Source organism: Dendrobates tinctorius, unplaced genomic scaffold, assembly GCF_039654945.1.
Source record: "Dendrobates tinctorius isolate UK_male_01 unplaced genomic scaffold, ASM3965494v1 ptg000032l, whole genome shotgun sequence".
In the NCBI taxonomy this organism is placed as follows: Eukaryota; Metazoa; Chordata; class Amphibia; order Anura; family Dendrobatidae; genus Dendrobates; species Dendrobates tinctorius.
In genome coordinates, this window is record NW_027361700.1 from 16196486 (window position 1) to 16484843 (window position 288358).

The 288358-nt window shown below is 43.5% G+C and overlaps 4 protein-coding genes across 18 annotated transcripts in view; 3 read left to right on the forward strand and 1 right to left on the reverse strand.

Annotated features, from left to right (window-relative positions):
- Positions 1 to 55505: 55505 nt before the first annotated feature.
- On the forward strand, positions 55506 to 175753 carry ARHGAP23 (Rho GTPase activating protein 23). Its single transcript, XM_073572487.1, has 24 exons — positions 55506 to 55890; positions 110793 to 110969; positions 112002 to 112020; positions 112695 to 112793; positions 119815 to 119893; positions 120023 to 120077; positions 120734 to 121997; positions 122233 to 122388; positions 124112 to 124223; positions 125462 to 125519; positions 143117 to 143254; positions 143429 to 143722; positions 145126 to 145187; positions 146266 to 146390; positions 147300 to 147421; positions 147648 to 147803; positions 148540 to 148618; positions 154985 to 155058; positions 155446 to 155535; positions 158168 to 158293; positions 164450 to 164491; positions 164825 to 164918; positions 171294 to 171325; positions 172278 to 175753. Exons 1-24 carry the CDS (start codon positions 55837 to 55839, stop codon positions 173232 to 173234), a joined length of 4464 nt encoding a protein of 1487 aa, XP_073428588.1. The 5' UTR covers positions 55506 to 55836; the 3' UTR covers positions 173235 to 175753.
- On the forward strand, positions 127939 to 134157 carry LOC141086447 (uncharacterized). Its single transcript, XM_073572488.1, has 2 exons — positions 127939 to 128129; positions 128180 to 134157. Exon 2 carries the CDS (start codon positions 131250 to 131252, stop codon positions 133227 to 133229), a length of 1980 nt encoding a protein of 659 aa, XP_073428589.1. The 5' UTR covers positions 127939 to 128129; positions 128180 to 131249; the 3' UTR covers positions 133230 to 134157.
- Positions 175754 to 187464: 11711 nt separating the features above from the next.
- Positions 187465 to 193013, forward strand: LOC141086448 (uncharacterized). Its single transcript, XM_073572489.1, has 2 exons — positions 187465 to 188791; positions 191178 to 193013. Exons 1-2 carry the CDS (start codon positions 188060 to 188062, stop codon positions 191190 to 191192), a joined length of 747 nt encoding a protein of 248 aa, XP_073428590.1. The 5' UTR covers positions 187465 to 188059; the 3' UTR covers positions 191193 to 193013.
- A 14986-nt stretch (positions 193014 to 207999) lies between these two features.
- The window catches only part of SRCIN1 (SRC kinase signaling inhibitor 1), a 673416-nt gene continuing 593057 nt past the window's right edge, over positions 208000 to 288358 (reverse strand). For 4 of the 15 annotated variants that reach the window (XM_073572493.1, XM_073572490.1, XM_073572492.1 and 1 more), the window contains 17 exons: positions 285459 to 286291; positions 283362 to 283454; positions 260782 to 260816; positions 260583 to 260669; positions 258677 to 258849; positions 251459 to 251634; positions 251183 to 251313; positions 245916 to 246063; positions 243593 to 243911; positions 243000 to 243240; positions 242744 to 242898; positions 241443 to 241595; positions 237065 to 237196; positions 234215 to 234295; positions 217771 to 218964; positions 215839 to 215982; positions 208000 to 209139 (listed from right to left, as the gene is read on the reverse strand). In XM_073572493.1, the coding sequence (XP_073428594.1) occupies positions 209008 to 209139; positions 215839 to 215982; positions 217771 to 218964; positions 234215 to 234295; positions 237065 to 237196; positions 241443 to 241595; positions 242744 to 242898; positions 243000 to 243240; positions 243593 to 243911; positions 245916 to 246063; positions 251183 to 251313; positions 251459 to 251634; positions 258677 to 258849; positions 260583 to 260669; positions 260782 to 260816; positions 283362 to 283454; positions 285459 to 286291 (4227 nt within the window). In that variant the 3' untranslated portion in view covers positions 208000 to 209007. Of the gene's footprint in view, positions 209140 to 215805; positions 215983 to 217770; positions 218965 to 234214; positions 234296 to 237064; positions 237197 to 241442; positions 241596 to 242743; positions 242899 to 242999; positions 243241 to 243592; positions 243912 to 245915; positions 246064 to 251182; positions 251314 to 251458; positions 251635 to 258676; positions 258850 to 260582; positions 260670 to 260781; positions 260817 to 283361; positions 283455 to 285458; positions 286292 to 288358 lie in introns of all 15 variants that reach the window. The other 11 variants (XM_073572491.1, XM_073572504.1, XM_073572502.1 and 8 more) reach the window with 9 other exon arrangements.

Consider the following 288358-nt stretch of genomic DNA (forward strand, 5'->3'; position numbering starts at 1 on the left):
AGCATTAGTATAGCCAATGTAGCCTTCAGGCAAATCCAGTCAGACTTTAAGGTGAACCAATTAAATTGCCTGTGTTGTCGATATTTTTGGCCAGTGGAATACGAAGGGAGAAAAGACTCGCTTATCTTCCTCTATCAGTGGACAATTTTCAACATTTTGCCGAGTTCGATTTTTCTGCTAATGTAGACTAAAATAGGCATGTTGATTTCAAAACAGCGGTTGTTTTTCTTCTATCATCAGATTTTTTTCTCTACAGCTTCTTTATCTCAATTACTCTAGTGCCCTCCTACTGGCAGAAAGTGAACCGCCCTCGAGTGTGGAGGACGACCATGGAAACCGGCAACAAGTTTTTTGTCTCAGCTATTCAGTTACTTGAGACAGTGCGGCGCGCAGTTGTGTACTGCTCTGTGTAGTGAAACGTATTCCAATAGTCTGTATAAAAGGGGTTAGCAGAAATTAATTTTTTTTATTTGCCAACTTTATTTCCTTTCTTTCAGATCATGTCTGTCTCTATTTCTTGTTGTAAGTGCATAAACAATTCCTTTTGTTATATTTGTGGCAGTTTCACCATTTTCAGTCAAAGGACAAACATCAGCACATTTGCCATTCCAAGCCTATTTTGTATATTTCAAAGTAAAACTTGGTGATCAAGATAAGTCTTCAGCCCCTTACATGGTGTGCAAACAGTGTGCTGAGAGTTTACAGATGTGGACAAAGGGGAATACATAAGATTTTCCCTTCACCCATGACAGCACCACCTGAGAGAGGGATCCGCCCCGCCAGGACAGGAACCTACTGAGACATAAGGGGCGGCACCTCTCCCCCGCTTCAGTTGGGTTCCTGTCCTGGAAGGAACCCCACTGTCGGCGGTGCCTGTCATGGGTGAAGAAAAGAAAAGGAACCCAGCCCCGGCGCGGGAAGAACAGGTGTCTCACCTGTAGCGTCGGGTGTTGGACGCGCAGTCCCTGGGCCCTCCGGGGTTCCGGGTTCGTGTGGGCGCTGGTGGGATCCCCGGGGTCTGCGGGAAGCCCCCACCGCGCCGCCCTCCCCTCGCGTACGCCGCATCTCGATCCCCATAGCAGGGGAGAGACGCTGGCTTCTTCCGGCCGCTGACGTCAGCGGCGCGTTGGATGCTGGGTGCGCCGGCTGACGACAGAAAAAAGCGACGGTGTAATGGCGCCGGGTGCGACGCCGGCCGGCGGTCGCAGGGGGGAGGGAAGAGACACGCTCACCAGAGCGGAGGCGCATCATTTAAAAAGAGGAGGCAGCAGCAAACGGGCGGTGCAACATTTAGAGCAGGAACGTTCAGCGTCCCTGCCTCCCTCTCAGCCCTCTGGCAGAAAGCATGGAAGCCATTCAAGCAGCAGTCGCCCCAGCCGCAGGTCGGGGGACTCCTCAAGATCCAAAGAGCGCAGGTCACGTGCTCCGACGCAGCCTCCGAGTCCGGTACCCTTGATTTCGGGTGGTGAGTGATCTTCGTGAATGTTAGAATTATGTTAATAGGGGCTTCTGGTGTATGCTTCACCCTGTAGGAAAGGCCCAGAAAAGCAGGAAGCAAGAAGAACAATAGGGATTGTGCTATATGTAAATCTCCCCTAGCAAGAGATTGGCAAAAAGATCTCTGTGCTTCGTGCATTCAGCGGACTATGGCGGAGGAAACGCCTAGTTTCACAGCCAATCTGATATCTGCCCTAAGGTCAGAAATGGAAGGCTCAATTAAGTCCCTATTGAAAAAAGGGAAAAAAAAGCAGGAAGGATACCCCTAGTTCCCCCTCGGATTCCGCGTCAATGTCATCTCAAGCGGAAAAATCATCCTCCTCAGACAGTGACATGGGGGGTAAACCATGTTTCCCCGTAGAAGACACAGACGCCCTCCTAAAAGCCATTAGAACTACAATGGGCCTACAGGAAGAAAAGGCGGCTAAAACCCTAGAGGACGTCATGTTTGGGGGGCTTCAGGAGAGGAAAAAACGAACCTTTCCAGTAAACAAGAAAATCCAGGCACTTATTGAGAGAGTGGAAAAAGCCCGAAAAATCGGGGGCCCTTCCATCCACCTCTAAGAGACAATATCCCTTTGATCATAAGGATGCGGAGATATGGGACAAAATCCCCAAAATAGATGCAGCAGTGTCCAGGTCCTCCAAAAGGTCGGCCCTGCCCCTGGAAGACGCAGGGGTTCTTAGAGACCCGCTAGACAAGAAAGCGGACTCATATTTGAGGCACGCATGGGAAGCGACAGCAGGAGGACTAAAGCCGGCGATAGCGGGCACTTGCACGGCACGCTCCCTCATGATCTGGCTGCAGCAGTTAGAAGAAAAGCTGGCTTCAAGGGTCCCAAGGGAGAAAATCTTATTGGATATGTATCTCTTGCACGGGGCAGCAGCTTTTTTGGCCGATACCTCGGCGGATGACAGCCAGGGCAGCGTCACTATCAAATGCTGCTAGACGCGCGTTATGGCTTAAGGGCTGTCCGGGTGACCTTCAGTCCAAGGCCAAATTGTGCTCTCTCCCCTGCGATGGTCGATTCTTGTTCGGCAAGAACTTGGACGATATTCTGGAGAAAGCAGGCGATAAGAAAAAAGGCTTCCCCAGATTCCCTATGGATCAGAGGAGACAGCCCTTTCGGAGGGGGAGATTCAATAGGGGGCGTCCTCCCGCTGAGAGGAGAAGATGGGAGGATAAGAGAAAAAAAGAATCGGTGTTTGTTTGGTGGAGGCACCTCCACCTCAAAGAAGTCGCCACAGTGACGCCAGTATTCCAGTGGGGGGGAGATTGGCACTTTTTCCAGGCTTGGGAAAAGATCTCCTCCAATGCCTGGATCCTGACCATCCTAACAGAAGGCCTGAAAATACCCTTTATTCGTCAGCCAAAACCCGTGGTCGTCATCACACCCATCAGGAAGGTGACCGAAGAGCAGGTGGCTTTAGAAGCAGAGATCCTGAGCCTGATAGACAAGCGGGTACTCGCCGATGTACCACGCATACAGGAAGGAAAGGGGTTCTATTCACCCCTTTTTCTGATAAAAAAACAAAAACCAGATTAAACATTCAGGACAATCATAAATCTCAAACGGCTCAATCTATTGATAAGGAACCCAACCTTCAAGATGGAATCAGTAACTACGGCGGTGAAGCTGCTACATCAAGATTGCTTCATGGCCGTAGTCGATTTAAAGGATGCGTATTATCACATCCCTCCACCCAGATTACCAGAAATACTTGAGGGTAGCACTTTATATTCAAGGCATACTAAGGCACTTTCAGTTCAGGGCTCTTCCGTTTGGCATATCTATAGCCCTGAGAGTTTTCACCAAGGTCATAGCGGAAGTGACAGCCTTTCTCCGAATTCACGATACGGTCATAATACCATACCTGGACGATTTTCTTATAGTGGGCAGCTCAGAGGACCACTGTACAGCGCAGTTAACCCGGTTGATCAACACCTTGCAGGAATTAGGGTGGATAGTCAATTTCAAAAAATCAAAATTGCAACCCCTAAAAAAACAGACCTTCCTAGGATTTATACTAGACTCAGAAAGGCAAGAGTGTCTGCACTCAGAGTCCAAAATAGAGAAGGTGCAAAATCTGGCCTTGACGGGCCAAAACCAACCACGTATGACATTAAGAAGAGCAATGTCCCTGCTAGGTACCCTAACATCCTGTATTCCGGAGATCAGGTGGGCTCAGTTTCACACCCGGCAACTCCAGGGGGAGATACTAACAGCACAAAGATAGCTAAGAGGGAAGAAAACATAGAGGCAGATTTCCTGAGTCGCAATACCCTGAGGCAAGGGGAATGGGCGCTAAACCGGTCCATTTTTAAAAAAATAACTCCGCTTTGGGGGAAAACGGTGATAGACCTCTTTGCCAACAGGCAAACAGGTTCTGCTCTCTAAACCCGAGAGAAAAACCATGGGCAGTAGACTCGTTGCACATCCAGTGGAACTTCAGGCTGGCTTATGCGTTCCCCCCAGTGGCTCTGATCCCAACAGTTGTCAGAAAAATCAAACGATCAAGCCAGGGTGATTCTAATAGCTCCATTTTGGCCAAAAAGGCCCTGGTTTGCTCTGCTACGAAGGATGTCCCTCTCCGATCCATGGGTTCTGCCAGAAATCCCGGACCTACACTAGCTCAGGGTCCAATATTCCACGCTCAGGTCAAAGGATTCCATCTGACGGCTTGGAATTTGAAAGGTCGCTTTTAACGGATAGAGGGTTCTCCCCCGGGTTGGTGGCCACCCTGCTAAAGAGTAGGAAACCAGTGACGACTAACATCTACGGCAGAACATGGAATAAGTTCCTGCAGTTCTTAGGTAAGCCGTTAGGAAAAGAACCCCCGATTAATGCCATCCTGGAGTTCTTACAATCGGGGTTGCAGATGGGGTTAACAGTGAACACACTTAAAGTTCAGGTGTCTGCACTAGGGGCGCTCTACAACTGCAAATTGGCATCAAATAGGTGGGTAGCCAGATTTATTAAATCCTGCCATAGAGCTAGGCCTATCCCAATACCCCGGATAGCCCCCTGTGATTTAAACCTGGTGCTAGAAACCCTTACAAAAGACCCGTATGAGCCATTACATCAGCTACCCCTAAAGTTTCTGACCCTAAAAACGATCCTGTTAGTGGCCCTTACGTCAGCCCGCAGAATAAGCGACTTACAGGCTCTCTCAGTAAATCCACCTTATACGCAAGTCTTTCAGGATAGGGTAGTGTTAAGAACAGACCCCGCTTATCTGCCCAAAGTAGCATCAGATTTCCATCGGGGTCAGGAAATTGTCCTTCCATTTTTCTGCGAGAACCCAAAAAATCTAGGGAAGGAAAAATTCCATAGTCTGGATGTTAAGAGAGCTATCGTAGAATACATATCTGTCACTAGCCAGTGGAGGAGGTCCCAGTTCCTGTTCGTAGCTTTTCAGGGTGCCAGGAAAGGCTATGGGGTTTCAAAAGGGACTATTGCTAGATGGATTAGGGAGGCCATTAGTGTAGCCTACACAGCTAGTGGTATCCCGATTGCTGACGGCATCAAGGCTCATTCCACCAGAGCCGTGGCGACCTCCTGGGCTGAAAAAGCAGAGGTATCGATTGAACAGATTTGTAAGGCCGCTACCTGGGCCTCACCTTCAACCTTCTTTAAGCACTATAGGTTAAATCTATCCTCCTCTGCTGACTTAACCTTCGGTAGAAGGGTGCTGCAAGCGGTGGTCCCTCCCTAAGGTATTTCGAAGTCTCCAAAAATCTATCAGGTGGTGCTGTCATAGGTGAAGGGAAAACCACCATGGTTACTTACCGGTAGCCGTTTTTTCCGGAACCCATGACAGCACCCGTATATTCCCCCCTCTTTTTCACCGTATGGGTGTGCACAATTAGTAGGGTGTTTTTGAGTGTTGTGGTGTTGGATTAAACATGTAACTAACCGGGAAGTCCTCAGTGCTCTGTAACCCAACTGAAGCGGGGGAGAGGTGCTGCCCCTTATGTCAGTAGGTTCCTGTCCTGGCGGGGCAGATCCCTCTCTCAGGTGGTGCTGTCATGGGTTTCGGAAATACTGGCTACCGGTAAGTAACCATGGTGGTTTCTCTCTCACCCATGACAGCACCACGGAGAGAGGGGATCCGCCCATCCTGGACAGGAACCTACAGATTAAAAGGGCGGTACCTCCCCTCCGCCTTCAGTTGGGTTCCTGTCCCTGACGGGTGACCTACAGAACCAGCAGCTTACCAAAGAGGAGATCCAGGGCCGTCCTGTCTGAGGATTGACAGCGGGGAGGCCCATGTCATGGCGGGGTCGGTTCCTGAAGCCGCCACCGCTGCAGCCGACGGGCTCGACAGGGTGGGGTGGGGGGGAGGACCGAGCCGCCGCTCCGGAAAGGAGGCTGGGGCTGGTGGGGACCCAGGGCACGCGCAGGCCGCGCTATGGTACAGAGGTGTATCAATATGGCGCTGCCCCGGAAATTAAACGACTTCCGGGTCCCCACGGTCGGCGCATGCGCACGGCGCACTCCCCGGACAGAGCGGTGCAGCCTGGGAGAGGAGGTGACGTCACATGCCGGGAGATTCGAAAATGAAAGCGCTGAAAGTGCTCCTGGCTGGAAACGTCCCGGAAGTGGGGGACAGGGGAACAGCAGGAGCAGCAACCCAAGTAGGAGCCAGGCAGCAGCGACACTACCATCTTCGGCAAAAAAGAGCGGACAGGCGTGGTGACTGGTCTAGTAGCTACTCCACGCAGCACAGCAGATCGGCTGCAAGGAGCAGTCACCATCCTTGGATCAGCCCGTACGGGACCTGAATCCACCTCCCGAACTGGTACCTGCAACCGCGCATACCTGGTGAGTGACCTTCGAGAATGTTCACCATTGTAACAGACTTCTTTTCCCTTATCAGGGAAATAAGAAGGGGGAAAACAAAGAACGGGGTATGCCCCACTGGTAGCAGAGCCCTACCAATCTCATGAGATAAGAGGCTCTGTGAATCCCGCGGACCGAAGAGCTGTAATCAGTTCAGAGGTTGAGTACCCCTCTTTTCATCCCTGACATGGGGGGGAAAAAGTTAAAGGGAGGCACGCCATAGCGGATTCCCAGTCACATGTCTCGACGTCAGAGGAGATTACCTCACATACCTCGGACACCGGCTCATCATCCTCAGACGAGCAAACGGGAGGCCGTCATTGTTTTCCCATAGAGGAGGTAGACAACGCTGGTAAAGGCAGTAAGATCTACCATGGGGGTGGAAGACCCTCGCCCTGATAGGCCAGTCCAGGACATAATGTTGGGGGACTGGGCCAAAAGAAACGCAGGGTGTTCCTGCTAAACGAGAATGTACAGGGATAAAAAAAAAGGGAAGAGCCGGATAGGCAGTCTCTTCCCTTAAGAGGAAATATCCCTTTGACGAAGGGGCGTCCACATCTTGGGACAAGGCCTCGAAATCCGAAGTAGCTGTCGCCAAGGCCTCAAAAAAAAAAAAAAAAAAAAAAAAAAAAAAAGCTTGCACTCCCCTTTGAGGACAGGGGTACTCTGAATCAATCACCCCTTAGATAAAAAGGCTGATACCTTCCTCAAGGGTGCTTGGGAAGCAATAGGCCAGCTATAGCGGCAACATGTACCTCCAGAGCCTTATGGTATGGGTGGATCAACTAGATAAATAGTTGAGGGAAGGTACATCCAGGGGAAAAGATTGGGAATCTATTCCAAAAATAAGGGGAGCAGGCGGCCTTCTCGGCGGACTTATTAGCCGACTCGGTAACATTATCAAATCCCAAGCGGCAGCCCTGTCAAAACGCAGCTTGAAGAAAGTTGTGGCTCAAATGTTGGCCAGGGGATTTACAAGCTTAAATGAAGCTATGCTGGATCCCCTGCGAAACGAAGTTCCTATTCAGGGAGACGTTGGATCACATCCTCCAAAGGCAGGGGATAAAATGAAGGGATGCCCAAACCTGGGGCCTATAGCTTTTAAAAGGTCCTTTCATAACAAAGTTCTTTCAGAGGAGGTCACCGAGGGAACAGGAATGGGATGAGAGAAGAAGAGATAGAGGTCCTCTTCGGTAACTTATCCCGAGACAAGAAACCTTCTAACTGACAGTTTGTGGAATGAAATCTCGGACAGCCCTTGGTTATTAATTCTGATCACCTCGGGCCTAAGGATAGACTTTCTCTCTCCCACCTCAAAAAATACTTAGTAACTCCACTAAGGTCCTCTATACGAGAATAAAAGCGCTCGAAAACGAGGTCCTAAGCTTAGTTAAGAAAGGAGTCCTCCATGGGGTTTCCCTGCAGGAGAGGGGCAGAAGCTTCTATTCCCCTCTCTTTCTGGTGACCAAACTGGACGGCACCTTCCGGATAATTATAAATTTGAAAAGTCTAAACGTTTATGTCAAAAAACAAAAATTCAAAATGGAGTCAATCTAATTAACCACCAAAATCCTGTTCCCACACTGCTTCAGGACAGTATTAGATCTCAGCGATGTGTACTATCACGTCTCCATCCACGAAGACTCCAGAAAATACCTCAGACTGGCAGTCGCTATAGAGGCCAAGATAAAAGGGGTCCAGTACGGGACCTTGCTGTTCGGAATATCTATAGCCCCACGAGTATTCACAAAACTAGTAGCAGAAATAATGGCCCGCCTAAGGGCGCAGGACAAATTAATAATCTCATATTGGACGACTTTTAATAGCGGCGCACCCCTAAAATGCAAGGAACAGAGGGACGGAGTGATGAACACTCTACAGAACCTCGGCTAGCTTCTGAACCTGAGAGAATTGAGGTTGGAGCCAACACGTTCGGGAGTTCCTAGGACTAACACTGGACTCAAACATCCAAGAGCAATACCTCCCGGACCGCAAAAAAGAGTGCATCGCTCAAATGGTAGCAAGAGCGATTCAGAACCCTTCCATGACACTAAGAAAAGCAATGTCATTACTAGGGTCTCTCTGCCTGCCTACGGGCGGTCCAATGGGCACAGCTACATACGAGACCTCTCCAATGGGATGTATTAGCCAGCCAGTTAGCATTACAAGGTCACTTAGGGGGCCGCATTACCCTAGATTCTAAAACTATTCATTTCCTAGCCTGGCGTGGAAACAAAGACAACCTATCCAAAGGGATTTCTTGGGTAAAAAAAAAAAAAAATCACACATATAATTACCCCGGATGCCAGTCCCACAGGATGGGAAGCATACATGAACAGCAGGGTGGCCCAGAGGGAAAGGTGGGGCCAGGAATTAGAAGCCTCCTTGAACCAAAAGGAACTCGGGCAGTAGGCTACGCCTTAACAAACTTTCTACCCGTGCTGTGAGGTCATCATGTCCGCATATTTTCGGACAATCAGGTGATGGTGGCTTATATAAATCATCAGGGAGGAACCAGGTCCCGAGCCCTAATGAACACGTCTTCCAAAATCCTCACCCTATCCGAGTATCTCTCTCGGCACTGCACATACGGGGAACAGAGAACTGGAGAGCAGACCTTCTGAGTCGCACCATATTACGCTAGGGAGAATGGGTCCTAAAACAGTCCTTTTTTCTGCAGATTGTAGAAATGTGGGGAACCCCAGACATAAATCTGTATGCCAACTACAAAAAACAAAAAAGTGAAACCTTTTTTGGTTCCCTAGACCCCAGGAGGAATCCTCGGGCCCTGAACGCTCTTATGCTCCCGTGGACACAGAGCCTAATGTATGCCTTTCCCCTGATCATTCTCATTCCAGCAGTCATAAGGAAAGTCAGAGAGGACGGAGCGAGAATGATACTAGTGGCTCCCTTCTGGCCAAAAAGAACTTGGTTCTCCTGGCCGAGAATGCTCTCAATAACCGACCCTTGGGTTCTACAAGATCTCCCAGACCTACTGTCTCCGAGACCAGTGTTACACTCTCGAGCAGTGAACCTCCATTTAACGCATGGAATTTGAAAGGGCACTGCTCAGGGAAAGGGGTTTCTCTGAAAGCCTAGTTTCTACACTACAAAAGAGTAGGAAACCGGTCACGACAAGAGCCTATGGGAGAACTTGAAGGAAGTTTCTGTCCACCTCCAGGGTCCAGGATGGAGTCCAGATTGACAAAATTCTTGAATTTCTGCAGAGGGGCTTAGAGCAGGGACTGGTGGTTAACACACAAAGTACAGATAGCGGCCTTAGGTGCCTTTTATAACCAGGATGTGGCAGGCAATTCCCTGGGTAGCACGGTTTATCAGGGCCGCAACCAGGTCTAGGCCAATAGCCTGAAATTACCATCATGGGACCCGAATCTCGTACTAACAGGTCCCCCATTTGAACCTATCCAGTCAGCTCCCCTTAATATCTTATCATTAAGACTATGCTTCTAGCGGAGCTAGCAGCGTCTCACAGGGTAAGCGATATTCAGGCTCTATCAACAGCGCCACCGTTGACCAAAATTTTAGAAGATAGTCATCTTGAAGCCTGACCTGGCATATCTAGCTATAATGGCATCACATTTTTCATAGGTCCCAAGAGGTAGTCCTTCCTTCCTTCTACCCAAATCCCAGTAATAGGGGAGAAGAAAGATTTCACACCCTAGATGTGAAGAGGTGCCTAGTTCAGTATTTAGAGGCCACCAAAGGATGTAGGAAGGAAGGCGCTCTCTCTCTCTCTCTTTGTGTGTTTCCAGGGACCTCGGAGGGGAATCAAAGCATCTAAGAGTACCCTGGCAAGATGGATAAGGGATGCGATTGACATATATATCCAGTGGGAATACCATTCCGGAGGGGTTGAGAGCTCATCCCACAGGATCAGTAGCGACCTCGGGGACTGAAAGATCCGAGGTATCGATAGAACAGATCTGTAAGGTGGCCACCCGGCCAACACCTTCTACCTCTTTTCAGACACTATCATTTAGAGCTAGCCTCTATGTCTGACCTGACCTTCGGGAGAAGGGTCCTTCAGGCGGTGGTCCCTCCCTAAGCTACCAATCTCTGTAAATCTCTCCGTGGTGCTGTCATGGGTGAGAGAGAATAGCTTATTTGCTCACCGATAACGGTATTTCTCGGAACCCATGACAGCACCTGCTTATTCCCCACATTCAAGAGTGTGGTGAGCACGTTTTACTGTCCGTGGAGTGTTTCCGTTTAGGCACGGTGCTTCTTGATAATAAGCAATATTATAATGTGTATATACTTCTGTTTAATCTGGAGACCCTCTGATGCTCTGTAACCAACTGAAGGCGGAGGGGAGGTACCGCCCTTTTTATCTGTAGGTTCCTGTCCAGGATGGGCGGATCCCCTCTCTCCATGGTGCTGTCATGGGTTCCAAGAAACACCATTATTGGTGAGTAACTAAGCTATTGTTATTCCTATGGTTTGCTGAGAGCCAAGAGATCATTCCAGTGAATATTACTTTTGTAAATTGATAACTTCAGGATATAACTAGAAAATTAAATATAAAATAGAGTATCCTAATATACCATCAGCTATATGTCCAGTGCCTCTTCCATCTGACATCCCAGTGCCAGTATTCCTTGAACTACCCTCTTCTCAGCTTAATGGTGACAAAGTGACAGTAATGATTATTGTGAAATTGAAAATGTCTCCGTTCATAAGGGATTTGACCAGCATTAGTTGAACAATTTGACATGAGATTTAGGACTTTCAAGAAAAGGCTTCAGAACTCCTAGCGTCTGTCAAAACTGCACGAGAAAAACTTGTAGAAAAAGGAGCAAAGGTTTCCTACTTTTGAGCCAGAGAAATTTCATTTCTGAAATAACTTAGAAGTGACAGTGGCTTGTGTATTCCCATAACATACATGGTTTAATTGAGGAATTGGGAATTCCAATCTATAACTCAAGTGAATGGCGACTGTTCATTGATAGCTCAAAGAAGAGATTAAGGTGTGTTCCCCACAATGGCAACTTATTTGGTACAAACTCAATTGGCTGCTCAATTTCACTTTTGTCAAGAATATGGAAGCCTAAAAAGTCAGCGTTGTTGCAATATGCCAGACATAATTGTACCATTGGTGTTGACCTTCATATGGTATGCTTACCTTTGGTCAGCAACACAATACTGTACACGAAGTATCCTTGTGAGAAGTATTGGGTGGAGAGGAATTGGCCTCCAAGATCTGACCTCAAAGCTGGTGATCCAAACATTCTACATGAGCCACTTGTGACAGAACATTATATTCCCATCTCAGCACTTGAGACTGGGTCTCGGGAAGCACTTTAATGCTTTGCCAACTGAAGGAGACTGTTTCAAGCATCTCATTTTGGCATTTTGTAGCTTGTCATTTGAAAAAAAAAAAAAAAGCTGGTGGGTTTGATTTTCTGTAGATTTGGCAGCTCATCAAAGATGAACATCTCAATGGGACAGTGTCAGTACTCCAAAAGAATGCTTGGTTGTCTTTCAAAGACTTTGTCAGAGACTTTCTTGGAGATACATGAGCAAACAATTACATCGAAAATTGTCCAGTATCTCGTGAGAGCTACAAAATTCTTGGTTGCAATATGAGCGTCAAGGTGCATTTTCTGCATAACCATCTTGCTAATGTCTCTTTAAAACCTTGGTGCGGTCCGTGATGAGCAAGGTGAATGATTCCACCAAGATTTGAAGGTTATAGAGGGACGGTATTGGGGTAAATGGGATGTACACATGATGGCTGACACTTATTGGAGCATCAGGCGAGATAGTCCACAGGTTGAACACTCCAGGAAAAACTAAAAGCGTAAGTTTTTACCTTAGCTGTTACCTTACTTCACTACTTGCATACAATTTGACTTAAGGGCCTGTCACACTAAGCGATATCGCTAGCAATATTGCTATAACGTCACTGGTTTTTGTGACGTTATAGCGATATTGCTATGTCTGATACTTGCCTCCAACTGCTCCCCCGCTGGTTATCGTTGATCGCGCGAGAACGTCCTGGACCGTTTCTCGTCGTCAGCTTCCTGCTGGGCTTCCTGTGGAGAGACGAGCGTGGACGCGGGCGGGAGGACGTCAGGATCGCCTAGTGTGATAGGTAAGTAGCGACCCCCGACCGCTGCTATGTCGCTGGTGAGATCTGCCTGTGTGGCAGCTCACTAGCGACCACTTAGTGATGTACCAGCGATCCTGACCGTGTCATATCGCTGGTCGGGATCGCTGGTACATCGCTAAGTGTGACAGTACCTTTAGAGTAACAACATAACCTTTGTTTGAACAAAATACCTTTTTAAAGGTGTTGTGTACTACTTTAACAACCCCTTACGGATCTAAATGTTTGACCCCAATAAAATTAAAAAAATAACACGTCACTTCCTGTGCTGGCGCTGTTCCAGAGGTGTTGCCATTCGCGGTCCTGGGACTATCATAAGGTTGTTGTGATGTGTGACCCCGGCACCCAATCAGCTGTCCCCCACCTTTTGACAACAGCTGCAGCTGCTCTCACTTTCTCTTGTTCAGTTTGAAAGGAAGTGGGGACAGTGACGCCAGCGCTGATTGGTCGCCTGGGTCATGCGTCACAACAGCACGGGAGCTCCGGTGAGAGAGAGTGCAGACACCGAGGGAACGTCATCTTCCACGACAGCATAGGAGGTTGTCTCGACGCCCTAATGGGGGACAGGAAGCACAAAAGTTAAAAGCACCTCCCATTCGCCAGTGTCTTTCTTGTCCCCCATGGGGCATGGAGAGGTGTTTTTTTTTTGTTTTGTTTTTTTTGGTATGCTGCGTCACTTCCGGGCCTGCTCGGGACCCAGAGGGGGAGGAGGGGAAAGTTGTATGGTGCTGAGGGCAGGGTTTATTTCCTATATAAACTTGCCAGAAGACACCTACAGGTAAGGCTAATCTCCGCAAGCATGGATGGTGTCTGCTTCCTGCCCTGCATCTGCACAGCCCAGCGCTGCCCCAGCCTCAGTAAGTGTGTGGAGGGGGCGGTCCTAGTTGGAGTCCTGTGTTTAGTGATAGTGGGTCCCTTTTTAGTTATACTTCTCTTCCTAGGGAGACAAGTCTGCCCACAAAAACCCGGCAAGAAGGTTCTTAAGTATGCCATCTGTGTTAAGAAACTTCCATCTCAATGGGAGAAGAAGCTATGTCAGGAGTGTACGGATAGGCTGGTTAGGGCTGAACATCCCTCGCTCCTGGATGAGATGCGTACCCTGGTCAAGCAAGTAGGTGCAATCCTCCTTGACTGCCTTTACATCACCCCTTCCTCCTCCGAGATCTATTCCTAAAAAAAAAAAAAAAAGCTGCGAATTGAGGATTCTGACTCAGATTCTGGGGACTCATAGCTCGTCTTCAGGGAAATGGGAAGAATCATCATCCCATAGAATATCCGAGGCTAAGAAACATTTTTTTCTACACCAAATACATGGAGGAATTAGTGCAGTCTGTAACACCATGGGTCTTGGAGGAGGAGCAGGTTCCACAAACAATCCAATATGAAATGTTTGGAGGGTTGAAGGTGGATAAGCAGGTGGGTTTCCTGGTCCATGAGAACATCATGAACATGATCGCTCAAGAATGGAAATTTCCGGAAAAACGGCTGAGTACCCCCTCGGAACTTCAGCATAGGTTTCCTCTGAATGGTGAATTGATGTGCTGGGATGTCTCTAAAGTAGATGTACAGGTGGTGAGAGTAGCCAACAAAATTGCACTCCCAACTTGGGGACCCCATAGAGAGGAAGGTGGAGAGCCTGCTGAAAAAAATTCTGGGAGACCTCCACTTAATCTCTAAAAAATATAGCTTCCACCTGTGTTGCCAGATCCCTCCTTCAGTGGATGGATCAGTTGGAAAGTCGTATCTCTCTGGGGACCTCAAGAGGGGAGTTAGATTCCTTTCCGCGACTCAAGAATGCAACTGGCTTCTTGGCGAACGCCTCTGCTGAATCGGTTCGCATCGCTGCTAGGTTCCTTGTCCAGTCCAACTCTGCTAGAAGGGCCCTGTGGCTTAAAATGTGGAGTGGGAATGTCACATCTAAAGATAGACTTTGCTCCATCCCCTTTAAGGGTGAATGTCTTCGGACCAGCCCTTGATGACATACTGGAGAAGGCCACAGATAAAAGACGACTGCCAAGAAGCGTTTTTTGTTCCCTTCTGCCTCAGATCCCTCAAGCCAGGGGAAAAGGGAAAACCAGGAGGTGGAGTTACGCTTACGGGAAAGGCAAGAATATCCTTGTCACCCAGCAGCAACACCAGGACAAGCAATGACTCTGACGCTGTAGACAATGTCTTCCATCGATGCCTGGCCATTTCCAATTGCCAGTGGGTCCTCGATGTTATCAAGCAGGGTCTCCATATAGAGTTCGAATCCTCGCCTCCTTGAGGTCTAAGAGTCACCTCTATACCATCCCGGGGAGCCAAAGACTTACTCATATCTGGTCTTCAGGATCTGCTAAAAGCATATGCAATCTCCTCAGTACCAGTGGACAAGTAGGGAAGAGGTCACTACTCCCGCCTCTTTCTAGTGAAAACAACTTCAGGAGATGCAAGCGCTATAATAAATCTGAAGAGTCTCAACCGTCATATTTGTGTATCGAAGGTTCAAGATGGAGTCGTGAAATCGGCAGTTCCACTGATAGGACCCCATTATCTTATGGCAACCATCGAACTCAAGGATGTCTATTTTCATGTCCCAATTCATCCAAGCCACAGGAAGTACCTGAGATTTGCTGTCTTACAAAACCAGCAGGTGAAGCACTACCCAATACAACGTGCTCCCCTTCAGCATTTCTTCAGCACCAAGGGTGTTCTCCAGGATAATGTCAGAATCAGTGACCTACATCCAGAATCAGGGCATCTGTATTGTGCCTTATCTGGACGATTTCTAATCATAGCTCTATCTGCTCAGATACTCAAAAGTTATGTACTGAGATCACAGGACATTCTACAATCCTTGGGGTAGCTCCTAAATCTAAAGTCAGAACTCCAACCTTCCACAATGAGAAGGTTCTTGGGAGTACTGCTGGACTCAGAAACATATCCTTCCAACCAGAAGATCATCGCCTGATTCGGACGACCAAAGTCTCAGAGTTCAAGAAACAGAAGTCTCCTACTGTGATGGTGTGATATGTTATGTGGATGTCATTTTTTGTATATTCCTATTTTTAACAATTCCAGTTATTTTCATAGTGTTTTTCTTATTCCATTGTAAGCCTACAGCCTCACTGTATCTGTCTCTTGATGACCCCCTGTAGTGCATTAATCCCTAAGGCCTTTTGTTCTCCTCTGGGAGGTAACTTGTTTGACTACCCCTGGACAAGGAAGGGGGTGGGGGGAAGAACAGCAGCAGCTGGACAAATCAGTTCCGGTAGAGACAAGATGGTGAAAAGGCTGCATTTCAGAGAGAAGGACCCATTTTTATCCTCTGGTGCTAGAGTGTTTTGGAATCTTGTTTCCCTGGACATTTTATCCTGATACTGGACTGCATTCTTATTCTGGACTATCTTATCCTTTGTGTGGTGGACTGAATATAGACCTTTTCGTATTTTTGCCTGAATAAAGGTCTTGGAATTGTTCACTCTTCGCTTGCTCTGTTGAATGTGTGATACCAGAGAAGGACCCCGTGACAACTGGTGGCAGCAGTGGGATCAACAGAGCGTCACCCAATGGAGAACCACCCACAGAGTGAGTACAGAAATTGGACTGTATGCAGTTTACAGGAGAGACCCAGAGACCTGGGCCTGAACTACCAGGGACTGACTAAAGAGGCCTTAATCGATCTACTGGTGGGTGCTAGCCCGGCCACCTCCTCCCAGATGTCTGAAGGACGAGCACTGGAGACAGGGATCCCCATCCAGAAAAGCCAGTGGTTGGTGTGGTATGAAGAAGAGATGGCGGTTCTGGGCCCCGGCGTCTCTTAGGAGTACAAGGAGGAGGCTGCCCACCGGGCACAGCGGAGACAGGAAGCAATGAAGATTGAAAAAGGGAGTAACGCAATGTGGAGTGTAAACCCCAACAATCCGGGAGCATGTACGGATCACCCGGACAGAGTTTAAGCCATTTGAGGAGGCTTCTGGAGATGTGGAGGGGTTCTTCAAAGACTTTGAGCAGCAGTGTGCTGTGATGGAGGTGCCCTACTCTAGCTGGATGCGTTTGTTAGTGCGGCTCCTGAACGGAAGCTTGGCGGAGGCTTACCGAACCATTGATGCACTGCGGAATCGGGATTATAGCATTGTAAAGCGGACTATCCTGGATTACCATGCTATCACCCCAGACTCATATAGGGCCAAGTTCCGAGACCTCCCATGCACCACGGGGGGATCGTTTAGGATGTATGCACATAAGATGTCCGAGGCATGTCGGAGATGGCTGGAAGCAGAAAACGCCTTTACTGTGGAAGATGTTATACAGGCGTTCCTTATAGAACAATTTCTTGCCAAGTGCCCTGCAGAGGTACGGGAATGGGTCCGGGAGCGCACGCCGTGTACCGTGGATAGAGCTGCAGCCCTGGCCGATGAAGCCCTTTCTATCCGGCCGCAATGGAGGAGGCTTCTGGACAATGAACCACAGCCTGCTCCCGCGCCCCATCCCCCTCCAATTATATCTGCCCTTCCACCTAGTCGCAAGCCGATGACAATCACGCCTCACCATCCTAGGCCCCAACAGTTCCGACCACGACCTGGGGGTATCACAGAGAGGAGGTGTTATGGGTGTGGGCAACCTGGACATTTACAGTCTGGCTGTCCCTCCAGGATTCGGAGGGAGCCCCACGCAGCCCCACCTCGTCCAGTGCATCTTGTACATTCCACCACACCTGAGGAAGAGCTACCACCACCCCCACCAGAGTGGACCACCGACCACGGCACCATAGATACCCCTCCTGGAGTGTACGGACTCCGGCCTCTGTCCTTTAGCTACTCAGAGCAACGGCAACGCCACCTGCAGGATGTCTATTGATGGATACAAAGTGTCAGGATTTAGAGACACGGGGGCATTCTTGACTATCGCTGACCCCCGTGTGGTTCGACCCGAGGCAATTTACCAGGGTCCGGGAATTCCCATTGTCCTGGCGGGCGGTGCCCGCAAATATATACAGCGAGCTTCTGTGAGTTTGGATTATGGTTGTGGAGAAAAACTGTGTTGGATTGGAGTTCTGGGAGGTCTTCCTGCAGATATCCTCCTTGGGAACGACATTGGGGAGTTACAGTGCCAATTTGTGATAGCAGTCACCCGACTACAGGCCCTTCAAGCACTACGTCATCCGGACCCCACCGGGGAGCAACCACCACGAACCGCATCAGAGTCGGTAAGCAATACTTTCGCTGCTACTACATTGGGAGAGTCTTGGGACAGAGAGGAGTTTAGGAGAGAAATAGAGGGTGACACTACCTTAGCAGCCCTTAGGCGAAAGGCAGAAACTGGGCACATGGGAGATAATGGGGATGGCTTCACTCGAGAAAACGGACTGTATTATCGTGTAACAAAGGGCAGTGACCAGGGCAACCCTGACGCAACGACCAGGCAACTCATTGTCCCTCAGAAGTACAGGGCACAGCTACTTCAACTGGCCCATGACATCCCCTTGGCTGGGCATCAAGGGAGAAAAAGGACTGAAAAGAGACTCACCCAAAGTTTTTAATGGCCGGGCGTCTCGCAGTCGGTAGCCCATTATTGCCGCACCTGTGATGTGTGCCAGCGAATACGGCATCCAGGAGCTCGACATAAGGTACCCCTGCAATCCCTGCCCATAATTGAGGAACCATTTCAACGTGTAGCCGTCGACATCATAGGTCCTCTGGCCCACCCCAGCAGGTCAGGGAAAAAATATATCTTGACCGTGGTGGATTATGCCACTAGGTATCCTGAAGCTGTGGCCCTGTCCAGTATTACAGCAGTAAAGGTAGCCGAGGCTCTTGTTACCATCTTTACCCGGGTAGGGTTTCCTAGTGAAATATTGTCGGATCAAGGCACTCAGTTCATGTCAGATCTGGTCCAGTCCCTATGGCATACCTGTGGTGTTCGAGCCATTTGCACCACCCCATACCACCCGCAGACCAACGGACTATGTGAACGCTTTAATGGAACCCTAAAAAATATGCTGAGGGCTTTTGTTGGCGTTGAAAAAGACTGGGAAAAGTACCTGCCACATCTCTTCGCCTATCGGGAGGATCCCCAAGAGTCCACAGGGTTCTCTCCCTTCGAACTACTGTTTAGCCGGAAGGTCCGTGGGCCTCTCACTCTTCTGAAAGAACATTTGGAGGGAGACATCTCGGATACCGGAATGCCCATCGTTCCCTATGTTCTAGAGCTCAGAGACCGTCTCGCCCAGCTAGCTACCTTCGCTAAAGAACATCAGCGAATGGCCCAGTCCAGACAAAAAACCTGGTATGACCGTAATGCCAGGAACCGGGAATTTATGGAAGGACAGCAAGTGCTCATGATTACTGCTTCCCCTGCCAACAAGCTTCAAGCAGTGTGGGAAGGCCCTTATCAGGTTGTCAAGAAAATTAATGACACTATGTTATTGCCCTGGACTCTAGTGGTCGACGACAGAAAACCGTCCACATTAACATGCTGAAAGACTACCACGACCGATCTCTGCCTGTTCTAGCTGTCTGCCACCCCCCTAGTGATACCGCCGACGACTAGTATCTCCCAGATCTCCTCCAGGTTGCCCAAGCGGGAGGATCACTGGAACAAGTGCCCCTGGGCTCCCATTTATCGGATATACAAAAGGACGATATTGTCGCCGTACTAAGGCCGAGGGCTGCTGCTTTCTCCTCAAAGCCGGGGAAGACTACTCTCACCAGTCACCATGTGGAAACCCCCGGACAACGCCCCATCCAGCAGGCTGCCTACCGGGTTCCAGAGGCTGTTCAAGGCATGATAAAGAACAAACTGGAGGAGATGAAACAACTGGGAGTTATTCAGCCATCTCACAGTTCTTGGGTCTCTCCTGTCGTCCTGGTCCCCAAGAAGGATGGTACAACACGATTCTGCGTTGATTACAGACGACTAAATGATGCCACCAAGAGTGATGCTTATCCCATGCCCAGGATTGATGATCTATTGGATCGTCTGGCCAGTGCCCAATTTGTGACCACGTTAGACTTGAGCAAGGGGTACTGGCAGATACCCCTAACGGAGGACGCTCGGGAGCGCTCAGCCTTCATTACTCCATTTGGGCTTTATGAGTTCCTGGGAATGCCCTTTGGGATGAAAACTGCCCCCGCTACTTTCCAGAGACTGGTGGATCGACTGTTACAACAATGTCAGGACTTTGCCTGTGCTTACTTAGACGACATCGCCATTTTTAGCACAACCTGAGAGGAACATCTTAAACACTTGGGCATAGTGCTGAACTGTATCCTTACTGCAGGACTGACCATTCGCCCTGATAAGTGCCAAATAGGGATGGCTGAGGTGCAGTACCTCGGGCATAGAGTAGGGGGTGGGACACTAAGGCCTGAGCCTGCCAAGGTGGAAGCCATTAGCAACTGGTGTAGACCCCAGACTTAAAAGCATGTACTTGCGTTTTTAGGAACTGCGGGTTACTATCGCAAATTTGTTTCTAACTTCAGCACCTTGGCCAAGCCCCTAACCGACCTGACCCGCAAGAACATGCCTAGGAATGTGACATGGACGCCTGCATGCGAGGATGCCTTTTCAGCGTTAAAGACTGCCCTCGTCACTGCTCCTGTCTTGGCTGCCCCGGATTATAAACGCAGGTTCCTCGTGCAGACAGATGCATCCACCTTTGGGATTAGGGCAGTACTTAGCCAAGTGAACGCCGCCGGAGAAGAACATCCTGTTGCTTTTGCCAGTCGGAAACTACTGGATCGGGAAGTTGCCTATGCCACTATTGAAAAGGAGTGCCTTGCCATCGTATGGGCGCTAAAAAAATTGCAGCCCTACTTGTATGGCAGAGACTTTACAATTGTTACAGACCACAACCCCCTCACATGGCTGAATCGCGTATCAGGGGACAATGGAAGATTGCTGTTGTGGAGCTTGTCCTTACAACCCTACAGCTTCTCCATCCAATACAAGCCAGGAAGCCAACACCAGAACACCGATGGACTGTCTCGACAAGAAGAACCATAGGCTCCCCAGGCCGACCTACCCCTGCCACTGTACAAGGAATTATAAATAACTGAGCAATGTGGACTAAAGTGAGCAGGCCAGAGGTCTGTGTAGACCTCATGGCGTGCTCACTTATTATGGGGGGGGAGAGGTTGTGATGGTGTGATATGTTATGTGGATGTCATTTTTTTGTATATTCCTATTTTTAACAATTCCAGTTATGTTCATAGTGTTTTTCTTATTACATTGTAAGCCTACAGCCTCACTGTATCTGTCTCTTGATGACTCCCTGTAGTGCATTAATCCCTAAGACCTTTTGTTCTCCTCTGGGAGGTAACTTGTTTGACTACCCCTGGACAAGGAAGGGGGTGGGGGGAAGAACGGCAGCTGGACAAGTCAGTTCCGGTAGAGACAAGATGGTAAAAAGGCTGCATTTCAGAGAGAAGGACCCATTTTTATCCTCTGTTGCCAGAGTGTTTTGGAATCTCGTTTCCCTGGACATTTTATCCTGATACTGGAATGCATTCTTATTCTGTACTATCTTATCCTTTGTGTGGTGGACTGAATATGGACCTTTTCGTATTTTTGCCTGAATAAAGGTCTTGAATTGTTCACTCTTCGCTTACGGGCAGCAATGTCCATCCTAGGCTCCATGACCGCCTGCATCCAATCAGTACCTTGGGCCCAAGCCCACTCCAGGGTCTTACAAACTCACATTCTCAGGAGCTGGAATAGAAACCCCAACTCGCTGAACAGGAGGGTTCAGACCCCGGGCCAGGTAAAGGCTTCCCTGGCTTGGTGGTTGAGCCCCAAAAATCTTCGTGGGGGTGTAGTCAGGTCCCAGTCACCTATGGTTACGGTCACAACCGACGCCAGCAAGAGAGGATGGGGGGCGGTGTAGTATCCCACACCCCTTTCCAGGGATACTGGAGTCTTCGGACAAGTGCCTGGCTGTCCAACTTCAGAGAATTGAAAGCAATTGAGGAGAGCCTTCTTTCAGCAAACAACCTAGTCACAGGTTGTCATGTCCGAGTGTATTCGGACAACTTCACCGTGGCTCACCTCAGACATCAGGGGAGCACGAAGTTCGACAGCTTAAATGGCATATCAAGCCGAATCTTTTGTTGGGCCGAAAAGCATCTTCTCTCCCTGACGGCTGGCCACCTAAAAGGGTCCTCCAATCTTCAAGCGGACTTTGAGTTGTCAGGATATACAACCGGGAGAATGGAGCCTGAATCAAGGAATCTTCCGGATGCTGGTAGCAAGATGGGGTTTGCCAGAGATCGATTTATTTTTGCCTCAGGCCAAAATTCGCATTCCCCATTTCTCCCTGAACCCCAGAGACAAATCCAAGGCAGTAGACCCTTTCGCTCAGCAGTGGAACTTCCAGTTAGCGTATGCATTTCTTCCGATTCTGATGCTGGCAAGTTCTCTTTGGAAGATCCAAGCAGATTGGGTACCTACCATTCTGGTGGCTCCAATGTGGCCAAAAAGGAGCTGGTTCAACCTTGTCATCGATCCCCAGGTGGCGGTCCAATTCAGTTGCCGCCGGATACCGATCTTCTCACAAGGGACCTCTGCATCATCCATAGCCACAAAAACTTAAGTTAGCGGCTTGGCTACTGAGGCCCAGGTGTTACGTGCAAAGGGTCTTTCGGACAAAGTAATTTCCACCTTACAGATGTCCACGAAACCAGTCACGAATGCCATTTACAACAAAGTATGGAAAAGATTTTCATCCTAGTGCAGGCCTAATACACCAGACACGTTCCACCCCAACATCTCACAAATATTAGAATTTTTACAAAAGGGGTTAGAGTTAGGCCTCAAGCCTAGTAAACTTAAAGGTTCAGGTCTCTGCAGTGAGTGCTGTTTTTGATCAGGACCTAGCCAACCACCGTTGGATTAAAAGGTTCATGGTGTCAGTCCTTAGACGGTGTCCCAAAAAACAGTCTCTTATCCCCTCATGGGACCTAAATATAGTTCTCAAGGGCCTCACACAACCCCCCATTTGGACCTTTATCCTCCTTTACCCCTCAGCTTCTTTTTTTCAAAGCCGCCTCCCTAATAGCTATAACTATGGAAAGACATATAAGGGGGAACTACAGGCATGGTCTAGAAGAGAACCTTATCTAATAATCACAGATGACGGTATAGTTCTTCATCTTGATCCATCCTGTCTGCCCAATGTAGTGTCCGATTTCTACTGTTCACAAGACATCGTCCTCCCCTCCTTCTGCCAGATTTCTAATGAATGCAAAGGAGGAGGAATTCCATATTCTCGATGTTCAGCGTACGATTTTGGACTACCTGGAACAGACTATATCATGAAGAATTGACCATAATCTGTTTGTCCATCCATCGGGTCGAAATAAGGGAAAGAAGGTGGCGAAGCGTACCATCGCAAATTGCATCAAGAGGGCTATATCTGAAACATATCTAGCCTAGAATGACACCCCCCTCTGGGGTCAAGGCTCACTCTATAAGATCTACTTCGGTCTCCTGGGCTGAGAGAGCTGGCTCATCCACCGAGCAGATTTTCAGGGCTTCTACGAGGTCCTCACTTCATACCTTTACCAAACACTATAGATTGGACTTGTCATCCAATAGGGATTTAGCCTTTGGCCAGAAAGTTCTTCAAGCCGTTGTCCCTCCCCCTAGTGCAGAATTGGTTGGTATTCCTCCTATGCTGTCGTGGAAGGTGACTGGAGAAAATAGAATTAGACTTACCGGTAATTCGGTTTCTAGGAACCTTCCACGACACCACTATTTCCCTCCCTATGTTCTTTGGATAATTCCTGGGAGCCTAAAGGTAACCGGTCCTATAGTGTTAAGTCCCCATCACACACAGCGATCTCGCTAGCGAGATCGCTGATTTTGTGACGCTACAGCGATCTCGCCAGCGAGATCGCTGTGGGTGACAGGGATCAGCGAACGGCCCCCCTGCCAGGTATCGCTGATCGTGCTTGATCGGCCTGGGCCGTTTTTTTATCGCTGGTCTCCCGCTGCCCAGCACGCATTGCTGCGTGTGGCAGCGAGAGACCAGTGATCAGCACCGCGGCTCCTGGATACCCGACCTGATGTTTACATTAGAAACCAGCGTCCAGCGTCGCTGGTCCTGATCGCTGGAGGGGCTGTCTTGTGACAGCTCACCAGCGATCAGCCTAACGATGTCCCAGCGATCCCATCATGTCGGATCGTTGGTGGGATCGCTGGGACATCGTTATGTGTAACGGGGCCTTTAGTTGTAAGTCACTGGCGAATGGGAGGTGGGAGGAGCTTTTAACCTCTTTGTGCTTCCTGTCCCCCATTAGAGCGTGGAGACAACCTCCTATGCTGTCGTGGAAGGTTCCTTGAAACCGAATTACTGGTAGGTCTAATTCTATTTTTTATCTTATCAGGGCCAAGCAAGGAATATGACAAGAAGTTGTCCAAGTAGTGGGCAACTGCTTGAAATAAACATTACATTCAGATTATTTTTTGCACCATTTTCCATTGTATGAATGTTTTGTATGGTTTTGCAGACACTTGGAGGGTACGTTTTAGCTTAAATTATTGTGATAAAGAAAAAATGGAGTCACTTTTGTGTTCAGTAGCCAAAGTTATTCAAAAACAAGTGTCAGATATAACGCAATGAAAATTGTTACCCAGAGTAATTAAGTGAAAGTGAAATACAAAAGTGGAGAATTAATTTGCCAATTCATCTCTCTGGCAGGCAAACCACCAAAATGCAGTTCAGGTGGAAATTTGACTCCCCACTTGCCAGAGGCTTGAAATAAATACCAATATTCTGTATGGAGGTGATCAGAAATGTAATAAAATGTCCTTGTGTTATGAAGCCCAACGTCTTGAAAGGGGCACAACTGTAGGTAAAGGAAACGTTTGGTTGTAGAGTTAAGGTACTGTCACACTTAGCGATGCACCAGCGATCCCGACCAGCAATATGACGCGGTCAGGATCGCTGGTGCATCGCTAATTGGTCGCTAGTGAGCTGCCACACAGGCAGATCTCACCAGCGACATCGCTGGGGTCGCTACTTACCTGTCACACTAGGCGATCCTGCGTCCCCCCGCCCGGCTCCACGCTCGTCTCTCCACAGGAAGCGCCGCAGGAAACTGACGACGAGAAACAGTCCAGCCTCTTCTCTCGTGATCAGCGATGAGCAGTGGGGGAGCGGGTCATAGGTGAGTATCACACACAGCGATATCGCTAGCAATATCGCTATAACGTCACAAGTTATAGCGATATTGCTAGAGATATCGCTTAGTGTGACAGGCCCTTTAATCTGAATCTTAAAACTACACACAGCCAGCAGTAGCCACAGTGAAAAGAAGCTTCTATTGTCTGCTTCTATTGATGCGGCTAATTTCACCTCTTCGTTTTCCATCTGCTCCACAATACACAAATCGGCTGATCATCACTTCCTATATAACTACTGATGATTTTTTCCACTCAGCCATATCAGACTCTTTGATACTCTATTAGCTATTTCTTCCCATGCTTGCGTATTTTCCACAGATTACTTTGATGTTCATTCCCTGTGTCATCATAGAAGATAAGGGCTTCAGTCTCTCCTGTATCCTTTTAACACTGATCATTCTGAGTAGCATCTCACCTAGTAAATTTGCCCTCATCATCACATGTCTGAAGAAGGCCAGTTTCTGTCTGGTGACAGGGACATTACTGGGTCTATAAGTTTAACAACATCTTTTAGTGATCTTCGCTCAGTGGTGCACATTTTTTTTGCTAAGCGGCCACATTGCCATACTGAACTTACCTAAATTTAAAAGGATTCTTCCATCAATACATCACCAGAACTATTCAGTACATTAGTATATCACCAGAACCCGGTTTTGAGTATTTGAGGAGACTATGGAGAGTTTCTGCTCCAAAAAAAAAATCAGTGTGAACACATGCTAACTTAAACTGAATCTTTGGAGCAGAAACTCTCCAAATCCTTCTAATAATCTCAAATCTCTAAGATTGGCGGTAATATCATTACCACTGGTCAGACAGCCGCGGTTCCCACAGCTGTGATTGGGGGTAAAAAGTTTACCTCTTGTCACTGGTGTAGGCTGATGGGACTACTACTCCCATCAGCCTACGCCTGCTGCCACTAATAACAGTGACAGCAGACGCAGCTGATGGGAGTATTGATCAGCCGGCACCTGCACTCTAAATAAATAATTTGAAAAAAAAAAAAAAAGAAACTCCATGAGTTCACCTGTATTTTTGATAACCAGCCAGGCAAAACTCACAGCTGGGGGCTGCATCCCCCAGCTGTCAGCTTTAGCAAGGTTATTTATCAAGAATAGAGGGGTCCCCATGATGTTTTTTTAAATTATTTAAATAATTTTAAAAAAAATGGTGTGTATGGGGGGCTGAGTTATACCCTGCATCCCTTCACGTTCCTTCCTAATAAAGCGGGTTGTTTTTATGTGCAAAATGATGTTGTGTTACTGTATTATTGTGTATTAATATGTCAAACAATGTAATGATGTTTGTGTACTGTGTAAGTTCTATATCTCTATGGGCTAGTGTTAGAGATAGGGAAATACAGTGTTAGAGTAAGATTTAGCAATAGTAATGGGTAATATACGGTTACAGTGGGGGCCGCTGTAGATTAGAAGATAAGGTTAGGATAACTGGTTTCAGCTGGAGTAGTGACATTGAGAGACTGGGCGGGGCCAGAGTAGTGGCAGTTAGAGACACTCCCTGTTTTCAGTCAGTTAGAGTGTGGGACGAGGTGGAGTGAGGTTGCTGAGATAAAAAGTGCAAGAAAAGTTCAGTGATCCAGGGCCTTGGGGAGCTGGAAATTATTTGGACACAAAGGGAAAAGTGCAGCCAAGAAGAAATAGCAACTAGATTCAGCGGAAAATGGCAAAACGTCCAAGACCTACAGTCTGGAAAAGGTTGGAAAGTGCCATCGTTAATTTCCCCCTCAGAGGGGAAAACAGGCGGGGAACCCCCTGGCACGAACTAGTGTGGTTAAAAGGGACGCTGTAAAGTTATTTTGTTAAAAAAGATCTTGGACTCTGTCAATCACTGTGTGATGTCTGGAAACGGGACCCAGCAACCTGAGGAGAACTCTAACCTAAAAGTGAGTGAATTGCACTGCACACTCATCACACAGAAGTTGTGACTTTTTAATTTCTTTGCGGGGTGCCAGGGTGTACCGAAACAGTAGCCCCTCACCATGACTACCACTCTGGTCACCTCACATGAGGTCCCCCCATTTTTGAAAACCAGCCAAGCTGAAGCAGATAGCTGGGGCCTGGTATTCTTAGACTGATAAGGGGCCATGGATATTGCTCCCTCAGTTTAAAAATAGCAACCCGCATCTGCACAAAAAAGGCACATCTATTAGATGTGCAAATTCTGGCGCTTTACCTATCTTTTTCCCACTTGCCCTGTGGCGGTGGCAAGTGGGGTTCATATTTGTGGGGTTGATGTCACCTTTGCTGACATCAAGCCCACGGCTTAGTAATGGAAAGGTGTCTATAAGACACCCATCCACTACAAATCCTATAGTTATATTGTAAAGAAACACACCACCAGAATAAAGTTCTTTATTTGAAATTTAAAAAAAACTCATTTACATTTTTATTTAAAAATAGCAAGCAGTTATAATTGCCTAATGCCCAATTCCACTGAAGCCATTGTCTCCTGTAAAAAAACAAAAAAACAAAAAAAAAACATATCCCTCACCTGTCCATTCTTCTGTCCCACGCTGTAATCCATGTTTGGTCAAGAAACAGTTTTCAACCTGGACGTTGCCAAGATGTGATGGCCCAGGCTGAGAACCATTTCTCCCGGTGAACTCTCTGAGCTCAGCGGTTTTTCTCACTGTGCTAGTGCTGATCTCACTGAGGTCACTGCAGTTTATTGGCCTGACTGGGAATGCAACCTCACTGACCTGCAGTAACCTCGATGACATCACTGTTGGTCACTGACGCTGAGCTGGCAGCAACTCATTCTCAGCCTAGACTGTTGCATCTTGGCATTGTCCAGGTTGTAAACTATTTATCCCCAGACATGGATTAGGGCGTGGGACAGAACAACGGACAGGTGAGGAATATTGTTGTTTTTTATTTTAGTTTTATTACAGGAGACAAGGGCTTCAGTGGAATTGGCATTTGGGAAGTTTAACTGTGTTTGTTATTTTTAAATAAAAAAGTAAAATTGTTTTTTTTTTTTTATTTCAAATAAAGGACTTTATTCTGGCTGTCTTATAGATGCCTCTTCATTACTAAGCTGTGGACTTTCTCACCGGACATTACAGAGGAGACATCAACCCCACAAATATGAACCCCCACTTGCCACCGCCAATTGGGAAGAGCCAGGCAAAGCAACAAAATTAGCGCATCTAATACAGGTGCTTCTCCCAAAATTAGAATATCATTAAAAAGTTAATTTATTTTAGTTCTTCAATACAAAAATTTCTTGTGTCAAGCCACTCATGACCAATAGACAACGCCAGAAGCGTCTTACCTGGGACAAGGAGAAAAAGAACTGGACTGTTTCTCAGTTGTCCAAGGTGTTGTTTTCAGGTGAAAGTAAATTTTGCATTTAATTTGGAAATCAAGATCCCAGAGTCTGGAGGAAGAGTGGAGAGACACACAATCCAAGCTGCTTGAGGTCTAGTGTGAAGTTTCCACAATCAGGGATGGTTTGGGGAGCCATGTCATCTGCTGGAGTAGGTCCACTGTGTTTTATCAAGACCAAAGTCAGCGCATCCGTCAAGAAATTTTTGAGCACTTCATGCTTCCCTCTGCCGACAAGCTTTTTGGAGATGAAATTTCATTCTCCAGCAGGACTTGGCACCTGTCCACACTGCCAAAAGTACCAATATCTGGTTGAAAAACAACAGTATCACTGTGCTTGATTGGCCAGCGAACTCGCCTGACTATATTTCAATAGAGAATCTATGGGGTATTGTCAAGCGGAAGATGAGAGACACCAGACATAACAATGCAGATAAGCTAAAGGTTGCTATGAAAGCAACCAGGCTTCCATAAAACCTCATTGAGTGCATTTACTGAACATACATTCCAGTAGGCCAAAATTTTCGGATTTTAAAATCATTTTTCAAGCTGGGACCCTTCTATTTTGATAACCTACCTTGCTAAAGCTCACAGCTGAGGGCTGCATTCTCCAGCTGTCAGTTTGGCCTGGCTGGTTACGAAAAATACAGGAAAACCCATGCTTTTTTTTTTTTTATTTAGAGCACAGGTGCCTCCTGCTCTCACAGTTATTAGCGTCAGTCCCATCAGCCGATTCCAGTAAACTTTTTACCTCTGATCACAGCTGCGGGTTCAAGCTGTCATCTGACAGCATGGGAACCGCGGCTGTCTGACCAGCGGTAATGTTTTTACTACCGATCAGAGGCAGCCTTTGCCGCGCTGTCATGCACATGACACCGCAAGAAACATCTGGTGTTCGGGATGCCGAACTCGATCAGTAAAACGGACTTTGTGGTGAAGTCAGTTTTTGCGGTCCATGCTCAAAGTGTCTGTGTTCTGTACGGAACAGGAACTTTACTGTTTGGGTTTGCCCATCTGTAGTCAAGACCAAACCCTGAAAAGCCATGCCATAGAATTATTCCTCTTCCATCAAACTTTACAGTTGGCACAATACTATCAGACAGGTAATGTTCTCCTGGCAGTTACCAATCTTAGACTGGTCCATGAGACTTCCAGATAGAACAGCATGATTAATCACTCCAAAGAACACGTTTCCACTGCTACAGGGTTCAGTGGTGGCAGCTTTACACCACTCCATCCAACACCTTGCATTGTGCTTAATGATGTAAGGCTGTCATGCAGCTTCCTGCCCATTGAAACCCATTACATGAAGCTCCTGGCACACAGTTTTTATTCTAATGTTATTGCCAGGTTTCTGATTCTGCAGTTAGAGTCAGCAGAGTGTTGATGACTTTTAAGCACGATGCTCTTCAGCACTTGGGGCCCCGCACTGTAACTTTACATGATCTGCACCGAGTTGCTGGGATTCCTCATTGCTTCCACTTTTCAATAATGTCACTTGATCATATAACATTTTAGAGGGAATAAATTTCATGAACTGACTTACTACAATGGTGGTATCCTATGACAGTAGGATAAAGTCAATGGAGGAAATATCCAGCATCCACAAAAATGATAGACTACAAATTAACTTTTAATAAATCATTTTAAAAAGTGAGATATAGGTGCATAATTAAAAATGCGCTTAAATTCTTATACATTTCAGATCACTTGGATCCTTTTTCATAAACGGATACAACCACTGATCTGTCATTTAACCCTGGAGAGAGTTGGGTGTCTGAGCATGTGACTTCTTGCATAATAAATATTGCTTATATATGGAAAAGGCATTAATAGACCGAATATCACTACATTAATAATAATGCATAAGGTGTGTTCTATAGTTTAACCCATGAGTTGCTTGGGTATCTAATTAGAGGATCCAGAAAGGAGCATGAAGTTTGGCCAACTGTTCACCCCCTCTCTTAGGTTTATGCACCCTTTTGGTACCGTATACTTGAAGATCATTAGAATTCGCAGAGTGTATGTTGTGGAAATTCTTGGATACTTCTGAAATTGATTCTTTTCATTTTGTTCTATGGATGGTAAGTATGATGGGCTGCAGCTATGTGCTCCACAATTCTAATTCTAGCTTTGTCCATTTATATCCTCCCTTAAACTCACCAATTGGTAAGTTAAAAAATATGTATACATATATCAGTTTTGAGGATACAAAACCTCTTACGACTGTGCCCCTTTCAACAGTCATGAAAGCGTCCAGCCTCAACAATGCTGCACTCCTGTGCAGCAGAAGACATTTTAATAAATATGTCAAAAATTGTCATCACTTACTGCTGCACATCACAATACCATGATGGCCCACACCACCGCAGTCAGATCAGGTAAGCAATGCCTGCCTATCAGAACGTAATACCTGTGTGGCTGGCACAGTATATGGCCACTGTCCATCTGGATAGTAAACATTTTTTGCAATACTACGTAAATATGGACATGTCACCTACAGTTTCATGGGTTACCAAGTCAGTGGCAAAGTTTGGAAAACCTATGCGACAAGCGATCTTTAAGGCTATGTGCCCACGTAGCGTTTTATTCCGGACACTAAAAACCGGACTCCTTCCCAGAAATTGCGCGTTTTTTTCCGCGCGATTTCACCGCGATTATGTTCGCGATTTTGCCGTGATTTTCGTGTGCGATATTCAAGCACTTTCCAAGCAATTTGAAGCATCGCTTGGAAAGTGATTGACAGGTTGGTCACACTCGTCAAACATAGTGTTTCACAAGTGTGACGAGGTTTTTACTATTGAGGCCGCCTATGCGGCATCAATAGTAAAAGATAGAATGTTAAAATGCTAAAAAAAATAATAAATTGGGGTATATTTACCTTCCGGCGTCCCGCGCTGCCATCCCGGGCCACAGCGTTCCCAGTAATGCCTAGCGAGACCTGTGATGACGTAGTCTCGCGTTGCTATAGCGATCTCGCGAGACTACGTCATCACAGGACCTTGCCGCAAGGCATTACTGGGAACGCTGAGGCCCGGGAATGCAGCGCGGGACGTCGGAAGGTAAATATACCCCGATTTTTTTTATTTTTTATTCTTTTTTTTACAGGGGTATGGTACCCAGGGCCTGGAGGACAGTCTCCTCTCCTCCACACCGTGGGTACCAACCGCACATGAGACGCTTAACTTCCCACATGGTGGGCATAGCCACATGCGGGAAGTAAGCGGTTCTCATGCATTCCTATGGGTGCGGAATCGTGACAGTTCTTTGCGATTCCGCACAAAAGAATGATCATGCTGCGGAAAAAAGCGCAGCATTAGCACAGCATGTGCGGAATGCCATAGGAATGCATGGGGGGCGTTCTGTACACGATTTTTAAACGTTTTTGCGCCAAAAATCGCGGCAAAAACGCATAAAAATCGCTACATGGGCACACAGCCTAAGTGCTAAAAAAAAATATTTTTGGGATTCCTACTAATTTATGGTATATTTGTTGCACTTTATTTTTATTTGTGTTGGCATTACAATAATTCAGCACTTTTGTACGATGCCAGTTTACTTTATTTTTTTTTCGTCTATGCTTGTGAAAATTGCAAATTAATATAATTTCTAATGCTGCTTTTAAACTGTTGCCACAAAATTTATTGAGAAAGCTGGTGAACTTCTTTTTAAATGTGCATGAAAGCTGCTTTCGGCTTTCACACGTTCACTATTTTGATTAATATTTCACATCAGTATTTGTAAACAAAAACCCAGAGTGGGTGATAAATCCAGACGTGATGACGTGTTTCTATTATACTTTTCCTCTGATTGTTCCACTCCTGGTTTTCCTTTACAAATACTGATGTAAAAAAACTGACCAAATATTCATCGTGTGAACGTGGCCTTAGGCATCATAAATTCTAAACCAAACTGCAAAAATACAAGAAAATTTGTAGGTCCTTTAATGTGATTTTCCGTGTATTATGTTTCTAAGATTTGTTAGTGATAATATGAATTAGTTTTAAAATGTTTTATTTAACCGAGTATCAAGTTGATGTTATTACGTTTTTCCACTAGAGGGCAATATTTTCCATTTACTTGTTCTGTATTCTAGTGGGAAACTGATGTTATTCCAATATGAAGAAGGCGAAATTCAAAATGTAGATTTTTAGATTAAAATGTAGTTGTAGTGATATTTTTTTATTTCCCCGTTATAAATAGCACAATTAATAATAAAATCAAAATTTTGCTGTTTATTTACCAAGTCTGTAAACGTAACCTAATACCCCACCACGCATTCTAAATACAGCTACTGCAATCTTGTGACCTCTCCCCTAGATGACCTGATGGCTGCAGTCTGGAAATTCCATTTCGTGGGCTCTAGTTGCCATGGGAACATTTCCTCCTTGATATATTTTGATGGTGGTCTGACTGGTAAAGGATATGAGTCTATATTCACTTTACTTCATACTGCCAATCAGTCGCCACCCTGCTCAGAGGTCTGAATTACAATCCGCTCATTCATTCCTGAATGCGTCATATCCTGAGATCCAGGGTAGTGTGTATGTGCGCATGTGTGTATGTATGTGTGTGTCTATATGTATATATATAAATTTTACTAGTGCCGTGTAAATGTTTTGGGCAGATGTAGAAAAAATACTGCAAAATAAATTTAAAAAAATGTTTTAAGAAAATAGCATTAATAGTTTATTTTGATCAATTAACACAATGCAAAGTGAATGAATAAAAAATTAATTTTATTCACATGAATAATAATGGTCTATACCCTTTTATTTCAAACCAACATCAAAGCATCAATTCTTCTCGGTACACTTGCACACAGTTTTTGAAGGACCTCAGCAAGGAGGTTGTTCAAACATCTTGGAGAGGTAACTACTGATCTTCTGTGGATGTAGGCTTGTGCAAATCTTTCTGTCTCTTGATATAATCCCAAAGAGACTTGATGATGTTGAAACTGTTCAACTGTAAAGCGCTGCGGAATATGTTGGCGCTATATAAATAAAGATTATTATTATTATTATTATTATTATGATGTTGAGATCAGGGCTCTGCAGCAGCCATGTGTTTTGGGGTTGTTGTCTTGCTGCAGGATAAATTTCGAGGCAATCGGAAGCCTCTCTAATGGCATTGCATGAGGAGTAAGGCTACAGTCACGCATGTGTGCGTTACCATTCACGTTCCATCATTTTTTTTTTCTCACCAAAAGTAGACTGAACCCTTATTATACATTGACTTTTAATGTATCAGTTAAATGGATGAAACTCTGATGAACTCTGAAGTCCAAAGTTTGTCTCCCTAGTTTGGGATTAAATTCCGGGAGATGTATAATGACTTGAGTCTTGAATGCAGTAAGCATTAAAAGTCGCATTTAATGATGGATTGTGAGAAATCATTTGTTATATATCTTTTCGTGAGCAATTTAAACCACCAAGCCAGAGTTTTGTTTTGTTTTTTTGTATTTGACCGCCGGACTTGTATCACTAATTTAATTTCCCGCCCCTAGTAATATACTTACCTGCCGTCTTTTTTTTGTTCTGGGTGCTAAGCCAGTCGTCTTCTGCTATTTGTGACCTGTTGGATTGCTCCAGTGTTTGCTAGGTGAGATAGAAGTCACTTCTCAATGTAAGTCTATGAGAGCCTGAAGGATGCTTTCCTAGACTTACATTGAGAGCTTGTGGCCATTACCTCTGATTTCCGATCAGTCAGAAGCTATGGTCACAATATCACGGAATGGGACTGGAGCGGCATCGGGAATAGCAGATGACGGCGGCTGGTAAATATATTATTAGGGGCAGGGAACATGCATTACTGATACCACTTCGGTGCTTTATATTGTCTGGAGTTTATCACAATTTCTGTGATTTTGGTTGTCCACCCACTTTATGCGGATTCGATTCATCACAGGTTGTCGATGGGAATTTTCCCTAGATTATGATCATGAACACCAAAATTTCAATGTTTTATTCACCGAGCTATTTAGTAATTACTTTTGTCTTGTGACATGGTCTCCATCATGCTGGAAAAAAACATTGTTCATCACCAAATTGCTGCTGGATTGTTGGGAGAAGTTTTCTCTTGGAGGGTGGTTAGATACTATTCTTTATTCATGGTAATGTTTTTAGGCAAAATTGTAAGTGAACCCCCTCCCTTGGATAAAAAGTAACCACACACATGAATGGCCCCAGGACGCCTTACTGTTGGCATGACACAAGACTCAATTATAGCGCTCACCTTTTCTTCTTCTGAAAATCAGTCTTTCAGATGTCCCAGGCTGTATGAAAGGGTCATAATCACAGAAAATCACTTTAGCCCAGTCCTCTGTAGAATGCCAGTTTGTCCTCGATGCTTTTTCAAAAGATGACTTCTTTGCTCCCTTGCTTCTTGACACCAGGTCAGCCTTTAAACGGCTTCACCTAAGGCTGGTTTCACATTTGCGTCTGTGTGCGCAGTGTTTGATCTGCATAGATCTGCATGTGTCATGTGTACATATATTTAACTTGGTGTACTCAGGGACATGCGTTTGCATGCTTTTGCGTACGCATGTGTCATTTCGCGGTGTGCGGCGTTGCACAGCGAACGCAACATGTTGCATTTTTTGAGGCATCAAAAATCCTTCAAATATGCGCAGGCATGCGGATGAGTGCGTAAAAAAACCCGCATTACTGTCTATGGGAACGTATGTGTTATTCAAAATACATATAGGAATTATTTTTTGTCTGGTGTCATATTGAACGCAGGCGCATAAACAACACAAACGCATGCACGCGCAGCGTTTTTCCGTCATGCATAAGACGAGGCACATAAACGCTGCGTAAACATGTGTTTTGCACTTGTTTTTGCATGTGTTTGCACATGCGGATGATACGCTCCGGACTCAAATGCTAATGTCAGCCTAGTATAACTAATGCCTGCCTGCTGCCATTCCTGAGCAAGCTCTGTACTTGTGTTGAACTGATCCGTAGCTGACTCCTGTATAGCAAATGGCCCTGGCACTTGCTGGACGTTCTAGGGTGCCCTGAATCCTTCTTCACAGAAACTGAACAATTCTATATCATGGCGGTTTTGTGATTAACTTAATTTTCATGGCAAGAAATGACTTTTGCAATTTTTTATGTGATCATTCTTTATGTAAATTGCATCTATAAAAACTGAAGCAGCAAATTTTGTAACAATCAAAATTTGTGTTAGCCTCAAAACTTGGGGCCATGACAATGAGTGTACATTTTGTTTGTGAGGATGAATCTAAAGGGTTGGCTACAGACATAGAATGCACTGACCTTCTTTTGGAATAATTAATCAAGTATATTTAGGGTAGCTGATGTCGAGCTACTCTTTACTCAGGCATAGCTTAATTTGCTTCTTCTCCCAAATGCAGAGAGCAAGTTGCACTGTCCATGGAAAGGTCTCTTATGTTGGAAAAAAAGAGACAACAATCCTAAGCACAGGCGGACAGAGACAGAAAAGGGTCCTTAAACAAAAAAAAGTATAAGGGCCCTTTGCTGAACAATAGTTTTGTCTGAGATAACCTGCTTGCTTCTTTGCATGTGATAATGGGCCCTGTTTGGCTGCACATCACACCATTGATATGTCCACCTTTGGTCCTGAAGGTCACTCTGTCTTCTATGGATTGAGCAGGATATACAAGCAATGAGTGTACCTGAAGAGTAGTGGTTGATGGTGTATACTTGCTAGGGAGTATCCCACTTTTGTGTATGTGTCTGATAGCAGGTTTTAAGGTGATTATTTGTTTAGAGCAAGTAAAATTCAGGTTTTATGAATTGTACAGGGTGGGCCATGTATATGGCTACACCTAAATAACATGGGAATGGTTGGTGATTTCAAATTCCTGTTTGTGGATCATTAGTATATGGGAGGGGGAAAACTTTTCAAGATGGGTGGTGACCATGGTGGCCATTTTGAAGTCGGCCATTTTGGATCCAACTTTATAAATGGCCCACCCAGGTGTATCCATATAAATGGCCCACCCTGTAGTTGTCTCACAGTTCATGGACCCTGGTATCGAAGGCTCTTTCAATTTAAAGACTATGTAATACAATTACACGGTATTTTTGTAATGGCTCACTTGCTTCCTGCCTTTCTAAGTATATTCATTAAAATTATTCTACGATTTTGTTGCTGCAAATTGTTTAATACATTTACCAGCTGAGAGCTTTACAAATGTTACTACTCCATCCAAGCTCCTGCTTCTAATGGATCTCTGCTCACTTCCTCTCTTAATTCAGTCTATGGCCACGTTCACACCTTAAGTATTTGGTCAGTATTTTACATCAGTATTTGTAAGCCAAATGTGGTGCATGTGTTTCTACTACTCTTTTCCTCTTGTTCCACTCCTGATTTTGGCTTGCAAATAAATACTGATGTAAAATACTGACCAAATTCTGAATGTGTGAACGTGGCCTTAGAAATAGCAAGAAGGAAGGGGAAAGGTTTGTACACATATTTCTACAGCTTGTAAAGAGGAGAAGTATCTTAGGGAGGGCAATGAAAAGAGCATATATACAAATGAGGAAAGCACATGAAGCGGAAATAAGTGCAGGACAGAAGCTATGCTGATATGAAAAGTGAAGACAACAGCACGCAGGACTCGCATGATGACACAACCAGCATGTATTACAGCGAGGGACACTCCCGCAAGACAAAAATCTGAAACCTGCATATCTGAAATTTAGTGAATCAATGAAGATTGCAGACTGAAAACAAGTGTAATTTTATTAAAGGTGACCACTAATATGTAAATATCTTTTTTCTATGTCAAAGATGTCCATAGCCTTTTATTTTCGGTCAGTTTTTTGGATAACTAATGGTCCGCATAAAAATAATTAGCTATGTCCTACTCTAGTCTGTGGACAAAACACACTCATTTTAGTGAATTTTTTCAGTAAAAAAAAGTACAGCATATGTAGGACATGGTTGTACCGTCCGCTTTTCACTGGTTGCTAGGAGAAGCTTGAAACAAACGTTATCTGATTATTTTAATTTTTTCTTTTTACTTTCAAGAAAATCTGATGAGTCATGCATGGTAAACACACAGTATAAAAACAGACCATACAAGGATGAAAAATTGTTTTTATATTTTTTTTTTCCCCTCAGGAGCAAAATGTACATGTGACTAAGGCTAGGTTCACATTGCGTTTAACCAGCCCGTTGAACGCATAGCGTTGACGGACTAGTTAAACGGTATAGCATAACGCGATCGCGTTATGCTATACCTGCTAGTGCAGATGATTCATCTACACTAGCGGTGAGGGAGCCTCAGACGCTGCAACCCGCGTCCGAAGCTCCGTCACTGAATGACGGCACGTCGCGAACGCATGCCGCTTTATGGCATGCGTCGCAATGCGCCCGATAATGGGGGTTAATGGCAGCGTTAGCGGACTGCGTTACACCGTGTTATGCCATGGTGTAGCGCAGTCCATCTAACGGACTGCCATAACGCAATGTGACCCCGGCCTAAGGCATCATAATATAGAACCTTAGCATTGTGTATGATGCAGCATAGTGTAATGGGGAACTGTAATATGGAAATATTCCTTCCTAGTAGAAATTTCATAAGATATCCAATGGAGTTTGCAATATTGCTTTTTTTTTTTTCAGGTTCCTATAAAAGCCCCTCCCCCCAATAAATGAATATATCTGACAGAGGTACAGCAGGGTAGCATGGACTTTTACGGATGCGACTGCATATTACAAGTCAGAGGTTGTTGGTAACTGTTCACATTTTCATCCATTAATGCCAGGGACAACAAATCGCTCCATTCTGGCAATCAGTGACTGAATGGACCCTCACTCCAGTGTGAACAGAGGGTTTCCCTTCTTTCCTTTATTTAGGTTCTGTGGACCTAAAACTCCTGGTCTAGTCCGCGGTTTGGTAGCAAGTCACAATGAAGAATGTAATGGTGTCCAATATACAGGGTGGTCTAAAAGTAAGTGGACAGAAAATAATAACATTTATTTTGATCTATGTATAAAATTATGTTTACTAACACAAGCATAACATTGACAATTACATTTTATTCTGAACAATAAGGCCTGTTTCACACTTCAGTTTTTCGACATCAGTCAAAATCCGCCAAACTTTGAAAATGGCGGATCCGCTAAAAATGTGGCAAAACGGATGCAAGCTGATGGTGCGGATCCATTTTTTGACAGATCCGCTATACAGATTTTTATACGAATCCATGAAAAAACAGATCCGTACCATCTGCTGGTATCCGTTTTTGCCATCTGTTGGGTCCCTTTTCTGACGGATCCGTTTTTCCACACCTTCAAAATGGGATGCTCCCAAATATGATTGGCTCTTGGAAAAAGGTCCCAAATGTGATTGGATCCTGGAAACTAGGGGAAACTATATAGTGTTGTAATTCAATATCTTTGAAAGGTTTTAGAGCTAGTGGCAGAGATGGAAGGAGTAATAGCGAATATTAATAGCATCTGTGTGGATTTTGATTTTCAATGCAATCGTTTGGCAATTATTGCTCTGCAGAGGGAGAAAACAAGACTGCGAATCCTGTGTCGGAGAAGGAAGAGACGACGGCAGTGGAGTCATTTTATAAATGCACAGAGGTTTACCCTTGGCGTTTTTTCAACACTTTATCTGGAATTGAGGGATAACCTGGACAAGTTCTTTAATTATGTGTGGATAAGACGGGACCTGTTTGAAATTTTGGTGGAGTGTGTCGGAACGCAAATCCGGAGAAGGGACACCTACGCACATTTTTCTATATCACTGGCGGAGCGTTTGATGGTGACCCTTCGGTAAGTTATCTTTTTTTCAAAAGTTTTCAGATTCTGCAGACTTTTATTGTTATGTTATTGCTTGTAGTTTGTATTAATTTTACTTTTTCCCCTTTTTTTTTTTTACCAGATTCCTGGCAACTGGAGAATCCTTCACCTCCCTCCATTACCAGCTCCGGCTTGGGATATCGACAATCTCTGGAATAGTCCAACAGACCTGCCGGGCATTGTGGGATTGTCTACATGAGGAGTACATCCCACAGCCAACACAGGAAAGGTGGCTGGAGATAGCTGACAACTTTCAAGAAATCTGCCAGTTTCCGAATTGTGTTGGTGCAGTGGATGGGAAGCACATAAGGATTGTGAAACCCATTGGATCCGGATCTGAATTTTTCAACTATAAGAAATTCTCAATTGTACTGATGGCCATTACAGACTCAAAATGCAAATTTATTGCGGTTGACATTGGTGCGTATGGTCGATCCAATGATTCGCAGGTATTCAAGATGTCCACAATGGGCCGTCGTTTGTATGGAGACAATTTTGATTTCCCACTTCCAAGACCACTCCCTGGAACAACAGGCCCACCAATGCCATTTGTGTGTGTTGGTGACGACGCATTTCAACTGTCTAAACATCTTCTCAAGCCATATGGAAGTCATGGATTGACACACACACAAAAAATTTTCAACTATCGATTGACAAGAGCACGAAGAGTGGTGGAGTGTGATTTTGGGATTTTAACATCAAAATGGAGAGTGCTGTTAAGTGCCATAAAAATGAAAACTGAGAATGTCGATGAGGTGGTGAAGGCATGTGTCATCCTGCACAATTTTGTAATTTCAAAGGAACCTGTTTCCATGGAAGAAAATGTTTGTGAAACCACCTTATGGGATTATCACCAGACAAGTGTTCGAAGTACTGTGTCAGTGACAAGAATGAGGGACACATTTGCTGATTATTTTCTGTCACCAGAAGGAAGAGTTGACTGGCAAGATGACAAGGTATAATTTTTTTTGGGGTTAGTTTATACCAAGGTTCCTTTTTTGTATAAGAAAAACTTTTGTAATTTTTCCTTTTTTGTTTCAGAGTTACGGTACATTTACCCAAGTGTTGTGTATATACCTGTACACCACCAGTGTATATTGAACCTTTTTTTACATTTGCCAAAGTGTTGTGCATTACCTTTACCCAAGTGTTGTCTATTTAACCTCAACACCACTGGTGTTTTTTTTTTACTTAACACTAAAGAAAAAAATTAAAACACAATAAAATTGTTTTGAAACAAAAAATAATTTATTTTTACTTAAACAAACTTACAAATGCCGGAATTGTTGGGTGGAGATATTATCGGAGGGGTTAACAGGGTTGACCACATCGAGGGGGGGGGGGGGGGGACTGGGAACAAGGTTGGTGAGGATCAGAAGTGGAAGGGGGGTTTAAAACATGAGGTTGGGATGGGAGTTGATGGACAGAGGAAGTCTGTGGGAACATTGAAGGTGTGGCTGGGGGTGGGTATGGTGAGGGCATTGGGGTATAATGCAATGGGGAAGGAAGGTACTGGGAGGAATGGAAAGGGGAACTAGAGAAACGAGAAGTAGTGGTGGGAGGATGGATGGAGGGAGGATGGATGGAGGGAGGATGGATGGAGGGAGGATGGACGGAGGGAGGATGGACGGAGGAATGATGGACGGAGGAATGATGGACGGAGGAATGATGGACGGAGGAATGATGGACGGAGGAATGATGGACGGAGGAATGATGGACGGAGGAATGATGGACGGTGGAATGATGGACGGAGGGAGGATGGATGGAGGGAGGATGGACGGTGGAATGAGAAGGTGATGGAATAGGTGCATGGGTAGATTGGGAGGCCTGGGATACTGCAGTCACTAGAGCATTGTGACAGGCTTGCATCACATGCATCTGTAGGTGAGGATTTAAATCTTCCATTTGCCGGACAACTGACTGAAAAAAAATATGTCTCGGCGCCTGGTTTGAATTCATGCGTTCCATATAACTTCTGAGTTCCATGATACTTTGATTTATCATGTTCAACCCAGAAGTTAACTGTTGCCCCAAAATTCGGAATGCATTCTGGACAGTTGAATTCAGATTCAAACAGTCAGACATCTCTGATGCTGCGGTCCAGAACCAAAAGTTGGTAGAGATGTTGTGGCAGTGTCAGAGGGGTCGGGTAAAGGGTACTGTAAATCGTCACCTGCAGCTTCATGTGATGAATACTGCCCTGTTGCTCCAGTGCTGGTGGATGGGACAGAGGGATGACACAAGAGGGAAAGTACAGAGGGGTCGGATACCTTGATGTGGTCCCCGGTGGCGGTCTCCGAAGGGATCTCTCCAGAGGGAGGCAACTCAGAAGCAGGCTCCCGAGTGCTGCACATGGTGCTAGAAAAGAGAAAAAAATATATATTAATATATTGATATTTCATTTGGCCTTGCTGAAAAAAAAAAATTAGGTTAAACATGTAAACATTTGTACTACAGAAATGGTGTATGGAATATTTACCTTCTGCTCACCATCGTCGACCGGAGGAACGACAGGGCTCTGTGATGTTTATACGGGGTGCTCCTGCGTCCTCTCGATCCACTCAGGGCCTGCATCTCCTTGTTGAAGTCCCTCTTGAAGCGATCCCTGAGTGACCGCCACCATATGATAATCCTGTCACCTGTGAAGGAAAAAAACAAAGTGGTTAGTATTCAACACTTCACATGCTGTAATATAAGTTACTGAAATTGGAATACTTACGCACAAAATCCCTGGCCCTCGCATCGAGCTCCTCCCAGTTCTCTATAACCTCCGAACACACCTCATCCCATAGCCGTCGGGTGGTTGGTTGGTCGGCATGGTAGCGGTTTGCCATGTCCCACAGCGGCTACTGTGGTTGTACAGCCTCGAGGGTGTCCACATCGATGATCATCCCCTCTTCTACTGGTCTGTCTGGAGCACGCTGTGAAAAAAAAAAGGAATATTAAATTCAGACACATGAGGTTCATTAATCAATAAGGGTTACTTACTGTTCGCCGACCACCGGAAGCATCACCTCGACGACGCTGGGATGTCCTGGGAGTCGTTCTAGTGCGGGCACCGGATTGTAAAGACTGTAAAAAAAAAAAAAAAAAAAAAATTAATTATGTGCTTAGTACATGTGTAGTACACACACACAAGTCACAGACACACACTGAAATGCCACATACATAGGTTATACTCACACTTGCAGGCGTCTTTGCTGGCAGGCCTCTCGATCCTGGCTCGGTGGTGGCAGGCCTCACTTGGTCCTGACTTGCTGTTAGCAGGTGCTGGCTTCTGGTGGCAGGCCTCTGGATGCTGGCAGATGCTTGCTGGCTGTCAGGCTGTGTCTGGTATCTTCTCTCTTCCGTCTTGATGCTGGTACTGCATGTCTGGGCCCAATTAGCCCACCTTATATAGTTTTTTGACTGACTGGAAAAGTATCTTTTTTTCTGAGCATGCTCAATGCGAAAAAGCAGATTCCGCCGGCGGATTCCGCTTAATGGCGGATCCCGGCGGATCCGCCGCCCATAGGTGGCCATTCTATCGACTGGCGGACAATGGCGGATCCGCCGTGATCCGCCATTTTGACGCAGACAAAACAAAGTTTCAAAGTCCGTCCACCTCAGACAGAATCCGCCAGAAATCTGGCGGATCCGCCGAATAGCAGACGTAACGGACGACCATCCACCAAAATCCGCCACTAATGTAATTCAATGGGAAAAAACGGCGGATCCGCCACAAGAAAAGCGGATCCGCCATTTTCAAATTTTGGCGGATTTTGACTGATGTTGAAAAACTGAAGTGTGAAACAGGCCTAATACAAAAGCCCATAAATTTTATCAACGCAGGTGCTCAAACTGTTTTCCATCACAATTTGCACAGCTTTGATGCCCGCCTCTTACGCTTCGACAAACATTTTTGCACAAGTCTCTTTGGGTATTAACTTCTTGAAATGCATCTCTTATGTAATTTTTCAAATCAGTGACGCACTTTGGTTTTTGACTGTAAACTTTGTCCTTGAGTACTCCCCAAAAGAAAAAATCCATTGGGGTCAAGTCTGGTGAACGTGCCGGCCAATCAAGTGGGCCTCTTCGGCCAATCCATTTATTAGGAAATGCTTCATCAAGATACTCGCGGACTACTCTTGAATAATGTGGAGGGGCCCTATCTTGTTGGAATTAGGCTATTGTTGTAACTGGGGAACAACTTGATTCATTAGAATTTCAAGATACTTATCTCCTGTGACTGTTCCTTAAAAAAAAAAAAATGGTCCAAAAACACCAAAACTTGAAATACCACCCCAAACACTGACACCAGGCTCATTTAGTTGTTGCTCCAATGTTAAATGCATGTTCTCATTATACCAGTAAATACAATTATGTCTGTTAATATGGCCAGATAATTTGAAAGAAGCTTCATCACTCCACATAATGTTATCTAAAATTACTGGATTTTCTTCAGTTTTGTTAAGCATAATCTCACTAAATTGCAGCCGCCTGTCTGGATCATCCTCCAATAAACCGTGAATTAGACGTGGATGATAAGCTTTCCACCCAGGATTCGCATGATGGAAGCTTGTGAAATTCTGAATTCTAAAGAGACTTTTCTGGTGGACTTTTTTGGACTCTGAACAAATGTTTTAGCAACAAGTTGTTTATTATTTTCTGTACAGGCTGTTTTGGGTCAACCAGTTTTTGGAGCATTAAGAATTGAGCCAGTGACATTGAATTTGTCACAAATGCGGTAAATGGTTTGTCGCTTTGGGGCTTGAGTACCAAATGTTTCAACCCAATTTGCTCTAACTGTTTCAGCATTTTGAGATTTCCAATACTCTTTTAAAATCCATTTTTTTTATCTGTATTTAAATTATTTTCCATTATGGGTTATCTGAATTATCTGAAAAGAAAACAGATTTGGGGGAGATTTACCTGTGAAAACTGGATCTGTGAAACTGACTCAGTTGCCCTAAGCAACCAATAAGATTCCACCTTTCATTTTCCAAAGATTCTATGAAGAATGAAAAGTGGAATCTGATTGGTTGCTAAGGTCAACTGAGTCAGTTTCACTTTACACCATGTTTGATCAATCTCCCCCTTTATAACCCTATTACACATACTGTCCACCTAATTTTGGACCACCGTGTATATACACAAATACTTATAAATAAATACATTATACATATAATGCGTCACGCTCCAAAATACTCCTTTCTTTCAGAAACTCAGAAATTGCAATCCTGAAGAACTGAAACAACTCTTAAGAAGTTTTAGGCTATGTTCACAAGTTGTGTTTTTTGCTGCTTTTTTTTTTATGTAAACTTTAAGCTGCATTTTACAGTACCAGCAAAAGCTATGCGATTTCAGAAAGCTCATGCACACACATTGTTTTTTTTTCCTGACTCAATTGGAAAATTCCTGCATTTTTGAAAACTGCAGCATGTCACTTCTTTCAGCGTTTTTGCAACTTTTTTCACCCATAGAAAGCAATGAGTAAGTGCAAAAATGTAGCAAAAAATCCAAGTATCGGGTTTTGCTGTGTTTTTTGTAAAATAAGCAGGTACTTTCAGGATGTAAAACCCATTTATTTAGTGATTTTACCAAGTTTAAACCATATTGTCTTGGTGTGATCACCTTTGATGGCAGTTGGGATTAGTATAGTTTAATTAAATTAGTGATGCACACAATGTAAACATTGGCTGACCAAGGTGTGAAATTAAACAATGCCTGTGGCAGACCAAAGTGTGAAAGTAAACCATGTCCTACAGACTCTATGCTCTGTTTTAATGTCTTGGGTAAACTATTCCTACCAAGTGACCTGCCCCCACTGTTACATTTGTAATTGTGTTTTTTTTCCATGAACTCTTGAACCTTTTTGTTCAGAATATTCATTATTTTTTCAGTCATAAAAATCTTTTTCCACTAAATAATTTGATCAAGTTGCCCTTTTTCAAAAAATTGTTTTATGTTTTCACATATGTCATGCATAGGTGACCGGTGTTCATTCTTCTATGGTGGAAGCAAAGCTGAATTTGGGGATCCTGAAAAAGGCAGAAAAACCTGCTTTTTGTAAACAGCTTCTTTACTGACAAGAGAGCAGGTTTTGCCTACAGAAAAAAAAACCACAGCAAAAATGTAACCTGTGAACAAAGTCATAGAAAGCAGTGAGTACGGAGTACGTGCAAAAATGCAGAAATAAGGTTTTGCTGCGTTCAGGAAGTTGCATCATTTTTTATGCACTAAACTTAATTAGCATGCACAAGAGACAAATGCACCTGATAAAAACACATGAAATACGCAGAAAAAGAAAAAAATCAGCAAAATCTGCTTTTTAAAGCAGCTTCTTTATGGCCAAGAGAGTAGGTTTTGCCTGCAGAAAAAATGCAGCATAAACAAAATATGTGAACATAGCCTTAAAGTGCTTTATTTTCATAGTAGAATTAATGTTTTCTCGACTGTGTTCTCCCTTTAAAAGACAAAAGCCACAAAAGACAAAAACTTGACCAGCACCTCCATATAATGTGAATAGGTGCAAACTGCAATGACTGCACAATATGCAAAAAAAAAAAAAGAGTGCACAGCAGCACTCTATAAGAGCCAAAGTATATGCAAACATGGAATACATGAGATGTGAATTGTATTATTGCTAAAAAGATGTACTTACAAAGATGTAGGTTCTTAGAACATAAATTGGCCAATTCATGTGTGCTCATCAGCCACAGCAAGGTGACATTTCTCTGATGGGTACCTATGCTAATACAGTGGGTATGGAAAGTATTCAGACCACTTTAAATTTTTCACTCTTTGTTTCATTGCAGCCATTTGGTAAATTTAAAAAAGTTAATTTTTTTTCTCATTAATGCACACTCTGCACCCCATCTTGACTGAAAAATACCCAGAAATGTATAATTTTTTGCAAATTTATTAAAAAAAAACCCCTGAAATATCACATGGTCTTACGTATTCAGACCCTTTGCTCAGTATTGAGTAGAAGCACCCTTTTGAGCTAGTACAGCTTTGAGCGGGCTCGGACTGGCCCACAGGGTAACAGGGAAATCCTCCGGTGGGCCCCTGTGCAGATCTGGGCCCCCAACCCCACTGTATGGGCAGTGCTTGGCATAATTCACTTGATTCACTCTGGACAGAAAAAAAACAGCTCATCCACTAACCAAACTACACAGTGTATTATTATGTAGAGATATAGGTAAAAGTGTGAACGGGGGTCGTGTAATATTTGTTTGCAGGTGAAAAGTGGCCCCCCAAAGTCAATGTTACTGCTGGGCCCTTGCATCCCAGTCCGACACTGGCCTTGAGTCTTCTTGGGAATGATGCAACAAGTTTTTCACACCTGGATTTGGGGATCCTCTGCCATTCTTCCTTGCAGATCTTCTCCAGTTCCGTCAGGTTGGATGGTGAAGGTTGGTGGACAGCCATTTTCAGGTCTCTCCAGAGATGCTCAATTGTGTTTAGGTCAGGGCTCTGGTTGGGCCAGTCAAGAATGGTCACAGAGTTGTTCTGAAGCCACTCCTTTGTTATTTTAGCTGTGTGTTTAGGGTCATTGTTTTGTTGGAAGGTGAACCTTGGGCCAAGTCTGAGGTCCAGAGCATTCTGGAAGAGGTTTTCATCCAGGATATCTCTTTACTTGGCCGCATTCATGTTTCCTTCAATTGCAACCAGTCATCCTGTCCCTGTAGCTGAAAAACACCCCCATAGCATGATGCTGCCACCACCATGTTTCACTGTTGGGATTGTATAGGGCAGGTGATGAGCATTGCCTGGTTTTCTCCACACATACATAGAATTATCACCAAAAAGTTCTATCTTCATCTCATCAGACTAGAGAATCTTATTTCTCATAGTCTGGGAGTCCTTCATGTGTTTTTAAGCAAACTCTATGCGTGCTTTCATATGTCTTGCGCTAAGGAGAGGCTTCCGTCGGGCCACTCTGCCATAAAGGCCTGTCTGGTGGAGGGTTGCAGTGCTAGTTGACTTTGTAGAACTTTCTCCCATCTCCCTACTGCATCTGTGGAGCTCAGCCACAGTGATCTTGGGGTTCTTCTTTACCTTTCTCACCAAGACTGTTCTCCCACGATTGCTCAGTTTGGCTGGACAGCCAGGTCTAGGAAGACTGTGGAGGCCACTGTGCTCTTAGGAACCTTGAGGATTGCAGAAATTCTTTTATAACCTTGGCCAGATCTGTGCCTTGCCACAATTCTGTCTCTGAGCTCCAGTTCGTCTGACCTCATGATTCTCATTTGGTCTGACATGCACTGTGACTTGTGAGGTCTTATATAGACAGGTGTGTGGCTTTACAAATCAAGTGCTATCAGTTTATTTAAACACAGCAAGGAGTAGAACCATCTCAAGGAGGATCACAAGGAAATGGACAGCATGTGACTTAAATACTTAAATTTTCTGTAAGTACATTTTTTTTAGCAATAATACAATTCAGATCTCATGTATTCAGTGTTTGCTTCTTCTCCCTTTAGTCATCGGAAAGCCTCAACAAGGCTGCAGTATCCGACCACATGAAGACTGCTTTTCCGTCTACCCCCTCTATTTCACAAAGAACCAGCCATGATTACATCCAGAACCAGACCAGGCTCTGTCTGCCCCACCCATGCTAAGTATTTTGCCACTTTTTTTTTGCCATGATGTTTTACTAACTGTCTAACCTTGACCCTTGTTATTCACACATATTTTGTGTGACACAGGAAGCCTTCTGTCCGGAGATGGGAGACGGAGGTTCAGGAAGAGTTAATATGGAGAGTGACGCCCTTTTCCTGTTTTACAAATGATTTTTTTGGCTCAAGGAAACCAGAAATTCCTCAGCCTGTGACGTGATCTTATGTGTGGCACTGAGAATTCTTCTCTAAGGATAAGGGGAAATTATTTCTACATACTATTCATATGGAGATGGATATATTTATATAGTGTGAAGGTCTCGCCTGGTGCCGTAGACAAATGTTCTACTTATGATCACTCACTTCCAAGACAAAATTTGATAGGTAGTCAAATCGCCTATTGGTTTTTCGTGAGGGTAAAAAGTCTATACGAAGCCCACAATGATCTGGTGAGAGCATAAAGACTCTATGCAGATGTTGCCCTATTAGCATTTGAAATCGGTGGTGTAAAGCGTTTGTGCCAAGAAGAAAAAAGTGTATCCCATTTGTTTCCATTTATGATGTTTAAATAACGTAATCCGGATAAATAGCTAGGTATACCTGATGAATGTTCTGGTACAATACTCCCACACGAAATCAGAAGATTCCAGGTTATTGATGGAGAAGGAGAGCACTTGATGGTTCTCTGCTGCACTTATTACTCTGAAATCGAATAAGACTTCCCCATTCAAGTCTATGGGTGCGAGAGAAAAAATTCGGATGTCACAGTATGGCATCCTATTTTTATGGAAACATTGCACTTCTGTATTATAGGAAACTGTAAATGGTCCTGTATAGTTGTGTATACAGTTGTTGTGTAACCTTAGGCCTGTTTCATATTTCTGTTTTTTGACATCAGTCAAAATCCACCACTTTTAGAAATCCGCCCATAGACTCACATTAACGGCGGATTTTGACTGACGGTCGTCCGTCGCATCCGTTTTTTGATGGATCCGTCAGCTCCCGGGCTCGCCAGATTTGCTCTGCCAGGGATTTTAACCCTGAATAGTGTTCCGGAAAGGCCGTGAAATCTCTCTATTGACTATTTGCAAAAATGTTACTGAAGAAACATGGAACCTTTTTAATAGAAAAATAAAAGTTATATTTTACCCCACCATTGAACTGATCGCTGGAGAAACCATACTATTTCCTTTACACATATATATATATATTGACAACAGAAAGATGTCTAATTGCCTGGGACTGAAGGCAACCTTGGAATTATAGGAATCAAAGAGGTACCAAATATGGAATATCTAGCGGCATTATCAAATAATGAAGACGAGATGTTTCAGGCTGTGTAGACATTATGGGACACCTATTAGATTTTGCAGGGAGATTGATTTTTTTATACATTTGATCTCTAGATGACTACATAAGAGACCTCTCACCAGAGTGGAGTTCCCGTCAATATGGAATATAAGCTTTGACCTCCCATCTTGTCCAAGTCCGTTTCTGTTTTGTTCTAAATGTTTGTTTCTAGCAGAACTGTATCTCATTAAGTGGAAAAAAAGAGCCGTGAAGCACATTTCTGCTTTCACATTGTTTCATCAAGTTGTGGAAGTTTGTTGGTTTTGTACAAATTGTACGAATGTACAGCAGATAATAACGTAAGTATAAGGTATTGACATGGCAATGGTTAGTCCTGATTATTATTGCAAAGAATAATGAATACATGCATGTCAAAGTCTTTATATTTTTGGAGAATCCTTTTTAAAAAATACAGTAAAAATAAAAGTATACCTTATGAATGAGCGAGGCATGTTTCCATACATAGTGAAAATGTATCAACATCTGAGCGCTTTTTTTTTTTTTTACGCAGATGAGAGCGAGCCCTTAATGAATCAGCCACAATGTCAGGGTCTGTTTTTATCATCAATGTGTCATTCGTGTGTCCTCTTTTTACCATCAGTGTTTGGTCCGTGTGTCCTCTTTTTACCATCAGTGTTTGGTCCTTGTGTCCTCTTTTTACCATCAGTGTTTGGTCCGTGTGTCCTCTTTTTACCATCAGTGTTTGGTCCGTGTGTCCTCTTTTTACCATCAGTGTTTGGTCCGTGTGTCCTCTTTTTACCATCAGTGTTTGGTCCGTGGGTCCTCTTTTTACCATCAGTGTTTGGTCCGTGGGTCCTCTTTTTACCATCAGTGTTTGGTCCGTGGGTCCTCTTTTTACCATCAGTGTTTGGTCCGTGGGTCCTCTTTTTACCATCAGTGTTTGGTCCGTGGGTCCTCTTTTTACCATCAGTGTTTGGTCCGTGGGTCCTCTTTTTACCATCAGTGTTTGGTCCGTGGGTCCTCTTTTTACCATCAGTGTTTGGTCCGTGGGTCCTCTTTTTACCATCAGTGTTTGGTCCGTGGGTCCTCTTTTTACCATCAGTGTTTGGTCCGTGGGTCCTCTTTTTACCATCAGTGTTTGGTTCGTGTGTCCTCTTTTTGCCATCAGTGTTTGGTCCGTGTGTCCGTTTTTACCATAAAGCTGTGTGCCCACGTAAGCATTTTTTTAGCGTTTTTATTGGCAAAAACGCTTAAAAATCGCTTAAAAGAAGCATCCCATTCATTTGCACTTTTTGTGCATATTGATGCATTTTTTTCCGAGAAAAAAATGCATTGCCGTAAAAAAACGCAGCATGCTCATTAATTTTGCGGAAAAGTCCACGTTTTTAGCTATTTTCTATGACACTGGAGACGTGCGGAAAAAACACATAAAAAAGCGTGTTTTCTGGGAAGGAGTCTGGTTTTCATGCAGAAATTTTCTGCATACGTGGGCACATAGCCTTAGTGTTTGGTCCCTGTGTCTCTTTTTACCATCAGTCATCAATGTTTTTCATGAATGGATATAGAAAAATAAATGACAACGATTCCCCTATACTTTGCAATGTTAAACACGGATGGCACTTGGATCCGTGTACTGTACGTGTTTTTACAAGGACCCATAGACATATTGGCCCTTGTCATCCGTGCTGCCTGAAAATCACGGTCATGTGATTATAATGGTTTTGTGTTATATCCATAAAAAAACGGATACAACACGGACGTCTGATTGAGGCTTACGGTAAGTTTGTGAAGCAAACCCAACAGCATGTAGCCCACTAATCACACTTATATAACGTGTAATTGCTCAAATTAAAAAACTAATTTTAATGAGGGTTTAACACCCATGTGGTTACCTATCTGTTTATGAAAATCATGGCCAGAACACGGATGCCATCTATGTGCGGTACATTTTTCAACATTGTAATAGGTGAGAAAATAGTAGTACGTACGATATCATTAGTGAAACATTGAGGCCATGTTCACATTCACACATTCAGTGTAAATGCTGCTTTTTCTGCTGCTTTTTATCCACTAATTGCAAGGTCTGCATCATGATAAGCCAAAACAATTTCCTTTGATTACTGAGTTTATGCTGCTTTGTTTTTCTTATGCATTTTCCCCTTTATTTGATGTGATTTTTGGTGCCAATTCGAAGACTTTTTTTTTTAATAGGGTAAAGCTTTGATTCTGCCTATAAGAATGTAACTGTGTTTATTATAAGTGTTTTTCCAGCCTCCCTATAGAAGCCTTTATAAAATAAAACTCCCCAAAACATGCACAAATCAACAGTATCTTTAGATACACAATGACCACAAGTTTTCCGTATGTGGGAACATGGTCTGATAGTAGGAATGGACACACTGACCAAACACTGATGAAAATTACGGTAGTCTTTTTGGGCTTACATCTGAATAATGAAGCCTTACTTCTACATCAGTCATCTGTGGAAATTATTTATGCACCATTTTTACCTAATTTTGTTGCTTTTATGCTGTGAGAAAATAATGACCTTTTACTACAAGGACCTAACAGATTTGTTGCAGACATTTCTGTTCCTGTGTAAACCATAGTACGCCAGATGGGAAGATGCACGGTAGGGACCCAGCCTTTGCATACTGTAAACCCGAAGAACTAGGCAGTCATACAGCGATCATATAGTAGGAAATGTATTTTCAATCTAAAAGTAAGTGAACGTTTCGGTCATTGATCTGAACTTCATCTTTCATCAGTTTAAGATGGCGTGTGCAGAGATGTGGATCAAGCTGTGATAACGTGCTATAGGAGAAGAGCAGGATGCCTGTAGTGGTGAGCGCGCACTCACTACTGTGGAATTCACACACTTCTTCCCTGGCGCATTATCACAGCTACTGGGTTGCAACTAGTGATAAGCGAACGTGCTCGGATAAGGAATTATCCAAGTATGCTTGCGTGCTAACCGAGTGTCTTCAGCATGCTCGAAAAATATGTTCGCATCCCTATGGCTAAATGTCTTGTAGTTGTTAGACGGCTGCAACACATGCAGGGATTGCCAGTTTTTTTGGGACTGCAGAGGGTGACCACAGACCATTTATCTGTTCTCACCTCTTTTGGCTGTTGCTTTGGTCACTTTATCATTTTTTCATTGCTCTCACCCCTAAAGGTACAGTAGCATGAGGCGGTGTCTACAACCCACAGAAGTTGCTCAGGAAGTGCAGCTCATTCAAAATGGCACATCAATGCGAGCTGTGGCAAGAAGGGTAGCTGTGTTTTTCAGCACAGTGGCCAGAGCATGGAGCAGATAGCAGGAGGCAGGCCAGTATACCAGGAGATGTGGATGGAGGCCATACGAGGGCAACAACCTAGCAGCAGGACCGCTACCTCCTCCTTTCTGCGAGGAACAGTGTGACAGCCCTGCAAAATAACCTCCAAAAGGCCACTAACATCCATGTGTCTGCTCATACTTTCAGAATCAGACTCCATGAGGGTGATATGAGTGCCCGATGTCCACAAGAGGGTGTTGTGCTTACAGCCCAACACAACACCATACAGAGTGATTGGAATTTGCTAGAGAACACCAAGATTGACAGATTTGACATTGGTGCCCTGTGCTCTAGATGGATAAGAGCAGGTTCACACTGAGCACATGTGAGAGTCTGGAAACGCAGTGGAGAATGTTCTGCTGCCTGCAACATCCTCCAGCATGAGCGGTTAGATGGTGGGTCAGTAATGGTGTGGGAAGACATTTCTTAGGAGGGCCGCACAGCCCTCCATGTGCTGCCACAGGTACCCTGACTGCCATTAGGTACCTGGATGAAATTCTCAGACCCATTGTGAGAATATATGCAGGTGAACTGGGCCCTGGATTCCTTCTGTTTCTTGACAATGCTAGGATTCATGAGCATGAATTGTGGCAGCATGATAAAGGTATTGATGCTATGGCCTGCCCATTCCCCAGACCTGAATCCAGTCAAGCCCATCTGGGACATCATGTCTTGTTCCATCCACCAACACCACGTTGCAACACAAACTGTCCAGAAGTTGGGAAGTCTGGGAGGAGATCCCTCAGGAGAACATCCACCGCCTTATCAGGAACATGCCCAGATGTTGAAGGGAGATCATACAGGCACGTGGCGGCCACACACACTAAGCTTGTGGTGACGTCAGTGAGGTGAAGAGTTCATTGGGTATGAACCTCACTCAACTTTAGCAAGTCACTGCGAGGCACTGAGCTGAGCAAGCACTCGCAGCTCAATGTCTCTGCTGAATGGATGTATAGTAGCATGTAACATTTCGGCCTGCCATCTAGATGTAGGAGAGCTAGACGCGTCACAGGAAATTTGGATTATCTTCTCGTCAGACAGGTGAGGTATATGGTTGCTTATTATTCTAAATCTTTCACTGAGGACATTGGCTTCAGTGGATTGGGTGTTGAGGTGAGCAAATTTAGAATCATTAAAAGAGTCAGTGTCATTATTTCAAACAAAGGACTTTATTCTGTGTATTACTTTTTTCACAATTTGATTATGGTGTTAGTAATGGGGGTGTCTTACAGATGCCTCTCCATTACTAACCCCTGGGCTTGATCTCAGCTGTCAATACAAAGCTGACACCAACCCCAATACTATTACCCCCTTGCTACCGCACCAGGGCAAGTGGGATGAGCGAGGATAAGTGCCAGAATTAGAGAATCTTATGGATGCCCCATTTCTGGGGCAGCTGAGAGCTTGTGTTTTTAGTCCAGGACGGGGCCAATAGCTATGGACCTTCCCAGCCTGATAAACTCACAGCTGTCTTCTTCCGAAAAAAATAGGGGGGGACCCCACATCCTTTTTTAATTTAATTATTTATGTATTTGGCTTAATAGAAATCACTACAAGCTACAGTATCTATTAGCTTTGCACATCTTTAAATCTTAAAAATCAGTAATTTCTTTAGTGCATTATATTCCGGTACATGTCATATTGATGGCACATGGATGACACACAAGTACACACGGATAGCACACGGATGCTTAAAATGGAGCGTCTCATGCGGTCACACGGACGTGTTTTTATGTGCACGTGCGAAGTGTGAATTTGGCCTTACTATCAGCTATGCTTAAGGCCTAAGTCATCACATGAGGGAAAAACTGACAGATTATTTTGATCAGATTTTGATCAGAGTAGGGCCCAGATGTCATCAGTTTTACTCATATGCAACGAGAAAAAAAGAAGTTTGCTGGACTTACTGCATGTATGTAGCCTGTTCTCTCCCCATGTATTATGTGGGAGCCACCTCATTGCTGGCCTATAGCGTAGACTGGAAAATTCAAGGGAAAGGAATCGGCACCCACAGGAGAGATAAAAACAGGATTTTCTTAATTGATATCTTCTTAAAAGCTCACATGTGCAGTTCAATGTTAACCCTGTGATGTGTTTCTGGAGACACGCATGCCCCTGGACATAGACCGCTAATAAGGGAGTGCGATATGCTGGAAACGCGTCAGAGGGTTAACATGGAACTGCACATGTGAGTTTTTAAGAAGATGTCAATTAAGAAAATCCTGTTTCTTATCTCTCCTGCAAATTCAAATTCCTTTCCCTTGAATTTTCCAATCTCTTTTTCTTACACATGGAGGAAAAAAAAGTTTCTCTACCTTCTCCATTCTGTCTGTGAAAATGTCGGTCATCCGAACGCGGTCGAATTTTTTCACAGACCTATTTCGTTCTGACCCTCGGATCAGAATTGGATATGTCACTGCAATTTTCCACGGATAATCTGGTCCACGAAACATCATGAACATGTGCCTGCCCCATAGACTATCACAGGTACGAGCGCTATCCCAGAAAGCACTAATAGCGCTCGTACAGGAAGACCACACGTCTGAATGAGCGAATGACCCTTAGGCCTCATTCACATGTCCCATTACCGTGTACGATTCATGGATAGCACCTGTGATAGTCTATGGACAGCCACCGGTCCCTGATAAAGAGACATGTCCGACTTTGATCAATGGGTCGGATCGAAATCATCAAGTCAGTGGGGCCTTGAAAAAACCCTACCGTACTTGGATTGGTATCAGAGTGTGCTCCGATTTTCACGGACTGTTAGAAAGGAAAAGGTGGAGAAACTTTTTTCTTCAACTTCTCCACGTACGAGAAAAACGGACACTCGGACCCCACTCTGATCAAAATAATTGGTCCACTTTCTCGTGAGAAAAACTGACATCTGAATAGGGTCCAATATTTTTACGCAAAAGGTTGCTTTTCCCTGTGTGCACGTCATGCTCATTTTTTAATCCCGAGTATTGAAGGCCAACTTTTGACCCCCTTTCTATCAGTGCTGGAGAAGATCCTATTCGGGCCTGATGTAGTTACTTGGACCTGGAAGCCAGACCACAGCGGTCTGCCCTGGACATCCCTGGGGGTCTTTCCCCTACACACTGAAGCGTTGCACTGAACCAATCAGTTGTTGTTTTACTTTCTTATGTAGAAAATAATAGCTGCAGTCTTATTCGCTGCTATGAGCAACTGCTACTTTTTTCCTGCACTGGTGTACTGCATAGCAACCAATCAGATTGCAGCTTCTTTTTTTTTAAGAGCAATTTAGAAAACAGAAGCAAGATTCTTATTGGTTGCTACAAACAACTGCTCAACTTTTTTTTTCCATCACTGATGTACCACATAGCAACCAATCAGATTGCTGCTTGTTAGTTTTGCAGTGCAGGTTAGAAAATAGAAGCTGCATTCTTATTGGTTGCTACTGAGCCTAGCTCGGCTCCTGTATACTCTAGTCTGTGTCGGTGTGTGCACACGTCCGTGTATCGCTCCGCGCCTCCTTGTCTGCTCCCGGCCGGGTCTGGTTATCAGCAGCCATTCTTGTAGTGTATCTCTCCGTCTCCTTCCTCTTCCCTATGTCCTCTCGCCGGCAGTTCCCCCAGTGTGACAGCTCGTCGCCCCCCTCCCAGCAGCGGCTCTGCCCTGTATCTCCCCCTCGCCTCCAGCAGCAGCAGCAGGAGGGGGAGGGGAGCTCCTCTGTCATCCTGTGAGGAGGGAGAGACTTCTACACAGTGCGAGTCGGAGAGAGACACAGGAGGAAGGCTCCGGCCATTGCCAGGGATTCCCGGCCCCTCCACCTAAATGAATGGCGTGGCTTTCTGCCTGGTGGGATCCCCGTCTTCCCCCGCCGCGCAGGTAAGAGGCGCCTGGTACCGGGGACCCTTCTCTGCGCCCGGACGGGGCTGGGTGGGGTGGCAGCAGATCCCACAAGTAGATGGAGCCCGTGCTGTGTGAGGGGCCTCCCCTGCTAGATCTGTATGTAATATACGTCCATCTGTGCTATCCCACCCCGTATCCCCCCATTGCCCTATATATACAGTATACAGAGGGCAGTATGGACTTACAGGAGGTGTATACATCTGGGAGCGCTCTCCGTACTCATCTGTATACAGAGGGAAGTATGGACTTACAGGAGGTGTATATATTGGGTACCGCTCTCCGTACTCATCTATATACAGAGGGCAATATGGACTTACAGGAGGTGTATACATTGGGTACCGCTCTCCGTACTCATCTATATACAGAGGGCAGTATGGACTTACAGGAGGCGTATACATCTGGGAGCGCTCTCCGTACTCATCTGTATACAGAGGGAAGTATGGACTTACAGGAGGTGTATACATCGGGTACCGCTCTCCGTACTCATCTATATACAGAGGGCAATATGGACTTACAGGAGGCGTATACATTGGGTACCGCTCTCCGTACTCATCTATATACAGAGGGCAGTATGGACTTACAGGAGGTGTATACATCTGGGAGCGCTCTCCGTACTCATCTGTATACAGAGGGCAATATGGACTTACAGGAGGCGTATACATTGGGTACCGCTCTCCGTACTCATCTATATACAGAGGGCAATATGGACTTACAGGAGGTGTATACATCGGGTACCACTCTCCGTACTCATCTATATACAGAGGGCAGTATGGACTTACAGGAGGTGTATACATCTGGGAGCGCTCTCCGTACTCATCTGTATACAGAGGGAAGTATGGACTTACAGGAGGTGTATACATCGGGTACCGCTCTCCGTACTCATCTATATACAGAGGGCAATATGGACTTACAGGAGGCGTATACATTGGGTACCGCTCTCCGTACTCATCTATATACAGAGGGCAGTATGGACTTACAGGAGGTGTATACATCTGGGAGCGCTCTCCGTACTCATCTGTATACAGAGGGCAATATGGACTTACAGGAGGCGTATACATTGGGTACCGCTCTCCGTACTCATCTATATACAGAGGGCAGTATGGACTTACAGGAGGTGTATACATCGGGTACCGCTCTCCGTACTCATCTATATACAGAGGGCAGTATGGACTTACAGGAGGTGTATACATCGGGTACCGCTCTCCGTACTCATCTATATACAGTATACAGAGGTCATCATGGACTTACAGGAGGTGTATACATTGGGTACCGCTCTCCGTACTCATCTATATACAGAGGGAAGTATGGACTTACAGGAGGTGTATACATCGGGTACCGCTCTCCGTACTCATCTATATACAGAGGGCAATATGGACTTACAGGAGGCGTATACATTGGGTACCGCTCTCCGTACTCATCTATATACAGAGGGCAGTATGGACTTACAGGAGGTGTATACATCTGGGAGCGCTCTCCGTACTCATCTATATACAGAGGGCAATATGGACTTACAGGAGGCGTATACATTGGGTACCGCTCTCCGTACTCATCTATATACAGAGGGCAGTATGGACTTACAGGAGGTGTATACATCTGGGAGCGCTCTCCGTACTCATCTGTATACAGAGGGAAGTATGGACTTACAGGAGGTGTATACATCTGGGAGCGCTCTCCGTACTCATCTGTATACAGAGGGAAGTATGGACTTACAGGAGGTGTATACATTGGGTACCGCTCTCCGTACTCATCTATATACAGTATACAGAGGTCATCATGGACTTACAGGAGGTGTATACATTGGGTACCGCTCTCCGTACTCATCTATATACAGAGGGCAGTATGGACTTACAGGAGGTGTATACATCGGGTACCGCTCTCCGTACTCATCTATATACAGAGGGCAGTATGGACTTACAGGAGGTGTATACATTGGGTACCGCTCTCCGTACTCATCTATATACAGAGGGAAGTATGGACTTACAGGAGGTGTATACATCGGGTACCGCTCTCCGTACTCATCTATATACAGAGGGCAATATGGACTTACAGGAGGCGTATACATTGGGTACCGCTCTCCGTACTCATCTATATACAGAGGGCAGTATGGACTTACAGGAGGTGTATACATCTGGGAGCGCTCTCCGTACTCATCTATATACAGAGGGCAATATGGACTTACAGGAGGCGTATACATTGGGTACCGCTCTCCGTACTCATCTATATACAGAGGGCAGTATGGACTTACAGGAGGTGTATACATCTGGGAGCGCTCTCCGTACTCATCTGTATACAGAGGGCAGTATGGACTTACAGGAGGTGTATACATCTGGGAGCGCTCTCCGTACTCATCTGTATACAGAGGGAAGTATGGACTTACAGGAGGTGTATACATTGGGTACCGCTCTCCGTACTCATCTATATACAGAGGGCAGTATGGACTTACAGGAGGTGTATACATCTGGGAGCGCTCTCCGTACTCATCTGTATACAGAGGGCAATATGGACTTACAGGAGGCGTATACATTGGGTACCGCTCTCCGTACTCATCTATATACAGAGGGCAATATGGACTTACAGGAGGTGTATACATCGGGTACCACTCTCCGTACTCATCTATATACAGAGGGAAGTATGGACTTACAGGAGGTGTATACATCTGGGAGCGCTCTCCGTACTCATCTGTATACAGAGGGAAGTATGGACTTACAGGAGGTGTATACATCGGGTACCGCTCTCCGTACTCATCTATATACAGAGGGCAATATGGACTTACAGGAGGCGTATACATTGGGTACCGCTCTCCGTACTCATCTATATACAGAGGGCAGTATGGACTTACAGGAGGTGTATACATCTGGGAGCGCTCTCCGTACTCATCTGTATACAGAGGGCAATATGGACTTACAGGAGGCGTATACATTGGGTACCGCTCTCCGTACTCATCTATATACAGAGGGCAGTATGGACTTACAGGAGGTGTATACATCGGGTACCGCTCTCCGTACTCATCTATATACAGAGGGCAGTATGGACTTACAGGAGGTGTATACATCGGGTACCGCTCTCCGTACTCATCTATATACAGTATACAGAGGTCATCATGGACTTACAGGAGGTGTATACATTGGGTACCGCTCTCCGTACTCATCTATATACAGAGGGAAGTATGGACTTACAGGAGGTGTATACATCGGGTACCGCTCTCCGTACTCATCTATATACAGAGGGCAATATGGACTTACAGGAGGCGTATACATTGGGTACCGCTCTCCGTACTCATCTATATACAGAGGGCAGTATGGACTTACAGGAGGTGTATACATCTGGGAGCGCTCTCCGTACTCATCTATATACAGAGGGCAATATGGACTTACAGGAGGCGTATACATTGGGTACCGCTCTCCGTACTCATCTATATACAGAGGGCAGTATGGACTTACAGGAGGTGTATACATCTGGGAGCGCTCTCCGTACTCATCTGTATACAGAGGGAAGTATGGACTTACAGGAGGTGTATACATCTGGGAGCGCTCTCCGTACTCATCTGTATACAGAGGGAAGTATGGACTTACAGGAGGTGTATACATTGGGTACCGCTCTCCGTACTCATCTATATACAGTATACAGAGGTCATCATGGACTTACAGGAGGTGTATACATTGGGTACCGCTCTCCGTACTCATCTATATACAGAGGGCAGTATGGACTTACAGGAGGTGTATACATCGGGTACCGCTCTCCGTACTCATCTATATACAGAGGGCAGTATGGACTTACAGGAGGTGTATACATTGGGTACCGCTCTCCGTACTCATCTATATACAGAGGGAAGTATGGACTTACAGGAGGTGTATACATCGGGTACCGCTCTCCGTACTCATCTATATACAGAGGGCAATATGGACTTACAGGAGGCGTGTACATTGGGTACCGCTCTCCGTACTCATCTATATACAGAGGGCAGTATGGACTTACAGGAGGTGTATACATCTGGGAGCGCTCTCCGTACTCATCTATATACAGAGGGCAATATGGACTTACAGGAGGCGTATACATTGGGTACCGCTCTCCGTACTCATCTATATACAGAGGGCAGTATGGACTTACAGGAGGTGTATACATCTGGGAGCGCTCTCCGTACTCATCTATATACAGAGGGCAGTATGGACTTACAGGAGGTGTATACATCTGGGAGCGCTCTCCGTACTCATCTGTATACAGAGGGCAGTATGGACTTACAGGAGGTGTATACATCTGGGAGCGCTCTCCGTACTCATCTGTATACAGAGGGAAGTATGGACTTACAGGAGGTGTATACATCGGGTACCGCTCTCCGTACTCATCTATATACAGAGGGCAGTATGGACTTACAGGAGGTGTATACATCGGGTACCGCTCTCCGTACTCATCTATATACAGAGGGCAATATGGACTTACAGGAGGTGTATACATCGGGTACCACTCTCCGTACTCATCTATATACAGAGGGCAATATGGACTTACAGGAGGCGTATACATTGGGTGCCGCTCTCCGTACTCATCTATATACAGAGGGCAGTATGGACTTACAGGAGGTGTATACATCGGGTACCGCTCTCCGTACTCATCTATATACAGAGGGCAGTATGGACTTACAGGAGGCGTATACATTGGGTGCCGCTCTCCGTACTCATCTATATACAGAGGGCAGCATGGACTTACAGGAGGTGTATACATCGGGTACCGCTCTCCGTACTCATCTATATACAGAGGGCAGTATGGACTTACAGGAGGCGTATACATTGGGTGCCGCTCTCCGTACTCATCTATATACAGAGGGCAGTATGGACTTACAGGAGGTGTATACATCGGGTACCGCTCTCCGTACTCATCTATATACAGTATACAGAGGTCATCATGGACTTACAGGAGGTGTATACATTGGGTATCGCTCTCCGTACTCACCTATATACAGTACATAGAGGACAGTATGGACTTACAGGAGGTGTATACATCGGGTACCGCTCTCTGTACTCATCTATATACAGTATACAAAGGACAGTATGGACTTACAGGAAGTGTATACATCGGGTACCGCTCTCCGTACTCATCTATATACAGTATACAGAGGGCAGTATAGACTTACAGGTGTATACATTGGGTACTGCTCTCTGTACTCACCTATATACAGTATACAGAGGTCATCATGGACTTACAGGAGGCGTATACATTGGGTACCGCTCTCTGTACTTATCTATATACAGTATATGAAGGATGTTATGGAAATACAGGAGGCTTATACATTTGGTACTGCTCTCCGAACTCACTCATCTATATACAGTATACAGAGGGCATTATAGACTTACAGGAGGTGTATACATTGGGTACCGCTCTCTGTACTCACTCACCTATATACAATACATAGAGGACAGTATGGACTTACAGGAGGTGTATACATCGGGTACCGCTCTCCGTACTCATCTATATACAGTATACAGAGGGCAGTATAGACTTACAGGTGTATACATTGGGTACCGCTCTCTGTACTCACCTATATACAGTATACAGAGGTCATCATGGACTTACAGGAGGCGTATACATTGGGTACCGCTCTCTGTACTCACTCACCTATATACAATACATAGACGACAGTATGGACTTACAGTAGGTGTATACATTGAGTACCGCTCTCTGTACTCCTCATATACAGGACTTATAGGAGGCAGTATAGACTTACAGGAGGTGTATACATTGGGTACCGCGCTCTGTACTCATTTATATACAGTATACAGAGGGCATTATAGACTTGCAGTACTCTCTGTACCTATATACAGTACACAGAGGTCTGTATGGACTTACAGGAGGTGTAAACATTGGGTAACACTCTCTGTACTCATCTATATACAGTATACAGAGATCATTATGGACTTACAGGAGGCGTATACATTGGTTACCGCTCTCTACTCATCTATATACAGTATATTAAGGAAGTTATGGAAATACAGGAGGCTTATACATTTGGTACTGCTCTCCAAACTCATTTATATACAGTACATAGAGGGCAGTATGGACTTACAGGAGGCTTATACATTGGGTACCGCTTTTCGTACTCATCTATATACAGTATACAGAGGTCATTATGGACTTAAAGAGGCGTATACATTTGGTACCGCTCTTCGTACTCATCTATATACAGTATACAGAGGGTAGTATAGACTTACAGGAGGTGTATACATCGGGTACCGCTCTCTGTACTCATCTATATACAGTATACAGAGGGTAGTATAGACTTACAGGAGGCTTATACATCGGGTACCGCTCTCTGTACTCATCTATATACAGTATACAGAGGGCAGTATGGACTTACAGGAGGCGTATACATTGGGTACCGCTCTCTGTACTCATCTATATACAGTATATTAAGGGCGTTATGGAAATACAGGAGGCTTATACATTGGGTACTGCTCTCCGAACTCACTCATCTATATACAGTATATAGAGGGCAGTATGGACTTACAGGAGGCATATACATTAGGTACCACTCTGTACTCATCTATATACAGGACGTAGAGGAGGTGTATACATTGGGTACCGCTCTCTGTACTCACCTATATACAGTGCATAGAGGTCAGTATGGGCTTACAATAGATTTGTACATTAAATAACGCTCTCTGGACTGACTCGTCTATGGAGTATACATTGGGTAACGCTCTCCATACTCACTCGTCTATAAACAGGACTTAGGCCATGTGCACACATTGAGTATTTGGTCATTTTTTTACCCCAGTATTTGTAAGCCAAAACCAGGAGTGGAACAATCAGAGGAAAAGTAGAATAGAAACACGTCACCACTTCTGGATTTATCACCCACTCCTGGTTTTGGCTTACAAATACTGGGGTAAAAAACTCACCAAATACTGGATGTGTGCATGTGGCCTTTGAAGAGGAGTATACATTGGGTACCGCTCTCCGTACTCCTCTATATACAGTACATAGAGGGCAGTATGGACTTACAGGAGGCATATACATTGGATACCGCTCTTCTTACTCACTCATGTAGCTGTATACACACTGCGGCTGCTGAGTTAATCTTAGCATCCCCCGTCCGCATTTATCCGATCTGTACAGAGGGCAATGCATGTCTTCGTTTACGATACACTTCTCCATTGACTTCAGTGGTAACAATACCAGCGACAGTTTGGGAAATCGATGGCAGAATGTAATAATGGAAATATTCTAGCTATCGTGATCCGAGCCTTGGTGATCCCATGGATGTCGCACGTTTTTACACCAGTAGTGCTTGGCAGCCCCTATTTATTGACTTATAAGCGGGTCTTTTAGTACTGATGGATATGATAGCGATGCTGTTTTTCCCTTCTAACAAGACAGAATCTGCGTTGAAGAGTTGGTTCACAGATCAGGACCTATTTATTACATATGGAGATGCCACATATCGGATGGGTGGTTGCTTTATATTTCATTATGGATGGATATAATATATGTATTAGCCTTCTATGACCTCTGCATGGGGTTAGCAAGTTCTCCATATAAAGGAGCCTTGTGTGTGTGTACACATGGAAATCTCCCACTGCAGACCAAGTCCACATTCTATGTGAACGGATGTCCCATAGACATCTCAACCCATCAGAAGACGACACATATGCCTCCCCAGCTGCACAGACTTATTAAAATATTAACAAGTCTGCACAGTCAGAAAGAAATGACTGATGTTTGGCTAAGGGACATTAAGGAGGATATCCAGAATGTAAAATCATTTTTGGGTAACAGCTAGAAAACTGATATAATGCAGTCATTTACCATTTCAATTTCTTCAGTTCCAATGCTAATGCTCCCAGTGTCCCGTCAGTTTTGTTTTTCTTCCCTGTAGCGATGACGCCACATGTGTGAATCAGTGGACTTGTAGGGTACGTACCAACGATCAGGAACTGCTGCAGGTTTGACGCTGTGTATTTATGCAGGGTCAAACCCGCAGTGGCCCGATGTTACAGCGTAGTAGATGGGATTTCTAGAAATCCAATGTGCAATATGCGTGCATCTGCGCCTGTGGATCACCAGCGGAGACGGGACATGCGACGAGTCTTTCAAGACCGCAGCATGTCAATTTCTCTTGCAGAGACATTAGTCTACGCAACAGAAATTTCTCCAATAGAAATGTATTGAATGCGGTAAATCCTCACAGTTCTGTGAACACCCGCTGATTCACATGCATTCATTTCGTCTCAGCGAACATACGCAGCTCCCAAAGCGCTGCTAGTTCCAGATTGTGGGAACGTAACCTTACAGTATATTTGTGTTTTTACCCTCTTATTTAGCGGTATTAATTCCACAATGCTTTGTAGACCCCATCATTGCTGTCCCCATTGGGGATCACAATCTAATTCCCTATCTGTCTTTTGGAATGTGGGAGGAAACCGGAGAACCCGGAGAAAACCCACGCAAACACGGGGAGAACATACAAACGCCTTGCAGATGTTTTCCTTGGTGGAATTAAAATTCAGGATCCTAGCGCCTCAAAGTGCTAACCACTGAGCCATCGTGCTACCATGTAGACATCACATCTGAGACTAGTGATTGGCTGCAGCGGTTACGTGCATGTACAACATGGCATCACTGCAAGGGAGTAAACAGAGCTTCCGGCACCATCAGTGCTGGAGATGCCTATTAAGTCCAGGACAGCCTTGTTAAAAGTTGTTTTTCTACCTCATTTTTAGCTATGAAGGCGATCCAGCATTACATCCCTAATCCTCCTTGCCAATCTACAGTTATAATATACCATATACTTCATGTGAACGCTGCAGCCAATCACTGGCATCAGCAGAATAACATGGAAAATCCTTTTTTTATGTGGAGGACAAGAAATCCTTTGCCTGATCAGCCAACCCCTCTGATCATTAAAAATACCAGTCCTCATGCTCTTTATTTACTGTACCCATGGGCAGTCACTATCTTTACAATGAGTGCAAGTACTTGTGTAGAATTTCTTGTGGTCTGCTGTAGACTAGTGTCCTGTTCACACCATCATTACAGTGCACGATTTTAAAGCTGGAACAGTGAACCACTTTGTCCCCCAGTTATGCTAGCCACAGGTCTAGATTTACTGGCCATTATTGAAGAATAGTAACTCTGGCCATATTTCTACTGCCGTTAATTGTCCATAGACAGGGCAGTTTGGTGAATTCTGTCTTCCCAGACTCCCACGTAAACATCTGTTTGGTATGTCATTTACATAGAGGGAGGGGGATCAGCAGCTGCCAGATACATCTGGCACCACTTATCTAAATTGGATTGGACAGGATGAAACTCAACAGACATAAATCCAATACACAATGAATTTTCTGCCAATCTCACTCAACTCGGCATGTGATTTTATATATATATATATATATATATATATATATATATATATATATATATATATAATATTATAAAATATACTTTTTTTTTTTTTATTTTGCACTGGATCAGTATTTTCCCAGGATGTGTCTGTGAGTGAATGACTCCATTCATAGTGAGCGATGAGTAGGCCTGTTACACTTCCCTGTAGTGGCAGGAGCGCTGACATATAAAGATCATGTTTTGATCTGCTTGCTGTGACATGTATGTTCCCGGCCTCTATCATTCCTATGGTTTCTTGTGCATTTTTGTGGTTTGCATTAGAGATGTCATCATTGGCTTGCACAGTCTGCGGTTGTCATGGTAACAGCTCCCTCCTTTCCAGGTATAGGGCATAAGTGGCGTAGTAGTGTGCACCACCCTCCCCCAAGTGGTTACAATAATGTGGCCTGATTCCTGCCAGACCATCGGGGCCCGGTGCAGATCGACTTCCTGCACGCTGCCGTTCCCTGCCCTGTCTTACAATGGTATCTCACATAATCACCAGCCAGGAGCATTATGATGCCTCATGACAATGTGCAATTTGCACAAAATATATGTCAGTCCCACTGAATAGGGTATTAATGAGAACAATTATTTTTCTTCATACAATATAGCCTTTGTGAGTCCCATGTGCTGCGTCTGGATTTTATTCAAAGGTCGCTGGTCTTGGAATGTGTTTGGAGCATTCTGCGATAGTTCATGATAATGTGGCCTGTGGGTGGCACTATTTTACAGTATGGGTAATTCCATGCACGTATTTGCAGGGTACGTGGATGGATGCTGCTCTTTGTCCAGAAGTTTTGAGCAGGCATGTCAAGTCTACGAGATAGAGCTGAAGACTTGACAGGTGTCGTAAGGATTGTACTGAATGAGCCAGAGCAACATTTGTTGAAGATTTGATTTGCCCCAGCACATGTAGTCTTTGGGGGGTTCCTCCAGAGCAAGCTGAGAGTTGTGGTTCCACAGCAGCTCAAGTCACTTATCCCAATTGTTTCATGTTTAGACTTGGGTGATATTTTTGATGCAATGAACTGCAATATCCTACATGAATGAGATAAAAATAAACCACACATACCTGGCTTATTCTTATTTCCTTGCCGGAACAGCCGGAGTGATACCCAGCCGCCGTTACTACCACGGGGAATATGCCGGTGACTTTTATCTATCCTGTAGGAAAAAGCTATCTTCACCCCCATGAAGGCAAATATGTTCTATCTTTATATTCTTACACTTACCAATCAAGCAAATACTTCTGTCGCAGAATCCCTCCAAAATATGGCTTCTGATCAAACAAGCAAAGGATTATTTTTTTGTACATCTCCATTTGAAACCGGAGGCATCTAGAGAAACAGTTGTCTTTCCCTATAAACGTCTATGGTGGCTGTATTACTGCTTTGTACTATCATAATACCCTTGTGTACGTGAACTCGTTGCCATGCTACAATGCTCATTGGTGTATTGGATGTATAAAAAAACAAATAAAGGATCGGGCATGTGGGATTTCATAATTCGTTCTCGAGGGGTTATGCGCTGTCGCAGAGGAATCGGCTTATCCCCCTCTTCCTGATGAGAACACAGCCAAGCCGAGCGTATCTGTGTGACGGGGTCAGGATCTATTATCTATGATGTATGGCCACCCTTGCATGCTATGTGACCCCCCAACCGGAAGGATATATGTATACATATATGGGTTGGAGGTCACCTCACAGGGGGTAGCTGTAGAATCTGGAGACTCTCTTACTGTATCAGTTAAAATTCCTTGTTGCCCATAGCAACCTGCAATGCATTGTAGTAATTGAACACATGGTTTCTATTAGCAACAAGCCCGAGTTTTGTCAGTGAGAGTCCTGATTCGGATGATACAATGGGCCAATGTGACAAGTGTTAGAATTGCTTTGGGCACACATTATGGGCACAGATGACATCAACTGAGGAGAGTGAGTCAAACAACCTCACTGTGCACATACCCTAAAATCCAATATTGTACATGTGGCAGAGCTTCATGCTGTGGTGTTGTCTGCCCGCTGCTGAGAGTGCAGCACCATTCTGTGTGTACATATACGTAATGCACTCTGTTACTGCCCGTGTGGCACTGAATTCTCATGGATCCTGTAATACTAGGCAGGGCCGATAAATCAATCCTTATAGAGCTGGGGAGAATGGTGAAAGCTTTCTTTAACACTGTGACTTCTAATAGACCCTTGGACCCTGGAATTCGGGTCTTCTATTGACCAGTGATGCCGGATGAGGTCATGTAGATCTCATAGATGGACCCCCTACTTAAATTCAGCCCCTCAACTTCTCCCTGATTTGATGCAAGTCAGTGGATGGGCTGCTTCCCAAATGTCATCTTCTCAGCTCTGATCATGATGTGCTACTCTACCAGCTCAGCTCTGCTGCGTCCGTGTCTATCTTTCTGTACCCCCTGTTCATTTTGAAGGGCATTTCTGTAGCTTGTGTGCTTGGTATTACATATTTATTTATTAGAAATTACTTCCATTACTTCGGTCCTGCAACAGATTTACATATATTAATTCGATTTGATGACGTCACGGGATACAGATCTGTGATGGTTACGTTTGGTATAGTTGGGTACGAGTCTCTCCGCCACCATACATCTTCTTGTGAATGTTTCTGTGCCTTTGCATCACACCTGTACTGGCCACATTGGGAGCACAATTCTGATTAAATGTGTTTTTGTTTTTATAAAAATCGAAATAGATTTCTGGGAGGTAATACTATAAAAATAAAATCCACTCTGTATATTTGCTTTGTTAGGAAGACATTAATGTTTTTTATATCTTATTAGAGAACATGAATGGTGTATAAATTGGGGTAGCCAATTCAGGACCCCAGTCGATTTGCCAGGGCTCCTTACAGAGTGGCTCTTGCTGCGGTGGAACAGCCTGGGCTCCTATTCTTTGGGCAGACATTCAATTGAAAAGTACTAATGAAATTGGCAGTCATGTTGAGCCTCTAACTTATTTTAGAATAATGAGCATGCACCCGTATAGTAATCTTTCCGTCTGTTCGTGTCCAGCGCTGTGCGAAAAATGTGCCCCAGCCGGCTTTCGAAGGGTTATAGTGCATTTTTGTGGAGTCCTTTTCAAAAATGACATGTGTGTCTCAGAAATGACATGCCTCCTCTGAAAGCCAGTGTTTATTGGGTGTGAGGCCTTGCTGGAGTGGGGGAGGGTTGACATTCTTTCAGTGAGTGTGAATTTGACATCTACGTGCAGGTAGACAGCTGAGAGGTTGGAAGCGAGAAAAATTCACACAAATCAAAATTCCAAATTGGTGCTGTCGGGTGTCATCATTATCATCATTCCTAATATGCAGCAAGCTATGCAGTTAATACATGATTTGTACAATAATATATTTAATATTTCAATCATTTTCTATATTTTCTACCTTGTGCTGATAACACAAAAAATATAAAAAAAAGTAATCATTTGGATCCCTTTTTCCCCCCATAATATAGACATTTTAAAGCTTTTGTCACCAGCTTTTTTGCTATCTGATAGCAGCATTGTGCAGGGGCAGAGACCCTGATTCCTGTGATGTCTCACTTAAAGGGAACCTGTCACCCCCCCCCAGGGCGTTTTTCAGTTAAAGAGCCACCTTCAGCAGCACTAAGGCTGCATTCTGTGAAGGTGGCTCTTCTTTTTCTTACCCCCAGTTATGCCAAAATATTGACTTTTATAATTAGCTCCTCATACCTGTAATGTGTCCCACAGGTATGTTGTGTCCCCCAGTATCAGCCGCCTACCAACCGTCAATTATGCCTGTCCGAGGCCTCGGCGCTGCCCACGATCTGTCCATCATGATGCCCCGTTGCTTCGCTGCCTCCTCTTGATTTGAATCCAGGCGCCTGCGCTGTGACAAGTGTTCTCGGGCATGCGCAGTGCGCGCTGGCCGAGAGCCGACATCAGGCTATTGCGCCTGCGCATTGTGGAGGCCCCAGATCCCGCCCCGCGGTGTGTTATGATGTATTCACACTGCGGGACTGGGGCCTCCACAACGTGCAACGTGCAGGCGCAATAGCCTAAGGGTCTCAGCACCTGGAACCCCACCATCTATGACATGCCAAAAGTTTTGTGAAAGTGTATTTCCACTCTATGGATTGCTACAGTGTATCTGTAGAAAGCCTTAGACCAGGGGTCTCAAACTTGGCTAAGTATATGGGCCACACATAGAAAAAAATTGATTTTTGGGGGCCGAATTGTTTGCAGGACAAGGTGATATTTTTAGTGATATAATTTTTTTAAATTTTTTTGCTTTTTTTTTTTTTTTAATACATTTCTCATATTGGTTATGGTACAGTTTTATAGCTTGGGTCGCTATGGATGTGGCGATAACAGAAATGGACTCTTTTGGTTTGGTTTACTTTAGTTTATATATCAACCAGCATTTTTAGTGGCAAAATATCTTTTAATGCTTTATATTTTATTTTATTTTATTTTACAATTGTTTCCCCCAATTGGCCACATACAGACAGTAATATTATCTGACAATTAGCACCATATAGTAATTCTGGCAAACATCTTGTAGAAATGTGCCCATTCTAGCCCTCATCTTGTAGTAATGCCCCACCCTGGTCCCCATATTGTAGTAGAGTCCCCTATTATGCCTTTCTTCACAATAGAGGACACTACTACAATATGGCATCCTCTGTTCTGCACATGCGGCCAGCAGGCACTGTAGACCCCTTGATGATCGCAGCCCCGTCCAGGGGTCCGCCGACTGCAGCGCTTTATTTCAGTTATATGTGCGTCCTCAGGTCCTGCAATCGCATGAAACGGCCCATGGCCCGCATGTTTGACAGAAATGACTACTTCATATATTTATGACTTAACCACAGAATATGAATCCCCTGTCCGGCAAGCGATGGTGTCCAGTGGTGGCCACATATAGGGGTAGAAGGAGATGAAGTGGAGGTGGCCTTGTGTCCGAGTCTATGGGGGTTACTGTAACAGCTAAAGGACAGTGTAGGATAGTGTTCACATCAGCATTGTATCCTTTGTGTAAGTCTTGACTCTGTGTCGGACATATCTGTCGTATGGTGACTTATAATGCCGTCTAGTAGGGTTCTGTAAGGGTACTTGCACACGCTGCGGAATCCGCTGCGGATTAATCCGCACGGATTTTGCAAAAACCGCAGATAATCCGCAGGTCCAAAGACCTGCGGATTATCTGCGGTTTTGCCTGCGGTTTGGTCCTGCGGATTCACTATCTCCACAATGGTGGAGATAGGAACCCGCAGCGGTTTCCGCAGAAAGAATTGACATGCAATTCTTTCTGCGGATTCAAAACCGCAGCAAATCCGCGCGGTTTTTTCCGCAGCGTCGGCACAGCATTTTTTTTTTCCCATTCAAATGAATGGTACTGTACACCGCAGCTAAAACTGCTGCGTGTCCGCAGCGGCCAAAACCGCTGCGGAAACGCAGCGGAATCCGCAGCGTGTGCACACAGCCTTACAGTTCCCATAGTTTTGACAGAATGATAGGGCAAAAGTGATGAATTACAGTATGAACATTGCTAAAGCCTGGAGCAGACATGTTTCTTGTTACTACTTCCGTCACTTTAGTCTTATGTTTTGTAGTCTTTGGATTTTTGGAATTATGATAATTTGGGGCCTAAATATTTCTCTCCTTTGCAATCTGTATGTAGGGTATGGAATGGGTACAGTACATGGCAGTGGGGGGTTAGTGCTGGCAGATCTGTATATACGGGAGAATATTTGCTTTACTTTCCATTTCACAATTGGTTACATAGAATTGGAATTGATATGAAAAGCTGCGAGTTTCTGTTGTTCTTGTGACTTGCTCCTGATAATATTTATAAACCCAGGCTAATCCCCATGTGGCAGCCAGCGCCAGGCATGTGTACATGTATATACATGCAAGTATGCCGAGGAGGAATGTCATCTGCACACCATGGCTCTCAGACATGCCCTTACTGAGCGGGGGCCGTGCAGTATACAGCCCTGTGCTATTGTATATTGTTCTGAGGCTTCATACCATCTGATGACACTCGTGCGCCCTGCGGCAAGCTAGAAGTATCCCCCAGCAACTACAAAATGGCCGTTAGCATTTGACTTTAGGGCTTATTTTTTTAATTGCATGTGGTTTTATACATTTGACTACATGGGTCATAGATTGCTGTAATATAGCGCTCCTGCCAGAAGTTTCCCAGCTTCAGCATCGTCTTGGGCTGGCAGAGTGACAACTGCTGCACTGAGCCAACAATATGTCCGTAGTGGTTGTCACTCCTCTGTCCTTACTTGGCTATGCAAACTAACGTTACTGATCTCCGAAATGATCACTATAACCATCTGAAAATGAAAAAAGACCTTTTCCCCTCACATACGACCCCCGGAGTTCTTGCCTCTTGGGCAGGATTGGCCCTCATCACTATGCCTAACTTACAGCCTCAGGGTTTAAGCAGCCCTGGTTATTTTGAGCACATATGATACTGGGGGGCTCAATGTTTTCCTCCAACAGGAAAGTGATGGAATAATTGGATCTGCCATAAAAGTATAAACCCTTCAAAAGGAGAGCTCCCCCCAAAAGCTTCTCTAGAGTCTCTGTATACAGGCTTGATCATTGACGCTGTACAGCATGCCGAAGGGTGTGCCAAATACCAGGCTAGATTGTTTAGGAGATTTTGGTCCTGTGTTTTAGGGTCTTTTTAGTCCTTTAGGACCCATTCTTGAATTTGCATGTCTTGTCTTTACATTAGCATATTGGTTTTTTTTGACTGATTTTGTACGTTTTTAAAAACTGTGTACTCACAAAGCTAGAGATAAACAGTAACAGTAGTGGTATATAGTTTTCCATTGAATTATAATGAGAACGACATGTCATCATATGCTTCTTTGACGATGTAGAATAAAATAGCCTGTAATGAGCAGTGAGAAAGATGATGCTATAGAATAGAAAGGGAAGAAGGGAAAATTGGAAGAAGAGAGAAGGATGGGGTAATCTTATTTAGCGGCTATTTTTAATTCTCCCACAGAGAAGTTCTCATTTACATCTACTACATTATATGGCGATTTCTGCCTCCTGGGGAGGAGCGGACTGTTATCTCCCTTTTCAGAGCTGACACTACAACCCTCATCCCCTGATTATGTCAATGTCTATGAACAATCTAATGCACAAGTAGCGCTGAGGTCTTATCTATTTTGTGTGTTGTGTAGTGAGCTGCAGTTTTTGAGATGGTTCATTAGATAGTCTACAACCTTTTGCTTACAGCCCCTATACACATTTGACAAAAATTGGCCCTAGAACAGTTGTTCATCAGCGAAAAAAAAATAGATTTCTATCGATTAAAAAATACAACCTGATCAGTGTAGTGAATGTTTGTTCATCAGTCAAAACAAACTTTTCACCAAGAAAACAGACTATTCTTTGTCATGGTTAACGTTTCGGATGTCTTTTTATAACTAGTATGGGTGTTTATTCTGTAACGTTCCCCACCGCTGCTAGTGCCGTCTGCCTCCGCTGATCTGCTGAGCTCAGTGATTGGCTAAAGTGGAGCTTTGCGCTTTCGACATGATGTCACCACTGTGGCCAAAGCAGTGAGACCCGAGGAGTGTCGTGGAGCCGGCTCTGGATCTGGGGAGCGAATGTACCTGCTCTGATAATAGGTATTTTTAGAGCGTTTTGGATTTGAGAGCATTTAGCCACACATTAGGGATTTTTTTGGCTGTTTTCTGTCTAATTTTTCTTTCATGGTGGGTCTGTGAAAGTTGTCATCTGGGGTCTAATTTTCTATTGCTGGGTTGCAGATCTGTCTTTCGGCACAAAGTCTTTTCAATGACATTACTTGCCAAACAGTAAAAATTTCCAATACAACAGATCATCTTTTTGACAGATTTGTGTGGGTCGGCTGTGGCCATGTTCAATATTGACCTTAATGTCAATATTGCCCACCCATGGGTGGCAGTGAAATATCTTGCCCTATGTCCTCAGCTCTATTGATTTCTGGATGTATTTGTTTTTTTCTGACTACACGCCCTCATCTACTGTATATTAACCACTTCAAGACAAAGCATTTCGCTAGGTCTGGCTCCAATATATGTGAAATTTGTATTCGTGGACACAGTTGTGCCAGATGTGTCAGCTTTTTTTCCAGGTCCAAATTCCTTCTCCGTAAGTCTGCTTCTAATGAATCTTCCAAGTTGTTATAAGCTAACACTTGTACATTCTCATTGCTGAAAACACTGATAAGGTGAACCACAGAGTATGTTCCTTAGTTGCTTGCTTTCAACCCCCTTTATAGAGTCTTTAGGTACTGTCACACTTAGCGATGTACCAGCGATCCCGACCAGCGATATGACGCGGTCAGGATCGCTGGTACATCGCTAAGTGGTCGCTAGTGAGCTGCCACACAGGCAGATCTCACTAGCGACATCGCTGGGGACGGGGGTCGCTACTTACCTGTCACACCAGGCGATCCTGCGTCCTCCCGCCCGGCTCCACGCGTCGCTCGTCGTCACAGCAGGAAGCGCTGCAGGAAGCTGAAGACGAGAAACAGTCCTGGACGTTCTCGCGCGATCAGCGATAACCAGCGGGGGAGCGGGTTGTAGGTAAGTATCACACATAGCGATATCGCTAGCAATATCGCTATAACGTCACAAGTTATAGCGATATTGCTAGCGATATCGCTTAGTGTGACATGCCCTTTTCAGTTGGTTAGTTTTATGTTAACTGATTATGACCTGAGGTTTAAGGTGTTAACAGGAGAATAGCTATGGGCAAATCAACAAAGAAGTCACTGGACAAGGTCTTCAAGTCCAGGAACATTTCACTGGCAACGAAGACACAGGCTCGTACAGAGTCTGTTTTTTTTTCTGTAGTAACGTATGGATGAGAAACCTGGACAATAAAGAAAACCAAGGCAGAAGAAGAACCGATGGCTTTGAAATGTGGTGTTGGAGAAGGTTGTTATCAATACCGTGGATGGCAAAGTAACGTATGGATGAGAAACCTGGACAATAAAGAAAACCAAGGCAGAAGAAGAACCGATGGCTTTGAAATGTGGTGTTGGAGAAGGTTGTTATCAATACCGTGGATGGCAAGAAGAACAAACAAATCAATCTTGGAACAAATAAGCCAGACATTTTACTCAAAGCAAGGATCACCAAGCTACAACTTGCCTACTTTGGACACATCATACATAGAGAGCTGTCAGTGGAGAAGGACATGGTGGTCAGAAGAATAGAAGGCATAAAGCGAAGAGAAAGACCAGCAAGCCAATGGCTTGATACAATCAAGATAACGGCAGAGAAGACCCTGGTGGTCCTATCTGGACTTGCACAAGAGTGATCTTCCTACAGATCGTTCTTCCATCAATTCACCATGGCTCGAGATTGAGCCGAAGGGTGTTAAATAATAATAATACGTAGAGATATCCAGGCACATGCATGGCCATCTCACTGTTCAGTCTACACTCTGGTGAAATGGAGGACCCATGCATATACTATAAATGTTTTGGGAAAAGCCTTATAAGTATGGTACTTTTTTTGCATAGAAAAGTGCTGAAGATGACCATGCAAATTAAAATATATAGTAATGTAAAACACTCCCCAATATGTAAAATTGTAAAGATTGATGCAGGACGAAGTTCAGGAAAGTGGCCCAATCCCTTCAACAACCAAAGGGGTAAATAAACTTTACCAGGTCCAGGATCTTTAAGGCATATCCAAAAATTCTCCTTTACTCCACCTCTTCATCAGACTTACAATTCTGGTATGCAGATGGGAAAAAAACAGTACCTGCATTCTTAGGTAGTGAACATCTTGGTCCTCTCAAAGTATATGATGTGAACCATCTCAAAACACAACTGATCAAAGAGCAGCACAACCAGGTACACTTATCTAAGAAATGGGGTTTATTATACTGATATAATCCACTTAAAATGTAGACATCAATATAAAATCAATAAAAAGACACTAGTAGCGCCAGTTCATGTGGGTACAACTTATTTTATTTCTTGGATAAGTGTAACTGGGCTGCCTATGTTCAGCTGTATTTTGAGGCAGTTCACATTATGAACATTGAAAGAAAGAAGATTGTCATTACCCAAGAGTGCCAGGACCCACATGCATACCAAAAATGCAAATATGGGGAAGATGAGATTTTCTGGACTTACCAGTTAGTCTAAAGTCTCATCCACTGATGTCTGTTGAACTAGCTGAACCCCTAAGGCTATGTGCCCACGTTGCAGAAATGGTGCGGAAATGTCCGCAGCATTTTTGTAACTCCCCGTCGAGGGTAAAACGCATGCGGAATTCGCATGCGTTTTCCCGCAAAACACAAGCGTTTTGCAAGCGTTTTTAGCTTGCAGAATTCTAGCGCTTTTCCAAGTGATTTGAAGCATCACTTGGAAATGTGATTGACAGGTTGGTTACACTTGTCAAGCCTAGTGCTTTACAAGTGTGACCAACTTTTTACTATTGATTCTGCCTATGCAGCATCAATAGTAAAAGAATGTTAAAAAAAAAAAAAGGGATATACTTACCCTCTGTTGGCTCCCGGCCCTCATTGGCGCTGCCAGCAACTTCCGTTCCCAGAGATGCATTGGGCGAATGACCTCTGATGACGTAGCGGTCACTCAAGACGGCTACGTCATCAGAGGTCATTCGCGCAATGCATCCCTGGGAATGGAAGTTGCTGGCAGTGCCAGTGAGGCCCGGGAGGACTCCGGGGGCCGACAGAGGGTAAGTATATCCCTATTGTTTATTTTAATTCTATTTTTGACAGGAATATGGTACCCAGGGCATGGAGGAGAGTCTCCTCTCATCCAGACCCTGGGTACCATCCGCACATGAAGCGCTCACTTGCGTAAAGTGAACGTTTCAATGCAATCCGATTCTGCAGAATTAATGGACATGCTGTGGATTTTACCGCTAAGCGATTCTGCAGCGGAAAAATCCGCAGCATTGGCACAGCAACTGCGGAATCCCATAGAATTGCATGGGAATGCGTTTTGTTAATGTTTTTAAGCATTTCTGCAGCGGCAAAAATGTGACGGAAACGCTTGAAAAACACATCGTGGGCACACAGCCTAATTGTTGTGTCAAGGATCGTTCTCTATGTCAGAGGAATATAAATTGGTCATGTTGTTAAGGGGTTGTCCAGGTAATCTATATTATTATTTGAGTCTTTTAACTAAATAAAAATAAAGACTAACTGATAGGGACTTTATGTTTTGAGCCCCACAAAAATGGCATAAAAAAAGTACCCCATGTAAATTATGTTATAAGCGTACAATGTGTAGAAGCACGTTCACACTGTGGCCATTTCACAGACAAAACCCAAGAGCATATACCCTTTAGTAAGTAAATAGTAATAGTATATGTAAATAACAGGGTACTTGGTTAATACTATTTTTATCAGGACAGCGTAAAAGCCATCCCACTGTGACAAGGTGTACCCAATCGTGTGACGGTCCTATCCTGTCTCTAGTATTAACCTCTCCTTGTGTCAGCCGACCTCAATATAAATAAGGCCCGACTGTTCAAACACCTGCCCATGGGAAGATGAAATGCCTAGCTCAAAAAACGGCAGCCACACCCCTGTTAGTACAGAGTACAAGAAACTACAGCAAAACCAAAGAAATGAGCCGGAACATAAGTTGGTGTACGTGCAATGTGTTTTTTTTCCCTTGGGTTTTTACATGTGTTTTTCAGCCAGATAAATCGACGTCCCAAAATTCCATTTGACCATAAACTGACTAATCTGAGGCTCTTTAATGTGCATCCCTAGATAACCTTTATAAGGGAGATAAATGCTACCAAAGTTAGCTGGCAGCTGTCCCCTCTCCCTATTGAGAACACATGCATTCTCTGCTGAACTGAGCACACATGTGTTTGGAAAGGTAAGAAGGAATAGGGTTTGTACGACTGCTACTAAAGATGGATCGGACACTTTGAAGTATGAAAGGAAGTTGACTGTATGATGGCCTAAAAATGATAGTTTATTGGCATTAAATCTGCGTAAACAGGTGTCCGCCAGTCATTGGAGGATTCTGGAGAAAAAGCAAGTGATCTTAAAAGCATCTGTATTCTGAAAAATAATACCATTGTTAGAAATGTTTGTCTTTTATAACATTATAGGGATTTTTCAGGGTGAAATTATTTTATTTATTATGCTTTACTTATATAGCGCCATTAATTCCACAGCGCTTTACAGACATTATTGGCACTGTCCCCGATGGGGCTCACAATCTAGATTCCCTATCAGTATGTCTTTGGAATGTGGCAGGAAACTGGAGAACCTGGAGGAAACCTACACAAACACGGGGAGAACATACAAACTCCTAGCAGATGTTGTCCTTGGTTTTTTGATTGTAAGCTAAAAGGGATCTGGTCGATGGAACAATTATTTACAAACTATGTGCTAAAACATTTTCAACTGCTCCAAGAGGAATTCAATTTATCATGTAACACTTTCTACCATTACTTACAAATCCGACATGCTCAATCGGGTCTGATGGATCATAGCATACAACCTCATCCCCTAATAGATACTATTGCTTCTATGGGTCATTCAAAGGGTTTAATTTCTACCATATACAGTATAAGTGCCTGTTGTCATCCTAACTAGATAATCACCCTCTGACACTTAAAGCTAAATGGCCCTATATCGGTGGAGCAATGGATAGAGATTCTAGAAACTGTTCCCAAATTATCTCCCCTTGTGGCCCAAAAGCTCTCTCAACTATATTTAATTCTCAGCTTTTTACACAAGATAGGGCATCTTGCATCATGGTGATATCCTAGGTGTGGGATTGATGAGCCGCGTTTGATGCATATGATGTGGGAATGTAGACAGAGAGGTCCATTTTGGAAGAAGGTCATCTCCTTGATAGAAAGGGAGTATGGAGTGAAATTGTTAACAGATCCTCGAATATGCATATTGGGATTATTTGAAGGTGGAGTGGATCCCGACTTGCCCCTATTCATAGGTATCTCTCGTATGTTATTTCAAGCATGTAAACTTCTTGCATTTTATTGGTTAGACACATAACTCCATCTATGCGAGAACTACAACGAGGGATAAATAAGACTCCTCTTTCCAACCAAATTAGATCATACACGTAACTTATTCGCAAACTTGAAAAAGATATGGAGCCCTTGGTTGGATACTCCAGTGCTACCCACAAATCTTCTAATTAGAGATAGACTATTTACAATGTAATCCCTTAATTGTTAGTCCTTTTTTTTTTTTCTTCCCCCTTTCTACGAATTTTATACTCCGTTATTCTAGAACTGCTGTGAAAAGAAAAATGGTCCTCTCTGGAATGTTGGGCTTTGAGTTGAGGGTGGGTAAGAGAATTGATGTGGAGAAACTTTGTCTATGTTTTATACTATGGAATTATGTTATTTGAAAGATAGAAAATTTTGTATTTTGGAGTTTGTCAATAAAAATTATTTGATTTAAAAAGATGATGTCCTTGGTGGGATTTGAACCCAGATCTCCAGTGCTTTAGGCTGTGTGCACACGCTGCGGATTTTGCTGCGGTTCAGCAGCGGTTTTGGCCGCTGCGGACCCGCAGCAGTTTTTGCTGCGGTGTACAGTACAATGATTCCCTATGGGAATCAAAAACCGCAGTGCAGATGGTGCGGAATTTTCCGCGCGGATTATCTGCGGTTTTCAATCCGCAGAAAGAATTGACATTTCAATTCTTTCTGCAGATTCTCCTGCGGTTTGCCATCTCCTCCATTGAGGAGATGAAACACCGCAGGGCAAAACCGCAGAGCAATCCGCAGGTAAAACCGCAGGTCTTTTGACCTGCGGTTTCACCTGCGGATTGTACAAAATCCGCGCGGATGAATCCGCACCTTTTCCGCAGCGTGTGCACACAGCCTTAATGTAGCACTGCCAAGCAATGAAATTAAATGAAAAGACTGCAGACTGTTTAACCATAACTGTATGTCCCGAGAAAGAGGGTGGTCACATGGATATATATCTGATTTTTCATACTTGCAGTCATGTGTGAATCAGTGTCTTATCCGACTTCCCTCAATTCTCTTGTATTGATAGAAGCTGGATAAGACTAGTCGGCAATTGACCTCAAGTTTGCAAATTGCATACAAGCAGTTGCATGACCACTAACTCGCGCAGAGCATACAAGTCACACTGTCACAATTCTACAGTCAGGGTGATTGTAGGCTAAATTTCAGCATAGAAAACCTCTTTAACACCAGTTGCTATATCGCCAATCGTTCCTATTTTTACTAATTTATCTTGCATTGTAGACAGTCGATTAGACAGAGTTCATATAGATCAGATCTTCTCCCATGAATGACCAGCCTTATATGGGCACGGTACTATGGCATGGCGAATATGTATGATGGGTATATGGGCACTGGACTATGGGATGGAGGATGTGTGATGGGTATATAGGCATGGGACTATGGGATGGAAGATATGTATGATAGGTATATGGGCACTAGACTGTGGGATGGCGGATGTGTATGATGAGTATATGGGCACTAGACTATGGGATGGAGGATATGTATAAATCAATACTGGAAATGAAATTCACCATGGAACCTGCATCTACTGATGACAGCAGCCACGGCCATCTACGATACAGCACAACATATGCAAACCATTTCCACCGCTATGTAAATCTTCAGTTTGTTCCTGTTTGCTTTACTTGTTTTCTCAGTGATTGTATATGTTCTCGCTGATTACCTTTCCCCAATGCATAGTTTCTTTCCCTCTATTCTTTGATGTGTGCTCTTGCATTCTTCCTTGTGTTTCTTACACTCGGAGGCTGTATTGTCTTGCGTTCATGAAATCTGGGAACCACTTGACACAATTTCCGTCCCATTTATAAAATACAAGGTAAACTTTTATAGCCACGACTTCCCTATAAATACCTGCAGTGGTTTACAAAGCACAAGCCGCATTTACCGGCAGCTGATCTCTCAGTTCATATTAGGCAGAGTTTACACGTGGGGATTATTGTGCCTGTTTGCAGTGATAGTCAATGCATGTAAGCGGTTAATGGGATCCACCTGATTCCATTTTTGTCTTAATATTTTGCTTATTTGGTATTGCTCACTCGTCTATGTTTCCTTTGGAGTATCGATGCATTGGACGGTTGTCTAATCTTGTGAGTTAAGTGGCATCAGAGGTGCCTTTATAAATGCTTCTCTAGTAAAACAAATATGCTGTACATTGGGAAAGCTGTGTGCATGCTAATTTTTGTAGAGAAAGGATCATAGAAAATGAAGACTTGTTTCCAGGTAGTACTGTCCTGACAAAGTGATCATCTGTATCCTGAAACGCGTTGTCAACTCACAAGTGATGTTAAATCTATGAAGTTTGAGCTGTTGTGTTCTGAACATAACATGTAATTGCAGCAATGGTGAGTATCATAGAACCTAATTTTTAATATTCATGGATAAAAAAACAAAACATAGTATCACATACCAAATTTAAAATACTCTTATGTTCCCATATAAAGGGTATCAACTCTAGAACCTCCGTTGATTTGCTCTCCAACATGTATATTTTGTATTGTACTATAGCCATAAAATCTTTTATATGTATTTTTTGCACATGAATTTTTGATGACTTCTGTCATATAGGCTATGTATGAATATTAGTTCTGGCCTTAAGTGATTGAGACTTCATTTGTCACCGTGTCCACCACCGAGGTTCTAGAGTTGATACCCGTTATATGGGAATATAAGGATAATTTAATTTTGGTATGTGATACTATTTTTTTTTTTTTATTATCAATGAATATTAAAAGTTAAGTTTTATGATACTTACCATTGCTACAAAGATTGACCAAGAGAGGCACCTAGGAGGTCGGTTACGATATAGGGTCTGGCACCCTTTTTATGTGTATTTCTGAACATAAAACAATAAGGATCGGCTTTTTTCTCACGGATTAAAGCATCTATAGAGCTCCATTACTCATGAGCATGGTAGAAACGAGTACTATCTACTATAATGCTGATAGAAGCCTATGGACTGGTGGCTCTCGCCTGCATTTAGTCCTTTTTGCAGCCACTTCACATATCTGTTGTAAAATGGAACTGATAATTGTCAAAAGATTGAGGGTCTCAGAGGTGGAAATCTGGACTATCTGTCATTTCAGGTCAACAGTGTTAGTTTTTTCTCCCATCTAGGGGAGGATTATTATTATTATTATTGTGCAATTGTATAGCGCCATTTATTCCATGGTGCTTTACATGTGAAAAGGGGAAATATAGACAAGTACAATAAACATGTGTAAGACAAGGGACACACAAGTACATAAGGAGAGGGGACCCTGCCCGCGAGGGCTCACAGACTACAGGGATGGGTGAGGATACAGTAAGAGAGGGTAGAGCAGGTCATGCGGTGGTTCAGTAGACCGAGGATCATTTCAGGCTGTAGGCTTGTCGGAACAGGTGGGTCTTCAGGTTCTTCTTGAAGGTTTCCGTTGATGGTGAGAGTCTGATGTGTTGCGTCAGAGAGTTCCAGAGTATGGGGGAAGCACGGGAGAAGTCTTGTATGCGGTTGTGGGAAGAAGAGATAAGGGGGGAGTAGAGAAGGAGATCTTGAGATGATCAAAGGTTGCGTGCGGGTAGGTACCTGGAGACCATGTCACGGATGTATGGAGGAGACAGGTTGTGGATGGCATTGTATGTCATGGTTAGGGTTTTGAATTGGAGCCTCTGGGCAATAGGAAGCCAGTGAAGGGCCTGGCATAGGGGGGAGGCTGGGGAATAACGGGGAGACAGGTGGACTAGTCGGGCAGCAGAGAGTAGGATGGACTGGAGTGGTGTCAGAGTGCTAGAGGGGAGGCCAGAGAGGAGGAGGTTGCAGAAGTCGAGGCGGGAGATGATAAGGGCGTGCACTAGTGTTTTTGTGGTTGAGGATTGAGTGGATCCGGGAGATATTTTTGAGTTTGAGGCGGCAGGAGGAGGCGAGGGCATGGATATGTGGTTTGAAAGAGAGCGCAGAGTCGAGGATCACCCCAAGGCACCGAGCGTGCGGGAATTGGGGAAAGAGAGCAGCCATTGACATTGATGGATAGGTCTGGTGGAGGGGTAGAGTGAGATGGGGGAAAGATGATGAATTCTGTTTTGTCCATGTTCAGTTTGAGAAAGCGAGCAGAGAAAAAGGCTGAGATAGCAGACAGACATTGTGGGATTTCGATCAGTAAGGAGGTGAGGTTGGGTCCAGATAGGTAGATCTGCGTGTCATCAGCATAGAGGTGATACTACAAACCGTGGGATTCTATGAGCTGTCCCAGGCCGAATGTGTATATGGAGAAGAGTAGGGGTCCTAGGACTGAGCCTTGAGGAACACCGACAGACAGGGGGCAAGGTGAGGAGGTGGTGTGTGAGAGGGAGACACTGAATGTTCGGTCTGTTGGATATGACGAGATCCAGGATAGAGTCAAGTCTGTGATGCCAAGACGATGCAGAGGTTGCAGTTGCTCCTTGGCACTGGTTCCCAGAGGGTCCCTAAATGTCCCTTTGGACCATCTGAGAAGACCTCTACTATCAATGACCCTTAATATTTGAGGTCACTGTTGGAGATTTAGGAACTTCAAGGCACGCCACTGCCCCAGCCACCCCATAGATTATTTTGTATTATTATTTTTTCTGCTTATTCTAAATATTACTTTTTTACATTATTACAACTTTACCATCTCATACTAATCTAGAATGTAATAGTGACTTCTGACTGGCTGATGCCGAGAAGCCGTTGCAAAGAATTACATGTGAGAGGGTCTTCCTCCTGTTTTGTGCTTGGGATCCAAATGGGAGAAGTCAGGTCAGCAGCCCTCTGTTCTTATTTCCTGTCTCATTGGATTGCACTTTTCCTGCTTTTCCAGATGTCCGCTCTTAATCTTCACCATTTACATTCATAGGGACAAACATACATGATGCCCGAAGCTGATGGCAGCTCCGGGACTAATAGTTTACACAACGGACAGATTTGTGTCCACCGTTTCTGTCCAAGTCTTCGGCTGCAAGTTATAATAATGATCTTTGGTAGTGAAACATGGTTGACTAGGTTTTTGTAGACACATCCAGCTGGTATATGTCTTGCCAGGATCCACTAAAAAGCTCTTGTGTTAGGGGATATCCCAACTGGCCCAGATACTGAAATGTTTTACCTGAGCCTTAGCTTGCCTGTCTAACGTGTGGTGGTGCCAGATAGGCCTCTTTTTTTAAGGGGTTGTCCATGCTTAGGACAAAAATCTGCAGTTACTGTCTGTGACTGCAGACTCGTGACAGCCCGCTCGCATCGGGAAATCATGACAGCTGTCCCGATTGAGCAGTCATGTAAAGCTTTCTTGGCAGTAAAGAAGCTGCTTAATACAGCATACTTGCATTTTTGCTGCATTTTTGCACTTATCGCTTTCTATGGGTGAAAAAACGCTGAAAGAAGTGACATTCTGCAATTTTATATAAATTTTATATTTTAAATAAAGCAGTTTTCCATTTCGGTCAGTAAAAAAACCCAACGTGTGTGCATGAGATTTCTGAAATCTCATAGCTTTTGCTGGTATTGTAAAAGGCAGCAGAAAGGGAACGTGTGAACACAGCCATAGCGTTGGCAGAGTCGGGCATGCATGAGAAACTTGGGCCCTGTTGCGTCGTGGTCCTGGAGCTTCATGTAAGGTTTTTACATCTATTGATAATCCTTCCAATGTTTGGGTGTAACTTAATCGCCGTGTTCTACACATACATACGTTCGTTCTTAAAGGCATCATTTGTATAATAAAGCTTTATGAAGCCACGTAACCACTACATCTAGACATATGCTATTGCCTATGAATGTTCTTCCAGACAGGTCATGTTTGGGTTTCATACCATAGTAGTGCGCATCTCCATTGACTTTGTTTGCAACTGTCGACTACTTTAGGAATAAGTTAGCTATTTTTGTGGCATATTGATAGAAGCCACATGATAGTTCTCCATTACTGACTTGTGGATATACTAAAATGATGTATACTTGATCCAGAAGGTAATGGTGACTACGGAGATACACACAATGCGCTGGGGCTGTGACCAAGCACACAGTGTGGGACGATTGTAGTAAGCATGTCCCCTGACACAGGCAGACGGGGGACAGCACAGCAGAGAGGAAGGTGCTAAACCTGCTGGTAACATCCTGTGCTGACTCCACAGGAATCCGCCGCCTGCACTGCCCCTTCCTGCTCACACAGCCCTGACACAGGAATTTCATTCACTTTAGTGAGGGATGACCGCCAGTTACCCACATGTTCCCAGCATCGCCACAAGAGGTTAATACATACTGTATATATTTATTTATGCAGTCGTATATTTACTATACATGAAGCAATCGGATCTGTATAACTCATGTCAGACTGCAACTGAGGAAGCGGACAAGACAATAAAATGCAAATTAGGCAAAAATATTAGCCGTGTAAGCGGATCTGAAAATCTATTTAAAGTGAACCTGAGATATTGAAGATGCTCATCTCTGGGCATCATATTCTAGAGCAGGAGAAGCTGAGCAGATAAATAGCTTGCAGGGAAAGAATTCAGTGCTCATTCTGGGCTTAGGAGTCCAGTAGGCGGTCCTAATGAATGACTGACAGTTGTCCCTGTGACATTGCTGTCAATTGATAACTATGGCTGATTATTGGCTGCCTAAGCCCAGAATGAGCAAAAGGGTAAATAAGATGACAAATCAAGTGGGCAGTCCTAATCAGTGATTGACAGACTTCCTTGTGTCTGTGTACATACATTGTGTCAATCACAGATTGGGACCTCACACTTGATTCTTCTGCTTATTTTAATCCATGCTCAGTATGGGCTTGGGAGTCCAGTGGGCAGTCCTAGTTAGTGATTGACAGACATCTTTGTATACACACTGAAACAGGGAAGCCTGACAGTTGCTGTAAGGACCGCCCACTGGACTCCTAAGCACAGAATGAGCTGGCATTTCTAGGAATATAGTACAGGTTATACAGAATCTTTTCGCACAGTCCTGCTGAGCTTCTCCGGCTTGTATCCTGCCGCACTCTTGCCCAGATATCTTACTTGAAACGTCCCCTTGGGGCATAAACCTTGGTCACACATTTTTTCGTAATATGAAATATTTGGAATTCTTTTAGAAGAAGTGTCGAAAATGTTCTGGAAATGTTTCATCTGCATACAGCGCCTACTATGGGGATGGGTTGATATGATTCATGGCCTACAGTTTGTATACACTTAGCTTCCCTTCGTGCTCCCGCCTCGCTGTATCCTGCACGATCCCATTGTGAGGCCAGTGAGAGTGAGCCGATGGGTGTAACAGGTGCACCTACCTCGTCCTACACCTATCTCCTGTAATAGGCTCACACGCCCTGCCTGGCTTCAGTCCTACCTCGCCATCATTGTCTGTGCCTGCTCACCCCAAATAATGCGCTCCTGTGTGGCCCAGCGTGTTTTATTGTCACCCACCTAAACATGTCAGCTAATCCCTGGTCACTGTGGAGATAATGATCTATTCCTATGTGTGCGCACCATGCTTTTATCCTGCATCTAGTAATACAAGGCTGGAAGGGAGCGAATATTCCAGAAAATACAGGACGGCTTCATATTATTATGCTGTCACTTAAAGGGTGTCGAACATGCAAATCACCAACAGTAAAAAGCAGTAATTGCAAAACTAATTGCTGCAATTTTTTAATGTATTTTTGATACATTTTTGCAGCTCTTGGATAATAACAGAGCGGTGAACAATAGTCTTATGCCTCTTAGATGACACAAACCGGAGCTGGAACTACAAGTCTCCGTATATTTTGTCAGTACATGGTCAATACTATAGGAAGGTACTGATGAGTGTAGCAGTATGGTAAGTAATGCCGCAGTACAGGTTACTTTCATGCCACCTCTGTTTGCATTATATTTCTATTATGAGTCATTCTGCATACAGAGAAAAATAAATAAATAATATATAGTGAGCGTTCTGGATAGGAGCAGCAGTACTGTGCCTACTGATGAGCTGCAGCGGTATGTGACAGCCCTCCAGACTGTGCTGCGCAGAAAAGGTATAGTACGTTTTACTAATCTTACTTACCGTATTATTTTTAATGCGTATATCATTTTTATGATAAAGAAATTGGATGCATTTTTTTATGAGTTGTATATGTTTTATTCTCTTGCTCTAGTATACCTGGTATTTGGTGGTCAGTATAGAGCATGTAATTAATTCACCAGTCTGATACATACTGTATGTTTTGTCTGGTATTGCGGATTTGCACCAGCAAAGGGGTCGTGATACAAGGATTTGTCACTTATCCACAGGACCGGCGGTAAATATCTGATTGCTAGGAACCCCTCCAATGGAGCCTGCACTGATCACTAGAACAGAGGTCCTGAAACCCCCAGTTCTTCTCACTGAACAGCCATGGTAAAAAAAAAGTTTGAATGGAGCAGATATGGATCTAAGGGGTAATATTTTGCCTTGTGGAGAGTTACAAGCCAATCCTGGCATGTCAGAGTTAGGAGGCTTATATAAGCTGTGTAGGTTCCTCTAGGAAATTAAATATGCGCATTGTCTATTCAGAGAGGAAGAGGACTAGAACTCTAGTGCCACCTATTAGAAGTAGCAATCCTAAAAGTCAATACCGACCCTTTAACGAGCCTTGCCACATGACTTAGGGTAAAACCAAACCACAATCTCAATTTGCAGATCCAGTGTTTTGGGGTATTGCCCCCTCATCAGTGCAAAGTATGAGATCTGATTTGGCTGGGTGAGAGTCTAAAGATTGGGATCTAATGTTTCTTCTTGTGGAGACTGACAAGCCAGGTCTGGCGTGTCAGAGTGAGGAGACTTATAAATGACCAAGCACTGTCGTTGGCTGAGCATAGTTATTCTAAATGTGAATTGACCTGAAAAGAGAAATTACTGTGGAGTTTGGAGACTAGGTAAACCACCCCAAAGGCCATTGTATTGCTGTATTAATTTGTATGGAAGAAAGGTAATAAGAACTTCCATAGACTTCAATGGAAATTCAGAAAAGCACCACATATCTAGGCAGCCTGCCTATTTCAAAGAATAAACAGTAAGTCGGACTGATGTTTCCTGTAATAAGGAAATAATATATCTGTACAAATACACATGTATCTGGTCCTGGCCAAGTCTTTTGTCCTTTTGGTAAAGGAGCTTATAAAGGTAAAAAATATCCAAAATGCTAAAAACATTCAAACTCCTCGACCCCAGTGGTAACCGCTGAGCATCCGCACTGCCCATGCACATCATCATATATTTGTGGGCTTGTTCCTTACTGGGGTGATTATGGTAGGTGGCCAGGAGTCTTCTTTAATTAGTATGATTAACACAGAAATGCCAGATTATAATAAAAGGTGTTTTCTGATCCATACAGAAATTTTGGCTAAATTCTATCCTGTCTTCTCAAACAGCAATTTAATTACCATCTAACTTTGACACCGTCGCTGCGATGCTGATACCAGGCTTCTCTGCCAGTCTCGATCCATCAGTGCCAGCCAGTTGCTGACTGCTTAGGTGGCGTCACCACATTTTTGTACGGGTCAGAAAATAGCTTAATTGCCGTATAAAATAGTCTGAACTCAAGTACCATATTCTGCTGCGCACAGTGGTCCATAATTGGCACAATAATCAATATGTGGGTCACATCTTGTATGATGGAAGTCCCAGAGAAGAACCACAAGAATCAGATAAACTCTCGTCTGGTATTCCTGATGTTCCCCATGATATCGTGCATAGTTCCACTGATGGGTTAACAATCCGGCCCACCTCGCCCACTCCCCCTCAATGGTCTTTGTCCTGGATCTGTATGAATAATTAATTTCAGACTCCCACTTCTGTCAGTGGCTTTGTGTTGTGTTTGCAGTGCTCTCCCCGTAGACTCCATTCTGGAGGTTGAGGACTTGTGTTTTGGTCCTTGTGAACTAGTTTTACAGTGTGTAGTAAAGGCATGCTGGACAATTGACAGCTTGTGCGGAGTGCTGATACAAGAGGGCCGGAGAATGCACTTCAAAGGGGTTTGAGTGTTTTGTGCCAGCGTTATTTTACTTGTCAGGGCTGGTGGACCACTATGAAAGACTTTGTATGGAGCAGTGGTACACAGGGGCCTGAGAATGCACTTCTTCAAAGGCTATTTTACGTGTCGGAACTGGCAGGTCACTATGAAGCGCTGTATGTGGACCCATTATTCACACTTGGTGGTCACGACCATTTTGATAGAAGAACCATTATTTACAAGACTGCATCCTATTGATTCTCATTGACTTCATGGAGACATAGACCGAGCCTTAGTGACTCCAGGGCAGCTAATGTCATGATCCCTCAAAATGTATACTTGTAATATATCATTGTAGGGGTTGGAGCCTTGCTGTACGCTATAGGAGCTATTTCACATACTCCAGGTATTATTCTGGATCAGTATTAAAACCTTCCACAATCACTAGTACAAAACAACCCAACAGCAAATTACAGTCTCATTGGTCACCCTGGTATTCCTAAACTCTTTTTTTATGCTAGGTGACATTTCTCTCCTGTGTCTTAAAGGGTTGTCCAGGGTTCAAACAAAAAAATCTCAGCATCTCATCACTATTGAAGTGAATGGAGCTGCAATACTAATCTTAAGCCCCTGGACCAAATAACTATTTTTTTAAGAAAAGCATCTAGTTTTAAGGTGTTTTTTCAAGCCCTCTGCATTACTTATTTTTGATCCATTGTGCCCTGGTACCCAGACCTCCCCTCCCCACGTGTTTTTTAGGCTAGCCACTCTCCTACTTCGCCAATGTCCCTGAGATCTGCTTTTACTGAGAACATGTTTAGGAAGGAAGGAAACGTGAAAAAGACGGAAACCATAGAACAGCGAAGGCTATCTGGACACAGGGACAGAAGAGTGACAAGGGAAGGGACAGTGATTCTGTAAACTTTCTGCCTGCCCTTTACTGGGCACATTATACTGAATACTTGTAATGATCTCCGCACCAGTTGTGCCCTTATCTGACACAGACTGCCTTATTCTGACACTTCTCTGGCTGTTGCCCATCATGGCATTCCTAGCAGTCAGGCACAAAGTTTGGCTGACCCATTGTAAGGTGCACTTTTGGCATATTTTCCTTTAAACAAAACCTGGCATAGCATGTCAATCTCTGTGAGTCAGAATGGCATCTTGGCACCAGCAAATACATAGCCTGGCACCCAGCGGTAAACATGCTGTGTGCTCCCACAGACACAGTGTCCTAGGCAGACAGTCTGGGTAGTGCTGATGGCAGGTTAAGCTTCAATTCACCCCCTCTCCCCTCACTAGCGGCCTGCCAGCCCCCTCTTATGCTGCTGTCAGCTTTGGGGCTGGGGAGAGACAGTGGTAGGGGTGTGGAGATGACAGGGTAGAGGGGGAGAGGCACAGGCAGGGTGGGGTAAGAGCCCGTGGCAGCTGCCTCGCAGGCGATCAGGAGTTTTCCCCTGTGTATGTGGATGGCTGGCTGGGACTGCTTCTTTGTGTGCTGAAGACCTTCCCTCCCATGATTTGTGTTTTTCTTTTTTCCGTTGGGCTCTGGTTTTTTCCTTACTTTTCTTTCAGTCATCTTTCCATTTTCTCCCCATCTGTCTGTTTTCCTTCTACGCTCACTTCCATTCAGTGGCCCATGACTGCCCGTCTGTCATACAGATCCTTGACACTCACGTTTCACTTTGTATTCAAACGTGCCAGCTCTCCCCTCCGTCACCTCTCCTCCTTTGTCAACTATTGCCTGAAGTCTACCCTCTTCCTTGGGAATGTCAAGTTTGGGATAATGGGAAACGCTCTCGTCCCTTTCAAGCGGATTTTACGTTTTATCAGATTATGCCAGTCATACAGAGAAGCATGTCGGGCCCTGAGGGGCCAAACTGGTGCTGGGAGAAGGTAGTAGGAGTGGATTGCAGCTCCCCTGAGCCATGTTGTATTTGGCTCGCAAGCTCAAGAAATGGGCAACGAAAGTCAGCAACTCTTCCAACCAGGACAAGAGGTTCCCATTGGGGTGTACAGCAAGGGGTAAGATGCACGGCCTATTAACTCCTTAATAGCAGAAGTATGTGTGGCCGTGTGTTTACATGGTCTAATGCTGGACTGAAGTATGCAGACAATGTCTAACTAAATATATATATATATATATATATCCTCTCAGTGCAATGTGTAGTATGCAGAGCAGCATAGTGCTACTTAAAGACCGTCCCTTAGCAATGCCGAATATTTGGTCTCTGTATGTATGTGACTGCATGTGTCCAGGGCAGTGGCCGTCTTTCAGCCTTGGGTATTTATGAATTTCAGGGTCTATAGTTTCCTTAGTTTTATGATGGTCAGCTATGTTTTTCCCCCTGCTACAGCGGCTTCCGCTTGGATGAAAATGGCATAGTTCAGGGGGATTAAGTTTGGGAACTGCTGATCGTTGCACAGTGCCATTCATGGGATGTCATAGTGTGCCACTCCTCTGCCAGTATCTGTATGTAGGTATACGCATAGGTGCAATGGCTTCCTACCTGACATGACAAGGTAATTGATACTTAAATGAAATCTTCTTGTTTATCATGTATATCATTGCCAGATAATGACATGTTTGGTAATGACACCCATGATAATTCACTGTGACGTACAGTGAACATGCGAGTCGTGCATTTGTGTTAGACAATAGTAGGCGACTGTGATATTACAATTACTCTTTTACGTTTGGGATGTTAAGTTTATTAAAATGGAAAAGTAACAGAAAATAGTTTGGTTCGGTTACCGCAAATTATGAACGTTCCCGAAAAGGAAAAAAAATAAAAAATACACACTTGAATGCCCTCGAAAGATCTCTGTAACTCAAACATACTTAAGTGTGAACATCCATGTGGCCAGCTGTCCTTGTCCTCTACCCATTGCAGCTGCCTTGTATTGTAAAGTGAGGAACTTATGGCTCTACATTCCCCTAATAGGCGAGAGATCCCCACTCCACCATACACATGTACGCCCAGATCACTTCCAATTGAGAGTGGAGAGTATAGCACGCCATAAAAAGTGCATATAAAAAGTCTACATATCCCTGTTATTATGCTTGCTTAAAAAATAATACCATGAAGAATTATTTCAAAACTGTTTCCACCTTTAATGTCGCCCATAATCTGTACAATTCAATTGAAAAACATACTGAAATCTTTTGGGGTTGAAAATAAATAAACTATAAGGCTGCGTTCACACGTTGCGGTTTTTTCGTGGCGGTTTTAAACGCGCGATTTTGCCGCGAAAAATAAGCATTCCTATGTGATGCCGCAATGCTGTGCTAATGCTGCTTTTTTTTCCGCGGCGGAATCGCTTTGCGGTAAAAAACGCAGCATGCTCATTAATTTAGCGGAATCGCTGCGATTCCGCCCACATAGGAATGCATTGTTCTGCTTACTTTCCGCATGTGGCTGTGCACACCATGCGAAAAGTAAGTAGAACAATTGCGGATGGCACCCACTGTCCGGAGGAGAGGAGACTGTCCTCCGGGCTGTGGGGTACCATATCCCTGTAAAAAATAGAATTAAAATAAAAAATATTGTTATTCTCACCATCCGACATCCCGCGCAGCCTTCCCGCCTCTCTCCACGCTCCCGGCATCTTCCGGTCCCAGTAATCCTTTGCGAGAGTGACAGTGATGACGTCGAGGTCTCGCGGGAGTGCGACGTCTCGCACAAAGGATTACTGGGACCGAAAGATGCCGGGAGCGTGGAAAGAGGCTGGAAGGCTGCGCGTATCGCCGGAAGGTGAGAATAACAACATTTTTAATTTTTTTTATTATTTTTTACATCCTATCTTTTACTACTGATGCTGCATAGTCATCTAGAGCTGTCAGATTGCTACAGCATCTCCTGTGTACAGAGCGCTCTTCTGGTCAACAAAAGTATTTTCTATTGGATTCAGGGCTGGGCCATTCCAAAACTTCTGCTGAAGTCATGCTTTTGTTGATTTGGAGGTATGCTTAGGGTCACTGTCCTGCTGAAAAGTGAAATTCATCTTCTGTTTAGCAAAGGCCTGAATGTTTTGTTGCTAAATTGACTAATGTTTGGAACTGTTTGAAATTCCATCGACCTTGACTAAAGCCACAGTTCCAGCTTCTGAAAGACAGCCCTAAAACATCCTACTTGCTTCACTGTAGGTATAGTGTTCTTTCAATGTTCTTTTGGCCTTGCTCAAAACATATCTTTTGTGAATTTTGCAGAAAAGTTCAACTTTGGGCTCATAAGACCAAAATGCATTTTCCCAAATTTTTTTGCAGACCTGATTTTCTTTTGGCAAAACATAGCCATGCATGAATGCTTTTCTTTGTAAGAAAAGGTTTCCATCTTTCCACACTATCCCACAGGCCAGACATATGAAGAATATGGGAGATTATTGTCACATGTAGTACACAGTCAGTACTTGCCAGAAATTTGTGCAGCTCCTATAATGTTGATTTAGCTCTCTTGGCAGGGTATGAGGCTAATTTTCTTTTTGTCGTTACATCAGTTATTAAGGGATGTCCAGTTCTAGGTAATGTTACTGTTGCAAGAATTGAAACCATTTCTTGATGACCTTCTTCATAGTGTTCCATGGTATAACTAATGGCTTAGAAACATTTTTGTGCTTTTCTCTTGACTAATAACTTTTAACAATGAAATCCCTTTGCTATGTTGGAAGCTGTTTACTGGCCATGGCTTTTGCTGTAAAATGCAACTAAGAAAATATCAGGGAGCTCTTACTAAAACATCTAAACTTTATATGGGGTTAATCAGTCACTGTAAGTGATAGCAGCTGTGTACTGACTACTATGTAACATGAGTGTAAAGGGGATTGACTAATTCTAAACACAGTCTCATCCCCAATTGTTCACACTTATGCAACCACATTATTTTAGTTTTTTTATTTTTGGTTCCCCCCTCGTAATGATTTTAGTTTGTTTGAGAATGGATTTTTACACATTGTGGATCACAATAAAGATGGGATAAGGTCTGAAAAGATTCTTCGTGGTATGATTTTTTTTTTCTTCACATAACAAAATCTGGTATTTGTGTAACAAAAATGGTGTGCAGACTTATATATCCACTGTACATGAAATCGTTGTCAGCTGGATGTCCGATTGGCAGATGGCTGGACTTCCCAACTCCATCACACATTAGTGCTTATCTGGGCATTCATGTGTTTTCAATGGGGAGAGAGGATAACGTGACTGCCACTTGAATCATCGGGTGCTGAAATACCGGCATATGTAGAAGGAGAATGAGGAGGCCGCCTATTTACATCACATGGTTAGCCAGTTCTGTCAAAGGTAGCGAGTTCGACAGACTTTCATCTAATGTATGTGGGGACCTTTAGATATAAATTAACCTGTAAACGATTAATATAAGGTGCCAAATTCATCATGTCCAATGCTTTTTTCTCCCAATTATCTGCAGTGCCAGATGGATGTAGGGGATACATAGAAACGTGTAATAGTGAATGATGGGTCAAAACGTCTGAATCTTAGTGTAAGACCACAAAATATAACATACTGTCCCCATATATGTACACTGTCACCAACAATCAAACATGATTTTATGATAAGCTCCACAAGAATTGAATGAATGGTTTTGTTCTGTTCATATGACATTGATGTGGGTCTTTTCATGAGAAATGAAGACCCCCCCCATAGCCCTTCTGCTTTGATTTTTCTTTGGAACATGAATGCAATCCACAAAGACCCCTGCTCGGCGACCCTCATCCATACTACCTCCTGATCTTTACTACTGCCCCCTAAAACAACACAGGTCACTTGAAAAGCATGAGTCATATTTTCTCTATACCCATCCTGATGTCTCCGTTCCTACTAAGGTGACCTTGGCCGGTAGCCCCACATGCTGGTAATAAACTCTTAATATCGTTTGGTATGTTACAAAATGTGCTCAGATCTGTACTAGAATGTCCTCGAGCTCTGCTCACTATTGAGAAACTTTTCATTTCTTCTCCATTTGTGACTTGTTTTTCATTAGTTGGAGAATTTCGGCCATGCTTGGTCTGGAAACCACATTAAAGTACTAATGTGGTGAATTCCTATGGCTGCAGACATGGGCAGCACATGTTCATGCACAGGGCTTGTAACAAGAAGTCTTGGTAGGCATGCCACTCTGAAAATGAGCAATTCCACATTAGTATACATACGGAGCAAACCTCTACCGCTTACCTTGTGTATATGGTAATTATTAGGGTCTTTTAGATTTTCACACATTGGGCCAGAAAAGTTACAATGGACAGTTGTCACTTCCCTTCCTCTCCCCCTTGGAACTCCATGTATTACTCAAAGGATTGTATAAGGAGAATATGATGGGGGTGCGATTCGTGGAGTGAACTGTAATGCATACATCTGCAGTCAGAATGTGTAGGAGATTATAATGGTCACTGTATTCTGTAATCCTGCACAGATTATACTCTGCCCTTGAGCTCACGCTACACTGTATTTGATATATTTTGGAGATTATAGTTTCCACACTCTGTAGGTCACGGTGTACTGTACAGCATCCCATAGCCTGAAGATGACTGGCCAGCACCTCTCATTGCTGAGACCTTTCTCTTCTCGGTTCCTCGCGGCAATGGAAAAGAAGGAGCTGAGCTGAAAATATTACACTTTGTAAATGCGATTAATGTGTTTTTCTCATCATTGTAGGCCTCAATATCCCCACATACATGGTCCTGTTATTAAAATATACAGCCCACACTATCAATTTAATACATGGGGTGCTATGACATGGAAGAGATATGTGCTCAATATAATCCAGGAAATATGTGAAATATTTTCTATGTAATCTATTGTAATGTGCAGTCATTTTATTCTATGATGCTCCTATATGGGCCCTTCCTTGCCTGGGATTTATCTGTAGCCTCTGATTTTCCCTATGATACACATTAGATGAACTGTAGACAAAATTGTTAATGTAGGCAGATCTGTTTAACCATCAAATGTATATTGGGGTGCCTTGCCTTCCCTCTGACCGCACATGTCAGGGAGAGAAAGTGGGATTGGGCATATGGGATTTCATCATGCCCAATCTTTTTATTTTCATTGAAGTTCAGCCACCTTGGAGCCTATCAGCAGATAATTCCTCTTTCTCTTCTGAGACCATGTTCTCCCGGTCAAGTCCAGGGTATGTGGGTTTGCAGGATGGGGTAGGGGAGGGGGGACAGAAGAGAAACCTATTGACACCTCCGCACCTCTTGTCAGTTGTATGACCACCTAGAAGCTGACCCATTCATTATCCTCTGTTAGCCATAGCAGTGAGCCACTAGTAAGAACGTTCTCCACTGCAGAGGACGTTGTACTTTTCAGCATTATATTAATAATCCATTATGTTGTCCGTTATTCCTCCAGTGGTGGAGCTACAGGCTGATTGAATATGTATAGCCGGCCTCCTGCTGGTTGCAGCTGATCATTTCCCGGCCTGGAGGACTCACTTGATTGGCCTTGAAATTTCAATTCACAGTCGAACAGGCATGTCCCATAGTAAGATGTGATTATATGCTGTTTTCTGGAGACATAATATTGGCTTTATCTGTCTTGTGCAGAGACCATTCTGTAAATGTTGGGATTAGTAAATACGATGTGTTCAGCTCTTGTGTCTCCATATAGATTTCTACATACACATTACTCTGAGGATTTACAAAGAAGGGGTGGTCATGGATGTAAATGTGGTCATGGATGTAAATATGGCATCCGGGGCATTTACAACCTGTTAGTTTCCTGCTATTTCCTTCTACAGACTGCCTGGTTGAAATTGTTCTTCCTTACAATCAATTTTATGTCTTACAACATTGCTTGGCTTTAGGGTAAAGATGAAGAATGTTCGGAGACTGTCCAGTAGACTTCACTGTTTCATGTACGGAGATCCTTGTTGGGGTCAGAAAGGGTGTATGGCTGGGTTCACATCTGCACCATCTTTTTTTTTTTTTTTTAATGTCATAGGGCAGAATTCTCACTAGTGCCACTTGTTGGCGATAACTACCCTATGAAGCATAGTCTGCCAAGTGGACAAGAATTGTATAAAACAGGAAAAATGTACTGTATGCGGTGTCATCCGGGCGCATACATTTTTCCGGTTTATCCCATTCTTTGATCATCTCCCTGCCGAGGACATCTAGATGTTTGCAGTCGTAGCAACAGTAATCCAGTTGAGACTATTGCGCTACTTCCAGTGTTGTGCCTGTCCAGCACAACCCACCAAGATGAGTGCAACTTGCGTGTTTCTTCTCTGGCTGGTTGTATCGATACACACATGAATCCACTTTCTTTTTTAGTTTCCACACTTGTATCATGACTAGGAATATTAGCCAAGCCAAGTTAGGGTACGTGCACATGTTGCGGATTTGCCTCTGCTGATCCATTGCAGATCCGCAAGAGATTTACAGTACAATGCTACTCTATGGAAAAAAAAAAAACGCTGTGTCAATTCTTTGTGCGGATTCCGCATTGTTTTTACACCTATTCCATTATAGGAATCTGCAGGTGTAAAAACGTGTGCCAAATCCGCACAAAATTTGCAATAAATCCGCAGGAAATCCACATAAAAACGCTCAGATTTTGACCTGCAGATTCTGCAAAAAAAAATCAGATTCCGCACTGAAAATTCCACACATGAATCCGCAATATGTGCACATACCTCTAGACATTAACTTAGTGACAGAGGGTTTTTTCTTACCAAAATATTATAATTATTATTATAGCTCCATTTATTCCTTGGCACTTTACATGTGAAAAGAGTATACATAATAAAAAACAAGTACAATAATCTTAAACAATACAAGTCACGACTGGTACAGGAGGAGAGTGGACCCTGCCCGCTAGGGCTCACAATCTACAAGGGATGGGTGAGGGTAGAGCTGGTCGTGCAGCGGTTTGGTGGTTACTGCTCTCTGCTGTCCAGAATCCCGGAGTGTCTATCAGCCATATCCTTCTTTTTCACCTCTCGCTTCCTAAAACTCAATGTAGACAAAACTGAACTCATTATCTTTCCTCCATCTCACGTATCTTCCCTACCCGATCTATCTGTTATGGTAAACGGCATCACACTCTCTCCCGCACCTGAAATTCGCTGCCTCGGAGTAACTCTCGACCCTGCCCTGTCCTTCAAACCACACGTCCAAATTCTTGCCACCTCCTTTCGCCTCCAACTCAAAAATATTTATAGAATCCGTTCCTTCCTCAGCCCTCAATCTACTAAAACACTTGTACATGCCCTCATTATCTCCCGCCTTGACTACTGCAACACTCTCCTCTGTGGCCTCCCTGCTAACTCTCTTGCACCACTCCAGTCTGTCCTCAACTCTGCTGCCCGACTAATCCACCTCTCTCCTCGCTACTCCCGTCTCTCCCCTCTGCAAATCCCTCCACTGCCTCCGAATTCACCAACGAATCCAGTTCAAACTACTAACACTGACCTACAAAGCCATCCACAACCTTTCCCCTCCCTATATCTCTGAACTAATCTCCCAATATCTTCCCTCACATAATCTTCGATCCTCCCAAGACCACCTACTCTCCTCCACACTTTTTCATTCCTCACACAACCGCCTCCAAGATTTCTCCCGAATATCCCCTATCCTCTGGAATTCCATGCCTCAACACGTCCGATTATCCACCACCCTCGGATCCTTCAAACGGAACCTGAAAACCCATCTTTTCAGGAAAGCCTACAGCCTGCAATAACCATTCTGCTGCCTCACCACCGCCCGAGCCGCTACCTCAAAACCACCAGAGCTGCTGCACCCCCGACCTTCTGTCTCTTTCCCACTATCCCATAGAATGTAAGTCCGCAAGGACAGGGTCCCCTCCCCTCTGTACCAGTCTGTCATAAATTTGTTTACTGTTAACAATATCTATAACTTTGTATGTAACCCCCTTCTCATGTACAGCACCATGGAATTAATGGCGCTATATAAATAAATAATACTGCAGGTTGCAGGCTTGCTGGAAGAGGTAAGTCTTCAAGTTCGTTTTGAAGGTTTCCACGGAAGGTGGGAGTCTGATATGTTGGGGTAGAGAGTTCCAGGGAACGATCTTGTGAGGATCGGAGGTTGCATGCAGGTAAGTACCAGGAGACGAGGTCACAGATGTATGGCTGAGACAAGTTGTGGATGGCTTTAAGGGTTTTGAACTGAAGTCTTGTGGTTATGGGGAGCCAGTGAAAGGATTGACAGAATGGAGAGGCCGGGGAATAGTGGGGGGACAGGTGGATTAGTCGGCCAGCAGAGTTTAGTATAGATTGGAGGGACGCAATAGTGTTAGAGGTTAGACCACAGAGCAGGAGGTTGCAGTAGTCAAGGTGGGAGATGATGAGGGCATACACTAGGGTAGATATATATACACAACGGGTCTCACTAATGAAAGCCAGCTCCCCCTTGCCCCAAAAGCTGCACTGCTTCAGAGGATGAGAAAATTAAAATGAAGGAGTGCCATATCTGTCACTTGTTGGCCATCACTGGCATCTGACACTCCCCGTTGATTTATTATTAGGTCAGTTAGATTTCATCCTATTGACTATCATTTTGTCAGGAAGAATAATTCTTAATGTTGCTGTATTCTTTGTGTAATATAATATAATAATAATAATAAATTTTATTTTTATAGCGCCGACATATTCCGCAGCACTTTACATTTCAGAGGGGATTTGTACAGAAAATAGACATTACAGCATAACAATAATCACATACAGTAGATTATAACAAATACCAAGAGGAGTGAGGGCCCTGCTCGCAAGCTTACAGTCTATGAGGAAAGAGGTAGACACGAAAGGTGGGTGGTAACAGTTGCCCTGATTGTATGGACCAGCCATAATGTTAAGTGTGTAACAGTACAGACACAGAGGGCTAATGGATGCATAAAGCATGTGGGAACATGATGCTGGGAACCTGGTTATGGTAAAACTTTTGGCTCTGCCACACAGGGATAGGTTAGGTTAATGTGTTGAGGCGATAGGCCAGTCTGAATAAATGCGTTTTCAGGACACGCTTAAAATTGTGGGGATTGGGGACTAATCGTATTGACCTGGGAAGTGCATTCCAAAGAATTGGCGCGGCACGTGTAAAGTCTTGGAGACGGGAGTGGGAGGTTCTGACTATTGAGGATACTAACCTCAGGTCATCAGCAGAACGGAGGGCGCGGGTAGGGTGGTATACTGAAACAAGGGAGGAGATGTAGGGTGGTGCTGAGCCATGGAGGGCTTTGTGGGTGAGGGTAATAAGTTTATACTGAATTCTGGAGTGGATGGGTAGCCAGTGTAATGACTGGCACAAGGTAGAGGCATCGGTGTAACAATTGGTGAGGAATATGATCCTGGCTGCAGCATTCAAGACAGATTGGAGAGGGGAGAGTTTGGTAAGAGGGAGACCGATTAGAAGAGAGTTACAATAGTCGAGACGAGAATGAATAAGAGAAACAGTAAGAGTGTTTGCAGAGTCAAAAGTAAGAAAAGGTCGAATTCTAGAAATGTTTTTGAGGTGCAGATGACAAGAGCGAGCCAGTGATCGAATGTGGGGGGCAAAGGAAAGCTCGGAATCAAGTATGACCCCAAGACAGCGGGCATGTTGCTGGGGAGTAATAGTGGAACCACACACGGAAATGGCAATGTCGGGTGTAGGTACATTAGTAGCGGGAGGAAACACAAGGAGTTCAGTCTTTGACAGGTTCAGTTTCAGATATAGTGAGGACATGATATTAGACACAGCGTTTAGACAATCGCCAGTGTTTTCTAGAAAGGCTGGCGTGATGTCAGGAGAAGAAGCGTATAATTGGGTGTCATCAGCATAGAGATGGTACTGGAGACCAAATCTACTGATTGTTTGACCAATAGGGGCAGTGTACAAGGAGAAGAGGAGGGGGCCTAGAACCGATCCTTGAGGAACCCCAACAGTAAGGGGAAGGTGAGAGGAGGAGGAACCGGCAAAAGAAACAGTAAAGGAGCGGTCGGAGAGATAGGAGGAGAACCAGGAGAGAACGGTGTCCTTGAGGCCAATGGAATGGAGCATAGTGAGGAGGAGCTGATGATCCACAGTGTCGAATGCTGCAGAGAGATCCAAGAGAATTAGCATGGAGTAATGACCATTTGATTTAGCTGTTAGCAGATCATTAGAGACTTTAGTGAGGGCAGTTTCAGTGGAGTGTAAAGAGCGGAAACCGGATTGGAGAGGGTCGAGAACAGAGTTTTCTGAGAGATAGCGGATAAGACGGGAGTGGACCAGGCGTTCCAGGAGTTTAGAGATGAAGGGAAGATTAGAGACAGGTCTATAGTTAGCGGCACAGTTTTGGTCGAGGGATGGTTTTTTAAGTAGTGGATGTATGATGGCATGCTTAAATGAGGAGGGAAAAATACCAGAAGAGAGAGAGAGGTTAAATATTTTAGTTAGGTGAGGGGTGACAGCAGGGGAAAGGGACTGGAGGAGATGTGACGGAAATGGGTCACTGGTGCAAGTAGTTGGGCGAGAAGATGCAAGGAGCCTGCTTACTTCTTCTGTGACTGGTTCAAAATCAGAGAGTGAGTTAGATGCAGTGGGGGAGGGAGGACAGTGCATGGTATGAGGGGATTTGGAGATAATTTCCTGTCGGATCTGGTCAATTTTTTCTTTGAAGTAATTGGCCAGATCGTCAGCTCGGAGCTCCGTGGTTGGGGCCTGTACTCATGGATTGAGTAGAGAATGAAAAGTGTCAAAGAGACGTTTCGGGTTATTGGACAGTGAGATGATGAGGGTGTTGAAATAGGTTTGTTTGGAGAGGTGAAGGGCAGTGTTGTATGTTCTAAGCATAAACTTAAAATGGATGAAATCTTCGTGTAGATTGGATTTTCTCCACAGACGTTCGGCGCACCTGGAGCACCGCTGCAGGAAACGTGTTTGCACCGTGTGCCAGGGTTGTCGCCGTCTGCGTTGTGGTGTTCTATTTATAGGGGGTGCAAATTCATCCAGGGCACTTTGAAGTGTTTCATTGTAATGCTTCAATGCAGAATCAGGACATGAGAGGGAGGAGATAGGGGCCAATGAAGACTGCAAGTTCTTCAGAAGTTTCTGGGTGTTAATGGCCTGTATGTTTCTATAAGTCTGGACAGTGGGGGTGACCTGAGCAGCCTGGCAGTTCTTTATAGAGAATGAAAGAAGATTGTGGTCAGAGAGCGGGAGAGGGGAGTTTGCAAAATCATCCACTGCACAAAGCCGAGAGAAGACCAAGTCGAGGGAGTTTCCGTCTTCATGTGTTGGAGAATTAGTAAGCTGCGAAAGGCCAAATGAGGAGGTTAGAGATAAAAGGTGAGTAGCAGATGGGGAGAGGGGAAGAGCAATGGGGATGTTGAAATCTCCCATGATGAGGGTAGGGATGTCACAGGAGAGAAAATGTGGAAGCCAAGTGGCAAAATGATCCAGGAACTGATGGGAGGGGCCGGGAGGACGATACACCACCGCCACTCGCATGGAGAAGGGGGTGTAGAGTCTGACGGCATGGACCTCAAAAGAAGGGAAGACAAGTGAGGGTACTTGAGGGATAACCTGAAAGGTACATTTTGGTGATAGGAGCAGACCAACGCCTCCACCAGCTCTATTGTCTGATCTTGGGGTATGAGAGAAGTGTAGCCCCCCGTATGAAAGAGCAGCAGCAGCGGTAGTATCTGACTGCTGGATCCAGGTTTCAGTAAGAGCCAGGAGGTTAAGAGAATTAGAAAGGAAGAAGTCATGAATGAAGGAGAGTTTGTTACACACTGAGTAATATAATCTGCAATCTAGAATTTTCAGAACTCCCATAGAACTGAATGGAGTGACGCACATGCATAGCTGCCCTCCATTCCTGTGTGGGCAACATGAAGCCCCATCCTTTGACTAAATAAAAGTTCCACCTCTGCGATCCATATCTATCAGAAATTTATAGCATGTCCAAGATGAACACCATTTTAAGCAGGGGATATAGTTACGAGACAACCCCATTAAATAGTGTTTAGGCAGGGACTGAGCTCTTTACATTCATGTCATCTTGCATCTCTCCGCACTCAAGCCTTGTGCCTACCAGTCTGCCCCCAATAGTGTCAGTCAGGAACATTTCCTTCACATTCACCCAGCAGTGGTAAAAGAAGTCACAAGTCACGCTCCCCTGCAGCCCTAATTCCTTGAAATTCCTTCAAATTGTCAGAGCCCTCCATTTGTTAGTTTCATACATACATTTGTGAGACACGGGTACGGCTGGAATCACAATATCCAACCCAACCGCCAGGTCTCCTAATCCGAGTTAATTGCCTTGTATAGCCATACAGTTCTCAGCATAAATGAGTACACCCCAACAGATTTGTCAGAAAACTTTATTTTCTTTTCAGAATCAACATTCTCTATTGGCTACCATACTACAAAATAATCCCTTGAAGAATGAAAAAAGATAGGTGAATATGTCGCCAACTTCCTCACTCCATGCCTAGAAGACTTGGTGCTGTCGTTAAAATCATGGAGGTGGTACAAAATACTAGATGTAGTAGTTTTTCATGTGGGGTGTATTCATTTAAGCATCAAATGGTTCACGTAAAACTGGAGATTTTGTCATGAGTTATTAACCTTACTTTCATGTTATGGGTTAAAAAATATTCACCGAAACTCCATCTTGTCAAAATTGTGGAAGTTGTTTTTGTGTTTAGTTAATTATTGATTAAATCGTGTCAGAAGGGGTGTACTCATTTATCCTGAGCACTGTATATGAGGCAATTAGTTGGGGTCAGGAGACCCGGTGGTCTGGTCGGGTATTGTGGTCCGTAATTCAGCTTGGCTTCAGTTTTGAAACCTGGCGATACAGCAGTTTGCTCTCCTAACACTCTCCCCACACACCACTTATGGTGGTGGCTTATTTTACTTGAAACCAAGGCTGGGGCCCTGATATCCATCATGTCTGATCTCTGTTCACCGTTTTCATCTAACAGGTGGCTCCCAAGCAAATTAGATGGTCGGCCAGTCTCCTCAAAATCTGCAGGTTCAGACATCATTGTCCTAATGAATATGTTCGGCTAAGGAATTCTTGATGGTGCTATTTTTTGGCACCACATTGACAGTCCAAGGGACCATTAAATTGCTGACAGGGGGGCCCCAGTGCAGTTTGGATAACTTGTTCCCTTTAATTTCGGGTGCTCAGTGCTGCTCAATTTTGAAGGTCTTCCCTGTTTGGTTGTGGTGGTTTGTGTTACTTTGTAGTGTTGGCTGTTTAGGTTTATGTGTAGGGATTATGTCCCGTATGTGCCGTCTGCCGGTAATAACTCCGTGTTTACAGTAGTTTATGTAAATCTCTGTGTACATTGGGTAGGTTACATTGAGTGGGCTTCGTGGCAGGCCTCTGGACCCTTCTTCTGTAATTTACCAGTCTCCTGTGGTGCAGATAATGTGTAACTGTTGTGTATGTAGATCTGGCTTGGGCCATGGTGTGCGCGTGGCCTGTGTAACCTCCAGTAATCTCCTGCTGCATGCTGCTTTCTTTCCCAATATATCCCTTCAGCGGCTGACACAGTGCTGTGCAGATCCTAATCATCTAATCTTTCTATGAATTTCTGAGCCACAGTCTGTCCCTGGCACAGACTGAGAGACCGCAGACAGCACAGAGCCGTGTGACATACCGTCTGCCCCGGTCACAAATGGCATTGCTCTGCAATATGGACTCTATGACCTATTCTGATCTCATAGACTGAAATAAGCAGTGTGCCCTGATCTAGTTATTTGCATGGAGAAGACACCTAGGCATGGGAAACACATGGAAAGATGGTAAAAGACTATTGGCACTAATGTACTCAAAATGAAAAAATAGGCAACTTTGCAAGTAGTCCTAATTAACAATTCCCTACCATGGTGTATAAAGCAAGAAAACTTCCCATTTGTACCCATGGTAACAGACCGGTACATACATTTGGTATGTTAACAGGAAAGGGGGTAGCTAGAAAGGAGTATGACCGCTGGATAAGACTACACAGGCCTTGTTTGTTGTTTGTTACCATGGAGATGCTTAGGTCTGCATAAGCACTGCAAACACTAATTTTGATGGAAAGTTCCTTTTGTTTTTAATTTTAGATGATTTGGAGCAATAGAAATAAACATTGGATTACAAAAGAGCACATAGCTGATAGAAAGGACACTTTAGCATGTTAATCTGGCCACATCATGGCATAGTGGCTGCAGAGCTGCATAAAGCACAGTGTTTACTTTTGAATTTCTCCTATCTGCTGTGGAAATATCAGCTAGTAAAATTTTATGTGATAATTTTCTCTTCAATCTTGAGGGAGTTAACATGGGTTTGTCTCTGGGTATGGTTATTTTTTCTCCTGTATGTGTTTGACCAATTGTAATTGACAAATTGTAAGCAATAGGTGTCATATAGAGGGTGAAAAAGATCACATCCACAGAGAAGATCAGACTTGGCTTTTTCTGTGAGATATGGGGAGACTGATGTGACTACCTTGGTCTGACAGATCTAAGTGCCAGAGATTGCTGTGCAGAGGATGGCCTGTGTGTTGGTACAAACAGGGCTGTGGAGTCTGAGTCATGGAGTCGGAGTCATTTTAGTGGAGTCAATATAAAAAGGACGAACTCCTAAAACATATAGTAAATTTGTTACAGTAGTACAATGCAGGATGTGCTGTAAATGTTTTCATCAGATTATTGGAAAGTTACGAAATGTCCTATAAATGTCTGTTCGGTTCCTGATCTCAGGATCTCGGCTATTAGTTGAGATCAATCTGTGCTGCACTTTATGTACTGTATATGCTCAGTAGAAAGTCTGGGGTGTGGAGTCTGAGGTTTGGCTTACCGACTCTACAACCCTGGGTACAAACACCTCTTGTAGCTCCCGTCTCACTTTACTGTTAGCTCTGCTCTACCCCAACACTGGCTGACATGAGAAGAGAGCTGCAAAAGTTGTTTGTAATGATGCACAGCACTGCTCTACTTCCTCGCTGATCTTACTGGAGGTACAGGCACCTACTGTTATTACAAGTGAGGGAGGGGAGTAGAGTAGAGCAGAGCTGTGTGACATTACAAACACCTCTGCAGTTCTTCTTTCATGGCACTGTGAAATATTGGAAGGGGAGTAGAGATGTGTGTCATTATACTCCCCCCTGCAGCTCTATTCTGGGACGTGCTAAAAAGATTGACGAAAAGGAATAAATAAAAAGAATGAACATAGTAACTTGTAGGTCCAAAGACATTGAGAAGTATTATAGATTTCTTAGGCATCTTGGATATGAAATGAGCATGATTTATATGTAGACAATTAGGAAATCATCACAGATCCCGTATAAACAGTTGTATATTATATTCCCTGTGCTTGGTAGATTTTTTAGTACGTCCCCTCTATTTTCACCTTCTCTTTTTTTTTTTTCTTTTTTCTTTTTTTTTAACTTAAATCATTTTAAGGTTTGAAGGTCAGTAACAACATTAACAACAGCAATTGGAACATATAAAGATGTTCCAAAAGAAGGAGGTTCCAAATATCCTTATTCAGGGAGTTGGTAAACCAATTCTCCCTTTCTCACCTTCTTAGTCAGTTAACATGTGAAGTGAGAGTAGTAGAGCAGAGCTAGCTGTGAGAGGAGAGCTGTATAAGAGGTGTTTATAGTGACACACAGCTCTGCTCCCCCCTCATTGCACAGTATTTGCAGGCAGTTAGATCAGGGAAGAGAGCAGGATTGTGTGTCATTACATGGTTTTCCATATCACACAAAGAAAGCGGAATCTGACATTTTCTAGGAGTGTGTTTTTTCTTTTTTTTTTACTGCATGACACTACCTGCTTATGATTTGTCAGCATCACACAGGGTGAAAAAAGTAAATTCCTTCAGAGATGAATCTTGGCTAATGCTCTCCTTGGTCTTAGCTTGTAAAGTTTACATGATAAATTTTCACTAATATCTCTGCAACCAATGTGAGAATTAAAAAAGAAAATAAAAATATGTTTTACGCAGTTCTGCAGCCACTATTCCATGATGTGAACAGTTTAACAAGATCTGCTGAACGGTCCTCAGGTCATCTTTAAACCTCTCTCGTTACATGTCTCTGTTATCATATACTTGTATTCTTTAATTCAGCAGTGATTGGGCACTGTCAGACTGGGTATGTACACTCCCTCAGTCCAGTTGTCAATTTATGTATCTCTAGGGAACTGGAACATATAAAGATTTAAGAAAATGTCACTGATGTGACTGCTCTCAAGGACAGCTGGCTACACATTGACAGGAGCGTGTAATCCCTCCTGCAGTGTGTAGTGCTGAGCTGCAGTGAGAAAGTTCTCATACAGCAGTGGTGTTGTATCTATGTGAGATCACCAGAGCTCATCAGCTGTTGAACTTGTGTGACCCCTCCACGCCATCTCAGCTCTATACACAGTGGGAACGTTGACGCTCCTGTCAGTGTGTCGCCGACTGCCGAGTAGAGCAGTCACATCTCCCGATGTGTCTGTTCTACCAGTGAGATCACCGTGGTACACTCTCGATTAGGCCGGGGTCACACTTGCGAGAAACTCGCACAAGTCTCGCGTCTCAATACCCCGCACTGCCGCCGGCACTCGGACGAGAGTGCTAAGCCACACACTTCGGTCAAGAATGCCAGCGGCAGTGGCGGGTATTGAGACGCAAGACTCATGCGAGTTTCTCGCAAGTGTGACGCTGGCCTTACATGGACTACATCTGACAGGAGAGTATATGGTGGGTTTATTATTTTTGAGTTTTTATAGGAGACAAGAGACGTTTGAGCACAGGCATCGGCTCACAAGAGGCTACTTCAGTGACAGCAAACGTAGCTTGATAGGAGTGGTAGTCTCTCATCTGCTGACCAGCAGTAAGCTTTCTATTGCGGGTCAGAGTCACAGCTGCGGGGTCACACTGACAGTGTGACCCCACAGCGCTCTGATGTATACAGCCGATCAGAAACGCCGTGCTGGTGTTTCCCACGCTAGATGACAGCGTGGGAAACCCGTTAAAACTTTGAAAATCTGCAGCAAATCCACAAACATTTTTAAACCTGCGTTTTTGCTGCGGATTTGACTGACTCGACTGAAGTCAGTTGGTGAAAAACGCTAAAAATCTGCACAAAGATTTGACATGCTGCTGAAAAAAAAAGTGCTGCAAATACTCAAATGAAAATTACTGATCATGTGCACAGCACTTAAGGATTGTCATTGAATTAACTGGCCTAAAGATTCCCTAGCATTTTCGGCCCATTTCTGAACGGAAAAACCGCCTTGAAAACCTAACAAAAGCACACTGTGTGCACACCGCCTTACTGAAACAATGCCATACATACAGTAGATGTGAGTGATGAAGGGTGCTGAAGGCCACAATTGTCTGAGAACTGAGGACCTGAGCTTGTGCATGCCTTTTTATTATTCGGGGCCCAGCAATCTTGTGTCATCGCGGCCCTCTATAGCATGAAGCTGTTTATAATAAGCAGCATGTATCTGATCACAGGAAGCTCTGTATACACCACACCCCATGTAATGTGATAAATAGGACAAGAATAGGACCGGCTGAGCTTTCCTTTCATAAATGTGCTGGATGTCAGGGTGTGATCACTGCTTGTATTGTGTCTGAGGCCTCCACATCTCGGGAGACAGGGCCGTACGGCCAAGACTAGGTATCATTTAATGTTTGATTATTAAAATGCAGGAAAGACAGAGCATCCATGTGTAGTGACATAATTTTCTAGGGGTGTGGTGAAAGCCTGGAGTCGAGCTCTACCCCCTCCCTCCTCTCCCCTCAATGTCTGTGCCAGTCGGGCATTGTTTGCAGCTGTGTCCTTTGGGCCCTCTCTCTTTCATTACCCCTCCCTTATAGATCAGCTGTATGTGGAATTGACTCATTTCCAGGATGTCTCTGTCTGTCACGACCCCAGCCCCCCAATCATGTCATCATCCCAACAATATGTCCACAGGGTGAAGGTAAATCGGTTTAGAAGGAGCAACACAATTTATGTAAAAAAAAAAAAAAAAAAGCTGTGAACATCAGCTGATGCTCTGAAAAAAATACGGCAGTGATGCGTACAAGTCAAAATTTTATGTTCTCTGTGTATATGCAGACGAGATCCGGTGTTATGGATGTACAGTTTTGTGAAAGTGTGTTTGCCCCCTTCCAGATTTACTATTCTTTTGTATGTTTGTCACATTTAAATGTTTCAGATCACCAAACAAATTTAAATATTAGACCAAGATAACACAAGTAAACACAAAATGCAGTTTATAAATTAAGAAATTAACCGAAAAAGAAATCCAAACCTACAGGGTTCTGTGTCAAAAAAGTGATTGCTCCCTAACCCTAATAATTGGTTGGGCCACCCATAGCAGCAACAACTGCCATCAAGCATTTGTGATAACTTGCAAAGTCTTTTACAACGCACTTTAGGAATTTTGGCCACTCATCTTTGCAGAATTGTTGTAATTCAGCCACATTGGAGGGTTTCCGATCACTAACCTCTTTTTTAAGGTCATGCCACAGCATCTCAATCGGATTAAGGTCAGGAGTTGGACTAGGCCACTCCAAAGTCTTAATTTTGTTTTTCTTAAGCCATTCAGATGTAGACTTGCTGGTGTATTTCGGATCATTGTCTTGCTGCATAACCCAAGTGCGCTTCAGCTTGAGGTCATGAACAGATGGCTGGACATTCTTATTCAGGATTCTTTGGTAGACAGCAGAATTCATGGTTCCATTCACCACAGCAAGTCTTCCAGGTCCTGAAGCAGCAAAACAGCCTCAGACCGTCACACTACCACCACCATATTTTACTGTTGGTATGATGTTCCTTTTCTGAAATGCTATGTTACTTCAACGCCAGATATAATGGAACATACACCTTCCAAAAAGTTCAACTTTTGTCTCGTCAGTCCACAGAGTATTCTCCCAAGTCTTGAGGATCATCAAGATGTTTTCTGGCAAAACTGAGACGAGCCTCTATGTTCTTCTTATTGCGCATCAGTGGATCCACACTCCCAAGAGATTATGATCGTCCAGAATACTTGGAATTATTTGTACGAGCGATGCCACTAGCAACACACCAGACTAAATTGGCGACTCAAACACTTCATTAAAAAATCTTAAAAAATTCCACAGGGTCATTCACTTGCACAAAGTGCCGAAAGATCAGCCAGATTCAGCTGATCACGCCATACACATTTAGTTTCAGAAATAAACTTGTGTGTAATTTTCAAACTTTTTTTCTGCCGATTCAGGCATCTTCTGTTTGACGTGCATTAGCCACATAACCGACAAATTGCACTAAAGTTATTGCATATAAGACAATATGGTAACCCCAAATACATTAACACTTGTTTCTGTGATCAAATCAATGTTTCTATAGAAAACTGCTATGACAGTGAGATTAACAATTAAAGGGGTTGTTACAGCCTGAGGAAGCAATGTAATTTTACAAGGACACGCCATTACTTGATGATCAACAGAAAGTCAATTTATAAGACCTCCACCTATCGCTAGAATTTTTTCCTGGATCCGCCATATTCACACTTTGCATTCTTCCTTTTTTTTTTTTTTAAAGCAAATTAAAAGCTGCATTTTGCAGTACCAGCAAAAGCTGTCAGATTTCAGAAATCTCATGTACACACATTGTTTTTTTCCTAACTGAATTGGAAGCTTCAGCATGTCACTTCTTACAGCATTTTTGCAGCATTTTTTCACCCATAGAAATGCAATGAGTAAGTGCAAATACGCAGATATCAGGTTTTGCTGTGTTTTTGGTGTAAAAACTTAAGGAAGTTGCATCATGTTTTTTGAGGGGCACTAAACTTTTATCAGCATGCACAAGAGAAAAGAAAAATGCATTCCCTTTAAGGGAATCTGTCACCAACTTTTATCACCTAATCTGAGAGCGGCATAAGGTAGATATAGAGATCCTGATTCCAGCGATATATCAATGACTGAGCTTCTTGCTGTAGTTTTGATAAAATCCCTGCTTTATCAGAAAGATTATCACTAGAGGACTAATAAACATGATGTAATATAGTCCAACCTATCCCCCACCACTGGCTGGCAGCTTTCTGCCTATGCACAATGTACACAGAAAGGTGCCAATCAGTGGGTATGAGTGGGCTAATATAGAGCTCAGCATTCCGAGATCTGCAGCAGAGTGACTTTATCAAATCTGGAGCAAGCAGCCCACTAAGTGACAAATTGCTGGAATCAGGGTCTCTGCCCTATATATCATGCTGCTCTCTGATGGGATAGTAAAAACCTTGTGATAGATTCACATTAACGACCAATAATTGAATGGAGGTGTCTGTGGAAGAATAGCACAATGTAACGAGGAGTGAAATTGGAAGTAGTGATGATCAGCCGCCAGTAAAATGCCCACCCCTTCTTGGTTTTAGCACGGGTGTGTCTTGTCAGATATTTAAATTCCAGTTATTACAGATATAAGCGTAGGAAACTGTAATAGAAATTAAAAGGCCAATACCTGAAGGTGGGAACATAGTGTTGTATCTGAATGTGCCGTCTCTTCATCTTTTCCTTCTTGTGGTGTTTGCAGGCCCCCTTAGCCCCACGAGATGGGGGTCGACTCGGCAGTTCTCCGCCTCCTGAAGAGCCCTTTACATGGGTTGGACCCAGGACATTGATCATCAGGAAGACCCGGCAAGGATTTGGCTTCACTCTGCGCCATTTTATTGTATATCCCCCCGAATCTGCCGTACATGCCTCTCAACAGGTACAACCCAAACTACATTCACATTATTATTAGGTGTATTATTAGAACTGATCCTGACCGTAAGAGGTCCTAATTAAACCCGTGTTTTCTCCTGGACAACCAGTGGTACTGCAGCCCGGCTCTATTCCTCCAGTTTCCTTCACGTTTGAGCTGTTGGCCCGTGGCACTGTGTAGGGGGAACACCGTGAAGGGGCTGCAGGACCGTATCAGGGCTGCCGCCTCTTGGTTCCCAGGAACGGTGGAGGAGCCAGAATGATCATAAAATGATGGCATATTCTTGCAATATGCCAAAATGGGTATACCCCTTTATTAATTGGAAAAATGAGATTGCATTCATTACTGAACTGTCCTTTCCCCATCAGAGCAAAGTAATTATTTTAAGAAGATTTGTACTCATGAAGACATGTCAAAAGATTGGTATGAATCTTGGTGCCAGAAATCCTACTATTCCCTAGAAACGGGCTTTTTCTTGTCTGTAGGTTACATTTTTACATCATATGAATATATGTAACTGACTTTGCAGTGTGACACATGACTAAATTGTTAAAGGGAATCTGTCAGTAGGATACACTTTCCTAAGGCATGTATTTGGGCATGCAGGTCATAGCAAGCTGAATAAAATGATATCTTGATATCTGCAATTTCATGTTTTATTCCAGAGAAATCCACATTTTTCTTAGTTTGTAAATGAGCTTTTATGATCTATAGGCGGGACACACATCTCCCTGAAAATCAACTTCCAGAGCTTATTTTAAATAAATGGTAATTTAAAATACACTGTGGGGCAGATTCTCAGTGAGCTCTATGTCCCGCCCATAGATCTTAACAACTCCTTTACATATTAAGGAAACATGGATTTCTCTGGAATAATACATTGGCTCACAGATATCATGGCATCATTTTCTTCCACTTCCTATGACCTGTATGCCCATATAAATCGCTTAGGAGGGTGGATCCTACTGACATACAATTTAAGTATACTGGCTTGGCAATCATTGTACTTGGTGCTTTCATTCTCTCCATTTCTTACAGGAAGAAAATGGCGGTGCAGGTACGTGTTCCAGATGGTGTTTATACACTATATAGTCTCTAATCTGGTAAACACTTTGGCAAAGTTTCTAAGGCCCATAAACCCATTAGACGAAGGTAGTCCGAACCTGCTGATTTTGGTGGCACTGGCAATCCTTCTGATGCATATGGGGGGCGTCCCAGCATCCTCCCGAAAGATAAGGCTGTGAAAAAGAACGATCGAGTAACTGGAATGTCAAACCTAATCTTTTAATTTTCAGAGGAGATATACACCTCTGCCAGAGCTGTCTGGCAGTGGCTTTCTCCTCTACAAAAGTTGATAACACATGAACTCTCAGCTGAGTCAATTGTCCATGTACATGGGGGAGTTGGGAGGGATGGTTTCTGCCAAATAAATATACTAACCATAGTTGTCTCAAGTGTATGGCCAGCTTTACACAGCGGTAACTTTAGCTGTGTCCAAACTGACAGTGAAGTATACGAAGTATAAGGGAGGGAAGAGGTCAACTGCAGTTTGATTTGATTTGATAGACTTGTCTATGATGCCTGTATGTCACTTTATATTGGCTGCACTCCTAGTTCTGTGCACTAGATTGGATTAGTTATCTGAATTTGCTATTTTCAAAATGTTATCTTTTTCCTTAATCAGTTTAATCCTTCTCCATCTACAAGTCTCTGTTCTTGTGCTGCTTTTAGAGTATTCCTCTGCATCCTCTCGTCTGGAACCAATGGACACCATCTTTGTCAAGCAGGTGAAGGAAGGTGGACCTGCCCAGCAGGCTGGATTGTGCACTGGTGGGTGATGGGAAAAGTGTGGAGAGTGATTGTAGTCTTAGAGAGTTGTATTTGAATGTTCTCCATGTTATATAGCACTAATGTGGTATGCTCGATGCGTCAGTGTACATTTGTGCAGACCTTGCCTCAGGGTTGACTCTTGTTTTGGCGCTTTTCTATTTCCCGCACTTACGGTATATTGTTTTTTTTATCAGATCTTTTTTTCATTGAGATTCGGTAAACTTCCATTTGTCTAAAAATGATCTATTCCATTTTGAAATGCAATACAATTATATATGAAAAACAATAATCAACACACTTTTACACCTATAACTCCCAATTTGTCTTCTTCTTATCTACCTATTTTCATACATGTTTTTTTTAAACCTCTAGGGTGGGCAATACACTTTCCAGAGGGCCACATGAGAGACCGTGACTGTTGTGGAGGACCGAACCAAGAAGCTGAAATTTATTCTGCTCAATATTAATATATTAATTAAAATTATTTTATATTATCATTTAATATTGAATAGAATTAATGTAGGCTGACACCTCACTAGGTACAGCTTGAGTCCCAATATATACAGCATGAGCCCCCACATAGCCTCCCTTGTATAGCATGAGCCCCCACACAGCTTCCTTATATACAGAATGATCCCCCACATAACCTCCCTATATACAGCATGAGCCCCCAAATAGCCTCGCTATGTACGGCATGGGCCCCACATAGCCTCTCTAAATACAGCAGGAGCCCCCACATAGCCTCCTATATACATCTAAACATCTCATACACATATGAAAGAAAGAAGAAAAAAAAAACACTCTCCTTGCTCGCATTCCCGGCACTGTGCTCCTGTCTCCTGTGCATTGACTCTCAGCAGCAGCAGCAGCGCGATGAAGTGACATCATCCCGTTTGCTGTATCGCACTCTGATTGGTGGAAGAAAGAGCCAGTGGTGCAGTCCTCCACCAATGTATTCACCACTGTCAGCGTCCCAAGGATGCAGATAGTGGTGGCAGAGGGCATGGTGCGGCCCATGGATCACTGTTTTCAGCCCTTCGTCTGTGCCGGCCCACATCCGGGCTTGTGGCTGTTCCAGTCCTGCCATCCGGCCGCACTTTGCCTAGCTTTAGCTCTGCTCTAGAACATTTTACCCTTGTGCTCACTCCTGTAGTACCTCACTCCTGTAGTACCTCACTCCTGTAGTACCTCACATCTGTAGTACCTCACTCATGTATTGCTCCATCTGTCTGGATTGCCCATTTCCAGCCTACTTAGTGTTGTCAGATTCTCTGAAATGATGCCAGGTGTTTCTAACTATTTCTTCCACGGTTTTTTCGAACTTACTAAGGGCCTTTTCCTTCATATATACTTTCCTTTCCTCCTGTTACCAACGTTTCCAAATCATTTTCCTGATCGGATAAAGTATTTTCTCGTTCGCCTTATTGGGGGACACAGAGACCATGGGTGTATGCTGCTGCCACTAGGAGGCTGACACTATGCACAAAAAAAGGTTAGCTCCTCCTCCGCAGTATACACCCCACCAACCGGCAGGAATTTCCTCAGTTTAGCTTAGTGTCAGTAGGAGGTGGACACGGGTCTTTCATTAGACCCATATCTACCTCGGTGTGCGTCGTTCCTTTTCAGGGTCCCGGAGGGATACAGAGTGAATAGTCACATCTGTAGTCCCACAAGAGACTATGAGTACGGCGTGTACTGCCACCCCGTATCCTCATAGCTCTCCGCAGCAGGACCAGGAGCTTTGCACAGGTGCGTGCCAGCTATACGGATGGTCCTTGCCCCCCGCCTCCCACCCACTCGCCTACCAGAGCCTGTCGGTTGGACGAGGCGCGGACACTGGGAAAATAGACTCAGACAGCGTTGGATTTACAAGGTACCTTTATTGAAGACACCACTGGAGGATTCTTCGGAGCGGCACAGGGCAGTGCCGCAGGGTCCTCAGCTGCCTGCGCCTCCCGGCAGCCGCCGCACTTTCTGTTGCGCCACATGCCAGGCCCCGGCTGCGGCGCGGGCCTTGTCCCCCCCAAGGTGTCTCAGTCCCTAGTGGCCGTTCTTGATAAGTTGCCCCTGGACACTTCCGCAAGGTCCAGCAGGTCGCAAGGGGTTCCATCTGAGCCAGCCAGCAGAAGCCGCAAAAGACCCAGGCATCTCCGGCCGGAATCCTCTCCTGGCCTGGTCTCTCCACATTGTCCTTCCCAGCAGTCGCCTTCCCGTGCCTCCTCACCCGAGTCAGGTGAAGCGTTCTCGGATGTGTCATCCGAAGAGATTTTATAGCTGGATTCGGACCAGGACGCAGACATGAAGGTTTCGGTACAGAACCTCATTGCTGCGATTAACCACACCTTCGAAATACAGACTCCCCTGCGAAACGCTCGGATCAGGAGGTTTCGTTCAGACGGGCAGTAACACCTTCCAGAGTCTTCACCTCCCACTCTGAGTTTGGCAAGATCCTTACCAGGGAGAGAGAGAAAATCCGACCAGATGCTTTCAAAGAGGGAAGTGTCTCGGCGTGCTCTATCCATTTTCAAAAGAGCTCACCGACAACTGGTCGGCTTCCCCCTCTTTAGACGCTCCCGTGTCCAGACTATCTTATCAACACGGTCTTTCCGATTTCAGGTGTGACGTCGCTAAAGGATTCTAATGGCAGAATTATAGAATCCCTAGCAAAGTCAGTATTCGAAGCGGCTGCGGCGGCGCTAAGCCCAGCCTTTGCTTCATCTTGGGTAGCAAAGGCCATAGCTACTTGGGCGGAGGATCTCCGCAAGGGCATCCTAGGTAAAGCCCAACCGGAGCAATCGGCCAAACTGGCTAACCAGATCTCCCATGCAGGGGATTATCTGCTCTCTGCCTCCTTGGATGCCGCGTCTTGCGCGGCTCAGGCGTCCAGCAACGTGATGACAATCCGGCGTACAATTTGGCTCAAGGCTTGGCAGGCGGATTTATCTTCAAAAAGTCCCTTACCAATCTGCCTTTTCAGGGAGTGCGTCTCTTTGGATCCCAGTTGGACCAGATTATTAGGGACACCACTGGAGGCACAAGTTCCCTTCTTCCTCAGTCCAAGCCTTGTAGGCCTCCGCTAAGGCGTCAGTTTCGGCCCTTTCGGTCTACCAGCAGAGGCCGCAGGCACGCCAGGATAGAAAGAAGGTCTCCTTCAGACCCACTCCCTCCTGGCGATCTCACTCATCCCAGGGCAGATCCTCCAGGTCCAGATCTGGTCGGTCCACAGCAGCATGACTATCAAGAAAGTCCCGAGGGTCTTTCCCAACTGGGCGGTCGACTCCTTTTCTACAGAGACGTCTGGCTTGCCTCAGTAGAGGACGCTTGGGTCAGGGAAGTTGTATCCCCAGGATACAAGATAGTTTGTTTCTCGTTCCCGGGATCGTTTCTTCGAGTCCTTCCAAAAGACCCTGCCTTAGTCCGGGTTTGTTCGCATCCATCACCTCTCTCCTCAGTTCCGGGGTGATTTTGTCCGCTCCCAAATCAGAACGTTTCACAGGGTTTTATTCAAACCTGTTTGTAGTGTGGAAAAAAGATGGTGCAGTTCGTCCCATCCTGGATCTCAAGTTACTTAACAACAGGGTCCGATTGCGTCATTTCAGGATGGAGTCTCTTCGGTCGGTAATCGCTTCCATGGAGGCGCAGGAGTTCATGTGTTCAATAGACATTCAAGATGCCTATCTACATGTTCCCATCTTTCCCGGGCATCAGAGATTCCTGCGTTTTGCGATTCACCAGAACCACTACCAGTTTGTTGCACTGCCGTTTCGGTCTCGCCACCGCACCCAGAGTTTTTACAAAGATCATGGCGGCGTTGATGGCCTTGTTGAGGATGAGAGGTCTCGTTCTTTTTCCTCGACGACATTCTGATCAAAGCTCCGTCTTTTCACCAGGCTCGCCAAAATCTTACCATCGTCCTCTACACCCTGTCCAATTTTGGGTGGCTCGTCAACAAAAAGAAGTCCTGCCTTGTTCCGACACAACGTCTGGTGTTTCTGGGCCTATTGTTCGACACTCGTCGATCAACGGTTTTTCTCCCAGAGGAGAAGATAGTTTCTCTGCAGCGAGATGTACGGTCGCTGCAGATCACACGACTTCCATCTCTCCGGACAACCATGAAAGTTCTAGGAAGGATGGTGGCGTTGACAGAAGCGATTCCCTTTGCTCAATTTCACTCCAGACCCCTCAAACAGGCCATCCTGTCTCGGTGGAACAGGTCTGTTCTTTCCCTGGATCGTCCAATTCGCCTTTCATACCAGGTCAGGCAGTCCCTCATTTGGTGGCGGACGTCACCTCTCATTGCCCTAGGACGGTCATTCCTTCTCATTCACTGGCAGATTGTGACAACGGATGCCAGCCTCCTCGGCTGGGGGGGCAATATTTCGCAATCACACTGTTCAGGGTCGGTGGTCGACTAGAGACAGCTCTGCCGATCAACGTCATCGAGATACGGGCGATCTATCTGTCTCTCGTTCACTGGGAGAGACTTCTCAGGGGCCTGCCAATCCGTATTCAGACAGACTGCCACAGCGGTGGCAGATATCAACCACCAGGGGGGACACGGAGTGCCTCAGCCCTAGCGGAAGTGTCCAAAACTCTTCACTCGGCAGAGGTTTCAGTTCCACCAATATCCGCGGTGCACATTCCCGGCATGGACAACTGGGCCGCCGATTTTCTCAGCGGCGGGAGAGTGGTCCTTACATCCGGAGGTATTTCATCAGATTTGCCGTCGTTCGGGAACTCCGGACGTTGACCTGCTGGCGTCTCGCCTCAACAGGAAAGTCCCACAGTTTGTATCCAGAGCTCGAGATCCTCTCGCCAGGGGCGCCGATGCTCTGACCATTCCTTGGTCTTAGTTCGAGCTCCCCTACCTGTTCCCTCCCCTTCCCCTTCTTCCCAAGCTGTTGAAGAAAATCAAAGCAGAAGGAAGTCCAGTCATCCTCATCGCTCCTTAATGGCCCAGAAGGTCTTGGTTCGCGGACATCGTCAACCTTCTCGCGGACTCCTCCTGGAAGGTTCCAGACAGGGCAGATCTGCGGTCTCAGCGCCCGATTTGCCACCTCAATTCTCGGCCGCTCAATTTGACGGCGTGGCTATTGAGACCAAGGTTTTGAAACGATCAGGTTATTCATACCATGATCTGGGCCAGAAAGCCTATCCATTTCGTTCCAGAAGACACTGGCCTCCCGTCCTCAGGTCAAGACTTTCCTTCAGGGAGTGGCTCATGCGGCTCCTCCTACCGTGTGCCCGTACATCCATTGGATCTTAATCTGGTTCTCGAGGTTCTGCAAGGTCCTCCCTTTGAACCTCTCAGGGAAGTTTCCCTATCCTTTCATGGAAAGTAGCCTTCCTAGTAGCCGTCACCTCCATCCGGCGCGTGTCGGAATTGGCGGCCATTTCTTGTCGTTCCCCTTTCTTGGTGCTCCACCAGGACAAGGTAGTTCTACGGACTCCGCCTTCTTTCCTTCCTAAGGTGGTGTCCACTTTCCACCTGGATGAGGATATTGTTCTCCCGTCCTCTTGTCCGGGTCCAACTCACCCTCGGGAGCGCTCCTTGAACAAGCTGGACTTGGTCAGGGCAAAGAAGGTCTACCTATCTAGAACGACTCGTTTGAGGAAGTCAGACTCTCTTTTCATCATTCCAGATGGGGCGCGGAAAGGTCAGCCAGCCTCCAAAGCTACTATTGCTCGCTGGATCAGGTCGGCAAATTTGGAGGCCTACCGGATCAAGCATCGAGTGGCCCCTCAGGGAATTAGAGCTCACTCTACCCGGGCAGTGGGTGCCTCCTGGGTGGTGCGCCACAGAGCTTCCGCGCTGCAACTTTGCAAAGCTGCAACCTGGTCATCTGTTCACACGTTTGTGACATTCTAGAAGGTCCACACCTACGCTTCGGCGGAGGCCAGCCTAGGTAGAAGGATCCTGCAGGCAGCGGTGGTGAGTCCACTGGCCTGATGGAAGTTTGTTTCCCACCCCAGAGACTGCTTTGGGACGTCCCATGGTCTCTGTGTCCCCCAATAAGGCGAACGAGAAAACAGGATTTTTGGGTTGCTTACCGTAAAATCTGTTTCTCGGAGCCTTCATTGGGGGACACAGCACCCTCCCATGTTCTACAACTCCTGTTCTTATGTTGTTGGTTATGTACAGTTGAGTTGTCTGTTCTGTTTCAATCTATTCTGTTACTTCTCCTACTGCTTTCTCACTAACTGAGGAAATTCCTGCCGGTTGGTGGGGTGTATACTGCGGAGGAGGAGCTAACCTTTTTTTGTGCATAGTGTCAGCCTCCTAGTGGCAGCAGCATACACCCATGGTCTCTGTGTCCCCCAATGAAAGCTCCGAGAAACAGATTTTACGGTAAGCAACCCAAAAATCCTGTTTTAGCAATAGACAGTTGTTTTGCAGCTGTACCTGTTTAATTCCCCAATATATACAACAACCTAACTTAGGGATCTCTTGGCACCCTTACACCATATGAATCTATTCTATTACCTCTCTACAAAGGTCTTGCAGTGCCCCCACCTAAAAAAAAACATGTTTTAGGGCTCATTCAGACATCCATGTTTGTTCACAACAATCAAAATGGTACAAGTTTCATCAGGGCATTGGATTTGAGTGTCATCAGTGTTGGGTCTGAGTGACAGTTTTTGTCATCAGTGGTTATTGCATATGAATTAATAAATGAATTACAAATCTTCTCTTACTACAAGGTTACTTACGGAAAGCACACTGATGCCATTCGTACGCGGTCTGTGTTTTTCACTGACCCATAGACTTGTATGGGAAATTTTCATCTGTGATACAAGTACAAAAATGAGATCTGTCTCCCGTGATTTTTGCATGGATGCACAGTCCGCATAGAAACAAGAGCCCCAAAGGTTGTAGTGAGTATGTGCTCTATCTGTGAAAATCAAGGATAGAACACGGAAGTAAGAAACAGACATCTGAATGAGACCTTAGATTTTTTTATTTTTTTTAGGCCTAAGCCTGTATCTGTGCTTTCTTGTTGACAAGCTGTTTGTTTTTCAGGTGACCGACTCGTAAAGGTTAATGGAGAGAGTATAATCGGGAAAACGTATTCACAAGTCATTGCCCTGATACAAAACAGGTGTGAAGTGTGGTATATTAAAGGGTGTGGGCGGAAAGGGCTTGACAATGGCAATTTCTGACACACAGATGAGAACGTCTGACTTCAGTTTTATATATTAATTTTGTTATGTAACTTTTTTTCACCCAGTGATGATGTGCTGGAGCTTTCCATTATGCCACGGGATGAAGACATACTACAGCTGGTAAGTGCCACACGTGGCCACCATATGCCACTGTTATGCATCCATCACAACCTCTATTTAACATATATGGTGCATGCAACTTATATATATGTATTTGCTAAATGGAGGTCATAAAATGTGCTGTATATCAGACCTAAGCAATACTCAGAAATAGTGTACATATAAATAATATTCCTCTATCTATTCAATGCCTTGATAAATATATAACACTATCCATAGGAAATTATTAGCTACAATTGTCTGCTACCCCCAGCATTCCCATGTGCAGTGCGGTTGGGGTGTGCACTGGCTGTTATTTTGAGTCCTAAATCCAATTTATTGCCTTGATTCCTGCTCCACCACCAATTCTAGAAATTAGCTAAAGGGGTTGTTATTAATGGGCCCAAGGAAGTGACAACATAAAAAAAAAAAGATTCCCCTCAAGGACTGACATTTCTCCTGCACTCCTGCATAGTCAGCACTGACTGCAGAAGAGCGACACTAGTCCAGAAGATAAGTACCAATTTTTGTCCTTTTTCTCGCTTCCTTGGTTCCATTAATAGTGGCTGTACTATAGTGGACAACCCTGTTAAAATGTATCTTTTAATACGTCATTACTGCTTTACATGGAGTCACACCAAGTTTCTAATATATTTTACTTCCATTTTCATCTTCAGGCTTACTCGCAAGATGCATATCTGAAAGGGAATGAGCCATACCGTGGAGGAGCACATAGTATCCCCGAGCCACCACCTGTGTTTTATCCATGGCGGAGTCAGCCACCTGAGTGTTCTCCAGGGTATCCTGTAAGCTCCAGAGTACAGCACTCAAACTATGAGGACTTTCCTTTCATCAGAAGCCCCATATGTGGGGATGTACCGAGGAGCAGCCCTACTCATCAGGACAGTTATTCCAGACCGCTTCCTAATCCTCTCCCTCCACACAGACCCTACATGGGGTCGCCATCCTCAGCTGACAGATTCAGAGGACCAGACCCTCCGTGTAATTCTGCATATGGTTGGACTTCGCGCTATCAGCCAGAGCCTCCAATTAAAGCTCCTGCAGACTCTTGGGAGCAGACCGCTAACCCCCGCTGGGTGAGTCATTGGGAGAGACAGCAAGCACTGTGCAACTGGATGTCTCAGCAAACCCCTCGTAGGAGGGGTTCTGCTTTACCCCCAAGAAGACGTAGTGCCTCACAAGATCGCCTAGGAGAACTCTCCCATCCTAATAACTGGCCTCATAGTGTGTCACAAGATACTCTCCACCATTCTCCTGATAATGATTCTTGGGGTCATCGGGCGCAGTCAGATAATTTTCTGGCCCATTATGGAAGATCTATGGAGAAACTGGAGTTGGATGCTTTAATATCACCTCCTTATGAACGCCATGTTTGGTCTTCAGACAGACCCCCACGGACAACACAAGCAGTGTCACATGCACTTGTAAGTCAGACTGTGCCAACTGTCCCTAGAGATGTATCCAAGACTCCAACCCAGCACTCTAATTCTGGGGATTCAGGGTACATTGGGTATCGGAGTTATAGTCCATCTTTTCAGCGTCGGACTGAACTGCTTCATGCATTTTCCTTTAGGGAGACTGCATTTAGTGGCTTCCCTACATTTAGGACAGCACAATATCCAAGTTCTCCCCCATCCCCAACAGAAAGGAGAGAGCCATCTGTAAGTGTTAGCTCCACAGATGACAGTAGTGCCACAGAGGAGAGACGAGAGGAGGTAGTATTGAGGCAAAAGCCTCCATCAGGTCGCAAGCCACCGGCAGCTGCTCGCCAAGTCAATGTTCTCTTTCCTGAGGAAGGCAAAGACTTGGAGTACTCACCTTCTCCTGCTGGCAGTGAGGAGACAAACAATGAACAACCATTGCAAAGGATACCCCCCTTACCATTTTCTGAGGAGCCTCTGGCATCGATCCCTTTTATTGGTAAGACTGCATTAATTGATTTGTTTGTTACTAATGCTTTCATCTGACAGTGAATCTTCAAGGAGTTTTCCAATACTAGAACTTTCTTCAATGAGCAGGTCCATCTGATTGTAACAGCACCTCTCTGTTAACATTTGAGTTGTGTCGGTTTAAATACATGAGATTTTTTGTTATAGGATTTCACACATCAAGTATGGTAGTAAATCTGCATCATCTTAATTTTAATTCTTTACAGATGAGCCAACAAGTCCAAGCATTGACCTACGAGCCAAACATGTCCCTGCCTCTTGTGTGGTATCCAGCGCCATCAACTCTGCCCCTGTGATCTCCGACAGTCCTTCCTCCCCAACATTTAGCTTTTCCATTGGTCGCCATTACTCACAAGATTGCAGTGAGTGCCCTGATTGAGTATTTGAATGTTGATTCACTGGCTATTTTATTGAAGTTTGGCAATATGGGGAAATTAATCATAAGAATAGAAATGGTTAAACAAGTATTAAAAGTACGGTTTATTTGAATTGTGCATGACGTCAGGGCTGTATTTTAGTATTGGTGTTGTGCATTGCCTGAGGTGCGGGGTGTTCAGGGTTTGGAGTCTGGATCAAAGGGCTAAATATTGCTCCTTTAACTGTAAGGCAATTGACCTGCAGCAGGATCCTCTCCCTTCTGTGCATGTCAGTAGGTCCTAAAGATTGGTAAACCAGCCCTCTTGTTTAAGGCACATCCCCTCATCTAAGACCTAGCTCTTAAGACTCCCATACACATTGAACTAAAGACTCCTGAATCAGTCGATATCGGACTATCACATGTGCTTGGGGGCATGTTAAATTTCCAATAGCCACTCCTTGTGTTCCCTGAGAGATAAGCCACCGTTAGGGGAATCTGACAGCAGCTCTGTCATAGAGAACACAGGAGTGCTCAACTGACCTGAGCTTTATTATATAACTCGAAAGACATAGTTCTGTCGACAACTGTCGTACTGCTGATGACTAAAGGCCTATACATATTAAATAGCTAGATCTCAGTCAAAATTGAAATTATTGAAATTTGTGCTCTGCAGGATTTACACAAGACGAATGGCCTGCAGACTGACCGGAAGCGAGATTATCTCCAGTTTAGTTTTGTCATTCATTTCTAGGTTTACTGTTCCTTACGGGTGCATTGACATGAGACAATATTGTCATGATATTGCTTAGGATTTTTACAGAAATTCTCTAAATTATTGCAAAGCCGTAGCGTTTTTCTTTTATTTGCTAAAGAGTTATTGAAAAAACATTCGTAAGCGTGAGTAATTCCTGAGAATGTCATCAAACATATTTCTGGCTACTAAGGGGCTGAAATCTGAGCTGGTTAGAGAGAACAGTGTGCAGATCTCTAGGGAGTCCATTCCGCCGATAATCTTCAAATTAGTGCCTCCCCAGAATACCACCGAGGCTCTAGCTGCTGGTGCTAACATTTTATCAGCGCAAGCCCAGATACATCACTAAAAATGATAGGCTTGTGCTCCTTGGATTGACCCACATCATTTAAGGATGCAAGCGGCTCAGATTAGACCTGGCTATTCGCTGCCCTTACCTGGCACAATCAGACATTCCAACAAAAGTAAATAAATTATATAAATCCTCCCGTAAAATTGTGCCAACTGTGAGAAATAAAGGACATTGCTTGAAGCAAACTTTCATACATTGAAGCCACCTTTCATACATTGAAGGTAGCCATCTTTCATACATTGAAGGTACCCACCTTTCATACATTGAAGACCCCTTTCATACATTGAAGGTAGCCATCTTTCATACATTGAATCCACCTTTCATACATTGAAGGTAGCCAACTTTCATACATTGAAGGTACTCACCTTTCATACATTGAAGCCACCTTTCATACATTGAAGGTAGCCATCTTTCATACATAGAGGACTCCTTTCATAAATTGAAGATAGCCATCTTTCGTACATAGAAGACAACATCCTAACTTTTCATGCATAGAAGGCACCTTTCGTACATAAATGATTCCTTCATGCTTGAACATACATATAAGTAATGTGAATGTGAAACAATCATTCTGCAGTGGTGCATGTGTAGTCCCATATGTCTTCTCTCTGCTGTTTTATTTAGGTAGCATTAAGTCCAGTCGGCGTTCCTCTTATCTTCTTGCCATCACCACTGAGCGCTCAAAATCTTGTGATGATGGACTCAACACATTCCGCGATGAAGGGAGATTACCAAGGTGAGCATGGGCTACTCTCACCACAGATGAGTTAGATGTTGACATCATATTCACATATGCAATAAATATGTCTATAGGGATACATAAGCCCAACAGAGGTCACAGGACCCGTTTGGCCAGTGAAGTTTAGTATACCGCAACAATTCAGTACAACAGTATCCAGTTAAAAATGTATACCTATGGACAATGGATGCCATATAAATCTGAACCTATAGGCTGTAGTGCCAATCCCTCCTACCCCCCTCCACCCTAGATGTACATTCATGAAAATGGTGCAGTCTTCTTTTCACTAAGAAGAATATACATTTTGGCTTGTAGCAACCATTTATTTTTATTAAAGTCTTATTTCTGAAAGAGGGTGTCAAATTAGGGATAACCCTTTTAAAAACCTCATTGTCAGTGGTCATAACCATGGATACCTAAGGTCCTTCACTGCCTGGACATGAGGAAAGAGACATAGCTAATTATAAAAACTATGCTACATTTCTAATTGGAGGTATTTGTTAATATTATTATTTTTACACTTACTGCATATTGGGATAGAATCTTGGAGATGGGAATATCCCTTTAAGGACCACTTTGCTGGATTTCTCCATTTTTCCCACATATTACCTGCTCCTATTTAAGAGCTGATCTGCAGTAATCGGCAGCAGCTGCTACATGTTAAATGGAGCGTATGCATTGCAGCTCTGTCCAGTGATTACGTTTGACTGCAGGCTAATAACTGCTGATTAGAGGGGTTGTCTGGCATTGGACCCCCACTGAATCAGTTCTAATAAACTCTCTAAAGGATAGGACATGGATATCATGTACCTGGAGAATACCTTTGAATAGAACTTTTCACCACCAAGGTATTAACCAATCGACTTCATGTTATAATCCAAACTATTCTATTTAATAAAATGTATTTTGTATGACTATCATCTCTCTTCCTAAATATATATTTCTGGCTGTGCCAAAAACAAGACCATTGCAAAAAAGAAAATAATTTTGTTGAGGTCTGAATTCAGTAGTTCTGTGGAGAGCTCCTAGATGGGCAGTATCTTGTAGATTGATTTTAGTTGGCGGATGTAGAATTGTCAGCGGTGGCACTACCTCTTGTCTGAGGACCTGCGGCCACATTGTATGAGTGTCCATTAGTCGTGAGGAAGGTGAGCAGCAGTGCAGATGCACTCAAGTCACAGATGAGATGGAAGCTAGACATGTAATCTGATAATTGTCTCCTTCTCCAACCACAGGAGAGTTGTGGGCCGGGTGCCGAGTTTGCGGATGCTGCGGAGCTTCTTCACTGATGGGGTGAGAGTGCATTTTGTAGCTGTAATTACTGTTAATATCTGGGTGTGGATGATTTTATGTGCTGCATTCACACTACATATTTATTAATATGAGGTCCTGCTGCTGAAGGTCACTTAATATTCACAAATACATAATTTAGAGCTAGTCATAGATCATATACATGTATACAGCTCTGACAAAAATTAAGAGACCACTTCCAAATGTTCAGTTTGTCTGATTTTTCTCTTTATATGTATATTTTTGCGTAAAATGTAAATTGTTCTTTTAGTCTACAAACTTCTGACAACTTGTCTCTGAATTTCCAAGCAATACATTTTGTATTTTTTTCTGACAAAACAGTGTTTTCAGACCACAAATAATGCAAAGAAAACAAGTTCATAATCATTTAAAAACAATAATACTAATGTTTTACCTCAGGAAGAGTTCAGAAATCAATATTTTGTGGAATAGCCATGATTTTTATAAAGAGCTTTCACGCGTCTTTGCATGCTTTCCACCAGTCTTTCACACTGCTTCTGGCGCAAAAAAGTAAGCAGTTCTTCTTTGTTTGATGGCTTGTGACTATCCATCATACTTTTGATTACATTCCAGAGGTTTTCAATAGGGTTCAGGTCTGGAGATTGGGCTGCCCATGACAGGGTTTTGATGTGGTGGTCTCTTAATTTTTGCCAGAGCTGTATGTAGTCATACCACAAACTCATTCCTTTAGTTTTTCCATTAGAAAGTACATCTTCCATTATAGAAATTGCCAGGAGACGCTCTGTATGGACAGTGAGCTAGCAATGGATGCTGGGAGATTTAAAGGCAGTCTATCAGATGATTTATGCATATTAAAGGGACTACAGCTACAGCACTGGGTAGAGGACATGTTCACACACACCTGCCTGCAGATTAGTTTAATAATGTCAGAGAGCTGACAAGAGCCCTGAGGGTGGTCCAAGCCCCTGCAAGCCCTCCAGCTCTCCTTACTAAACCCTGCCTCATATGATCCCTTGACCTTGATGGATGGGTGAGCTGTAGTAACACCTCAAGGAGAGGGAGTAGCATGGTTTAGTAAGGGGAGCAGGAGCGCTTGCAGGGGCTGGGACTACCCATAGCACATTTACATAATGGATCAAGTCTAAAGCTGGAGTCACACATAGCGACTTACCAGCGATCTCAACAGCGATATCAACGTGTCAGGATCGCTGGTAAGTCGCTATGTGATCGCTGGTGAGCTGTGAAACAGACAGCTTCACCAGCGATCAGCACAGCGATGCCGAGCGCCCGGCATCACTGTGTTTGTTAGCGCTGATGCCATATCCCTGTAAAAAAATAGAATTAAAATAAAAAATATTGTTATTATCACCTTCCGACGTCCCGCGCAGCCATCCTGCCTCTCTCCACGCTCCGGTCCCAGTAATCCTTTGCGAGAATGACCACGAGAATGCCACGGTCTCGCGGCAGCGCGATGTCTCGCGGTCATTCGTGCAAAGGATCACTGGGACCGGAGCGTGGAGAGAGGCAGGATGGCTGCGCGGGACGTCGGAAGGTGAGAATAACTATATTTTTTTTATTTTTTACAGCTGATCGCTGGTCTCCCGCTTGTCACACGCAGCGATGCGTGCTGACCAGCGACGAAAAATATGTCCAGAGGTTTCTTGCAGCGATCAGCGATACCGGCAGGGGGGCCGGTCGCTGATCGCTGTCACACACAGCTATCTCGCTGGTGAGATCGCTGTTGTGTCACAAAAGTTGTGACTCAGCAGCGATCTCGCTAGCGAGATTGCTATGTGTGACTCCCGCTTTATTGTTAAAATTGATCTGTTCCACATGTTGTATAAAGGTCTTAAAGGGTTATTACAAAAAAATCTAGTTATCCCCTTTCCATAGGACCCCAAGCTCTCCCTAGATTGGGGCTTTACAGCCTTGTACTGAATGGAGCTGAGGTGCACATGTGAGGCCTCCACTAAATTCATGTCTATAGGACTAGCTGAGCGCTGCACTTAACAATTCCATAAACAAAAGATGAAGCAGAAGCCACGCATGCACACCTCTGCTCCATTTTTTGTCTATGAGATTGCCAATTGCAACGCTCAGCTAGTCCTATAGACATGAATTTAGAGGAGGCCTCACACACGCACCTGTGGCCCACTGAGAATGGGGCTGCAGGGGGGTTCTTGGGGTTATAGAACATGAATTCAGGACTGCCGAGAGTGTCCTGGCGGATGAAGCTCTGGATCTCTTGCAATCAGCAAGTTATTCCTTATTCCACAGGGGATAACTCATTTACTCTGTCGTCTCATTGGGGGACACAGAACCATGGGTGTTATGCTGCTGTCCACTAGGAGGCGACACTATGCATAATCTGAAAAAGATTAACTTTGGCTCCTCCTCTGCAGTATACACCCCTGGACGGCGTCAGCCTTCTCCAGTTTTTGCTTAGTGTCGCAAGGAGGCACACCTTTTTTCTTTTTTTCCTTTTGTCGGAACAGATGAAGAAAAGTGGGTCTCCAGCGAGACTCCCGGCATGGCTCCTTCCTTGGCCCCCTTTTTAGGGGTGCCCAGTTGAAGTGGAGATGGCGGTTCCCCATGTCGCTCCTTCCCCAGTCCCTCGGGTACTGGTCCGAAGTTGAGACCCCCCCCCTCCTTCCCCAACCCCCTTCAGGGTCTGGGTTGAGGTTGAGGCAAGGATGAAGACCCCCTGACGGTGACAGACGCACCCTCCCTAATCCCCCGCAGGGGGCATTAGGTTGAGACGCCGCAGGTAGGGTCGGAGTACAGACAGCATTCTGCACCAGGGACCCCAGCCCAGCTGTGGGATCCTGCTGGGGCCGGGGGAGGGTGCAGGCAGACGTGGCACAGCAGAGACAGGGCTTTCTGCTCCCCTGCCTCTGCAGCAGCAGTGGCTCCATGGTGCTCCAGGGACCCCCCACACAGGTACCGCTAGCCCTGCTGCCCCCACCGCTAGCCAGTCGCCCATTCCGGGGGGGTCCGGTGCAAATCCGACCCCCTCCCGGACTACCGCGCCGCTCTGGAGCCCTCCTGGGCATCAGGCCTCTAATCTAGACCGCGGCTTCGGCCTAGCCGAAGCCGCCGCCTTTTCCCCGCCCCCCGGATGACTAAAATGACACGCTGGAGTGTCATAGAAGGGGCGGATTGAGGCAGAAAGGGCGCTTTTTTACAAGCCCAGCGCGCCCTTTTCAGCTCTCCGCCCCCTCCTCCCTCTCCTCAGAGTCCCGGTGGCCATTTTTTTTGGATGAGATCCAGGAGAGGAGCATCACAGCGGTCTCCGTGGGGCACAGAACTAGTATCTGTCGGTTCTGGACCTAGGGGCACACCAGTGGGGTAAGCTCACAGCTGGGTTTTCATTACTCAGCTGTGAATCCATACTTCCTAGAAGGCTCTCTGTGGGTTCCCTCTGCGTAGCCACCCCTGTACGATCCCTGATAGCCAGCCTCTGTGCACTATGCCGGGCTCAAGGAAGAGAACCAGGCAGGAATGTTTCTATGCATTCTGCACAGCCTGCAAAGCCACGCTCCCTAGTGGTAGCACGTATCCGCACTGCCGGGACTGCATCCAGAACTCTGGGTCAGAACCCCAGGGAGTCCCTACTGACGCTTCAGTGTCACAGGCCACGCCGGAATGGGCAACTCAGATGTCACAGTCTATGACACAGTCCATAGACAACCTAACTGCCGCATTGCTGCCACCTCTGCAGAGTCGGGCCCCGGCTATGGACGTTACACAGCAAACGGACAGCTTGTCTCAGGAACATGCTGCTTCCGACTCTCACAGACATAAGCGGACCCACAGGTCTCGATCACCTGAGTCGGCCTATAGCACAAGGTCGTCCCCCCCAGGGAGAGACAGCGTCATTCCAGGTCTCCTAGGCAGTCCCCTGTCACAGACAGACAGTGCAATTTACCACAGAGATCCCCCACCACAGAAGACCCCTGCCCCAGGTCGCCCTCCAGGGATCACCTTAGTGAGGCACAGGATTCGGAGGGCATCTGTGACTCCGACTCAGATAACGAAACGGAGAGGTCCGTGGTACCTTCTCCCCCTAGCAATACAGCGCTAGTTGAGGACATAATCTCTGCAATTCATCGGGTGCTAAAAATTCCAGAGTCGGCCCCGGAAGTCCCAGAACATAGGATTTGCTTCGAAAGTGTTCAGAAACCACCTAAGGTCTTCCCTAATCACCATGAGTTTGAGGAAATACTTACCAAACAGTTTGCGCAGCCTGAGAAAAAATTTGCTAATCGCAAATATTTGGAAGCGAAGTACCCCTTCCCACAGACAGACACCAAACAATGGACAGATCCACCTGAAGTGGAACCCCCGGTTTCTAGGCTAGCAGCGCAGACCTTACTCTCTCTGCCAGATAGCTCAACCCTCAGGGACGCAGCAGACCGGCAAGTAGAACGCATGGCTCGTTCTATTTTCGAAGCAGCAGGCGCCTCTCTGGGCCCTGCGTTTGCTTCAGTTTGGGCGGCCAAGGCCATCCTGGCTTGGGCCAAAAAACTACAGGAGGGTCTTCAAGCTTCAAATCCCAAGCTCTCGGACCAAGCGGTCCAGATAGCAGTGGTAGCAGACTACATGCTTCATGCAGCCCTGGATTCCGCAAGAGGTGTAGCGGGAATAGCATCAAACGCCATCACGATCCGACGCATCCTCTGGCTGCGAGAATGGAAAGCGGATGCGGCCTCAAAGAAGTCCCTCACGCGACTTCCGTATCTTACTGGAAGACTTTTCGGCGAAAAGCTGGACACAATGATAGCCAATGCCACTGGGGGTAAGAGTACCTCTCTCCCTCAACTAAAACCGAAACGCACGTTTAAACGAAGAAACCAGACGCGATTCCGATCCTTTCGGAATTCCTCGGGCTGGTCCGTCTCGCGCCCAGCGCAAAACCGTAACCGCTCTCCACGCAGGGACAACCCACGGTCGCAGCAGCGACCGGACAGGTCTTGGCAGTCGAAAGCAGGCCAAGCGAAACCCAAGGGAGGAAAACCTCAGAACTTCGCTTCATCATGACTCAGGAACTCCGGAAGACACCCCACCAGTAGGCGGCCGACTTTTACTCTTCCTGCAAGTCTGGCTGCCTATTACAGAAGACAGGTGGGTCAGGGAAATAGTGTCTTCCGGATACAAGATACAGTTCACTTCCGCTCCACCGAACCGGTTTTTCCTTTCTATTCCTCCAACACCACCAGACAAGGCTCGTGCTTTCCACCAAGCGGTCTCCTCTCTCCTTCAAGCAGGAGTTGTGGTGCCGGTTCCCGCGAACGAGAGATTCCGAGGGTTCTACTCAAATCTGTTCGTAGTCCCCAAGAAAGGAGGCAGCGTCCGACCCATACTGGACCTAAAACAGCTCAACAATTACATACGGGTCCGTCACTTCCGCATGGAGTCCCTCCGGTCCATCATTGCATCCATGGAGCAGGGAGAATACCTTGCCTCCATAGACATACAGGATGCGTATCTGCACATACCAATTGCCCCCGCCCACCAAAGGTTTCTCAGGTTTGCGGTCAACCAAAACCACTACCAGTTTGTCGCCCTTCCGTTCAGACTCGCCACGGCTCCAAGAACGTTCACCAAAGTCATGGCGGCCACCATGGACGTTCTGCACTCAAGAGGCATTCTAGTCATCCCGTACCTGGACGACCTCCTCATCAAGTCTCCCACTTTCAAAGATTGCGAGGTCAGTGTCTCAATCACAATAGACACACTGAGTCGCCTGGGATGGCTAGTCAACCTACAGAAATCGTCGACTATCCCAAGTCAGACTCTAACATTCCTGGGAATGTTATTCGACACCTCCAGGGGCCTGGTGCTCCTTCCCAAGGACAAGACACTGGCCATCCGTCTGGGAGTTCATACACTCCTTCGCAGTCCTCCTCGATCTCTCCGGTTTGCCATGAGAGTCCTCGGCCGGATGGCAGCAGCAATAGAGGCAGTGCCATTTGCCCAGTTTCACCTCAGGGTCCTTCAACTAGCCATACTCAGCTCTTGGGACAGGAATCCCTTCTCCCTCGACAGGGAGTTCAGGTTGACGTCGTCAACCAGGAGGTCCCTGCATTGGTGGCTCAATCCAACCTCGCTTACACGAGGAAAGCCCTTTCTCTCAGGACAATGGAAGATCCTGACTACCGATGCAAGCCTGACAGGCTGGGGGGCAGTGCACCTACATCACAGGGCACAAGGCAAGTGGTCACCGAGGGAAGTGACATTGCCCATCAATATTCTGGAAATCAGGGCCATCCTCTTGGCACTGAGAGCCTTTCATCACTTGCTTGCAGCCTCGCACATACGGATACAGTCGGACAATGCCACGGCTGTGGCATACGTGAACCACCAAGGCGGGACCCGCAGCGCCCAGGCGATGAGAGAAGTGGCACATATCCTCCGCTGGGCGGAAAACACGAGGTCGGTACTTTCTGCGGTCCTCATTCCGGGTGTAGAAAACTGGGAAGCCTACTTCCTCAGCAGGCAAGGAATGGACTCGGGGGAGTGGTCTCTCCATCCCGAGATTTTTTACCAGATCTGTCAATGCTGGGGAACCCCGGAGGTGGACCTAATGGCATTCCATCTCAATACCAAGGTCCCCAATTTCATGGCCAGGACACACGACCCGCGGTCGCTCGGAGCGGATGCCCTGGTCCAGGACTGGTCCCAGTTCCGACTCCTGTACATTTTTCCACCCCTCCCCCTAATCTCCAGGGTCGTGAGGAAGATCAAGCAAGAGGGAGTTCCAACCATCCTCATCGCTCCAGACTGGCCCAGACGTACATGGTACGCCGACATCGTTCAACTTACAGCAGACGTCCCCTGGCGTCGTCACGACCTTCTGTCTCAAGGTCCGTTCTTCCATCAGAATTCAGGGGCTCTCAATTTGACGGCATGGCCCTTGAAACCTGGATTCTAACCCAGGCAGGTTTTTCACCGGCAGTCATTGCGACTATGATCAGGGCAAGGAAGCCTGCCTCCGCCAAGATCTATTATCGTACCTGGAGAGCTTTCTTTTCTTGGTGCGAATCTCATGGACAAGTCCAACTCCCTTATTCCCTCCCGAAGGTACTAGGTTTTCTTCAATCGGGTCTAGACGACAAGCTATCCTTAGGCTCGCTTAATAGTCAGGTGTCGGCGCTTTCAGTCCTTTTTCAAAAGTGCATTGCTACTAAACCGCAAGTAAGGACTTTCATCCAGGGAGTTTCCCGATTGGTTCCTCCCTACAAACGTCCGCTGGATACATGGGACCTCAATCTGGTCCTGACAGCATTGCAAGCTCCACCCTTTGAACCTCTTAGAGGAGTTCCACTCTCAATTCTGTCTCAGAAAGTGGTTTTTCTAGTGGCGATCACCTCGTTACGCAGAGTGTCGGAATTGTCAGCACTTTCCTGCAGACGGCCTTTCCTAGCCTTTCATCAGGACAAGGTGGTTCTCCGCACGGTACCATCCTTCCTTCCGAAGGTTGTGTCCAACTTTCACCTCAATGAGGAGATTTCACTGCCATCCCTTTGCCCGGTTCCGGTTCATAGAGTGGAGAAGGCTCTGCATACGCTTGACCTCGTCAGAGCATTGCGGATTTACGTGTCCAGGACTGCACCTTTCCGGAAGTCTGATTCCCTCTTCATTCTTCCAGAAGGTAGTCGCAAGGGACTGCCGGCTTCCAAGGCTACCCTTGCCAGGTGGATCAAGTCCACTATACATGAGACCTACTGACTTAACAGTTCCCCTCTTCCGGCCGGTATCACGGCACACTCTACACGGGCAGTAGGGGCCTCCTGGGCCATTCGGCACCAGGCTTCGGCACAACAAGTGTATAAGGTGGCCACTTGGACTTGCCTACACACGTTTACGAAACACTACAGTCTTCATACCCAGTCCTCAGCGGATGCGAGCCTGGGTAGACTGGTTCTGCAGGCGGCAGTGCCCCAAATTTAGGGACCTGCTAGCACAATATTCGTCCATTGCTTCCCACCCAGGGACTGCTTTGGGACGTCCCATGGTTCTGTGTCCCCCAATGAGGCGACAGAGTAAAGGAGATTTTTGTGTACTCACCGTAAAATCTCTTTCTCTTAGCCTCTAATTGGGGGACACAGCTCCCACCCTGTTGCCCTTATGGGCCGTTGTTTACGGTTGAGTTCTCATATTGTTCTTTGAGCTCGTACATAGTAGCCTTCTTACAGGCATGGTTATGTTATTTGGTTATGTTCCTCCTAATGCTTTTGCACAAAACTGGAGAAGGCTGACGCCGTCCAGGGGTGTATACTGCAGAGGAGGAGCCAAAGTTAATCTTTTTCAGATTATGCATAGTGTCGCCTCCTAGTGGACAGCAGCATAACACCCATGGTTCTGTGTCCCCCAATTAGAGGCTAAGAGAAAGAGATTTTACGGTGAGTACACAAAAATCTCCTTTTCTAAGTCCTCTTACCTTGCAATGTTGCTGGTTTGGTAGCCACACATCATCTGACAGATTTTCTTAGCTTTCTCTTTATCCATATTCCACTCCTAATGTCAAGGATATCATTTATTGAATTTACCCTTGCTGCATTTTTTATATTTCCAACATTTCTGTTACGCTGTCAAGACACCTCTAGTAAATGTCCAGTGTTAATCATCAGTTTATTGAAAGGGAGTCTGTCAGCAGTGTTAACCCCTAAAAATTATATGTATACAGTTGTGGCCAAAAGTATTGACATCCCTGCAATTCTGTCAGATAATACTTAGTTTCTTCCTGAAAGTGATTGCAAGCACAAATTCTTTGTTATTATCTTCATTTAATTTGTCTTAAAAGAAAAAACACAAAAAGAATTGTCCTAAAGCCAAATTGGATATAATTCCACACCATAAAAAGAGGGTGGACAAAAGTATTGGCACTGTTCGAAAAATCATGTGATGCTTCTCTAATTTGTGTAATTAACAGCACCTGTAACTTACCTGTGGCACCTAACAGGTGATGGCAATAACTAAATCACACTTGCAGCCAGTTGACATGGATTAAAGTTGACTCAACCTCTGTCCTGTGTCCTTGTGTGTACCATATTGAGCATGGAGAAAAGAAAGAAGACCAAAGAACTGTCTGAGGACTTGAGAAACCAAATTGTGAGGAAGCATGAGCAATCTCAAGGCTACAAGTCCATCTCCAAAGACCTGAATGTTCCTGTGTCTACCGTGCGCAGTGTCATCAAGAAGTTTAAAGCCCATGGCACTGTGGATAACTTCCCTAGATGTGGACGGAAAAGAAAAATTGACAAGAGATTTCAACGCAAGATTGTGCGGATGTTGGATAAAGAACCTCGACTAACATCCAAACAAGTTCAAGCTGCCCTGCAGTCCGAGGGTACAACAGTGTCAACCCGTACTATCTGTCGGCGTCTGAATGAAAAGGGACTGTATGGTAGGAGACCCAGGAAGACCCCACTTCCTACCCCGAGACATAAAAAAGCCAGGCTGGAGTTTGCCAAAACTTACCTGAAAAATCCTAAAAGGTTTTGAAAGAATGTTCTCTGGTCAGATGAGACAAAAGTAGAGCTTTTTGGGCAAAGGCATCAACATAGAGTTTACAGGAGAAAAAAAGAGGCATTCAAAGAAAAGAACACGGTCCCTAGAGTCAAACATGGCGGAGGTTCCCTGATGTTTTGTGGTTGCTTTGCTGCCTCTGGCACTGGACTGCTTGACCGTGTGCATGTCATTATGAAGTCTGAAGACTACCAACAAATTTTGCAGCATAATGTAGGGCCCAGTGTGAGAAAGCTGTGTCTCCCTCAGAGGTCATGGGTCTTCCACCAGGACAATGACCCAAAACACACTTCAAAAAGTACTAGAAAATGGTTTGAGAGAAAGCACTGGAGACTTCTAAGGTGGCCAGCAATGAGTCCAGACCTGAATCCCATAGAACACCTGTGGAGAGATCTAAAAATGGCAGTTTGGAGAAGGCACCCTTCAAATATCAGGGACCTGGAGCAGTTTGCCAAAGAGGAATGGTCTAAAATTCCAGCAGAGCATTGTAAGAAACTCATTGATGGTTACCGGAAGCGGTTGGTCGCAGTTATTTTGGCTAAAGGTTGTGCAACCAAGTATTAGGATGAGGGTGCCAATACTTTTGTCTGGCCCATTTTTGGAGTTTTGTGTGAAATGATCAATGTTTTGCTTTTTGCTTCATTCTCTTTTGTGTTTTTTCAATTAAGACAAATTAAATGAAGATAATAATACCAAAGAATTTGTGTTTGCAATCATTTTCAGGAAGAAGCTGAGTATTATCTGACAGAATTGCAGGGGTGTCAATACGTTTAGCCACAACTGTGTGTGTGTAAAATCTGCAGAATTACTAATAAGTTTCTATTATCACAGGTGCCTCGATCTATCCCCAACTGAAATTTTGCTCATGCTCGATACAGAATAGTCTTTGCCCATTTCAGTATTTGGGCCAGCCACGGTTTCTCATGGTTTATGCAAAGATAGAGAAGAAATCTGAAATAACTTTTGAAGTGAAAAGTCAGCCAACACCCTCTTTTGAAATTAGTGGTCATGTGCTGACACAAAAAATGCTCTCCTACGTCCAGCACAAGCTGGAAAAGGAGCATCTGAACAGGGAACAGAGGGAATAGAAATGGATCTGGTCACCTGTAGTTACACAGGGTGATTCACGCTCTGCTTTACCTTGAAAAATTGCTGTAACTTCTAAAAGAGACGAGCTATCGTACTGAAATTTCAACTGCACAAACCTTGGTTTATGAGAAACTGATGTTTTAAAGCAGGTGTTTAAAATGTCCACCGTTCATATCCCAGCACGTATGCAAGCATCATTCCATTTTGTTGAATGTATTCTGCAGGACGTCTGAGGTCATAGCCTGAATTTCTCATTGTATGTTCTTTCGGAGTGCCTGTAATGTTCGTGGCTTGTTACTGTATACTCGACCTTTCAATTGGCCCCAAAGATAAAAATCTAAGGAAAATCTGGCAGTAGTGTCAACCCTCCTAAGTCATTTATATGGGCATGTAGGTCATAGGGAGCTAAATAACATACCTTGTTATCTGCGACATGATGTCTTCCAGAGAAATCCACGCTTTTCTTATATTTAAATGACCTCTTCCAGGCTATGGGGAGGACGCTGCCTGTAGATAACTCTGCCTCCAGAGATTATTATACATGAAGGAGAGTTATCAGTGAGACAAGTAACCAACACAGAACAAGAGAAATGGAATTTGTCTTCTAGCAAACACATTTTCCCCTCTCTGAGCCCTGCTGGATTGTAACAATATTACAAACAATATTACAACCCTGTCAGCTTGTGAGCTGGAAGCTGCAGATGTGTCAGGTTTAATCATACACAGCTCTTCAGAATGATCAGCAGAACAGAGAGTGGCCATTACACATCACACTGATAACTCACCCTTCATGTATAATAAGCACTAGAGGCAGAGTTATCTTCCAGGCAGCTCCACCCCGGAGCCTGGAAGAGGTAATTTATATGAAGTGTTAAAAGATGATTTATCCACAACAAGGCATGTAATGAAACACACAGGGAGGACTTTTTCCAACAGTCTATATAGCCTGTATGCCCATGTTAAATGTTTAGATAGGTAAAATGTGGTGACAGATTCCCTTTCAAGAAGCACTCCCGTGAAAGTTTTTAACTTCTTAATATATTGCAGTCATCATATTATATAGAGATGTGTACGTACAGTTACTCATTTTGTCTTTTCTACCCAGCTAATCCTGGCAGTTGTCTCTGCTATGTGTAAAAAGAGGAAGTCTCTTGTCCCTGCAGAAACTATTCCCCTCTTTAACTTCTGACCTACCTGCTCCCTCTTTCACCTTGCCGGGGACTTTTGCAGTGACCCATGAGTTGTGCAGGGAAAATTGACCTAGTCAGTTTTTAATCACGTGATGTTATAGACCTAATGGAAAAGACAGGAATTGGCTAGAAAGGCAAAATGAGCAATTGTAAGTATAGAGTGCTATATAATATCATGACTGCAATATATTAGAGGTTGTCCACTACTTTTTCATTAGTAGGCAGATGTGTAGTACCCTGCCGTTGCCACTATCAGAATCGAGCAGTTGCAACTGCCGACACCCAGAACAGCTGATCAGTGGGAGTACCCGGTGTCTGACCCATATCGATCAGTCCTTGATGACCTATTCTAAGGATAAGACATCAATGAAAAAGTAGAGGACATTTTCTATAAAAGGATAATATTTTTGATGGAAATGCTTCTTTAAAACGAACCGGTCACTTGGTTTGGCCGATATGAGATAAGGCCACCACCTTTCAGGCCTGATATACAGCATTCTATAATGCTGTATCTCTGTCCCCAAACCGATAGACAAGACAAAAAACCCCGCTTTTATTATACTCACCTGTGGTGCGGTCCGGATTAGTAGGCTTCACTGGTCTACGTCTGTTGCCTCCCTTCTTGCGATGCTGTCCGCTTTCTTGCTTCGTGTGGATGACGCATCCCTACGTCATCCACACAGTCTCCTTGGCATCACGAAGGTGTACTTCTCTTCTCTCTTGAGGGCAGCGTAAACTACTGCAGTGCCCAGGCAATGGGAAAGGTCAAAGAGCCCCGGCGCATGCGCACTTCAGTACTTTACTCTGTTCTAGTCAGGGAAGAGAAGTACGCCTGTGTACGAGCGTGATGCCGAGGTGACTGTTGGGATGCATCATCCACACGAAGCAAGAAGGACGACGGTATTGCAAGAAGAAGAGAAGTGCCGTACCAAGACCAACAACACCCCTTGGACTGGACCATGCCCCACAGATGAGTATAATAAAAAGTCTTTTTCTTGTAGTGCAATTTGGGTTGGGGGCAGAAATACAGCATTATAGAATGTGTATATATAGTCACTGTAAGCAATGTTTCTGTTTGTTTTCACTCACACCCCTTCACTTTCTGCTAACCCCCCTAATCCCTACACCTAGTAAGGATCTGGTCATCTCCCCCACCATACTCCCCATCCATCTCACCTCCTCCTCAGATCTATACCTCAACATGCAATCCTCTGTCTCCAAACACATACAGCCACCTCATGGTCTCTCCAGCTCCCACCTGCTAACACGTTCTCTGCTCCTCCTGACTGCCGGTGATATCTCTCCAAATCCTGGCCCTCCTCACCACATCCCCACAGTCATTTCTACATCCCATCCACGCTCTATCACAAACTTCCGTAACTCCTCTAACATACCCATTCGCCCGGCCCCCACTTCTCCAGTCCGACTAACAGATACTCTGTGGAACGCTTGCTCTGGCTGCCACAAACGTTCATACATCCATGATCTCTTCATTACTAGCAAACTTTCTTTCCTCGCTATCACCGAAACCTGGCTCCCCCCCCCTCCCCGACACAGCCTCTCCAGCTGCACTTTCGTATGATGGATTCCACTTTTCCTACACCCCCTGCCCCAGCAGCAAGCATAGTGGAGGAGTTGCTCCTTCACCCAAATCCCACTGCCACCCTCCTTGACCCTCCTTTCCTTTGAGGTACACTCTGTGCGCATCTACTCCCCCTCCAACTGGCTGTCATGTACCACCCCCAGGGCCAGCCACCACCTTCTTTGACCACTTCACCACCTGGCTACTTCATTTCCTCTACGCTGACATCCCCACTATCATCATGGGTGACTTCTATCTCTCACTCAATCCAGCCACTCACAGAAATGGCCACACACACTGGACCTCATCTTCACCCACCTCTGCTCCCTATCTATCCTCTCTAACTCTCCTCTCCCTGTCTCTGACAACAACCTACTTACATTTTCTTCCCTCTCCTCTCCAGGTCCACAATCCCCACTCCACAAACTCGCACACCCTCTCAGAAATCTTAAAGGGAACCTGTCAGCTGTCTTGGCCGCTATAAAATGCGGCCACTGCCTTTCAGGGCTTATCTACAGCATTATAGAATGCTGTAGATAAGGCCCCAATCCGACCTGCAAGATAAGAAAAATACATTTTATTATACTCACACGGGGGGGGGGGGGGGGGGGGCGCGGTCCGGTGCAGTCCTGTCTGATAGGAGTCGCAGGTCCGTGTCCGGCGCCTCCCAGCTTCTTGCGATGCCGCCCTCCTGCTTGCTTCATGGCTCCCCGTCATTGCGCTCCTGCGCAGGCGTACTTCTCTGCCCTGTTGAGGCAAAATTCCTGCAGTGTGCAGGCGCTGGGTCTCTCTGACTTTTCCTGGCGCTTCCACACAGCAATACTTTCCTCTTCCCTCATCTGGGCAGAGAAGTACGCCTGCGCAGCAACGCGATGCCGGGGAGCCATGAAGCAAGCAGGAGGGCGTTGTTGCAAGAAGATGGGAAGCGCTGGACCAGAACCTGCAATACCCATCGGACCGGATCGCACCCCCCAGGCGAGTATAGTAAAAATTCTTTTTCTTATCTTGTAGGTCGGATCGAGGGATTATCTACAGCATTATAGAATGCTGATGATAAGCCCTGAAAGGCAGTGGCCGCATCTTATAGAGGCCAAAACAGCTGACAGGTTCCCTTTAAACACCTTGATTACACTCACTTTCTGAATCCCTCCTTCCTCTTACAGACATAAGTTCCTTACACAGTGCGGACACTGCTGCCGCTTTATAAAACACCACAATAACTGCAGCTCTGGAATCGATCGCCCCTCTCACACATACCAAAGCTTGCAAAATCAGCAGACAGCCCTGCAACACCAGCCTGACCAAAGAACTAAGATGGGCTTCCAGGGCTGCTGAGCGGAGATGGAAAAGATCCCACTCCAACGAGCACTTCATCGCATTCATACAGTCCCTCGCTACTTTCAAAGCCGCACTCGCTGCAGCAAAACAAACATACTTCTCATCTCTCATATCCTCCATCTCACAACCCTAAACAGCTATTCATCACTTTCAATTCTCTTCGTCTCCCAACACTTCCTCCCTCTCCACTCATCTCAGCTGAAGACTTTGCCTCATTCTTCAAGCAGAAGATTGATAACATCAGAGAAATCTTTGGCCTTTAACCACCACAACCTCTCTTCCTAACTGCTCAGCCCTCCTCCAAAACCAGCTTCTCCACCATCACAGGAGATCGATTCTCCACTCTACTATCAAGATCACATCTTACCACCTGTGCACTCGACCCGATTCCATCCCAATCCTCACCACTGTCTTCATCCCAACCCTAACCCATCTATTCAACCTATCACTAACAACTGGTGTTTTCCCCTCATGCTTCAAACATGCCTCAATCATACCCATCCTCAAAAAGCCCTCTCTTGACTCAATCTGTATCTAGCTATCACCCCATATCACTTCCTCCCTATTCCTCAAAACTAAACAAGTCCATCGTGAACTGTCCTCCCACCTCTCTTCCTGCTCCCTCTTTGGCTTACAGTCTGGCTTCTGGCCACACCACTCCACTGAAACTGTCCTAACTAAAGTCACCAATGACATACCGCCAAAGCCAAGCGACACTACTCTGTCCTCTTCCTCTTGGACCTGTCCTCTACCTTTGACACAGTAGACCACTCCCTATTATTACAGACCCTCTCATCTCTTGGCATCACAGACTTGGCCCTATCTTGGATCTCATCATACCTAACAGACCGGACATTCAGCGTCTCCCACTCGCACACCACCTCCTCACCTCGCCCCCTATATGTTGGAGTCACACAAGGTTTAGTGTTAGGGCCCCTGCTCTTCTCCATTTACACCTTCGGCCTGGGACAGCTCATGGAATCTCATGGCTTTCAGTATCATCTCTATGCCGATGACACACAGATCTACTGTACATCTCTGGACCAGATATCACCACCCTACTGACCAGAATCCCACAATGTCTGTCTGCTATTTCATCCTTATTCTCCACTAGATTTCTAAAACTTAATATGGGCAAAACAGAATTCATCATCTTTCCCCCATCTAACTCAACCCCCCCAATGGACCTATCCATTAAAGTAAATGGCTGTTCACTCTCCCCAGTCCCACAAGCTCGCTGTCTTGGGGTAATCCCTGACTCTGATCTCTCCTTCAAACTACATATCCAAGCCCTCTCCACATCCTGCCGACTTCAACTCATAAATATTTCCAGGATCCATACATTTCTCAACCAAGAATGTGCAAAAACATGCCCTCACCATCTCCTACCTTGACTACTGCAACCTCCTGCTCTGTGGCCTCCCCTCTTAACACTCTCGCACCCCTCCAATCTATTCTAAACTCTGCTGCCCGACTAATCCACCTGTTCACCCCCCCCCACCCCTGCTGTTCCCCTGCCTCTCCTCTCTGTCAATCCCTGCACAGGCTCCCCATTACCCAAACACTCCAGTTCAAAACCCTAACCATGGCATACAAAGCCATCCACAACCTGTGTCCTCCATACATCTGTCTCTCGGTACTTACCTGCACACAACCTCCGATCCTCACAAGATTCCCTTCTCAATTCCCCTCTTATCTCCTCTTCCCACAATCGCATACAAGATTTCTCCCACGCATCACCCCATCTCTGGAACTCTCTGCCACAACATATCAGACTCTCGCCTACCATGGAAACCTTCAAAAGGAACCTGAAGACCTACCTTTTCCGACAAGCCTACAACCTGCAGTAACCACCGATCCACCAAACCGCTGCACGACCAACTCTACCCTCACCTACTGTATCCTCACCCATCCCTTGTAGATTGTGAGCCCTCGCGGGCAGGGTCCTCTCTCTTCCTGTACCAGTCGTGACTTGCATTGTTTAAGATTACTGTACTTGTATGTATTATGTATACCCCTCCTCACATGTAAAACGCCATGGAATAAATGGCGCTGTAATAATAATAAATAAAAATAGTAATGTTTATCAGGCCTGAAAGCTGATCTCGTATCGGCCAAGCCTGTTGACGGGTTCTCTTTAAATTGTCTGATTTTGGTGGCCACAGTCCCTTGAAGATTACACTGCCTTCAAAGAAGGGTTCAATACACAGTTAGAACAGTGGATTTCGACCTCCAAACTTCTTTAGAAACTCAATTTGGCACCTCTTTAAGGACTCAGTTTTCCAATAAGTTTTCACAATAAAAACACTGTCCTCCGAGCGATATCTGTACACTGCTAACAAATGAAGAAAGAATTCTGCAGGAGTGAAATTCAAACACCACACATAAACTACCCATGCGCAGAAAGGCGTTGGCACGACAGGCAGAGTGACAAGTTGGCGAGAGCACTCATCAAGAGGATGTTTCTCATCACTGTGTCTGAGGTGCATTGCAAACTTTGGTTCATGAGAAGTGAGAGTGCAAAGTTGAAATTTCAGTACGGTTCACCGTCTCTATTAGAAGTTACAGCAATCAATCCATAGTAGGTTGTATAAATTCCTATATAAACTTGATAACCTATAAAAGAACATGTCCTTCATTATCCAGATATTTGTAGATGGCGAGAGAACTGTCCTTTTGTGCTGACATCACATAGCCAGTAAGAGCAGATTGCCACCAAGTGGCCACAAGCAATTGTAACACTTATTTGTCCAATGTCCCTGTTGCAGGAATTTCCCCTTTGTTATAACAGATATGACTGACTTTATTACTATTCTTCTAGTGTCACTTATTTGGAGCTGGAGCAGAAAAGATGTGCCATAATCTTGTATCTCTTTCATTCTTTGCAGTCTTTGGATAGCTTGGTTACGTCTGAGGACGGACGGTCAAAACGACACTCAGCTTCTGAAATTTCAGATACAGAGCTCAGTGATGTGCACAGGGAAGGCTGGCTGCTCTATAAGCAGATTCTCACTAACAAGGGCAAGGTATGGCTGCTGGTCTGTTGTGGAGTGTACATGGAAACTTATTGTGACTGCTTACTTGGTTTTATATGGAGGTATTTTTTTCCTTCTCCACATTTTCCGTGTCTTATGGCGACTCAATGACTATCCACTTGTGTACTTCTGTATTATGGTGTTTTTTCTCTTGTCTCCATGTAGAAGGTTGGCGGCGGGCTCCGTCAGTGGAAACGCGTGTACTCCATCCTGCGCCCTCACCTCCTCTTCTTGCACAAGGAGCGCCCAGATACAAGGGGTCCGGGGCCAGGTGAGGAGGAGCAGCCAATCAGCATCCTTGGAAGCCTGGTGGACATCTCTTACAGCGAGACCAAGAGGAAGCACGTCTTCCGGCTGACGACACCTGACTTCTGTGAATATCTCTTTCAGGCAGAGGATCGGGATGATATGTTGGGCTGGGTAAAAGCCATCAGAGAAAACAGTCGGGATGAGGGTGAGGTAAGGGGGCTTTTATCTGCTTTTTGATGGACTTTTAGGATATAAAACGGTAAAAAGCAAGGGATTAAAGTAAGAAGTTTGTAGACCACTAATCTGTGCATTAGTCCCTAAGAGAAGAGGGTTTTATACGACACAGCATTGAATGTGTCAAGAGGACCACAGCCGCATGAGATTCTTCTGTTGTAACAATGTCATTCTCTACTTTGAATTTATGTTTGAAGTAATTGTAATATTTTTTTTAAATTAGTTATATACAAAGACTAGTAGACAGCTGAATTTTGGAAAATGTATACAGTGTATAGCAATTGAGCTTGACTTGAGTTGGTACACATGCAGAACATAAATGCATGTTCACATTTGCCACAAAACATATAAAACCTACAAGAGAAAAAGTGAGCAAAAACCCTGCTGTAACTAAGTAAATAAAAAGCAAATAGTGCATTTAAGCAACACAGAGTTTTTAGTAATACTTTTTTTTTCTATCAAAAAATAGCATAAAAGCCATCCCTCCACGACAAGGTAACTGATCGGGACAGTCCTACACTGTCTAATATTAAAAACCTTACCATGTGTCATTGTTGACCTCCGTGTGTGAATAAAGGCAGACAAAAGGACTGGGCCCAACCAGCCAAACACCAGTCTGGGGAAGCCTTATATACAATTTCCAGCTCAGGAGAGGGAGGCCACACCTCGGCTTGCACAGAATGCAAGAATACAAAGAAAAAACACAAAAATTGAGCTTGACTTGAGTTGGTACACATGCAGAACATAAACGCATGTTCACATTGGCCACAAAACATATAAAATCTACAATAGAAAAAGTGAGCAAAAACCCTGCTGTAACTAAGTAAATAAAAAGCAAAAAGTGCATTTAAATAACACAGAGTTTTTAGTACGGTATTACTTTTTTTTAATAAAAACATAGCATAAAATCCATCCCACCACGACAAGGTAACTCTGATCGGGACAGTCCTACACTGTCTAATATTAAAAACCTTACAATGTGTCAATGTTGACCTCAGTGTGTGAATAAGGGCAGACAAAAGGACTGGGTCCAGCCAGTGGAATACCGGTCTGGGGAAGCCTTTTGTCTGCCCTTATTCACACACTGAGGTCAACATTGACACATGGTAAGGTTTTTAATATTAGACAGTGTAGTACTGTCCCAATCAGAGTTGCCTTGACATGATGGGATGGTTTTTATGCTATTTTTTTTTTTAATTAAAAAAGTATTACTAAAAACTGTGTTATTTAAATGCACTTTTTGCTTTTTATTTAGTTCCAGCAGGGTTTTTGCTCACTTTGTCTCTTGTAGGTTTTTTAAGTGTATAGCAATTGTAAAGTATCTTACTGGCATGTTGGTGATCATACTAAAAGTCCTAATTTCTTTCACTCCATTCCAGGACCCAGGCTTTGCCAGTCATGCTTTGATTAACAAGAAGCTTAATGACTATCGCAAAGTAAGGTAAGATAACAATAGGGTTGCAAATACACTTTCTCTGGCACATGCGCTATCGCTCACCATGCCGGGATGTGACAGGCACAACGCCTATGTAGCCATAAATAACTAGCTGCCTCCACCCCGCATGTTGGCATAGACTACAATGTAATTTGACAATATGAAAAAAGGAATACATGAATGTGTATGCTGGGCTGCTGGTAAATAGTGATATCCAGTGGAAGTAAGAAGATGATCAGTCAGGCCTGTTTCACACTTCCGTTTTTTCAAATCCGTCAAAATCCGTTGGTTTCCGTAAAAAAACGGATCCGCCATTTTTTTGCAGGATCCGGTTTTTTTCCATAGCGGTTACCGCGGATCCGTCAAAAAACGGATCCGGTTTTTTAAAAACGGATCCGTTTGCATCCGTTTCCGTCAAAAAAACGGAAACGGATCCGTTTGGCGGACACAAAAACGGAAGTGTGAAACAGGCCTCAATTGTGGTTTTTATCTTGAGGAAGGAGTCTGTTCGACTCAGAAATGCATAGAAAGAAACTGGTTGATCTTCATCTTCTTGCTCCCATTGGACATTTTTATTTACCAGCAGCGCAGCAGATACATCTGTGTATTCCTTTTTCATATTGACATTTTGATGAATTTGGCACAATAAAAGTCGGCATTGAATTCCACAAGACAAAAAAAATGGTGATTTAAGAAAAAAAAAATTCAAATGAGGAATCGGGGCTTATGGATCTGCACACTGCAAACATGAATACATAAATTCCATTTTTGCTCCAGTCATAAAAAATGTAAGGAACTTTATTAACATCTTTCAATGAACGGTAATTGGACCCCTAACTCAGATTGTTGCACCACTTATTGCCACAGTCAGAAATTGATGTGGTAGTGTTAAAGTGGTAAAAAGCAGCAGTCAGAAGTACTGCAGGATGAAAGTGCCAATATCAGCTGTGATTGGAGCGGACACAGGTCCGGAGCATGTTTCTGTGATAGGGTATACTAGTATGTAATTTATTTTTTTTTTATAAATAACTAATGAATTGTGGAAATTCACTTTAAGGTTAATATTTCTATTCTCCTATTTTAGTATTACTGGGGCCAAACCTGACATGTCCCCTAAGGGGACAAGAAGTTTAGGTATTCGCTCAGAGCTGTTATGGGCAACAGGGCTGGCCGCCCCTCGCTCACCCAAGCAGGACAGTGCTGTAAAAGGTAAGGGTTCAGATGGGCATTTGCAAAATAATCCGTTCTTCAACAGCCGATTGTTCACCCATATATGAACAGTATATCAAACGCAACTTGTTGGAATTTAATGCGGTTTCCGCATCGTCAAAACAACGCATGCGGAGGCATCCGCATACATCCGTATGACCTGCGTACCCAATGTTAAAGATAGGGTACGTAGGCCGCATGCAGAAGTATGCGGAAGTAGGCAGAGCTTGACGGAGTATGTGCGGGAGTGGGCGGAGCTTCACGGAGGAAGTCCGCAGCTCGGCTATCCGCAAATGTGAAACCGGCCATACTTGTCTGTTTTTCACTACTGTATGTAATCCATATGGTATGCATTTCAAAACATCAACAATTTAAAACGTAATAATTGAAATACAGTTTTCTGTGTTAATAATTGCAATGGATCCATGAAAATCGGATGATGTATGGATGATAACCCATACGTGACTAGTTTTTTGTGCACACATTAATGAATAATTGCTGAGTTGTATCTGAAAAACGGAATAAAGTAGCACATGCTGCAATTTTCTGTTGCGTAAAAATGTTCACGTGAACTGCTACATTGGCTTTTGCATTTGGACAGCACACAGACGTTTAATATGTTCGTCTGAACGAGACCTAAGATAAGCAGGGGCTTTTCTGGAGATCATAATGGAATATAGTCTTTTGTAGCATTGTGTAATATCTGGGTGTCTGTCTGCTCCTCTGCGTGTCTGACAACTTCTGTTTCACCTGATGTAACTTGTGCAGATAATCTTCTACAGTCGGCTTTTCCCTTATTTACTAGTATATACTAGTCCCAGCATCGTGTTGTATACAGATCCACAGTAATACGGTATTGATTGTAAAACACATGAGAAATCATATGTCTCTTGGGTATGTTTTCCCTAGCAGAGGAAGGACCTTCTTCCAAAGTTCCTTGGGGAATCAACCTTATGAAGAAAAATAAAAAGTGTCCACCAAGGGCTTTTGGGGTGAGACTAGAGGATTGCCAGCCTGCAGTGGAGAACAAGGTGAGGATGCATGATAATCTAGATAAAGTGTATCTGTATGCTCCATATTGTTATATAGTTCTGCACATACAGAGAAATCTTTCATGTCCAGTATGCATCTGAATGTGAATTATATTTACTGGTCACATAAAGGGAATTATTTGTGTAATTAAGAATATATTGCCCTTATTAGACCTGTATGAATGGAATATACACATTCCCTTTTTATCTCTCATGTGAACCGCAGGGGGTTCCTCTGATTGTGGAGTTGTGCTGTACATTGGTGGAACAGAAGGGTCTGGAGTATTTAGGAATATACCGTGTTCCTGGAAATAATGCTGTGGTGAGCAGTCTGCAAGAACAGCTGAACAAGGGGCTGAGTGATACCAACATACAGGACCAGGTAAGAGAAACTAGGCTAAATGAATGTAGTTATGTCTTACATGTAGTCTGTAACTTTAATTCCAGTCTATGGGGAGAATACATTATCAATTTTCATGCTCGGAAATGTTGGTGTTTGTGTTTTTGTAAAATAAGCAGCCATGTGGCTTTTATATCACATTTTGTATAAGAATACATTGTGTGGTTTGGATAGCTTCTTTTTACCCATTTAATAAGTCTCCCAAAATGTTCTGTTGGGGTAGTCAGCAGCAGCTCTCTATTCTGGTGATTAGAATGGTTCTGAATGATGAAAACTCCAGCAACCTATCCATCTTTAAACGATATCACCTATCAATAAGATCAGTGATTACATGCTGATTGATAGAGGTCTGACTGCTGAGACCCATACGATCCAGAGAACTGTGCTCTGAAGGGAGTAGTGGCCAGACATGCTTTTCACTGATCTCTTTATTCTCTATGGGGCTGCCGAAAAAGCCAAGCGCTGTATTGGTTATCATTGCCAATCCCACATAGAATGATTGATCCGGTGGAGTTCATGTCTGGCCACCGCTTCATTGAGATGGGACTCTCCTTCAGAGCCCAATTCTCAGGATTGTGACGGCTACAGTTGCTGGACTCCCAATGATCAGCAAATTAGCAGCTATCCTGGAAAAGTTAGCACCTATGTCTGAGAACTTCTAAAGGCGGAAATTCTCTTTTAATGTTCAGTTCCTGACCTCATTATATTGTGGTTTCAGCGCTGGCAGGACTTGAATGTGGTCAGCAGTTTGCTTAAATCTTTCTTCAGAAAGCTGCCTGAACCCCTCTTCACTGATGGTGAGTATGACAAGTGTTTGCACTTCTTCTGCAGCTGGTGCTGTTCAGACTGTGGCATCAGTAGAGCCAGTTACTGTACACACATTGCTCATGGACTGTTCATGCCGACTTTGGAAAGACCTAAATCAAATAATGGAGTGTTTTTGTGCACATTCACTTTAGACCATGCCTTGTTCCTTCCCCCCTGAATTTGCCAATAATTTATCTTCAGGTTCTGTTGTTCTCTTGACAAAAAACACATCAGAAAATTGCATAGTTGGGAAATGTCAAAACAGGATTTTTTGGGTTGCTTACCGTAAAATCTGTTTCTCGGAGCCTTCATTGGGGGACACAGAGACCATGGGTGTATGCTGCTGCCACTAGGAGGCTGACACTATGCACAAAAAAGGTTAGCTCCTCCTCTGCCGTATACACCCCACCGACCGGCAGGAAATTCCTCAGTTAGTGAGAAAGCAGTAGGAGAAGTAACGGAATAGATTGAAAACAGAACGAACAACTCAACTGTAACCAATCGACAAACATAAGAACAGGAGTTGTAGAACATGGGAGGGTGCTGTGTCCCCCAATGAAGGCTCCGAGAAACAGATTTTACGGTAAGCAACCCAAAAAATCCTGTTTTCTCGTTCGCCTTATTGGGGGACACAGAGACCATGGGACGTCCCAAAGCAGTCTCTGGGGTGGGAAATAAACTTCCATCAGGCCAGTGGACTCACCACCGCGGCCTGCAGAATCCTTCTACCTAGGCTGGCGTCCGCCGAAGCGTAGGTGTGGACCCTGTAGAATTTCACAAAAGTGTGAACCGAAGACCCGTTGCAGCTTTGCAAAGCTGCAGCGCGGAAGCTCTGTGGCGCACCGCCCAGGAGGCACCCACCGCCCGGGTAGAGTGCGCTCTGATCCCTGAAGGAGCTGCACGATGCTTGACCCGGTATGCCTCCAAAATTGCCGATCTGATCCAGCGAGCAATAGTGGCCTTTGAGGCTGGGTGACCTTTCCTTGCACCGTCTGGAATGATAAACAGAGAGTCTGACTTCCGCAAGGAAGATGTCCTGGCTAGATAGACTCTCAATGCCCTGACCAGGTCCAGCTTGTTCAAGGATCGCTCCAGAGGAAGAGCTGGGCTCGGGCAGAAGGATGGCAGAACAATGTCCTCATTGAGGTGAAACGAAGATACCACCTTCGGAAGTAAAGAGGGCGGAGGCCGCAGAACTACCTTGTCCTGATGAAGTACCAAAAAGGGAGAGCGGCAAGAAAGGGCCGCTAGTTCTGACACACGTCGGATGGAAGTAATGGCCACCAGAAAGGCCACCTTCCAAAGAAAGGAGGGCAAGGGAAACATCCCTGAGAGGTTCAAAAGGAGGACCTTGCAGAACCCCAAGAACGAAATTAAGATCCCAAGGATCCACGGGCGCTCGGTACGGAGGAACTGTGTGAGCCACACCCTGAAGAAAGGTTTTGACCTGGGGCCGGGAGGCCAGCGTCTTCTGAAATAAAATGGACAGTGCCGAAACTTGACCCTTCAAGGAACTGAGAGCAAGCCCCGCATCCAGCCCTGTCTGAAGAAACGCCAGAACAGAAGGAAGCGAAAAAACCATGGCCGCGATGTCATTGGCCTCACACCAGGAGAAATAGGCTTTCCAAGTACGGTAATAGATCTTGGAAGAGGAAGGCTTTCTGGCGCGGATCATGGTATGAATCACTCGGTCAGAGAATCCTGCCCGTTTCAAAACCTCGGTCTCAACAGCCACGCCGTTAAATTGAGCGACCGAGAATTGGGGTGGCAAATCAGGCCTTGCGACAGCAGATCTGCCCTGTCGGGAAGCTTCCAGGGGGCGTCCGCGAGAAGGTTGACAATGTCCGCGAACCAAGACCTTCTGGGCCAATTCGGGGCGATGAGGACGACTGGAATCCCTTCTGCCTTGATTTTCTTCAACAGCTTGGGAAGAAGAGGCAGGGGAGGGAACAGGTAGGGGAGCTCGAACTGTGACCAAGGAACGGCCAGAGCGTCGGCGCCCACTGCCAGGGGGTCCCGAGACCTGGACACGAATTGTGGTACCTTCCTTTTGAGGCGAGACGCCATGAGGTCTACGTCCGGGGTTCCCCACCGACGGCAGAGCAGATGAAACACATCCGGATGTAGGGACCATTCCCCTGCCGCGAGACCCTCGCGGCTTAGAAAATCGGCGGCCCAGTTGTCCACGCCGGGAATGTGAACCGCGGAAATTGTTGGAACAAAGGTCTCTGCCCATTGAAGAATTCTGGACACTTCCGCCAGAGCTGAGACACTCCGTGTCCCCCCTTGTCGGATGATATACGCCACCGCTGTGGCATTGTCTGTTTGAATCCTGACAGGCAGGCCCTTGAGGCGCCGTTCCCAGTGGACGAGAGCCAGAAGGATCGCTCGTATCTCTAGGACATTGATCTGCAGAGCTGATTCCTGAGTCGACCATCGACCCTGAACAGTGATTGCGGAACACTGCACCCCAGCCGATGAGGCTGGCGTCCTTTGTGCCAATCTGGGAAGAAAGGACCGCCCCGAGAGAATGAGGGGAGACGTCAACCACCAGTTGAGAGACCGCTTGATCCGGCATGAAAGACGAACCGGACGATCCAGAGACAGAGCCGACCTGTTCCACCTGGACAAAATGGCCTGCTGGAGGGGCCTGGCGTGAAACTGGGCAAAGGGAACTGCCTCTATTGCTGCCACCATCTTCCCCAGAATCCTCATGGCTGTCCTGAGAGTTGAAAACCGTGCGATCTGTAGTGATCGGACGCCCTGCTGCAGGGAAAGAATCTTGTCTTGTGGGAGAAATACCCTTGACCGACGAGTGTCGAAAAGAAGGCCCAGAAACACAAGGAGTTGAGTAGGGATCAGACAGGACTTTTTCCGGTTGACGATCCACCCAAAACTGGACAGGGTGTCTAGAACGATCGCCACACTTAGGCGGGCCTGATGAAAGGAGGGAGCCTTGATCAGATTATCGTCGAGATACAGAAAAAGAACAAGACCTCTGATCCTCAACAAGGCCATCAACGCTGCCATAATCTTCGTGAAGACCCTGGGAGCGGTGGCGAGCCCAAAAGAGAGCGCGACGAACTGATAATGTTCGTGGTGAATCGCAAACCACAGGAACTTCGGATGTCCGGGAAATATGGGCACGTGTAGATAGGCATCTTGGATGTCTATGGAACACATGAATTCCTGCTCCTTCATGGAGGCAATCACCGAGCGAACCGACTCCATCCGGAAGTGGCGGAGGCGAACTCTCTTGTTGAGTAACTTGAGATCCAAGATGGGTCGAACCGCCCCGTCCTTTTTCGGCACCACAAACAGGTTTGAATAAAACCCTGTGAATCGTTCCGATTCAGGAACGAGCACAATCACCCCAGAGCTGAGGAGAGAGGCGATGGCCGAACCGAACCCCGGGATCAAGGCAGGATCCCGTGGCGGACGGGATGGAAGAAGCGATCCCGTGGAAGAGAAACGAACTCTATTTTGTATCCTGTCGATACAACCTCTCTGACCCAAGCGTCCTCTACTGAGGCGAACCAGACGTCGCTGAAGAAAAGAAGTCGACCTCCCAATTGGAAGGGACCCACGGAAGACCGATGATAGTCATGCGGACGTAGACCGTCCAGATCTAGATCTGGGTGGTCTTCCCTGGGAAGAGTGGGACCGCCAGGACGGAGTGGGCCTGAAGGAGACCTTCTTTCTTTCCTGACGTGCTTGTGGCCTTTGCTGGTTGGAAGGGTTTTCCGCCGCATTGAAACGGCGGAAAGACCGAAAGGGACGGAACTGACGCCTTGGAGGAGGTCTGCGAGGCTTGGATTGGGGGAGAAGAGAACTCGTACCTCCGGTAGCGTCCTTAATAATCTGGTCCAATTGGGACCCAAAGAGACGCACTCCTTGAAAAGGCAGATTAGTCAGACTTTTTAGAGGACAAGTCCGCCTGCCAGGCCTTGAGCCAAATTGTACGTCGGATTGGCACGATGTTGCTTGACGCCTGAACCGCGCAAGATGCGGCATCCAAGGAAGCAGAAAGCAGATAATCCCCCGCATGGGAAATCTGATTGGCGAGATCGGCCAAATGCTCCGATTGTGCGTTATCCAGAATGCCCTGCCGAAGGTCCTCTGCCCAAGCGGATATAGCCTTTGCTGCCCAAGATGAAGCAAAGACTGGACATACCGCCGCAGATGCCGCCTCGAAGGCAGACTTTGCTAGGGATTCTATGATTCTGTCATTAGAATCTTTTAGAGACGCTACACCCGACAGCAGAAGAACAGTATTATTAGAGAGTCTGGATACGGGAGGGTCCACTGAAGGAGAAGCGGCCCAGTTGTCCGTGAGCTCTTTAGCGAACGGATACAGCACGCTGAGACGCTTTTCTCTTTGAAAGCGTCTAGTCGGATCTTCCCTTTCCTTGGTAAAAATCTTCCCAAACTCGGAATGAAAGGGAAACACCCTGGAAGGTGTTTCCGCCCGTCTGAACGAAACCTCCTGATCTGAGGATTTCGCAGGGGCGTCAGTGATGTCGAAGGTATGGTGAATCGCGGCAATGAGGTTCTGCACCGTAACCTTCATGTTCGCATCCTGAACCGAATCCAGCTCTAAGGCCCCTTCAGATTCCGAAAGCGCTTCACCTGACTCGGGAGAGGAGGCCCGAGAGGGAGACTGCTGGGGAGTATGGGGTGAGGTAGGGCGAGGAGAGGACTCCGCCTGGAGATCCTGCCTGGGTCTCTTGCGACTGACACTGGCTGGCTCAGATGGGACGTCCTGGGACGTGCTAGATCCCGCAGAAGCTCCCAAGGGCAACTTATCCAGAACGGCTACTAGGGACTGAGACACCTTGGTGAGGTCTGCCACCGACTGTGATAGGGAGGAGGCCCAACCCGGCAAGGGGGGCTCACTCACCCCTGGGGCTATGGATGGCTCCTGAGCGGCGTCGGGCTGGATTGGATTGCTACAGTCCAGGCAGAGGGGAGAGGACTGACCCCTGAGGTAGTGCCGGAAGGTTGGGGGACAGAGGGCGGAGAAGGGTCAGTCTGCCGTGCAGAGCTACTCACGGTCCGGTGTCCCCAAAAGCGATGCTGCTCGACCTGTCCGGGGATGCAGATCAGGGAGAAGTCTGGCTGGCCGTCCCAAAGAGGCAAAAAGCTGCTTGCAGAAACTGCTCAGGGGCTGGGGAGCGTCTCCAGCTGCGTCCGGCTGGCAGGCTGTGAAGATGGCGCCTGCCTGTAGAAAAGCGTGGGTCCCGGGGAAGGGGAAGGGCGGAGCTCCTCGCAGGGTTAATAATTGCTGCCCTCTAGCCATAATATGCTGGGCAGGAGAGGGAAAGGCGGGGGGAGGGCCTGGGGAGAGCGGGAGAGAAGCCCGCTTAGAAGAAAGGGGCGGGGGGGGTAGGCCCGAACACAAGCCGGGGCCTAAATTAGTTGCGGCGGCCGCCTGTCAGCAGGGGGTCGGCGCGGAAGACGCGACGCAACACCGGGCCGCGTCCCTGCCCAGAACTGCCCGACTCCAGCGCTACCCCTGCCGAGATGGAAAAAAGGGGGGGAAGCGCAGAACGAGGCCCGTGAAGACCCGGGGCCTGCATGGATGCGGTGACCGTGGGGGGATGCGGGGCGTGCAGGGACCCAAACGTGGTCCCCCTGGCGACCGCTCCAAGAGAAAACGCCGAGGGAAGACTGACATACTCACCCAGGCAGGGGGCCTTACAATAAAGGTACCTGAAAATCCCACGCTGTCTGTCTCTATGAAATCCGCGCCTCATCCAACCTTCAGGCTCTGGTAGGCGAGAGGGTGGGAGGCGGGGGGCAAGGACCGTCCGTGCGGCTGGCACGCACCTGTGTGAGGCTCCTGGTCCTGCTCCGGAGACCTATGAGGATACGGGGTGGCAGTACACGGCGTACTCATAGTCTCTTTGTGGGAGTACGGATGTGACTGTTCACTCCGTATCCCTCCGGAACCTGCAAAGAAACGACGCACACTGAGGTAGATATGGGTCTAATAAAAGACCCGTGTCCACCTCCTACTGACACTAAGCTAAACTGAGGAATTTCCTGCCGGTCGGTGGGGTGTATACGGCGGAGGAGGAGCTAACCTTTTTTGTGCATAGTGTCAGCCTCCTAGTGGCAGCAGCATACACCCATGGTCTCTGTGTCCCCCAATAAGGCGAACGAGAAATAGATATTTGTAATAGTCCATTCAAGATCATCAGTATCCTCAAATATAATATGTGAATATAATGCATGAAATTCTCAAAATTCGTGTAGTTGGTCATTATTCATCTGCTGTGTCCACTGTAGTTAATGACATGCAGAGCATGAACAATGGGTTATGACCACTACATTTTTCATTAATTTCTTTTAAGACAAATACAATGAGTTTATTGAAGCAAATCGTTTAGAAGACTCCAAGGAGAGAATGAAAAGACTCCGCAAACTGGTAACAATTTCCGCTCATTTTTTACACTTAGCGCATTGTGATTTCACATTGGATTTTCAATGCTGGGAGTGTTGAGCCCTGAAAACTTTGAAGACAATTTCAGTTCAATGTAGATTATATCCACAGGTAAACTATATAAGAGTGTTGAGCGATGGACATACCCTTTTATTTTCAATAGCTTGATTTTAGTAGCAAATTCAATCTCCCGGTAGTTCTGCAAGACTGACCAAAATCACTATACAACAGCACAATGATCTGGTTTAGTAGTACCTTTGGGTGTCCATATTGTTTCCCACCAGTGTGATACTGGCTTATCCTGTAAATGGATTATGGGTAAGGTACTTTTGATCTTCCTTCTTAATTACATTGGAATTTCTGATCTGACAGATTAAAGAACTCCCCTCATACTATTATGAAACTCTGCGATTCCTGGTTCGTCACCTGAAGACTGTGGCTGATCACTCCGAGAAAAACAAGGTGATGATGATTCCTTTTTTTTATTGTAACAGTGAGGTTGTTGGCTATGTACAGTGGGGAAAAAAAGTATTTAGTCAGTCAGCAATAGTGCAAGTTCCACCACTTAAAAAGATGAGAGGCGTCTGTAATTTACATCATAGGTAGACCTCAACTATGGGAGACAAACTGAGAAAAAAAAATCCAGAAAATCACATTGTCTGTTTTTTTTTTCATTTTATTTGCATATTATGGTGGAAAATAAGTATTTGGTCAGAAACAAGCAATCAAGATTTCTGGCTCTCACAGACCTGTAACTTCTTCTTTAAGAGTCTCCTCTTTCCTCCACTCATTACCTGTAGTAATGGCACCTGTTTAAACTTGTTATCAGTATAAAAAGACACCTGTGCACACCCTCAAACAGTCTGACTCCAAACTCCACTATGGTGAAGACCAAAGAGCTGTCAAAGGACACCAGAAACAAAATTGTAGCCCTGCACCAGGCTGGGAAGACTGAATCTGCAATAGCCAACCAGCTTGGAGTGAAGAAATCAACAATGGGAGCAATAATTAGAAAATGGAAGACATACAAGACCACTGATAATCTCCCTCGATCTGGTGCTCCACGCAAAATCCCACCCCGTGGGGTCAGAATGATCACAAGAACGGTGAGCAAAAATCCCAGAACCACGCGGGGGGACCTAGTGAATGAACTGCAGAGAGCTGGGACCAATGTAACAAGGCCTACCATAAGTAACACACTACGCCACCATGGACTCAGATCCTGCAGTGCCAGACGTGTCCCACTGCTTAAGCCTGTACATGTCCGGGCCCGTCTGAAGTTTGCTAGAGAGCATTTGGATGATCCAGAGGAGTTTTGGGAGAATGTCCTATGGTCTGATGAAACCAAACTGGAACTGTTTGGTAGAAACACAACTTGTCGTGTTTGGAGGAAAAAGAATACTGAGTTGCATCCATCAAACACCATACCTACTGTAAAGCATGGTGGTGGAAACATCATGCTTTGGGGCTGTTTCTCTGCAAAGGGGCCAGGACGACTGATCCGGGTACATGAAAGAATGAATGGGGCCATGTATCGTGAGATTTTGAGTGCAAACCTCCTTCCATCAGCAAGGGCATTGAAGATGAAACGTGGTTGGGTCTTGCAACATGACAATGATCCAAAGCACACCGCCAGGGCAACGAAGGAGTGGCTTCGTAAGAAGCATTTCAAGGTCCTGGAGTGGCCTAGCCAGTCTCCAGATCTCAACCCTATAGAAAACCTTTGGAGGGAGTTGAAAGTCCGTGTTGCCAAGCGAAAAGCCAAAAACATCACTGCTCTAGAGGAGATCTGCATGGAGGAATGGGCCAACATACCAACAACAGTGTGTGGCAACCTTGTGAAGACTTACAGAAAACGTTTGACCTCTGTCATTGCCAACAAAGGATATATCACAAAGTATTGAGATGAAATTTTGTTTCTGACCAAATACTTATTTTCCACCATAATATGCAAATAAAATGAAAAAAAAACAGACAATGTGATTTTCTGGATTTTTTTTTCTCCGTTTGTCTCCCATAGTTGAGGTCTACCTATGATGTAAATTACAGACGCCTCTCATCTTTTTAAGTGGTGGAACTTGCACTATTGCTGACTGACTAAATACTTTTTTTCCCAACTGTATGTGCTTAATGATGATCTATAAGAGATCGGGATATCTATAGTGTAAAAAAAGGTTGAATATGATAAACTCGAGATGGTTCTCAGGATAGATTGGCTGATGGAACCAGAAATTGTAGAACCTGCCGGGTAAAGTCAGTCACGGCTGACATCTGTCTGCTCAACAGTTTTCTATTGCCCCTCTTTTCCCCCGTTGTATAGTAGTTGTGGCTCAGCCTTATACACATATTTAATCAAACTCTAGTATTCGTACCTATTAATCTACCTACTCTACAATATTTTATCTATTATTCTACCGTTACAAAGTGTGCTTTTCTCCTACAATTTTGTGGGCACTGATATTCAATGTATACCTGTCACTAATATCATAGCACTGCACTGCCTGCATCCTCCTGCGGTGCGCGCTTGCCTCGGCAAATGAGCTTCTGGTTGCAGTGGTCACACGTCCCCTGATGTCCTCCTCCCCACCCTCCGCCTAATACCTCAGTGGAGGGCATTTACTTGTGGCGTATGATACCGCCAGCACTGCTACTGGCGCAGGGCAACACTCATGCAAGCGCCTACCCCCGAAGAAACTGACGCAAAATGCGCATTGTATTCTGTACTTCAGTCCCTCCAGGCTGATCCATCTTTTTATTGGTATTCTTGCAGCTTTTCTCCATTTTGGGATTTTTTTGCACTTGCAATTTTCTTTGGTTTTCTGTTTGCCAATTATCTAGGAACATCAGTTTTATGTATCTATTCTTTCTCTTGGGCACTTATATACATATTATATAATACACCAGGGGTGATGCGCATCTTCCTGATGCCGCTACTAAAGTGATCTGATGATGGTTTAATATATTAGCTGTTAGATGCAGCTTGTGTTTCACTATGGTATCTAGCAACTGTGATTATGGCAGTTGCCAAACCCCTTCATCACTTCTCCACATTTTGCTAAAACTGTAATTTGTAACCTTAAATGTTCTTCTGCAGATGGAGCCCAGAAATCTGGCCTTAGTTTTTGGTCCCACACTTGTTCGCACCTCTGAGGACAATATGACTGATATGGTGACACACATGCCAGACCGCTATAAGATTGTAGAAACGCTTATCCAGCATGTAAGTATACACAATCACATTCCCCATATTGTTCCCATATATAGCAACTACTTGGGTGGAGTATTGGATCTCCCAGCAATGTAAGGGTAATGTAAGCTAGCCCTACCACCATGACAGATGCATTGTAGTATACCCATGTGTAGTTGTAAGGACCTGCCTCCGAAATGTGTAAGGTATTTACCTTTTGTATTTCCCTGTTTCTATTTTTAATGCGCCATTTTTGTCTTTTAACCCCTTTGTGACATACGCCGTTCTATTATGGCGCATGTCGCTTCTCTCCCATTGATGTAGGCTCTGGCGGTGAGTCCACATTTTTCCCGGTACATGTCAGCTGTTTTGAACAGCTGACATGTGCCCGAAACAGCCTGGGGTGGAATCTGACAGCCTGGGGTGGAATCTGACAAACTCTGACAGCGGCATTTAACACGCACTTCCATCCATCGGGCCGGAAATCCGTCTACCGGTGACCCCTGTCACGTGATCGTGAGTCACCGATAAGTTGGCATGACAACCTAAGGTGTCCTGAAGACCTCTATGGTTGTCACTGCCGGAATGCTATGAGGTGATCTGTTCATCGCCTGTATGCAGCAGAGCCGATCGAGTTATGGCAGCTTCTAGTCTCCCATAGAGGCTATTGAAACATGACAAAAGAAAAAAAAATGTTTTTTAAAAATATTAAAAAAAAAAAAGTTTAAATCACCCCCCCTTTTGCCCCATTCAAAATAAAACACTAAAGTATCGCCGCGTTCAGAATCGCCCGATCTATCTAAAAAAAAAGGATTAACCTGATTGCTAAACGGCGTAGTGAGAAAAAAGTCAAATTATGTTTTTTTTTTAGTCACCACGACATTGCATCAAAATGCAATAACGGGTGATCAAAAGATCGTATCTGCACCTAAATGGTATCAATAAAACCGTCAGCCTGGCACGCAAAAAATTAACCCTCACCCAACCTGAGATCTCAAAAAATGGAGATGCTACGTGTATCGGAAAATGGCGCAATTTATTTATTTATTTTTTTAACAAAACAAACTTTGGATTTATTTTTCACCACTTAAGTAAAAAAGTACCTAGAAATGTTTGGTGTCTATGAACTTGTAATGACCTGGAGAATCATAATGGCAGGTCAGTTTTAGCATTTGGTGAACATGGTAAAAAAAAATCCAAAAAAAACCCCTGGAATTGCACTTTTTTTTGCAGTTTAACCGCACTTGGAATTTTTTTCCTGTTTTTGAGTACATGATATGGTAAAATCAATGGTGTCGTAGTAAAACTTGTCCCGCAAAAAACAAGCCCTAACATGGCCATATTGACGGAAAAATAAAAAAAGTTATGGCTCTGGGAAAAAGGGGAGCAAAAAAACGAAATGCTGCAAAAACAAAAATGGGCTGCGGTGCAAAGTGGTTAATGGACTCTTATATAAATATAACAAAAATAATTGTAAGCGTGTTTAAAAATCAAAATATTTGACCCCTTAATAAGTAATATTCATTAAGTCCAAGTGGGTGTTATCAGTTTTCACTGAACCTCTGTATGATGCTGATTAATCATAAGCAGACAGCTACACTCAAAGGTAAGAACAACATGCCCCCACCATAGCTTAGTGCTGATTTTTCAGTGTGAGATGTATAATATCAGATTGCCTGATCTCCTGGTCTGTCCACGTGCATGAGTCAGTGTGTGGGGAGAGGCAGTGCAGCTGAAATTAGTGTTGTAACATTACAAAACCTTCAGCTTTTCTCCTCTAACATCGCTGTCACCTCTTCTGTACTGCCTTTTCCACCACACAATACATATCCTGAGATGTGTGAATAATCACAATCATGTTTGCTGTGCTCTGGCAACTTGTACTCACTCGACAGGTAGCTTAAGGCACTACTTCTCACACAGGAGTAATCTGCCCGTTTTAGGTTGCTCTTGTTTGAGACATAATGACACTATGCTGTCGTCTCACTGCAGTGCGATTACAAGTTGAGCACAATAGATATAACTGTGAGCTCTCAGCTCTGGAGAGGAGTACAGCAGAAGTGACAGCGCTAGGAGAGGAAGATTGCTGATCATAGAATCGTAGAGTTGGAAGGGACCTCCTGGGCCATCTAGTCCAACCCCCTGCTCAAATCAGGATTCGGTAAATCAGTCTGTCCATCCTCTGTTTGAAGACTTCCATTGAAGGAGAACTCACCACCTCTCGTGGTAGCCTGTTCCACTCATTGATCACTCTAACTGTCAAAAAGTTTTTTCTAATATCTAATCTGTGTCTCCTCCCATTCAGTTTCATCCCATTGCTTCTAGTCTTTCCTTTTGCAAATGAGAATAAAGATGATCCTTCTACAATGTGACAGCCCTTGAGATATCTGTAGACAGCTATTAAGTCTCCTCTCAGTCTTCTCTTCTGCAAGCTAAACATTCCCAAATCCTGCAACCTTTCCTCATAAGACAGGGTTTGCAGACCGGTCACCATTCTGGTCGCTATTTTCTGAACTTGCTCCAGTTTGTTGATGTCTTTTTTAAAAGGTGCTGCCCAAAACTGGACACAGTTTTCCAGATGAGGTCTGACCAAAGAGAAGTAGAGAGCAATAATGACTTCACGTGATCTAGAATGTATGCTTCTGTTAATACATCCTATAATTGCATTTGCCTTTTTTGCTGCTGCATCATACTGTTGACTCATATTCAGTCTGTGATCTATTAGTATACCCAAGTCTTTTTCACATGTGCTGTTGCTTAGCCCTATTCCTCCCATTCTGTATATGCTTTTTTCATTTTTATTGCCCAGATGTAGTACTTTGCATTTTGCCCTGTTAAAAACCATTCTGTTAGTTGCTTCCCACTGCTCCAATTTATTTATATCTTTTTGAATCCTCTCTCTCTTCTCTAGTATAAGCTATCCCTCCTAGCTTTGTGTCATCAGCAAATTTAATCAGTTTACCCTCAATTCCTTCATCTAAATCGTTGATTAAGATGTTGAACAATACAGGGCCCAGGACAGAGCCCTGTGATACCCCACTTGAGACATTCTTCCAACTGGATGTGCAGCCATTTACGACCACTCTTTGGGTCCGATCACTAAGCCAGTTGTGAATCCACCTAACAGTTGCCTTGTCCATTCCATACTTAGTCATTTTTTCAATAAGGATTGTGTGAGATACTTTGTCAAATGCTTTGCTGCATTCAAGATATACTATATCTACAGCATTTCCCTGATCCACCCAATCAGTGATTTTGTTATAGAAGGAAATTAAGTTAGTCTGACATGACTTATTAGTTAAAAACCCATGCTGACTCTGTTTAATCACTTCATTCTTATCCAGGTATTTACATACATGTTGTTTAATAATTTGTTCAAAGATCTTTCCTGGTATAGAAATCAGACTCACCGGCCTATAGTTGCCTGGGTCCACTGTTGTGAGTTCATTCTCTGGTTCACCAGTTATGAGTTCTCCTTCCAGACTCCCTCTGGTGGTAACAGGAGGTAGTGAGGCTGATTTGATCGGTGGAGATCTGCCACCTGAGAATGAGGATGACGATTGGACCTCAGGAGTCTCAGATTGGATTTAAGACAGCCGACGCCCTATTCGGTTGCTGGTGATTCCTTCTGGCTTGTCAGCTCTTGGTTTTCAGCTCTGTTCCAGTCATCTAAAGCTAAGTTTTTCTGCTAATGTTCACACTTGATTTTGTTGGTCTATTCAGTTTTTTGTGTGGTCAGCCAGCCCCGGCTGGGGGCTGTGCTGAATTTCCACTCTTATTTATCAGTATTTTGCCAATTTGCTTTTTGTCCCTTACTAGTTTGGTCTCTTTTTGCTGTGTCTCAGAATATTTCAGAGTGCTGATATAGTGGGAGAAGTCTAGTGACTTAAGGGTTAATTTTGCTATCAGAAGTGTTGGACATTATTTTTGTAGGGTTTTTTGCAGGTTGCAGACAGTGTCTTTCCTTTCCTTTCTAGTTAGTTTGGGTCCCATCGTTTGCTCAACCTATTTTCCTGCCTGTGTTTGTGCCTTCATCTTGTTTCACCATCAGTACATGTGTGGGGGCTATCTATTCCTTTGGGGTCTGCTCTGGGGCAGTTAGTTTTCCCCTTTTCATGCTTCAGGCTTATGTAGTCCTCCGGCTGTGACGAAGCGTCTAGGAACATCGTAGGTACGCTCCACGGCAGCTGCTAGTTGTGTGGTAGGATCAGGGATCTGCAATCTGCATAGTTACCAACCTCTCTGGTTTTCTGTGACTTAGCTTGTTTTGCTTTTTTCTCCTCGGTGACCCATTCATAACAGTCCACCTTCTTCCCCTTTTTGAAGATAGGAACAACATTTGCTCTTCTCCAGTTTTCTGGGACTTCTCCTGTTCGCCAAGAATTTTCAAAGATTATGGAGATGGGTTCAAAAATTTCTTCTGCTATCTCCTTCAGTACTCTGTGGTGTAAGTCATCTGGACCTGGAGACTTGAATTCATTTAGTTTAGCTAAGTGTTTCCTCGCTATCTTTCTGTCTATAGATATCCTGGATTCTTCTATTCCCTTAATAGGACAGTGAAGAACAGTTGATGTTACATTTCCTTTCTAGGAGAAAACAGATGCAAAATAGGAATTTAAAAGTTCGGCCTTCTCAACATCCGGTCTTACCATTTCATCATTTTCATCCTGTAAAAGTCCTATAGCATCTTTAACTTTTCCTTTACTTTTGACATATCCCCAAAATCCTTTATTATTGCTTTTGACGTCTCTTGGAAGCCTCAATTCATTGTCAGCTTTAGATAATCTGATTTGTGCCCTGCAGGTTCTGCAAACAGCATTATATTCTTCTTTAGATATGCCTCCCTCTTTTCATTGTATAAACATTTCTTTCTTCCTTTTTAGCATGTGCTTAAGTTCTGTGTTCATCCATCTTGGTTTCCTTAAATGCTTCCTATTCTTCCCTCTTTTCGGAATTGTTAACAATTGTGCTATGAGAATTTCATTTTTCAAGATTTCCCATCCTTCCTGGACATTTTTGTCCTTAAGGATATCCAGCCAATTCTCTTTCTGAGTCCCTTAAAATCTGCCTTTCAGAAATCTAACCTTGCAGTCTGAGTCTTCACAGGTCTTCCTCCTCTAGTTATCCAAAATTCTAAAATAGCATGGTCGCTACCTCCTAGGGTCCCAGCCACTCTTATCTCCTCAACCATTTCCTCCCTGTTTATGAGGATTAGATCCAAGGTAGCAGATCCCCTTGTTTTCTCCCCTACCTTTTGGAAGATAAAGTTGTCAGCAAGAGAGGATAAGAATTTCCTCAACCTGATAGTTTTGCCTGAGAGAGATTCCCAACAAATGTCTGGGAAGTTGAAATCTCCCATGACAACTATGTCATATTTTTTTGGAGAACTTGGCCATTTGATGCATAAAGAGTTCATCCATATCTTCAGCTTGCACAGGCGGTCTATAGTAAATGCCTAAAATGGTGTCCTTTCCATTGTTGTGTCCTTGTATTCTTACCCAAACAGTTCCCACAGAACTCCCAGTCTCTGAATCTTCAATCTCTGTGCAGGTAGAAGGCTTTGTAATGTGACACTACTAAACTCAGCTGCACTACCTCTCTTCCACACTGACTGCTAGAGGTTAGACTAGGAGATGAGGGCTGTATCATTGCATATCACATATTGAGAGACATACGCTATAGTGGGGACGGTTTCTTCTTTCTGCTGTGTACTACCTAATGATGGGCTAGTACCATAGAGGGAGAAGAAGTACACGCCCCCAGTGAAAACTATCTGATAAAATCCACTTTGACTTAATGAAGATTAAATCATTAGATGCCAAATACTTTGGTTACCAATATCTCTGCAACAGAGAGGCAAAATAAAAAAAAGTTTTATTCCGCCATGAGGGAATATTACATCCTGTGTCCAGTTCCACATGAAAAATTTGGTGGAAGGTCCTCTTTAAATACAATACATGTATTGTCTTGGGGAGTGCTAATGGTCCTCTGGTTGGGTGGCGCAAAATACCTATTTTGCTCGTATTGCTGGCAACACATAACACGCCACTGGGTATAGGAGAACATTAGAATCAACTTAGGGCCTATGGAAATCTAAGTATTTAGGGCATCAAAACGAAGTATCATATATTTTTATACCTCCTGCCTGCTTACATTTTGCAGATAACGCTCTCTGTTTTTCTTTTCTAGTCTGACTGGTTCTTTAGTGATGAGCATGAAAAAGCCGAAAAGGTAAGTGCACTCGGTAATGTTGAGTCTCGCTGAGATTGTTGTGAGGGAACCCCTTTAATAATGGCATGCTGTGTCTTCTGACTCAAGTTTACAGTACATTCCCATTTTATGGACATTTTTCATTCTGTATCATTCATGCAATTTCTGTGTCTAAATTTGCTCCCTTCTGAGAACAAACACATAAAATGTAGACAGGATCTGAACTTTTTTTCTCCCACCCAGGCCTTATATATGATGAACAAATACGAGTGGGCAAATACTCTTGCGTGTCCTGGGTTTAGGTCTGTACATTTGTTTTGCTCCTCCATATTTGATCCATGGTTTGTATTTTAGACTCCTGTGGATGAGTTTGATGCACAATCTGTACCAAATATCGAACACCTTCTGCCAAACATAGGACGGACAATAGCACCAGGAGATACCTCAGGTAACTTCTGCAGCCATTATTGCGAGTAATCATCTTCTGGGGAAACACAGTAGTCTTAGAATATTTTCTTTATGTAGAAATGTTCAGATATTCCTCCCACTGTTGGTTACACACACATGACAATGTAGGCTGTGTTCTAGACTCATCACACATCACCTTAAGGTGGAAACAGAGGCCTGATCCACCCTGACATGTTGTGACTTGTAATAATTCCCAGCCTTTTTTCCTTTCCTCCTTCTCCCAATATCTGTCCCTTCTCCTCCTCCTTTCTCTTCTCTCAGCGGATCTTCAGCAGCCGTGAACGGGTATGGTTGGTTTCTGCCGCTTTCCCTCCTAATCACTTGGTTGGTTGCAAGAGAGATGCCTCCTATATTACATATAAAATGTAGATGCATAAAGATGATGGTGACAGATGACACTGATTCATTGGCAAAAAGTTTACCTGGACAACCCAGCTGAATCCCTGGAAAAGATCAAGCGCTGTCACTTTGCTATGTACTGCAGAGTGACAGTGGAGGAAAAGACCAGCTGTTCATCTCTCTTGTCTCCACCTATCGTCCGCCCGGGGATTAACAGATTTGATGGCTGTTACCGTGTGGCGTTGTGTCACGCTAATGTCCTGTGTTAATGCTGCTCTCACATACTTACAGAGCGGCCCCAGCAAGGAGTCCGGCAGGCTCCCCCACCTTCCAGATATACAGTGTCTCCTAAATATGCACTAAAATAACCTCCATTGCAACCATCATTGTTTCTCACCTTTAATAGTTTTTCTTCTACAACATTATACTTTTTTTTTTTCTTAAGGGGCACCTGTTATGAAGACAGGCACTTTTTAGCTTAGGGAATACCTAAAATGATAAAGCTTGGCTGTCAATTAACTTGTAACCAGATATTTCAGCCTTTTCTGTCTGAAAGTGATATATTCTCAGGTTAGACCTTTATGGTATAGCCAAAGGTTATACCATACATTTCTTTATGTGGTGGAGCCCATACTTGTGTTGAGAATCGGAGTTAATTTACCTCCATCTCTCAATACAGTGGCAGAACAAATGGAGAGGTGGCTTGTACAGATCTCTCTCAATTTATTTCTACAGACGTTACAGAGGACCCTCATTTGGATGTAGATGTGGGTCCCAGAGATGGCACTCATTTCTGGCACATCCTGTTGACTTGGAGTAGAGAAACTACTATACACGCTCATTAGAATAGTTGACAAGCATTTGGGACCCTCATCAGCACTTTATTGATCTGTTTCGTGGGCGCCGTTCAATTTTATGATAGAGACTTGGACCTTGAGGCTATGTGCCCACGTTGCATTTTTTTTAGCGTTTCCGCCGCCATAGTTTTTGTGGCCACGGAAACACTTTAACCCCTTCACCTACCAAGGGTGGTTTGCACGTTAACTCCCGGGCCAATTTTTACAATTCTGACCACTGTCTCTTTATGAGGTAATAACTCTGAAACGCTTCAATGGATCCCGGTGATTCTGACATTGTTTTCTCGTGACATATTGTACTTCATGTTAGTGGTAAAATTTCATTCAAATTACTTCCGTTTATTTGTGAGAAAAACGGAAATTTGGCGAAAATTTTGAAAATTTCGCAATTTTCCAACTTTGAATTTTTATGCCCTTAAATCACAGAGATACGGCACACAAAAAACTTAATAAGTAACATTTCCCACATGTTTACTTTACATCAGCACAATTTTGGAACCAAAATTTTTTTTTTGTTAGGAAGTTATAAGGGTTAAAAGTTGACCAGCGATTTCTCATTTTTACAACACCATTTTATTTTTAGGACCACATCACATTTGAAGCCACTTTGAGGGGTGTATATGATAGAAAATACCCAAAAGTGACACCATTCTAAAAACTGCACCCCTTAAGGTGCTCAAAACCACATTCAAGAAGTTTATTAACCCTTTAGGTGCGTCACAGGAATTTTTTTGAATATTTAAAAAAAAATGACCATCTAACTTTTTTTCACAAAAAAAATACTTCAGGTTCAATTTTTTTTATTTTACCAAGGGTAACAGGAGAAATTGGACTGCAAAAGTTATTGTGCAATTTGTCCTGAGTACGCTGATACCTGATATGTGGGGGGGAACGACTGTTTCGGCACATGGCAGAGCTCAGAATGGAAGGAGCGCCGTTTGACTTTTTCAATGCAAAATTGGCTGGAATTCAGATCGGACGCCATGTCACGTTTGGAGAGTCCCTGATGTACCTAAACAGTGGAAACCCCCTACAAGTGACCCCATTTTGGAAACTAGACCCCCCAAGGAACTTATCTAGATATGTGGTGAGAACTTTGAACCCACAATGGCTTTACAGAAGTTTATAACGTACAGCGGTACAATTAAAAAATCATATTTTTTCCACAAAAATGATCTTTTCACCCCAATTTTTATTTTCCCAAGGGTAACAGGACCCTAAAAGTTATTGTGCAATTTGTCCTGAGTACGCTGATACCCCACATGTGGGGGTAAACCACTATTTGGGCGCATGGCAGAGCTCGGAAGGGAAGCAGCGCCATTTGACGTTTTTGGCTGGAATTGAGATCGGACATCATGTCGCGATTGGAAAACCCCTGATGTACCAAAACAGTGGAAACCCCCCACAAATGACACCACTTTGGAAACTAGACCCCCTAAGGAACTTATCTAGATGTGTGGTGAGAACTTTGAACCCCCAAGTGCTTCACAGAAGTTTATAACGCCCAGGCGTGAAAATAAAAAATATTTTTTTTCCACAAAAATGATATTTTTGCCCCCAAATTTTCATTTTCCTAAGGGCAACAGGAGAAATAGGACCCCAAAAGTTGTTTTGCAAATTGTCCTGAGTAGGCTGATACCCCACATGAGGGGGTAAAACACTGTTTGGGCACATGGCAGAGCTTGGAAGGGAAGGAGCACCATTTGACTTTTTCAACGCAGAATTGGCTGGAATTGAGATCAGACGCCATGTTGCGTTTGGAGAGCCCCTTATGTGCGCAAATAGTGGAAACCCCCAATTCTAACCCTAACCCTAGCCCTAACCCTAATGGGAAAATGGAAATAAATACATTTTTTTTTATTTTATTATTTTTCCCTAACTAAGGGGGTGATAACGGGGGGTTTGATTTACTATTTATGGCGGTTTTTATGTTAGGCTGCTGTCGCACGCTAAAAGACGCTTTTTATTGTAAAATTAGTTTTTGCATCACCACATATTGAGAGCTATAATTTTTCCATATTTTGACCCACCGAGTCATGTGAGGTCTTATTTTTTGCGGGACGAGTTGACGCTTTTATTGGTATCATGTTCGGGCATGTGACATTTTTTGATCGCTTTCGTTTTTTGGGACGCAGAATTTACAAAAACCAGCGTTTCATGAATTTCTTTTGGGTGGTGCGTTTACGCCGTTCCGGTTGCGGTAAAATTTATAAGACGGTTTTATTCTTCGGGTCAGTTTGGTTACAGCGATACCTCATTTAGGTAGTTTTTTTATGTTTTGGCGCTTTTATGCAATGAAAACAATTTTATATAAAAAATAATTATTTTTGCATCACTTTATTCTGCGAGCTATAACTTTTTTATTTTTTCGCCGATGATGCTGTATGGCGGCTCGTTTTTTGCGGGACAAGATGACGTTTTCAGCGGTACCATGGATATTTATATGCGTCTTTTTGATCGCGCGTTATTGCACTTTTTGTTCGGCGGTATGATAATAAATCATTACCGTATTTTTTGCTTCGTTTTTTATTTTTATTTTTTAAGGGGTTCGCTTAAGGGGTTAACTATTGGGACAGTTTTATAGGGCGGGTCGTTACGGACGCGGCGATACCAAATATGTGTACTTTTATTGTGGTTTTTTTTTTTTTTTAATTTCCAAAAAATGAATTTATTGGGGAAAATTTTTTTTTTTTTTTTTTTTAATTTATTTAACGATTTTTTTAAAATTATTTTTACACTTTTTTTTTTTTTTTTTACTTTATTACAATGTCCCAGGGGGGACATAACTGTCCTGTAACAGATCGCTGATCTGTCACATCACAGATCACTGTGACAGATCAGCGATCTGTCACAGGCACTGCTTTGCAGGCACTGAGGAAGCCAGCTTCCTGCAGGCCCCCGGAGGTCCCCGTCGCCATATTAGATCCGGGGACCTGCAGGAAAGGAGTCCCCCGCAGCAGCGCTGCACATTGCGATGCCGTGGGGGGCTCAGGGAAGCAAGGAGGGAGCCCCCTCCCTGCCGATGCTTCCCTTTAACCCCCGGTACACCGCGATTGTGTTTGATTGCGGTGTGCAAGGGGTTAACGTGTCGGGGGCGGTCCGTGACCGCCCATGACACATTGTGCCGGGTGTCAGCTATGATAATTAGCTGACACTCGGCCGCGATCATCGGCGCTCACCATGTGGGCGCCGCTGATCGCGGTGACGTAATATTCCGTCCATGGTAATTAGGTCCAGGGTCACATGGACGGAATATTACGTCAATTGTAGGTAAGGGGTTAAAAAAGCATCCCCATGCAATCTTATGGGATTCTGCAGTTTCTGTGTCAATGCTACGGATTTTACCACTGCGGAATCGCATAGCAGTAAAATCCGCAGCATGTCCGTATTTCTGCGGAATCGCTGCGATTCCTCCGCATTAGGATTACACTGACACTCACTTTACGCATGTGGCTATGCCCACCATGCGTGAAGTGAACGTTTCATGTGCAGATAGTACCCAGGGTCTGGAGGAGAGGAGACTGTCCTCCATGCCCTGGGTACCATATCCCTGTAAAAAGTAGAATTAAAATAAAAAAATAGGGATATACTTACCCTCTGGCGGCCCCCGGAGTCGTCCCGGCCCTCATTGTCACTGGCGGCAACTTCCGTTCCCAGGGATGCATTGCGCGAATGACCTCTGATGACATCGTGGTCTCGCGTGATGCTACGTCATCAGAGGGCATTGTCGCAAGGCATCCCTGGGATCGGAACTTGCTGCCAACGACAATGACGACCGGGAGGGCTCCGGGGGCTGACAGAAGGTGAGTATATCCCTATTTTTAACTTTTTTATTATTTTTAACATTCTATCTTTTACTATTGATGCCGCATAGGCAGCCTCAGTAGTAAAAAGTTGGTCACACTTGTCAAACACTATGCTCGACAAGTGTCACCAACCTGTCAATCACTACTCCAAGCGATGCTTCAAATCGCTTGGAAAAGCGGAAGCATTCTGCAAACTAAAAACGCTTGCAAAACGCTTGTGTTTTACGGGAAAACGCATGCGAATTCCACATGCATTTTACAGCATTTCCGCAGCATTTCTGCAACGTGGGCACTTAGCCTTAAAATCTCACAGCTTACCTCCCCACATAGCCCCATTTGTTGCTGTACCTTGCCCCAATTTTCCTCACCCTCATCCTTTCCCACATCATCCATTTCTCATATTTTGAACACTTCTGTACTGTAATGCATTTCATTCCTCTTTGGGTTTTATCCTTCTGTAAATGTCATGTGCCAGCTTAAGGATTGCAAATATTTTTTATAGCCAGTACATGTTTGTGTAGGACATGTAGACATCGTACAGGTGGTCTCTGCTGGGGATTGCCGTAATAGCAAGCTTTTGCTGACTACCTCTTCAGATTTGTTAAAATCAATAAATCCTTTACACATGCTACAGATAAAGCAGAAGTGTGACATTCTCTCAACACTTTTTGAGCATTTCTCTTCTCACACTTTTCTGTATGTTGACATTTCCTTCATTCCATTGTGTGTTCTGCCATTTTTCTCTGCTGTGCTGGAGGGGCCTGCAATGTTCCCTTGTGTGTAGTCTTATGTGTTGTGTGCAGGGATGAAGGAAGCATTTATTTCTATTAGTGACGGCTTTCTCTCATCTTTTAGCCAGTTCACACTTCTTTTTTTTATTCCCTTACAATTACCATGTCATTTAGTATCTGATTGAGATGTGCAATGCCAATGGCTCCTTTAGTACCAGCTAGTGATGGATGAGGCTTAGATCAAATGATGGGATCGGTCCACATCTAGTGTAGTAATGGTTCTAGCCTGGAGGCAAAATAGGTTTTACTTCTAAAGTAACGCTTCATTCTTTCAAATACAGAAATTGGGAAATAAAAGAGAATAAGGAGACTATAAGAACACTCTTGTAACTGATGACAAAGGCTGCACTCTTGGTGTTGTGTCCATCATGTACTGTGTGTTAACCATATGTTTGTGGGTTATTGGTGGCCCATTTGTGCTCTATATGTGTCCAAGTAAAAGGTGTAGAGGAAGTGGAGGTAAAAGACCGGACTAATCCCGAGCTCTGTGATATATGTGATGTGAGGCCCGAGCTTCATTAATACTTCATTCTCAGTTCACTTTTGTCTGTTTTCACTTTAGATTCAACGAATAGTGATTCAGCCAAAGCAAAGGTAAGAAACACTGAAATTCTCAGCTCCTAGGCCTAGAAATGTGGACTGAGCCCCGATAGAAAGTAGTAACCTGCCGTTCATATAGTAGACAAACTAATAATTTTACAAGGAAGAAAGTTAATGGGTTAATCAGTGCCTCTCAGTTACACATTTAGACGTGCTGATGACATTATGACCCCGCACACCTGCCAAGACACGTCCACAATTGGTAAGTATCATGCCCGTGTCCCAGTGTAGTAAACGGGATGCGTGCAAGATATCTGCTGATTATGGACACTTCTTGGCAGTCTTGTGGGATTGTAACATCATAGGTGTTACTAACCTGCAATATGGAAGCGAGCGGCTCTGAACAACCACTTCAAAGAAAAAGTTCTGTCAAAAAGGTATGAATTTGTTCCCTACTTTTACACCGTGAAGAAGGCTGTGCTTCCTCAAGTCTTTTACCGAAAGTATGGGTCACAATAAATGAATCATAGCACACTGGTAACACAACTGCTAGGAGAAAAGGATGCAGGGAAAAAAGATTCACCTTTATACATATGATGAACACAGCATTTCCATGGCTGAAACAGAAATAACTCCGACCACTGGAGGTGGAGCTACGGGAACGGCTGTGCCATGCTGTTTTCGGAACTCCCATTAATTTCTATGAAAGCTACTACTCCTTGCTTCTTCTGTAGGTCCATCTCAAGTAATCATAGCCTGGGAAGAGTTATTCCTGTGTGATTATGGTTGGACCACACTTATATTGATGATTTATCTTACGAAAATGCCACCAGTTTTGTAGTCTTGGAAAACCCCTTTGAGTTTTAACATTGTAGTTCCCTGTAAGCGCTGACCTGTCAGAAATGAGCATCAATTTTATTCCCATTTGCTCTATTGTAGATTCTTCCTTTTTAAGATACTAATAAAGCAATATGGATAAATATTTTGCATTTTCTTTTTCTTAAAGGCATCTCGAAAGGAGTTATATGCCCGTGATATCCTGTCCATTCCCTTCATTTCAGCAGTGAACCGCAAGCGCAGGAAGCGAAGAGATGAGAAGCGCTTCGGGAGCAGCACAGAGGAAGACGACTCTGAGCATGAGGTAGCACGGTTAGGGCAGCCTGAGCAGGAGGTGGAGATCATAGAAAAGCAAGAAAAGGCTGAAGAACCCCAAGAATCGTTGTGTTCAAAGTCACAAGAACGAAAGTTGATGGATGAAAGGGACATTGACGCACAAACTAAAACCTCTGAAAGCAGGTGGCCAGCCCCTGTTGAAGGAAGGATCCCTGCCGATGCCCGTTCCATTGTGTCGGGGTACTCCACTCTCTCTACACTGTGCTCAGAGCCAGCCTCCAGTGTTCGTGGTGGTGATGACGCTGATGATGAACGCAGTGAGTTCAGCCACATGGAAACTGACACAGAGGTTGGGGGAGGAAGAGAGACGGAGCGACCACGCTCACAAGATTCTTTCACTTCTCAAAGGCTAATTCCTGGAGATACACTAGCGCGGAAGAAATTTGGTAAGGGTAAACTTGAAGGCTCTGAGGATCCAGTGTCCTCACACCCTCGCACACCTCAGCGCATTAGACCAGCAGCAGATGATCTTTGTATGGCAGCAATGCGGAAACCTGGATCTCCAGAAACCCGACGTAGGAAAAGTGCTTGGCGACGACACACTGTGGTGCTCCCCGGGCAGCTTACTGACCTTAATTTCAATGACTGGAAAGAGCCAGTTCTTGGAGCAACATCCGCTTCTGAACCCAGTCCCCGCTTAAGTGGAGGTGCCTGGGCGGAGTCAAGGGACTCAGGACTGAGTAGCCTCGAATCTCAGAAAGCCAAAACCCCAGCAGTTCAAGAACCTGTAGCTAACAAAGGGTCCAAATCCCAGAATCCTTCTCTTCCAGGACTCCGCCATTATCTGTAAACACTCCGCCGTTACCATGAATGCCATGTGGTGGTCTCGCTTCACATTTTAAACATACAAACTTTTTCCCCCATGGTTTCACCTATTTGCGGTGGGAGAAAATGGATATTTTTTTTTCCTTTTTTACATTTTGTCCTTTTTTTGTTCTTGTCTGGTGCCATCTTCTCTCACAATTGCAGCCACAGAAAAGATACAGGAAGACACTTTGCAGGACCTAATGATGTTTGGAAAGTGAGTAAGTTCCCCCCTACAGAAATGTGAGCCACCACCAGCCGTTCATGACTAGTGTCTACATAGGAGGGTGCACACATGGAGTCACCACACTTCTACAATGCATCTCCTAGCAGACTGCTGCAACACGTTTCCCAAATACAGATTCAAACTATGGTGCCTTAATCCATTTTTTTACATCATTAACCCTTTTCCTGCTGAAGTTGAACCGGGGCATGTGTACAATACATGAGTGCATGTATATTGGTCTGTATAGATGTAAAGTACACTGTGAGTAGTATATATAGTGTACAGTAAAATTTCATTATTTCAGCATCTGATGGACCAGCGTGCTTGTGACATGGCTGTAGGCTTTTATGGCTTTAGCCTGACTCATTGTGCAATTTTGGATTATCTTGGAGTTATAGATGTAAGGAATTTTACTGTACAGTTTCTTAATTTGTGGTCATCTGTTGTATGTATGTAAAATAATACATACTATATGCACTTACATGATACAAGTATGTATACATTACTATGCACACCGTATACTACTTGATGTACTGTCTTTTTGCAGACCAGCTAGCTGACGTTTAATTTTTCCACTGGAAACAGTATCTGAGCTACCTTAAAGGGAACCAGTCATCAGATTCATACTGACCGAACCACGGCAGGAGACCACCTCCGACTAGTCAAGGTAGACACATAGTCATCCCCGCCAGCTTTTCAAACTAGAGTATATAAAACACCGTGGCATTCCTTAGTTGCACGGATGAAAATGTTATTGATCTTTCCACGTGTTCTGGTAAATGTGCCTCACTTTACAAGACGGCCAACGGTTTAGACCTCCCAGACCTTGACCACGGCCTGTTAGGAGCAATGTGGAGGATTCTCAGTGGAGAGGATTTCAGAGTAAAACATAACCGGCTGAAATTGTGTGACCATTGTCTGATTCCTACTGCCAGTGGATCAGGCAGCATAAATCTGATGTCAGGTTCCCCTTCACAATATATTCACACATCAGATTAATTGCCAAAATATTGGTTTATGACCCCCTTTATATGAATCTGAGACAACCACGTTTAGATAAGCAGGAGTTAATTTTCACAGAAGTTTCTGCAACAAATCCAATTTTTCTTATCATAAGGTTTAAAATGTAAAAGAAGGAAACTGCATCCATCCTGTAACAAGCATGCATCTATTGACCTGAGCTAGCTTTGCTGTATTGGTCCTAGGAGGGGCTGCTGAGGAGTGGACAGAGGCTGAGGGGCCTGTTATAAGTGTCTAGCTTTATTTGTTTTCTCCTAAGACTTCTCTTTTGTATAAACTCACACTTTTCCCCACTATAAGTCTGCTCTTACGCTGTGCACCAATGCACCACTTTAGTCAGTACTATGGGAAGTGTGTTACTACATGAGCTAAGGGATACAGTTGTGGCCAAACGTATTGACACCCCTGCAATTTTGTCAGATGATACTCAGTTTCTTCCTGAAAGTTATTGCAAACACAAATTCTTTGTTATTATTATCTTCATTTAATTTGTCTTAAATGAAAAAAACACAAAAAGAATTGTTCTAAAGCCAAATTGGATATAATTCCACACCAAACATAAAAAAGAGGGTGGCCAAAAGTATTGGCACTGTTCAAAAAATCATGTGATGCTTCTCTAATTTGTGTAATTAACAGCACCTGTAACTTACCTGTGGCACCTAACAGGTGTTGACAATAACTAAATCACACTTGCAGCCAGTTGACATGGATTAAAGTTGACTCAACCTGTGTCCTTGTGTGTACCACATTGAGCATGGAGAAAAGAAAGAAGACCAAAGAAATGTCTGAGGACTTGAGAAACCAAATTGTGAGGAAGCATGAGCAATCTCAAGGCTACAAGTCCATAAAGACCTGAATGTTCCTGTGTCTACCGTGCGCAGTGTCATCAAGAAATTTAAAGCCCATGGCACTGTGGCTAACCTCCCTAGATTTGGACGGAAAAGAAAAATTGACGAGATTTCAACGCAAGATTGTGCGGATGTTGGATAAAGAACCTCGACTAACATCCAAACAAGTTCAAGCTGCCCTGCAGTCCGAGGGTACAACAGTGTCAACCCGTACTATCCGTCGGCGTCTGAATGAAAAGGGACTGTATGGTAGGAGACCCAGGAAGACCCCACTTCTTACCCCGAGACATAAAAAAGCCAGGCTGGAGTTTGCCAAAACTTACCTGAAAAAGCCTAAAACGTTTTGGAAGAATGTTCTCTGGTCAGATGAGACAAAAGTAGAGCCTTTTGGGCAAAGGCATCAACATAGAGTTTACAGGAGAAAAAAAGAGGTATTCAAAGAGAAAGAAACACGGTCCCTAGAGTCAAATATGGCGGTGGTTCCCTGATGTTTTGGGGTTGCTTTACTGCCTCTGGCACTGGACTGCTTGACCGCATGGCATTATGAAGTCTGAAGACTACCAACACATTTTGCAGCATAATGTAGGGCCCAGTGTGAGAAAGCTGGGTCTCCCTCAGAGGTCATGGGTCATCCAGCAGGACAATGACCCAAAACACACTTCAAAAAGCACTAGAAAATGGTTTGAGAGAAAGCACTGGAGACTTCTAAGGTGGCCAGCAATGAGTCCAGACCTGAATCCCATAGAACACCTGTGGAGAGATCTAAAAATGGCAGTTTGGAGAAGGCACCCTTCTAATATCAGGGACCTGGAGCAGTTTGCCAAATAAGAATGGTCTAAAATTCCAGCAGAGCATTGTAAGAAACTCATTGATGGTTACCGGAAGCGGATGGTCGCAGTTATTTTGGCTAAAGGTTGTGCAACCAAGTATTAGGCTGAGGGTGCCAATACTTTTGTCTGGCCCATTTTTGGAGTTTTGTGTGAAATGATCAATATTTTGCTTTTTGCTTCATTCTCTTTTGTGTTTTTTCATTTAAGACAAATTAAATGAAGATAATAATACCAAAGAATTTGTGATTGCAATCATTTACAGGAAGAAACTGAGTATTATCTGACAAAATTGCAGGGGTGTCAATACTTTTGGTCACAACTGTAGCTATAGATGACAGAAATAACTGCCCACCGGCTGAATAACGGGTCATTTTTCACATATCCAAAATTTATGGTCTGAGTACAAACCACCATGTATGAGCTGCCATGTGACTCCTGAATGGTACTCATCATGCTTCATATATGCTTAGGCGGATGTTTAGTTCCTGTAAATAAAAACACAGCCGGTCCAGACTTTGTGGTCCTTACTCAGGCCATGAATGTAAGACGTGTGAAACCAGCCTTAATCCGGGGAAAACAGCATGTCTGTGTTCTGCCAGGTTAGCACACTTATGTCATCAGGGTCTGTTCAATGCTTTGGACACTTGCTGACCAGTCCCAACACAGATTAACCATTTAATCGTCTGATCACGTGACCCTTCTACCAAACTGAGGTTGTCCAAGCCAGACAACTTATTTCCACACTCAGCCTCTGGTTTTAGAGCTATCAGACTGACTGGCCCTGCAGCCCATGGTTGGAGGGTACACCTTGTGTACTGCCTCCTTGCTATGGCAGATGGGTGACAGTCTAATCTACTCAGTGACTATAAAGAAGTGCAGAAAGAAGTGGTTGCAATCCACTCTGAGCTGTGGTGTCCCCACCCAATGGCAGACGTCGTGCTGCAGATAGCCCTCTGTCCGTCCCAGTATGAGACAGATATACCAGTAAACCATCTAAGTGCCATTATCCACACAGATTTACCTCATTCCGACAAGAAGCTTTTGTTAACTCTGCTGGTACCAGGCTGAGATATCTGCAGCATGCTATACCTTACTAGGTGCAAAGGTCTACAACCTGTGGTACTACAACTCCCAGCATGTTGATTCACAACAACAAACAGCCACAGATTACAGATCACTGTGTGTAGGAAATTTACTGGTGACAGTTGAGGTTTTCGGCCGGAGTCACACTACCGTAGAATATGGCCGAGTGCTATGCAATAAAACATCGCATAGCACTCGGCCCAGTTATCCGCATGCTGCGATTAGCACCAAGACTCGGTCTAGTATGGGCTCACTCACACCCATATAAGTGTATGGGTGTGAGTGACACAACGCACATCACTCGGATATCATCCTAGAGCGGTGCAATATACACCGGTAGTGGAGGAGATGGAGAAATTACTCTCTCCGTCTCCTCAGCTGTGCTGTGATTCTCTCGTGAGAGGCTCAGAGCACAGTAGCATGACACCCGGCTCATGGTCACAGCAGAGCAGGAGCCGAGGGTCATTAGCATCTCACATTTGATGCTTTCATATTTGATGCCATACGCTAGTCTGACCCCGGCCTTACAAGAGGTCTACGCTTCTTTGTAGTGTAGGAGGACATATAGACCCGGGCTGACGTAGGTACACATTTGATGTAGCCCAGGACCACTGAATAAGAATGGCCCAGTTTGGCAAGCAAAGAAACTAGGGGAAAAAGTGAGTGATGCAACAATTTTAGCTGTTTTGAAATGTCCTGGGGACCCATTAAGATTGTATCGAGAATATTCCTAAAGCTCCTGCTTCATAGGACTGGAGAAGCGTGATGTGGACTGGACTGGTACTGGGGGCATCTGGAGATGTGCTACAGATTGTTTTGTCATGTGATAGCTGCACTTCGTGGCCATATACTGAGGAAAGACCTTGTGAGGAGAAGAACGGCACATTAAGGCTATGCTCACATGTTGCGTTTTTCTGCAACTTTTTTAATGCAAATTTTAAGCTGCGTTTTGCAGTACCAGCAAAAGCTATGACATTTCAGAAATCTTCTTTCAGCGTTTTTGCAGCATTTTTTCACCCATAGAAAGTAATGAGAGAGTGCAAAAACGCAGCAAAAAACGAAAAAAAAGTTGCATCATGATTTATTTTTTTTAGGCACTAAACTTTATCACAAGAGACAACAAAGTCGCAGCAAAACCAGATTTTGTCAGCAGCTTCTTTACTGCCAAGAGATAAGGTTTTGCCTGCAGAAAAAAACACAGCAAAAACGCAACATGTGAACATAGCCTTAGACGACTGCATCCACTATTTGCAGATGTGTCCTATTTGGTTGTAAGCAAGCATCCTACAATGGCAGACTCAGAAACAGATGAGAATAGGACTTACGTTGAGTTACTAAAGTTTAGGCAATGTTTTTTTTTCTATATTTTTCAGGTCTAATTGCTTGCATATCTGTTCGGGTCCAAGTTCTGAGACCCCAAACTGATAACCTCAAAAAATCGGATTGCATTCGTCCGATTTAGTCGCAAATGTGAGCGAGTCCTTAGACAGGAACTGTGCACCTCTACCTCCTGAACTGAATTAAAGGGCTTTAAAAAATCTATATTAAAAAAATAAAAAGTTTGGTTACTCCTATGCCGAACAGACACACTGATCCGTTAAAATAACGCTTGTATGAATAGTTTCATTTAGTTCTAAGGGCCAGCACCTGGATGGCCACAGTGCTGCATGACTGCACTAAAGCTGTAAACCCCATTCCTGCCCTTGTCACATGACAGACGCTCTATAGCTGTAACACACAGGTAGACGGCAATGAAATGGTTATTGGTTTAAGGCTCAGAGCAGGGTGATGTCCACCATGGACTGGGTAGGAGTGATGTGTACGAACTAAAGGATTAAACCTGGTTTATCCATCTGACATGGGATTAATAAGGCACATGATCCCCCCGAGGCCTGGACACATGAAGTTGTATAAATGGGAAGGTATTCCTGGCGACGGATGCAGGCCAGGCCCTGATAGCATTATCTTTCTTGTTCGTACACTGTTAGAAATCTGTATGTGAGGTTGACTGGATAGCCGTTCTACATGTAGGCAATGTATATGAGGGATAATATGTGAAGTATGGTGCTGGATGTGCAGTGGTCTCCAAGGCGTGCTGGGAGATGTAGTCTCAAGCAGAAATTGCTAAGGAGTAAGGTGGTGAACGATTGGGTAGTGTTGGTGAAAAGTGGCCATGTCTTGCTCCCGCATATGCGAATGACAAGTCACCAGACAGGTAACAATACTGTGGTCCATAGGTGCATGGCATAAATAGCAAACTACAACTGTCTAAACTTCTCATCTCTTTTTTCCCCATTATTGATCCAGCACTGACTCCTCTCCAATGGCCCTCCCGGTTTAGGCTAAGCAGCGATCACGTGCCATACTATAGCCAGCACCTCCTAGTTATGGGAGCCACAATGCCAGTAGTATTGCATGAGACCAATAAAGCCACTGATTACCTAAAGGGGTCAGTGTGTGACTACTGCAGCTGAAGACCAGGAGGACCACAAGAGCATCAGTGCTGGGTCAGAGACGAGACATGAGTATTGCTTGTTTGGTTGGTTTACATCTGTTTTTTATATTTTTTTAAATTAACTCTTATAATCTAAAGTGGCTTCTGGCATCTTACCCATAAAGCATTGCTTCCCTGCTCCCTTCCCAATAATTTACAAATAGACCTTTCACTGCCCTGAAATGAAGGATCTTTTCTCCTGCCGTTTTGGCAATATATATTGACTGTTACTTGTGATGTGTACTAAACATAAGTGCTGCCTCTGTACCCGTCCTGGTTCCCCTTCTCCTACTGCCTGTACCCTGCACCACCTATGCCTTTCTATTATACCCCCTCTAAATGCCTGATCAGTGCCTCCAAACCTCTTCCCTTACCCATCGGTATAAAGTGTTCCTCCAGCTTTACCTATAGCCTCTGGTGTATGATGGGGGCAGCAGACTATGGCTCTGCACGTGCTGTCAGCCGCTAATATATAGCTCTGTACATAAACCAGCCCCTTCCCAGTAAGAAAGTCTCCCGTTCCCTATGCTTTTTAACCTTTTTTATTATCTCGACTGACCTCAAATTCCAAGCCCACACCTTCCATTACATTGTAAATATATATATTTATATATATGGACTTGGTGCTGCTAACAAACTGTTCATAACTCGTTGCTGCAATGTATGTTGCTCTTACCGATGGAATCCTGCAACGGTAGATCATTCATCATGATTGTGCTGCGGGATGTTATTGGCAGCAAAAAGGTTAAAGTGTTCTCCAAAAAAAAGAAAGTGTCTGGGCGGCTCTAATGAGGTCTATACAGTAACGTTGTGCATTGCAAGCCTTCTCGGCAATAAAGACGATTACCCAGGATCCTTCGTCAAAGTGTTTTGTATAAAAACTGCCGCCATTCCAGACTAGTATTGTGACTAATGTATAATCCTGTACTGCATATAATGTAAAGTATTATTACTCTGTTCTGTAAATACGGTCTCTACATGTGTAACATAATATAAAATGTATACAAATTTTTAATGTTTGTTTTATTCTCCAGCTTTTTTTTTTCTTTTCTTTGGAGATACTGCTGAATAAAGCTTCTTGCATGTTTTATTGACCCGGATATCCTCCTGGATTACACAGATTAGATTACCCATCCATTGTGGACGATAGTCTTGTCCAGGGGATGGGACAGAATCTATACATTACTCCCAGTAGACATCCTATATCTGGAGCTGTATATATGGACTGATCATAAATGAATAAACTCTAGTGGTCTTATTAATGACTGGACCTTAAAAGCAAAGGCCCAAAGTTAGGTTACATTCCCACAATGAGTTGCATATTTTTTGCTGGTCAAAAAAACCCAGTGTTTTAAAGTTTCAGCAAAGTGGATGGGATTTATAGAAATTTCATGCCCACTGTGCTTTTTTTGACACAGCGTACAGTAAACTGACCTGCGGCGCGTGTCTGAAATCAGCAACGTGTCAATTTATCTATTGGGTTCTGTTATGTCCCATGAATGAGACATTTTGCAGACTGTCCTGTGCATTTTAAATGCTGTATTACAGTCTCTCATATCGTTTACTGTTGCTATGTTTCCTGTGTTTTGCATCCATGAAATCCTCCCTTTCCATCAAGTTTGTCCCTCCTGTCTCCCTCTTCTGGTGTGATGTCACTTCCTTCTTCTTCCCCCTGTGTCTCATTCTCCATCTTGGCTTCATTAGAAGCACATGCGCTTTCAGCCTGTCTGAAGAAAGTCTTTTTTACCTGCTGCTGTTTGTATGCATTCAACAAGCATTCTTAAAGAAATCAAAGTCTTTTCTGGATTCTTCATAACATGTGTGCCGGCAGCTGAGTTGAGCTATCTGTGACCGTCGCCAGTTGTAAGTAAGGTGAAGAGATCCAGCATCTCACAGAGCCATATTTGCAGCCACAGGCCCCGGGGACAGAATAGTAAAAAAGACTTACCAGATTCATCTGTAAAGCCTTCCCAGCTTCTATAAAGCTACAGAACTTCCTGAAGAGCATCCGCTCTCAGCATATAAGAGACTATACAGCTCCCCTTCTCCCTGTCAATCAGGATGGCTGAAGGAATGACCACGGTCTCTGCCAGACCTATTGTCAGAGGAAGAGTGCATAGAACTTGATCCATCATTTAGTGAGAAGGCTAGACGTCCCACAAAGCCCACATGGAAAGTAAGGGAGAATCTACAATCCAGTAAACATGATCTCCGTGCTACAGTAGAGCTATGGCAAAAACTGCTGAGTCATATAGACAGCTTGTCTCAGCCTGCTTCTCTCCAACGACCACCAGAGGGAACCCTTGCACACACGTGTGGCATGCATGTTCCGCATCAGTACCACACGGACGGGCGCCAGGGAAGAAGCATTACAGTAAGCGCTATTCCCCGATGCCGGGTGCTGAACAAGGCTCTCATCATTCTCCCCTGCTCTGCCGGCAATCGGTGCGAGCAGGAGAGAATGATGAGCGTTATATTTAAGTGATAAAAGAGACAGCAGGCGGCGGCTGATGGCACTATTATGACCATCAGCCTACCCCTGCTGCCACTAATAACAGTGAGAGCAGGAACAGCTGATGGGGATATAAATCTGCCGCCGCCTGCGCTATAAATGAATGAAAACAGCTGGGGGCTGCAACCCTCAGCTGTCATCTTCAGCAAGGTTGATTATCAAGAACAGAGGGGTCCCCATGCTGGTTTATTTTAATTAAATAATTTTAAAAACGCGTGGGGTCCCCCCTATTTTTGACAATCAGCCTTGCTAAAGCTCACAGCCTGGGGGCTGGTATTCTCAGGCTGGTAAGGGGCCCCCGCCGGCCTGAAAATAGCAGCCCACAACTGCTCAGAAAAGGCACATCTATTAGATGCGCCAATTCTGGCGCTTTGCCTGGCTCTTCCCATTTTCCCTGTAGTGGTGGCAAATGGGGTTCATATTTGTGGGGTTGATGTCATCTTTGTATTGTCAGGTGACATCAAGCCCACGGCTTAGTAATGGAGAAGCGTCTGGACGCTCACAGTACTAGCGAAGATCTCGCCGAAGTCACCACAGCTCAGCCCTGCTGGGAACGGAGCCTCAGTGACCGGAGGTAACTTCTATTACGTCACCCCCAGTCACTGATGCTTCTTTCCCAGCAGCTCATTCGCCAGTGGTTCTCAGCCTGGACAGTCGCACCTTAGCACCATCCAGGTTGAAAACTGTCCCCCAAGCCTTCATCAGTAGGCTGCAAATCAGATACAAATATATAGTACAAGTCAAGGGCTACATAGTGTACAAATCATCAAGATAACATGCAGTGAATAATACAATGTATTCATAGTCGTGCACTAGTGATAGACAGGACGGGTTGAGGTATAGGGAGAGATGGGGGAAAAAAACATTTTTTTGGGAGAAAAAAATGTAATAAAAGAGAGGAGGGTGTATAACCTACCCAGACTGCTCTCTTGAATAGGTCTGCAATGTGTCTAAAGTGACAGAAAAAAAGTACATATGTAATATATATAACAATAATTGTATTAGCTTAGTAGCTGGAATCAATGGTCCGTCACTACTCACTTAATGGTAAGGTACCACTATATTGGTGGTGTAAATGGTCAGATTCGTGTTGAGAATGATTCTCATTTATCTTGAAAGAAAAAGAAATTGTGTCTGAAACAGAGACCTAAAATGTAACTGTAACGTGTTTATACGCTAAATGACAAATAAATTATTATAGATACCAACCGATAACGTTTTGTGACAGAAATGATCTGTGACGACACTATACAGTATCATATATGAGGGGTCTGTAGATTATAAAAAGAAAAAGGATTTCACTTAGTATATTGAAGGGTAAGGTTAACAACGAGCCATCAATTGATTCACTCACTTAATGTCAGTTTGAGGAGTCAACTGTAAGATTCAATTACACAAGGAGCCCATACAGCGCTGTGTGATGTAGCTGTAAAGTCAAAACATATACTATATGAAAGGTTAAATTGCGCTACAGAATCAAGTATATATGAGTGCGTCCTGTTGGGAGTGGGCTTACCGTTGGTGGGTGGCGGTGTGTTGTATCAGGTAGAACGCGGTATCCACCGCTTGTAGCCAGGGTGTCCATAGCGTGCACCGTGGATTTTAAATAGAGGGTGGGCGGGACATTGTCAGATTGATTAGTCCGCGTCACCAGAAGTGACGTATGCGTCCATTAGGATGCGCTGTGTAGCTTAGTAAAGTGAAGGGGCGTGTTTAAGGGGGTGGCGCTGGGATGCTCGTCATTCTACAGACCCTACACAGGCAAATGTGCTTCCTGTGTTGACGCACAGAGCAATTGTTTGTAGAGAGTGGAGTTTGAGCGAGTATGTATATAGTGTTATGTATGAATGCGGTTATATCTTAAACAAGGGAAAAAAATAGATATGTAGATGTAAAAAAAATATGAAAATTGAGCAATCTATCTCAAGTCACTGTGGAGAAAGGGTTTTTGTTGCATGATATTTCACATAAAAGTGAGTTCAAAATGACTAAATTGGTATTCCAAAACAAGAGAGATTTCAATGGGTACAAATGGAAAATAGTTTCAAAAGAGACTATAGTATGTAGAAAAAATTTTTTTAAAAAAAGGAGAGGCTTGAAGGAGGCAGGAGGGGGAAGTCCGAGGGAGTAACAGAGACAATCGGTGACATTTGCGTGAAGCTCAAAATTGACGACTCTGCAAAACCAAAACAACGTGTTAGAAAGAGGCAAAAAATAACATGATTTTATGTCAAAACATATTCTCGAATATATGCGTTTATTGAATCGCAGGACTATTTGACTAAATGTGTATTGATCCCTTATATAAAGGCCAGTAGATCATAATCCCTATTAAGGCCCTTAGGCGCTAAAGTATGGAGTTTGTGTATCCAAAAGACCTCTCTTTTCTTAAGGAGTTGGATACGGTTGCCGCCTCTACGTGGAGGAGGCACATGTTCTATGACACAGAATTTTAATTGAGGAATGGTGTGACCTAATAAAATGATGTGGTATTGGCAATAATGTATTACCACACCTGATGGTAGATTTATGTTTACTTATGCGGTCTCTGATAGGTTGAGTGGTTTCACCAATGTATAGTAGACCGCAAGGGCATTTAATCAGGTAGACCACATTTGATGTGTCACAAGTAGAGAAGTCTTTGATCTGATAGCGTTTCCCAGAATGGGGGTGGTGGAGATAATCCCCCTTGAGTACATTATTGCATTGATTACAATGTAAACACGGATAGGTACCTGTTTTGGGTATGGAAAGGAACCTCTGTGTAGTTGGCCTACCCCCTGAACCTATGTCAGCTCTGATTAAGGTGTCCCTAATGTTTTTGGGGCGTTTGTAGCATGGTAGAAAGTTCTGTTGAAATTCTGTAACCTCCGGATAAGCTTCCTTCAGAATGCCCCAATGTCTACGTATGGAATGATGTAAAATCTGCACATATGGATGATATGTGTGAACAAAGGGTAAGCGTCCTGAGACCCCCTTCTGGTGTCGGATCTGGGGTTGTCGTGCTTGGTTGAGTAGATCTGAAGGGTAGCCCCTTGTGCGAAACTTGTTATGCATCTCATTCAATCTGATACTACTGGTTGTTGGATGGGAGACAATACGTTCGACTCTCTTAAATTGTGATATAGGTATGGATCTTTTGGTAGAAGGAGGGTGTAGGCTCCTGTAGTGTAGTAAACTGTTACGGTCGGTGGTTTTAACATATAAGTCAGTGCTCAAACTTCCCTCCAAGTTCTTAATGATCCTTGTGTCCAAAAAGCTGACTGTGTGTACGTCTCTGGTCATAGTAAAGGATAGGCCTGGCCAGGCCATATTCAATGTGTTGAAGAATGTGTCTAGTGTGTCAGTCGGCCCCGTCCAGATGCAAAAAATGTCATCAATGAATCTCTTCCACAATTTACAGTGGGTTTTAAAGAAGGGGTCTGGGTAAACAATATCTTCTTCGAATGTTGCCATAAACGTGTTTGCATAAGGGGGCGCGACATTAGAACCCATCGCGGTCCCTTTCGTCTGCAGATAGAATGTGTCCCCAAAAAGAAAATAATTTTTGGTAAGTACAAGGGTTAGTAATTCAATGCAAAACTCTATCGTATTCCTATCCATCTCAGATTTAGACAGGCATCTCTTGACGCAATCGATACCCAATTTGTGTGGAATTGATGTGTATAGATCTTTAACATCGAAGGACACAAGGAAAGAGTCACCGGGAACTGGACCTAAATTACGTAGGACTTTAAGAAAATCACCTGTGTCTAATAAAAAAGAAGGTGCTTGTCTCGTAAGAGGAGTCAGAATTTTTTCTAATAGGATGGATAGTGGCGATAAGATAGAATCAGTAGAAGCTACTATTGGTCGGCCAGGGGGACAGTCTAATCTCTTGTGAATCTTGGGAAGAGTATAGAATACTGGAGTGATGGGATCAGTTTTAATCAAAAAGTCATGTGTTTTCATGTCAATTATACCCCGTGTAGTGTAGTCTGTGACTACTGCTTTGATACAGTCTCTAATGGTCCTCACTGGATCATAGGGTAGGACTGTGTAGACAGAGCTGTCATTCAATTGGCGCAACACTTCACATATGTAATCTTGTTTGTCCATCACTACGATAGCGCCACCCTTGTCAGCAGGTTTGATAATAATGTTAGGATCTTGACGAAGTGTTTCCAAAGCTTGGAAGTCCACTGTGTCAAGATTAGGAGAGACATGTAGGACACCTCTCTCTATATCCTGGCGTAATCTGAGAAATGCTTTATCGATAAACTCGATGAAGGATTCGACAGCATGTGAGGACGATGGTGGCCGGTAGGTGCTTTTGTTACGAAGTCCCAGGCGGTCGATGGAAATAGGACATGGAGTAATGGATTGGGGTCCAAAGGTCTCCCTGTCCTTTTTTGCAAAATGGACCAATAGCCTGATACGGCGGTAGAATCGCTGTAGATCCATGTCCATCTGAAACGTACTGAATCTAAAGGAAGGGCAGTATGACAAGCCCTTTTGAAGATTATTCTCTGCTATGCTCAGGGACCTGGAGGAAATATTGACCACTAGGGATTCCGTACCTGGGATCTCGTGATCCTGTTGGTATCTAGATTTCTTCCTTCGTTGGCTGCGACGAACCCTCTTCTGCGTGGACGTCTTCTTCGCTGATCTAAAAAATATGAGGATCGATATTCTCTCCTATCGGTCTCGGAGCCCGACGTGGAAGGGTCGTTGGAGGATTGCTGCTCAAACCTAGAGGAGTTGGAACGAGAGGTAGTGTTATAACGCCAATGGTATACCCTATTATTATTATAGTCCTCTGTGTCTCTCTTTGGAATTTAATTCTCTTTCTCTGTTCAGTGTCACGTTTATGCTGGTCGATGATCCCTTTAAGTTTATCTTTCAGAGTGGTGTGCTCTTCAGATGTACTAGATGAGGCCAGTTGTGACTCAATATTTTTTATACTGTCACGGCTCTTATTGATGGATGTCTGCAGATGTTCGACAGTGAGAGTCATCAAATCGAACGAGCATTTATTTAATATCTGCTCAAATTTCTGGCAGAAGTCTATAGAGTCACTAAAAAGTGTTGGTCGTAGCGGAACCCGTAGTCCTCTTGGAATACGTTGGACTCGGAGATATTCTGATAATGTTGCACAATGTAACTCAAGATTCGTCTGATGCCTCAATTCACGCTCTAGGTCTTTCAAGATAAATGAGAATCATTCTCAACACGAATCTGACCATTTACACCACCAATATAGTGGTACCTTACCATTAAGTGAGTAGTGACGGACCATTGATTCCAGCTACTAAGCTAATACAATTATTGTTATATATATTACATATGTACTCTTTTTTTCTGTCACTTTAGACACATTGCAGACCTATTCAAGAGAGCAGTCTGGGTAGGTTATACACCCTCCTCTCTTTTATTACATTTTTTTCTCCCAAAAAAATGTTTTTTTCCCCCATCTCTCCCTATACCTCAACCCGTCCTGTCTATCACTAGTGCACGACTATGAATACATTGTATTATTCACTGCATGTTATCTTGATGATTTGTACACTATGTAGCCCTTGACTTGTACTATATATTTGTATCTGATTTGCAGCCTACTGATGAAGGCTTATGTGTGCAAGCCGAAACGTCTATATTATTGAGACTGCAAATAAAATTCTTCACTTTGCAACAAGTTGAGTGCCAAAAATTTATTATATTATCTATACTGGTGTGGGAACCTTCTTTTGTGCACCAACGCAGTAGTGCCACGATATATCTGTTGATCTATTCACCCTTACGTGTGCACACTGGCTACTATGTCCTCCCTTACTTTTTCTTACAACCAAGAAGAAACTAATGCAATTTTGTCCAAGCTTAGTTTTTCTAGTGATTTTCTTAAAGTCCCACCTAAGGAGACAAGAGGGAAAGACCTAGAGCGTGAATTGAGGCATCAGACGAATCTTGAGTTACATTGTGCAACATTATCAGAATATCTCCGAGTCCAACGTATTCCAAGAGGACTACGGGTTCCGCTACGACCAACACTTTTTAGTGACTCTATAGACTTCTGCCAGAAATTTGAGCAGATATTAAATAAATGCTCGTTCGATTTGATGACTCTCACTGTCGAACATCTGCAGACATCCATCAATAAGAGCCGTGACAGTATAAAAAATATTGAGTTACAACTGGCCTCATCTAGTACATCTGAAGAGCTCACCACTCTGAAAGATAAACTTAAAGGGATCATCGACCAGCATAAACGTGACACTGAACAGAGAAAGAGAATTAAATTCCAAAGAGACACAGAGGACTATAATAATAATAGGGTATACCATTGGCGTTATAACACTACCTCTCGTTCCATCTCCTCTAGGTTTGAGCAGCAATCCTCCAACGACCCTTCCACGTCGGGCTCCGAGACCGATAGGAGAGAATATCGATCCTCATATTTTTTAGATCAGCGAAGAAGACGTCCACGCAGAAGAGGGTTCGTCGCAGCCAACGAAGGAAGAAATCTAGATACCAACAGGATCACGAGACCCCAGGTACGGAATCCCTAGTGGTCAATATTTCCTCCAGGTCCCTGAGCATAGCAGAGAATAATCTTCTTCAAAAGGGCTTGTCATACTGCCCTTCCTTTAGATTCAGTACGTTTCAGATGGACATGGATCTACAGCGATTCTACCGCCGTATCAGGCTATTGGTCCATTTTGCAAAAAAGGACAGGGAGACCTTTGGACCCCAATCCATTACTCCATGTCCTATTTCCATCGACCGCCTGGGACTTCGTAACAAAAGCACCTACCGGCCACCATCGTCCTCACATGCTGTCGAATCCTTCATCGAGTTTATCGATAAAGCATTTCTCAGATTACGCCAGGATATAGAGAGAGGTGTCCTACATGTCTCTCCTAATCTTGACACAGTGGACTTCCAAGCTTTGGAAACACTTCGTCAAGATCCTAACATTATTATCAAACCTGCTGACAAGGGTGGCGCTATCGTAGTGATGGACAAACAAGATTACATATGTGAAGTGTTGCGCCAATTGAATGACAGCTCTGTCTACACAGTCCTACCCTATGATCCAGTGAGGACCATTAGAGACTGTATCAAAGCAGTAGTCACAGACTACACTACACGGGGTATAATTGACATGAAAACACATGACTTTTTGATTAAAACTGATCCCATCACTCCAGTATTCTATACTCTTCCCAAGATTCACAAGAGATTAGACTGTCCCCCTGGCCGACCAATAGTAGCTTCTACTGATTCTATCTTATCGCCACTATCCATCCTATTAGAAAAAATTCTGACTCCTCTTACGAGACAAGCACCTTCTTTTTTATTAGACACAGGTGATTTTCTTAAAGTCCTACGTAATTTAGGTCCAGTTCCCGGTGACTCTTTCCTTGTGTCCTTCGATGTTAAAGATCTATACACATCAATTCCACATAAATTGGGTATCGATTGCGTCAAGAGACGCCTGTCTAAATCTGAGATGGATAGGAATACGATTGAGTTTTGCATTGAATTACTAACCCTTGTACTTACCAAAAATTATTTTCTTTTTGGGGACACATTCTATCTGCAGACGAAAGGGACCGCGATGGGTTCTAATGTCGCGCCCCCTTATGCAAACACGTTTATGGCAACATTCGAAGAAGATATTGTTTACCCAGACCCCTTCTTTAAAACCCACTGTAAATTGTGGAAGAGATTCATTGATGACATTTTTTGCATCTGGACGGGGCCGGCTGACACACTAGACACATTCTTCAACACATTGAATATGGCCTGGCCAGGCCTATCCTTTACTATGACCAGAGACGTACACACAGTCAGCTTTTTGGACACAAGGATCATTAAGAACTTGGAGGGAAGTTTGAGCACTGACTTATATGTTAAAACCACCGACCGTAACAGTTTACTACACTACAGGAGCCTACACCCTCCTTCTACAAAAAGATCCATACCTATATCACAATTTAAGAGAGTCGAACGTATTGTCTCCGATCCAACAACCAGTAGTATCAGATTGAATGAGATGCATAACAAGTTTCGCACAAGGGGCTACCCTTCAGATCTACTCAACCAAGCACGACAACCCCAGATCCGACACCAGAAGGGGGTCTCAGGACGCTTACCCTTTGTTCACACATATCATCCATATGTGCAGATTTTACATCATTCCATACGTAGACATTGGGGCATTCTGAAGGAAGCTTATCCGGAGGTTACAGAATTTCAACAGAACTTTCTACCATGCTACAAACGCCCCAAAAACATTAGGGACACCTTAATCAGAGCTGACATAGGTTCAGGGGGTAGGCCAACTACACAGAGGTTCCTTTCCATACCCAAAACAGGTACCTATCCGTGTTTACATTGTAATCAATGCAATAATGTACTCAAGGGGGATTATCTCCACCACCCCCATTCTGGGAAACGCTATCAGATCAAAGACTTCTCTACTTGTGACACATCAAATGTGGTCTACCTGATTAAATGCCCTTGCGGTCTACTATACATTGGTGAAACCACTCAACCTATCAGAGACCGCATAAGTAAACATAAATCTACCATCAGGTGTGGTAATACATTATTGCCAATACCACATCATTTTATTAGGTCACACCATTCCTCAATTAAAATTCTGTGTCATAGAACATGTGCCTCCTCCACGTAGAGGCGGCAACCGTATCCAACTCCTTAAGAAAAGAGAGGTCTTTTGGATACACAAACTCCATACTTTAGCGCCTAAGGGCCTTAATAGGGATTATGATCTACTGGCCTTTATATAAGGGATCAATACACATTTAGTCAAATAGTCCTGCGATTCAATAAACGCATATATTCGAGAATATGTTTTGACATAAAATCATGTTATTTTTTGCCTCTTTCTAACACGTTGTTTTGGTTTTGCAGAGTCGTCAATTTTGAGCTTCACGCAAATGTCACCGATTGTCTCTGTTACTCCCTCGGACTTCCCCCTCCTGCCTCCTTCAAGCCTCTCCTTTTTTTAAAAAATTTTTTTCTACATACTATAGTCTCTTTTGAAACTATTTTCCATTCGTACCCATTGAAATCTCTCTTGTTTTGGAATACCAATTTAGTCATTTTGAACTCACTTTTATGTGAAATATCATGCAACAAAAACCCTTTCTCCACAGTGACTTGAGATTGCTCAATTTTCATATTTTTTACATCTACATATCTATTTTTTTCCCTTGTTTAAGATATAACCGCATTCATACATAACACTATATACATACTCGCTCAAACTCCACTCTCTACAAACAATTGCTCTGTGCGTCAACACAGGAAGCACATTTGCCTGTGTAGGGTCTGTAGAATGACGAGCATCCCAGCGCCACCCCCTTAAACACGCCCCTTCACTTTACTAAGCTACACAGCGCATCCTAATGGACGCATACGTCACTTCCGGTGACGCGGACTAATCAATCTGACAATGTCCCGCCCACCCTCTATTTAAAATCCACGGTGCACGCTATGGACACCCTGGCTACAAGCGGTGGATACCGCGTTCTACCTGATACAACACGCCGCCACCCACCAACGGTAAGCCCACTCCCAACAGGACGCACTCATATATACTTGATTCTGTAGCGCAATTTAACCTTTCATATAGTATATGTTTTGACTTTACAGCTACATCACACAGCGCTGTATGGGCTCCTTGTGTAATTGAATCTTACAGTTGACTCCTCAAACTGACATTAAGTGAGTGAATCAATTGATGGCTCGTTGTTAACCTTACCCTTCAATATACTAAGTGAAATCCTTTTTCTTTTTATAATCTACAGACCCCTCATATATGATACTGTATAGTGTCGTCACAGATCATTTCTGTCACAAAACGTTATCGGTTGGTATCTATAATAATTTATTTGTCATTTAGCGTATAAACACGTTACAGTTACATTTTAGGTCTCTGTTTCAGACACAATTTCTTTTTCTTTCAAGATAAATGAGAATCATTCTCAACACGAATCTGACCATTTACACCACCAATATAGTGGTACCTTACCATTAAGTGAGTAGTGACGGACCATTGATTCCAGCTACTAAGCTAATACAATTATTGTTATATATATTACATATGTACTTTTTTTCTGTCACTTTAGACACATTGCAGACCTATTCAAGAGAGCAGTCTGGGTAGGTTATACACCCTCCTCTCTTTTATTACATTTTTTTCTCCCCAAAAAATGTTTTTTTCCCCATCTCTCCCTATACCTCAACCCGTCCTGTCTATCACTAGTGCACGACTATGAATACATTGTATTATTCACTGCATGTTATCTTGATGATTTGTACACTATGTAGCCCTTGACTTGCACTATATATTTGTATCTGATTTGCAGCCTACTGATGAAGGCTTATGTGTGCAAGCCGAAACGTCTATATTATTGAGACTGCAAATAAAATTTTTCACTTTGCAACAAGTTGAGTGCCAAAAATTTATTATATTATCTATACTGGTGTGGGAACCTTCTTTTGTGCACCAACGCAGTAGTGCCACGATATATCTGGAAAACTATTCCCCAGACACGGATTATGGCGTGGGACAGAACAACAGACAGGTATGGTATATTGTTGTTTTTTTATTTTAGTTTTCTTACAGGAGAACGAGGGTTTGGTGTTGTGAGTTTATTTTCTGGTCTACCAGTTGTGAGTTCTTCCAGGCTCCCTCTGGTGGTAACAGAAGGTAGTGAGGCTGATTTAATCAGTAGAGATCTGCCACCTGATAATGAGGATGACGATTGGACCTCAGGAATCTCAGATTGGATTTAAGACAGCCGACGCCCTACTCTGGTGCTGGTGATTCCTTCTGCTTGTCAGCTCTTGGTTCTCAGCTCTGTTCCAGTCAGCTCAAGCTAAGTTTTTCTGCTAATGTTCACACTTGATTTTGTTGTTCTATTCAGTTTTTTGTGTGGTCAGCCAGCCCCGGCTGGGGCTGTGCTGAATTTCCACTCTTATTTATCTGTATTTGCCAATTTGCTTTTTGTCCCTTATTAGATTGGCCTCTTTTTGCTCTGTCTCAGAATATTTCAGAGTGCTGATATAGTGGGAGAAGTCTAGTGACTTCAGGGTTAATTTTGTTATCATAAGTGTTGGACATTATTTTGTAGGGTTTTTTGGGCAGATTGCAGACAGTGTCTTTCCTTTCCTCTCCTTTCTAGTTAGTTTGGGCCCCATCGTTTGCTCAGCCTATTTTCCTGCCTGTGTTTGTGTTTTCATCTTGTTTCACCGTCAATACATGTGTGGGGGCTGTCTATTCCTTTGGGGTCTGCTCTGGGGCAGTTAGTTTTCCCCTTTTCTTGCTTTAGGCTTATTTAGTCCTCCGGCCGTGACGAGGCGTCTAGGTTCATCGTAGGTACGCTCCACGGCTGTTATTTGTGTGGTTAGAATCAGGAATCTGCATAGTTACCAACCTCTCTGGTTTTTTCTGGGCTTAGCTTGTTTTAGGTTTTTTCCTCCTCGGTGACCCGTTCATAACAGTTTGGGCGGAATAGGCATTTGGTGTGTATAACTTTGTTATTTTTAAGTAAAAAAAGTAAAATTGCATTTTGTTTTATTTCTAATAAGACTTTATTCTGGCTGTCTTTATTTACCATATAACTTTAGGATTGGTAATGGATAGGTGTCTTATAGATGCTTTTCCATTATTAAGCTGTGGGCTTGATGTCACCTGACAATACAAAGGTGACATCAACCCCACAAATATGAACCCCATTTGCCACCACTACAGGGCAAGTGGGAAGAGCCAGGCACAGCGCCAGAATTGGCACGTCTAAAAGTTGTGCCTTTTCTGGGTAGTTGTGGGCTGCTATTTTTAGGCTGGGGGAGGTCAATATCCATGGCCCCTTAGGAACCTGAAAATACTAGCCCCCAGCTGTGAGCTTTAGCAAGGCTTGATATCAAAAATGGGGGGACCCCTAGCCGGGTTTTTAAATTATTTAAATAATTAAAAAAAAAAAACAGCATGGGCACCCCTCTATTCTTGATAACCAACCTTGCTGACGATGACAGCTGAGGGTCACAGCCCCAGCTGTGAGTTTTGCCTGGCTGGTTATAATACACGAGAACCCATGCCATTTTTTTTCATTTATTTATAGCGCATGCAGCGGCTGATGAATACCCCCATCAGCTGCTCCTGCAGTCACTATTATTAGTAGCAGCAGGGATAGGTTGATGGGAGTAATAGTCCCATCAGCAGCCACCTACTTTGTCTTTTATCACTTAAATGTAACTCAAATCATTCTCCCCTGCTCATGCCGATCACCGGCAGAGCAGGGGAGAATGATGAGAGCCGTGTTCAGCACCGGGGAACAGCGCTTACTGTAACGCTTCTTCCCCGGCGCTGATGCATGTCACATGGATGAAATCCATGTGTGTTATGCATATGCACATGTGGGACATTTTGTGTCCTGTCCTGACGCTGACATAAAATTCGGACATGTCAGCGTGTTTTGCCCACAGACACACGGTCCATAGAAACACACTGAAGTGCACAGACCCATTCGTTTGAATAGGCAAATAGCGCTCCATTCCTCCTGAGTCTCTCCGAATGGCTAAGTAGTTCTGTACAGCCACATATGGGGTATTGTCAAGTTCAGTAGGGACATATTTTGGAGCCATTTTGACCCACATCATGTGTGAAAATGTAAAATCTTTGGCTAAAGCAAAATTTTGGTGGTAAAAATGTAGTTATTTTGTCTTAACTGCCCAATGGTATAAAATTCTGTTCACACCCATGGTGTCAATATGATCACTGCACCCCTACATTAATTCAAAGGTGTAGGTCGTAAAATTGAGTCACTTATGGGGGGTTCTGTTGTTCTGGCACCCAGTGGGTCATGGCACCTGCACACCATAGCAGTAAAATCTGGCGCTCCTTGCCTTCTGAGCTTTGCACTGTGCCTGAAAAATAGTTCCTGATTACATGTAGGGTATTGGCACACTCAGGACAAAATGGACCTCAGTTTGTTGTAAAAAGAAATCCTATTAGCCCTTAGAAAAATTAAGAACTGAGGGTTAAACAACATTTTAGTGGTAAAAATGTAATTTATTTCTTCACCGCTCAGTGGTATAAAATTCTGTGAGGCACATGTGGTGTTTATATGATCACTGCACCCCTAGATGAATTCATTGGGAAGTGTAATTTGAAAAATGAGTTCACATATAGGGTTTCTGTTGCTCTGGCACCTCAGGGGCTCTCCTAATGTGACATGGCACCCTCAGACCATTCCAGCAAAATCTGAACTCCAATACGGTGCCCCTACCCTTCTGAGCTTTGCACTGTGCCTCAAAAGTAGTATTTCCCCACATGTGGGGCATTGGCGTACTCAGAAGAAATTGCACAGCAACTTTTGGGGTCCAATTTCTCCTGATACCCTTGGTAAAATAAAAAATTGAGGGCGAAAATATAATTTTTGTGGAAAAAATATGATTTTTTATTTTCACAGCTCCACATTATAAACTTCTGTGAAGCATTTGGGGGTTCAAAGTGCTCACCACACATATAGATAAGTTCCTAGGGGGGTCTAGTTTCCAAAATGGGGTCACTTGTGGGGGGTTTCCACTGTTTAGGCACATCAGGGGCTCTCCAAATGCGACATGGTGTCCGATCTCAATTCCAGCCAACTTTGCATTGAAAAAGTCAAACGGCGCTCCTTCCATTCCGAACTCTGCCATATGCACCCAAACAGTGGTTTACCCCCACATATGAGGTATGAGCCTACTAAGAACAAATTGCAGAGCAACTTTTGGGGTCAAATTTCTCATGTTACCTTTGGCAAAATAAAAAAATCTGGATCTGAAGTAATTTTTTTGTGAAAAAAGTTAAATCTTCATTTTTTTTAAACATACCAAAAATTCCTGTGTAGCACCTGAAGGGTTAATAAACTTCTGGAATGTGTTTTTGAGCACCTTGTGGGGTCCAGTTTTTAGAATGGTGTCAATTCTGGGTACCTTCTATCATATAGACCCCTCAAAGTTACTTCAAATGTGATGTGGTCCCTAAAAAATAAATTCTGTTGTAAAAATGAGAAATCGCTGTTCAACTTTTAACCCTTACAACTTCCTAACAAAAATTCCAAAATTGTGCTCATGTAAAGTAAACATGTGGGAAATGTTATTTAATTAGTATTTTGGGTGACATACAGTATCTCTGATTTATTCAAAGTTGGAAAAATGCGATCTTTTCAAAATTTTCGCCAAATTTCCGTTTTGTGTTTTTTCTTTTTCTTTTTTTTTTTTTTTACAAATAAACACAAGTCATATCAAAGAAAGGTTACCACTATCATGAAGTACTGTACAATATGTCACAAGAAAACAATCTCAGAATCACTGAGATCCATGGAAGCGTTCCAGAGTTATTACCTCATAAAGGGCCAGTGGTCAGAATTGTAAAAATTGGCTTGGTCATTAACGTGCAAATCACCCTCGGGGTAAAGAGGTTAAATATGACATGCCAACAAGAGACAAACACCGCAACATCAAAAACTAATTCACGTAATAGGTTCAGAACATCTGCAACATAACAAAATCAGCAAATACTCATTGTGGGAGCGTAGCATTAAAGGAACATTCTAGAAAATTTAACCTGATACTGTGTCCTTTTAGACTGGCAAATAATTAGTGAACAAGCATTCCTAGACAGACTTGTTTCCAAATATCAGGCTGTCTAAACGGGTCTGCAATCACCCAAAGAATGAGCAAAATATCGTTATCTTCAGCACATTATCCTGTGTAAACAGAACTGGTGCTACCTACAATATTCCTTGCACGCCGATCGTATGAACAATCATTCTATGTGCATGGAACTGCTGTGAGACCGTCTAAACAAGCCATTGAAGGGGTTGATCGATCTTACGCTACTAGCCACTGCGTGCTGTTAGGATTCTCTGCTGCCAGGAACTGGAGGTCATGTGACAACAATTATGTGATCTGCATGCTTCCGGCCACATTTCGACTAGACATGCCTGGCCTCGCTCAATACACTTCTAGTCGGCACATGACCACATGTATGTAAATTGTATACCTGCAGTCAGTGTCCGATGTCCGCAGCAGAGAATCCTCACCGCATGCAGGGTGTGCGATGTTAGAATTCACAAATCTAGTCACAGAAATTGACTGCAGACTTGTAGGCTAAGCCTGGACAGCCCCTTTAAATTATTTACTCACCAATAGCTAATAACTCCGTCAATATGATGTAAGGTGGCAGAGAATGAATTCAGACAGTGTGCTATCAATCAAGCTAAAGAGACCGATGCTAGCTCAGGAAACAACCTGGGAAGCCTGAAACTAGTCACTTCTCAGTGCTCTGTCATTTCTAAAGCACTTACTGCTGTGAGGCAGTGACCCGTGTTATATGTAGGGATTGCTATGTGTCCCCCCCAGGATGCGCATGGAGGCATATTGAGGCCAAGGGAGTGCATTGCAGTCACAGGCGTAGCTGTGGTTGCAATGTAGACTTAAGTGAGTATAGGTCTTGGACATGCTCGTTGTCCAGGTCAGATTTAGGGAAAACCTGCTCTGGCTTTTTGTTCTTTGAAACAGACTGCAGATGGTAGTGGTGCAGTCTGTTTCATTCCTGGCCGGGTTTTCCATGTGACTGAAGACCACAGGTTGCTAGTTAAAAACCCCGCAGGATAGGGATTGGGGTGTCAGGTTCGGAGTCAGCTGGTGTTTGGAGTACAGGGCAGAAGGTTCTGCAGAGCTCCACCTGTGTGAGGGAACACAGGCCAGAGGAGCCAAACAGCCAAGGCAGCTGAATAGCCTGGCACCCACAGCGTGCACAGCGGTGCAGTCGCCCACGGCAACAGGTCGTTCAGAGGAGGACTGGCATGTTTAGTGACTGTAAACTGGAGGATATGGTTCCCGGCTGCGATTCGGAGGGTATCGTGTACTGTGTAATGCACAGCAACAGGTCATGGAGGTGGACTGGAGTGTTTAGTGACTGTAATCCAGAGGATATGTGCCCGGCTGCGAATCGGAGGTGGACTGTCTTATTCCCGGCTGCGATCTGGAGGTGGACTGTCCTGTTTCCTGGCTGTGACCCAGAGGATATCGTGTGCTGTATTTTTTTGCGTTGAACATTAGAGATGTTTTGCTTTGACCTTTGCTGGGTCACTGCCTTATCCCTGCATAGTGTCCTACTGCTGCACTACACTGCCTAATTTGCATATTAATTAAAACATTAATTTCTCAGGGAATGCAGCAGATCGAAGATGTAAAGGTGTCAGCGGATTTATATTTCAGTGGCTTTGCGGGGTTGTTCTTATTGATAGATTCCTTTTAAGTTATATTTAAATGTCATCCACTGTCAGGAGTCTACATTCTAGACCATTTACAGAATGTTCACACAGCTTTTTTTAGGCGTCTTTCTGCTTGAAAAATACAGGCAATGGGCAGAAAAATGCAGCATAAATAACACACTTTTTGTAAATGTTTTTTTTTTTCAATGTGGAAAAACTGCAGTTTAAAAAACGCTAAAGCTATGTTCCCACTTCGTGTAAATGCTGCGTTTTTTTGTGTATGCAGAAAACAATTCAACAGTACAAGCAAAATGGATATGAATTTATGAAAACTCATGTCCAATTTGCCTTTATAGACGTTGAACTTTGCATTTTTTGGTGCATTTTTCCCTATAGGTTTCTGTGGGGAGCCGGAAAAATAATTTCATGTAAAAAATTGAGTTGCGTTTTTAAGTGAAAGATATCAGTGTTTCTATACTGAAAACATAAGCAAAAATGGAATAAAGCGTACAGATCTATTGGGAATATTGGAGCAGACACCTGCTCGAAAACTACAGCGGAAAAAAGCGACATGCGCTATGTGGGAGTATGGCTTGAAAAACCGAAATGCTCCACTTAAAAAACAAAAATGTCAAGAAATGCAAGGAAAAAAATCGGGCTGATTCATCAAAGCTTTTATGACAGAAAATCGTCGTAAAATGCTTTGAAAAGTCGCAAACTATTTGTGCAATGGGCAAATTGGGTGGAACTGGGGAACAGTCACTACTGGGTGTGGATACATCCGCTCGTCACATTCAGCAAGAGTGACAGCGTTTCTAAAGTTCCCTATTTTTTTTGGCAAGGCATAAGGAAAATCTTAAAGCTCCACTACAATAGTTCTCTTCCACTAGCAAAATACTTAAAAGCTGCCGTCTTCAGCTCTTCCCGGCACCGCTCCAGTCCCATTTTGGCATATTGTGACCACAGCTCCTGACTGTCGGTAAGTTGGGGGTAACAGTCACAAGGCCTCAGTGGAAGTCTATGAGAGTCTCATTCAGGCCTCGTTCTGGCTCTCATAGACTTACATTGAGTTTTTACTACCGGTCCAGCAGGTCACAACCTGCAGAAGACCAATCAGATCGGCGTCAAAACTACACGCAAAGAACTTACATTAGTGATACCAGACTGACGGTAAAATTAACAAAACCAAAGCGCCAAAGTGGTGCTTTAATAAATTTTTATAATGGAGGACATATCCAGCTCCAGGCATCCCATAAAAACATATTTAATGGTAACTCATTAAAAATATCACAAAGGGTATAAAGAGTCACGAGCCCCCAAGAGGGTTGTACATTTAGGCAGACGCGTTTCGAACCATTTGGTTCTTAATCATTGCAAATTAATAAATTTGGCACATAATACTCAAGCGAGTCCTTCACTAAGACTGGCGTGTGCAATGCCAGTCCTAATGAATCAGTGTGAATGAGATTTTAGAAATCTAATTTTGCTGTTACCGAAAAACGCAGTTTTGTTTCCCCATAACAAAATGCACAAAGGAAATGCATAACAATCCCTTAGAGTTTAAATTAAAAACCAAAAAGGGAAACATGCTAAAACCGAATTCAGACGTCTATGAACCACACTCTGAGTATAGACCACAACCTCCAGAATAGCCGGGGCGCTTCTGAGTCCGGTAAATATGAGGCTGTTGAGGTCAGGTCAGGAGATCTGCGGCTGGTCTGGACTTCACAGTCCTTCAGAAGCGGTCCGTACTCTGAATCTGTATCATGGACTGGTATAAAACTGCATATTTTACTATTATAATAGATCTCTCTACAGAAAAGCTATATATCTTTGGACCGTGTTAACCAGTAGATAGAGAAATATTTAGATTTGAGAGTCCTCAGTGGTTGTATACCGATCTCTCTAACAGCAGCTCTGATTAAAAAGAATGGAAGTTTGTGATCCCGAGTTCCTGGTAGCTTGCTGGCTGTCATGTGGATGTTCCTGCATTCCTCTTGTGCATTAATCCCACAGAAAATCGCAAGACGCTATATGTCTGGATGCAGATTTTGTGACCTGCTAGCTAAGGACAGTTCTTCATAGCCCCAAAATCCATCCTACTGGCTGAAAACTTGCCTATGGTAATTTCCACATTACTGTACCAGAGGATCCATGGCAGAAACCCAAGGCCGACATTTAGATTCCGCCGTGGATTCACACAAAAGTCATAGATTATGGAGAAGATTGCTTGTATCCGAGCTGGATGTGATGTTGGAGCAGATTCTATGTGAAATCCACAATGTGATCCAAATCCACAGCATTTCTGCAACAAAATTAACACGCTGTAGATTTGGAACATTGCTACCAAATATATATAAAAAATGTTTTTACATGTTCCTGGGATTGAGATCACCATCCTCTTCTTTCTTACTGTAAACTGATGTGGATTCGCTGTTGAGTCTGCAGCACAAATTATCTATGTCAGGAGTTGGACTTATGTTTTACTGGGATTCACTTATTACTGCAGTGAGTTGATCTTTTATGGGCTCGTGCACACCACCGATTTTCTCGTATGAATGTTATCCGTGTTTTTCACGGCACTCCTACCTATGATATTCTGTGGGGCTCTGCACATGTGCAATTTTTTTTTTCTTTGACCAAGCGGTCAGAGTAGAAAATCGGATTTAGATCCGGATATCAGAACAGAATCGGCAATGACATCAGGTCCAATTTTCACAGAATGGAGAAGGTAGACAACCCTTTATCTCAGAGGTGGAGGTTAAAAAAACTGAAGCCACTCTAATCAGAATATTCGGAGCGTTTTTCTGAGATAGGCCGGGATCACACTTGCGAGTGTGATGCGAGAAACTCGCATCAATACCCGGCACTCGGGACCGGAGTGTGCGGCTGAATAGTGCCGGGTATTGATGCGAGAGACTCGTGCGAGTTTCTGCCCCTCGTGTGAACCTACCCTAGGACTAAGAACAGGAACTTTTATGAGCTCAGGTGAGCTGAACATACATTTCTGTAATAATCTGTAAAAATCAATATGTAAACTCCACACGAAAGAAAACGCCAGAATTTTTTGTCACAGAATATTTATGGCATCCATATATTTATACATAGAGCTATATTCTACAATTGTAGCATCGACTGTACAAAATGACATCATTACCCAGAATCACTGCGAAGAGAGACGCGTTGAGAGGCCTTGAACGTTTCACAAATATTAACCATGCTCAGATAGACAGATTTTCTATTTTTTTAAGGAATAAAACAAAAAAACAAATGTCTATTTCCCCCCCCCCTCAAGTCAATTCTATGTCCCAAACATTTCCTTTTAAATTTTTACAACATAGAGACAATATTGCTAAATTTATCATGCAAAAACCCAGTGTCCACATGCTTCCTCCTCGCTCATGATCACCCTCGTCTGATATGGGTCCTTCATTCATTGATGGCTTAGTCCCGCTTTGTTGCTTACCCTTAGCTCTCGATATGCCATGACATGGTGCAGGGTTAGCGCCTACACCTCCATGAATGGAAGTCACGGCACTTCGTATACAGATGTATCCATTCTACCAAATTGTATTATTACTGCGACCATCACTAGAACCATCGACCACTGTTGTGGGTTTCTCAGCCAAACACGAAACACTTCACTAGGGGTAAGGTCAACATGGGAATAAGCCATGGAAAAATAATAATGCACTTGGTCATTTTCCATGGGTGGCCTGTGCTGCATGTTTGCAAGGTAAGTTACGCAGGGCCCGTCGTCTAAGCGTTTGTGTCATTGGTTCGCACATCTGATGACAGACTTGATATGTATGGCAGCTGAAAACTTGTGTAATATTTTTGGACTTAACAATAAAGCACTTTCTATACCCGCAGTTCATATGTCATTTACAAAAATATCAATACAAACAAGAGCAGCTCAGTTATTTTTAGGCAGAAGAGGATCAGTGATTAAGTGCACCGTGTACAATACTGCCATCTCCTATTGGTTTACAACAAAAAGGTCTGATTTTTCTCCCCCCCCCCCCCCTAAAAAAAAACAACAGCACCCCTCTCATTGTCCATGACTGGTATTGGTGCTCGGCTCCAGTGTATATATTTCAAGGGGAACCATATAAGCAAACAGGCCATTCTCACTGAGCATCATACTTAACCTTCCGTTAACAGCATAATTATTAAAATATGGACATAAACTCTCTTATCATGATAGTAATCCCTTTTAGTGAAGAATCTCCATAAATGTCTGCGGCTCTAGTGTGCGGATACCATCATCTCCACAAGGCTAAGGAAAAATTAGGGAATGGCTAAAAACCGTACCTGTGGCTTGGCTCCTTTCCAGCGAGCCCACTCATTTTGTGCTTATTTTAATCCTGGGTTTGTTCAATCCCAATTTTTTTTTTTTACAAACAGCTTATGATGGCTTAACATACCAGAAAGCTAGAGAGCCGTGATTTTAATTTCATAAATCAGTAATAATGAAAATAAGAAACTTTATATCCCATCAGAGAAATTTCTTTCTATCTCCTCCACGGCTGATCTTACAATCTCAATTAATGGCTTTTCCATTAGTTGAGAGAGGAAAAGACCGTTAATGGCAAAAATGGAAACTGGCACGTTTGGGTGGGTTGCGCTGCCGGAATGAAGAGACGCGGGATTCAGCTTGGTTTTTATTCCTTGAGAAAGGAACCGGTCCAGTGCAGAAACGCTTTGGTATTAATAAAAAAAAACAAAACGATTTGGAATCCCAAGGTTCTTTATTCGCGCAGTGCAGCCCGCCTATACGTGCCAGTGTCCATTTTTGCCATTACATATCCGCAAGTCCCCCATCCACGGGGCAGCAGTAGCGACTTTCCATGTTTTTATAGGTGTCGCGCCAGCACACAACACGTTTAGGTGAGCGCTTCCATCGCTTATACTTCTCCTTCACCAGCCGGTGTTTCCCTATTTTGTGTGCGCTTCTGTCCCTCTCCAGAGCGTCTCAGGAAAAGACAGTTGGTGCTTTTAAAATTCAATGGAAGATGGAGTAGCTAGAGGCAGACGTATATTTTGCTGCAAGTTCTCCTGAAATGAGAGTGCATTTCTATGGAGAACTGTCAGCTCCTATCTCAGTAATGGGAAAGTAAATGGAGAATTCTGAATGATCCGTTCAGAAGGAGAAAGGAGCAGATTTCTCTGATAAAATATTTCAGAAAATTTCTTATTGGCAAATGTATTATTGATTTATTAAATAAAAAGGGACCTTTACTCCTTAAACTCAACTTATAACTGATCCTATGTGCCCAGTGATGATGTAGCGGGCCATCTTTCAATCACTGTAGCCAGTAAATGCAGGCAGACCCATGAGAACAGATAAATATATACAGGTGCATCTCACAAAATTAGAATATCATCAAAAAGTTTATTTCAGTTCTTCAATACAAAAAGTGAAACTCATATTATATAGAGTCATTACACACAGAGTGATCTATTTCATGTGTTTATTTCTGTTAATGTTGATGATTATGGCTTACAGTCATGTATTCAGGCTGTCTACAAGTCGCAAATCATGCAGATAAGACGACGCAAACTAAATCTCCGAGCACGCTAAAATACTCGAAGGACATCGGTGCATGCTCGGGAAAACCCGAGCAACGAGTATACTCTCATCGCTAGTTACAGCCAATGAAAATCCAAAAGTCATTATCTCAGTAAATTAGAATACTTTATAACACCAGCTTGAGAAAAAAAGATTTTAAAACCCAAAATGCTGGCCTACTGATATGTATATTCAGTAAATGCACTCAATACTTGGTCAGGGATCCTTTTGCATCAATTACTGCATCAATGCGGGTAGCATTGAGGTGATCAGCCTGTGGCACTGCAGGATACTTCACACTAGACCTCAAGCAGCTTGGATTGTGGCCTCTCCACTTTTCCTCCAGACTCTGGGACCTTGATTTCCAAGGTCTAGTGTGAAGTATCCACAGTGATGGTTTGGGGAGCCATGTCATCTGCTGGTGTAGGTCCACTGTGTTTTATCAAGAGCAAAGTCAGCGCAGCCATCTACCAGGAAATTTTAGAGCACTTCATGCTTCCCTCTACCGACAAGCTATCGGACATGGAAATTTCATTCTCCAGCAGGACTTGGCACCTGTCCACACTGCCAAAAGTACCAATACCTGGTTTAACGACAACAGTATCACTGTGGTTGATTGGCCAGCAAACTCGCCTGACCTTAACCCCATAGAGAATCTGTGGGGTATTGTCAAGAGGAAGATGAGACACCAGACCCCACAGTGCAGACGAGCTGAAGGCTGCTATCAAAGCAACCTGGGCTTCCTTAACACCTCAGCAGTGCTACAGGCTGATCGCCTCCATGCCACGCCGCATTGATGCAGTAATTGATGCCAAAGGAGCCCCGATCAAGTATTGTGTGCATTTACTGAACATACATTTCAGTAAGCCAACATTTCAGATTTTAAAATCATTTTTCAAGCTGGTATAATAAAGTATTCTAATTTACCTAATGACTTTTGTGCTTTCATTGGCTGTAAGCCATAATCATCAACATTAACAGAAATAAACACATGAAATAGATCACTCTGTAATGACTCTATATAATATGAGTTTCACTTTTTGTATTGAAGAACTGAAATAAATTAACTTTTTGATGATATTCTAATTTTGTGAGATGCACCTGTATATGTATATAACATTATATTTATTTTTTTGTAATTTTAAGTGGCTTAAAAAAAGGGATTGGGACACCCCATTGCTTTACGCCACAAATGGCAGACTCCCTGTCACTTACCGTGAATGCTCCTCGGCAGCTGTCACCATTGGCTTTGAGTTGTGTGTAACACTAACATCAGCAGGAACACCATCAGTTTTTATGTCTTTCCACTGCTTATTAATAAGAAATTAACAGAAAACCCTAGAAAATGCTTTAAAATAAAATATATCTAAACCATCTGTTCTCTAATGTTTTCAGAGATATACTGCAAATCTAGAGAAGTGCATGTAGAGTGCGGGGTCATATGGTGAGAATATTGCCTGTTCCAATATACATAATATACTTCTTGTTACACTTTAGGGTCTGAATTGTAACATTACAGGGAAACGTATACATGAAATGACGTAGTGGGTCGCCCAGGATGCAGGATCTACCTTACGGGTAACTAAGGCCAATATTCCTGCGATTGGCCAGAGTTCCTTTATTATCCCCGTATGGCTGTGGCATTATTAGCATTATTCAGATTTTGGAGGGGTGTATAAGTTGGCTGCGCTGTCAGGACTTAAGCCTTTACTGTTGATATTGTAAGTTGTGAAAGAATCTGAAGAATGGAAATATTTGTAAAAGTCTTCACCAAGGAAACCTAACAGTCTGCAAATATTAGAAAGCGATAAATTCTGGCGAACATGCAGAATGTGTATATGAACATGTTGTTTCCACATAAAATGGATGACATATAAAGCAGGTGGTCTCCACCCTGAAACACCTCTTATGCCCTCAGAGACCTTCAGGAGCATTCTTTTATCTCCAACATGTATTTGTGCCTGAAAATCATTTTTCCTATAGAATTTAATGAAAACTTTGGCTTATTCAGCCGATATGACACAGCAGACTGCAACCTAGAGGATAGATCAAATGTGGAGAAATGGGTTACAGATCCTGACGCTGTCAGATGAGCTCACTGACAGATTCTCTGTTGAAAATTTCTGCAGTCTGCTATGTGCTGTGAATGTGATACTTTGCTATGAAACTCTCATAAAAAAATTATTTACGGCCAAAAATACATGCAAGTAGATTAAAAAAAAACTAGCCTCAGGGGGTCAATATAATTTAACCAGATAGATCATAAAAATGAGAATATTATGGGTTTGTTCCACAGCATACAGGTAAACTATGGACTGCTATAGGATCCTTAAGGAGTTAAAGCCAAAGTCCATTTTAGTCCCATCCCTTTGTTACTAGGTGGCAAAATCCTGTGCGGGACCCTAGGCCAAATCCTTCTTCTAAGGCCGAATTCACATGAGTCTATAAAAAATTGGCTTCGTTCAAAAAACTCAGATGATTTTTTTTCTTCTTTGTCATCCTTATGCAATTTGTTTTTACACATCAGCAGTTATTAAAAATGTACAAGACTAACAGACTACAGATTTCTATATTAAAGAATTGCAAAGTATCCGTAAAAATCCGGTGCGAAACGGTGGCCCTGTATAGAATCCATTTTTCTGTGTGCACCCATAGCCATGAATGAGTGAATCTAATCTGACACACAGGCAGAATTAGTGAATGCTGCGATATCCGCACTGCCCCACTTAATTGGTCTGAGTGCTGTCCGTTTTTCATGGACAGCACTCGAAACGAAAATTTGGTTGTGTGAACTTGGCTTAAGAAGCGGTGTTACTACAATGGGTGCAGGGATTCCAATCGCACCCGGGCCCTGGAACCCAAAAATCCTTTTGGCTCATATGAAAAGATTAATACTATCATAGAACCATGATATTTCTGGGCCCTGATGAAGACTTTGCATTGGCGTCCACAAGGTTTAGGTTACGCCATGTGGCTTAAGGGTTATAGAAATACAAAGCAAGGCCTTTCTGACATAGGTTTCCCCACCAGCAACAGATTAGGGGGCCCATCTTTTGGATGTATGCTGTTGCCTATGGGCACTTCCTATGTTATGACCTAATCCTTTTACAATACTTCATTAAATAAATGTCTTCAAGAATATCCAAGAAAATAAATAAATCTATTGATATTTTAATGCTCTCGTAGATCGATACAATTTCTTTGGAAAGTGCTACTGATTTGTAGTTGTGCCGCACTATTACTGGGGGATATTTAGGGCAGTGTATGCTACAGAAATGACATAACCTACAGCCCCTAATAGATCCATTCAGGTCAAGAAATGTCCAGAAATATGATCCGAGAAAGGATACTGGACACCCGTAGCACGATAAGACATGATCGGCCGATATGGAAACCCTGAACGGACCATAAACCCTGCTTTAGGTTTTATAGGTCTGGAATAAATCTCTGGAATTAAAGTTTATGACCCTATCCCTCATATAGAATTACCCTGTTCAATCGACCCCTCTCGCACCATAGAAGGAAATATTTAAAATTGTACATATATATTTATATTCTGTATTTATTTTATATATATTATGTATATATTTAGGTTTGTTCGTAATACAATAATAATAATTTAAAAAAAATAATAATAAGTAGGACGTTTTCGCTGAATGGAAAGGTTCTGAGATTTTGTGATGTGACCGTATAGGTTGTTCATTATCTTTATATAAACTCCATTTCTGTTTGTACAAAAAAATGAACAATTTAGAAAAACCAGAAGCGAAGCGCACAGTGCGTGATTGGACAAAAGCAAATGAAATAGTGTGACTTACTCTCCAGGTCTCTCTCCTGTCCATGTAACACACTTTCTTAGACACACAATTCACCAACACACACACTTCACATATAGTGTTATCAATGTCTGTGCTTATATTATACAATGTTACACAGGAATGTCCTACAAGTAAAACTCTAACAACCCATAAGGAACGCCAAGAATAATGCAATAGGGTGATGATTTTGACTCCTTTTGAGTTTCTGACAATCCTACTGATAATGAAAGCCACGGAACGTCTCTACCTTGTGCCCTGAAGTCCACCTTCTGCCCCCTCGCCTACGACCGGTCAGAAAATAGGTATTGCTAGACAACGATAACAGTGTTGGCGTCACCAGTCTTGGCATCTCACACTCTTGTGTGAGTGATCATGTAATACCACGCACCTGGTGACATGGAAGCCACCACTTTTTTTCCGTCTGTGCTTTTATTCAATAACCCAGGCGGGGCACCAAACCCAGACTTACCTTTTGTCTTATACTTTTGGGCTACTGTGAAAGTGTGGGTGCTGTACAAACACCCAAAAATACAATCTGCTCTCTTGGGGGCGGGAGGGGTAAGGGATGGGGAGGTTGGGGTCTTTGCTTATTGCTGGCAACGCAACACACACAGATTTAAAAAAAAAAGATCATCCTGACATCTCTAGATTCCACAGAAACTACAGGAACAACAAATAAGTTAAGCATTGAAATAAAAAAAAAATAAAAACAAAAAGCAACATATAAGGCTCGGGACCCCGAGATACTGTCCGGTAAAGTCCTGGCTTCCGAATATTCATATCTGCATCATTTGGAAAGATGAGCAGCTTGCAGGTGTGGTAACAGTCACGCCTGGAGAGGTGGGAGGCAACATGGAACGCGCCGACTGTTGTACATCGTGTCTCTCACACTCCGCTCCACGTTTTCAGCCCTTTGTGGTGTCAGGTTTCTCAAAGCTGATAAAACGCAGAGGGGAAAAATCGGTGAGAAGGCTCGTAGCCAGAAGAAGTTGGCCAACTTAATAGTCCACACTTCTAGGAGCATGAAGGAGAATTCAGATGAGAAGAGCACAGCTGAATAAAAACTTGCAAAGTAGATAATTTTAGAAGGAAATAGAGGAGTTCCTTGAACCAAAGGAAGTCAGTACAGGGATAGAGGTTCGAGAAGGTGCATTTTTATCCGATCCAGGGTTATTCTCATTTACACTACCAGCTTCTTTAGATGGTCTAGCTGCCTGTAAAGGAGAGTGAGAAGTAGACTGAGGAAATTAGGATGGTGACATTTCAGCCAAGACACAGAAGAGAGACATCAGGATTCTGAACCAATGAAGTCGATGAGAGAAGTGACGTAGAAAACGAAAGATCATTAGTGACAGAGGCACAAAAGGGACATTAAAGCATTGTCTGACTAAACAAATTTTCATGTGCCCTAATAGGATATACATAAAAATGGGTGCCCTTATTGGGATCTCTCCCACTATTGGGATCTCCTCTCAGAGCCAGAGCTGTACCAGCTTCTTCCAATGCAGGGAACCCATCCAAACTTGAAAGGGAAGTGAATGGCTGGCACAAATTCCAGAACAATTAACTACTGATTCCCGATAAATCCCGAAGTAACAGTCAAGTTACTTTCTAAGCTGCATCTATGAGTTGTCAAGATGACCCCATGTAAGGAATATTCCGATCTTAGTATAGCAGCAATGTGCTATAAGTTTTTATTACCATAGTGATAAGTGAACGTACTCAGATAATGTGTTATCCGAAACATGCTCAAGTATTATCTCATTATCTTGGGTGTGCTCGAATAATATGTTTGAGTCCCTGCAGCTGAATATTTTGCAGCTGTTAGCCTCAACACATGCAGGGATTTCCTGTTTGGTAGGAAATAACACGTTATCTAAGCATATTCGGTCATCACTATTCCTGGTTAGAGATTGGGGAAACCCTGGATGTTTGGGTCCGGTGGGTTCGGCTGAACAGTTAAACAAAGTTCGGGTTCAGGTACCAGAACAGTACCTGGACCCAAACCCCATTCACCAGCCCGAATAACCAGTGTTTGCCACGCTGTCATGTGCATGACAGTGCGGTAAACAATGTCTCTGACTGGCGGTAAACTCATTGCCGCCGGTCAGAGAGCCACGGTTCCCACACTGTCAAATGTTTACCTCAAGTCACTGGCATCGGCTGATGGACTACTATTTCCACTAGCCTACGCCTACTGCCACTAATAACAGTGAGAGCAGGCTGATGAGTGTATAATGAGGGTATTCATCAGCCGGGGCCTGCGCTCTAAATAAATAAATTTAAAAAAAAAAAGGTGTGGGTTCCTCTATATTTCTGATAACTAGCCAGGCATAAATGACAGCTGTGGGCTGCAACCCTCAGCTGTCTGCGTTAGCAAGGCTGGTTATCAAGAACAGAGGGGTCCCCATGCCGCTTTTTAAAATTATTTAAATAAATAATTAAAAAAAAACAGCATGGGGTCCCCCCATATGTGACAACCATTCAAGCTAAAGCAGACAGCTGGGGCTGGTATTCTCTGGCTAGTAAGGGACCATGGATATTGGCCCCCTCCAGCCTAAAAATAGCAGTCAGAAGTCGCCCTAGAAAAGGCCCATCTATTAGATGCGCCAATTTTGGTGCTTTGCCCGGCTCTTCCCAATTGCCCTGTGGCGGTGGCAAGTGGAGTTCATATTTGTGGGGTTGATATCACCTCTGTATCTAATAGATGCGACTTTTATGGGCCTTACCAGCCTGAGAATACCAGCCCCCAGCTGTCTGCTTTAGCTTGACTGGTTGCCAAAAATGGAGAGAGACCCCACGCTGTATTTTTCAATTATTTATTTAAATACATTTAAAAAACGGTGTGGGGACCCCTCTATTCTTGATAACCAGCTTTACTAACGCTGACAGCTGAGGGTTGCCTAGCTGATTATCAAAAATACTAAGGAACCCATGCCGTTTTTTTTTTTAAATATATATTTATTTAGAGTGCAGGCATTGGCTGATGAATACTCCCATCAGCCTCTGTCTGCTATCACTGTTATTAGCGACAGCAGACATAGGCTGATGGGAATAGTAGTCCCATCACCGACGCCAGTAACCGTAGGCAAACTTTTTACCTCCGATCATAGCTGCAGGTTCACGCTGTCAACTGACAGCATGGGAACCACATTTGTATGACCAGTGGTTATGATTTTACCGTCGATTAGAGGCAGTGTTTTCCGCGCTGTCGTGCAAATGACAACGCGAGAAACACCTGGTGTTCGGGCTGCTGAACTCAAACAGCAACACGAACTTCGTGGTGTTTGGGGTCCGTGCCCACAGTAGGTGTTCGGTACGGACCCCAAAATTTACATCTCTAGTCCTGGCTTATCAGATTCTGGTCCTGGGGTTATCAGACTCTGGTTACACCATTGGGTTTGCTCTGCAGTTCAATGCATGGTGGCTGACCGGACACTCATGTGTAGGAAAGAACACTATAGGGGACATGATGTTAAATTAGAGCTGGTGTTGCTTTCATTCTCAGATATTTTCAGGGTCCCCCATCAAAGTGTTTTCTAGTAAAATTTCATCACCATAACATAGGAATACCTGATTAAGTAATGCAGAGAAAATACATAAATATATATAATGAAATAACAGTATAAAAGTAAAGGAGGATGGTGGAAAGATATCTTGTAATAGTATGGATCTATAGATGGAAATTCGTATCTTTACGGTTCATAGACCAAAGATTATGGTAGAAGGCAATGGGCTAATGAAAAAAAATAAGATGGACTAGCAGGGCACTGATGGGGAATGAGAGAAAGTTGAAGATCACATGATGGTTATCAGGACTAGGACGGAACAGGTAGATAGATGGAAATGGAAAGCCAATAAGGGTAAGGGTGGGCATAAATAAAATGCAGGAAAGTTTATCACAAGATACTGACTCCATTTATACAACAAAGGAAAAAGAAAAGTCACACAAAAGAAAATTATAACAAATCACACATGGCCTCTCATCAGAAATATGGCAATTTGAGTAGGTGAAGGGGATGAAATGCAATTTCAGGCAAACTTGAGGCATAAAAAGAACAATAAGTAAGAGAAGAGTGAATACAAAAATAAAACAAACTTAAGAAATAAACGATATAGAAAATGTGAGACTTGGCAACAAACACAGGGCAGTCATTCTGTGGCCTGAATTATTATCCTTTCAAACGGACACATTATTAAAGGGCTTTTTTTTACTGATGAACCATCCTTGGGGTGCAGGGTGTTGATGCCTAACCTACATACAGTTGTGGCCAAAAGTATTGACACCCCTGCAATTTTGTCAGATAATTCATTCATTCGTTCATTCCTCACCCAAGAATCTGCAAAAACCCTAGTCCATGCCCTCATCATCTCTCGCCTTGACTACTGCAACCTCATGCTCTGCGGCCTCCCCTCAAACACTCTCGCACCCCTCCAATCTATTCTAAACTCTGCTGCCCGACTAATCCACCTGTCCCCCCGCTATTCCCCAGCTTCTCCCCTCTGTCAATCCCTTCACTGGCTCCCAATTGCCCAGAGACTCCATTACAAAACCCTAACCATGACATACAAAGCCATCCACAACTTGTCTCCTCCATACATCTGTGACCTCGTCTCCCGGTACTTTCCTGCACGCAACCTCCGATCCTCACAAGATCTCCTTCTCTACTCCCCTCTTATCTCCTCTTCCCACAATCGCATACAAGATTTCTCTCGCGCATCTCCCCTACTCTGGAACTCTCTACCACAACATATCAGACTCTCACCTACCATCGAAACCTTCAAAAAGAGCCTGAAGACCCACCTCTTCCGACAAGCCTATAACCTGCAGTAACCACCGATCGACCAAACCGCTGCACGACCAGCTCTACCCTCGCCTACTGTATTATCACCCATCCCTTGAAGATTGTGAGCCCTCGCGGGCAGGGTCCTCTCTCCTCCTGTACCAGTTATGACTTGTATTGTTTAAGACTATTGTACTTGTTTTTATGTATACCCCCCTCACATGTAAAGCGCCATGGAATAAATGGCGCTATAACAATAAATAATAATAATAATAATAATAATACTCAATTTCTTCCTGAAAATGATTGCAAACACAAATTCTTTGGTATTATTATCTTCATTTAATTTGTCTTAAATGAAAAAACACAGAAAGAATTGTCCTAAAGCCAAATTGGATATAATTCCACACCAAACATAAAAAGAGGGTGGACAAAAGTATTGGCACTGTTCGAAAAATCATGTGATGCTTCTCTAATTTGTGTAATTATTAACAGCACCTGTAACTTACCGGTGGCACCTAACAGGTGTTGGCAATAACTAAATCACACTTGCAGCCAGCTGACATGGATTAAAGTTGACTCAACCTCTGTCCTGTGTCCTTGTGTGTACCACATTGAGCATGAAGAAAAGAAAGAAGACCAAAGAACTGTCTGAGGACTTGAGAAACCAAATTGAGAGGAAGCATGAGCAATCTCAAGGCTACAAGTCCATCTCCAAAGACCTAAATGTTCCTGTGTCTACCGGGCGCACTGTCATCAAGAAGTTTAAAGCCCATGGCACTGTGGCTAACCTCCCTAGATGTGGACGGAAAAGAAAAATTGACAAGAGATTTCAACGCAAGATTGTGCGGCTGTTGGATAAAGAACCTCGACTAACATCCAAACAAGTTCAAGCTGCCCTGCAGTCCAAGGGTACAACAGTGTCAACCCGTACTATCCGTCGGCGTCTGAATGAAAAGGGACTGTATGGTAGGAGACCCAGGAAGACCCCACCTCTTACCCCGAGACATAAAAAAGCCAGGCTGGAGTTTGCCAAAACTTACCTGAAAAATCCTAAAACGTTTTGGAAGAATGTTCTCTGGTCAGATGAGACAAAAGTAGAGCTTTTTGGGCAAAGGCATCAACATAGAGTTTACAGCAGAAAAAAAGAGGCATTCAAAGAAAAAAACACGGTCCCTACAGTCAAACATGGCGGAGGTTCCCTGATGTTTTGGGGTTGCTTTGCTGCCTCTGGCACTGGACTGCTTGACCGTGTGCATGGCATTATGAAGTCTGAAGACTACCAACAGATTTTGCAGCATAATGTAGGGCCCAGTGTGAGAAAGCTGGGTCTCCCTCAGAGGTCATGGGTCTTCCAGCAGGACAATGACCCAAAACACACTTCAAAAAGCACTAGAAAATGGTTTGAGAGAAAGCACAGGAGACTTCTAAGGTAGCCAGCAATGAGTCCAGACCTGAATCCCATAGAACACCTGTGGAGAGATCTAAAAATGGCAGTTTGCAGAAGGCACCCTTCAAATATCAGGGACCTGGAGCAGTTTGCCAAAGAAGAATGGTCTAAAATTCCAGCAGAGCATTGTAAGAAACTCATTGATGGTTACTGGAAGCGGTTGGTCGCAGTTATTTTGGCTAAAGGTTGTGCAACCAAGTATTAGGCTGAGGGTGCCAATACTTTTGTCTGGCCCATTTTTGGAGTTTTGTGTGAAATGATCAATGTTTTGCTTTTTGCTTCATTCTCTTTTGTGTTTTTTCATTTAAGACAAATTAAATGAAGATAATAATACCAAAGAATTTGTGTTTGCAATCATTTTCAGGAAGACACTGAGTATTATCTGACAGAATTGCAGGGGTGTCAATACTTTTGGCCACAACTGTAGTGGCCATCAATAAAAAGTAGGAGCCAAACTCTCGAAGGCACTGGATTTTACAATGATGAGAACAAAACAAATGCCTCAATTCTTTATAGAACGGTGTTTTGCTGTTACTCGATTATTCCTCCTGAAAATGATTGCATACACTGAACAATGTTATCATTCCACTTTTCAGTGGAAAGTGCCCCTATACAGTCTGTCACGCTAGATGTCGATTTATTTCTGCATTTTCAGGAGGAATAACAGAGGAATGAAAAACTCAGAAAGTATATATTTAGAAAGCATGGTCCAGAAATTGTCACTTCATGGGGATTACTAGCAGCATATAGTTACTCTCATATTCTTCCTCTACACTTTTGTATCATGGGTCTTTTAGTGAATGATAAGCGCCATTGTACGCAGGGAATGTATCACCCAGATTAATTTTTTTGCAGTTAGTGATACAAATTGTTCTTCTAATCTGTTTTGATTTTCAAATTCTGAAGTTTCTTGTTTTTGCTCGATAACGACCTGCAATATGGAGCTTTAGTTATTGTATTGATAGAATAAAGTAGATATATACTGCACCCTATTTTGTATTGTTAACCATCCATTTTTCCCCAAAAAAGTTTAATTATGAGTTAAGCTTGGCTCCTATCTCTTCCCCATTTCACTTGAGGCCTGTCTATCTTGCAAGAAAATATTAAGTTAAGGGTACCATCATTTTTTTTAAACCACAATTCAAAGTGATGTCTGATTTTTATTAGTTGATATTCAGTAAATTTAAACTGAAAGTTACTTTTGGCAGATTCCAGTTATTTCAATTGACCATTGTGGGGTTTTTCTTATTTTAACAGAAAAGTACTAACAATTTTGTCCACGTCTGTAGGGGTTCGCTTCCACAGTGATCTGAGTTGCCATTATAATGAGATGACCAGTGAAGAGTGATGTCTACAGGACTGGAGGTGTCAGCATGTTATGCGGCTCCGTGATCGGAGTTAAAACTGCAAGACTTCAAGATATATTTTTTGAAATATAGATAGCCATACAGATAGTGTGCCCATTGCAGAATAGCTCAGCTCTTCAAGTGAAGAGGTAGGCCTGGTGAGACGATACCAAAAACCCAACAGTTGTCTTACATTACACAGATGGTGCTGATCTCAAAATGGCCCTGGTGACAAGGTTTAACACACAGACTGATGCAGGATTAGGATGAGATAGGAGAGGGGAGCCAGTGTGTGCTAACCTTGTGCTCACATCTTCTCTAGAGATAAACTACCTGCTGGTGGCCCTGGATCCTCATGTACTCCATCCTTTGTTTGGAGTGCTTGTTGCTCTTGTCTCCACTGCTTTGCTGGACGCTCTTTAGTCGTGAGCCAACTGGATTTACCATCTTCATTGGTGGAATTGACATACCTCCACTCTGCAAATAAAAGACCAAAATGTTAAAACAAAATGATGAAGCTTCTCATAGCATGAGCCTTAAAAGACCAAATATATCTGAAAATACTGCAGGCTTGCAAAATGCAGGTCAAGGCCAAGGCCCTGGTTGTAACCAACCGTCAATGAACATGTATGTAGCAACCTGAACCAAATGGCAATGCACATTGCATGCAAAAAAAAAAATATTCCAGATGGGGTTTTGTTGCTCTGTTTTCTGAATGAATGTTTGGTCAGGACACGAACAGTGCCAGCAGATACAGGTGTGAACTTGAGACTGCATTCATTACACACTGACAAGGTCAGAGAGGAACGTGACTGTTTCCCATTACTTATCTGCTTCCTACAGCTCAGTTTTTAACATTCCCAGACCATGCATGTCATAGAGAGAGGTAATAAAGTGATCAATGGGGTCACACACCTGTGAAAGCATTGCCCAATAAGTGAACATTCTCCAATTCTGACTTTCCCTTATTTCCAGTGCACACAGTCAGTAATGAGGGTGACATGTAAAAACTGGATGAGAAATCTGGTATACGGCAGCCTATCAGTTCAGATAAAATGTCGCTATTGGTGGAAGAAGGTTGAGTGCCGCTCTTCCATACAAGAGTAACTGACATGAACAACCCATATAAAATTCTCCCAGTGTCATTTAACATTTCGACTTTGTACACCAGGACAAAACATAGGACAACATGTAAAGAGAACCCCTGGGGGCAAAGTTCCCATTAACTAGGCCTCACATCTGAGTTGCTGAATGGAAGGCAACGAGTACTAACAAAAGCAGAGCTACAAAGAGCATGGTGAGCGAGTGGTCTCCTGCTTCCATATAAACATAGCACGTATATGCAACTGACACTAGTGGGGGCTTACAGCATACAGATTTTTACCGATCCCATTTGAGTTCACTAGTATTTCCATAGGTCTACGTGCATTACCTCTCTTACTGCCAGAGTTTTATCATCTATATAAATGATTACCTACTATATCTACTGGATATGCTTCATCCAACTGATCCTGGCTGAAGTCTTGAGTCCAATGTAAAACAAGAGACATAAGTGCCTTATTCGGGCGATTGGTGGGGGGATTCAAACTGATCTAACACTTTTGTAAACCAGACTCCTTTTTTGTTTCATCATACACTATGTGTACTGGTTACCTTTTTAAGGAGACCACACATCTATGAGAACCATTTTTTAAGCAATTCATTTCTGTCAAGAGGGTTAACTACAATACATATTGATTTGGACATGAAGAGCGTGTGTTGTTCTCCAGATACTAAAATAAGGAAAATAACATTTTTAAAAGAAAACTCATCATGCTACCCACTCATCTATGGTCTGCTGATATGCATGATATATATACACTTCAGCAGACCCAAAGCAGCCAAATATTTAATATGCATGGTCCTGGACAGTTCCCGATGTAAGGAAAAATAAAGGATTGGTCATGTTGCATTTCATCATGTGTGATTCTTTTATCCTGCAAATGTCTGACAGCTTCACATTTTCCTCTTTCCCTTGAAAACACAACCACGCTCAATGTTTTCTGGATATGTAAGGAGGAATAGGTGTCAGTGGAACAAGTGTTCATGTGACAGCTATTGTAAGTATGAAGGAAGCTTAAATTACATATTGCAGTTTATACAAAAAGAACAAACATGATTATATCATTATAAAGAGTCAGGCTCATTATTATAAAGAAACAGTCCCAAATCTATTTGTGAAGATAGAAATTTTTGGGCAGACTTGATTAAAAAAATGAAGAACACCTTAGCAATCTGAGGCTTTGGTAGCAAAGGTGGTTTCATTTTCTGGAGGAAAGGGCTGTCCAACCCTGTGATAGGTTTTGCATTAGAGCTTCCACCATTCAGGTGACCAGATAACCTTTCCTGTTCTTTCCTTGACTTTATCTCCGCATGAAGGCGATGCTCCGGTGGGACATCGTGCTCATTGACTGCATAAACACCAATTGCATTAATTGTGAGCTCCAGTTCTCGAATGCTTTCCTCCAGGCTATCCAGCCTTTTGTATGTGTTCTTGCAAATGTCCATGCTCTTCCAAGCCTCATGGTTGACAGACGCACTCTCCTCAACAACATGTGGAGCACTGCTTTCAGTGTTTGCAGCAGAGTTTAACATTTTTTGAACATCGATGACTCTAAGTTTTGAGTTTCCATCAGACTGAATAGGAGAAACCTCCGTGTTGATCTGTTTAGCAACATCAGAACTTTTGATTGTTTGAGGCTTTGATGCTTTCGATTGTACATGCCTGGGTTTTGGCACAGGAAGACTTGGCTTTGATATATTTGGGTGCTTGTCAGACGTGCCCATTTCTATCTGACCATCAAAATCATTAAAGGAAGGACTCTGGTCTGTGCTTTCTCTATAATTTGTATTTCCCATTTGTTTTTTTATTTGTTTTTCATGTTCTTTCATCTCCATGACACCAGTCTTCACGTTCCACAACTCTCTGTGGGCTTCCTGTGGACTTTGTCCTTCATCAGACAGAAATGAGACAGGACTGGTCTTAGATTGAGCACTGTCATTATCTTTGGTTAGGACCTGTTTTTTGATTTCACAGAAGTGTTTAACTTCTAATAACTTATTCTTCTCCTCTGTCGATAATGAGACTATTCTATTATTCCTGATCATGAAGCCTACACTATCATGTTCTGTGTGTTTGAAGCACTCATCTGGCATATTTGTACAATCAGACTCATCTACATTGTCATTTTCTGACAGGCCTGTGTCTTCAATGGTAGACACCTTGTCCTTTACTACGGCTGAGCAGGACCAATCTGTCACTTTTTCCAGCAAACCATCGCTACTAACAAGATTAGCAAAACAGCAGTAATTAATTTCATAATTTTCATCTGGGGGTGATGGAGGATTGGAAGACCACTCTGTCAAAATAATCTGTGGCAGCGAGAGTTTCCTACTGGTCACCGGAGGGCAAGATAATTCCTAAAAGAAGGAGACAGAAAATTAGTTTAGGAATATGGCATTAAATATTCATAAGGAGATGAACATAGCTGCACTGGGGTCCTATTAAATCTGATGATTTCTTCTTAATATATGGATAGAACAAAAAACAGATAAATATTCTTTTAGTGATATGAATTAACACTGAGTGGAGTGCAGAATTATTAGACAAGTCAGTATTTTGAACCTATCATTTTTATGCAGATTTTCCAAATCCAAGCTGTATAAAGTTGAATGCTTATTGGATGAAGAAGATCAGGTGATGTGTACTTGTGTAAAGAGGAGGGTGCGGCCTAAGGATGCAACACCCTTTAACAAGGTGTGTAGAATTATTAGGCAGCTTGTTTTCTTCAGACAAAATGGGCCAAAAAAAGAGATGTAACTGACTCTGAAAAGTCAAAAATTCTTACAAGTCTTACAAAGGGATGCAATAGAAATTGCTGAGATATTGGGACAAAATCACAGAACTATCAAAAGTTTTGTTACAAATAGTTAACAGTGTTGTAAAAAAAAGACACACATTCACTACCAACAATTTGAGAAGAATCAAACGTGAATCGACCAGGAAGCCATTATCCTCCAGTGCTGTCATATTGCAGAACTGCAGCCTTCCCGAAGGCCCAGAAGCCCTTTTTCATTTTGCGTTTCTGTTTTTCGCTCCTTTTCTTCCCAGAGCAATAACTTTTTTATTTTTACGTCAATATGGCCATGGGCTTGTTTTTCGCAGGACAAATTGTACTTTTGAACAACACAATTGGTTTTACCATATTGTGTACTCAAAAATGGGAAAAAAATTCCAACTGCAGTGAAATGGAAAAAAAAAGGTGCAATCCTACAACTGTTTTTTTTGGATTTTTTTCTTACCATGTTCACCAAATGCAAAAACTGACCTGACATTATGATTCTCCAGGTCATTACGAGTTCATAGACACCAAACATGTCTAGGTCCTAAAAAATCCAATATTTGTTAAGAAAAAAATTAAAAATTGCATCATTTTCCGAGACCCATAGTGTCTACATTTTTCATGATCTTGTTTTGGGTGAGGGCTTATCATTTTGCGTGCCGAGCTGGTGTTTTTAATAATACCATCTTGGTACAAATACGATCTTTTGATCACCCGTTATTACATTTTAATGCAATGTTGTGGCGATCAAAAAAAGTAATTCTGGCGTTTTGACATTTTTTCTTAGTCTGTCAGCGTAGCTCTTTCCTTGTACAAATACTTGGACTTTGTAACATTAATCTGTAGCAGGTCCAACGACTCAGAATGTGCCACATTATGTGGCGACAACAAAATCTGATGCCACGAACAGGGAGTTGCTAATCTGGAGGACCGCTGATCCAACTGCTTTTCAACATGCTAACAAATGGACAACTTGGGACAGTTGCAGCTAAAGGTAAAAAGCTTTATTCTTACACTACCTGAACTTGTCCCTCTGTCCAGGTTTTGGTGTGTGTTGGGTAAGTGTATCCCAGATCACTTGATCTATTCATAGTAGGTGGATCCATTACTGTTAGACAAAGAACCCTGTGGAGAACTTGTGTACTGTGTTGAATTCCTGTGTTGAGGTTGTATGTTGTGTATGAAGTGTGGATTTGGCATTTCACTGGTCATCAGTCTCTGGTGCTGGATTGTATCATAGGTGGATTGGGTCAATCTGGGGGGAAAAAGTAATGATTAGTGGATTGTACCCAGTGGAGCCAATGCTTGTGATTACTGGTGGCAGCCTCCTGTAGTATAAAGAAAACCCATATAGTTCTGACCATTAGACATAGGGGCCAAAAGTTTTTGTCTGATTAGTCTGGCAAGGAGAGACAGAGAAGAAGATCATAGCGAAAGGAAAGAGTCCCCGCTGGTTTACCTCTCTAGTTGTGTGTTCCTGTTGTAAAAGAAAGAACAAGGGTAATCTGTCCAATATAGGGCAAACCGACCAAGGTCGGGCTGCTGTCGTGGTGGTGAAGGAAAGAAATTTGTCCAGAAAATGTTTTGTTCAGCATCTGATTGTCCACCGGGTGGGAGACTTAATGAGGATTTTTGGAAAAGTGTATTGAAGCAGAAGAGAGGATTTTTAAAGGATGCTAGCTTGTGAAACCAATATCAAAAGACTGACCGTCACTTCCAAACAGAAATTAGGTGTGTACAGGTGCTTACTAAGAGTAGCCATCTCCATATATAACTAACAACCAGGGGAAGAGTCTTGAGGAGATCATTTGCATATTCCCAGTGCCTTCTGGGATAAGTGAAGAGTCTCCGCGAGCTCAACGATCACTGGGTTTTGGCCGTTGCAGCTGAAAAGAGGAAATCGGAAAACCAGGGGAAGAGTCTTGAGGAGATCATTTGCATATTCCCAGTGCCTTCTGGGATAAGTGAAGAGTCTCCGCGAGCTCAACGATCACTGGGTTTTGGCCGTTGCAGCCGAAAAGAGGAAATCGGAAAACCAGGGGAAGAGTCTTAAGGAGATCATTTGCATATTCCCAGTGCCTTCTGGGATAAGTGAAGAGTCTCCGCGAGCTCAACGATCACTGGGTTTTGGCCGTTGCAGCCGAAAAGAGGAAATCGGAAAAACCGCGCGCCGAATTTTGGCTCATCTTTCATCGTTTTTAAGAAATCTCAAGATGGAAGAGGCCAGGAGCCATTTGGTGAGCTGCATTTCTTGCTACATGTTCACAGATTTACCAGTGGAAAAGCCAAACTTCACATGCCACAAATGCAAGCTTGTGTCCCTGTTGGAGGAAAAGTTGCAAAATCTCGAAGAGAGGTTAGCTACGTTGAAGATCATTAAGGAAGGTGAAGAGTTCTTGGACAGAGCAGAATTATCTCTTCATGTTACAGAAAGAGAAGAAATTCGAAGTGCACCTGAAGAAACAGAGGAATGGAGACATGTGACCCAGAGAAGCAGGAGGATCAGGAGGCAGTCAGCACCCATACTGCTCAGGAACCAGTACCAGGCCCTCACGCAGGAAAATGATGAAGAATTACATCAGGATAAGACTTTGCCAACAAACAGCAACCTTGTACGCCTTCAGAGTCCTCCTGGATGGAGAAAGAAAAATGTTGTGAAGAAGAAACGGAGAGTGGTGGTCATGGGGGATTCCCTGTTGAGAGGAACAGAGGCCGCTATCTGCAGACCGGATATAACTTCGAGAAATGTGCTGTCTTCCAGATGCAAAAATTAAAGATGTGTCTGACAGGATATCAGGACTCTTCAGACCTACAGATGACTACCCATTCCTGCTACTACATGCGGTGACAAATGACACCGCAAGAAACGACCTGGAAACCATCTGCAGAGACTTTGAAGACTTAGGCAAGAAAGTGAAAGAACTGGGAGCGCAGGTGGTCTTCTCTTCCATCCTCCCAGTGGATGGCCATGGAACAAGGAGGTGGAATAAGATTCTGCAGGTGAACAACTGGCTACGTCGATGGTGCCGTCAGCAACGATTTGGATTTCTGGATCACGGAGTGAACTACTTATACGATGGACTACTTGCTAGAGATGGGGTGCACCTTACGAAGACTGGAAAGCATGTATTTGGAAGTCGCCTTGCTACACTTGTAAGGAGAGCTTTAAACTAGAACAACATGGGAAGGGAAGCAAAAGACCAGAAAAAGCCATACACCTGACAAATGCTATTGAGAACTCTGCTATTAGAAGTGGAAAGGAAGAACAAAGACGAAAGAATCTAATTAATAAAAATATTGGAGAAAGAGAAACCCATCACAAACTATAATGTTTCTATACTAATGCACAAAGCATGGGCAACAAACAAGGAGAATTGGAACTACTAACACAGGAAAAGAAATATGATGTCATTGGAATCACTGAGACTTGGTGGGACGATACACATGATTGGAATACAAGACTAGAAGGATATAACTTATTTGCAAGAAACAGACTTGATAAACGAGGAGGGGGTGTCGCATTGTATGTTAGAAACGCGTATATCTGCACAGAGATCCAAGCTTCAGAGACTGGGAGTTCTGTGGAAACTGTTTGGGTAAGAATACAAGGACAGAACAATGGAAAGGACACCATTGTAGGCATTTACTACAGGCCACCTGTGCAAGCTGAAGATATGGATGAACTCTTTATGCATCAAATGGCCAAGTTCTCCAAAAAATATGACATAGTTGTCATGGGAGATTTCAACTATCCAGACATTTGTTGGGAATCTCTCTCAGGCAAAACTAACAGGTCAAGGAAATTCTTATCCTCTCTTGCTGACAACTTTATCTTCCAAAAGGTAGGGGAGAAAACAAGGGGAACTGCTACCTTGGATCTAATCCTTATAAACAGGGAGGAAATGGTTGAGGAGGTAAAAGTGGCTGGGACCCTAGGAGGTAGCGACCATGCTATTTTAGAATTTTGGATAACTAGAGGCGGAAGACCTGTGAAGACTCAGACGTCAAGGTTAGATTTCAGAAAGGCAGATTTTAAGGGATTCAGAAAGAGAATTGGAGGGATCCAATGGCTGGATATCCTTAAAGACAAAAATGTCCAGGAAGGATGGGAAATCTTGAAAAATGAAATTCTCAAAGCGCAGTTGTTAACAATTCCGAAAAGAGGGAAGAATAGGAAGCATTTAAGGAAACCAGGATGGATGAACACAGAACTTAAGCACATGCTAAACAGGAAGAAAAAAATGTTTATAAAATGGAAAGAGGGAGGCATATCTAAAGAAGAATATAATGCTGTCTGCAGAACCTGCAGGGCACAAATCAGATTAGCTAAAGCTGAAAATGAATTGAGGCTTGCAAGAGATGTCAAAAGCAATAATAAAGGATTTTGGGGATATGTCAAAAGTAAAAGAAAAGTCAAAGATGCTATAGGATTTTTGCAGGATGAAAATGATGAAATGGTAAGACAGGATGTTGAGAAGGCTGAACTTTTAAATTCCTATTTTGCATCTGTTTTCTCTCAGAAAGGAAATGTAACATCACCTGTTATTCACTGTCCTATTAAGGGAATAGAAGAATCCAAGATATCTATAAACAGAAAGATAGTGAGGAAACACTTAGCTAACCTAAATGAATTCAAGTCTCCAGGTCCAGATGAATTACACCCCAGAGTACTGAAGGAGATAGCAGAAGAAATTTTTGAACCCCTCTCCATAATCTTTGAAAATTCTTGGAGAACAGGAGAAGTGCCAGAAGACTGGAGAAGAGCAAATGTTGTTCCTATCTTCAAAAAGGGGAAGAAGGTGGACCCAGGCAACTATAGGCCGGTGAGTCTGACTTCTATACCAGGAAAGATCTTTGAACAAATTATTAAACAACATGTATGTCAATACCTGGATAAGAATGAAGTGATTAAACAGAGTCAGCATGGGTTTGTAACTAATAAGTCATGTCAGACTAACTTAATTTCCTTCTATGACGGTACCACTGATTGGGTGGATCAAGGAAATGCTGTAGATATAGTATATCTTGACTTCAGCAAAGCATTTGACAAAGTCTCTCATACAATCCTTATTGAAAAAATGACTAAGTATGGAATGGACAAGGCAACTGTTAGGTGGATTCATAACTGGCTTAGTGATCGGACCCAAAGAGTGGTCGTAAATGGCTGCACATCCAGTTGGAAGAATGTCTCAAGTGGGGTACCACAGGGCTCTGTCCTGGGCCCTGTATTGTTCAACATCTTTATCAACGATTTAGATGAAGGAATTGAGGGTAAACTGGTTAAATTTGCTGATGACACAAAGCTAGGAGGGATAGCTAATACTACAGAAGAGAGAGAGGATTCAAAAAGATTTAAATAAACTGGAGAAGTGGGCAGCAACTAACAGAATGGTTTTTAACAGGGAGAAATGCAAAGTACTACATCTGGGCAATAAAAATGAAAAAAGCATATATAGAATGGGAGGAATAGGGCTAAGTGACAGCACATGTGAAAAAGACTTGGGTATACTAATAGATCACAGACTGAATATGAGTCAACAGTGTGATGCAGCAGCAAAAAAGGCAAATGCAATTCTAGGATGTATTAACAGAAGCATACAGTCTAGATCACGTGAAGTCATTATTTCCCTCTACTCCTCTTTGGTCAGACCTCATCTGGAATATTGTGTCCAGTTTTGGGCACCACATTTAAAAAAAGACATCAACAAACTGGAGCAAGTTCAGAAAAGAGCGACTAGAATGGTGACCGGTCTGCAAACCCTGTCTTATGAGGAAAGGTTGCAGGATTTGGGAATGTTTAGTTTGCAAAACAGAAGACTGAGAGGAGACTTAATAGCTGTCTACAAATATCTAAAGGGCTGTCACATTGTAGAAGGATCATCTTTATTCTCATTTGCACAAGGAAAGACTAGAAGCAATGGGATGAAACTGAATGGGAGGAGACACAGATTAGATATTAGAAATTTTTTTTTAACAGTTAGAGTGATCAATGAGTGGAACAGGCTGCCACGAGAAGTGGTGAGTTCTCCTTCAATGGAAGTCTTCAAACAGAGGCTGGACAGACATCTGACTGGGATGATTTAGCGAATCCTGCTTTGAGCAGGGGGTTGGACCAGATGGCCCAGGAGGTCCCTTCCAACTCTACGATTCTATGATTCTAACAAAATAAAGTAGCACTCTGTAACGCTATAATATTCAAACATGAAATATATGAAACTTGACTCGCCAATGCAAGTCTATGGGTGCGAGAAAAAAACGGATTAGACATGGACCATGCAAGTGACTTGCGAGAAATACGCACCGGTGTCCTTTAGAAAAGCCGGCAATTCAGTGCGTCATACAGTAAAATCACACTGACATGTTTAATAAAGAATAGATATATACACATAGAATACACACACACATATATATATTTTATATTTCATAGCGTTCTACATAGCATAATAGCCGCTAAATCAATTGCCGGCTTCTGTAAAATCATTACAGTACCCGACATGCTATGACACATGGTTTACAAAAAGTAAACCATGTCATATCAAAACAATTTGTATATGTCAGTGTTTACTAAATTTATTAGTTTGTGTTAGGAAAAATTTGGAACTCTAGGGGTTAAATTTAAGGCTATAATCGCGGAAAAAAATTGCGTGGGCTCCCATGCAATTTTGTCTGCCAGAGAGGGAAAGCCAGTGACTGAGGACAGATATCAACTGCCTAGGAAGGGACCATGGTTATTGCCCCCCCGGCTAAACAATCTTCCCCCAGCCACCCCAGAAAAGGCACATCTATAAGATACGCCAATTCCGGCACTTAGCCTCTCTATTCCATTGCCTTCAGAGGTGACTCATGGGTTAATAAGGGGTTAATGTCACCTTGCTATTGAAAGGTGACATTAAGCCTGGTTAATAATGGAGAGGTGTCAATAAGACACTTATCCATTATTAATCCTATAGCAGTAAAGGGTTAAAAAAGACACACACACATTAATTAAAAATTATTTTAACGAAATAATGAGACAAAGTTTTTGCCAAATTTATTATGCTGCCAATCCAACAGAATCCCTTGTTCTCCTGTAACAAAAAAAAAAATAAAAAAACAACAATATCCATACCTCTCTGCAGTTCAGTCAGGTCCCCAGCTGCAATCCATCACAAGGGGTTAACTAGTTTACAACGTGGACCGCTGCTAATGCTACGGGCCCGGCTGTAAACCACTGCAGAATGAATGAAATCATGTCTGCGCAGGCGCCCCGGCTCACAATTACTCAGTCAAGGTGAGCAGCTCGCCTCAACCCCTGCAGCTCGCTTGCAGTTCTCACCCAGGATGCTATCACCAGACCTCAAACACCAGTCAAGAGTACCCAATACTGTAGAGCCCCAGGATGGTGTGTGGTATCCCTGGAATCCTAGTGAAATTCTGACCATGATGAGTATAATGCCAAGCCCAAAATGTTTCCCATGCCCCTAGGTAGAGAAAATTAGAAAGGCTTTTTCCTGTTAGAGGATATGGTGTCAACAAAGGCCGGGGATACTTTCTACCCTCGTGTGGTGGGTGTAATAGGGGCCCCACCTGTGGATGATACGTCACTAGATTCAGGGAAGAAGAATTGGAGAAAACCTACCCAGTGCAATGGGGGCAGGCCACGGGCAGCCACCCTTCATAACATCCAACAGGATGCTACAGAGATGGTGGAAAAATATTATACCCAACTCTTGCAAAGATGTCAAGACTTAGGATACGAGAACACGTCCGAAGTCCACACCCGTTTACTGTCCTATGACTTTGATGAAGGTTTAAAGCCCATGATTAAAGAGCCACTAATAGTGGTCCATCTAGAGTACCGGACCATGTTGCCAGCCGTAATACTCCAAGTAGCTAAGGGCAAGGATGTAACCAATGCCTGGAATAACAAGGCAAAAACCTGAGCCTGTGCCCCTCTTATGTACAAGCAGTTGGCTGCTTCTTCACCCACCTAGATCCCGTAGCAAGAGGCGATCCCTATTGTTTGCAAGACATAAATGATGTGCAGCTCTTCCTGGATAAGTCTGCTGAAACTGTTGTAACCTTCTCCCTCACTATATTTTCCCCCATGATATTACTGCCATTCTTTCTCAAGTACCATTCTTTCTCAAGTACAGCCAAACCACCTCGCCATTTTCGTCTTCAATGTATCCTTCTCATGCCTGGTAACATCACCATTCAACATTGCACTACTCTATTCTGAATCTAGCCACCTTATTGCTTCTGGAGGGGTTAGGAGTGTTAAGTTGAGCCAGAACAGGAACATGACTGTATACAAATAATGTCCCAGGAAATGCCAGGACATGAACTCCGTGCGCTAGAAAAGACCTGCAGACATGCTAAAGACCAAACTGCCACCATTTATACGGACAGCTGCTATGCCTTTGGCATAGTTCATGATTATGGACCTATATCGAGAGCTTGATCTTTCCTCACAGCGGTAGACAAGCCCATCAAGAATTATAAATCTGTCCAATGCCTGATGGAGGCCCTACTTTTAACTAAGAAAGTTGCCATGGTGAAAGTCAAAGGTCATGCAAAGGACGACTCAACCACAGAATGTATTTGGCTGCAGTGACGCTGAACCCAGGAGAAAACCAATGGTGGTGGACGAGGTCTGTCATGGCAGTCTTAGATTGGTAGGTATTGTCATAGGTGGCTTGAGTCATCATGGGATACAAAAGCCGGGGAAGACAAACGTTTTCCCCCACGTGCCACAGTCCTTCTGGTTCAAACAAAAAAGGAAGCACACTGTAGAACCATAACTTGCAAACATGAAATATGAAAAATGAATTACATTACTGCATTAGAAGTATGAACAATTGAGAAAGTTTGGCGCATAAAATGTTTGAAATTTTTGAAACAGTCCTGGTGACTGCACAGCTCCCTTCTCTTGCCATCTGGCGAATTCTTAAGCACCAGTCTGTTGTTGTAGCTTCTGGAGAATGTCATGGGTCACAGGTGGGTATGCAACAGAAGCCACCTGTGTGGCTGCCACCCCAGCAAGGTTGTATCTTGGTTTATAAACTGCAGATTTTGCAGTCTGGTCAATCAGGTTGCTCAACAACGTGAGACGCACCGTGGCCCCTGTAACCGTTCCAGCGCCTTCAGATAGGTTTGCACCTTGAGAAGTTGAATGTAGTCTATGAGTATGTATTTGTGTGTGTCGACCTCTTCTCAGGATGTCCAGATGAGTACCCTGTGTGTAAAGCCACAGTCAAGGATACAGCAAAGAAACTAATCTCAGAAGTTGTCTGCAGATTCGCGTGCCTGAGACCATAGAGAGTGACAGAGGCACCCACTTCACCTGAGAAGTAATGCAGGAAATAATGTCCACCTTGGGAGTGGAACAGGCCTGTCATACTGTATACCATCCACAAAGTAGCGGTAGAGTAGAGAGACTGAATGGGACCTTGAAGCTGAAAATCCAGCAAGCCATGGCTGAAACAGGCAGACCATGGACAGAATGCTTGCCCCTTGCATTCTCCTCAATCAGGCATACTCCCTACTAAAAACAGGCTTCAGCCCATTTGAGGTGTTATAGGTTGCATTTTCCGCAGCATCTCCAGGTGCAACATGATAGGCTGTCTTCTTATGTTACAGCACTTATGAAACGCTTTTTTTTAACATATACTCTCAAGTCTACGCTTCTCTTCCAGATCCAGATTCTGTGGAAGGGAGCCACCCCCTGCAGCCTGGAAACTGGGTGGTAATCAAAAGACATGTCAGAAGAGCCGTTGAGCATCGATTTCATGGGTCTTTCCAAGTTCTGCTGACAACTGAGATGGCCGTAAAGCTCGAGGGAAAGCCCAACTGAATCCACCCCACATACTACAAGAAGACAGCTGAGTCCAGGAAATCCACCGAATGATGTGGACACACATCCTGTGCCTTATCCTTTTTGCCTTGATAAATGTGGGCTCATTGAGGGCTACGTCCCAAGAGAGAAAGAATGGGGAGCTAGTTACCACTTCCTGTTTTAATACCTCCGACCCCGTAGTCAGTTATAAATTTGACCTGTGGTTTCCTGTCGTAGAATGGAGTGGTAGCATGGAGACACCTATAGACTCAACCAAAAGTATATATGCATCACCACCAACAACACTGGCTATGGGTCTGATTGTGAGTCCTGGAGTATGGTGGGGTGGAACACTGGGGGAAGACTGGGCCTACAAATCTTACGTAGACAGAGAGAAGACAGACAGCAAGGGTAGGAGCCTCCTTACTAGAATGACTTTATTACAACCAGAATACGTGTCCAAACGCTGCACAGTAAAGTCCTGTCTTACTTGTATGCCTGGCAACTGTTTCTCCTATACTTGACAATAGAGAACCCGTCTCTTATGATTGCTGGCCTATACTGTATGTAATGGGCATAAATATTCCAGGGGTGATAGTGACTGTTTAGGACACTTATCATAAGGATTTCAGGGACTGACATATTCTAAATAAAACTGAGACCCAAGCAACAAAATACTTCCAAAGACTCATTCCTAGTGCCCCCAACCTATGTGGATAAACTACATGAAGAACGAGATACTCGGAGACCAATTATTGCTTAGAATGGATAAAAAATTCGCCATGAATAAGAATAGTTGTATAGTCTGACGCCCTAGCTAGACCTCATTTAGGTACGGTACCCTTCCCTATAAGCAACCTGACAAACTCCATTGTTTTCTCCTGCTTAAATCAGCTATTTTCTGCTACAGAGGGAGAAAATACTTTGGAGTGTAATCTGCTCTGGCAGGTGTATCCCCCCATAAACCCTAAATACGCAATGGCCAATGGAGTTAGCCCCTATCCCGGGTATTACATGTGTTTCCAGAGTTTAAAGGGAATCTGTCACCCAAGGGACGTGTATGTCATATTAATGTGGGCATACAGTTAATAGACATGTTAAACTAGTTCTACCTGTATGTTATATTCTGTCTTTGTGGTAATGATTTCTTCCAGGCTTCGGGGCGTGTGGTGTGTGGAAGAAATCCCTGCCTCCTGTCTTCATTACAATATTACCCCCCCTCCCATGTATGTCAGTTATGGCCCCATAATCCTGTGCCTGCACTACTCCCTCAGGAATACATACCTGATCCTCCCTTCTATGGGATCTGCATTCAGGGATCTTCTGCGAAGGCGCCAGCAAGTCACTGTCACCGCCGGTTTGCGCCCCGATAATATGTTCTCCCCACTTCCTCCCTGCAGTCATCACTAAGAACCATGTGTACATAGCGATGACTATACAGGGAGGAAGTGGGGAGAGCACCTTATTGGTGCGCACACTTGATGTCACTGGAGCGGAAGACAATGGTGCCTGTGCAGAACATCCATGAATGCAGCGCCTATAGAAGGAAGAATGAGGTATGTATTTCTGAAGGAGTGCAGGGCGCAGGATTCCGGGGCCATAACTGACATGCATGGGAGGGGGGTAATATTGTAATGAAGACAGGAGGCAGGGATTTCTTCCACACACCACACGCCCCGAAGCCTGGAAAAAAATCATTAGCATAAATACAGAATATAATATTTCTCCACAACAAGACCGCTAATATGAGGCACACAGGTAAGATGAGTGTAACATTTCTATTACCTGTATGCCCATATTAATAGGTTATATACGTCCCAGTGGGTGACAGATTCCCTTTAACGGGTGCCATTGACCAAAAGCATTTAGGTTCCTCATATTGCAGTCCCATCACCACTAACTTGGTACAAGGCAATGACTCCCGAATCAGACGGTAGCTACGTCTGACTTGTGGTGGATATGTAGAAATGGTGACTTTTATCCCGTACTGCCAGCGGGATGGGAGGGTACGTGTGCTATTGTTAAATTCTTGATGCCATTCCATATTGTGGTTCAAAATAAAGGCAAACTCCACAAATATGGAATGGATAATCAGAGACACAAACGTGTCACCAGCATTCCTACTTATTTCGACCCTCATGTATAAATCGATGACAATGGAGTTGCAAGAGGAGCTCAAAACCAGAGATCAAGTAGCAGCGGAGCTGGAATCGCTATTCTTCATTGTTACAGTGAATAAAAATGAGGACTGGATAAATTAAATCTATAGACAAGGACACAGAGATAAGACCTGTTGTTGGACTGCACCCTGTGATAGTGAAAGATGGGGAGTACTATGACCAACTGTTGGATGGGGTCTCTGTTCAGCACATGAATGTGGCACCCATATAGCTTCCTTGCTTATCGTGGCTTGTGTGTGTATCTGTCTATCTGATGGTGTGACAGGCAAGCCGATCCGGAGAATCCGGTGATGTGGTGTAGGAAGGCCGACTTCTTCTATTAGGGGAGAAGAATATATCTGGGGAAGTCTGTAGGTGTGCACTTCAGCTGGAACAGCCACCCATTGCCACAAGAGAAGGGAATTATGGATTCATTTATCCATCCTGACTCCATTTTAGTTGTGTCTACGTTTATCTGCTGCTTTGTGAAATGGAGGCTGACTGTGTGTTTAGATTAGAAGTCACTTTCAATTTCTTTGTCTAATAAAACTTAGAAATAACATATAGGAAAATGAAAGTTAAGAAGTTTGAACCACATCTAGACCCTTAAGTTGGTGTAGATAATATTAGCTTTAGCCAATGAGATGTATATATGCTAATGCCAGCAGGTATGTAAGGATAAGATGAGCCAATTATATTGCTACAATGTATGTCCAAGAAATGCCTATATTTTAGAGTGACGATGATGCAATAACCAGAGATCTGTTCTGATACTTGGTGTGTCAATGTGACTTTTTGCTTGTACAAGTAATTGGACTCTGTAACATTAATTTAGGATGACAAATTACGTGGCGATGACAGCATCAAAGTCTCCACTACTTGGCTGCCAGTAAAGGCCTTAAAGGGGTTGTCTCAAGTGCGACAAAGTGCATTTTATTCAATAGATCTTGGAATAAAAATAAGTTCTACAATTGGACACATTAAAAATGTTCCTGTGCTGAGGTAATCTTATGACTGTGTCCCTGCTGTGTACTGTGTAATGGCCGTGTCTGACCGTACTGGAACATGGTCTGATGACCATACCACATCTCCTGGGCAGGGGAGGAAGAAAAGGAGGATACAGACATTACAGCACAGGATTGCAGCTGCTGCTGTCCGTGAGGTAAAACATTTTCCTGATTGTTTTACCTCACAGAAAGAATCAGTTGCGATCCCATGCTCTCCTGTCTGTATACTCTCTTTTTCTTCCTATTTTGTGGTATGTGCAGACCATTTTGCTGTGTGGTCAGACACAGGCGTTACACAGTACACAGAAGGCCACAGTTATAAGATTTTCTCAGCATAGGAACATTTGTTAACACATGCAATTATGGAATATTTATTCTAACATATGTTAAGATGTGCCTTGTTCATGGGACAAGATGAAAGCATAATGACATGGCTCCTTCCTCACCTGACCTAAACCCTATTGAGAACTTGTGGGCTCTACTGAAATGGGAGATTTACAGTGAAGGAAAACAGTCCACCTCTCTGACAGTGTGTGGGAGGCTGTGGTTGGTGCTGCCCAAAAAGTTGATTGTCAACAGATGAAGACACTGACAGATTCCATGGATGGAAGGCTTACTGAAAATAATATATTGGTCACTGATATATTTTTGAAATGTCAGAAATGTTTTCTTGTACATTTTGAGTTGTTTGGTTATTATTTTAACTTTACAAAATGAAAATAAACAATTGAGATGGGAATATTTGCATTTTTCACTGAGCTACATAATAATTTTTCACACTAAGGCCAGGGTCACACTTGCGAGAAACTCACAAGAGTCTTGTGTCTCAATACCCGGCACTGCCGCTGGCACTCAGACCGGAGCGCTCAGTTGCATAGAAATACTTGCAGCCGCACACTCCGGTCTCGAGTGTCGGCGGCAGTACAGGGTATTGAGACGCAAGTGTGACCCCGGCCTAATAGTTGCCCAATAATTCTGCACACATAGATGTTCTCCTAAGAAAGTCAAAACCTCACTTCTACTTTTTTAAATATTAAGGTCTAAGGTTTATTATCCTTTTGGATACACTGACAGCACTGTAGTTGTCCAATAATAACATTAATCATCAAAAATACAAATTGCCTACTAGTTCTGCACACAGTGTTCGCACTGAATGAAATAAGACACCACCTTGCAGACATATGCTGAGCCCCAACTAATGTCCATTCATATAATATAATACCTTAATAACCTAAAAGTGCCTATACACATTAAATGGCTGTTGGACACATACTTGTCAGTTAGTTCTCCCCCCATGCACATGCACGCTCGGTTTGGCAGAGCATGCATGTGCTTTCAATGGGGAGAAGGAAGTAAGCCATTGCAAGACATCTTCGGGGATGGCTTATCTTCCCTGTAAACAAAAGAATGGGGTGAAGAACATCCCCCCCTCCTTTCCCTGACACATTCTGTCGGGGGTGAGTCAGGAGGCCCCTATACACAGACTTTTCACTAATATTTAGGGGGGGTCTTAAGACATGCAGTATTGATAACAACTCTTTTCATCTTTGAAGATATAATGACTAAAATGCTTAAACGCTTGTCGGCTTGTCATCATACTGAGTATTCAATTTTACTTTGCAATATTTGCAAATAATTACTATTTCATGTTTTGTTCAAGTTTCTCTAGCTTGCTGTAAAGTACACAGGATTTATTTTTTAGCACACTCAATACGCAAATTAATGTTTATTATAGTCACAATTATGTGATAGAGATTCAACATTTTTTTTTGCCCAAAATGTCTTTATATTTTGTTTTTTCAAATGATCAAAATCCATTGAAACACTATCAGTTCTGCGCCTTACCTGTATCTGGGCTGACCTTGACACTGTGGACTCTACAGATGGAGGCTTGACTGTGTCATCATTGGGAAAAGTATCTCCAGCCTAGCAGGACATGATGACAATGTTCAGCGATCATCAGCTTGGGTCTCATCGTTCTTATTAAATGCATAAAAAGTGAGTTTTGGCTGACAGATCCAGCAAAGAAGAAAGGGAAGGAAGGTGAGCGCAGCTTCATAACGCAAGATAGTAGGAGGTTGAAAGCTGGAGGAAGTTCTTTCTGTACTCAGAAGAAACGAAGAGCCGTGAAAATCTTGAAATTTCTTGTGTTGTTGAAATTTATAAAGAGGTACAGAGCATTGGTGTCCACAATTGTACAAATGGACAAGGAGAAGAGACAAGATGAATGCAGCCAAAAAAGTAGAAGGTCCAAGAGAAAGAGAAAACACCAGCCAGGTAACACAGGAGTTTGTCTTTCTAGATACGTTCATTGTTAGTTTACAAAGATCTAGGAGTGGAGAAGACAGTATGACGGCACAGGAGTCCCTCTGTATGTGCTGCATGCGACACTCAGTACCAATGTAGTCATGCTGAGCAGGAAACCTGATCTTCAGCATGTCTCCATACAAGGCCTTTAAAGAGTCACTGTGATATTCTTTATTAACACCTTTACGTACATGACACTTTTTGCTCTACAGGTCATGTATTATAGAATATATAGTTACCAGTTTCCCAACTTCCAGAACTTATATGGCACAATAAAGTATACAGATCCCACACATTCATCTACATTACAGGCACATCAGTCCAAATGGGTCATATGAAAGCTCAACAATAGTGGCACCTGTGATATACTACAGTCCTCCGGCTTATTGAGGTCTCAGACAATCGTAGGTAAGAACTGTCTGGGAGGGTGTATAGTTGTAATCCCACCCATCAACTAAAAACAGCTAAATCTTAAAGAAGATCTGTCAGTTCTCCAGACATCTCCATTTTAATAAATCTTTGTGCTCACAATGACAATGCTGCAGCCTCTTTTCTAATAGTGCCACGCTGCATCATTCCTCTGTTGTCCTCCTACACATTTGTGACTAGATTGACAGCTGTGCGCTCCTTGATCTCCTTGTTGGGGGTGTGTCCCTTCACTCCAGGGCTGTCCAATCAGCACCAGCTTTCTCCGACTATCTAGGGACACACCCCTTTGTCAAGGGTAATGGTAATACCCAATTGTCAATTTATTCACACAATTCAGGAAGGAATAACACAGGAATGTAACAGTGAAAAATTCCAAGAAAAGATACTGCAGAATGCCCATTTCATGGGGAATGTATATATAACTAGAACACTCATGCGTAATCAACATAAGTTTTAGTTCTCCTAGGAATGAGATGAGGGTCAAGTGAGGACATGTATTTAGGGGCACTCTCTAGAAGCCACAACATATATGTATAGATTTCTGGCATGTACTGTATATGGGGGCACCTTGCAAACACTGATCATGGAGGAACCTGGCAGGCTCTTTTTAAGGAGACAGCTGCAAGTGGGTGTTATATCTATGGGAAAACACTATAGTCAGTATTTCAATATTTTGAGGATGGATATGCTGCTGAAGAATGGAAACAAGGATAACAATGTGGCATATTCCATAAAAAGGACCCGTCACCAGATCAAAACTAGCCAGTTATTACACTTATTTTCTTCCTGCTTCTCCTCTGGGTATGCTGTTTTTTCTTTTTTGACATCCACCATACAGTTCCAGTCATATGAGTCTTTTTGTTAAGGTCTAATTCTTATGGTCTTTAAAAGGGGGCGGCGCTCACAGGATTCCCTAGGGGTGTGTCTTTAGGCTGATTTGCAAAATTATCCCGTAAACCACCCCCCTTTGGCATAGATCATAAAAGTCAACACTAAATAAAAAGGCCCATGTATCTCTATAACCATACGGCGGATTTAAAAAAAAATGAAAAAGGTGAATACTCAGAGGAGCAGCGTGAAAAAGTAAGAGCAAACGCTGGCCACTTTTGACCTAGTGACAGGTCCTCTTTAAGCTGTAAGAAGTCTTCATGAAATTCTTGGCCAAGTGGAGAAGACTGAGAATGCAATCAATGATCATCAATTAAATAATACATTATCATGAGTCATTGATGTTATTTGTGGTCACTGTACCCCTCACTGAACCTGATCAGTGCTGTATCCCTTTATTTGATTTTTAGTGTCAGGATACCCTACAGACTTCTAGTATATAAAATTTTGGAAGTATCTATTAGGCTGGGGTCACACTTGCGAGTGCAATGCGAGAAACTCGCGCGAGTCTCTCGCCTCAATACCCGGCACTGCCGCCGCCGGTTCGGACCGGAGCGTTCAGCTGCATATAAAAACATGAAGCCGCACACTCCGGTGCCGAGTGCCGGTGGCAGTGCCGGCTATTGAGGTGAGAGACTTGCGCCAGTTTCTCGCTTTGCACTCGCAAGTGTGACCCCGACCTTAATGTAACAACTGACCACAGATCCTCATCATTAACAATACAATAATACTTTGTCAATCATGTAAAAAAATACATATTAGCGCAGATAACAATATAACCTTGTAATATTTTGTTCATGCCAGATGTCACCAGTTATGCCAGCTGCCATTAAGGAGCCACAGACATGCAGATAACGTGACCCCCGTGCCTGCTCTGGAGATGTGCGGATGAGTGACAGGTAGCTCGGCTTGCATTAGTAGGCTGAATATGTTACTGTCAGTGGAGTGAGGGACAGAGGAGGTGAGGCATTAGTTGGTTAACAAAGACTTAAAGAGAAGGTAGAGTGAAGGATTAGACTGTGAGAAGTGCACAGCAGACTGGGCGAAGGTGCCCAGAACGCAAGCTGTTACCTTCCATCCTCCATGTTCTATGGTGGCCTCATTAGACCACAGATGTGCTGGACGTGGCACTGAATGGGATGCCGCTGAGAGCTCAGAATGGAACTGAGGTATTAAGAGGGACCCAGAACTTCTCTGAAACACCTGGGAAGTCAAAATACAGCACGATGGGCGACAGAAACCAAACACCAAAACTGTGCTGAATCACACACAAGTGTGTATATGCACACGGTATATTTATATGGACCCCTCTCCTACCGAGATGCAGCAGACCTCATGAGACCTCTTGTACCATAAGTATTACCTAGATACACACAATAGAAAACTTGGTCGAACCTATCAATGTAGTCAGGTGACAGTCTAATGTGTATGGGGGCCTCCCGACTCTTGCATGGGGACCTCACCATACCTGATCTTTTACATTTGTTTGGGTTTGGCAATGACTTATCTTCCTCTCCCCATTGAAATATTTTTTTAACTTCCTGCTATGATCTACTATGTTCCTCTATCAAACGGCTGGCTCGCACAAGCTTATTACATGGCAGAGTGATATGCGATATTTTATCAGATAGCACTCGGACCAATGTTACCCTATGGGGCAAGGCATATCTGCTGCTGGTGCATCCCATGATCAGATCACGCACACCCATACAAGTCTATGGGTGCGTGTGAAACACCGGACTCCACTGAGATGTCCTCCGAGTGCAATCTGACATCCGCGGACAGAGACAATGGAGAAGATAGAGAAATTAAGTTCTACATCTTCTCCGCACCTGTGACCCGATTCTCTCATGCGAGAGACAGCACACTAAGATGACCCCAGCCATATATTCACTTTTCAGTTTCCCACAATTTGTTTATGATGAGCAGAACTTCTGAGAAATACTTGACACTTATATGTATTATCTGATATTCAGATCATAATGTCTAGGGTTACCCAGTTGTAATGGATATCTGTTTTGCTGACAATTCAAACTGATTAGACAATGTCAGAAATAAAGAGTCATGTATGAGGAAACACATTGCTTTTTACTCTGCAGATTTATGAACAGGGTGAATATTAAACAGAAAAATATGGTGTTAGTAATAGTGTCAATAATATTAATTAGACATCTTATATTGCAGATTTGGCACAAGCATTATTTTATAGACAAGTGGTGCACTAATTGTACTACTTTATTAATAATGAAAAAAAATAGGTGTAGTTCACCTAATAAAAATCTCAGGTCATATAGAGCCTCACTGTCCTCTAAAATCCTTACTCGTTTACAATACAGGGGTACAGCACTCCACTTCTGCACTAATCAGTGCACAGACCCAGCAAGCATTTACTGTACCATCTTACCTATAACAACACCTATAGAAAAAAATTGATGGGATCTTGATATCAGAAAACAAACCAAACTGGGAATCAAAATCCCTTAAAAATTAACTTTTATTGTTATATTAAAAGTACTCAGTATTCAAAACGGGGGTGCCAGAGTCAACCAGGGACAATAAAGTATACAGTAGGCACACCAAAGAAGGTATAATGTAATGACCCAAATATAATAATGGCAAGGAGGGCTACTCTCTCCCTATAAGGCCCTGAGAAAAGCCCTGCCTGCCAGCAGATGTTGGCACCCTAATTGTAGACGCAGTGGCGCCCCCGCTCAACGTCGGTAGCCCTAGAATCCCTGGATCACCCTCAACATACCAAAAAATGGAACACACAGAAAAAGCACACACACACATAAAACCAAAAAAAATACCTTTTAAAACAAAAAATATCTTTCAAAGTGAGCATGAATTTATAATAATGTAATGCTAATAGCACCAAAAAATAGTCAGGGTACTTATCAGCCATGAATTTGGGAATAAGAATTAATCATGGCTGATAAGTACCCTGACTATTTTTTGGTATTATTAGCATGACATGAATATTAATTTATGCTCATTCTGAAAGACTTTTTGGATATTGGGTTGATGGGTATTATTTGTTTGATACTCTTATAATTACATTTTGATATAGCCCTGTCTATGGCTTTCAAATACCCTGAACCTATGTACTCTCATTGGGAATAAGATTTAATTTTGGCTGATAGATATCTTGACTATTTTCTGGTGCTATTAGCATGACATTATTATAAATTTATGCTCACTTTGAAAGATATCTTGGCTATTAGGGTGATGGGTACTGTTTTTTTTATATCTAATTCCTATGTTGATTTTTTGATATAGAACTATTTATGGCTTTCAAATACCCTGAATCTATTTTTTCCCTAAATCAGTAGATGAGTGAACTATTCAATGACTGCTGAGTGTTTAATGGGGTTCTGTTACTGTTAACTCCTATGTTTTGTCCATTGGATATTGGTCTATAATTGCGGATTTAGTGTTGTTCTATGTTGAGGTATGTCCAAAATATTATGGTTATTTATTAACCTTGCATCTATCTATTTTTACACGTTTTTTTTTGAGGCACATTGTTAACAGCAGGCAGACGGATATACATCGTTTGCTAGTGTGGACTCTGGCTCTACCTCACAACAGCCACATACAGCACATCAGCACTTTAACACTCCGAGATAATTATTCATTACGAGATAATTGAAATATAGCTCTCAACGAGACTATGTTGTCTCCCCATTAGGGGTATTTTTCTTTCGGTTTTATGTGTGTGTGCTTTTTCTGTGTGTCCCGTTTTTTGGTATGTTGAGGGTGATCTAGGGATTCTAGGGCTACCGACGTTGAGCAGGGGCGCCACTGCGTCTACAATTAGGGTGCCAACATCCGCTGGCAGGCAGGGCTTCTCTCAGTGCTTTATAGGGAGAGAGTAGCCCCCCTTGCCATTATTATATTTAGGTCATTATACCTTCTTTGGTGTGCATACTGTATACTTTATTGTCCTTAGTTGACTCTGGCACCCACGTTTTTAATATTGAGTACTTTTAATATAATAAAAGTTAATTTTTAAGGAGTTTTGATTCCCCAGTCTGGTTTACCATCTTACTTATACCATTTTGCTAACTAGAATTGTACCCTCAATAATGAAAAGCAGCCATTACACAGCGATACTATTACAGATAACGGCCATACAGATCACTGGGGAACTGCAATCTCAAATGGGGTTGTCCAACCTCCCCCCAGGTTGTAGTTTTTTTCTCCAGAACTGTGCTCACACTTCCATTGATGGTCATCTAATCACATACTGCATTTTTTTCTAAAAAGATGAATTTTCATACTATATAAAAAGTTAGAACACATTGTTCGACAGTATTAAAAATAAATATGTAGATATAATAGAAAGCAGAGTATATTGCAATTAAATAAGTTACTGGCAGCAGCGCAAACAACATGGAGTCAGCGATGCATACAATAACAAGCAGCAGGAGAGAGTTAGTGCTGGACCCATAAAGGGTGAGTAAAGCACAGTTTTCTTTTTTTTTTCTTAAAAAAAAAAATGAAAAAAGAAAACTCCTTTAGGCTTTGTGCTCAAGATGAGCTTTTGACTGCATCAATAAAGTTTTGTCAAATACCAGAAAGTACAAAAAAAGCAACTTTGTTTGAAACATGACATACCAAGAAGAAAAAAAAAGTCAAAAAAGCAATAAAAAAAAGAAAGTGAAAAAAACGCACTCAAAAACGCAATGACAAATCACAGGTATTGTAATTTACACAACAGGTGCAGAATTGGTGCAGAAAATCTGCAGCATCAAAAATTCACCAAAAGCTCATAATGGGAACGCAGCCTTAATGTCAGTAAAAAAAGAAAAAATTACCATCTTAAAAAATATTAACTTACACCAAAAACAAGAATTTAAGCATTATGTTGATGTTTTCTCCTTTTCTGCGGAGTGTTACAAATTAAAAAAAAAAATCGGAGTGCTCGCCATATCACATAATTACTGCAACTTCAATGTTTCCTAGGGAAGAAAAAGTTGCAAGCCACCGTACAATCATCACAAAATATTTGACCATATCTCTGTATACTGAATCTGCATGGCCCTCACCTAATATTAGGGGCGAGTCTGACAACTGACAACCAAAATAGTCCTAAAGACATAGCTGGAGTGTGTTGAATGAGTTGTCATTTCTTAGCAGAGAAAGGGTTTGGAGACTTACAGCCTTGATAATTGTTATATCCTGAGAACAGGGAGTAAGAAGCAAGTGGGACAAGATATCACAGCAGTCAGGGAGTCACCACATAAATTAAGATTGGGCGATTAGTGGTCAATTTCGGGTAAAATAAGTCAGATTTAAAAAATAAAAAAAAAACTAAAAGAAAAGACGAGAAGCAAAAAAAAAATCTATTTATCTGTAATAGACATACAGAATAAAACCTTAGAGAAGGTATTGTGCCTGTGAGTATATAGGAAGAAATCTGGATGATCGCTCACGCAATTCTCACCTCTAGCTCTGCAATAATTCGATCTTCATCATCATCGTCTTTGATACCCGAGGCAATGATCGGTGGGGTGGATGCTGGGCGAACCACTTCAGAAACAGTGCGACGAAGCTTCACCTGAGGTTTCTGGATTTCCAGTTCCTCAGAGTCAGACTTCTGGAATATGAAGCAAAGTAATCTTTAGATAATGTATAATGTTATAACATTGTTTTTACAATACATGTAAACCGGTGATCCTGAGAATTTGCAACCAGAAGCATGAAGAAATTTTACATGTCTGCTTCATCCATCATCAAACATTAACTTTTTTTTTACTATTTCTTTTAGATTTTCTACAGTAAATAAGTGATTAACATCTCAGGGTGGTGGGAAAAAAATAGAATGGATACTCACCTTCTGGAGTATCGCTGCTTTTCCGTACCCAGAGCGGTATCACCTACCAGTCTCCTAACATCAACATCCAGATCAGCTGCCGTCTTTATATTTTGTCCAAACATGTGATGCCCCTGCAGGATGTTAATGCCAGGGGACCAGCGGGGCACATAGTGCTGACTACGAAAAAGCTGATTCAATTGGTGTTTTTTTTACCACCCAGGGGCCATTCAAAAATGGATGGCTAAGTAGTGGGCATCCCCTATAAATGTGAAGACAAGAATCCCCTTATGGATCATAGAATCGTAGAGTTGGAAGGGACCTCCTGGGCCATCTGGTCCAACCCCCTGCTCAAAGCAGGATTCGCTAAATCATCCCAGACAGATGTCTGTCCAGCCTCTGTTTGAAGACTTCTATTGAAGGAGAACTCACCACCCCTTGTGGCAGCCTGTTCCACTCATTGATCACTATGTCAAAAAATTTTTTCTAATGTCTAATCTGTGTCTCCTCCCATTCAGTTTCATCCCATTGCTTCTAGTCTTTCCTTGTGCAAATGAGAATAAAGCTGATCCTTCTATAATGTGACAGCCCTTGAGATATTTGTAGACAGCTATTAAGTCTCCTCTCATAGAATCACAAATTCAGATTCACTCCAAAGACTCTCAGGAAGAAATTTTTCAAAACTCCATTACTAAGTTTCGTTTGACCCCCAACTAATCGATAACTGAAGATAAGCTGTAAAGTTTCTTGAAATGAAAAGTTGATGTCAGAAGTGGGATTTGAACCCAAGACTTCAGAGGAGACTGTGACCTGAACGCAGTGCCTTACACCGCTTGGCCATCCTGACTTCTGGATACCATTACGCTTTTCTGACAATTCTTCATTTTGCACATATTCTGTATTTGCATAGATTCTGTTACGGCTTTTCTCACCTTGATGAAGGCGGCATCCTTCTTGCTGGTGACGATCACCTCCCCGGTACGAGTTGTGGTGATCCCATGTGAGGATGGAAAGCTGCGACGAGGTGGAGGAGGAGGAGGGGACTTAGATGGCTTTTCAGTCCTGTACCTGGGGACCGTCAGTTCATCTGTATGTAAATAAGCCAAGAAATAACGAATCAATACCAAAACCACTTTGTCAATTTTATACATCATTTCGACCATCTACATGTGTGCTCCTGTGTCTTACCAGAGCCTCTTCTCCCATTAGGATCTAATTTGGTGCTAAGCTTTTGTGCTTGTTGTGTCTTGTTGACACGGTGCTCTGGGGTAGATGCTGCACTTCCACTTGATTTATGCTTGGCTGCAAAATCTAAGTCTGGAATAGCCTTCATGAGCTCGGCCTGGGTCTCCTCCAGTAGGCGGTTAATGTCTTTGGCACTGTACTGCGTCAGTGCTGCTCGCTTCTCCTCCCAGTCTCGCTCGGCTGCCTAATGTAGGAAGAAGGGAAGCGCCCACGTAGCAGGAGGAGTAATAATGGGTCATAATACAATGATGAACATGATAGTATATACACTTTGTAAGGCCTATAACAGCAGATCAATCACTAAAGAAGAAATGGAAATACGGACTTAGTTACATTTGCATGGATGATCTAAGTCTTTGCGGAATCACATCTAGGTCCATTACTTCAACAAAGACCATAAATATTGGTGAATGACAACTAAATATATTTTGAGTGCAGATTTCAGATATTAGCATAGATCATTGCACCACATGTACCCAACTCACTGGATCTCCAAAATCATAGTTGATCTTGTACATGTCATCAGCAGTACTTACCTCAACAGAAACCGATTTCTCTGCTCCCACCTTCTTGTTCTGTGTCTCTGGGACTGTCTGAGTCTTCACGGTCACCATCTCCCCTCGTGTTGGGGTACTAGTGTGAGAAGCAGCATCACTATGACAGACAGGTTCCCAGTTGGGTGTCTGAGATTCATTAAGCTGTGAGAAGTTTGTTGGGGGGCTACAGGGAAGCTCAAAATCTGTGCTTTTAGAGAACTCTCCATCAGTTGCCATTTGCTTGGGAGAGGGATTATGAAAGTTCACTGGAGTGTTCCAAACACCTTCATCTACTTGCCTGGAGAACATAAGAGGACACCTTAAACCATAGAAAAAAGTGACACTTAGAAAAAAAAAACTAAAGGAACTTTGCACATGGAGTGAGCTACAGGATTTTGCCTTCAAAATACATTTTCACAAGAAGTGGCTAAATTCTCCAATTGCCTTTAGCAGATCGTCATAATCAAATTATCAGGTCCCCAATGCTACTCTATGTACAAATCCACGAAATTTGTGGTGAGAGGGCAGCAGCATACACTTGAAAATATGGTACTCCTTGGATTCTGAGGTGCTCAGATGGGGTCTTAAATATACATATTCAAAATACCCAGCACTCCTTAATAGATAATATGTATTTGTGTCATCCAATTCAAAAATTGTAAAAAAGTGACGTGTCAGTCTTCACGACCATCATCAGACATACACACAGTTAAGAATTGGACAGAGAAAGTGATAGTGGGCAGAGTAGAGCTGAATAGAACAGCATTGTGATTAGTGTGACCTGCATCGCTGTAGGGGCGCGTTCTCCAAAACGTTACTTTTTTCACACTGTAAATCGGATGACACAAATAAATATTACCTTCATCATCTACTAAATGGAATCTGTCACTAGGGTTTTCCTATTTTATCTGAGAGCAGCATAATGTAGTGGCAGAGAGCCTGATCCTGGGGACATGTCATTTGCTCAACAGCTTCCTGTAGTTTCAATACAATCAGTGTTTATCAGCAGGAGATTATCACTGCAGGACTAAGGGTCCCGTTACACTAAACGACACACCAGCGATTCCGACAATGATATGACCTGGTCAGGATCGCTGGTGTGTCGCTACATGATCGCTGGTGAGCTGTCAAACAGGCAGATCTCACCAGCGATCAGCACCAGCGACGACGCGGGTAACAATCGCGCGCGTCGCTTAGTTACCCGCTGTTTACCTTGGATACCAGCTGTCAGCGCGAGCACGCTGGTATCCAAGGTAAACAGCGGGTAACTAAGCGACGCGCGTGCTTAGTTACCCGCTGTTTACCTTGGATACCAGCTCCCAGCGTCTGCTTAAAGCGCTGGGAGCTCGCCGATGCATGCTGGCCAACGGGAGACCAACGATCAAAAAATGGCCCAGGACATTAGAGCACGATCATCGATACCCGGCGGGGGGGTGGTCGCTGATACGTGTCACACAGAGCGAGATCGCTGGCGAGATTGCTGTTGCATCACAAAACTTGTGACTCAGCAGCGATCTCGCTAGCAATCTCGCTTAGTGTGACGGGGGCTTAAGTCTCACTTGTAGGCTAGTCAGGATAATCTGTGTAACCGTGCCTCACACCACTGATTGGCAGCTTGCTGACAATGCACAATGTACACCAGAAGCAGCCAATCAAGGGTGTGGGCGGGGTTATACAGAACTCAGCATTCTAAGCACTGCTACATCTACAGCAGAGAAAACAGGGTTCTTATCCAAACTACACCAAGCAGCCCAGTAAGTGACACATCGCTGGAATCAGGTTATCTGCCCCTATTTCATTCATCTCCCTTTAAGGTACATTTTTAACAGACAGCTTAGGTCCTCAAGCTGCTTTTCGCTTGGACACACGGAGAATAGTATAGCTGCTATTAGACGAAAAGATTAATTAAAAAAAGAAATGTAATAACTGTATTCCTTAGGAAATAACAGGTCAGAAACATCTTCTCATAGTACTCTAATAAAATCACAGCTGGATGTTACCCTTGGGATGTGTCCTTATTGACACTGTCCACTTAGTGTGGCCAGTAGGAAACCGAGCAGTGACACACCCCTTTGACAAAGAGAAAAGGAAGCACCCTGTTATAAATTTAGTCAATATTTTCTAGGAGGAATAACAGGGGAACTGCACAATGCAGAGTTGTAAGGAGACTTGCTGCAGAACTGATATTTTGTGGGAAACCCAATTATCTACAAAAATAGACCCTTTTAAGAGCAGTGCCAGATCTTCTTTAAGAACCTTTTTTTCACTTGTGGTCAGGTCAGTGGGAAGGTCGATATGTCATATGCTGGTTGAGATTACTCACTTGCGTATCTGAGCCAGTGTGTCAGTAACCGTCTTGCACCTCTTTAGCAGCCCGTCCAAACGATGCGGCTCCTCCTTCAGAAACTTCACCGCTTCCACCTCCACACGCAGAACTATTCGCATTTTACTTTGCAGGCTGGGAAACTGAGCTACAGATTGAAGGAAGATCTAATCAAAGCCAGGTACTCACAAAACAGAGGGGTACACAGATATTAGGGACTGTAACAAAATTCTAAGTCAGAAATGTAACAATGTCACAGTGAATGAAGTTTAAAGAGAATGTGTAACTTGCCATAAATATGTTATTGATTAATCTGGTGTAACTCATTGAATGTTAAGGTTGGAAGGGACCTGTAGGGTCATTGTGTCTACCTAACCGTAGCCTTGTCAATCCATACCTGGTCATTTTTTCAATAAGGATACTATGAGATACTTTACCAAATGCTTTGCTGAAGTTGAGATATACTATATCTACCACATTTCCCTGATCCACCCAGTCAGTGATTCTATCATAGAAGGAAATTAGATTAGTCTGGCATGACATGTTTGCTGCAAACCCATCTTGGCTCTGTAAACTGCATTCTTATTGAAGAACTTACATAGATGCAGTTTAATAATTGTTTCAAAGATCTTTCCTGGTATAGAAGTAAGGCTCACCGGCTTGTAGTTTCCTGGCTCCATCTTCTTTCCTTTTTTGAATATAGGGACAAAATTTGTCTTTCTTCAATCTTCTGGGACTTCTGTTCTCCAGGAATTTTCAAAGATTTTGGCTCATGGTTCTGTAGTTTCTTATCTTTTTCAGTAACCTAAGCTGTAATTCATCTGAATCAGGATATCTAAATTAATTTAAATGAGCTAAGTGTTCCCTCATCATCTCTCTGTTTATAGATAGTGTGGATTCTTTTATGCTCTCGATAGCACAGTGAAGATCAGTTGATGTTACAATTTCTTTCTTAGAGAAAACAGATGCAAAATAGGAATGTAAAAGTTTTGCCTTCTCAACATCATTTTTGACCACCTTTTCATCCTGTAAAAATCCTATAGCAGCTTTGACTTTTCTTTTGCTTTTGACATACCCCCGAGAGAAGATAAGACTTTTCTGGACCCATTACCTGAGAGAGATTCCCAACAAATACATGGATAGTTAGAATTTCTCATGATGTTGTACTTATTTGAGAACAAAGACATCTGATGTAAAAAGAGTTCATCCATATCTTCAGTCTGTCCAGGTGGCCTATAGTAAACACCTACAATAGTGTAATTTCTGTTATTCTCTCCTTCTATTCTTTCCAAAACAGTTTTTATAGAGCTACCATTCTCTGAAGCTTGGATCTCTGTGGAGATATACACTACTAATAGCAGGGTTTAAAAAAAAAAAAATTCATTAGCTGCATACATTTTCTTGGTCATATATTTTCCATTCCATACGGCTCTAGTTTAAAGCTCTCCTGATGAATGTAGCAAGGCATCTGCAAATAGATGTTTTTATGTTTTCGTAAGATGCAACCCATCTCTAGCAAGGAGAGAAACCCAAAACATTGCTGACGGCACCATCAACGTAGTCAGTTATTCACCCGTAGAATTCTGTTCCATGTACATGCACTAGATGGATGGATGAGAAAACGACCTGTGCTCCCAGTTCCTTCACTTTCTGGCCTAGGTCTTTAAAGTCTCTGCAAATAGTTTCCAAGTACTTTTTTGCTGTGTCATTTGTGTATTAGTAGGATAGTTGGTTGTCTGTAGCACTGAAGAGTCTTGAAACCCTATCAGACACATCACTGATTTGGCCACCTGGAAGACAGCACACTTCTCATGAGGAAATGTCCGCTCGGCAGATACTGGTGTTATGAGTTCATTTTCTCCTTCACCTCTGATGTCTGATGAACTCCTTCTGCTGGTGAAAGGAGGTAGTGAAATTGATCTGGATGGGAAGAACCTGTCATCTGAACAGGTGGAGTGTGATTGGACATCCGGAATTTCTGAGTGGATATAAGGCAGCTGACGCCCTGCAGGGTCGCTGGTGATCCTTTCTGCTCTGAGCTCTGGCATCCAGTTTAGTTCCTGTCTACTAAAAGCTAAGTTTTTGCTCTGCTATTTTTCCATGAGATTTTGTCTGTTTACTTAGTGTTTGTGTTCAGCCTGCCCTGGTTGGGATGGGCTGAACTCCATTTTTGTCTATGATCAGTTGATCTCTTTGCTCTGTCTTCAGAATATACCTGAGTGCTGATATAGTGATTTTGAAGTCTAGTGACTTCAGGGCCTTTTCTATCAGACGTGTTGGACATTATTTTTGGCAGGGTTTTTTGCGTGATTGCAGCCAGCATCTTTTCTGTCCTTTCCTATCTAGTTAGTTGGGCCCCATCATTTGCTCAGCCTGTCTCTCTCTGTGTTTGTGTTTTCATCTGTTTTTCACCGACAATACATGTTGGGGGCTGTCTATTGCTTTGGGGTCTGCTCTGGGGCAGTTTAGATTTCCCTTCTTTCTTTAGGCTTATTTAGCTCTCCGGCTGTGACAAGGGGTCTAGGGCACCGTAAGAAACCCCCACGGCTGCTGTTAGTTGTGGTGAATAGGATCAGGGGTCTGCAATCCGCTAGCTACCAACCTCTCCGGTTTTCTGGACTTAGCTTGTATTTTTGTTTTTTCCTCCTCCGGTGACTCATTCATAACATACTGGCTTCTGTTCCTCTCCTCTCACTCTCCTTTTCTTCTTTACCAAAGTGCTTATTTTTCTCCCTTCAAGGAGCTTCTGATTTCTTACTGGAGTGTTCTTTGTGGACAAAGCACTTTTTTGATGTACATTTTCATACTTGTCCTGCGTGACAGCCTGGTAGCGGTTCTCCAGTGGCATGGGTGCTGATTGCCTCCTCATCCTCCTCCTTCTTTATGTCACATGCTTCCATTTCTCTTCTTCTGCAGGTACATTGAAAGGTGCTTCTCTTCGAACATTCTGAATAGTTATTTCTACTCTGCCATTAGCTTCTGCAGGAATCTTCTCTTGCAACATTCTGAATAGATTCTTCTGCTCTGTCAAGGAAATCCTCTTCTTCTTTGATGAGCTTCAGTGTAGCTATTCTCTCCTGAAGACTTTGCACCTGTTCCTCTTACAGAGTCACAAGCTTGCATTTCTGTCACGTAAAGTTTGTATTTTCCTCTGGCAAGTCTGTAAACATATAGCACACATTGCATCACACCATATGGATAATCTTGTCCATTTTGACCAAAATGAATTATTGTTGAACTGTTGTAAAGATTCCTTCAAGCAGCTTCATCCAAAGATTTTTAGACTCACGGCGACTCTTCACTCTTCTCAGAATGCACCGGAAATATGCAAATTACATCCCTTGAGCTTCAATTCCTGGTTTCTGATAAATACTGTGGTTCTCCCGAATCTGACATTGCTTGTCTTTTGTTCCTGTGCCTCTCTCTTCCTGAGATATTTCCCTATTCCTGGCGTATAAAGCTAGTCTTTTTAGTCAAATGGGCGTGATCCCACATTTTTCCTATGAAAGTTTTTATTAGGACCATGCCTAGTTGGACAAAAAGAAGGAAGAAATGGCCATATCTCAAAATTGGAGAAGTGCTGGATCAAAAGAAAAATAATACCAGATTCAGGATAACAGCAGCATTTACTCCAAGTAAAAAAAAACATATTTAGGGCAAAAGACAGATCATCTTTAAGATATGATACCATGCCAGCAATGTACAATAAGGTCATAACATTAATGCAGTGCAAGTATGCATCGCCACATTTCTAGTGAATAGGGTTTACATGTTATTGAAATGTCAAAAATGTGTTATGATTATTTGTCCTTGCCAAGGATAAATGCATATATTAGACAAGGTTTTACTGACATCCTTCAATTGAACCTAATTTACTTTGTAGGAAATAGCAGAAATATCAATTTTCGATTTATATATGAGATTGTTCTGACAATATACTTAAGGATTATTGGAAATTTTTTACATTATTGTAAAGGTCTACTGAGATCTGTCAGCAGACTCCAAGTAGCTACAGTTGTTTTATTCTTCTTCTACACCTGATGGGATACTGGATATCATTATTCTATTACACTACAGGTAGATACAGTGCAAGGGCAGGTACTGACAGAAGAGGGCCCTGTGCAAGAACAATATATGGGATCTATGTAGTCCAGTAGGTCTTCATAATGCACAATCACACCTGCTGTGGAGGTGGTAGTGAGCCCCCTTATCTCGTGGGCCCCTGTATGGCTGCACAGACCGCACCAATGATATGTCTGCCCCTGATACAATATCTACAGTACACAGGCAAGTGAAGCCAATGGCCATTCTATTACACATTAAAGGGAATCTGTCACCCTTTTTTTGGCTTTGCAGCTGCTGGCATAGACATCGGGGGCTTATCTAAAGCATTCTGTAATGCTGTAGATAAGCCCCCGATGTAACCTGAAAGAGAAGAAAAACACGTTATATTATACTCACCGAGGTGGGCGGTCCGATGGGTGTCGCCGTCCCGTCCGGCGCCTCCCTTCTTCATGCGAAGACGTCCTCTTCTCCCATCCTGTAATGGCTCCGGCGCAGGCGCACTGCTCTGCCCTGTTGAGGGCACAGCAGAGTCCTGCAGTGCGCAGGCGTCGGGAGAGGTATGGCGCCTGCGTATTGCAGAATTCTGCTCTGCCCTCAACAGGGCAGAGCAATGCGCCTGTGCCGGAGCCATTTCAGGACGGGAGAAGAGGATGGCATCGCATGAAGGGAGGCGCCGGACCGGACCGCAACACCCATCGGACCAGACCGCCCACTTCGGTGAGTATAATATAACGTGTTTTTCTTATCTTTCAGGTTACATCGTGGGCTTATCTACAGCATTACAGAATGCCCCCGATGTCTATGCCGGCAGCTAATAGGGGATAAAAAGGGTGACAGATTCCCTTTAAGGCTATGATCACATCAATTTTTTTGAGGATTTTCTTTCAGTAGATCCACTCCAAAATCTTCCTCCCTAGAGAACTCTTCCTATTCATTTCTCTGGGAAATCTAATTAACTATTCATATGCAGAATTTTTTTAGGTGTTGTATTTTTTTTGCAAGAGAATATGATTATTCAAATTAGGTACTGTTAAAATAAAGGGTTGTGAAAAAACTGCTTCATGAACAGAAAACTGCAGTTCTTGAAAGCTTCTCGGCATGTAACCCTCTCGGCATGTAACCCTCATTGTTGTTGAATGGTGTGAATATGGCCTAATTTTTGTTTTCCGTCTTATGTCCAGAATTTTTACCCTTCTCCTTACCTTTCAGCTCTGTTAGTGTCTCTCCAAGCTGTTTGAGCACAACAGCCTTCTCCTCCAGTTCCTGCACGGATATCAGACGGTGGTTGTGTGCTAAATCTTTCTTAATCTTGTCCACCGATTTCTCTAAATCACTGTAGCGAGAAAAGTCAATAATAATCACAGTAAAGACATAAAAATAAATCGTACATACATTACACAATGAGACCCCCAGGCCTCAATGTGTCCATGTTGCTGTGACTATATAATTCTGCCAAAGGACTAGTCACAAATACTCACTTGAGCTGTTGGGTGATGAGCTCCTCCTCATTCAGATACTTCAGCCTCTCTTCCTCCACCATGGCTCTCTGCCGCTGTAAGGGGTCTTCATGTTTCCGCACGGTGTCAGTCACTCTCACACTGATCTCAGTCTCTGTGCGTTTCAACATGCTCCGCACCGTCTCCTGGTTCTGCAGCTAAAGTACATAGAGAAAAAGAGCCATGGTACACATAGTTAAATATGTTCTGCACTAAGTAAGGTATACATTTTAATTTCTTTGCATTTTATATATTGGTTCAAATTTATTATCGTATTTGCGCCTTTTGTATCTAGATTTTATTTTGCTAGTGTTTCATTAATACCATTTTTAGTATTTGTTAAATGTGTTGTTTTTTATTCATGTGTTTTAGTATGGCCAGACTTTGGGGTATTGAGACGTTTTGGAATGACTCATCAATTGCAACTTTTTAAAAAGTCGCAACATTTTTGCATAAATGTACATTAATCACGAGTGATTATATGTACGCTTGAAAGTTTTAGACAATTTTTTTTTAACATTTTAGCAGAACCAGTGACTTTTTTGCCTTGTAAAGTCACAAACACAAATATAAGGAACATTTAAGTGACTTAACCCGCAAATGCTGAATCAGGCCCATAGTTTAATTTTGATGGCCCTGCCCTTCGAAGATGGGAACACACATGGTCACACATGCATATAAATAGGATGAGTGGTATCCAATTTTTAATCGGATAGCACTCAGACCAATGTTATTTAATGAGGCAGTGCAGATGACCGTTTATTTTCACTGATAGTGTGAAAAAAATCACAGCATACTGCGACTTCATTCTGAAATCAGAAAGCACTCACGCATTCAAGTTTATGGGTGCGTGGAAAACATCGGACTACACTCTGATGACATCAGAGTGCAGTCAGATTTCCGCAGACTCGCAGAATGAAGAACATGGAGAAATTTTATTCTTCAGATTCTACTCATCTAAGAGAATTGGGTCTATGCTCAAACAGAGCAAACTCTGATCAGAGTTTGATCGGAGTGTCATTAGCATAATTAACCTGATTCTCTTGGAAGAAAGCATCTACGGTCATGTGACACTGGCCTAATGGTTCTTTCACATGTCCTGATATTTCCGTACTGGAAAAAACAGTATTGGAGATATCAGTGTCCGTATGTGTAATACTTGTGGCGTACGTGTAGCACATGTGTGGCATCAGTATCACATGTACCAGCGCCTGGGAAGCAGCGGTACTGTTAGCGCTGTTCCCTGATGCCGGGTGCTGAAGACAGCTCTCATCCATCACCCCTGCTTAAGCTGCGATCAGCGCTAGCAGAGGAGAATGTAGAGTTTTGTATTCAACCGATAACAGCTAGAGCAGGTGGCAGCTAATGAGAGTATTCATCAGCCCCAGCCTGTGCAATAAATAAATTATAATAAAAATGACATGGGGTTCCCCTGTACTTTTGATAACCAGCCAGCCAAAACTGACAGCTGCAGGCTGCAACCCTGCGCTGTCTGCTTCAGCAAGGCTGGTTATCAAGTATAGAGGGAACCCTATGCTGTATTTTTTAATTATTTATTTAAATAATTTTTAAAAACCAGACGGTGATCTGCGGTGAGCTCACTGACTTTTTGTCACTGTGCTGAAGTTACCACAGTTCAGCCCAGCTGGGAATGCAGCCTCAGTGACCAGGCGTAACCTTGATGAGGTTACTGCTGCTCACTGATGTTGCACTCACAGCAGCTCTTTCATCAGTGGTTGTCAGCCTGTATGGTTGTATCTTGGCACTGTCTAGGTTGAAAACTATTTATCCCCAGACATGGATTACAGCGTGGAACAGAACGAAAGGGAGGTGAAAGATATGGTTGTTTATTATTTTTGTTTTATAACATGAGACAAGGGCTTCAAAAGAATGGGCAATAGGTGAGTATAACTGTGTTTGTTATTTTTAATTAAAAAAAAAAGGATAAATATGTTTTGTTATTATTTCAAATAAAAGACTTTTTCTGGCTGTGTGTTTATTTACTATACAACTATAGGATTTGTAATGGATAGGCATCTTATAGACATTTTTCCATTACTATCTTGAAAACTTATAGAAAACTTACTAGTGATCCTACTGAGAAGTTTCTTGTTGAACTGAAAGTGCTTGTTGATAAGGGTTTTAATGAAGGTTTTTTGATGAAAAGTGAGTATGATTTTATTTATACTAGATATCCAAGAATAGCCATGTTCTATTATTTACCGAAAATCCATAAAGATTTAGTAAAACCACCAGGCCGTCCAATTAATTCCGGGATACAATGCCTTACAGTCAATCTATCCAAGTACATTGATTGCCACCTACAAAAAACGGTTCGTATGCTACCAGCCTATTTGAAGGATACTTCTCATATATTAAAAATTTTGGAGGGTGTAGATTGGAAAAATCATTTTATCTTAGGCACCCTTGATATTGCCTCCCTCTACACTGTTATACAAAATGATAAGGGATGCAACTCAGCTGAATACGTTTTAACCAAACAGAATCTATTACCAGAAGGTCAAATTGAGTTTTTAAAAAATTGTATGTTTTTTATACTCACAACTATTTTAAATATCAGTCGCACTACTACTCCCAGCAATGGGGTACTGCCATGGGTACCAGGTTCGCGCCCAGCTATGCTAACCTCTATGTGGTTCATAGCTATATAAAATCAATAACAGCGGATAAGGGCACAGCAGGCCATGTTGCCAATGCTACACTCAAAAATTCTCATAATTTAATGGCAATACCATATACCGAAAGGTGTAATAGAAGCCTGGCAGCTGACTCTATAGAATATCGATGATACATAAATAAATAGCCTGGCTGATAAGCAGCGAATCCAGCAAAAATCAACGTTAATTCATATAAACATTATATAACATTACCTGGACGCTGTAGCAATTGGCAGACAGAGGGTCCCTGTGTCCGCCCCAACGCGCGTTTCGGAACACGTTCTAATGTGCATTTGATAAGCACATTAGATTTCCCCACATAATACATGTACCGGTGTTCACTACCCTTTCTATTTATTTTTTAACCTCTATGTGGGCAAATGGGAAGAGGAGACCATCTACCCCACTGCAGAGCTGCGTGCGGGCCTGGTACTCTGGCAACGATATATTGATGATGTAATTTTTATCTGGTCGGGGGGCCAGAAGGAGCTTGAACTATTTTTAATTGATTTAAATAAAAATGACTATTTTTTAAACTTTTCTTCCATTACCAGCTCCAGCTCAGTCAATTTTTTAAGACCTGACCATTTTTATTGAAAATAATAAAATCCAAACACGGACTTTTAGAAAAACTACAGACTCCAACAGTTTTATCCCCATTGACAGATGTCACCTTCCAAGTTGGCTATTAAATGTACCGAAGAGCCAATTTACGAGGATTCGTCGCAATTGTTCAAAAGTACAGGACTTTGATCTGGAAGCGGTTACTCTTAAAAAACAATTTTTACAAAAAGGGTGTAATGATGCTTTATTGGAGGAAGCTATATGCTCTGTGAGGGATAAAACAGCGAGTAGCCTTTTAAGGACTGATTCCCTCGATCCAGGTAGCAATACTGGCAAACCCCCGCAGAAAATGGAGGATGATTTTATCCCTATCATTTCAGAGTATAATTCCAATTCCCACATTTTATTTAAATAGTGAGAAAACATTGGAATCTTTTGAGAGAAGATAAAACTCTGGGATCAATCATTCCACAGGGTCCAAGATTCGTGTACAGGAAGGCATGGAACCTTAAGAGCATTATAGCTCCAAGCGTGCCCTCAAGTAATATAAAAAAATCCACTTTGCCTTTTTTGGATAGTTTGACAGTTTTTTTTCCTTGTAGAAGTTGTTGTATTTGCCGTCAAACAAAAACCGGTAAACAATCAACCTTTATAAAAGATAACAAGGAATATACAATTGCTGACTATATCACCTGTGCTACAGAGAGTGTCATTTATATGATAAAATGCCCTTGTGATAAAATATATACAGAGCGCACTAAACGCCCATTAAAAATAAGAATAAACGAACATATCTGGAACATAAAGAAGAAATTTAAGGGCCATCCTCTGTCAAGCCACTTTGCTAACTATCATGAAGGCTCGTTGTCTAATATGACAGTTATGGGGATAGAACTCGTTCATAAAAAAGCTCGCAAAGGAGACCATATAAAATTAATGTCTCATGCTGAGTCACGCTGGATTTTTACACTTGACACGCTTATTCCTAAAGGACTCAATAGCGAAATTGAATTATTTGGCTTCCAGTGATGATCGTTACTCCAAGTTAAGTGATCCACTTTCATTGAGTTTGCGCATATATAATACAGAGATCGCTAGTAGGACCACATCCCTGAGAAAGGAGACAGGCGTCTCTGAAACGCGTTGGATAACTTTTTGGTCCTCATTGCGATCTCTAGTGGCTGCAGCCCAGCACATCACGTGTTCCGGACGTCACACAGGTCCTGTGCTGACGAGCACAGTGTGACGATCGGGCACCCAGCCTAGCACGCGGGCGCGAGTGTGTTTTTTCTACCCAGCCTGCAATTAGAGCGATTGCCGCCACCGGCAGGGGCAGCATCGCTAATACTACTGCGGCTCTCAATCAAGTATTATCGGCAACCCACCAGCGGAGTATCATTGTTTACAGAAGGACCTTTAGATCTATGAACGCTGAATCAGTGCTCACTTGCCAGACTGAGCCCGTCCTCCTCATCTGTGACTGTTAACCCCTACCGCATCTTCAGGTAACTTTGGTTCTATGAACTGCAAGTGTTAGCAAGCATCCTAAGGGTTATATGATCAATTTAATATCACTTTTTCACTCTTTGCCCGTTTCTGGTATTTTTACCTATGCTTGATTGTGCCTTGCATTTTGAGCATATTGATCGGTGATCCATCCTGAGGAAGTTATCAGATACCAGTGACTCTAAAGGTACTGTCACACTTAGCGATGCACCAGCGATATGACGCGGTCAGGATCGCTGGTGCATTGCTAATTGATCGCTAGTGAGCTGCCACACAGGCAGATCTCACCAGCAACATCGCTGGGGACGGGGGTCGCTACTTACCTGTCACACTAGGCGATCCTGACGTCCTCCCGCCCGGCTCCACACTCGTCTCTCCACAGGAAGCGCCGCAGGAAGCTGACGACGAGAAATGGTCCAGCACGTTCTCGCGCGATCAGCGATAACCAGCGGGGGAGCGGGTCAGAGGTAAGTATCACACACAGCAATGTCGCTAGCAATATCGCTATAACGTCACAAGTTATAGCGATATTGCTAGCGATATCGCTTAGTGTGACAGGCCCTTAAGCGCAGCAGTAATTCTTTTATCTATATAGATTTTTCCATTACTAACCCGTGGGCTTAACATCACCAGACTATACAAAGGTGACATAAACAACACAAATATGAACCCCACTTGCCATCGCCACTGCGCAAGTGGGAAGAGTCAAGTAAAGCACTAGAAAGCTAATAGATGTGCCTCTTCTGGGTGGCTGTGGGCTGCTATTTTTAGGTTGGGGGAGGCCATATTAATTTCCGGTTACCAGCCTGAGAATACCGGCTCCCAGCTGTCTGCTTTAGCTTGGCAGGTTGTCAAAAATTGGGGGGATCCCACTCCATTTTTTAAAATTATTTATTTAAATAATTAAGAAATACTGTGTGGGGATCCCTCTATTCTTGATAACCAACCTTGCTAAAGCTGACAGCTGAGGGTTGCAACCTGCATCTGTCAGGTTTGCCTGGCTGGTTATCAAAAATACAGGGGAACTCAACGTCATTTTTTTAAAATGTATTTATTTATAGCACCAGTGCCTGCTCTCACTGTTATTATTGGCAGCAGGCATAGGCTGAAGGGAGTAGTAGTCCCACTAGCCATCGAATGCTCTAACAAATATCAGCTGAATACAACTCTTAACATTGTTCCCTGCTATGATGAAAGCGGTCTTCAGCACCCAGAGCCGGGGAACAGCGCAAACAGTGCCGCAAATTCCCAGGCGACGATACGTGTCACACTGATGACACATGGATGTCATCCGTGTGTCATCAGTGTGCAAGTGTTCAGGATGTTTTGCGGCCCATGCTACTGTTAAAAAACAGGACACATGGCCTATGGAAACACACTGATAAGCACAGACTCACTTGAATGGGTCTACGTGTGTAAGTGTCTCTGGTACGTGTGAAAACTGTCTCCATAGGCACTGGAGACACTGACATGTGAAAAAGGCCTAATGCTATGTGCCCACAATAAATTTCTGGTGACTTTTTAATGCTGCATATTTTCACTGCATCAAAAACGCAGTGTTTTACAGTTAGAGCAAAGTGGATGCAATTTATAGAAATTTCATATCCACTGTGCTTCTTTTTTGCTCAGCGTAAATTGACCTGCGGTGCGTGTAACATGATTTGTAACAAATCAGCAACATGTCAGTTTCTCTTGCAGGTATGCTGAGTTGCAGATGTGGATTTTCCTATAGACTTGCATCAAATGCAGAAAATCTGCAGGTAAAAAACGAACAAACAATTTTGTGAGTTACTGAAGTGGAAGCGCGGCAGGCCATGCGACTATTATGGGGCCCCGAGGGGTGAGGGGGCCCACCGGAGTTGAAGTGCAACGGCACTGTGCTGTGCCATGTGCGTTTAATTAAATGTGCATGCCGCCGTCACTCTGTACCTGGCTCCTAACTCCTCCTTTCTAGTCCTGCATTGCTGCTCTCGGTTGAACTCTCTGGCTGGATTTTCATAAGGACCCCACGCCTCCTGGTTGATGTAGCTTTCCAGCCAGAAAGAGCAGTGTAGAGTCGGTGAGCTGGGCCCGGCGATGAATTTTTTTTTTTTTTTTGGTGGGGAGCCCATTCAGACTCTTGCTATTGGGCCCCATGATTTCTATGTACGCCCCTGCTCATGACTAAAGTTGTTAAAGCTAAATACCAGGAAGCAGCTTTGTTTAAAACATACCCCAAAAAGCGCGGTTAAAAAAGCAATAAAAATGCATGTAAAAAACGCAGTTAAAAATTGCAAGTAATCTAATTTACCTAATAGATGCAGGCATTCTGCAATATCAAAAACTCATTGTGAGAACTTAACCTAAAAGTGACAACTTGCAGGGGAAACATTGCATCAATGAAAGTGATACATGGACGGACCAAGGTGCTGAGAGTTGTAGACGGCCATAGTACTACCGAATTAATAAGTACCTGAAGTTTCTTCAGTTGCTGCAGTTGGTTCCTTAGTTCGCTGGCATTATGTTGCAGGTCATGAAGATGAAGCTGCATGTGCAGGCGACTGATTGCCTTACTCTGGTCAGCGGGGGTGGAAGTGGACCCTGGAGTAGGAGTGGACATTGGGGTGCTAGAATTTTGAGGTCCAGCTAAAACAGAATACAAAAAAGAATTTACTAAACTTCAAACAGACCAACATCTATGTTCCACTGCAGCAGAATGTTCTATTTTCCATGGTCTGTGTGATGGATGGAGGTTGTAAATCATTAAGGTATTTCCCCTGTAATTCAGGTACAATATGACTAGGTGCAATTTTCTGCTGTTTGTACCATAACTAAGGCATATTGCTTCAGTGTACACTTCTCCCATTTACCACCAGAGGTCAGTCATGCCCAGATGTGTATGCACCTAATACACTGAGGGGGGGGATATGTCAGTAAGGGAGTTCATACGCCAGTATTGAACCTACACTGGCACAATGTATGACAAGTTTTAAGATGTAAACATCTCAATAAATTTGTCACATCTCTGGGCTGACTGTGCACAAGAAAATATAAATGTGTGCCAGCCACGAGCTTTACGCTACAATGTACTTTTCTTGCCATGTATTAATAAGCTCCTCTCACTTTTTTAGAAAGGAGTGGCGAAAAAAACCACTTCCAAATGATTGCGCAAATATGGCATGTGCCATAATTTGGAAGGTTTGTTTTCTTTATACCAGAAAACTAGCATAAAGAAAAAGAACCTCCAGAGTAGACTTTATGATGAGAATATATTAAGATTTTTGCACCAGTATTTTTTTGCAATCAAAAAGTCGCAAATTTTGGCACAGGCCGCATTTGTGGAACAAACTGTGACTTTGTGCTAATTAGGCCACTATGTGGGTGTCAGAGTGGGCATGGTAAGCTATGTAAACAAGAATGAATTGTGAATTATGACTTTTTAAAAAGTCGCAAAAAAGGCTGCCATTCGACTCCAGTAAGGTAGATGCAGTAAAAAGTGGAGAAATAGTTTTAGACGGAAGACTCAGATTTAAATTTCTTCAACATTGTTCGACACTTTGATAAATTTTGAGCAAAAAAAAGGACAAGACCGCCACCAGGAAAAGTGATTTAAGAAAGCCTTGATAATAATTCCCTGTTACATTTTGAAGCCCATAGCATGTGTTCTCCTCATGTCTACTCCGCGGGTTGTGAACAACTCATACACGTGGAGGTAACTATTCTAGGTGTAAGGCCGGGGGTCACACTTGCAAGAAACTCGGACGAGTCATGCGTCTCAATACCCGGCACTGCCGCCTGGCCCTCAGGACCAGAGTGTGCGGCTGCATGTATTTCTATGCTGCTGTGCGCTACGGTCCCAAGTGCTGGCGACAGTGCCGGGTATTGAGACGTGAGACTCGTGTAAGTTTCTCGCAAGTGTGACCCCCGGCCTAATAATCAAATCTGTCCCCTAGTGGCGACAATGGGAAGCCAAAATGTATGTGTGGGGGGAAAAAAACAGTGCCCTGTAATAAAAGGTCCCAAACTGGTAGTCCTATTAAAGGGTAACCAAACGTTGAAATAGTTTTTGAGATGTTGTAGCCCCTGTTTAGTAGTGTTAATCAGCGGTGGTCCTGAACCACCTCCCCTACTGACTGCTCAAACCGAGGGGCAGAAGCGATCAGCTGATTCTCAGAGCGTGGGCTGAACAGTTTCCGCACCCATAGACTTCATGCTGAGTCCGATCATCACTTTACTCAGGATCTGAGGACAACCTGCTTCATGAGCAATCGGGGGAAACAAAAACACCTCTAAGCGGGGGCTATAACATATATAAAAAAAAATATTGAAACATTTAGACACCCTTTAAGTATACTAGGAGAAAGATCCAAATTATTTACTTAAAGCTTTCTCTGCTTTTTTTCTTGGATGTCTGGCCGTCACTGACTGTTTGTATTGCTTCATTTCTGGCGCATTGCTAATAAGAGCTGTGAAAAAAAAATCTAGAAAATTAGCATGTAGGCTTTTAGGACATGAGTGGAGTCGTAATTCTTCTTTACATTACAAAGGACCTACTGTACTGATGCCTCCATTACTCACTTGTTGATCCACAGCTGGTTGACTCACTCTTCTCACTAGAAACAGATATGAGAAATGGTCAAAATGGAAGAGAAAAAAACGCATATAATCCATAATGCGGCGTTAGGCTGGAGTCACACTGCCGAATTTCTCAAGCGATAATCGCATCGCATAGCACAGACTGGCCGGCACCTCTCCTGACCTGAGAATGACAGCGTGATGGATTACTATGCAGCTGTCAAGCTCAGCTCAGGAGAGCAGGCAGCCAGTGCGAGGTTTACGATGCGATTCTCGGACGAAAAATACGCCAGTGTGTCTATGCCCTTAAAGTGGCTTTATGATGATCCTGTCACTAGTCCCCAGATTTATAAAATTTATTTTTGAAAGTTTTTCCGCCTGATACTAAACATGAGTTCAGCTCTAGGTGGATTCATAAAATGCTCATCCTAGTATCAGGATAAGGCCACGTTCACACGTTCAGTATTTGGTCAGTATTTCACATCAGTATCTGTAAGACAAAACCAGGAGTGGGTGAGAAATACAGAAGTGGTGACGTGTTTCTATTACACTTTTCCTCCGATTGTTCTCCTCCTGGTTTTGGCTTACACATACTGAGGTAAAATACTGACCAAATACTGAACATGGCCTTATACAGATGTTCTGGCATGGATTTGCAAAGCAAAAATGCCAGCCCCATCAGGTCTTAGAGAGCTATACAATAATGTATGCCGTTTTTGTGATACCTGGTGATGGATCTGTGGTCTTAGGCCTCATACTCACTGGCGATAAAATCGGACGATTGCAATCCGATTTTAAATCGGATTGCACTCTGACCAATGTTAGTGAATGGGTGACATCTCACTTGCGATTTTTTTCTCAGCCAAAATCGGTCTGAGAAAAAAATCGCAGCATGCTGCGATTTGCTGCGATTTTCCCCGATAGAAGTCAATGGGTGCGATTAAAAAAACGGACCAAAAACGGACCATCTGTTTTCCATCCATTTTTAACGGATAGATCACCATTCTGTGGTATAGAACACTGTAAATGGTCCTGTAAAGGACTGTAGAAAAAGAGTGGCTGGGAAAAAAAAACGGATGAAAAACGGATGGAAAAATAAAAAATCGCATAGAAATCGCATGACACTGGCATAACACTCCACCTTTTTTTCCAGTCCAGAAATCGGACCGTTTTTTTAATTGCCAATGGGTATGAGGCCTTAGATCCATAATTCAGTTCACCTCGCTGATTGATCTTTTCAGTCAGGGCTCGTGTAGACAACAGTAGATTCACTCACTCAGGCCAATCATGCAAATGATACTCTGATCATAGGAATAGTGCGATCCGATTCTCTAGGATGAGAGAATCAGAGCACACTGAGAGGAGAAAATGGAGAACACAATTTCTTCATCTTCTCCATTGTGTCACTGCACAGAAATAGAACTGAACTGAGATGCCATCAGAATGCAGTCTGATGTTTCCCATGCACAGCCAAGTGCGATCCGATTATCAGATGAAACTTGAGTATGAAGCAATTTTTTTCCTTGACAGTCCCTGATGTGTGCCCAACACGAAAAAATAACATCAGTGATCCGATGTTTTGTCAGATCGCACTCAGATCGATAATCGGAAGTCAGCATCTCCTCTTAAATACATTGTTCACTCAGAATCACCTCCTTCTTTGTGGCAGTTTTTCTGACAATTACAGGTTTTGTTCAGGACTATTTGACAGCCGGCCATCCCCCACCAATCAGCTGATATCTGGTGCCGCATTCAACGGAAGTACACAGCGTATGGAGCTGGGAAACAATAGAGATGTACACTGGTTCTTGGGTTTTGTAGCTCAGCTCCCATTGAAGTGAATCTCAGTCTTAGGCCGGGGTCAGACTTGCAAGACACTCCCACGAGTTTCGCGTCTCAATACTAGGCACTGCCGCCGGCACTCGGACCGGAGCGATCAGCTGCATAGAAATACATGCAGCCGAGTGCCGGCGGCAGTACCGGGTATTGAGACGCGAGACTCGTGCGAGTTTCTCGCAAGTGTGACCCCGGCCTTAGAAGAGAGTCACATGGCCATATAACTCGGAAAAGGCTCACAACACAATGCTTGGATTGGCCGTTGTCTCTCCCAAGCCAAGCATGATAGATGCATAGAAATACATGCCTTCAAGCTCCTGTCAGGAGAGTCCGACGTCCAGTCCTAGCATTGCGTTGTGATCCTCGTCCGAGTTATATGGCCAGCTGCCTTAGACAACACCTTTAAGATTCAGAAGATGAATTAGGCTTATCACCCAAGGATGCTACCAGTATTCTAACATTTGCACAAGCAGCACATGGAGGTGACCGATGGACAGGACATCAATGCTGCAGAACCGTCTGAAACCAAAGTGGCAGTCGACTCACAAATAAAGAAATTATTTCCTTATTTTATAGCGTTCCCTAACTTAGAATTAATTTAGTAAAACTGATTTAATCATCAAAGTGTTTGGTAATTTCTCAGGCAATGAAGCTTTTTATTGTCTTAGATAAATGCCCACATTTAGTATTTGGTGCATTTTTTCCACTTCTTTTTCATAATCAGAAAAACGCAGAGTATTACAGCTCCAGCAAAGTGGATGAGATTTATATAAATCTCATGTACACTGTGCTGTTTTTTATGCTACAGAAACTAACCTACGGTGCGATTTGTAATTCCTCAACGTGTCAAATTCTCTTGTGGTAAATATGTGTTATATTTGGAAATTCTCCATATAGACTTGAATGAGATGGTGAAAATTCATAGATTAAGGGATTATACTCATCTGTGAGAAAAACAGACGAGTGCAATCAAAAAAAAAAATCGGATTGCACTCTGACTAATGTTATTCTATGAGTCCCTGCTCATCTGCACCTTTTTTTTGTCAGCTCAGATCATACTGAGGAAAAATATCACATCATGCTGCGATTGCCCTCATATATCGGACAAGACTCGCCAATGCAAGTCAATGGGTGCGAGATAAAAATCGCACCGCACACGGACCATGCGTGTGCCGTCCAATTTTTATGCACCCATCTCCCAGAAAACCAGACATTTCATCAGCCGAGTACAGTAAATTCATTGTGTGACCCATTAGAATAGAAAAAATAGAAATATACTGCACCTAGAATAGACATAGAGATGTCAGTCACATATGTAATTAGTGCAGTATGTGTGTAGTCTAATGTTCATGGATATAGCTAATAATTAAATAACTTAAAGAACATAATGGCGTGGGGTCCCCAGAAATTTTAATAACCAGTAGAGGGAAAGCAGACAGCTGAGGGCAGATGTTTCCAGCCGGGGAAAGGGATAATACCCATGGAGCTTCCCAGGTGTTTAATATCAGGTCAAATCTGCATACTTAGCCTATACTGGTTTTTAACCCTTTCAGACCCTAAGCCTGTTTTCACCTTCATGACCAGGCCAAATTTCACAATTCTGACCAGTGTCATTTTATTAATAACTCTAGAATGCTTCAACGGATCCCACAGTTAGTTGTTTTTTTTTCTAAACATATTGTACTTCATTATACTGGTAAATTGTATTCGATATGACTTGCGTTTCTTTGTAGAAAAAACAAACAGAACTTCAGTGAAAATTTTGAACATTTTGCAATTTTCAACGGTTTAATTTTTATGCCCTTAAATCAGAGAGTTATGTCACACAAAATAGTTAATAAATAACATTAATAAGTAACATTTCCCACATGTCTACTTTACATCAGCACAATTTTTTTTCGTTAGGAAGTTAGAAGTGTTAAAATTGACCAGCGATTTCTCATTTTTTCAACAACATTTAAAAAAAACATTTTTTTTAGGGACCACATCACATTTGAAGTCACTTTGAGGGGTCTATATAACAGAAAATACCCAAAAGTGACACCATTCTAAAAACTGCACCCCTCAAGGTGCTCAAAACCACATTCAAGAAGTTGATTCAGGTGCTTCACAGGAATTTTTAGAATGTGTAAGGAAATAATGAACATTTAACTTTTTTTCACAAAAAGTTTACTTTAGACCAAAATGGTTTATTTTCACAAGGGTAATAGGAAAAAGTGAACCCCAAATTTCTCCTTAGCATGCCGATAACCCATATGAGGAGGAAAACCACTGATTGGGCGCATGGCAGGGTTCAGAAGGGAAGGAGTGCCATTTGACTTTTTGAATGAAAAATTTGCTGTAATAATTAGCAGATGCCATGTAGTGTTTGGAGAGCCCCTGATGTGCCTAAACAGTGGAAACCCCCCACAAGTGACATCATTTTGTAAACTAGACCCTTCAGGGAACTTATCTAGATTTGTACCTTGAACCCCAGGTGCTTCATAGAAGTTTATAACGTACAGTAATGGATATTGAGTGAAAATTGCAAACTGCCGTTGTAGTGACCAGTATATTGTGCCCACCTCATGCTTCTGGTGACATGCACCCATAAATTAGGCAGGCTCTCATTGCTACAGAAATGTCAAACATGTGGACGCTAAATGTGGTTTAGACACACTGTGGGGCTCAGAAGGAGAGCGGGGATTGTGAATTAGGGAGCGCAAAATTTGCTGAATTTATATTTGGGGGGATGAGGAGCTATTTTGCTTTTTCAGAGCCTATGTGCTACCAGCAACGTGGAAGCCCCTTATATTTCCAATGACAGGTGACGGACCTGAGTGGGGAGATTTCTTTGTGGATTGAGTTGAAGCTTTTATTGGGAACATTTTACATAATGTTTGGGATCACATTTATCCTGTGCTCTACCCTGAGCACTTACTTAGGGGTTTCCATCTAAAGCTCAGAGTGACTTAAGTCAGATTAAACCCCCCCCAAAGGTTCTATTCACTATAATGAGCCAGCAGAGTTACCTCTGTTCAGAAATGTACTTTTTTTTATCAGAAGTGGACAAAACTTTGGCGGATGGCATTTTATGCACGCCTAAAAAGACGGACACCACTGGATCACATGCCAGACGGCATCCACAGGTCCTATGGTGTCCACAGTGTCTCCAACTGTCTCATTATAAGGAATCTTCACAGATTTAAACCCCGGTGCAAGCACTCAGCATAGAGCGTAGGATAAATGTGCCCCGAGCCTTACTGCTTTGGGAGGAAAAATGAACAAATAAACAGCAGATGAAGAATTGGTTTTATTTAAATTTTATACCATTCCTTGTGCAGTATAAGTGATTAGACAACTTTATTCTTCGGGTCGGTGCGATTACAGTGATACCAGATTTATATGGGGTTTTTCTGTCTGGCTGCTGTCACACACTAAAAGACGCTTATTTTTGCAAATACTAGTTTTTGCATAGCCATATTTTGAGAGCTATAATTTTTCTATATTTCGGATGAGACATTCATGTGAAAACTTTTTTTTTGCAGAACGAGTTGATGTTTTATTGGTACCATTTTCAGGCACATGACATATTTTGGTCGCTTTCTATTCCGATTTTTGTGAGGCAGAATTAACAAAAACCAGCAATTCAGCGATTGTTTTCTTTTTTTTTTCTATGTCATTCCGCATGTGAAATTGATAAGGCAGCTTTATTCTTTAGGTCAGTACGATTACAGCGATAGATTTATACAGTTTTTTTATGTTTTGGTACTTTTGCACAATAAAAACTATGTTATAGAAAAAATAATTACCGGGGTTTATTATTTTTTGTCTTTTACAGGGGACATGGGCATTGGAGGATTATCTTCCCGTCGGATAGGTGAGAAATATCGTGGTTAATTTTTTTTTTTTTACAGGGGAATTGGGCTTCATTGGATTTGGCATAAAGGTGAGTATAAGGTAATTTCAAATAAAGGTGTCAGTGTCTTTATTTCAATTAAATGACTTTATTCTGGGTGTTTTTATTTACAATATGAATATGAGGTCAGTAATGCCTCTTAATTTTTAATTCCTGGGCTTGATGTTAGCTGGCAATACAAAGTTGACATCAATCCCAATACTCTCACTCCACTTGCCACCTCACCAGGAATGTGGGAAGAGCAGAGGCTAAGCGCATTTGGCGCATTTTACAGATGCGCCTTTTCTGGGGTGGCTGAGAGCTGATGTTTTTAGTCTGGGAGGGGGCCAAAATTCATGGCCCATTCCCAGCCTATTAACCCCTTCCTGACATCCAACGTACTATCCCGTCCACGGTCACGGACCGCCCCCGACACGTTAACCCCTTGCACACCGCGATCAAACATGATCGCGGTGTACCGGGAGTTAAAGGGAAGCATCGGCAGGGAGGGGGCTCCCTCCGTGCTTCCCTGAGCCCCCCACGGCAGCGCAATGTGCAGCGCTGCTGCGGGGGGCTCCTATCCTCCAGGCCCCCGAATCCAAGATGGCGACGGGGGCCTTCGGGGACCTGAGGAAGCTGGCTTCCTCAGTGCCTGCAAAGCGCAGGCAAGAGGAAGTCTTCTTCAATGCCTGTGACAGATTGCTGATCTGTCACAGTGATCTGTGATGTGACAGATCAGCGATCTGTCACAGGACAGTGATGTCCCACCTGGGACTATGTAATAAAGTAAAAAAAAAATTAAAAAAAAATGTAAAAATAAATTTTAAAAAAAAATCGCCAAATAAATTAGAAAAAAAAAAATATTCCCTCAATAAATCCATTTTTTGGAAATAATAAAAAAACAAACAATAAAAGTACACATATTAGGTATCGCCGCGTCCGTAATGACCCGCCCTATAAAACTGTCCCATTAGTTAACCCTTTTAGCGAACCCCTTAAAAAATAAAAATAAAAAACGAAGCAAAAAATAATGATTTATTATCATACCGCCAAACAAAAAGTGTAATAACGCGCGATCAAAAAGACGCATATAAATATCCATGGTACCGCTGAAAACATCATCTTGTCCCGCAAAAAACAAGCCGCCACACAGCATCATCAGTGAAAAAATAAAAAAGTTATAGCTCACAGAATAAAGCGATGCAAAAATAATTATTTTTTATATAAAATAGTTTTCATTGCATAAAACCGACAAAAACATAAAAAAACGACCTAAATGAGGTATCGCTGTAACCGTACTGACCCGAAGAATAAAACCGCTTTATCAATTTTACCGCACGCGGAACGGTGTAAACGCACCCCCCCAAAAGAAATTCATGAAACGCTGGTTTTTGTTCATTCTGCGTCCCAAAAATAGGAATAAAAAGCGATCAAAAGATGTCACGTGCCCGAAAATGGTACCAATAAAAACGTCAACTCGTCCCGCAAAAAATAAGACCTCACATGACTCAGTGGGTCAAAATACGGAAAAATTATAGCTCTCAAAATGTGGTGATGCAAAAACTATTTTACAATAAAAAGCGTCTTTTAGCGTGTGACAGCCGCCAAACATAAAAACCGCCATAAATAGTAATTCAAACTCCCCGTTATCACCCCCTTAGTTAGGGAAAAATAATAAAACTAAAAAAAAAGTATTTATCTCCATTTTCCCGTTAGGGTAAGGCTGTGTGCACACGCTGCGGATTAGGTGCGGATTCATCCGCGCGGATTTTGAAAAATCCGCAGGTGAAACCGCAGGTCAAAAGACCTGCGGTTTTACCTGCGGATTGCTCTGCAGTTTTGTCCTGCGGTTTTTCATCTCCTCAATAGAGGAGATGGCAAACCGCAGGAGAATCCGCAGAAAGAATTGACATGTCAATTCTTTCTGCGGATTGAAAACCGCAGATAATCCGCGCGGAAAATTCCGCACCGTCTGCACTGCGGTTTTTGATTCCCATAGGGAATCATGGTACTGGGGTCCGCAGCAGCCAAAACCGCTGCAGAACCGCAGCAAAATCCGCAGCGTGTGCACACAGCCTTAGGGTTAGGGCTAGGGTTAGGGCTAGGGTTAGGGTTAGGGCTAGGGTTAGGGCTAGGGTTAGGGCTAGGGTTAGGGCTAGGGTTAGGGCTCAGATTAGGGTTAGGGGTGTGTTGGGGTTAGGGTTGGAGTTATAATTGGGGGTTTCCACTGTTTGGGCACATCAGGGGCTCTCCAAATGCAACATGGCGTCTGATCTCAATTCCAGCCAATTCTGAGTTGAAAAAGTCAAATGGTGCTCCTTCCCTTCCAAGCTCTGCCATGCGCCCAAACAGTGTTTTACCCCCACATGTAGGGTATCAGCCTACTCAGGACAAATTGCAAAACAATTTTTGGGGTCCAATTTCTCCTGTTACCCTTAGGAAAATAAAAAATTGGGGGCATAAATATCATTTTTGTGGAAAAAAATGATTTTTTTATTTTCACGTCCGAGTGTTATAAACTTCTGTGAAGCACTTGGGGGTTCAAAGTGCTCACCACACATCTAGATAAGTTCCGTGGGGGGTCTAGTGTCCAAAATGGGGTCACTTGTGGGGAGTTTCAATAGTTTAGGTACATCAGGGGCTCTCCAAACGCACATGACACCCGCAGACCATTCCATCAAAGTCTGCATTCCAAAACGTCACTGCTTCCCTTCCGAGCCCCGACGTGTGTCCATACAGTAGTTTTCTCCCACATATGGGGTGTCAGCATACTCAGGCCAAATTGGACAACAACTTTTGGGGTCCAATTTCTCCTGTTACCCTTGGGAAAATGAAAAAATTGGGGACTAATTGATCATGTTTCTGGAAAAAATACGATTTTTTTATTTTCATGCCCTGGCATTATAAACTTCTGTGAAGCCCTTGGGGGTTCAAAGTGCTCACCTCACATCTAGATAAGTTCCTTAGTGGGTCTAGTTTTCAAAATGGGGTCATTTGTGGGGGGTTTCCACTGTTTAGGTACATTAGGGGCTCTCCAAAGGCAACATGACACCCGCAGACCATTCCATCAAAGTCTGCATTCCAAAACGTCACTACTTCCCTTCCGAGGCCCGACGTGTGCCCATACAGTAGTTTTCACCCACATATGGGGTATCAGCATACTCAGGACAAATTGGACAACAACTTTTGGGGTCCAATTTCTCCTGGTACCCTTGGGAAAATAAAAAAATGGTGACTAAAAGATCATGTTTGTGGAAAAAATACTAATTTTTTATTTTCACGCCCGGGCGTTATAAACTTCTGTGAAGCACTGGGGGGTTCAAAGTGCTCACCACACATCTAGATAAGTTCCTTGGGGGGTCTAGTTTACAAAATGGTGTCATTTGTGGGGGGTTTCCACTGTTTAGGTACATTAGGGGCTCTTCAAAGGCAACATGACACCCGCAGACCATTCCATCAAAGTCTGCATTCCAAAACGTCACTACTTCCCTTCCGAGCCCCGACGTGTGCCCAAACAGTAGTTTTCTCCCACATATGGGGTATCAGCATACTCAGGACAAATTGGACAACAACTTTTGGGGTCCAATTTCTCCTGGTACCCTTGGGAAAATAAAAAAATGGTGACTAAAAGATCATGTTTGTGGAAAAAATACGAATTATTTATTTTCACGCCGGGCATTATAAACTTCTGTGAAGCACTGGGGGATCAAAGTGCTCACCACACATCTAGATAAGTTCCTTAGGGGGTCTAGTTTCCAAAATGGTGTCATTTGTGGGGGGTTTCCACTGTTTTGGTACATCAGGAGTTTTCCAAACGCGGCATGGTGTCCGATCTCAATTCCAGCCAAAAACGTCAAATGGCGCTGCTTCCCTTCCAAGCTCTGCCATGCGCCCAAATAGTGGTTTACCCCCACATGTGGGGTATCAGCGTACTCAGAACAAATTGCACAATAACTTTTACGGTCCTGTTACCCTTGGAAAAATAAGAATTGAGGGTGAAAAGATCATTTTTGTGGAAAAAATATGATTTTTTAATTGTATGGCTTTATGTTATAAACTTCTGTGAAGCCCATGGGGGTTCAAAGTTCTCACCACACATCTAGATAAGTTCCTTAGGGGGTCTAGTTTCCAAAATGGTGTCATTTGTGGGGGGTTTCCACTGTTTTGGTACATCAGGGGTTTTCCAAACGCGACATGGTGCCCGATCTCAATTCCAGCCAAAAATGTCAAATGGCGCTGCTTCCCTTCCGAGCTCTGCCATGCGCCCAAATAGTGGTTTACCCCCACATGTGGGGTATCAGCGTACTCAGGACAAATTGCATAATAACTTTTAGGGTCCTGTTACCCTTGGGAAAATAAAAATTGGGGTGAAAAGATCATTTTTGTGGAAAAAATATGATTTTTTAATTGTACCGCTGTACGTTATAAACTTCTGTAAAGCCCTTGTGGGTTCAAAGTTCTCACCACATATCTAGATAAGTTCCTTGGGGGGTCTAGTTTCCAAAATGGGGTCACTTGTAGGGGGTTTCCACTGTTTAGGTACATCAGGGACTCTCCAAACGTGACATGGCGTCCGATCTGAATTCCAGCCAATTTTGCATTGAAAAAGTCAAACGGCGCTCCTTCCATTCTGAGCTCTGCCATGCGCCGAAACAGTTGTTCCCCCCCACAAATCAGGTATCAGCGTACTCAGGACAAATTGCACAATAACTTTTGCAGTCCAATTTCTCCTGTTACCCTTGGTAAAATAAAAAAAATTGAACCTGAAGTATTTTTTTTGTGAAAAAAAGTTAGATGTTCATTTCTTTTTAAATATTCAAAAAAATTCCTGTGACGCACCTAATGGGTTAATAAACTTCTTGAATGTGGTTTTGAGCACCTTAAGGTGTTCAGTTTTTAGAATGGTGTCACTTTTGGGTATTTTCTATCATATAGACCCCTCAAAGTGGCTTCAAATGTGATGTGGTCCTAAAAATAAAATGGTGTTGTAAAAATGAGAAATCGCTGGTCAACTTTTAACCCTTATAACTTCCTAACAAAAAAAAATTTTGGTTCCAAAATTGTGCTGATGTAAAGTAAACATGTGGGAAATGTTACTTATCAAGTTTTTTGTGTGCTGTATCTCTGTGATTTAAGGGCATAAAAATTCAAAGTTGGAAAATTGCGAAATTTTCAAAATTTTTGCCAAATTTCCATTTTTTTCACAAATAAACGCAAGTTATTTGAATGAAATTTTACCACTAACATGAAGTACAATATGTCACGAGAAAACAATGTCAGAATCACCGGGATCAATGGAAGCGTTCCAGAGTTATGACCTCATAAAGGTACAGTGATCAGAATTGTAAAAATTGGCCCGGTCATGAACGTGCAAATCATCCTTGGGGGTGAAGGGGTTAATATGAATATAAAGCTGTCTGCCTAGCTTTTGTTGGTTATTTTTTATAGGGGGACCCCGCGTCATTCTCTTTTGGGGTCCCCCATTTTAATAACCAGTAAAGGCTAATTATAAAATACAGTTGTGAACTGATATTAATAGCCTGGGAAGCTCCATGTTTATTACCCCCTTCCCAGGCAAGAAACATCTGCACCCAGCTGTCCGCTTTCCATCTGCTGGTTATTAAAATTTTAGGTGATCTCACGCCATTTTTTTCTGTCATTTGATTTATTAATTAAATACATGAACAGTAAGCTACCCACGCACTATACTAATTATATATGTCACTCAAATATTTCTATGCATCTTTTATTAAATATTGAAGAAAATTTGCATTGAAAACTATCTTTAAATCACAAAGAGAATTACTCTATGTAAAAGCTAATGTTAAAATTGCATTGAATACAGATTGCATACGCATGTCATTCGGATGTCAGATGGATGCTAGTTGAGAAAAATTGCATAGTAATTGCATGAAAATCGCATGCCACTTACATGACACTCGTCCGACCTTTAACAAAAACATCAGACCAATTTTATGCAAGCTGATGGGTATGAGCCCAAAAACTGCACATGCAGAAATGAATTGAAAATGCATGTAGCCCGCACATGACTTTTATCAATAAAGGTTTATCAATGTTAAGTAACAAAAAGTACCCAAAACAAAGCAACTTTATTTAAAACATGATAAACCAAAAGGAGACAAAAAAGCAGCTGAAAAAACTCAATAAAAACGCATGTAAAATCTGTGACATCAAAAAAATAATTGTTGTAAGAACTTGTTCAGGGTGTATTACACTGATGTGTGCGGCCAGTGGGAGAACTGGAAAGCACATTGACCAATGTCACTCAATAGAGCTGTTTAGAACAGTTTTCTCATGCGGACCAAATGTCTTTGTGAAAACACTCACAACATACAGTATACTGAATGAGAATACGCCAAGTCTATTGGTGTGCAGACAATAATAGTAATAATAATAAATTTTATTTCTATAGTGCCAACATATTCCGCAGCACTTCACATTTCAGAGGGGACATGTACAGACGATAGACATTACAGCATAACAATAATCACATAGATCATAACAGATACCAAGAGGAATGAGGGCCCTGCTTGCAAGCTAACAATCTATGAGGAAAAAGGGAGACACGAAAGGTGGGTGGTAACAATTGCCCTGATTGTATGGACCAGCCATAATGTTAAGTGTGTAACAGTACAGACATAGAGGGCTAATGGATGCATAAAGCATATGGGAGCATGATGCGGGGAACCTGGTTATGGTAAAACTTTTGGCTGTGCCACACAGGGATAGATTAGGTTATTATGTTGAGGCGGTAGGCCAGTCTGAATTAATGCGTCTTCAGGGCACGCTTAAAATTGTGGGGATTGGGGACTAATCGTATTGACCTGGGAAGTGCATTCCAAAGAATTGGCGCAGCACGTGTAAAGTCTTGGAGACGGGAGTGGGAGGTTCTCATTATTGAGGATGCTAACCTCAGGTCATCAGCAGAACGGAGGGCGCGGGTAGGGTGGTATACTGAAACAAAGGGAGGAGATGTAGGGTGGTGCTGAGCCATGGAGGGCTTTGTGGGTGAGGGCAATAAGTTTATACTGAATTCTGGCGTGGATGGGTAGACAGTGTAATGACTGGCACAAGGTAGAGGCATCGGTGTAACGACTGGTGAGGAATATGATCCTGGCTGCAGCATTCAAGACAGATTGGAGAGGGGAGAGTTTGGTAAGAGGGAGACCGATTAGAAGAGAGTTACAGTAGTCGAGAAGAGAATGAATAAGAGAAACAGTAAGAGTTTTTGCGGAGTCAAAAGTAAGAAAAGGTCGAATTCTAGAAATGTTTTTGAGGTGCAGATAACAAGAGCGAGCCGGGGCAAAGGAAAGCTCGGAGTCAAGTATGACCCCAAGACAGCGGGCATGTTGCTGGGGAGTAATAGTGGAACCACACACGGAAATGGCAATGTCGAGTATAGGTACATTAGTAGCAGGAGGAAACACAAGGAGTTCAGTCTTTGACAGGTTCAGTTTCAGATATAGTGAGGACATGATGTTAGACACAGCATTTAGACAATCGCTGGTGTTTTCTAGAAAGGCTGGCGTGATGTCAGGCGAAGAAGCGTATAATTGGGTGTTATCAGCATAGAGATGGTACTGGAAACCAAATCTACTGATTGTTTGACCAATAGTACAAAGAGAAGAGGAGGGGGCCTAGGACTGATCCTTGAGGAACCCCAACAGTAAGAGGAAGGTGAGAGGAAGAGGAATCAGCAAAAGATACCGTAAAGGAGCAGTCAGAGAGATAGGGGGAGAACCAGGAGAGAACGGTGTCCTTGAGGCCAATGGAACGGAGCATATTGAGGAGGAACTGATGATCCACAGTGTCGAATGCTAAAGAGAGATCCAAGAGAATTAGCATGGAGTAATGACCATTTGATTTAGCTGTTAGTAGATCATTAGAGACTTTAGTGAGGGTAGTTTCAGTAGAGTGTAAAGAGCGGAAACCGGATTGGAGAGGGTCGAGAAGAGAGTTATCAAAGAGATAGCGGATAAGACGGGAGTGGACCAGGCGTTCCAGGAGTTTAGAGATGAAGGGAAGATTAGAGACAGGTCTATAGTTAGCGGCACAGTTTTGGTCGAGGGATGGTTTTTTAAGTAGTGGATGTATGATGGCATGCTTAAATGAGCAGGGAAAGATACCAGAAGAGGGAGAGAGGTTAAATATTTTAGTTAGGTGAGGAGTGACAGCAGGGGAAAGGGACTGAAGAAGATGTGACGGAAATGGGTCACTGGTGCAAGTGGTTGAGCGAGAAGATGCAAGGAGCCTGCTTACTTCTTCTTCTGTGACTGATTCAAAATCAGAGAGTGAGCTAGATGCAGTGGGGGAGGGTGGACAGTGCATGGTATGAGGTGATTGGGAGATAATTTCGTGTCGGATCTGGTCAATTTTTTCTTTGAAGTAATTGGCCAGATCGTCAGCTCGAAGCTCCGTGGTTGGGGCCTGTACTCTTGGGTTGAGTAGAGAATGAAAAGTGCCTGGCAGTTCTTGATAGAGAATGAAAGAAGATTGTGGTCAGAGAGCGGGAGAGGGGAGTTTGCAAAATCATCCACTGCACAAAGCCGAGAGAAGACCAAGTCGAGGGAGTTTCCGTCTTCATGCGTAGGAGAGTTAGTAAGCTGCGAAAGGCCAAACGAGGAGGTTAGAGATAAAAGGTGAGTAGCAGATGGGGAGAGGGGAAGAGCAATGGGGATGTTGAAATCGCCCATGATGAGGGTAGGGATGTCACAGGAGAGAAAATGTGGAAGCCAGGTGGCAAAATGATCCAGGAACTGATGGGAGTGGCCCGGAGGACGATACACCACCGCCACTCAAATGGAGCAGGGGGTGTAGAAAAATCTGATCCCAAATGGATCATACATACAGTATCTGATTTTTACACTACCATTATAAACAAAGTTAACTGCATTTAATCATCTACATTTTAGAATTTTGTTGCCACGGATGTAAAATACGGACACACGGAAAGCACAAGGGCAACAATTCAAATGAAAATTGTTTTCAGGATGAAAATTGGACAGTTTTTCTTACCCTTGTCTGATCCTGGACTAAAGGTACATTCACATAGATTTATACTATGTGGATTTTGATTATTGCCATAGTCCTAGTTCAAAATTGGCTGAGTCACTTCAGTGATATACATTATAACATATTCTTAAATGGTATGGTGCCATAAAAGAAGGAAGTGAGAAGATTTAAATTTAAAACATATAGATTTTTATTTATAAAAAAGTAAAATATGTGATGTAAAAGACAAAAGACAAAGGGGAATCTCCAAATTCAGGGGGAGACTGTGCCCAGCACTAGTTTATCAGCTTGTTGACATATCAGCACAATGTTGTCCACACACGCTGATCCTCCCCCTCTCCCTCCTCTTGCTCCCTCCCGGGGACCATTGCGCACGCACAGATTCCGATCTCCCCCTGTGACTTCCGGGTGCGCCGACCCACGTGACCGCAGTGCTTTCCACTGAGTGTCACAGTGCGCAATCCCGGAAGTCCTTTGACTAGGTGGGACGGCACTGTATGCACGCGCTATGGAGGGTCTCCAGGGACATTAGCAGCACCTGACCTTTTCCATAAATAGCGTTCAGCACCCTAGTAACCTGTCCACGTCCCCTTTTTGTGAAGAAGCATCTGCGAAACGGCGCTCGTCGGGCATGGGGAAGCTACCCCTGTACACCATCCTCTGTGCACAGTTGTGCGTTACTTTCATCAGCAGCAGCCAGGTAATCTTCTAACATACTATGCCTTTTCCCTTCTCCCACATTATCATGGTGGTATATCAATTGTTTAGTGCTGAGCTCACTCCCCAGTATTGAATAGCAAACATTGTCTTGCACTACTGGTGACATAATATAACCGCCTCGTTTATTTCTTTAAGGGCACCCAGATATATTTTTTGTACTTCATTTATTCTCTGTACTTGCTCCTATATACTTGCACTGTGCACTTTAGCTATTTTGCTTGTTTATTTATATTCCTTTTTATCAACTTAGGATTAATTTAGACATACCTACAATATTGTACTGATATGTCAACATGCTGATAAACTAGTGCTGGGCACAGTCTCCCCCTGCATTTGGAGGTTCCCCTTTGTCTTTTGTCTTTTACATCACGTATTTTACTTATTTAAAAATAAAAATATATATGTTTTAAATTTAAATCTTCTTCTCACTTCCTTCTTTTATTACCCCATACCATTTAAGAATATGTTATAATATGTGGATTTTGATGCAGCTCTGCTTCAAAATACACATCAAAAACTGCTTGAAATATCCTTTGAATATGCTTTGATGTGGATTTTAAAGTGGATCCTCCTCAACCTCCATGTAAAAAACACTGGAACTGTATTTTCACCTCTCATATTACTAGAAAAAAAGGTAGCCTTATAAATCTGGGGTATATGTGATAAGACAGTGGTTGTACACACGGTCAAAATTGTTGGTACCCCTCTTTAATGACAGAAAAACCCACAATGGTCACAGAAATAACTCGGATCTGACAAAAGTAATAATAACTCAAAAATCTATGAAAATGAACAAATGAAAGTCAGAAATTGCTTTTCCACCATGCTTCCACACAATTTAAAATAAATAAATAAATAAAACTCATGAAATAGGCCTGGACAGAAATGATGGTACCCCTGAATATAATGTGACAGAAGGGACATGTTAATCAAGGTGTGTCCACTAATTAGCATCACAGGTGTCTACAATCTTGGAACCAGTGAGTGGGACTGTATAGAGGGCTACAGATAATCACTGTGCTGTTTGGTGACATGGTGTGTATCACACTCAACATGGACCAGAGGAAGCGAAGGAAAGAGTTGTCTCAGAAGATTAGAAAGAAAATTATAGACAAACATGTTAAAGATAAAAGTTATGAGACCATCTCCAAGCAGCTTGATGTTCCTGTGACTATAGTTGCACATATTATTCGGAAATTTAAGCTCCATGGGACTGTAGCCTACCTCCCTGTACGTGGCCGCCGGAGGAAAAGTGATGACAAATCAAAGACACGGATAATATGAATGCTAACAAAAGAGACCAGAAAAACTTCTAAACAGATTAAAGATGAACTTCAAGCTCAAGGAACATCAGTGTCAGATTGCACCATCCGTTGTTGTATGACCCAAAGTGGACTTCATGGGAGACGACCAAGGAGGACACCATTGTTGAAAAAAAAAACCCATAAAAAAGCCAGACTGGAATTTGCCAAACTACATGTTAACAAGCCATAAAGCTTCTGGGAGAATGTTCAGTGGACAGATGAGACAAATATGGAACTTTTGGCAAGGCATATAAGCTTTATGTTCACAGACGGAAAAATGAAGCATATCAAGAAAAGAACTCTGTCCCTACTGTGAAACATGGAGGAGGCTCTGTTATGTTCTAGGGCTGCTTTGCTGCATCTGGCCCAGGGTGTCTAGAATCTGTGTAGGGTACAATGAAATCTCAAGACTATCAAGGAATTCTAGAGAGAAATGTGCTGCCCAGTGTCAGAAAGCTTGGTCTCAGTCGCAGGTCATAGGTCTTGCAACAAGATAATGATCTAAAACACACAGTTAAAAACACTCAAGAATGACTAAAAGGAAAACATTGGACTATTCTGAAGTGGCCTTCTATGAGCCCTGACCTAAATCCTATTGAGCATCTTTGGAAAGAGCTGAAACATGCCGTCTGGAAAAGGCAACCTTCAAACACGAGACAACTGGAGCAGTTTGCTCTTGAGGATTGGGCCAAAATACCTGTCGAGGGGTGCAGAAGTCTCATTGACAGTTATAGAAATCGTTTGATTGTAGTGATTGCCTCAAAAGGTTGTGCAAGAAAATATTAAGTAAAGAGTACCATCATTTCTGTCCAGGCCTATTTCATGAGTTTCATTTTTTTTTTAATTCTGTGGAAGCATGGTCGAAAAGCAATATCTGAAATCATTTGTTCATTTTCATAGATTTTTGATTTATTATTACTTTTGTCAGATTCAAGTTATTTCTGTGACCATTGTGGGTTTTTCTGTCTTTAAGCGAGGGGTACCAACAATTTTGACCACGTGTGTATACAGATCCAATCCCCTAAGGTCAGAAACAGTCAACACAATATGTTCTCAGTACAGAATGCATATAAGATAGGTGATAACTTATAGTGCGGCTTACAATATTAATACGCACACATTGGCAGCAATTATAAAATGGTAATATTAGAATAATCTGCACAAGAGAATCCATGGTTTAAAAAACAAAACAAATGCAGCACATTTTTTTAACTCACAGTGGAAAAAAGTGCCCAAATTGTACATACTGTCCAAGAATTACCGTATGGTTGGCTACCCTGGCACGAACAATACCCTCCGCTGAAGAACTAAAGTACTTTATTCTTGTGAAGTATATTATTAAAATGCTCCTGATGCTAGTTAGAAATGTATTGTAATACTGCGTGCACTTTAAGGCCCATTTACACAGAATAATTTTTCACTCACGCAACCAATAATCTGAAAACTTCATGACAATCACTCTAAGTAAATTGCCAGAGTGATAATTTACAACAGATTAATGTGTTTATAGTAGAGAAAATGAATGCGTAAAAAATAATGTAGCCAGTAGGTGCCTGTTAATCCCTGCTATATAATGATGGTCTTCCATGTTTACAGAGATCTGACAAATAATTCCGTATTCACTCACAAAACTTGGTGTGTGGGTGTGCGATCAACAAGGATTAAGTATCAGCCCTCAATAAAAAGACTTTTTCTAATAACAATTGTACAGCAATGGCTGATCTGTCAGTGGGAAGAAGAATGAGACAAAGGGCCTCATTATGGCCCATCTCACGAGCAGGGTCGTCTCATTTTGCTTCAATTATTGTATTGTTAACGTTGTTACTTATGACTAGTGTTGAGCATTCCGATACCGCAAGTATCGGGTATCGGCCGATACTTGCTGTATCGGAATTCCGATACCGACTTCCGATATTTTTTCAATATCGGAATTCGGCATCGGAATCGGAAGTTCAGTTGATTGACGGCCTGACGTCATCATGATGCGCGGTGTGTGCGCATCATGATGCGCCGTCATTTCGGGCCTTCCGGGGGTCTCTGCCGGCCTGCCGGGGGGCTGTGCCGGCCTGCCGGGGGGCTGTGTGGACTGCCCGGGGTCTCTGCCGGCCTGCCGGGGGGCTGTGCCGGCCTGCCGGTGGTCTGTGCACCCTGTGGGGGTCTGTACCGGCCTGCCGGGGGGCTGTGCCGGCCTGCCGGGGGGCTGTGCTGATGTCCGGGGGTCTGTGCAAGCATCGTCCGATGGGACTACAAGTCCCATCGGGCGATGCCTGCTACCATGACAGTGATTGACACATTAGCCAATGATGGGACAGTAGTAGTCCCATCATCCGGCTAATGTGTTAATTGTTAAAAAAAAAAAAAAAAAAAATGCTACATACATACTACATATATACTACATACATACTACATACATGCTACATACATACTACATGCATGCTACATACATACTACATGCTACATACATACTACATGCATGCTACATACATACTACATATATACTACATACATACTACATACATGCTACATACATACTGCATGCTACATACATACTACATACATACTACATACATACTACATGCATGCTACATACATACTACATGCATACTACATATATACTACATGCTACATACATACTGCATGCTACATACATACTACATGCTACATACATACCACATACATACTACATACATGCTACATATATACTACATGCATGCTACATACATACTACATGCATGCTACATACATACCACATATATACTACATACATACAATACATTCATACAATACATACATAGACATACAGTACATATAACATAGAGTAACATACTTACCAATACTTGTCACATTGTTCCCCGAAGCCATTGTCTTTCCGGAATAAATATTAACATAACAAACCACAAAAATACTCACCCACGATCCGAAGCAGTCCACGAGTGTGTCCCACGACGATCTTGGGTAGAGAACTGCAGCATCAGATGATGCTGCCGTTCTCTACGGGCTGCAGGAATCCAATGACGGAAGGTAGGTATCCTTCCGCACTGTATTCCTCCGCCACTTAAAAAAAAAAAAGTCCCTAGTCTCACTTTATGCCATTGCTGTGTGGGAAATTCCCACGCAGCAATGGCATAAAGTGAGACTAGGGACTTTTTTTTTTTTAAGTGGCGGAGGAATACAGTGCGGAAGGATACCTACCTTCCGTCATTGGATTCCTGCAGCCCGTAGAGAACGGCAGCATCATCTGATGCTGCAGTTCTCTACCCAAGATCGTCGTGGGACACACTCGTGGACTGCTTCGGATCGTGGGTGAGTATTTTTGTGGTTTGTTATGTTAATATTTATTCCGGAAAGACAATGGCTTCGGGGAACAATGTGACAAGTATTGGTAAGTATGTTACTCTATGTTATATGTACTGTATGTCTATGTATGTATTGTATGAATGTATTGTATGTATGTAGTATATATGTGGTATGTATGTAGCATGCATGTAGCATGCATGTAGTATATATGTAGTATGTATGTAGCATGCATGTAGTATATATGTAGTATGTATGTAGCATGTAGTATGTATGTAGCATGCATGTAGTATATATGTAGTATGTATGTAGCATGTAGTATGTATGTAGCATGCATGTAGTATATATGTAGCATGCATGTAGTATGTATGTAGCATGCATGTAGTATGTATATGGTATGTATGTAGCATGTAGTATGTATGTAGCATGCATGTAGTATATATGTGTTATGTATGTGGTATGTATGTAGCATGCATGTAGTATGTATGTAGCATGCATGTAGTATGTATGTAGTATGTATGTAGTATATATGTAGTATGTATGTAGCATGTAGTATGTATGTAGTATGTATGTAGCATGCATGTAGCATGCAGTATGTATGTAGCATGCATGTAGTATATATGTAGTATGTATGTAGCATGTAGTATGTAGCATGCATGTAGTATATATGTAGTATGTAGCATGTAGTATGTATGTAGCATGCATGTAGTATATATGTGTTATGTATGATGCATGTAGCATGCATGTAGTATGTATGTAGTATATATGTAGTATGTATGTAGCATGCAGTATGTATGTAGCATGCATGTAGTATATATGTAGTATGTATGTTGCATGTAGTATGAATGTAGCATGTATGTAGTATCTAGTATGAATGTAGCATGTATGTAGTATGCATGTTGTATGTATGTAGCATGTAATTTTTTTTTTTTTTTTTTTTTACATTTAACACATTAGCCGGATGATGGGACTACTACTGTCCCATCATTGGCTAATGTGTCAATCACTGTCATGGTAGCAGGCATCGCCCGATGGGACTTGTAGTCCCATCGGACGATGCCTGCACAGACCCCCGGAGCCTGCACAGCCCCCCGGCAGGCCGGCACAGCCCCCCGGCAGGCCGGCACAGCCCCCCGGAGCCTGCACAGCCCCCCGGCAGGCCGGCACAGCCCCCCGGAGCCTGCACAGACCACCGGCAGGCCGGCACAGACCACCGGAGCCTGCACAGACCCCCTGGCAGGCCGGCACAGCCCCCCGAAAGGCCCGTACAGACCCCAGAGAGGCTGTACAAGGGCAGGAAAGGGTTTTTCTTATTCCGATACCGGAAGTCCCATAGACTTGAATGGGACTTCCGGTATCGGAATCGGCGATACCGATACTTTTTTTAAAGATCGGCCGATACCATCCGATACGATACTTTGAAGTATCGGACGGTATCGCTCAACTCTACTTATGACTTGTGTTTTGAAACTGTTAAACTGTAAAGCGCAACGGAATATGTTGGCGCTATATAAATAAAGATTATTATTATTATTATTATTATTATTATTATTATTATTATCTTTTCAGGTTAACTTCTAGCTAATAATATGGTGGACACTCAAGAAATTAAATGCCAGATATCTGTAAAAAAAAATGTCCAACTGGGGGTCTGTATGTGGGGGAGACAGGGCAAAAGCTTAGAACAAGGATGAATGCTCATCGTCACACAATAAGAGAAAAAAGAATGGATCTACCTGTGGCAAAACATTTCTGTATCCCTGATCACAGCAGCGTGGATATGAAATTACTGGTATTGAAAGGTTACTTCAATTCTCAGAGAGAGAGACGAGTTTGGGAGTACAAATTTATGACGAACTTTGACACTCTCAGTGCTGGAATGAATGTGTCGCATGGATTTATGTCTTTTTACATCAATTAAGGAATTTCCTTTTAAAACCGTGTGGGGGCATCACAACACAGAACTAGACCCCAATCAGAGGACCATAAAACATCCAGACTCCTCATCTATGAACTGGTCCAATGTTTATATTTATGTTTCTCCCTCTCCCATAATGATAATTTTGCTTCATGTCACTTGTCTTATCTATTGCATTTTTTCTGCTGTGTTGTGCATAAATATGTGACTCTTCAGATTTTGTATTAGTCAATGCCTGATGAAGAGACCTGAGTAGTCTCGAAAGCTTGCAATGTGTTACCATCTTTTCAGTTAGCCATTAAAAGGTATCAACCACTGAGGACTCTCAATTCTGAATATTTTTGTAAAAAAAAAGACATTTCTAAAGTCTAATGCAGAACATAGCCATCAGAAACAAAGAAGAATATGGCATAGTAATTCCCACCATAATCATAACTAAACAAAGGAATCAAGGATCACAAAGATCTACCTGGTTGCCAACTGAGGCTCTAATAAAAGGTGACCTATTGTTTGGTTTACAGTATAAGTGTCTGGTACATGTATGACCATCACAGGCCACAGTGCAACTTTCATCCCATGGCAATGCCTTCCCTTTCTGTACCTGGGATTTTCGCTGTGGGAACTTTGCATGAGAGCGCTCTGGACCAGTCCCGTCAGGCTAGCAATCTGTTTCTCCATGGCTTCCATCCGTTCCCTGCAAAACACAGCACTAGGAATATTAATACTATATTTTATATCCAGTGGACGCGACTTTTAATTCAACAACAAATCTTGGATTCAAATGGTAAGTACACGCCATAGCACTAATTCTTCATTTGATGGTGGGGGGGTGTTAAGTCACTTTCCTTTTATGTATTGTGGCATTAGTTGCCATTTTTAGCGCCAAATTTATCAAAAAGGTGCACTTTTTTCATGAATTTGGCACAAAGTAAAAAATTTGCTTTCTTCCTCTCGAACTATTTTCGCGACTTTTGGCAACAAAATTTTGCCGAAGGCAGAAATACACCAGAGTAGAACTGTAGTGAAGTGGCGCCACTTTTTGCTAATTTTGAAAAACTCACAATTGATGAACCAGGTTAAAACATCTGGAATGGTTAGAGTCCACCAACAATGGTGTAAACAAATAAAACAAGCAAGTACATATAAAATAGACTTGAAAAAAGGTGCAAATAGAATAATGAATTGGGTGAAGGCAAAAAAAAAGGCGCAAAACACAGACAAATAAGAGAAACAAAGGCAATGATGATTCGGGGACCCATGTCTTTTAGACGCCGGTGTACCCGCACCACTTTTGAAGAAGACGTTTCAGTAAAACAACAGCAGTGTTCCTATAGCGTCTTCTGTGACTTATATCGCTTCATTATTGCAGCTTTATTTCATATATAAGACAGTGGCGGTTTCCAAGTGGAAGCCACCAAAAGAATGGACTGGTCACTTATTTTAGCAGCTTCATGAGTTTCGAAGTCTGAAGCAGTTAAAAGAAGTGACAAGATGGAACATATTCACAGCAAGTTGTTGCAGATGTTCCTTTTTGTTTTTATTTTTTTTAGCCTACAAAAATACGTTGTCACATACCCAAAGGTAAAAAAAAAAAAATCACAAAAACTCGTCTCTACTGTAGATGAAAATATCTATATTCCAAAATGAGATCTTTGCACGTATAACTCTCCTACAGAGACTCAAATTGTAATAATGATGAAACGTCAGCGTAGACACATTAATCAGGTTAATTAATAAATGATGCAGTTATGAATAAGATAGCAGCGCTAGAAGACTTCAGCAATGAACATCTCATTATTGGACGGCTATCTTGGCATAAGCCATCTTGATTTATTAATACCCTGAAATGTGTTAATTATCAGAATCCATCTTTTTGCGATTGCAGAGAAGCCATGCAGATATTGCTATATTATGTTTTTAAGGATTTACATTGGTGCAGCCTGAATATCTACATTTGGCCCTCTGTTATATACAGACTTAGGTGCTGACATCTTTCTCTGGTTTAGTGCCCTACATTGCCATATCACTTTGGAAAATCTTTACCAACCAATGTCTCAATGACAATATTAACCCCTAGTTTCTAGGAAGGAAGATTTTTACTGTCGGCTGGATACTCTTAATATTGGCTCCTCTTACTCCCCTTAAAGGGAACTTCTCACATTGCACATGCAGGCCAATCTATGGGCAGTACATGGTAAAGGAAGGGAGAAGCTGAGAAGAATGATATATAGGTTTGCATTATATTCGTTAAAATCCCTGGTGTTTGTATGTTTATGAGTCAAGTGGGTGGTCCTACTAGTGATTGACAGCTATATCTGCATGCAGTCATACAAGAAAGATTGTCAATCACTGAATAGGACCATCCACTGGATTAAAATACATACAAACACCACGGGATTTCAATGAATAAAATGCAAGTTTTACTAAATTTTTTCCTACAAAATGTATATTATCTGATCATCTCCTCCTGCGCTATAACATCCTGCCTGCAGATCAGATACCTTTTTTAACATGACTGGTTCCCTTTAACAATTTCTGTCAACCAGATTTTTGATAGTACTCAGGTATATCATGCTTACTAATGACACGCCTAAGATAGCTTGAGATAGGAATACTGGAGACGAAGTGCAGAAACTTGTCATTGGCCATATGGATAATGGATGACCAATACATAAAAGTAACAGGTCATTGGTCTCACCTTGTCTCAACTTCTTTGGTGGGCACTGGAGAGCTGAAACCAGACAAAGGACGTTCACCTGGCCCAGGGAATATTTCGTTGTTGCCTGAGGATGAGCTGGGATTCCTCTGTTTACCCACAGGGCTGTCCATAAAAACAGAAGAAGAAGAATCCTTGCGAAATGTCTGGCGAACAGGGGAGGAGCGGCTGGAAGGCCCTGAATAAGGACTATGGGGACCTTGACTCTGGTTGACTTCGACCATTCTTCCATCTGACACCTTTTGTGGGGAGGACGGTGGCAGACGAAAACCCATTCCAGGACCATAGGTGTCTCCATATATCTGAGAATTAGGTTTGTACATTCCATCTTCTAGATCTGTCTGTAGAGCAGCTGCAGAATAAGTGCTCAGGGATCGCACTGATCCACGCTTATATAACCCTCCTGGGTATGCGAAAGGGTCCCCAAGTCCAGCTAGGGACTGAGTGGATGTAATGCTAAGTCTTCCTTCATGGACCATTGCATACGGATCTGAATAGAGTCCTTCATTCTTCACCAGCACAACATTCTTGTTGGTCAGATCTTCATCAGGCTTCACATCCCGCCTCTCCAAGATAGCGCTAGGACTAGGAGAGACTCCTTGAGCTGGAGGAAGGCCAGACATTCTGTCCGAATGATGCACGGGACTTCCAGCATAGGAAGGTGGTCGTCCACCACTGTAAGACATGCGGGAGCGTGCTGGGGAAGAGGACTGAAGTACTGGAGGAGGAGACCCAGAGGCCATGTGAGGAGCAGGAGACATACTATTGAGGCGTCGAGTAGGGGAAGAATCCCTGGACCCATACATCATTTCACGCTGCAAAAGAAGAGTTGCAGAACATGGTCAGGACAACTAAAATATTTTAAATACAAGAATTAAATATCATGCAAATCATGAAGGATGAAAATCTACCAGTACAATATATTCTATTCTAGAGACATATGCACATTGTGACCACGAAATTGAATATGCTCATGCTGGTCAGTGAATAGATATAATACATATATACAATATATACAAGACATATGAAACAGAGCAAACATCATTCATCCAACAGCCACAGTCACCACATTTCTATTAATTTCACTATGTATGTGCACACATGCAGAGTAAGATTATAGCAATTATGTCGTGGGGATTTTCTAACATGATTTATTTGTGTCCTCAATGAACGTCTGGTGGATGGTACCACATGATCTTACCACATGGTGCCATGTGTGATATTGTGTGGGCACTATAAGGTGACACTATATTTGGGCATTGTATGATAATAACTATAATTGCACTATTATATGCTCATTATATGGCACTACTATGCGGACACTACACCAGCATTGCATCTTGCTATCATATAGCACTTTATGACAGTATACTTTAGTTAGTGCTTTATTTCATTTTCTTCATAATATTAGGAAAGGGGTCCCCAAACATCTACCCAAATGCTTCCATACACTTTGATCTAGCCCTGCACACATGCCAAGCATAGTTTGGAAGATGTAAAAAAAAAAAGCAGACACTCAGCAGAGACAGACGTACATGCACATACACACGAAGCCGCAGCACATACATTATACAACATCGCAACTTACACGCAGAAAAAAATAACTCCATGTACCTCTTTTACAATATACACACTTGCTCTCAAACACACGTATGGTGGCACAGAATTTGCAGGTACAGATTACTGCAGCACACAGTATTGTCTCGCATCCCTGTGCATGAAGACATATAGTATCATACATACATATCATATGTATATCTGTACACCCAGTTGTGTAGTGTGAGTGTGTGAAGGTGGGACAAGGGCAGCGGATCTGGGCACAAAATTCGCAAAGAGGAGAAGGAGGACGCTAGGATCAAATGAATGAAAGTGGCACACAGGCAGTAGGATTATTAACTTGAAGGCGGCACTCAGGGGGTATCATTACTTTTTAAGCCATTGTTAATGTGTCTTGGGGGGCTTTATTGTGTTAAGGGGCGCAATAATGTTTACAATTCCTCTTGTCATTTTTCCTTTCACCTTAAACTTATAATCCAGTGTTTTTTATTTCTCCCCATCGTACAGTAGGTATCACTATTGTGACGTTCAGGAACGGACAACGTCCAAGAGTGGACCTTCTGGGTCGCGGATCTGGAGCCCCTGGGCTGAGCACGCCAGGTGATGACCGACCCCTATACATGGATCGTTAGGGGCAGGACCGCAGAGGTCAGAACCGCGACAGCCGGTACCAAGAGGGGCGGCTCACAGGAGGTACGGATGAGTGAAAGGTACAGGACTGAGGATAGAATGCAGAACGGGGTAGGAAGTGCAGGTCAAGGTATAGAACGGAGACACGGAGTACAGGACTGGGTGATGGAGTACTGGACAGAGATACGGAGTACAGGACTGGGCACTGGAGTACAGGGTGAAGACACTGAGTACAGGACAGGGCACTGGAGTACAGGACGGGGATACGGAGCACAGAACTGGGCACTGGGGTACAGGACGGAGACACAGAGTACAAGACAGGGTACTGGAGTACAGGACGGAGATAAGGAGCACAGAACTGGGCACTGGAGTACATGACGGAGATACAGAGTACAGGACAGGACACTGGAGTACAGGACGGAGAAACAGAGTACAGGACAGGACACTGGAGTACAGGATGGAGAAACAGAGTACAGGACAGGACACTGGAGTACAGAACTGGGAGCGAGCACCAGACTGAAACAAGGCAGGAATAGGAGGAAGGTTACAGGAAGGCTCCTGCAACCCGGCCAGAACACCGCAGGCAAGGCACATGATAATCAGGCGTCTCCACCATCTTGGAGAAGCCTGATATAGCCTGTGCACAGCTCTCATTGGTGGCCTCACAGCTCTGGGCGGGCGCTGCAGGGTTAAGG

What these genes read in the sequence shown, in the direction of transcription:
- ARHGAP23 (XM_073572487.1), top strand. Translation starts at nt 55,837, where the DNA reads ATGAATGGCGTGGCTTTCTGCCTGGTGGGATCCCCGTCTTCCCCCGCC. An exon ending in AATGACTATCGCAAAGTAAG is followed by an intron (nt 145,188 to 146,265) that starts GTAAGATAACAA and finishes CTCCTATTTTAG; the next exon opens with TATTACTGGGGCCAAACCTG. An exon ending in TGAACCCCTCTTCACTGATG is followed by an intron (nt 148,619 to 154,984) that starts GTGAGTATGACA and finishes ATTTCTTTTAAG; the next exon opens with ACAAATACAATGAGTTTATT.
- LOC141086447 (XM_073572488.1), top strand. Translation starts at nt 131,250, where the DNA reads ATGGCTAGTCAACCTACAGAAATCGTCGACTATCCCAAGTCAGACTCT.
- LOC141086448 (XM_073572489.1), top strand. Translation starts at nt 188,060, where the DNA reads ATGTCCTCCCTTACTTTTTCTTACAACCAAGAAGAAACTAATGCAATT.